General features: G+C 31.9%; 5 protein-coding genes and 1 pseudogene across 5 annotated transcripts; 3 read left to right on the forward strand and 3 right to left on the reverse strand.

Annotated features, from left to right (window-relative positions):
- Positions 1-11,298: 11,298 nt before the first annotated feature.
- Positions 11,299-33,134, forward strand: LOC142322472 (cathepsin B-like cysteine proteinase 3). The gene is made up of 7 exons (XM_075361589.1): positions 11,299-11,440; positions 12,574-12,685; positions 16,538-16,747; positions 17,419-17,631; positions 24,953-25,085; positions 27,420-27,536; positions 32,832-33,134. The coding sequence occupies exons 2-7, from the start codon at positions 12,575-12,577 to the stop codon at positions 33,035-33,037; spliced, it is 990 nt and encodes a 329-aa protein (XP_075217704.1). The 5' UTR covers positions 11,299-11,440; position 12,574; the 3' UTR covers positions 33,038-33,134.
- A 10,516-nt stretch (positions 33,135-43,650) lies between these two features.
- Positions 43,651-95,315, forward strand: LOC142321318 (cathepsin B-like cysteine proteinase). Its single transcript, XM_075359310.1, has 7 exons — positions 43,651-43,732; positions 44,389-44,603; positions 64,150-64,350; positions 71,217-71,370; positions 72,393-72,509; positions 74,658-74,885; positions 95,179-95,315. Exons 1-7 carry the CDS (start codon positions 43,651-43,653, stop codon positions 95,313-95,315), a joined length of 1,134 nt encoding a protein of 377 aa, XP_075215425.1.
- A 5,641-nt stretch (positions 95,316-100,956) lies between these two features.
- Positions 100,957-120,514, forward strand: LOC142322473 (cathepsin B-like cysteine proteinase 3). The gene is made up of 7 exons (XM_075361590.1): positions 100,957-101,112; positions 104,041-104,173; positions 110,453-110,668; positions 115,789-115,989; positions 117,173-117,326; positions 118,492-118,608; positions 120,197-120,514. Exons 2-7 carry the CDS (start codon positions 104,048-104,050, stop codon positions 120,400-120,402), a joined length of 1,020 nt encoding a protein of 339 aa, XP_075217705.1. The 5' UTR covers positions 100,957-101,112; positions 104,041-104,047; the 3' UTR covers positions 120,403-120,514.
- A 12,854-nt stretch (positions 120,515-133,368) lies between these two features.
- On the reverse strand, positions 133,369-162,368 carry LOC142321320 (uncharacterized). Its single transcript, XM_075359311.1, has 5 exons — positions 162,340-162,368; positions 156,061-156,172; positions 149,320-149,507; positions 141,912-142,019; positions 133,369-133,537 (listed from the first exon to the last, which is right to left on the reverse strand). Exons 1-5 carry the CDS (start codon positions 162,366-162,368, stop codon positions 133,369-133,371), a joined length of 606 nt encoding a protein of 201 aa, XP_075215426.1.
- Positions 142,861-146,058, reverse strand: LOC142320782 (uncharacterized; annotated as a pseudogene).
- Positions 162,369-175,709: 13,341 nt separating the features above from the next.
- LOC142321102 (carbonyl reductase [NADPH] 1-like) lies at positions 175,710-198,489 on the reverse strand. Its single transcript, XM_075359099.1, has 6 exons — positions 198,423-198,489; positions 196,879-197,013; positions 193,768-193,902; positions 189,006-189,244; positions 183,087-183,295; positions 175,710-176,118 (listed from the first exon to the last, which is right to left on the reverse strand). Exons 1-6 carry the CDS (start codon positions 198,447-198,449, stop codon positions 175,979-175,981), a joined length of 885 nt encoding a protein of 294 aa, XP_075215214.1. The 5' UTR covers positions 198,450-198,489; the 3' UTR covers positions 175,710-175,978.
- Positions 198,490-288,358: the final 89,869 nt, after the last annotated feature.

A 288,358-nucleotide genomic window follows, 5' to 3' on the forward strand; every position in this document is an offset into this window, starting at 1 on the left:
AATGCAATAAATCGTAATTCTAAATTCTCCTCGTATTATTTATAAACAACGCCGATGTCCCATTTTCTTTATTAAATCCTTAAATTTAGTCTTTAATACGCAAAAACGAATGAATTTGTTTATTATTTTTTTTACCCGCCTCACCACTCCTATATCCCGGCCTTGGCACTGGCCGTATCGGTGTCAATTCAAATCGAATTCGATTTACGGTCGTACCACCGTAAAGTGAATCATCGATTCAGGGGGTTTAAGGTAACCCTGAAAAGGACCATTCAAGGGTTGTTTTATTTACCTGTTTTTGTTATATCTTATAACGATTTTGAAAAATAATTTCCTCCGTCTACACTAATTTTATGATTTTTTTTTGTTTTGTTTATAATTTAAGTTATATAATAATGATGTTAATCTTGGTTCAATTGTAATTTTTTGTTCGTTCTTTCTTGCTGATTGTTGAACAGATAAATTCGTTCGAACTGCAATTTTCTTTCTTGCATTCGGGTTTGGCTTGACTGGGTTTGACTACGACTAATAAAGTTATCGATGTTGATTTCTAGCGCTTCTTGTTAAAGTATCGTGGGCTAACATAATTATATATTGTCAAGATCCGCGTATTTTCTAATATGTTCTAATTACCACCGATGCCGTAGTCTAATACTTGTTAGTGCCCGTAATGTACAACAATGTCGTATAACTTTACGATTTAATATTGCACAGTAAAGACGCAACAAATATACTGGTGAAATACGAATGATCAGCGATACGGTTGATACAATTCAACCCGACATCTTGCGGTGGTTCGTGAAAGTAGCGGATGCGCATTAACTAAGCCGTTACATCTTAGCGCCCAAACCACATCCAGCCACTGAAGAGCTGAGCAACTAACTGAAGCTGTCCCTCGCCAACAGCAATTTAAAAAATTTTAATCAGAAATACCTAGTGTATATGCGTGTTAACCGTACAGAATAGTGTAACATATGTGTACAAAAAAAGCGTCAGTTATTGCTAAGAGGAAGCTACGTTGGACTTAAATATCTTATATGTTTTAATAAGTGTATTTGTTCGCACTCGCTTTACAAATGCCTTCAGTATAATCGCTTTTGTGTGATTCACAATTTTAAAATTCTATAGTAAAAATGGTATTTCACTGGAGGAGTTGAAAATTCAGGGAAAATTTAAAAAGAAACATACATTTTTCAAAAAATTGAGACACCGGTTTAAATGTATTATGGAATGTAATGCCGGTTTAGAGACATTATGGACATTGTGTAAACAATAAGGTATTTCATTGAAAACGATTACAATTTTCACAATACTTAACCATGACGACATACGTAACAGAATATACATCGTTATAATATAATTTAAATCGTACACAAAACAACAAAAAAAAAATCACAAAATTAATGCAGACAACAAACACTATTTTTCTAAATCTTTATTACATATAAAAAGAACAGCCCTTTTCTAGATTTTTTCATTCGTCCGGTGAAACATCATTTTTACAATAAAATTTCATAAACGGACCTTAAAGTCTCCGAAGCGTGATCGATCAAATCGTGATTTATTCGTCGTTATTTAACCGTAAATCGATTTTGATTTGAATTGACGCTGATACGGCCGGGATTTAGAGTCACGTGGCGGGTAAAGAAAATAAAAAATAAAAATTCGTTCGTTTTTTGCGTGTTAAAGATTAAATTTAAGTATTTTATAAAAAAAAGGTGAAACATCGACGTTGTTAGCAAACGATTCGAGGAGAAACTAGAATTATGATTTATCGTATTATTTAGAGTATCGGTTTAACTTGCCTCGTTGTTGAAAAATCGTAGACGGGTGGGTAATACTATCGAGTGTTTTACAGTATGCCATATTGGGAGAGATTTCACTCTTAAAATAAATCTTATCGCGCCGAGACTGTTACAACATAAAGTATTACTTTTATTGTCGTGCGGAAACGAAGTCAGCAGGGGGAATTATAAATGTAAGAGAAACCACGGGATCGATTGAATTGTCAGATTTTATTAACCGGTTTTCCCCCGTCACAATACACGATGAAATAGACTGAAGTGGGATTTCCCGAAAGATAATTTAAAGCGTTGTGTATGTATACGAATACTTTGTAAAAATACCGTTTACGATATTTTTTTTTATTGTATATATGTAAATAGGTAAAAAAACCAAAAAAATTACTAATTCTTTATGAATCACCAATAGTATGAAATGTTTTGGTTCTGCATCGATCGTCGTAGTTCGTTATTTAATGTATAAAATTATCATTACTTTCAGAGAAAGCTGGCGCATCCAAGGAAGACCATATTTTAAACCCTTTCTTTCACCGTGTATTTTTTTTTTTTAGAAAAATCCACTCTTTTACTATGTAAATGTAACAATAAACGCATATTCATCATTGGAAATAGACGTTTAGGTTCTGCATCGCAAATCGTAGTTTGTTATTTAATGTATTTTATTTTGCAGTCTGTTGATAACGTCAATCATTAGTTGGGATACCCCAGCTGTCAATCAAAGTAATCTTTTGCGTATGCGCAGTACTTACTAGTGATAATATAAATATAGAGTTTTATGTGAAAAAACTAATTCTTAATCAGAGAGGAAAAAATGATGAATTCTAAACGAGTAAAATTATCAAACGATTTTAACCTATCTGACCCTTATAGTGTATTACTCTCTTATAAAAATATATCTCTTAATAAATACGATTTAATTTCATTTTTAAATAACGTACAAGAAGATACTGTAAATTTAATTAAAGAGTACACTCCTAATGAATTTACTATTGAATTAAACTGTGAATTCGATAAACTTATTTTTGTTACTAGCGGTAAAAAACATTTTACAAATGTCAAAACAGAAAAAATAAAACTTTTTGTTAAAAATAAATCCTATTATTTATAACGCTTTTGAAAATATAACCGAACATTATTTTGAATTGAAAAACAAGCTAAATGTATATATATGTATATACTCGTACATCTGTTGTAGCATATTGTGACAAATGAAAATTAAAAAAACAAGCTTTAGGTGGTTGTGTATTTAAACAAAAGTGGAATGTCACCGATACAAATGATATAGATACGAGTATTTACGATTTTTTAATGGATATGAAAAATAAGATATTCAATTCTGTAGAATTGAATATCTTATTTTTCATATCTTTTTTTTTCGCTTGAAATCTTACAAGATTTCAAGCGAAAAAATATAAAGGAAGCAATATTAAATATTATATTGTTGTTGCTGAATTGAAGAAACGTGTAGGTGATAAATGTGATTTCTTTGTTGTATGTTTGCATAGTAGTAGCGCAGGTGTGCGCTTAATGTTTCTGAAAATCAAACTGACTTGGAAAAACAAAACATTTAGCAGCGTATGATAAAATTAACGAATCTTTCGAAATGTTTATTCAAATGGATAGCGGTTCGGTGATGAATAAAATATTGAGATTGGATCTTTCGGTACCCGAATTCGATCCGCTCTATGGTGGAAACAGTTCATATTTACCGTTACCGGAACCTTAAAGTAAGAAAAATGTAATTAATGTAAAAAATCTGATAAAGATCTCATGTGAAGGAAGTCACATGACTTCCTTGTACACCTATTTTTTTTTTATAAAAAAAATAAAAGTAAAAAACAATTAATATTTATTATTATGTATAAGTAAACCAATACGTACAAAAACAACTAATTATTATTCATTTAATGATACATCAACATATTATTTATTTATTTTAGTTAAAGAATGAATAGTTAAAAATTAACGTCAACTACACTGGACACCGAAGAGAACACATTAAAGAATCATTAACCTGAAAATGATGCTCGGAAAAGAGTGCGGGATAAAGGGGATTTCCCAGAGAGAAAAAGGGAATTCTCAGAGGGGAAAGATTAAAAGTACATTAAACAATCATTAGAAAGGTCAAAGGTCAAATTTTGAGCCAAAGGAATCAATTATAGTTACTAGCGAGCGAATGAAAGTGAAAAGGAGAAGCGGGCGAGAGTTGATGAAGAATCGCTTGAACAACGTGAAACACGGTTGCATTCTACGCGTAGTTACATTTCACAAATAAGAGCTGAAGAAACACCAGAAGTTCTGATATTCGATCGCAATAGGATCGTCAACGTCTGCAAGCTGACACGGCAACATTTGAAAAGGCAATTAATACATTCTGCAATCGTACCTGAGAAATTTGCACAAAACGATGCTATCCAAATCAGATTTACACAGTAGAAACTGCGATGTAGAAAAGACAATTTGCAATTGCCTTTTTCTCAAAGTAGAAGATATTGAAGACACACCGATGAACGAAGAACAATTCTAAAAAGATCGCAGAGCCATGAATTTAGACCAAAAGGATATGTGTGTAAAGGTCACAAACAGCATCAACGAACAATTACATGAAGATCCTGCACTTCGGACTGATCGTTTGATAATCTTCGTTACTGGCGGAGCTGGAGTAGGTAAAATATTCCTACTGAAACTGTTGCAAAATCAAATAAACAGATGTATCGTGAAAAAAGCCGTAGTCGTATGCGCATTAATTGGAGTCGCAGCTCGTCTAATCGGTGGATTGACCATTCATACCGCATTGAACTTGCCTGTGCAAAGAGATGATAGAAGTTCAAATATTTCACCATTGACAGGCAACTACTTAAGAACGATGCGACAACGATGGAAGGATATTGAATGCATCATTATCGACGGTATCGTATCGGATTCTGTGTTTCATTGATATGCGCCTCCGACAACCGAAGAACAAATACGATCAATTTTTCGGACGTATCAATATCCTATTAGTTGGCGACTTGATGCGATTTCCACCGGTTTGAAAGAACACCGACTCGAATACTCCTGTATGATCAGCCTGAACATCTACAACCGGCTACACATTTACGGTGACTATTCGCATTACGCGAACTTAGAGAATACGAGAAAGCAAGGCGATAATACTTTCACCGACGCGTTAAATGTCTTGGAATTGGAGAAATGAAGGCTGGGCATTTCGCAGCGATGAAAGGTATAATTCTTCAAGAACCAACCGGAGAATTTGCGATTGAAAAGGCTCTTCGAGTCTATCCTTTCTTCCTTTTTCCTGCTTAGCCTCCGGTAATTACCTTTCAGATAATACTTCAGAGGATGATATGTATGAACGTAAATGAAGTATGTATTCTTGTACAGTCTCAGTTCGACCGTTCCTGAGATGTGCGGTTAATTGAAACCCAACCACCAAACAACACCGGTATCCAAGATCTAGTATTAAAATCCGTGTAAAAATAACCGACTTTACTAGGACTTGAACGCTGGAACTCTCGACTTCCAAATCGGCTGATTTGGAAAGACGCGTTCACCGCTAGACCAACCCGGTGGGTTCTTCGAGTCTACGCTATAAATTCTCAACAAAACCCAATGGATTACGCAGTTGTGAACTTGGGATCAAAGCTCTTCGAGGCAGGCCAAGCATACGTTACCTTAAGTCGGATTCGCTCGCTTGATGGTTTAAGGATTGAAGAACTTGAGAACACGCTTACTGGAAAACCCCTGCAATAACGCAACGCTAGAAGAGTTAGATAGAATGAGAAAAAATTATAAATCGATGTGAACGAAAAAGTGCGGGCGGGAGACTAAAAAGTAAAATAATAAATTTATTAAAAAACAATTAAAACAACGGTTTCCTTATAATACGAAATTGCTTTAAAAAGTAGAAAATAATTTTTTAGTGGATATAAGATAATCAAAATAATTATCAACATATGTAAAAAGAAACCACTGTGCGCTCATAAAATACTACTTTGTCTAATCGCTTTAATTTCTGTTTACGTTTTTAATTTTATTAATTTTCACAAAACTATTAGAATTCTTCAGTAATATTTTATGAGCGGAGCGCACTATGATTTTCTGTTTACAAATATTGAAAATTATTTTGATTATTTGATTATCGTATAAGCATCGAAAAATTATTTTCTAATTTTTTAGAGCAATTTCCTTTTAAAAGAAAACCGTTGTTTAAAAATTCTTTTTTAATTTATTTTTTGACACTACACTTCGTGAAATACTATATTAAAAATGAATGGAAAAATATAAATTTGCTATCAAAAATAATGTTTTAAGCTTTGATAAATCCGGCTATAAACTACTTTCAGCGTACGAAAAAGAAGAATTAATCTAGAAACATGATAAGCGGCAATATTTTTTTAATCGATTAAAAAATTTAATGCGGGTGGATTTTACTATTTTAATCGGCTTTTTAAATAAAACTTACTGAACAATAAGAAAAAATTTTAATACAATTAGTTAAAACATATAATGGATTTACATAAAAATTCAAAAATATAAAATATAGTAAATTACTAAAAAACAAAATCTATATTTCTATAAAAAAGAATCTGTTGTTTTCATATTATTGAGACGATAAAATTTGTGTCTTAACTGTCCAAAATACTGAGCATTAATAACCTGTAATAAATAATATGCTCCATAATTTTTTCAGAAAATAACGAATGAAAAATTAATAAAATGTGATTTTTTGTTGTTAATGTAGTTTCAAAACTAATGAATGCACCATTAGTCTTATATATTGTCATTGTCAAAATATTATAGAATTTACTCAATAATGATAATACCCACACACACGGGCGCGCGGCAATCTCTCTCTCTCTCACTCTCTCTCTCTCTCTGTCTGTGTGTGTGTGTGTGTGTGTAATATATATATATATAATGTGTGTGTAACCATAATTCTTCATGAGAACAGTTTACAATATAGTTTTATTATTTTATTTTATTTACATTAGAAAAGCAAGATGTTACATGTAAAAAAAAAATATCAACATTGAGAAAAAATATGCAGGATTTAAATAGGAATAGGAATAGGATAAATAAAGAAAAAATAGGAACATTTTACTGAAAGAATATTTTGGAAATCAAAATAAGGTAACAATTATTATCTTAATGTTGATAACGTGATAATTTTTAAACCAAAATTTTCTAAAAAAAAGCTACCCTTTTTTTGGTTAAATAATATATTTAACCCCGTACATCTGTTCGAATTAACTATATTAACATAATCTTTGGGTCATTATGACCCGTGTAATAATTTTTTATTAAATTATTTGTATCGCGTATAAAAATAAAATATTTCTGGTAAAAATTATGATTACTATTATACGGTTCAGTAAATAATAATACTTATGAATTTAGAAGCGATATCAATAAACTGGATTATGAAATCGATGACGACAAATACAAATACGTGTTAAGTGTGATAAGTTAAGTGGCAAACGACCCAAAGGCTCTTCAGTTTTGACATTAGGTGACAACTGGAAAGCCTTTGAGTCGTTTGCCACTAGGGTGCTACGTAACAAAGACGAGGAGGGGCGCCGGCGTGGATTTTAGAGTTAGAGAAGGGCAGATAGCCCCGGTCGTGAGGGTGAGCACGACGAGTTGTGTCGATTACAGTGATCGACCGGGGAATCTGGGATCCTTAGGCTGTGGTGGGGCAAAATAAAAGACCCAGACCCGCTGCTGGGTTGAGGGGCCGGATGCGACTTGGTCAAGTCCGGTTCTCCCTACTAGAGGCTTGTGGAACTAAATTATAGAGATCGAGACCCGGTCTCCGGGGAGGGGCCCGGGAACGACATAGTCGGGCCCGGTATACCTCTAATCAGAAATTAAAAAAATTACCATCGGCTACCAGTTAATTTTGCATTTGCAAGCGTATGTGGCTGCGAGTCGGTCAAGCGTATCTATAGCACCAACTTCAGTATAATCTAAACTGATATGTGGTTTTTGTCAGTTCTCGCATTTATCTCTATTCCAGTACATAAGTACAACACTTTTATTCTTTTTTGGAACGTAGTTCACTATTTACCGGTCAAGTGCACCGGCAATTCTTTCCTACCTTTTTTTACGGTACCAGGCATAATTATGTTACGTCTTATAAGAAGCTGCCCTAAATTGTAACACGTAAAAAAATTATCTTTGTAACATTATGTTCTCTGAGGTCACTAGGCAAATCCCACTCAACCTATCTTGCCTGATTCTTCTCTGGCTGGACACCTTGTTTTTTGGTATAAACCTGCAATTTCAGGGCCGAAGAAAAAGTACTATCGTACTACTATCGCATAATATCCGTGTCTTTACACCGTATTTAGCGGGTTTCCTGGGAATACATTGTTTGAAAAAGCAACGGCCACGAAAATCAACTAATTGTTAAATATTCATCAGGATAATATAATTTTGGCAGAACTTCTACTCGCTTTTCCCAGACTTCACGTACAGGAACATTCATTTATCTGTACGCCTTCATTTCTGACGCGTCGATCTTTCATCAAAACTTAAAACTCAAGATACTGAAAAAATATTCTACGGGACATAGTTGGTCGGAATATAGGAAAACCAGTAAATGGATCCGAATAAGCTTTTTGTTGATGCCCCGCGAGATATATAAACCCCTGCTAGAAAAAATAATCTACAGTATACCTGAAATGAGATGTTTAAATTCTTACATTTTTTCCATGAACTCGTGGCCCCTCAATGTTAATCGCTTATATCTCTTCGTTTTCGATAGAACTGAAAATAAACTGAAACGTACTCGCTAAGTACGAGTATGTTATCCTGAAAGATGCACATCTTCGGGTGACATCAGATTTTGCGATACCGGGTGCATTTTTGATAATGTTTTGGGCAGCTTGTCGTCCGAGTTGCGAGTTGAATTGTGGAGGCTTCATCTTCCACTGAACCTGTCCATCCTTGACAATATACTTAGGCATGCTACAGAATTTTTTTGCCTTGTTCCACTATCCTCATCGGAGTCATCATTATCATTGTCATTCTCGACACTTGTATGATTTTTCAGTCTCTGACAGATCTTCCTTACTGTCGGAAACTGCTATTCTTCCTTGAACTGCGTTCTGGTCTATTTAAATTGCATAATCATACTGTAGAGTATGTCAATTGTACTCGTACATTGCATTGTAAAACAATGAAATCAGACCAAATAGACTGAATTGTTTGCAGTTGTATTTATAGCAAAGTGGCTGTTATGCGTGAATTACATGTCCCTCTCTTTTTCCTGTTTAGCCTCCGGTAACTGCCGTTTAGATAATTCTTCAGAGGATGAATGAGGATGATATGTATGAGTGTAAATGAAGTGTAGTCTTGTACATTCTCAGTTCGACCGTACCTGAGATGTGTGGTTAATTGAAACCCGACCGCCAAAGAACACCGGTATCCACGATCTAGTATTCAAATCCGTGTAAAAATAACTGGCTTTACTAGGACTTGAACGCTGTAACTCTCGACTTTCCAAATCAGCTGATTTGGGAAGACGCGTTAACCGCTAGACCAACCCGATGGGTTGCAAGTTACATGTCCAGATGCGCAAAAATTCACGATGAGACTTGTATAATTACTAAATTCTTGTAAGATCTGTAAGTATATTCGGTTACATAATGCTTGTTTCCTTTTTTTATGATTCATTTGAATATTGTTTCACGATCGATAACGATGATGTAACACGTGCGGACATGTCAAACTTTGAAGCAAACAGGTACATTATACTGTACGCACACCACCAGATATTCCCAATACACTTCATTCGATGGGAAAAACTACGTAATCTGTAACTATAAAGCAACTTGTCCTGATCGACTGACAATCATCAACGCCCAGCAAAAACTATTGAAAATAAATTGACGAAAATTGGTATAAATGTTCTTCTTACGGTGTAAGTGCACACTAAGAAAGGATTTTTTGAGAATTCCTAGTTTAAAGGGTTAAAATAGAGAAACAATGAAATTTAATGTTTTATTTTTTTTTTAATTTCTCGGTAAAAAATGAAGATATCGACTTGATTTCTGGTGTTTGTAATTCCCATGTAAATATCTAAAAATTAATTTCTAGATTTTTCGAAATTCGACCTTGAAAGCGGGCGAAGAATGGTAGAATTGTTTGAACAATGATTGCAAATTTTCTTCATTTCCGACAGTACTAAACGAGAAATTCACTACGTTGGGGCTTGCAAATTCCCTTCAGATAAATATCTAAAAACCATTTTTGGATTTTTTAGAATTTCCACTTTTTAAGGCGTGAGACGGTGTACGGGTCATCCAATACAGCTTCTGTTGTTCCTGCGACTCGACTCGATGCAAACATGCACGAATAAAATAAAAGTAATTAAAACATTTAAAAAGAAACGTAAAACTAAGTCGGTCATCTGCTACTGGTGTTTGTGATTAATACTAACGACCGGGCAAAATATATTTTTACCCGTATGAAATACGGGTAACCAGTTGCAACTAATATAGATGGAAGCCGACTGATTTGATACCCGCATTCTTAGATCGTTCAAAGTTTCCGGTTTTGTACTGGTCAAACCGGTGCTGTGAAGAAATTACAACACACCGATAATTTTTAGAAAGCGACTAAAGTTTAATTTTTATTTATCATTGTTTTTCTCACAAGTACGACTTTAATAAACACGGCAGCCCACGGGACGAGCCCTCTGGCTAGACGAGAAGTGCGAGCAAAGAGAGCCGTGACCGGTTAATTATCCTCTGACCGGAACGGGAAATGCATAAACATATAACGTGGGCGAACAGCAACGGAGATGCTCTATTTTTTGGGCTTGTAAATATTCTTCAGATATCTGTTTGAAAACAACATTCGAGGTGGTTTTTTCAATTTCAATTGTTTAAGCGGTAAACTCTAACACAGCCGCTGCCACTGTTACTGTCTGTGCGACGCATCTGACTATAGACGGTTACCTGCCTAAAAAAATCATAAAATAAAAAAAGATTGACCGCGACGAGAAACACAAGTAACCATAGAGCGCGGGGAAAGCCGAAACGAGAGGGGGGGGGGGAGCTAGTATAATACAAAATACACATCGGGTAATGTCGACCCAAAAAGTACAAAAAAGCCAATAATAAAAAATAATATTAAAAACAATCATGTGACTAAATCCTTCAAAATAAAAGTAATAATATCCTAAAAACGTAAAGCAAAAATCTTCAGCGTAAAAGAACCGACAGGAAGACAAAACATTTTCGGTTCACATGTTAGCCCGAACAGAACAGCAGTGTTAAAACATAATAACAGGTACTTTAAAGAGGGAAACACTAGAAATTCACTGTGATTTACGCATTTATTAAAAAAAAAAAAAAAATTATCATTATTCCTTATATAAGTGTAAACCTGAAGTACTTTAAAGTTGTTCAATTCTCAGAAAATATTACTCAAAGAGGGAAATCCAATTATTAAAAAAAATACCAAAAGTGTATTAATGGACTCAAGTTTGTACGGAAAAAAACCGTATCACTTGATCACAAACAGTAATAAATAACATATGTATTGCCACTTCAGTTACTGGGTAGTATATAAATCGGGTAAATCTGCTGAAAACCACTAAGAACTTACCAGCGATTTGATTACATCAGGTAAGTCGTGGAATAGTTATTTAAGGCATATCTAAATTAGTTTTCGTTTTCTAGATAATAATTAAATTTCACTTGGAAAATAATTGTTATTATTAACACAAATAAAAGTAATCTAATTGAAATATGAAAATAATCGTCATATTTTTTTAATAAATATTTTATCGGTCAGACAATATAAAAATAAACCCTACTAAAAAGTAATTATAAAATAAGAGTAACGGTTACATTCAAAATTATTTATAATGTAAAAAAAATATTTTTAATTTGTGTAAGACTTTGTTGTAAGTCAAGAATGTTATTATCGGTGGATATGTGATTTTTTTCACGTAGTGTTCAGCAAAGCTATTACAGCTACAATACATCTTAGTTTAAAACTGCGTCTTGTTTTATTGGTATCCGTATTGTTTTAAATAATACGGAATAGAGAACAGAAATAATAAAAATGGGAAAACTAATGGCCCTTGAACGGTTAATGCTTGAAAATGATGTTAACGGTTCGTTCAGGAACATTCTAGATAAACCTTTTTGCCCGTAAAAGTAAACTACGCAAAGAGTTGGCCTTCAGAAATTGAGGCAAATCCTTCCAGGCAAAGGCAAAATATCCACGCTGGATATTTCAGACAATAAACTCGCTTGTTCTGGCGTAGATAGTACAGTATTTGTTGACGATAAATAGAACATCGCAGGAATTTTTGTAAATAATTTTTTCAATTTATTTCATCGTTTCCGATTAAGATTTCTGTATAAAGTATTCAATGTTATTTTCAGATACGTCAACGATGAATATTAACCTAGTATCTTACAGATCCATTTTGTATCGTTACTATTATATCTATATCTATTTGACCGATCAAAGGGGAATTGTACATGATTACCGATCGTCTAGTTTTAGAATTATAATAAAAATTATATTAGATATCTCGTAACTTTGATATCGGTTCAATTTCATTCGATAATTTACCCGCATTACACTTCTACATTAAAACCGAAATGAAAATACACTTTCATCCAAATAAAGAACTTTATTGTTAAAGCAGCCTAATTGTACATCAAAATGTATTTTACTTTAGTCGCTGATGAATAAAATAATTTCTGTACCGTCGATTTTATAAAAATAATTTATTCTATTTCAGCATGACAAGATCGGCAGTAATATTTGCTACAGTTTTTGTGGCTATAGTTTCAGCCGCACAGTCTGAAGACAGTATTATTGAAGCCATCAACAGTGCTCAGAATTTATGGAAAGTAAGTAAACAATATTGAACGTATAACAACGATTTTTTTTTTATTTTTACTACTAAGGTTAATTTACGCAACAATAATTAATAAGTATTAATGTCCGATGGTAAAACAACGATCTACAAAAAAATATATTTTACTGCTACACGAACTTAATAATTTGTACCTTATAGTAATTTTTGCGCCGATTTCAAATCTGCAAACCAAAACTAAATTTAATACAGTTTTATAGTAAAATGGATTTAAAGAAAACCTGTTTATTTTTAAGGAATTACATACCCTATAATACAAATCGATTCCGAAAATTTGGAAAATTCCGCGATTGACGAAGATAAGACAAGATTTTTTAGAAATATTTATTTTTACTTAGCGTTTCGATACGTTAAAACCAACGACCTTCAAACATTAATACCCTCAGTATAAAGCGATATGCCCAGTTTTGCCAAACAAACGGTTGTCTCGCATATAATTTGAAGTGAATACCTTCGTCCGGCAAGCTATTTCTTCACGTTTTTGAAGTCAAAGTAATCGCTGTGAGCCAAATCCGGTGAATAAGGCGTATTTGAAAGTATTTCGAAGTGTACTATTGGAGTTTTGCAGAACAAGAGAGGCTTGTGCAGGCACATTATTTTGGTGAAAGAGCAGTTTCTATTTGGTCAGATATGGACGGTTAGCCTAAATAGGCTAACCGTCCATAACTGTATAATGCTAACCATCCCTTCAGTCGGTAGAGTAAGAAGTGTAATAGTCCCCGGAGATTCTCCTGCCTTTTTCTAGAAGATTTCTGTGCACCCCAAGAAAACTTTTTATATTAGAAAAAAAAAAACAAAAGCCATTATTACCTTTCCCGCAGATGGAACAGTTTACAAATTCTTTCACCTGCGCCCAACCACTTCTTGGTCTGTGACGTTTAATGATGAATCCACGCTTCATTTACTGTGATAAAACTTAGAAGAAACTCTGAGGAATCGCGTTTAATTAGTCCAAACAACCGTGAAAAGTGTTCAGTCAAACACGTTTTTGGTCGACTGTTAACAACCGCGGCATCGAGTGGAAAAAATGTTTATATCCAAAACATCTTTTAAAATGTAAAAGACATTATATAGATGTTTGCGATGTCAGCAAGAACGCGTATATTCAGTCCGCAATAACCTAATACGCGGCATTGAGAATTTTTGTGGTGATTTCGTCGGTCATAGCGGTTTTTAGGCGCTAGAACCCAGATGAATGCACGACCACGTATAAATTCTGACGCCTACTTTTTTACTATGGAAAAAAAAATGGAAGAATCCTTTAAAAGGGGAATTTAACTCTCTATCTTAAGGGAAAAATTGATAAATATCATTATCATTTGGTTTTACGTTTGCCTTATGTATGTCATGCCGAGAACTTATTCAACGACCCTGGTTTGATATTATCCTACCTAATTATTTTAGTTTTCTCCAATTTTTCAATAAATTCCGGCAATAATCGGCAAGTATATTAAGGCTCTATATTTTTATTTTTCCATCATTTATATGTCCTGATGAAAGCGTTCGCCGTGCTCATCACCAACATCAACAAGTTTGGGTAGGTAAAACTCAAAACACCAAAAAAACGCACGCTAAAACTATAAATTTAGATATTTTCATCTCGTTTTTTTATAGTATCCTAGAAGTTCGCTCGCTAATTCTACATAGTTCTCGGCCTTCTTTTTGCCTAGGAATGATTTTAAAATATTTTGAAATGATATTCACGCTGCTTTATTAAATTCGTTAAAAGTCATCCTAAAGTCTGAATCCTTCATTAGGTTACACACCTGTGGACCAACAAATATTCCTCTTTGATTTTTAACTCGCTGATCCTGGGAAACTTGCTGTTAATCATCAAAATCATTGACTTTGAAATCCACTACTTTGAAGCGCAAGTTATATGTGTAACGGTGTAAAATACACAATAAAGAGTTTCATTAAAGCACAACAATTAACAATTTCCTGCTTGGATATGAGTGCTGCTATTTTAGACCAGTCTTTGTTAATGCGCTAAACTTTTCCTGTCTTTATTGTCCAACACACATAAGAAATCAATGGTGCTTAGTATAATCGGGTTATATATTGCTATAAAAAGATGATTTGGTGGCTCTTCTCATTTTCATTGTGAAAGAGGATTGCTTTCAAAGGTGATAGAAAAATCTATAAACAATTTCCATATGGTAGAGTTGTGATGCTGTTCATTACTAGGACAGCATCACAGCGCAAAGGAGAATTCAACAGCATTCGATAAAGAATCTACATCACTGCAGTACACTAGATTATTTTGTAAGGAGAACATGTGCTAAAATTCTCACTGCCTAAAATGAAAGAAACATATTTTAGTGCCATTTTTGACATTCCAGACTTATAACCTAGAAGTCAGTATCTCTGACTGGATTTTAAAGAAATGATACGGTAGAGAAAGTAAGAAATGATCAAGAATCAAATCGTTAAGTTCTGCTTGAGTAATTTTTTTAAGTTCAGTGCTCTAATCTTGAAAATCTGGATTCTCTTCTTCTTTAATACATTTTAAATTATTGTAGCTAAGTCAACATTTTTTCCTAATTCCATGTTTCTAGTGGAGATGTAACAGATTACTAACTCTTCCTTTGTGGATAGGTCTTATGGTTGAAGGAAGATTAGAATAACAGTATGCAACAAATTTTTTTAAACGCAAAACATATTTCTTAATTTTGAATTATTTATAGTTATATAAATATAAATTATATTTATAAATATAAATTTGTTATTTTTATATTTTTATCATCATTATTGTTATATTTTCAAAAACTTACTTGACAAAATATTCATTTCAATGAGAGAAAATAGGTTTTATTCCTATCCACTAATTCTAAACGAATATTTTCTTGCAAAATTATAAAATATAAATATCATTAAGTAAATAATTTTATTAATAATTTAAACCCAATTAATAAACAAATTTATTAAATGTAACAATTTAAAACTCATACTATACTTTAAAGTAAGCAACTTAAATACTTTAAAGCAATTTTTCAGTAAAGATGTCAGTTAAAAATCAGTCTTATTAGTCACTGAAAACTGTCAGCCTCTGTGGCACGAATGGTAGCGTCTCAGCCTTTCATCCAGAGGTTCCGGGTTCAAATCCCAGTCAGGCACGGCAGTTTCAAATGCTACAAGTCATTCATCACATCCTATGAAGCAGTACCTAATGGTGGTCCCGGAGGTAAAAAAAATAAAAAGTCACTGAAACAGGTTTAAATGAATTTGGCTCAGTTTCTCTTAACAATACAAATCAATTTGTATAATTTTTATTTGAGATTATCATGTCATAGAACAAAACTGAATCCATCTGTGTGTATATTTTGAAACAAAAGAGCATTTTATTAAATCTTAAAATTACAAAATTTTTCTAAATAAACGATTTTGGTCGGACTCAGCAGAAATACATTATTTGCCGACAGTATAATATGTTACGCTCTTGTTCTTGATAGTCAGCACTGAACATTAATTCAAAATGTTTAGCTTTTGTACTGACACTGAACTTAATTTTAATTTTTTTAGTATAGGCTTTCTAAGGCTTAATATGTTTTCCTTTGTGTTTAAATGCATCAAAAGTGATTCAGCGTGTAAGTCAATGAAACAATTGAAAACAGTCAAAAGACTGAAAATAATTTTTAGTCACAAGGCAACTGAAAATGATTTTGAAGGGTTTTATTATATAATTAGATTTAGTTAAAAATTTAAAGTTCTTTAAGCTTAGAATTTTTAAACTTATATTATCAATAGTTGATACATCATAAAGTTTATGGTGTTTTTATATTTAAATAAGTTTATATTAAAAATATTGTACAACCTTTTGTTGCAGGCTGGTCGAAATGAAATTACTGATAAAGGAATTAAATATATGAAAGGTTTGTTAGGTGCAAAGTTACCTACAGATTTGCATATTCAACAGAGAAGAAATGACATTGAAATTCAAAATGACATTCCAGAATCTTTTGATGCTCGTACACAATGGCCAGAATGTGTATCTATTGCGTCAATTAAAAATCAAGGAGGCTGTCAATCATGCTGGGTATAAATATAAAATTTTTATCGTCTACACATTAGTAAATTTAATTTTTTTTTTGTTGGCCTTGCAGTGTTGTGAATTAATATTTTTTCATTTCTGTTGAAATCCATAAGAAATTAAAAAAGAGTATAGTATTAACAAATTTTAAATAATAATAAAATCATAATTAGCATTACATAGGGAATCAATTTCTTTTAATAAATAATACAGCGTAAGATGAATATACACAGGGAATGAATCATTTACTTTCTTTATAAAGTATATATCACATATTGAAATGAAATAATAGCTTACATTTTATTCACTAGTTTACAATATGTAGACATTAGTTAAGGATATTGTACTGAATAAAAAAGTTTATGTTTCAATAATAAAAAAAATAATAAAATATTTTAATAACAGTTTCTAAAATAAAATTTTTCTCAGAAAAAAATGATGTATATTACTGACTGCGGTGACTGTTTAGTGTAGAAAAAAATCTTATAAACTTAAATTTTATAAAAACTTGGATTTGGTTACAATTTGAATTAATAAAATTGTAGCTAAGTTTTTTGCAACAATTTACAGTGTTATCATAACAAAATATAGAGTATGACAAAATATAGTGCAAGCTTTCTGTTAACTGCTTTAAATTAACTTTATTAACCTCATTTACTTTTTTTTTCTTTATACAGGCAGTAGCTGCAGCAGCCACTATTTCTGATCGAATTTGCATAAAGTCTGAATTTAAAGTCAGAGTTAACATATCAGCTGAGAACCTGTTAGCATGCTGTTCTGACTGTACAGACCCAGGTGAGAGAGGTTGTGATGGAGGATATCCAGATAAAGCATGGGAGTATTTCAGAAAGACTGGCCTAGTAACCGGTGGAGATTACAATTCTGGAGAGGTAATTTTATGATTTATTGTTTTTTTTCTTCAAGAAAAACAGTTACATAGTATCATTTAGTCAGGATAATCTGAATCATTCACGTTAACTCACACATAGAGAAATGCAATGGTAGATCATGATTCATAAGAAGTTGTTCAAAGGAGTAGCAAGGAAAAACTTCCTGTATTCCAATAAAATCTACTCAAAAATATTACATTTAGAAAGAGAAATATTTTTGTTTATTATGTGCCATACTCTGCTTTTTACCTGTTTAATGAACAAATTATGTACTGGTTTTATTTAATATACTTTGCTGTAAATAACTAGTATAGATTAAAATTAAATTATCTTTCATATAAACAAAATAAAACTATTCTTCAATTAATGTTACACATACAAGGTTATGAATGAAGGTAAAATGGCTGATAGTAGAAACCAAAACATTTTTCAAAAAATCAACATCAAATCACATTTATTTATATAATTTATACATTAATTTTTTTATTCTAATTTTTTACTTTTTAAATAATGTAGAATTTTGATTTATTCAATTTTTTGCTTTTAATTAATATATTTATTCTTATCCATTGTGCTTCAGTTATTTTAATTATTCTTCTTAAAAGTTTTGTCTTGACTATAACCCTTTGGAGAGTTATGAATATGGCTGGTATGTTTAAATTCCGTGTTTAACATGTAATAATTACAAAAAATTACATGGAATATTTTCATTAATAAATTTATTTTTTGGAGTTAAGTAAGACTACATATACAGTAGCGTGCAAATTAATTTTAACACAGATTTTATTTAATAAAAAGTAACTTTGTATAGGAAAAAACATACTGTACATTTTGTGAATAGCTAACAATTAATATGTCCTTCTTTATTCTAAATCATTTAATATACATGAGTTAGCATCAATTCAACAAGTGTAGTACACATATTTTATTTCTGCATAATGAAACCATTCCGATATTTATTGCTTTAATGAGGGCAATTTTTGTAATACAATTCATTTTTGTCAATTTTTAACTATTCCCAAAAGATTTTTAATTAGATTTAAGTTTGGGAAGTTGGTTAGCCATGGGAGCACTTTAATGTTTTGATCTTCAAAAAATATTTCTACCTTTTTTTGTTATTATGGCACAGCATCATATCTTGTTGGAACATTTCGTTGCTTCTGGGAGATTGTTTAGAAGTTGTGTCATAACTCTTTCCTTTATAATCTTGATATATCCATCGCTTTTCAACATACCATCTGCTAGAAGTAATGAACAAGGGCCTTGAATTGTGAAGTAACCCCAAAACATTTTTTCATGGGGATATTTAACCGATTGTTCGATATGAGCCGGTGATGGAATTGCATCTGATGCTTTTCTAATGTATTAGCAATGTAACACATTGCTGCTGTTAAAATCCGCTTATTAGCTGGCCGACAAGCCTTCTGTCTGGCTGCAAGAAGTTGGCGTCTAACAGTTATCACATATATATTTGTTCCAATAATCGGTTGAACTTTATTTTTGATCTAAGTTCACAGCAGATAATTTTGGATGAAGTTACTTTTTCTCACTAATAATCGATCCCGTGTTGGAGTATTCTTTCTTTTACAGGCACATTTACCTTTCCTTTAAGGTGAAAACAACCTGTTTCTATAAATTGTTTTAAAATAGCATTCACTGTCCCTAACCCAAAAACAGACTAAAAATCTATTAATTTGTTGTCATACTGGTATGCTCAGAAAGAAAAACAATTTTCAAATGCTTTCTTGTAGTTACGTTCATTATTACATATTCAAAATACCCGGTATAAAAAACACAGAAATATGATTTTGTAATAAAAAATGAAATAAACTTTCACAAAACACTGTTTATAACATGAAAATTGCTAAATAACTAAAGAACAACAACCTTACATTGCACAGACAACTTAAAGAATGAATGTGGTCAAGTAGAGTAGCCATTACATAGAAATAAGCAAATGAATTTCCTATGTTTGGATTAATTTGCACAGTACTGTACAAAGTTATGATGAAAGTAAAACGGGTGACAGTAGAAACTATTCTTTCAGTTCAAAAACTCAAATTTTTTAAAACTCTTCAAACGGGTACCAAATGAAATAACACTAAAAATAATTACAAAAAAAGAAAATATGAACGAAATACTAACAGTAATACAGTTCTGTAACAACATTAAGTATTAAAAATAATTATAAAAGTTAAATGCTTATAATTAATTAGAAAGAATCACCTAAAGATTTAAAAAATAGATTTTTAATTAATTGGAAAACCATATAATAAATCATTATAACAATATTAAATGTGGTAATCAATAGTTTATTTAATCTTAAACTGAATCACTGGAAATTCTTTAGAGAAATATATTGGAAATAATACCAAAAATAATACCAAAAAAAAACTGGAACTGAAATAAAAGTTGGTGAATTAGAATGTATTTTTTATGTTGAATCTTAAAATGAAAGCGGTTTTTCTTCATCAGTCTCAGATTTTTAATTATACCCTTTAAAATACTAAGAGACTTCTTAAATAATAGAATAAAAAGGTAATAGTAATAATAATAATAATAATGCCCCGGATAAATACAGCCCCATGTCTGTGCAACATCTATGCACACGTTCGGAGCGGAGAACGACATGGTACTTCGGTACCTTTTCTTATGTCGGCCAACAGGGAAATAGTCTTGCTCAGGAACTCCTGTTGAATACGGGATTGGTGGTCCCGAGCTATCCGAACTGGTTGCGGTTGTGCTTCTCAGTTTCGCTGCTTGCAGCAGTGGTGGCAGGCATGTACGTCATCTGTTTGCCAACGCTGGGCGGAGTACGGATGGGGAGTGCCCAACCCTCTTCACAGTTTTGGGGCCGTGTTGAGGGTGGGCTGCTGTGAGATTGCTCTGCCGATGGCATCACGGAAGCTGCTGGAGGACCGCTAAAGGAAACGCAAAAAACTGCAATGGGACTCTTTGTAGAAGACATGTCAACGACGTTCAGCCTCTGCCATTGCTAAAAGCGAAGAATATCGAAGTCATGGATATTGAGGTATCTCCTCATAGTACTTTGGACACCTCAAAAGGTGTTGTCGTGTGCAGGGATTTGCTAAACTGCACAGAAAAGGAGATTGCTGATGAACTACATAATCAAGGTGTTGTTGCGTGCCGTCGCTTAAACAAGCGTCGGAATGGGGAAGTTGAACCCTACGCATCATATGTGCTTACTTTCAACAAACCAAAAAAGTGTCTTGGGAAGATTAAGGCTGTTTTCACAGGTTGGATGTGCATCCTTTTATCCCAACAGCCTTGCATTGCTTTGGGTGTCAGCAATTCGGACAAACGGCGGCAAGGTGCACAAGAAAACAGATATGCGTGTGTGGTGAGCAGTTACACCCAGATGACCCGTACAGGGATCCTCCTGTCTGCGTCAACTGCCACGGATACCATTCTGCAAGGTCCAGAAATTGTCCTGTTTACAAACAGGAGGTAGCTATTCAAGAAATTACGACAGCACAGAAAGTGAGCTACTTCGATGCAAGAAAAATTGTGCTTGCCAGGACACCAAAAACAGCTTCGTATGCGCAAGTTGTGGCGGCTCCGGCAACTCCTACAGTCTCTGTAAAATCACAGGATATGCTTGCAGAATTGCACCAGCCGTAGCTACGATCACAGGACGTATCGTCAAGAACAAAATGTAGAGTCGTCCATCAAGCAAAATTAGTCCGAAACCTATGCAGAAGAAACTTGATAGACCTGTTGAAAGTAACACAGTAAGGCCTAAATCTGTTTCTCCAATTAAAGCAGTAACTGAAAAAAAAAAACTGAACAGATTAAAGTAAAGGGACAGGAAGTAAAAACCCCCACCAAGGGATCTGCCAAAATAGAAATTATGATTCTGGAAAAGGAGGATTTTATAAAACCGATAGCTGAAACTCCGAAAACACAGAGACCGTTAGCGGAAAGGATGAGACAATCGACTGCCCCATGAACATTAGCTGTACGTGCATTCAGTATGGACTGTGATGTACTTTTGTCTGCGCTAGCGGAGCCGGTGTCATCCAACGCCAGGAGAATGAGATCCTCCTAGACTTATGGCGGGGGAACTGAAGACTCCATCTCGGAGGACTCTCAAAATGGATGTCAACATCGAGGCCCTTCGCAGGATGGAGAAAAGGACTAAAGAAGGATGGCCGAAAGGAAAATTGATTTTATATTTCAATGGATAATTTATAGATATATCTATTTTGATGTGAGATATTAAGTAACAAGAGCCTTTTACACTCCTGTCATAACTTATATAATTATATATCGATGTTTAAACATATTTTGGAATGATGATTTTAAGGAAGTTTTAACTAGATGTAAAATTTGAGCTGATTGATAACGTTTCAAAAGAAATAGTTTCTTGTTATTAAGTGGCAAGGAAAATTTACACCCTTGCCATTTTGTGTTTTAGTCCTCTGACGAGTCAGTGTTTTAGATGATTTTTATTGACAAGACAAGTCTATTGACTATATCGCTAGTATTTTATTACTGGGAAAGAATAATATGTTACTTTCTTCTTTTTTTTTTGTTATGGAAGGGGCTAATGACCACAGTAGTCGATGCCCTTAAAATTTCAAAAAGTAAAAAATAATAATAACTGCAATTGAAATTGCTACCTTTATTTTGCAGACATTTACGTTTACCTTAATTTCTTTTTTCTTATTTTCCTTTTGTGTTCAATTAAGTCTTCTCATTTTATCATCCAGGAGTAGTCATTCATCATAGATTCATCTCATCTGCCTTGATAACGTTATTCCATCTGCAATATATCTCGGTGGAATCTTTCTCCCTGTTCATCGCTGATGTCACCCAAGTTTAAAGGAAAAATATCCAAATGTGAATGTAAAAAATGAATTTTCAATGACATTCTGCAGCCTAAATTTTTGTAGTTCAGTAAGAGTTCATTTATAAGCAGATCATGGTTTCCAGCCTTTTTGTTTGCAAGAAAACCAACCAGTAACAACATCTTTGACTTCCATGCTGCTAGTTCTTTAGGATTCAGTTTGATGTCAAATATATTTTCACGAATTACTTCTCTTGTTTATGGCCCAATGAATATTCCCTCTTTTAATCTGGCTTCAATAAACTGGGAAAAAACCTCAGCTAAATATTTAAAGCCATCTTCATCTTTATCTAATGCTTTTAAAAAATTCTTCATCAGGCCTAGTTTTACGTGTAGAGGTAGTAAAATAATATGATCTGCTTTGACAAGGAGAATATCAACAACATTTTCCTTTCCTGGGGTAAACTGATTTCTTTCTGACTAGTCTAAATGCATAGTATTTAACTGTAGCCCGACTATCCTACAAACACAAGAAACACATATATTTTGTAAAGCTACTCTGGAGACTGAGAAGAAGCCCTATCACATTCAGGTCAGCAATGATTTGCCATGTATGTTCATCATACTTAATAGCTTTTAAAATTTTTGACATATTTTCATATGTTCCTTTCATTCCTACAGCATGTGCTATGAGTATAGAAGAAAAATTAATCGATTTATGTAACATACTGCTTTTAAGCTTCTTTTTGATGAGTCTATAAATAAACACCAATCATGAATAACACTCAATGTCCAGTTTAGATATTAGCCCCCTAACATCATAGCAGGAACAAATTAAAACATATCTTCTAAAGTATTTCAGTAAATTTTCATTTTGATTTCTGTATACTGAAATTTTAGTATCCTTCTTTAATAAATTCCATTCTTTAAGATGTGAACCAAGGAATTCTAGATGTCATTTTTGCAAGTACAAGTCACGCATTAGGTTGCTCAGTTCTGCTTGTGTGATGAAGTGAAGTTCAGTATTTGATTCTTCTGGAATGCAATTAATATCTATTGAAGTTGAGGATTCATCGGTTGAGCCTTCTGGGAAATCAGAAATTTCTTTCCAAGAAGTGACCGGAATCAGTAAATCAACACCATGAAGTACTGGTCTCATAACTGAACAAACATTTGGGTATGACATATTGCTTTTATTATTTGAACTGAAACCAGTAACATTTGTTAAGCAAAAATAGCAGTCATCATAGTGTTTAATAGGCTCTTGCCAAATCATATTTATTTATTTGCCAAAAGGCAAATAATAATTTTTTCCTTTTAACCACTGGGTTAGTTTAACATAGCACTTGATGCATACTACGTGTGGAGCCCAGGATTTATCTTGGCCAAAATGATGTTTTTAAGCAGTTCAGCAGATTTAATACTGATTGTTATTGATTTTTAATTCTCCACAAACATAACAAAAAGTATTTGGAGAATTTTTCAAGCTCGATTTTTATTCATTGTAGAATTCAAAATGTTTTAATGAGTGGAAGTAAACTGAAATATTACAGAAATACTTAGTTACAAAAATAATTAAATTTTAATTTATTACTTAAAATACTTCATAAAATTGTTTCACCATGAGTACAGTAAAACACAGAACAAAACACACCGAATTTATTAAATCTTGATGTTCAATAAAATAATACCAGAAGTTGTTCTGTTACAAAAATCTTTCACTAAATTTATGGCATCACTTGCAAACAATCTTTATAATATATGCATGAAAGACCACTACCATAACTGATGAATACTCCAAGTTATACCAAGTGAACTCATACTGAAGAAAATTTCATCACGTTGAATTACTCACTACTTGACTCACTGATATATCTACACATATCTGGCTTGACATGAAATGACATCATTCGACTGTTATATATGAAATATAGGTATACAGCATGGCTGTATAATGCACAATATAAATCATATGTATATAAACAAACGTACAGATGTACTAACTTATTTGTATTGTTTGTTCCACAAATGATGGAACAAATAAATCTAAGGGGTTGTAGCTTAAGAACGACACGTGATGGGTTGTTTCAGAATACATATTCAGATTCAGCATATAAAATACTATAAAACAATTACTCCCTTTCCAGTTACAAATTTTATGTTGACCAGTGTTAATTTTGATTGGCATAACAAAGCATAATATATGCATGCCTTTATTTTAATTTAAAATTACTTGCTTTTCAAAAACATGTCATTGTTATTTCAGTGTTCTTTTGGGAAGTAGTATACATGTATTTAGAAGTGGGTTTGCCGATGAAACTGAGAAAACCGAAGATTTTCTTAAGAAGACTCTTTCTACTCTTCTTTATTACTTTTTTTTACAGAATTAGATTTTCAGCACAGAAAATATACTATCATGATGCATGACAGTCTACAAGCTGTTAACCCCAAATTAAAAGCGTTTCATTATTATGTCAACAATGTCACTAACAGACTTTCAATAAATTACAGGGGTGTCAACCATATAAATTTAAACCAGTACATGAGTTGAGTGAAAACACTGAAAACGATTACACACCACCATGCAGAAAAAGATGCACCAATAAGAAGTACAGTATTTTTTTCAGAAGAGATAAACACTATGGTGAATATTTTTTTTCAATCATTTCTATTACACTTCATAATTTTATTTTACAAAATATTCTTTAATATTCGTAACTTTTTTTTTTTTACTGTTTTTCTCTTAATTATTTTGTGTAAATAGGTCCTATGATTGTAGGATTCTGAATCAATTATCAAGGAATAAAAAAGTTAACATAGGTAACTTAGTTAAGTTTGAATAAGTAACATACTGATTCAAATACAATGAAAAGTTTGGTGAATTAACAATTTGCTGCTGAGCTCAATGAAATAAATACTAACATATTTCTTTACGATAAGTCATTAGTAAATACAAATATCTAAAAAGTGAAAATTAAATACATAAGTACATGTTATTAAATAGTTTTTAGAAAATTTCATTACAGTAGATAAGAAATATTAAAAAAAAAATATGAAAAATGTGCAATGGATCCAATTTAATCACTGACTGAGATTTTAAGCTTTCTTCCCCATATTTACAAGTAATATCCTTTAAACACATTTTACATCTGAAATTTACATAATCATACACTTCTGATGAAGTATGTGTAATTGTGAAAGTGCTAAACATAGAGTAAAACAAAAAATAAATAAAGATTTATTTTAATATTTAATTTAAGAAAAAAAAATTAAAACTTGTTTTTAACAAGTCGATAAATTTACTCAAAAATGATTTTTGTGTGCTATTTTGTTATTTTCTTGTACGAAGTAAAGGAAGTATTGTGATCGCAAAAAATTTCAGTTTTCAGAATTCAGCAGAAATATCCAATCTGACCATCCCTGAATCCATTTTGACTAGGTTCAGCATTACGTCTGTACGTACACATATGTATGTATCTTGCAAAATGATTAGTCGTAATTAGTCAAAAATGATTAGTCGTAGGATGTTGAAATTCTGGATTTAAGACAGTTGTAACATGCAACTGTAAACCTCCCATTTTGATTGCAATCGACTGAACCAAAAGTGTCCAAGAAAGCCCAAAATAAAAAAAAAAATTGGATTTTGGAGTTTTTCTTAATGCAGTAATAGCCCTCATTGAGAGCTTTTAAATGATATGTCATAACTTGTACTTATTTTCATTGTTTCCAGAATTATAGCTAAATAAAAGTTTAATTAATGAAATATTTGTATCTTACAAGGGAAGGCACATCGGTTCGAATCAGACTTAATCTCCTTTTCATTTTTTAAATTTAAATGTATTGATTTATTAATAATTATTAAACCGTGACTGTTAAAAAAAGTTACAATAAATAATTATTCAATAATATCAATAAAAATAAAATGAAAAAAAATCAGAAGTTATTAGTGAAATAAAATTTTATGTACTTTTAAAAATGTATATATGTAATTTAATAGGCATTATTACATATAAGTAATAGATTTGGTGAAACATCTGATTAATTAATATTAATTGATAATTATATTTTAGAATCTTATTATTTTTGGATTTTCTAGTTTAATTTCTGTTTAATATTATTTAATTATTCTGGAATTTCTGTTTAATTTTATTTATATAAGAGCTAACTGACTGAAAAATAGACCCTCACAAGAACAACATACATACTGAGGTATACATGCCCGATCTTTAATAAATTGCAAAAAATTCTTATCTTTTAGTTCATTACTTCTTTGATATTGTCATTCAATATTCTCCCTAAGTCGGAATTGATCATCATTTCATTATTTGTTTTTTGTTACCAATCATTTAATCGCTCTTTGGTTTGATATAATTCTCCTGATCTTAATTTGTGTACATGTTGTCTAGTTTTCAAATTTTCTCTCTCTTTATATTCATCTTCCTCTCTTAATTTTTTTATTCTTTCATTGATTTTAACATTTTCTTCCACTTTATATTTATCATCTTCTCTTAATGTTATTACTCTTTCTTTGTTTGCAACATTTTCTAAATTTTTTCCTTTTTTCATTCTCATTTTTTTTTAACTTTTTTTAAAATTTAAATACATTGATGTATTTATAATTATTAACCTCTGATTATAAAAAAAATGTTTACAATTAATAAAAATTAAATGATAACAATAAAAAAAAAAATATGAAAAAAAATTATAAGTTATTAGTGAAATAACATTTTATGTACTTCTAAAAATGAGTATTTGTAATTTAATAGGTGTACAAGTAAGTTATGTAGTGTCCACATTAGATTTTTTTTCAACTGTAATGAAAATATTAGTTTGAGTAATAAAATAAAATTTTATATTATCTTAAAACTGATTTATTAATGATATTTACTTTCCTCTGATGAACAGATTATGAATTTCTATCTACTATATTCCTACATTTTTAGTCTTATTTACATAATTCTCTTTTCTTTTTTACTAGGGCAAACATCATATATTCTGCCCAAAGAAGAAAGTGCAATTCAATCAGATATTTTGAAAAATGGTCCTGTTGAAGCTGGTTTTATGGTTTATTTGGATTTCTACTATTACACTTCAGGTAAAGATTTAATTTATAAAATACAAAAAAAATTTATCCAAAGAATGAAGGAATTTAAAAAAAACATTTTAACTATCATATAATGGTGATAAACATATAAATAAAGTTAATGACACATCTATTTTAAAACCATCACAAACTATTACTGAAAAAAGTATATTACGAGTAATAATAGTACACATATTAATGTAATATTACATGTTTCATATTACTTTATTATAAAAATCAAGTACTATAATGTAACATTTCTTAATAATTTATAATAATGAGTTTATTCTTATCACATTAGCAATAAGTAACTGGTATCAATTAAACAGAATTGAGAACACAAGTTTGTAAAAAAAACTATAATTTACGCTCCATATTATAATACTTAAATGGAGTATATATTATTTTGTGTATATTATACTTACATAAAATATGTTTATGTAATATAGTAAATTATACTACTTGTATATAATACGAATATATTATTTTATGAAGTGATCACATCTTTAATTATTCGTAGGATTTATTGTCTCGAACATTCTGGAACGTCTGTGTAACCATCTGCCCAAATGTGTAAATACTGCATCTCGTTCATTCTAGCCAGTCTCAGTCGAGTCGATCCTGCTAGCACTACCGAATGTGTCGTGAATGTGTATGTTGTAATTTGCGTGTTAATTGTAGTTCACGGTATTAAATATTCACAGTAGTAGATTTATACAGAATCATGGACAAATTTTTAAGCGGGCGTAAGTGAGCATTATACGATAGTGAAATCAAGTTTTTAGACAAGCGTGATTCCGAAAATAAAATCAAGAAAATATTATCAAAAATGCTTAAATTCTGGGTTTACCAGTACTGAAGAGGAAAGGCCCTTGTGTGTCATTTACTCAAATATTTTTGCAGCAGACAGCATGAAACCTATTAAACTTAAACGACATTTGGAATCGCTTCATAGCGAGAACGTTAACAAATCCCGAGAAATTACTTTTGAATTAAAATCATATGAAAAGCAAACATAATTTTAAAAAAAAACCTTGTCTGTGAATGAAAAAACTTTATAATTGACCCTTACAAAATTTCGTATAAAATAGATGTAAAAAGTTTCACACAATTGGTGGAGAGTTTATTTTTCCAGCTGCAATTGAAATTTTAGAAAATATGTTTGAAGATAATTTTGCCAAACAATTGCAGTCCAGTATCAAATGATACTGTTGCCCATCAAACTGGTGATGTAGGTGAAGATGAACAGCATCAGCTTCTCGGAAAGTTGCATGACAAATTGTTTTCAATTCAGCTTATTGAGGCAACAGATAGCAATAAAAATGTTCATTTCATTGCCTATGTTTGATTTTATGATGCTATGTCAGCAGTAGAAGCATTATTTCGTATCTTAAATGATTTCATAAACGAGGTAAACATAGAGTGATAAAATTGAGTTGGACTATGCATCGATGGTGCTTGTTCAATTTCTGGAAGATTTCAAAGTACACAAGCACTTGTAAAATAAAAATCTCCACAGTGTTTCTTGGACACACTGCATAATCCACAAAGAAGCTCTGGCTTTTAAAGAAATGAGCCTGGTCTGAATATTGTACAAATGTCGGTTGTTACCGTAATAAATTGTATTAAAATAAAATAAAATGAGACCTCTAAAATCAAGAATCTTTTCTTGACTTCAATCTTTTTGAATCTTTGAATTTTTTTTTTAATATCTTTTCACAAAAACTTTTTGTAAAGACATACGTGCAGCCCATTCAGTAATACTATTTTACTGTGAAGCAAGATGGTTATCACATGGGAAATCTTTGCAACATGTTTATGAATTAAGAGATGAAATCGCTATTTATCTAGAAGAGGAAAACCGACCAGAAGCTGAGAAGTTTTGAGATGGTTTATGTGTGATGGAATGCAGCTACTTGGTCGACATATTCGAGTAATTAAATACCTTGAATCTTCAACTCCAAGGAGCAAATACACATATGTTAGGTACGAGTGATAAAGTTAATGCTTTTTATAGAAAATTGCAGTTGTGGAGCAGAAATTTAAAGCAAAAACCCTAGAAATGTTTGCAAATGTGGATGAATGTGTAAAAACTTACAAGGCTGAAGAACAACATGTGAAAGTTGTTTTTGCAACTGTTGAAAATCAATTAGCCATGCCGGCAAAGAATTTTAAAAAGTATTTTCTTGCTGACAACAACTTGTTAGCAAGTTACGAGTGGGTTAGGAATCCTTTTCAAAACACTCCCAAAGGGCTTTCAAGTGCCGAAGAAGAAATCTTCATAGACTTCATGCCAAGTGGTGAAATCAAAAGACAATTTAATAATAAATCGCTCTTTGAATTTTTGGCAGGGGTGGGTGATGAGTTTTCTGCACTAAAAACAAGTGCATTTCATATACTATTACTGTTTTCAACATCCTACCTTTGCGAAACAGGATTTTCTGCGGTGGCTGCTTTGAAAAAAATATATAGATCTAAGCTAAATGTAGAAAAAGAACTCAGTATCTAAATCTAATAATAAATCTTCCTTCGAAAAACTGTTCTGCAAGACAACCCCCAAGGGAGTCACTAATAATTATAAACTTGTTTTTAATTTAGTATTGATAAGTTAATTATTAAATACATTGTGTAGTACTAATACAGCCAGCCCTATTTATAACTATATTATATCAGTATAAAAGTGTATTTTATTATTTATTGTGTCAGAATGCATTTTATTTTGCTTTCCTTTCAGTAAAAATTTTTTTAATAATATTTTCTTTTCAATATTCTTACGGCCCACATTTAGTGTTATCACACTCCCTTAGGGGGATTGTTCCACACAGGCTGAAAAACACTGCACTAATACCAAAATATGTTCTCACAAACTTACATGTAACAAATTTCTCATACAGCACAGCATTCACACAATACCTAAATCTTACTAGCTTATTCTAGCAAATAATGCATGAGCAGAAACTCATACAATTTCCCTACACTTTTTCTTATTATCAGTTATCTTAACTTATTAAAAATGATTAAGAAAGTGAAAATCCACGTTACCAGCAAGTCAAATGTGTTTCTCTATATCTTTCAGGCCTTAGACCACTGTCAGGAGAATAAAATTAAATACTAGTAATACTAGTAATTAGTTAAAGTTATAATATTATTTTATTCTCCTGACAATGGTCTAATGACCATCTAGAAAAACACATTTAATTTACTGGTAAGGTGGATTTTCACTTTTTTAATAATTTATTAACATATCAGCAGTAACCATGTTTGAGAAATTGGTTATTTCTCAAATGTTATCAAAGTTATCTTAAATTTTAAAATATGGCAATGTGATTGTTATTTGTTTATTTAAGAAATAACCATGAGTTCTTATTACAATCAAATGATCCCATTACACCACTTAATTAGTGTCTGTGAACACTATAGACAGCAGTGATGTAATTCAGCCCACTGGATAGGAATTAAGATGTATCAAAATACAAATAATTTATAATTTATTTAAATTTATTTTATTAAAATTTCATTAACAACTTTAAAATCTACATTTAATGGAAATGTACCAATTTTTAACCCTTTTTACTTCCTTGTATGAAGTAAAGGAAGTATTGTGATTGTAAAAAATTTTGGTTTTCAAATTTCAATGGAAATATCTATTTTAACCATCTCTAAATCCATTTTGACTAGTTTCAGATTGATGACTGTACATACATATGTTCATAACTCAAAAACAATTAGCTGTATGATTTGAAAGTTTGGATTTACTACTGTTATAACATCTAGTTGTGCACCTCCCTTTTGTATGCAATCAACTGGACCAAAAGTGTCCAAAAAAATCCAAAAAATTTGATTTTGGAATTTTTCTTAACTGCAATAAGTTCTCATCGACAGCTTTTCAACAATATAAGTGGTACTTATTTTCATTGGCTCCATAGTTAAAGACAATGAAATTTTAATTAATGAAATATTTGGATCTTGCAAGGGGAAGGCACATCTGTTTGAATCTGACTTCATATACATATATTTCTTTTTAACTTTTTCTTTTAATTTAAATATATTTATTTATTAATAATTATTAACCTCTGATTGTAAAGTTTTTTTTAAAAATAAATAATAATTCAATAATAGCAATAAAAAAAGAATATGAAAAAAAATTATAAGTTATTAGTGAAATAAAATTTTTTATACCTTTTAAAATTTGTATATGTAATTTAAATTTAATAGGCGTACAAGTAAGTCATTTGGTGTCCACATCAGATTTGGTGAAACATCTGATTATTTAATGTTAATTGAAAATTATAATTTAGAATCGTATTATTTTAATTTATGTGTTTGTTTCAGTCTACTTGATAATAAATATCGCTATAGAATTTAGTAACCTGTTTTGTTTTTGTTTTCATTTTGTTGATGTTTACATCATAATAATTTTAAAAAAAACATAGTATTATGTACATATAAAACATTTATTTAAAGAGTAACAAAGGGACTTTTACTCTAACTTAATATTTGAGGTAAGATTGTTGAATTAATTGTATAAGTATTTGATGTTAATAAAACCTAATATTTTAGCAATTGTGAAACTGTTCACTTTTATTAAAGAATTGGAGGATCGTATCTCACTTTCAAATGAAAAGTTTTAATGCAGTGCAGCAAAAATGTATATATATATAATTTAATTGGCATAGAAGGAAGTCTTGTGGTGTCTACAGCAGATATTTTTTATGTTATGCAATAATTCTAATTTTTGTTTTATACTTCTGCTTTTTCTATCTCATCAAATTTTCTTCATCGATACTAAAACTGAAAAGTATTATTATAAGAAAGTTAAACACAGTATATAGACTAAGACCGGTGTTTAATGCCTTTAATGAAAAACATCATTTTGGTTAGAAAAAAATGATCAGTTTTAATCAGCTAACAATTATTTGACTTGAAAGTGATGACAATGAAACTTGGAGCAAAGTAGCTACTTAGAAATACAAGCATTAGAGGATAAGTACCCATCTGGTTTTTATTCACACAATTTTTTTTTTATACAAACTCAAAAACTATGTAAATGCCTGAACAGTCAATTTCAGAACTTCCAAGCAGAGTTCATTAAGAACACAGTAGAATAACTTTTATCACCGCAGATTATATCTCATCTGTTACTCTACAAGGAAGCCAGTTTCACATAAATATATACTTTAGGTATAAAGCAGATGTAAAGAGTTTACTTCTAAGAATTTAGGATACATACCAAACATAACAGTTATAACTTTAAAAGTATATCAATATTACTGAATATACTTTGATAATTTATGATTATTGTTGCAGGTATATATACACAAACTTCAACAAAAAAAGAAGGAGGACATGCTGTTAGAGTAATAGGTTGGGGGATAGAGAATGGTGTAAAATACTGGACTGTTGCTAATTCATGGGGCAGGAGCTGGGGAGAAAATGGTACTTTTAGAATCCGTCGAGGTACTAATGAATGTGGGTTTGAAGAATATGTTACAGCTGGTTTAATTAAAGGATAAGAACTTTGTCTTAAAAAGAAATAATGAACTTGTAGTTAATTACATAAATACTGTAACATAATTATATTTAAAAAAAAATATTTATAAATTAAGAGAATATTATTTCATACCTTTACATCTGCAATACCCTTCCTTTTCCACCTGAGACAAAACTTTTCAGCACCAGATAATCAGGTAATAGACACACATTATTCACATTAATTATGTACTGAATATGAGTTTACCATATATGTATAATATTATAATAAATATATAAAACATCTTTCCAGAAATATATCTCTCATCTGTTGCAGCAGGTAACAGAAATTTGAAACTTTATTGTTTTGGTGTGGAAATTAAATTAAGTATTGGCCAGAATAGGAATGGATTCAAGACAAGGCATTGCTAGGTAAGAAAATTTAGAGATTGTTAGGTCTGCCTGTAATGCAATATGAAGAATGTTTTGGAAAATATGTATTAAGAGAATACATTAAATCCCTGATTAATGTAGCAAATCCATTAAGTGATACAAATTAACAGAGCGAATTAAGTTTTTTCACTTACATTCAGAAGTTAATTTTCCACAATTAGACTGAAAAGATAAATGTGAAAACATACAAAACAAAACTTTATTTTAATTATGAACCCTTTCAAAAACATCTATTGATATGTTATTCAGAAAAATAGTGCTTATATATTTAGAAATATAATATCATAAAGAAAGAAATTTAGGTAAATTATGTGTTATTCCATCCTAGAATAGAATTTTCACGATATCTTCTAAAGATGTTTTTTGGAGCAATTACTGTCTCCCAATGTTTTTGATTCATGAGTAGACTAACGGACCCAAGTCGCATTATATGTCATAACAACGTTCAAATATGTGCCTCTTTTTTTAAATGTGGTGTTTAGATACTAAATATTTTTCCTTTTTCTTTTGTCTAAGAAAATAGAAACATACCTTGCACTTTGTTTCTCTACGATATTCTCATGTGTAGTAAGCTTTTATTGAGAGTTAAAATTACTATGTTATTCTATTTGAAAATGTTATGGGTATTCTATTTTTTGTCAGAAGCAGGAAACATTCTAAGTCATACAGACTCTTCACATTCACTTTTCATTCATGAAATAAATTTTTTTAACTTAAAACATTTGTCTGGTGTAAACAAACATCCCAAAATTAGTCTAATTAAAACTTCAGAAGTCTTGACTTGAAGACTTCTGAAATTTTAAGAAGTTTTTATTATATTTTATATTTGCAATAGTTCTATACAATTTTAATTTTAAATTGAAAAAAGTTCATTGCCATTTTGTTTTGGTTATATTTTAAATTAAATTTTTCAAACATTGGTATAAGAAATTAATTTTTTATATTAAATATAATCTAAAAAATGGTTATGAATTAATAGATATTATTAATAAAATCGGAATAAACAAATCAACTAGACTCATAACCTTGGATATACAGGATATGTATACTATCATTGACAGAAACGATACTATAATTATCATATGTAACCACTTATCTAAATTAAAATTCTAAGAGCATACTTATAATGAGTATCATTGTATCCACTTTGGAAACTTGATAAATAATTAAAACTATAAGCTATATCAGGTCTAGTTCCTGTACTTATGTATAATAACTCTCCAGTTAAATTTCTGTATTAATTTACTTTTCTTTTCATCAATTTCAGTTGCTTTATCTACTTTTTGTTTCTATTGGTGTACTATATAGTTTCTCCAGATTATATTTTCTAACTAAAGTCAATATATTTTTTTCATCATAACTAATATTTATTTATACCAGTTAAATTTCTCTTTCCCATATATTTCAAATTAAATCTTTTAGTTAATTAGGCTTTAATTACATCAATCGTTTTTTATTTCGACAGCAAATAAATATATCAACAAATAATAATATATATATTGATTCTTTATCATCATGTTTCACATAAAGACAATAATCATAGTTACTTCTTATAAAACCTATTTTGTTAAAATTATTAAAGCATTTACACCAAGGTCTAGGACTTTTTTAATCCATATAATGCTTTTATTAATTTACAAACTCTATTAGTTTTATCTTCATAACGTCTTGGTTGTTTTATATACACTTCTGAATTTACGCTTCCATTTAAAATGCAGTTTCTACATCCATTTGCTCAATTTTTAAATTGAGCTCAGGGCAATTGAGCAAATTGATTTTTAAATTGTCAATTTTTAAATTGACAATAAAATTTTCAAAGTTTGGGCTTTTGCAACTGGTGAATATATACAATCAATTTTTTCTTTTTGTTGAAAACCCCTTACTACTAATCTAGCTATCTATCCTCTGATTTTCTAGTATATACCCACTTTACGCTCAAAACTTTCTTATTATTTACATTCTCAACTAATTTCCAAGTTTTGTTTTTCTTTAAACATTGAATTTCTCTATCCATTGCTTTCATCCAGAAATCTTTTTCATTACTATCCATTGACTCCTTAAATGTATTAGGAGTATCAGTTCTACAATAATTAGCATAAATATTTGTATTATAAACATCATAATCATCAAATCTCTTTGGAGGTTTTCTTGTTCTTTCAAATCTATCCAATACATTTTCATTTTTAGATTCAGATTTTTTAATACTTTGGTTTTGATCTGTACTTTTAAAGGTATCATTCAATGAGTCAATATCTATCACTATGTTCTCTATCAGAACTGTCGCTATATACAGATTGATTATCATCCTTTAAATCGATACATTTTTCATCCTTTTCAACATTTCTGGTAACTATAATTCTACCATTTATAAGTACTTTATAACCTACTTCTGTATAACCTAACAAAATTTCAATATCTGCTTTGTTATCCCATTTGGATTTCCTATTTTGTTCTGGAATTCTTACAAAAACTTTACATTCATATAAATGTAAATTTGAAACATCTGGTTTCTTTCCAAAAAAATTTTCATATGGCGTTTTTGTTTCTATTGTGTTAGCTGAAGTACAATTTTTGAAATAAGTGGCTGCACAAACAATTTCAGGACAATATCTCTCATGAACCTGTGCTTCATCCAATAAACAGCATACATAACAGCAATAAACCGTGATAGATTCATAATTGTTCTATTAAACCTTTCTGCTGTTCAATTTAATTCATGTATATAAGCAGGGCAATTATTAATAATTATTCTTTTTTCTTTAGCAAAATTATAAATTTTACTATTCAAATATTCCTTGTCATTATCATATCTTAAAACTTCAATTCTCTTACCAGTTTTATTCTCTGTTACATTTACAAATTCAATCAAACAATTGCAAACTTCTTCATTTTTCATTGTATATACTTTAGCTATTTTACTATAATCATCAATAAATGATATGAAATATTTTTCTTCTTTATATCCTGTTTTACAAAAAGGTCCACAAACATCTGAATGTTCAATTTCCAATATATATTCTGCTTTATTTCTATTTTTTAAATGATTTAAAAAATATATTTTCACATATGCTTACTCTGATTTTAAATTTCTTTTTCATAATATATAATCCTCAATGTTTGAAAGCTAAAGATATAATATTATTATTGTTATTCAAAATTTTAGTTGCTCTTTGTTTGGAAATAGTATTGTTCTCAGTTATTTTACTAGAACTTATTAAATTCAAATGCATATTTTTTACATAAAAAACATTTTTCATTCCTACATTATATAGTTTACCATAGACATTAATTAACTCACACTACTTTACCAACTTTAGTAACTTTAACAATCTCATTATCTCCTAAATAAAAATTAATAGGTTTTTTCAACAAAATCCAATTTTCAAAATACTTTTAATCATTAATTTTATGATCAAAGCATTCACTATCACGCAACCACTTAATTTCACTTAAATTTGAATTACTTAGATTATTATTATTTGCCGCATGATAATCGACTATTGTGACCCAAGTGTTGCTCTCCTCATTCCTCTGCCCGTGTTGGTTGAACCATTATGAAATTTGTTGTCAATTCCTTTGTTGCTGACTTCTTTAGTTGCCACGTCATCTCACATTACTACCTCTTCACATCTTTCACTGCTTTCAGCTGCTTGGCTGCCATATTTGGAATTCCTTTTCAAATGACAAATTTTGTCACACTTGAAACATATTCTTCCTTCCTCCGTTTCTATTAGCTATAAATGGGTTGGATTTGTTTTTTTTATATTCTTCTCCTTGATGTTTTAACTCTCCCATCTGTATTTTGCTCTTTACATAATCTGTAGTCTGATCTTCTGCTTTCAATGTATCTACCAGATCACCATTATAGCTGTATGACTCTGGCCAATGTGTTTAACATATAGTTCAGATTTTTCTTTCTCTGTCACTGTCGCACCAGCACACTTCAACTCATTTACAGCCTTCTCAAAATCAGAGAAAAATGATGCTGAATCACTGTAATCTTTATGCATCAATTTTTCCAATCTGTTTCTATAAACTATCTGCAATGCCGTAGATTCTTTTAAATATAAACTATCAGATTTCTTATTATATCGTATGCTGTCGTCATCTCGCACACAAATTCCAACTTTTTATTTGAAATTGCACTGTAGATATAATTCATTGCTTTTAGATCTTTATTGTCCCAATCTTCTTTGTCTTGTGTCGTTTTACTTCTTGTTATAACTTCATCCCATTTCTTGAACCGTAAAAATAATAATATTCTTCTTTTCCACATGTATTCATGTGTCAAAAATTGGAATTGTGATATCTCCTTGTTTGGACATTTTGCTTTCCAGTACATTCTCTTAAACAGAATATTATGTCCTTTTTCAAACACTCATTTTCTTTGTTCCGACTACAGCAACTAATTTTTCCTTACAACACTAGACAAAATTCAGCTTTCCCGTAACCACGCTCTGCTACCATACTGAGGTTCGGGTTATAGGCAATGAATAAATAGCGTATCAATAACAACTACATTTATTAATACTAATAATAACAGGAAATAAACTATATTGTTGTGTTAGGCACATCCATACTCTATGGCAGTTAGAACCAGTCTATCTGTAGTATACATTAAAAATGCATACAGTGGTACATTCTAATACATACATTAACCAATAGATGTCCCCACTTGGCCTATGACAGTTGTAGCAAAAGTTTCACATACTCAACAGGAATGGACACACAGATTCATTTGGTCAATAGATAGGAGTGGTAGAGCAATCCATAAACTTGCCATATTTGCCCATATGATACTTTACAGTATATATAAAATATCTTCAAATCATAAATAACATTTTATTTAAAGATGAGTACAATTTTTCATATGTGGATATATGAATGAAAATAGGTGGCCTTTAAATTCAAATAAGCAGCCTCTTGTTCATAACAGGAAAACATATACATTTGTTTTCTTGATTTTCCAGGACTGCAGTAGGAGTTCTGGTCAAATAGTTTTACAATTCAAAGCATGTAACTGTGTTTGAATCCATATGTTATTAACGCTCCACTTATGCTTCAATTTATGGTATTGTCTAAGAAGCATGTCAATTCAAGTCTGGATATGATCTACTCCTTATTCCTTTCATAATCTTAAGTTATTGTAGGCCAATTTTGATTTAAAAATTGGATGACAATACCTCACGACTATGGAAGGAAAAATTATCAAATGAAAGGTTTCCTACCTTTAAAGACTAAGTAAATCTTATGTAGCACTTTTCATATGTCTCAATACTAAAGCTATCCATTTAGAATTAGTTTCTAATCTGGCTTCACATTGCTTATTGCAGCATTTGAAAGATTTATATCATAGGGTATTCCTACTTTAACAGATTACCTTTAAATAAAGGTATATTAATATATTAATGGGTTGAGAAATGAAAACAACTAACAGGAAAAAATGGATAGTACTTAATAGCACTCATAACAAAAATATGATGGTTAAGGTCAATTACGAATAAAAATGAAATATACTGCAAACTATTGACAACAATTGTAGACAGCTGATTTGCGATGACAAGTACACCACTAGACCAACCTGGTGGGTTGTACAAGCAGAACTATAAATATGTTATTGCCTATATTTTATTAGAACTTCTGGCAGCTCATGACAACCTTCACTCACTTATTTAAACCTGATATGATGAACCCTCTTTCCCATGGTCATTGGTTGAATTCCACGACTTGCAAGAAACCAAGGTAATTGTATTTTTTACCAGACACTACAAGTTCCACTCAAAGCCACACTCCTGGATTTTGGAGGTGCTAGGCCTGTACAAGGTCGATCCCATGACAATCACCATGTATACCCCAAATAAGGCTTAAACTAGTATTGGTAAAATAAACATTTCCAAAAGATTTTTAAGATGATGCCTTGAATTCAATTTGATTTTGCCTGGTAATGAACTTGTTATCCACACTTTTTATATCTGTTGACAAGGAATTCCAGATGGGTCAATTTATTTTTAGCCAACTCATGAATAAAATTATATTAACCTTTTTTCTGGCACTTTAGGTTTTAGGTGACTTGTTAAACTGGTTGTAAAACAGTGCACATGCACACCCACACACGCACGGGTTTTGGTTTGGACAAATGCTATTGAACCAGCATTTGTCATCAATTTATAGCAAGTGCAATCTACAGCCACTGACCATTATCAGTGGCTACAAATTGAGGAATGTCAAGTACCTGTGATGTGTGTTCCTGGTTTCATGGAAGCTGTGGAGTGTGATGAAAATATAGCTATCTTGTTTTTTGCAGGATGTGGAATCAAACCAATGACCATACGAAAGAGGTTTTAACGTTAGGCTTAAATTGATGAGTTATTTTCAGTTAACAATGAGCATTCTAATAAACTAACGGTAATAGATATATTTTCAGTTCTGCTTTTTGTGTATAGTATAATGTATACGTATAAAACACTAACTTAACTGCTAAAATAAAAAATAACGATAAAAAGGGAGTGACTACTTGAATAAACCTCAATACAAATTCTATAAATAACTTAATACTTCAAAATGGATGCCGGAGAAATATTGTTTTATCCAGTATTTTTAATGATTGCATAACATACAATAGAAAAAATAATTAAATTGAAATATCCACATAACTTGATCAAATTAAAATTATTTTCAAATAAATTTAAATGCAATTCAAATTTAATCATATTAATTCAAAAAAATTAAATTATGCTTATATTTCTTGTTTTTTAAATGTAACCTACTGGAATTTGCCATAATACTACATAGAGTATTAGTGAATATAATATTAATAAGTGAATGTCTTCTTTTTTTTTTTGACAATGTTAAAAGTTATTATATTAGTTAAAAGTTAGTACTCTTATGATAACATAGGAAATAGTTATTTTTAGTGTAGTTAAAGCAAATGTCACTAAAATTTGAATGATTTTTTTTTTTTACAATAATAACATTGAAAATAATTCAAAAAAATTGCTATAATTTACAATTATAAATTACTGCAATTTTGTAATATTCTATTCAAACGAGAAAAGAGGTGGTTGAAGAAAAGAAGGAAAACAAATATTATATTTATAAAAATTCTTTTACTTCTTTTTCTACTTTTTACTTTCTGGTTTAAGTTCAAAATAAACATGGCTTCCTCAAAATGATTCTCTATTCTATAATAAAAAATTAAATTTTTTTATAGTTTTTGTCTTTGCTTTTCAGATTCTTCTCTGATTTAATTTTTCATTACAAACTTTCTTCCATATGACTTAGTTTTAGATCTTTTGATTTTTCCAGATGTAATTGCAACAAATTACATTTGTAGCAATATTTTTTAAGAAAAACAAAATTTTCCAAAGGTAATTTTATTTATTTTTAAAAAGGGTTTAATATAAAATAAATTGTTGAAAATAGATAAAGATTACATTTTTTTTTTACAAAGAGTGTAATGTAAAAATTTAAGACTAAGTGTTTGGGTCTTATGTTCAGCATGTAACCAAATATTCAAGATATGTGGTTTTTTAAGATAAAACAGTTGTTTTTAATTATTTTTCTTTTATTAAAACTGGTATTTGTAGGATGTGAAACTCAAAACCCCTTCAAAGAAGCATACAATTTAATTAATGTTGTTAATTTTGATACTCACTCAACATGGAAGGTATATAATATTCTCATTTTAATTAGGCAGTAGTAGTAATAGTAGTGGTAGTTTATAAGATACTACTACTTACATAATATATGTAAGTAGTAGTATATACTATGCAAGTAGTAGTATATAGTTTATATGTAGATAGTTTATGAAAATAATGTTCTCACTGAACTCCTTATTGCAAGACCAAAAATTGTTGCAGTACTGTAAAACAACGTAACTGAAGAGAAAATTTCAACAAAAAAAGGTTACACATAAAAGCAAAAGTAAACTATATTTCTATGTAATTAATTTTATAAAAATATAACTGAACTATTTTATTAACTTTAACAGTAGAGTTACCACCACAGTAGAATGAATTTATTATAACTCTGGACTGATCATTGATATATAATAATAATAATAATAATAATAATAATAATACATCTTTGTATCCACAATTAAAAGATACTAATTCTGAAGAGTAGAATGATTTTAGAGTATTAGAATGAGAAAGATTACATGATTAGATAACTATACACTGTGATTGGTAAAAAGGAGTAGCTGTATTGATTGACAGTCAGTGTTGCATACAAATATATAATGATAACTATTATCGATTTATTTTTTTGACTGCTTAAAATTTTACTTAAAAAAATATTTCAGCAAAAAAAGAAAAAGAAATATTATCCAGCAATTTAAAAGAAATGCAAAAAATTAATGGAAATAAGAAACTGATTGCAGGTTGCTTAGATAAATGCTTAAAGACACATGTAAATTAAACATGTAGGATTTGAATGTCAGGTTGGCTTTTTATTTTTCATATTTTATGTGTGGTAATACCTGAAAATGCTTTGCAAACAATCTTGGGATTGTGTTCCTTTATAGTTGTTTAGATTGATAAGAATGGCAAATAAAAGCATTCATTATAAAAAAACATGAGAGACTTGAAAATGGTGAGACCGACAGTGTCAGCATACATAGAAAATAAAGAGTTGGATCTTGGCTAAGATTGTAAATTGCAACATAATGAACAGCATCCTTGAAAATGAAGAATGTGAAATAAAAATAAAGCAACCTTTTTATTTTTATAAAAATAATTTTATTTTTTAATCCAATCTGTCTGCAATATACACTAAAAAAATTAAAAAAACAACAAAAAAAAACAATTATCTGTAATACTAAAAATTTATATTTTAAATCTAATAAAAAAATACATAAAGCAATTTATGTATTTTTATTTATGTACTTATGTATTTTATGTACCAAATACACAAAATAATTTCTTAAAACAAATTCAACTTAAGTCCCTACCCTTCAAGACTTTCCACAAAAACAGAAACCCAATATTCCTTTGTGTAAAATTAGTAAAATCTCTGACAACAAACTTGCCCAACATATAGTCTAGTTCATCAGAAAAACACTAATATGTACATTAAAAACAGACAGACCTCACAAAAAAAAATATTAATAACATTAATATACGCATGACATAATAACATTAACATACACATATTGTAAACATACATTTTAAAATCTCTGTAAAAGAATCAAACCCAACTTCTCTTAAAGATAATCTATAAAAAAAAAATTTTAGCTTCGAAATAATAAACATATATAAAACCTTTTACAAAACAAAATTACTTTAGTTAACATTCAAAACAAATACAAAAAAATAATACAACATTTCACAAAAGTTCCTGGGATTACCCTATTTTTTCCATCTAGCTGAAATCTTCACACAATAAATAGAACAAACATCATACTCAACAAAAACAAATGTGGTCCTACACAATCATACAATTAAAGTTTAATTCAAATTCAAAATAACTATTAAACCATGTTCTAAGTACGTATCTTGCTAAAAGAAACTCCAGCAATAACACCTGGTATTGGGATGTATGATCTTAAATATCAAGGAATATGTTAGAGATGGAGAGACAATTCCGTAACAGCTCTAAGTGTTTTTATTATTGATAGTAATTCAATATATTTTTTGATACATTTTATACACGTGTATGATTTTTTTTACAATTGTGTATATGGTTAACAGATGTGCAGCAATCAACTGAATTATATCAAGGATAGAAAGAAAGCTACTCATTAAATAATCCTTTTAAATTAAAACAAAAAGACATGTGTCAAACAAAACCACCCTTGAAATAAGAAAATATGAACTATATCTTTCTATTTGTAAAAAATATGAACATTTTTCATCCTTAACCCAGGAAAAACTGGACAAGTGGTTTTGAAAATAATAGATTCAAAAATATTCTTACTTTTTAGATTAGTTTCCAAAATTAGCAGTGAAAGAATTACACATTTGAGAATCTGTAAGATTCTGAGAATTGAGATTCAGAACTCAAAGAAGGGGACATTAAGCGGGCTGATAAATACTAACTTTTTCTTTCACAACCATGTATTTATTAAATGAGTGTGATCCAGTAATTTATCCAAATAAATGATACATTTCTTCTTACAAATTGCTAGTACACTAAAAATATCTAATGCTAATTCAGAGAGAACAGTTTCTGAATTAAAAAGACTTAAATTGTGCTTAGATTCACTATGCCACAAGAGAGGTTGACTGGCTTGGCATTGTTGCACATTCACTACAATAAAAATAATATCGAACCATTCAAAATTAGAGGTAAATTTTCTGATAAAAAGAAGCATCGCATTGAGTTTGCCATATAAACTGTATAATGCATCTATATATTTTTAATTTGTGTTAATTATTTTATTTGATTATATTTTTATTTTGAAATGTATTTGTAAATGTACAGGGTAATTAGGTTTTTGAGTCGAATGAGATAAATATTATTTATAAATTGCTGTTAATCATATTCTAACTGTTCTCTTTTTTAAAATATTTTTAGAAACGTTAATGAGCAATACATAATCATGTAGTATACATAAATTGGTATTGTATTAAAAAATAACTTAACATTTAAAATAAAACAGCATGTAAAATATATAAAATAGATATAAATTATAGTCCTAGAGCACACACACTCAGCTCCTTGAAAAGTTTTTATTACCACCCAAAAAAAAATTTTTGGGTCTGCACTTGTTATATTTAGGGGACGTCCTTCCATCAACAGAGTTGTCAGAAAGTTACTCTCTGGATACGTGGCATATTCTGCTAGTACGGATGATATATTTACCCTGAGGAATTTTTTTTGCTTTGCGAACAGTAATTAGAAGAGTTTACTTTCATTTTAATAGAATAAATAGAAATTCAGTAAACAAGTCGAGTAAAATTAATTAATTTTTTAATTAATTATTCCACATTATTACAGGCAGGGAAAAATTTTGATCCTAATCTACCAGCAAATTATGCAAAACTATTATTAGGATGGAAGAAGCGACAATCATCAGAAAGTTCACTATCAGAACCAAAGCCTATTCATGATATTGCCATTAGCCAAATTCCTAAAGAATTTGATGCGCGTAAAAAGTGGAATTACTGTAAATCTCTAAATGAAATAAGGGACCAAGGAGGATGCGGATCATGTTGGGTAATATTAAAATTTAATTATACTTTCTTCATAAACAGGAATGCACGCATAAACATTACAGTACCAGAAAGTTTAATTTTGTATTATATTAATCAGCAAGAATACGGTCCCCAGCCTGACAGGCTGCTGACAATGTTACGACAAAATGCATTATCTTTTTGATGTTTACATTAATAATAATAAGCAAAACTTATACTTTTCATTTAAATAACTGTTTTCCACGAATTAGTTTTGTAGAAAGTTATTTTGTTACCGCTGATTTCCAATTATTTCCAAAAGCAAGGACAATCTTTGTGCGATCTGATTTTATAATTAGGTAATTTTTTCTATCGGCTTTAAGTTCAAAAAATTTTATGAGCAAAGAACAATTTTTTTCATCTAAAAAGCAGTACCTGAACAGCCTTCTGGTACCAGTGCACCTCGTTAATACAAATATACAAAGCATATCACTGGTCGAGTGCTTTTTATCAAAAGAATTTAAATGCAAGAATAAATACTAATATGTAAGAAAGTTTTGTGACTGTGATACCAATTCTGGCTGGCTTTTAAGGGAAGCTTCCAAAAATAATTGTTTTTGTTTGGACACCAAGTGAGATAAATACCACATATCCTTCTTGGTCGCCTAACAAAAATATACTAAAAAAGGCAGATATCTGGTTTTATAAAATTTCTTATTAAACATGGAAAAGTATGTAGATTTATCTGAACATGAAAACAAAGTGCTTTCATGTAAATGTAACATTGTTTTATTAACTTGGCTAGTAAATGTAGATTCTTTATCTTTTGCATTAAAATATTGGCACTTTTCAAGTAGATGCCCGCAAAAGAAAAGCGATCTGTAGTTAGTTACTTAGTTGTTAGATGGCGCCACTGAAAGGCTATATTGAAATAAGAAAATAAATAAAACTACAATCTAACCGAATTTAACCTTGTTTGATCAGATTATATTTATAATTTTATTATGGTACTTTTAGTGCTTTCTAAGAAACTGACTGACTAACTACAGATCGCCTTTTAATCATATTCTGGAGGGCTTCTTCTTGAAAAGTACCAAAATATTTAATATTTTCATTAAAAGTACCCATTTTTCACTGCGTTTAACTAACCTTATGACAACCTTGGGCAAAATCGCAAAATCTTGACAAATCATTTATAAAAAAAAATTTTGGACGAGGAAATAACGAAAAGAATTGAGTTTGTTGGTTTTCAAGAGGAATTGAAAAATCTATATTTGTTGAGCTTTGTTAGCAACTTTAACAGTTTGTTTCAACGGTTTGATTGTTGCGTTATCAGTCGTGAAAGAATATTTGTTAAAACAGCATTATAAAATCAATTATACAGTTAAATTTGACAGCGAAGAAATTCAATTTGAGGACAGTATCAGATTGAGAAGTGAAAATTTAAAAAAGATCTTAAGCTCCGGCAATTCACATTTACTAAATAAAATGTACGAAGTTAGGCAACTGTGAAAGTACAAATTTTTCTACAGAAAAAATTGTCTGTAAAAATAAAATCTTTTACTTGTAGGGAATTTATCAAACATTTCACAGAAATTGTTTTATTCTTGAAACATCTTTTTCAAAAATTAGCCTGTCTGAAATAACAATGGCTAGAAGAATTGAGTCACAAAAGATATAGTAAATTCTTTCAACAGTCGTGGGTCCAAATTCATTAATGAAAACTTGAGAAAAATTGATAAGTGCAATTGTGTATTTTCATCCGTGGAATTAATGATAATTTCAAAGTTTGTGAAGAGATGCCAGGTCTTTAACCCTTTAAATGCTAAACCTATGAAACATTCAAATTATTTTGTTTGGACTTTTTATTTTTACACTTAAGCATCAAATGTAATATAACAGATAAAAAATAATTTTTTTTCAAATTTGTGCAAAATACAGAGGTGGGACTCATAAGTCCCATCAAGACATAAAGAGGAAGAAAACATTCACAATAACTATGCAATAAGCAAATATACATTTTACATGTCAAGTTACTTGTATAGTATACATTTAATAATAATAATAATTACAATAATAATTAATAACAAATCGGAGTAAGGTAACAATTATGATAATTTCAAGTCTAAATATAAAATAAATCCAACACCTTTATATAAAAATACAAAATTAAAACTAAATTTGCAATGAGTAATTCCAATTAAATAAAAGATTTTAGTAATGTACATTAGTTAACATTAATTTCATGATATTATATGAAACAATTTTTCTTGTCATTTATGCATAAATAAACCTTACACATAGAACATTTAGAAAAAGGTCTAGATTCTATCTTAAGTGTACTGCACATTTCACGACTCCCCTTTTCAGTGAAGAATGGCCAGTGAGCACCTAAATTACCTAATGTAACATCTTTGAAAACAGAATAATTCAATTCTCTCCTCTTAGTAACTTGGGTTGAAGGGTTAGCCCTATCTAAATCAAGTGATCTTATTTGCCCTTTTTGAGATTTAAGATCCCTCTTAGCCATTAGACCAAGCGCAACAGAACGCCTCATTTCTAAAACTGTAATTTTATCAAACATTTCACAGTATATTACATAAGCATTTTCAAAGGCTATGTCAAGTAACCCAAAGAAAATTCTGCGCCATCATTTTCGAGTTTTGGAGTTTAAATTCCATACAAAACACAGTATCGATCAGCTAAATCAACACCACCCATAAATTCATTGTAGTCTTTTACAACTATAGTACATGGAACACACTTTTTAGAACCATTTTTTTGTGTACATTTAACTTTTGTTTTTTCTGTGCCATGAAAATTTGAAATAAAATTTATACATTTATTATCATTCCATTTAAAAAATGAAATACCAACATTTGAAACCCTATAATCATATTACCTTGTTTTAAATCTTTATCTGATGTCATATTTTCAGGTAACCATTTACGGTTTTTGTCTAGTTGTTGCACAAGCAAGTACCTGTTCAACTTTAGGTTTTTCCATTAATGCAACAGAGCTAAAATAATTATCAAACACAATAACCCTATTTGTACCCCAAAACCTTTTTGAAAGACTGAGAACTCACTTTCCTAAACCGTAATTCTCAAATTCTTTCTGTAAAATTTCATTTTTTCCCTGATATACATCACCATATAATATGTAGCCTTTCATATCTGCAATACACCAGAGTTTATACCCCCCTTTTAATGGGTTTCATTGAGTTGTATTGTTTAATTGAATGTCTACCTTTAAATAATATCATAGACTCATCAACGCTTAGTTCATTGTCCCATCATATGAGGAGAAATATTCCTTATATTACATTGTCGCAGAAATGCCCCAAATACTATATAAATTATTTATTTATTCACTACTAACAAAAAAAAGCTGCAAAAGTCACTAACATAAACGCTCAACTCAATACTAACAAAAAGCTATAACCTTAGACTATACATACTAATTGAGGTTATGTTTATTTGTCGGCATGGCCAAAAAAACAACTGATGTCCTGACGGGACTGGAAAATCCAGCCCCAACTTCAGTAAATATTATAAACTAATAACTTTTCTGACATTTAAAAAATTTTTTACATCAAATATAAATATTAATTAAATAAAATCCAATAAAATAATAAACCAAATCCTAAAAATTAAATTGTAACAAAATTATGAATGTAGTGAAGTATTACTGTTCATATAATCTCTGGCTACAAGCAATAAAGTGGTGACATCTGTTGACAAAACGGTCAACCAAGAGTTCTTATAGGTGTAACATTGAGAAAAATGTACTGAGAAGACCCGACAGGAGCTTCAGACCCTTGTAACCGTCTATTAAAAAGTTATTGAACAGAAAACAGACGGGACTCTCAAGTTCCGTCAGAGGAGAAAGGATTAACCTATGAAACGATATACATAAAAATATAACAACTCTGAAAGATTGATAGTAGTTTTAAACAGATTTAATCTTATCTTTAAATCATACTTGAATTTAACAGAATGTGGTTTAGTTGTTTGGTAAATCATGAAGGTTATGTTGCTCATAAAGAAAAGCACAGAAATGGTTAATGAAGTAACATTGTATCTTACAGCAGTTGAATTTATGAGCAAAATGAATAAATTCTGAGTAATAAATGAATGAGTGGTGTAGGATCAGAAGAATCTCCACAGGATCACTAAGAGGATCCTTCTTCTACGCCAGGTCCCGGCAGCAAGATCATGTGCCCATCCTATGATATGCCACAGAGCATCAATAGTAGATCTTCCCCGAACAAAGTCATATTTATTTTTTCACTCTTACTTCCCTTGGCTGGATAAACAGTGAAGTATTACTCAGACCAGAAGAATGTCCTTTTAACTCTAAAGGGGGCTTCCCCACTCACCAGCAGTAAGTCCGGTATGTCAGTTCAGCCTCCCAGTTTGGATATTTTTTAGTGTCTACCTCTAATCTCCAAGTGAGGGAAACCATCTGGCCAACGGCCAGCTGTCGTTCCCGGGCCCCCACCCAGAGACTGGCTTTCGATCATTACTTAGCCTGCCTCAAACCGCCGAAAAGGGGAACCAGGTCCGACTATGCCGTTCCCAGCACCCCAATCCGGTAGCCGAGTCTCGGTCTTCTTTTTCCCCAGTTCCTAGATGCTCCCGGAGTCCCCGGCCGTTCATTGGAACCGACGCACCTAAGCGTGCCAAACCTCGCTACTAGAGCTATCCGCCATACCCTACTCTAATACCCTCGTATTCTTCCCTCGATATCTTTTCCATCTAATACGGTGAACGAAAATGTATCCACCGTTCTCGAATTAATTTCCGAGGCAAACATATATGTAATTACTTCATGAGGCCTAAGGCCTTCAATACCGGCCTGCCTTCTCTCGGATTCCGAGCAGTACTGAAACTAAAATTCATTTCGCCAAAGCCTCTGTCACACCAAGGCTTCAGATCCGGGATCAATTTCCTCATCCACGCCGACACTTCTCCCGACCTTCATCTTGTGTTCCAGGCTACCCGAGTAGCCTGTTTTTTCTTGTTTGCTTAAGCCGTTGTACTTATCGTTCATATACTAACAGATCTACGGGTGGCGTTGAAGCCAGTATACACGCAGTGTCGTACGACACCATATGAAACGCCGAAATTGCCCCTGTAAGTAATATTCTGTGAATTCTCCGGAGTCTAATGAGGTTCCTCTGTATCCTGACCTTCACATCACACTGGGGCTGCCTAAAGTAGGGCTGATGTTACTGCCGACAAAATTAATTTCTTCTTCGAGATCCTAGGCGCGTCCGCAGTCGCTGACTGCGGACGCAATGCGATCTGATGTAGCGGTCACATTGACAACCGAACCCCTCCCACGACCGATGAACGAGGGCAAGGATTGAAAATTATGCACAACCATCCCAGTAGTGGCAAACATAGACGCCAAGGTGTAGCCCCTTGGGGTAGAGTTCATTCCTCCAAGCTCACGACACAGCATTAAAATCGTCGGTCAAGATCATAGGCCTTCTGGAGCGTCGGATGCATTGCTCTAATTCGTAAACGAATTCTTGAAATACCTCTGCCCCGTGTTTGCAGAAACATAGACAACTATCAGGACATGATCCGTAAGTTCGACGGAGGCAAATCCGTCATCTCTAACCACACGTGACGTCGCAACGACGACCAGAAACATTAAGGACAGCAGCATCACCACATCTATCCACAATCCAAGGAAACGCCGCAACTTTCTCTTGTTAGGATCAGCCACAGTAAGAAAGTCGATGTCCAGATCGAGTGCCGTTCTCCAATTTAAGTCATGCGCAATGGTACTTTGTTGGAATTTATTTGCATGAACCTCATTGTCTAGCATTTTTGCAGGCCTTACTTCCTACTTGATGGCTATCAACATCACACAACACACACTTCGTGGGTTCTTTACAATTCACCTCAGTGGCCCCTGCCACCGCAGCTGTAGCAGTTAGAGCTACGGCCCGGTCCTTTGCACTGGGAGACGGTATGGCCTACCTCCCAGCACTGTCATCTCAATCCCCCCCTCCACGAGGGAAGAAACCCCTCCATGTAGCGTGTCTGGTCGCTACACCACCTGCTCCGTTCGTAGCCAAGAGTGGCTTCATCGGAGGACATCTTCTTGCCCTCAAACTAATCACATTCCACAGTCATCAGTCCGGCCTCGTGAGATGCCACCGATGCAGATTTCCCGAGGGATATCCACATCGGTAAATTCCGGATATAGTCAAGTTTTACTTTCAAAGAAGACATCAGACACCTAATTCTACCACGTAGCTCTCAGGAAATAAGCTAAAAGCCTACACGCGGAAGATCAAAGACCCCGTACCTATCACTAAAAAACTATGACCATCTACAACCGTAAGTACCTACTTTACAAACGATTGCAACAAGTTGTGCCACGACAGCATATCAAATCCAGCCAAAATCCATAAACCGCAGGGAAATTAGTGACTCTAATCTCACAGTTATTAGCTACTGCACTCAGTCAAAGACCGAGACTATCGCAAAATAAAGGACAGATCCATTTGAATCCGATGCGAAGGCGCCCCTGCAACCAGTGTCACGATCTGCGAGAAATGCCCACAGTCACCAACTAACTGTCGCCAAAGAAGCGGTTTGACATCTCACAAAACCAAGAACCTACAACCCTCCGCATCGAAAAGCAAATAGATCATAATGATACAGAAAAACTAAGAACCCGCATGACCTAGTAGATCACCCAGCTTTTGATTGTCATTGTGAAAAGCAACCCCAGCACCAATTCACCTGACAGTACGTGCAAAACATCAAGCTTCAAAGAATGATACTAACTATCCAAGGAATCGAAATACAATTCTACCGACCGTAAGTAATAGCCGCAGTCCTTACTGTTGACCGAACGTTTGCACTCTTTGCGCAGCCTTTAATAATTGATGCAGGATTGAGCCTCGGCTTTCTGCGGACAGTCGTCGCGCTTGTGACCTTCCTCGCCACAATGCGTGCAGACCACGCATACTTACAGAATTTGGCTCTGTGGCCAAAATGACAGCACTTGAAGCCCCTTTGTACATACATGTAATCCTTAACTCTATAGGACGTGAAATCGACATACAACCTACTCTTAGATACAGACTTCTTAAAAAGACCAGCACCAAGTTTAAACACACCGTGATACCGCTGGTTATCAAGCTTACCAGTCTTGAAGAGTAGCCTAGACTCTTTCCTGAATTCGGCCTCATTCATTTCGGTGTTTTGCTCTCTGACAAGAAACAGAACCTCCTTATCGGATAGCCATCGGTCAATGTCGTTGACAATGACATGGGGCCTACGCATTCGCTTCGGGTCGACCTTAACATCGAGTTTTTTTACTTCAGGAGACTCCGAGATGACTTGGACTGTCTCCTTGTCGTTCGCAACCTCTATCAGATCCTTGCTGGTCTCTTTAATTTCCATAATCCTGTGTTTTTTCCGGTCACTGCGAAGAGCGACCTGAAAATCCTCCTTAAGTTGCCTACTAGTTTTTGTAGACTCCTCAGGCTTATTTACGAACAACACCTCGGCCTGCTTCGAGGCTTGACTAGCTTTGTGCTTGCTCCTAACAACGTACACGTAACATTTCGGCTGTTTCGGAACAGGCGCCGGAACTCGAACTACTGTGACCTCTTTGGGCTTGGAGGCCAATTTTGCATAGCCATCTGCCAATGCAGATAGAACACTCCTAACATGTCGTAGACGTAGCAATATCCTACTCCTCGCCCCTGCGCTAATGCTGCGGGGACCTTCGACAAAATGTAGAAGATTATCTAAACTTTGCTGCGTTGCAGCCAAGATCGCGATAGAATTGCCGGGTCTGCCCTGTGTCGCCTTAAACTCTTCAACCAACGGATCGCCTCTAACTTCCCGGGTGGAAGTCCCTACATCCATCTCAGACCCTTCACTCTTTGAACATGAGGAGAAAGGGGGAAATTTCCGCTCTACTCTTCCGCCCAGGCCTGACTAACTGCTGGTCCTCTAGCATGGCCAGAGTTACCCTAGCCCCACTACCATGAGATTTAGACATACTCGCTCTTTTCCTTCCTACCAATAAACTCTGGGCAAGTCCACGAATGTGATGACTGTCCGCAGCGAGCCACGGACAGCTGGGGACCTTGTATATTCCTCTGTCACTCTTTGGACCTCTCGGCCGCTACTAGATCGGCTACAAGTTCCATCTTGCAAGCTCTTTCCTTGTGCTTGCTGATTGTTCTGTCTGTAGAAAAGTCCGTCACCATGGAAAGCTCACAGGGTTCTGTTCTCGGTTCTCTGTTGTGGAACCTGGGATTTGACGGATTTCTGGGACTCATATTCCCAGAAGGGAACACGACCCAGGTTTTTGCCAATGACTGTCTCCCCTGTTAGTTCGTGGTAACTCAAGACCGCAGCTAGAAGACCGGGCGCAGGCGGCTTTGTCGACCGCGGAGGCTGGATGGACATTCAAAGTTTAATGATTTCTGTGCCCAAGACGAAGTTTATGTTTCTCAAGGGTGCAAAAAACTTATCGTACAGTCATATCCCCCACATTAAGTAAAAGGCTGTGTGATCAGCCGAGCTAAAGTTCATTAGTATCTAAGTGTTTTGTTTGATGAGAAGTTGCTGTTTAGCAACCACAATAGGCAAATAGCGGCGGACGCCGTCTCTGTGATGCACAAGCTTAGGAGGATTGCTCGGAAGGATTACGGGCTGACGGACCGTCATTTGTATAAGCTGTACCGAGGTGTCTTCGAAAGTATGGCTTCTTATACTGCGTCAGTTTGGGCGCATAAGTTGGACAGAAATAGAGCACTTATTCAGAATTTAAGTAGTGCCCAGGACAGAGCCTTAATAGTATGCATGCACTGGTGTTTTTAAGACAGCCTACTACGAAGCTACCACCGTATTGGGAAAGGCTCTCCCAATCGATTTAGTGGTGAAAGTTCCGGCTGCCATGTGGAAGTTGCGATGAGGCAGGGAGGCCGAGTTATTTAGAATGCGGTTTCGAACCGGGCCTGTACCACAGCGGAACGGTGATCACAATGTACCGGTTGTAAATTTCGTTCAGTTGCCCAACTCTCGCCTGCGGAGGATGCTTTACAGCATCGCGATGGGTGCATGGCAGCAAAAATGGCACACCACGACTAAGAGAAGGCCCTTGTATAAATTTATACAGGACTTGGGAAGGTGGTATGCCTCGTCGTTTTTAAGGGCAACGGGTACCCAGGTGCTCTCCAACCATCCGAACTTGAACTAATATTTGTTTCGGTTCCGCCCGGCAGCTGATGAGTTGTGCGTTTGCGGGGTTGGTCCAGGCGAACGAATGTATGATGTTTGACTGCCCAGCTCTTGGGGGGAGGGGGCAGAACTCAGGCCACCCTGGAACAATGTGGTCAATGGGAAAATTGGCCACTCACAATCGGCGAGTCAATTGCGGCATGAGCCGCATTGTCGGACCGTGTGTTCTTTGATTCCATTGCTTTGTTCAACCACATCAGTAGTTTATTTAAGGGATAGACTACTACCTTGCTGCTGTGGGAAGCTACACGAGAGTTATGGCCGGTCATCACCCAATTAAAGCTCCAAGCGCTTTAATATTGGTGGACAGGTACTTGCTCTGATTCAGCGACCTAGGTATGGCAGCAAATTGCTGTCTTTGAAGAGTTAAATTTAATTTATTGAATGTCATATATATTTTAGTAGTTGACAAGTTGTGTCTACCCATTTTAGAATATATGGCAAGTGAGTGGTGGGACACAAAGCATGTGGTGTGTGGCACCATGCTTAGTTCGCTCACACAATTAGGTTAGTCCTAGGAGCTAGTTAGGAGATTGGTCGTTAAACTGATTTGAGGTGTAGTAGCCGTTTGTGGCACAGATATTTGGTCTTATGTTTTAGGGCGACCGAATGGGGCGGTGGTGGGAGAAATGCCATGCAAATCAATCAATCAATCAATTAGATTGTTCTGAATCTGTTTTAAAAATAATGTTCCTGATGTTCGGGCTCAGCATCCATGTCAAAAAAACTTCTGCTTGTAACTCAAAAGCAACTTCTACTTCGTCATTAGTCTCACCTTGTGTGAACTCGTCTTCTTTCAACTATGCCGAATAAAAGTCATTATCCTGTTTCATTATTTTTTCAGGACAACTGTGAGATTCCAAAATACTTAATAAAATAAAATAAATAAAAAATAAACAAAAAAAATAAATATGAATAAATAATAAATACTTAATAAAACTGTCATAAATTATAAAAATCATCTGAAAATGTGTACGTAATCGCTGGCGCATTAGATTCCAACTAACAGACTATGCACACCCCACTCTTGACATTTGGGACTCCACTACCAGGTCCCTCACCACAACATCCAGCATTAAAACTTGCAAAAAAAGTCCTCCTGAGACAATGACGAAGTTTAAGGTTCATACTTAATGTAATAAAGTTTTTATTACAGAAAGTATCCAAAATTTAGATTTTATCTAATGCATGAGTGATATTGGGTTAAATGTGCCAGAAATTACCGGTAGCAGACTCAAAATTGCTGTAAACAACTTTCTAAAAATGGGAAGAAGTCCTAAAGAGAACAGAGGCAGAGATAGAAAATGTTTGAAAAACCAGTAAAGAGAGAAAGTATTATTAGTTAATTTATTTTCATTAAAATTTGTAGAATCTCATTACTGTAGGGCTACAAGTGTTCAGAAGTATTTAACTTCAGAAATTAATTTGAGAAAGTTAACTAAATGGTACAATAATGAAAAGTCAAAGATAGGCGAAACCATGGCTTTTCTACCATGTATTTAACACTAAATTTTGGATTTGGTTCTCCAAGAACTTATGCTTGTTCTAAAAGAGATAAAAGAAAATTTAAATATACTAAGAGCCCTGAAGAAAAAGTGGTTTTTATAACACAAAAAAGGGTTCACAGACTCTTTTATGACTTGTTAAAAGAAGACAGTAACCATTTAATTATTTTTAGTTTTGGTTGTCAAAAAAAATCAGATACGCCTAAGGATCAGTCAGCATATTATAGTAGACAGCTGTAAATGTACAGCTTCATAGTTGTAAAGGGTATTCTAAGACTTGAGCTAAATCAAAACAATGTTTTCAATGGACACAGGATGAGTTTCCAAAGGATACAAATACTACATCTGCAGTACCACTGCTTTAAAAACTCTGATTTAACAAACAAGTTAACTATTAGGCTAACGGTTGATGCCTGTACTGGCCAAAACAAAATAGCATCCTTATAGCAATGTTGCAGGCATTGGCTGTCAGTTGCACCAAATCATATAAAAAAAGTAGAACTAATTGGTTTTCCTGTGGTTCGTCATTCTTATTTACCACCTGACTGGGTCTTTGGCATTATGGAAAGTAAGGTAAAAATGAGACACCACTGTCACTCTGAATGACTATGTTAAAATATTTTAAAAATGGCTACAGTATTCAAACTTGGACATGACAGTTCCATCTATGATTGGTTAAAGGAGGCACAAACTCATCTTAAAGTGATCGGTAATTGGCACTTTAAATTTTCCAGCTGTAGAGATTTTATATAGGAAATTGCAAAAGTGGACTGTGTATAAGAGGAGAGCAGTATTATAGAAGTGATTTTTACTACCCAAAAAGTGTATTAAAAAGAGGAAGGAAACTTGAAATCATAAATCCATATGAAATCATTCCACATGAAAGTGTTTTTTAAGTAATTTAGAATGTATATTCTAGCAAAACTCTTTGGTAGCGAGTGATACACCATAAAGGTGATTCCTTCCAAATGTTGTTGCTGAAGATGATGTAATAACAAGTATTGTACTGAACACATAGAAGAATCAGCAATTTACAAGTTTATAAAGTGAAGAGTAACTTTATTTATTTTTTTTTCAATTAACTTTACATCTGGATGATTTATGTTATTTTGTTTATTCTCTTAAATTTTAATTTTTTTGTTAGTAATTTAATTATTCATTATTAATCAATTTTTTTTCATTAAGAGTATTATTTTTTTTTATTTTTACTTAAAAATTATACTTGTTTATACTGTATTAAAATATTTCATAATGAATTAAAATGAGATTTTAATGTTTGAAATTAAAATAATGTGTTTTATTTAAATAAAACATCGCTTGTAAATTGTTTTTGGGATCAATATAGACAATATACATTTATTTTAGGACTAAAAACCACAATATCAAAGTTTCAGAATCAAAATCAACAATATCTACAGAAAAACTTCAAATTATGAAACTATCTTTCAAATTTGATTTAAAAAAAAAATATTTCAATCATGAAGAACATATTGTTTACTATTTTTTAGGCAAATAAAATAAGTCCTAGTTGTTAAAATAAGAATAGCAGTTTTTCCAGTTTACCAAAAAGTAAATTAAAGAAAGTGGAGATTTAGTTTGATTTTATGCTACTCAAATGTTTTCCTTCATATATTTGATGAACTTCATTAAATCTTGAGAGTTTTTCATTTAAGATCAATTCAGAGTACGAGGATATTGTTTACTTTTTTGATGTCCATTGGCTTTCTAGAAGTAAATTGAGGATAGGATCTTTAGTAAAAGACATAAATTTTATGTTTCTCTAATTCAGAAACAAAAGTGTTTAAATCACTTTTTCTGGTGATACAGGGAAGAGGAAACAGCTCTGCCACAAAAAGATGCAGCTGTTAATTATTCATTAATGTCAAACATATAAAATAGAATTAAATATTGACAGTTCTAAACAAAAGGAATAACTTAGTGTTTTTTTTTTGTTTTTTTTTTTAAATTAAACGGATATGGACTTGAATCTTAATGTTAATACAGTTCTTTTATTACAAACTTGTTAATACATGTTTGAACTTTAACCTGTTTTTATTTTATTACCAACTACATTGATTTTATTAATTTATTTATTTTAGTGATTTTATTCAAATTTAAAATATTTTATAATTTATGTTGTAGTTTTCAATTCAATAATTTAATAAAATAATATAAAACATATAAATAAAAAATAATTTATCTTTTTAAATGTATCGTTTTTAATAAAATATATTTCGTTATATAGTATTTTTACAACTTAAGGAGATTAAATCAAACCTACATCCACAAAATAATACTTACAATTTAAAAAAAAAATGTATTATCAAACAATTATTTTACCAACTAGATGAAAAATTGAAATTAAAAACCAGAAAAATATCAACATCTGGGTAGAGTATAATAATACTTTGGAAAAAATTCATTACAGTAACAAAAAAAAGTTTATGAAGACAATAAAAAAAATATCTCCAAAAAATAATTATTACAATGAAATAAGTATTTTTTTATGATTATAAAATTGAATTACAATTATATTGTGAACCAAATTATTTAATTATACAGAAGAAAAATGTTTTGGTAAAATGTTTTATATATGAGGGTCTTTGTTTTCTGAATGTAAGGGACATTTTTTCTATGTGAAAGATTTATGTATTAATCTTTGCCATGGTTAGAAACCATTTTGTTAGAATTAGCAAATCCTGGTAACAGGAATTATGGGTCTAAATGTTTTTTTTTCATTTTGTAAGTTGATCAGGCTGCAAATCTTTCATCTTGGATATGGTTGAAAATCTAGTTCTTCAAAACTTTCTTCCTCAAATGAATACTAAAATACTCAAAATTCTAGGTTTATTTGCATTGAATTGAAGCCAAACAGAAATGATGCAGAAATTTTTTGTTATTTCATTATCAATATATGTTTTAATACATAGAAATTGAGAATATGTGGAAAAAATCAATCCTTTTCACTAATGACAAATATGTTAAACCTTCCAGTTTCATGCAGTGAACAATGAATGTAATGTTTAAATTATGTATTTTAATTAAGTGCTTCTAGTCATAAAATAGAGGAATCTGAGATCATGTACTTTTTTCCAGCTATTTGAACAATCGCATGTGAATCATCCACATCATGGTGAGAGGGTGGCCTTTCAGCAGAGATTTATGATCAGTTAATTTTAAATTGTTATTAACATGCTGTATGTAACGCAACCCGCATGTATATCATTGTAACTTTAATAAATTTTTTTCACTACAGTTCTCTGTCCAAATTACAAGAAGTTAACAGATTCAGAAAGAAGAAATAACATCCACATTATGAGACAGGATGCTATTCCAGTCATCCTCTAGCAGCAACGTTCTTAGAACAAGTTGTGCAGTACATTTTATCAGTTGTTTGTTAATAAGTAGTGTCATTAAATATTCATAGTTTTCTCAAATAACATGACTCTTTTAACTGTTAAATTTATCATTGAGGACTTTTACACAAATATCACAATGATGTGTTCCACAGTTCACTTTGGACAGTTGTTTAACATCTGCTTAGTCTATAACACACATTTGCTTCATTGTGGTGTTCAGTCATGTCGTATTTTATTTTTATTTTTTTTAGTTTCATCTGTGTCATACTTCATTTTAATTGCGAACAAGTAGTATTATTACTTAGATGATGAAAACTCATAATTATTGAATATTTTTCTATAAAGCTATTTTTTCCTCGTGATACTTTGGTCAATTTTTAATTCTTTACACCAAATCAAGTTAGGCTAAAACATCTTTGATATACTTAGGTCTGAACATAAAGCTTTCATTTTACATCTTTCATGAGAGTAGTGAGTGGTTCCAGTATCATAGAAAAGAAGATATTTAATTTATAATATGTTCAAACTTGTATTGTTTTTTGGTATAGGTTGTACTCTGTCTGAACTATTCAATTAATTTCAGAATTATTTATTGAACTGTATATTTTACTGTGATTCAAACAAACTTATTTGTTGTACATGCATAATTGTACAACATACAAGCATAGTTGTACGTGCTTATATTTTGTTTGTCTTTACTTGACATTACTTTTTTCTGGTCTCAAATGAGTTCATTATTGAGCCATGAAATATCCCTTGTTTTTACCAAATGAGAGTAATTTGGCATCTCTCTTCCAATGATTGATCACCTTTCCAAAAGTCATTAATAATCCAACATCTCTGAGTTTCAATTATATTTTTATTACATTTCTTTCTGCATGTAGCAGGGCGAGGTGATTTAATGTTTTTTTCTGTTATAACTTTTGTCCCAATTTCAAATTTATATGATTTTTCACAAAGAAATTTCTTTTTTCTACAACAAGTTTCTAGTTTTTGAAACTATTTTTCCTCTTTCTTGATCTTTTTTCAACATTATCATTTATAGCTTAAGTTTTGTTTTAGGAGGGTACATTTTCTTCACCTGATGGTCAGGGGCCAAGTAGTTTAATGTGTTAACTTTATTAATCTATTTTCACATACTGGTATTTTTGTAATTTTATCTTCTAACAGAATGAGTGTCATCTTTTACTGATAAATTCTTCCATCTGGAAGGGTCATTAATAGAATATTTACACTACTAAACTGGATGGATTAGTCAAAAATTTTATTTTTATTACCCATCAACAGTAATACCTGATCAAATCTTTTGCCAGTGTTTTCCACCAACCATTTATTAAAAGCAGTTAGTTGCTGTAATAATTCAATGAGTTGTTCTTTTTACTCTCTACAGCATTCAGTGTAACATAAGCACTTTAATTGTAATGTTGGTAATACTTCACTGTTCATGCAATCTTTAAATTTTGACCAAACTGGTTTGTTTTGTTGATTACTGAAGGCCTTGAATGAATTTAATATGATACTTTTCAATATGATGGAATTTTGAAACCGTCTTTCATTCTAAAATCAAACCAATTTTTTCTCCATTTTTATGGATTATTTTCTATTACAGCTTGTCATGGATTTTTACACTTAAGAAATGTAGCTACATCATTTCCTTAGTCCATGTCATTAGTCCTTAGTTCATAGTTTTATTTTAGGATAATATATATCCAGCATTCGAATTTAACACTATCAGAAAATGAAAATGTTTATTGTGTCAATGACATGTTTGTTCTTATTACTGTCATGTACATGTTATTGTTAATTACTGTGGTAATAAAAACGTAAAATGGTTTGCCATCTGATATATTATTTATAAAACATAATTGTTCCAAATTAACTAGAATAATTCTACTTCAAAAGATGGTTTCCTATTAAAATTTTGGTTTTTTTGAAACTGTGAATGTTATTATTATTATTATTATTCAGCAAGCTGTGAGTAGAACTGTTTGTGTTCATGCAAATTTAAATTGTGAATTATTTTGCGGAACCAATTCTTTACTTAAATTCTGAAGATAAAAGGGTTTTTATCAGAATGTACAGGAAAAGGAATATTTGTTCTGAGATTAATCTTAAAAGGCGACAAAAGAAAAATTATATTTTAAGGAAATCTTTAAAATAATTTCATTCATTCATTGTGTTCTACCATCGCAGCAGAACACATTACCAATGGGGCTTGCCATGGCTGCTCTCCACTTGTTCCTGTCCTGTGCAAGTGTTTTTGTTTTCGTATATTCTCCTTTTTTCACAACCCCATCTATCAACTGAAATCTTCTAATTCTCCTTCCGCTCTTTCCATTTACGAATCCTACAACTGCATCTATTAGTAAGCATTTTCTTTTCATACAGTGTCCTAGCCAGTTTGTTTTCTTGCTTAAAATGGTATTTAACAAATTCCTTTCCTCTTCTAATCTTCTCAACACCTCTTCATTTGTTACTCTATCCTGCCAACAGAAGTTTATCATATACACCGCACCCACATTTCAAAACGCTCAATTTGTCGTTTGTCTTTCTTTGTTAAAGTCCATGTTTCTGCACCATGAAGCATAACACTTCAAATAAAACAACTTGCCAATCTCTTCCTCAAATCTAAATTTAATTCTCCTTAGAGCAAATTCCTTTTCCTACTAAATGCCTCCTTGCCCATTGCTATTTTTCTTTTGATTTCTATGGTACTATTAAGATCTTTTGTTATGAGGCTACCCAAGTATGTAAATTTCACCACCTTCTCTCTATTTCTTCAGTCCCTTTCCTACATTAATATTATTATCTTTGCCACCTAATACCATACATTTTGTTTTCTTTTTATTAATTCTCATTCCTAGATTTTCACAAGCCTTATTTAAATCATTAAGTATTTCATTTAACTTTGTTAGATTTCAGCCAGCACCACCATGTCATCACCAAATCATATAAATTCTATTCTTGTACCACCTATTGCCACCCCTCTATTGCTCTTCAAACCATTGGTAATGATTTCTTCTAAATAAATATTGAATGGTGTAGGTGACATGCAGCATCCTTGTCACACAGCCTTCCTGTTACTATCTTTTGCATTGTCTCTTACTTTTATTTTCTGGTTCATATATAGTTCTTTCATAAGTCTTCTATATTTTCAATCAATTCCTTTCTTTTCAAAATTATCATTAATTTATCCCATCTTATTCTATCAAAGGTTTTCTCAAGGTCTACAGACACAACATATACTCTTCTTCTCTTTTCTATATATCACCTATATTTTCTATATCTTTCACCAATAATTCGAAGGAGTCCTATGGCATCCCTAGCTCCAGCTCACATTGATCTTCTGCTATATTTTCATCCAATTTATTGTACAACTTCCTGTTCAGAATTCTTAGTAAAACTTTTGCTGCATGTAATATTAGACTAATAGTCCACAATTCTTCACACTTTCTAGCATTAAATTTCTTTGGTAATGGCACCATTATTGTATCCAGAAAGTCTTTAGGCCATCTTCCCTCATCATATATTTTATTGCAACCCACTCCTTCCTTATTCTTTCTCTGTTATTAGTTCCTATTGTTTCCTCAGCTGCTTCTTTTATACTGTTTTTAATATTTAACCAATGATCATTCACACTATTTGGCTCCCCTCCCATTCTTGTTTTTTTCTAGTATATTATTTTGCATCTCTTTGACTATCTCTTTGTTTCTTAGTTTTTCCAAATAATAGGCACTTCATTTCTGACCAACCTTTATTTTCTTGAGCTTCAATATGATTTCTGCTACTACTAAGTTGTGATCAGAGTTTATATCTGCACCTGGGTAAGCTGTTGTATTTTTATATAGTTCTTATACCTTTGTTGTATGAGCATGTAATCAATTTGATACTTCTCTCAATCCAGTCTCGATACCCATGTACATCTCCTTCTTTTATGATTTTCAACATGTTTTTCCCACTACCATATAATTTTGTATGCAGAACTCTCTCCTCTTTTGTTTGTATTACCTAAAACATATTTTCCTATTATCTTGCCTTCTGGTCCTTCACCAACCACAGCATTCCAGTCTCCCATCATCAATACACATACCTTTTTCCTTTCTTTCTCTAGTATATTTTCCAGCTTTCTATAATACTCATCTTCTTCTTCAGTATGTTTTGATATTAGCATATATACTTGAATTATTATCTCTTATCTTCTATCCTTATCCTCATCAGGTGATCATCAAGATATTCCACCTTAATTAATAAGCTTTAAATAATAAGCTCATTAACATTTTATGTAGGCTCTTATTCATATATGCATGTTTGGAATTGCTATAGAAAATTTATCACTCAGAATTCAAACTGATAAAAATGGAAATTAAACTTGAATGAAAGGTATAGATAGAATATACTTACAATTTTTTTCTAATTTTTTATTAATTAGTTTTTTTTTTTTTAGTTTTCATATTTGATGTGCATTTATGTATTTTCTGATTTGTGTAAAAGATTACTATTGAACTAATAAAGTATAGCACTTAAAAAATAAGATAGTGAATAAATGAAATAAGGTAGTGAGATAGTGATATTAAAAAAGTTAAACTAGTATTTAGTTACAAACACAGTCAGCTGCTATTATCCATTTCAATAATAACAATAATCTTATATCTGTATAAACATATCTTAGATCAATAAATCCAACTTTAGAATAAACTATAAGGAAGATGTGCTTACCTTTTTTAATTCATTCATTTATATTCATAATTTTTCAACAGTAGATCCTTTTGAAGACCGGGATTTCCATCATCACTTATTTTTTTAATAAACAAAATGTCACTTTAAAACTGCTTTGTACATTGAGTTGTACATATAAAAAATAAAGGTTGATACACACATTAGTATGTAAAATTAAACAAAAAAAATCTCTGACAAAATTTCTAACTTTGGCCGGAAATTGTGTCGTAACTGTCTCAATTTCACTTAATTCAAAATCAACTTTTAAAAATTATAATTTTTTTGGGACCAGTTATGGCTTTTTAAAAATCCTGGACATAACAACTGAGTCATATTTTATTAATTTTAAATGACTAAATAGAAAGAAATGTGGAGAGATTTGTGAATGGTTTAAACCTCACAGGAGTCATTGCTCAAAATCTGCCAGCAGAATTATTTCAGATTACGCAATGTCTGTTTAGCTAGCTAAGGAAGTGGGAGACTTAAAATGAATTGGTTGCCCATTCCAAACAATATTTTCATCTGTTAGTTTTATCTGATGTGTGAACTATAAGAGAATCCTGAATCAAATTTTATTTACTAGGGTAGATGTTTGACTAATAGTACATGACTAAATGGTATTTTGTGTTACACAGACTATAATCAATATTTTTTTTTTAATTTAGTACTGTCATTCTAGTTTATTATATTGAAGATTTAAAATGCAAATTTATTGTTTGCAGGCTGTAGCTGCAGCATCTGCCTTTACTGATAGATTATGTATTGCAACAAAAGGTAAATTCAATGGACATCTGTCTGCTCATGAATTGCTTTCTTGTTGTACTTCTTGCGGTGATGGATGTCAAGGTGGTTACAGTGATAATGCTTGGAATTATTTAAAAACTCATGGTATTGTAACTGGTGGTGATTACAATTCCAGACAAGTAATTTATTTCTTTTATTATTGTTGTTTGTTGTTAATATTATTGTATTTCACCCTATGTTCATCATTGAATTTTGATCTTCACTAATAGAAAAACATAGATTTTTTTCTGCTGTAAAAGCATTTGTTAAATTTAATCATCACAGAAGATAGGAAAAAATACCCATTCTCATCTTACTAATAATGTATTCAGGCAACTCTTGATTTTTGATATCATTAAAGTTAATGTTAACTTACCAATAATGTTAATATTACTTTTAGTTACATTTATCAAAGTACTTAGACTGTTATTTTCTAGTAAATAAAATATGGGGCTTTTGATAGTCAGTAGAAAGTGTGTGTTTAAAAAATTATATTTTTACTCTGATCCTTATTTTATTTTATTTATGTGTTTACATCAGAACCTGAAAAATCAGGTAAATATTACTAGCAAAACCAAAAAGGATCATGTCAAACTTTAAAATAAGCTGGTAATTGAGCCCATTAGAAGTGGGTGACTAATTAATGTCATTAATATCTAACCACATCTAAAGAGTATCAAATACAGTAATGAAGGCACAGGTAACTTATGGCAGGTGACATACTCTGAAATAGTATACATTTGGCATGGTAATAGAGCATGTTCTATCAAGACATTCAAGAACCATAACTTTTAAAAGTATGGTGATTATCAATCTTTGAGGTCCAACCTGATTGTGAAATTTCATTTTATTTAGAGGCTCTTACTATAATTATGTTAATCATTTACTCTACATTCAATTCACAACAACACACATACCACAAGTTAAACAAATCATTTTGTTTTCCTCATCAATTTGATCAACAGTGGTCCAATATTATAAACTATAACCAAAAGCTCTCCATAATGGTCCTGAACAATGTCATCTGAAAACCAGAATGAACCCAGATTTGTATTTGCACATAACTCTGTTATTCATGGGCTTTGATGTAGTAGACTTTCATTTCACTGGTTCTTGAGAGAACATTTCAGTTGCAAGAAATGTTCTCAAGGTCAGTGTGCCTAGTAGTCAATAAAATTCATTAGATTTGAATTTGCCTGGAGATCCTGTTCAGGGTTACCATGGTGAAGAAAGAACAATGAATATTAACATTAAACACACATTATTAACAGGCAAATACAAGAAGAGTAGTCATTGTAAAATGTATCTACAATAAAGCTTTGATGATGATAGATGTTATTTTGAAAATAGAAGAAAATGGAAGTGGACCTGGTACAAGGGAACTGCTTCATGGGTCATTCCATGTCAAGGGGGTCCCCAGTCAACCATCTCCAAACTTCATCAAATTTTGTATGGTCATTTGCTGTGGTCTAAAAAGCATTTTACCAAATTGTAGCTCTATATCTGCTATTGCTGATTTTCTGTGAGCTCTTGAAAAAAGAGTTCGCGCATACATGCAAACAATTCTAACTTTGACTTGCAATTTTGAAGGCAATAATAAAGCTACAGGTTTGCGCTTTAATACTTTCGGTTAACTAAATTACTTTCGGTTTATGCTAAATTCAAATATGTTATTCACAAGTTTCTTTTAGCACCTGGTCTTGAGATACAGCAGCTGAAATTCAGCTAAAAAGTTGTTGTGACATTTTGTAAGTCAGAGTTTGAGCTTTTATGTCCTTATCTAATATTCTAATCAGAAAAAGACTGTGTAACCTGAAAAAGGGCATAATTGTGTGTAATGTCGTAAAGTTTCAAAGCAACTGGAGGCTTATGTCAGGAGATATTCATCATCAAATTTGGTAAAACGTTTTTATCCCGATTTTTTACCTACCTAGTATCTACCATATTTAAAGTTTTCAACTTACCCATATCTAAAGTAGTTAGAAACATTTTTCTTTTATTTTGTTTTTTGATGACATCACCACAATAAGCTTGAAGCCTGTGCGTGGGATATGGAAACGTAGCGTATGAAAAAATGCCATTCCTGATCGGGATTCGAACCCAGGAGCTTGAGTAGGTTTATAATTTTCATAAACATCAGCTTCAAATATTGAAGTATAATTTGAGACTCTGTTTGATTTTAGCTTTGCTAACTGGCTTTACGAAATTCTCTAGTCATTATTCAAAAGTCTCTTGGTATCATTATCTGGTTTTCTACAGGTCGCTGATTCCATGTTGCGTTTAAGGTTGCCATGTGGTTGTCGTGTCGTCGCTTATGCTGACGACACGCTGCTACTGACTGAAGGGGATTCACGTAATGAGGTAGAATTCCGAGCTGTTCATGCTTGTGAGACACCCCGATTGTGGAGTCTCCAACATGTGATGATTTTCAGTCCAGAGAAAACCACAATGATGTTGCTTAAGGCCCGATTGGCTGCTTCCTGACGAATCCGGGTTCGGATGGCTGGTCTCCCCTTTCGGTACGTTACGGCTCAAAAATACCTGGATGTTATCCTTGATGAGAATCTTCGGTTCAAGGAACGTCTTCAGTATGAAGCAAAAAAGGCCGCTGATGCGTAGAGTCATTCATCCCGATTGGGGATTAAATTTCCGTACCATGCGTATCCTTTACAAAGGTGTTAGCGAAGCTATTATGCTGTATGCTGCGCCTGTCTGGGCTCACCACAAGGCTTTTAGGTATTGCGCGGACATTTTGCTGCGGGCGCAGCGATTCCTCCACTTGCTGGCTGTTGTAGGCGATTATAGAACAGTTTCGCGGGAGGCAGTCTGTGTTATAGCTGGAGTCAAACCAATAGATATCTTGGGTAATGAGCGTAAGGAACGCTACATTTGCAAGGTAAATAACCTATTGACGTCAGAACGAAAGCAGGAAATTGAAGGCCGGGGCCTTGAGTCTTGGCAGGTTAGGTGGAACGAATCCCCCACAGGTCGCTACACGCATGGTATATTTCCTACAATGTCTGATTTTGGTGCGATTGGATGGATATCCCCCAATAGGTATATCGCACAGTCTCTCCGCGCATGGTGCCTTTCGGACGAGTTTGGCTATGTTTCGTTTGATGGATTCAAGTCAATGCCCGGATTGTGGGACTGATGATACAGTGGACCACTCCTCTACGTCTGTCCCCGATACGAGGTCGAACTTTCACGAGCTGTTAGGGAACTTGAGAGAATACATTCCTTTCTGGATCTCCGTATTAACTGCGTGATCCGCAATGAGTGGTCTATAGTGGCTGGTTTTCTTCGCGCCCTTGCGATGTGTAGGTCTACAGAGGGAGTTTAATCGAGGTACTCGGTCGTGGTAGGATTCCGGGTGGCTAGGGTTCCGGCTTAGACATTGGATTGCTTGGAGGTAGGCGCATTGGCATCGTGGCACGGTTATATTGGTATTGTTTGTGATTCGATTTGGAGCTCCCGCTGGTGGGAGTGGTCGCGCCGCCGAGGTATGGTATCCCGTGCGACCGGGGGCGTGGCTTCCCTCCGCCGGTGGCGGTCGTGATCGCGACTTAGTAATGCCACGCGAGACACCATGATGTGACCGGGTATTGGTGCGGGGTTTGTTCCCGGCTCCTGCGCGGACCGGAATGAGGGTTCCCCTTGTTAGGTTGACCTAAAATTGGTCGACTTATTTGGGTGTAGGTCTGAATTTTTATGTTGCGTAAGACATAATTTTGATTGGTATGAGTGTAGCGCTGATTTAACTTTAAACAAGTTCGTTTTTTGAGGCATTCACAGTCACTAACAGTGTTGTTAAATCTGGACTAGGCGCGGGGTTCGCGCTTCTTCGGTTTCGGTCAGGTTTGAGCGAATCATGTTAGGTTGGATTTGAAGATGTCCATTTGAGGTCTTGAAGGCGAAATTTGATATGTATTTTACTGATGCAAATGTCTGCCGAGGCATTTACACCGGTTGCATCCCGACCGAGACCTGGCTGATGCCTGTGAGATGTAATCAGTTAGAGGGTCTAAAGACGAGGTCCGGTAAAGCCCCTCAGGGCTCTGAACGGAGGGGTTGTTGTGGCGACCGGTAACATCACAAGGTGGATGTCTTTCCCCTACGGGATTGGTGGCACAAATTGATAAAATTCTTGTATTGAATAGCTGAACCATCACTGAAGTAATAAATATGCTTTATTTCAGTCACTGACTTTCAAGTGTTTGATAAATTCAATCAAAAATATATGAACAGCGATGATATCATGAAACAGACAATCACTGACTATGCCAATGCTAAGATTCTGAAGCTTGCTTTTATTGTAATAAACTATGAATGGATTACAATAAAGTGTAGCTTGGCCGTTTTCCCAATGGAATCCCTCTACAGCATCTTGCACAACAAACTAATAGTTCTCAGCAAAATCGATCACGATAATGCATGAATATCATTTAAATTTTCCTTCAGCTGTTTTAAATATAAACTTTGATATTTTGAAACAAAGTGGTGGCTAGTCAGGCAAAAACCCTTTAAGGAAAGTTCTTCAATAAAATTTACCATAGTCACCTGTTGCATCTCTAGTATGTCTCTGTCTGTATGAATCCACTGCTTATATTCTATTACTTCCTCCATGTCATAATCTTTAAGCTCATTTAATAAATAGGACTCCAATCCAATTTATCCAGGATACTATGTGCAATAAATAAATTAACAGTTAATATAATCCACCTTACCAGCACATTGATATGTTCTCTAGGTCTTTTGGCATACTTCGAAACCATCATCAGGAGTTAAAATAATTGCATTAAAGTTTAAAAATCATAGTTAGAATTTAAAAACAGTCATGAGTGTCTACTAGTATACTGTAGGACTGGAACAGTCATAACTGTTTTTAAATTTTAACTATGATTTTTAAACTTTTACTTTAATGCGTTAATTTTAATTCCTGATGATGGTTTCCAAGAAAGCCGAAAGATTTAGAGAACGTATCAGCATGCTGGTAAGGTGGATTATACTAATTGTTAACTTATTTAACATATCAGTGGTACCTTGTTTGAGAAATTAACTGTATTAAACATTAAAACCATTACCGTACCTTTTATTTGTGCAATGTAGCAACTACATTAATATTTGTTTGATATACATGTTATGATTTTTTTTTAAATAAATTTATTTGTGATTTTTATTGAACTGTGGCAAAATTTTAATGACTCTTCTCTTGTATCAATTAATGAGATACTTTATAGATAACCACAGCACCTGATTGTATATTCATAATATAATTTACTAAAACGTTACAGTTTTAAAGTTGAATCCAGAAAAAGCTAAATCAAATTTGCTATTATATGTGTTTTATGCTCTAAATTTAATTAGTTTTAGATATGATTGTTGACTTTTTGATATTAATATTTGATTGATACTGACAAATACGTGTAGTTCTTTTAATTACTTTTAAACCTTTACTACACTTTTCCCTTTTATGCTCATTATTCATGAAATTTTTTAATATCTACACTAGAATATAAAAAAAAAAAATAATAAGTGCTGACAGATAAAAGTTGCCAAAACCATACTATAAAAAAAGAATTATCTGCAGATTTAACTACTTATCAGTGAACATAAAAAAAGCTGTTTGTTAGTGTTCTATACACAACAAAATGAGATAAATCTTTGAAAACAAATATTGGTGCGTGGTTAAAGATATAAAGATTTATCAAGCGATCTAAACAATTTGTCACAGTTAAAAAAATTGATTGGTTATTATTCTTGAGCGAAAAAGATGAACGATTTTCATTGAGATATCAACTGGTAATTCCTTGTTGACACACATACACAGATAAATCCTTGAGGCCACATTAGTTACAGCTGTTGTTGGTTGTTAGTCATGTCTGCATAATTATTTTTTTTATACAGTACTATTTATTTTATACCACTTCATAATTCATTTTTATAGTGCAGTTAAAAGTTACTTGTATTTTTATTTTATTTTTTATATTGTTATTTTATCTCAGTTTTGTTTTTACGTATTAATTTATGAGTAATTATAAATCTTATCAGTAAAATGACATTGAAAGAATTCGCAAGTGTTTTTATAGAAATATAGTCTAAGTTATCTGTGTCTAAGGAAAATATCAACCAGTCTAAATTGAAAAGATAGAAATTTGAAAATTAACTCATATGAAAAATGACAGTTTTTATATAACAAAAATTTCAGAATCCGTAAAAGCTTTCGCAAAGAATTTCAAAAACTGTTTAATTAATGTTTACAATCAACTATGTTAATCCCAGCCCACTCTGGAGGCAAGAAAAGGGTAGAACAAACTGTTAAAGTTTTTCATGAGCCTGGATTCAATAATGATGACAATTTAGAAATGTCGGCTGAATTGGATTTAGCCAAAGACAATAGTATTGCATTAATTAGAGCAAAGACCAGTGAGAAACACCTGAAACCCATATTTACAATAATAAAACGTCCAACGTGATTGACCCACTCAAGTACAACACATAACTGACTAACACTGAGTGACAAAGCTCTCAGATCTTTTGCGATTTCCAAAATCAATTTTGCAGATAAATTGGTTAAATGTTTTTAGAAAAGAAACGTAAATTGTTTTTACTAAACCTTTGACCGATAAATTAAAAAGATATATTGTGTGAACATATTTTTCTTTCCATCTATATGTTATGAACAATTTTCTCAGATTTATCTATACCTATAATTTGGAATGATTTATCTACCCGGTTTATCGTTTCAATTGTTTATGTCTTATATATGTAGAGATAAATTTACTAGATGTAGTGTTTATAAAGAATTATCCTTCTTATTAACGAAGTAAAAGTTTTATCTGGATGGTTATCTTTTTCAATGAATAGGTGCGATTTATCTTCCCCAAATTATTGTTCCGTGTGTATCTAGCTATTGAACGTAAAATTAAGTTATTTGGTGAATCATTAAATTAGTATAGTTTAAAACCTAAGGTAGTTTATTTATTATCCTAAACTACTATTACAGGGTTGCCAACCATATCCAATAGAACCATGCGAACACCATGTACAAGGGCCTAGACCAGTATGTCCTCCATTGGAATTAATAGTTACACCGCCTTGTGTAACTACATGTACAAATAATTATTATGTAAAGCCTTACCATACAGATCACTATAAAGGTAATAAAATATTAATATAATTTTAATTCTGTAATTGAAGATATTATTTTGTCCGAGGATGTAATCATACTTTTGCAATCATTATGGATACAAACACAACAGTATAATTTTTATATACTGATCCACTAGAACAGCAAACTTTGGCTTCTCTCAATTTCTACTTTATAAGTGATTTAAGCTGTATTTACTAAATTGAGTAAGTTTGCTTTTTATTGCCATATAAGTTGTTTGATTTGGCATAAGTAATATTTAATGAGTTGTAAGTAGTATTCGCAATAATTAAAATTAAGAAAATCATCTATATATTTTTATTTACAAAATGAATGAACATAATTAAGTGAAGTCGATAGAATACTACAATGATAATCTTTAAAATGATAAATATTATCCAATAGCAGTTAAATACATTTTTATTTCAATTTAGTAATGTTTTAAATTTCAGTATTAATAATTAGCTCATCTTGTTAGTTTTGTGATCAATATACTTCTTTTGTTAAAACTAGATCTACTAATGAACTGTTGCATTTGAATGACATAATTGGTAGACTGATTTTGTGCCATCAGTAAAATGTAATTATACCATATTGCTTGGTTTAGAAGTATTAACGTTCCTACTAATCATTAGAAATTAAGATCTAATAGGTTTTAAAATGCAAACTACAAAAAGTTTATTATAAATTGCATCATTTACATACTTTTTAGCGTAAACTTGTTACAAAAATGAATTTTATTCATTCGATGACTGTTTGGAATTCGTTAAGGATATTTGAGAGGTTAAAAATTGGCCAGTGTACTAAAATGAAAAATGATATATAATTTTTATAAGGTATAACTTTTTATAACAATATTATTTAATACTGTTATAACACAGTATTGCAGTAGACATTTTTATGTAATTAATAAAAGTGAAGTTGTTGTAAATGATGTTAATTTTAAAATTTCATTTTGACTATTGTAGTGTCTACATGTTTATAAATAAGCAAATAAAGATTCAATACAGAAATAATTTTAATAAATTTCAGTCGAATCAACTTATAAGATATCAAGAGAAGTTACAGATATTCAAAAGGAAATTTTAAAACATGGACCTGTAGAAAGTGGATTTAATGTTTTACCTGATTTTTTGGCTTACAAATCAGGTTTGTTGAATAAATAAATTCGTAAGTCATATATTGTAAATTTAATAAAGATAAAATCTAAACATGGTTTGTATATACATGATATTAAATTTAAAAAAAATAATTTATATCCAGTTAAAACATTTAAGGGAAAAATGGTTCCTTCAGTTTATAATGGTATGGAGTTAGTATTCATTTCAATCTAGTGTTTAATTTAAATTATTAAAATATTTGGTGAAGTCAAATGCAGATCATTCGTGACAGTCATCACTGTCAGTGGTGATGTTATCATCACAACAATGAATAAAATAAACTGTAGAAAGACAGTGATTTTTAATTCACTTGCAATGAATTATGTAACTTAGGGTTACAAAGAGTGGAGTTTGATTAAACAGACTCAGAAGTTAAAATTTAACAAAACTAACTGTTAGTATTCAGTTTTAATATCCTTATTTTTGGTTGCCAGGATAGGGTCAGCAATTAAAAAAAATATTATTTAATTAATGAGGAAAATTCTTTAATCGTTGGTATAGATACTGAAGTGTATAGTCATCTCATTAAGATGGATAAAGGGAGGCTATCGAAAGTATTTGTAGATGCATTCCTGTAGGATCAAAGAAAAGTGGAAGATTGTATGTAAACAAAATAGGAAATATTTGTTCACATATTAAAAAGAGGAATTCTAAGGTTCAAATCCTAGAAAAGGCAGTTAATTACCTTTATACAGATTTGAATACTAGATGATGGATTACCGGTGTTCTTTGGTGGTTGGATTTCAATTAACTACACATCTCAGGAGTGTTCAACTTGTGACTGTACAAGACTAAACTTCATTCACATTCATACATATCATCCTCTGAAGTAATACCTTAACAGTGGATCTGGAGACTAAACAGAAAAAGAGAGAGATTAAAAAGAAAGGATTGCAGAAGCAATTAAATGATTATGTAGAATGTAATAGAGATACTGCAAACTGATGGTAAAACCTTACATAAAAATAAAATTAAAACGGTATAAATACTCAATATAAAACATTCATTTCTAATTTAGATATTTCTAACATCTGTTCTTTAAAAATTACTGATTACTCTAGCTTTATAACTGATTTTTAAATTCTTGTTTCTTTAGCATCCGTAATTAAACAAACACAATTTATACATTTTTTAATGGTGCTTGTTGGTGTGCATGTTTGTTTGTTTGTGTGTGTGTGTGTGTGTTATTAGAAAAATAACATGTATGTAAATAAATGTTTTCAATGTTAACATCTGCTTGAGACATTGTGGCAAATGTTATCTAAATCACTCATGTTAATTTTATAAAAATGTATCTGTAATACATGTAGTTTAAATTTTGGATAAAGAAATAAAAATTACTGCATATACTCAGTATAATTTTTGAAATATAAAAAAAATCTTTTTTAGAAAAATATAGGGGAAAAACAAAATCAGATGCAAAGAACAATTTGTAATTTATTTAATATCAAATTGTTTTTTGAACAATAAGTAACTTAATTCAGAAAATTTCCAATGCCAGAATTAAAAATCCAATAATAAATTGCACAATTGTGTCGATCAAGTTATGCACTTCAGATTTCATTGAACTTTCTGGCTATTCAATTCACTCATTTTAAGCTCTACTTCTATCTCTATGATAAAATAGTAACTTTCTATTGAATAAAGTAAACAAAATTATCATTTTGTTTTGTATTTTTATTAAAAAAAACATTTATTTTTAATTTTATGATATATATTTAAATAAATAAATACAAAAAATTGATTGTATACTTATAGATGACTAAATGAAAGCTCAACGGTGAAACCATTGCTTTGTGTTCTTTAAAAATGGCCTATTTTTCAATTTTATGGCCTCCCTTACTCAAGGAGCAGCATTAGGGTAAAATTAATTTTTATGAAAATAATCCCAAAGTGGTGATAATAAATTAAAAAAAAAGTTAATATTGTTTGAAAAATACAAAAGATACCATACCAATTTTTTTAGATTTTTTTTTTTGAGAAAGTAAAAATGACTTTCGTAAAGTTAAAACAATCATCAGTGAGTTAAATTATTTTCTCCTCATTTATTGCTATTTATTGATAACACCTTCTATATTAATTTTTCATTGATTATAAATATTATTTTAATTATATATCTTTCTGTTTTTTAATCCAGGTGTTTATCAACCTACTCCAGGTCTTTTACCAATTGGAGGGCATGCAGTTAAAGTAATTGGATGGGGTATAGAGAAAAATTTACCTTATTGGCTAGTACAAAATTCTTGGAACTATGATTGGGGTGACAATGGTTTGTTTAAAATAATTAGAGGAAATGACACATTAGGCTTTGAAACAGGAATTGTTGCAGGGATTCCAAGTTGTAATGTAACAGGTGAAGCATCCTGTAACTAATCGCTAATACATGACAGTGGATGAAATACAATATTTTTTTTATACATATTAATATGTGATGCTGTAATATATACTACATGCTTTTATATGTTAATATGCTTTTATACATATTAATATGTGCATAGTTTGCTGAGAATAATTTCAAGTTTGGTTTTTATTATAATTTATACTAAGTTTTCATTCACTTATGCATTTTAATAAAACCCAAGATAAATAAGTCATTTAGCATTTCTTTTTTTTATCAATAAATTCTTGATTTATATTATTTAATTAGAGTACAATTTCTATAACATAAAATCATCAAAGGATAATAATTTTGAGAGTAACTCTATTCAGCATTAAAGACAAAAATTAACTTTTTGTAAATTTATTTCTCGTAAAACTAATTTTAACCCAAACTGGAAACCATCTGTGGTGAATTATATTCTTCAGTCCAAAAACAATTCAGTATAATTAACATTAGTGTTAATAACAAAAAAACACTTCAATAAATATGGTTTACATTTGAATTAATCTGGCAGAAATTTTTTGTACATAAGATAAGCTGACGTAATTGCAAGACATTCAAAATCACCAGAATAAATAATTTGGTTAAATTTACTCTTAAAATACATTTAATAAAAATCAGGTAAAAGTTTTTAAGATGAAAAAAACTTTTTAAAAACACCACTTATTGGAAAACAGTTTTAATGACAGTAATTAGGAACGAAATTTTAATTGAAAAGAGGTTAAAACTGGAAGAAATAAATCAATAGAGATTGAAATAATAATACAGATTATTATTTTAGAAATTTGGTTTGGCGTACAGGTATAGCTATTCTAGATCTAGATTTGTAATAAGGTGTTAACCATCATTTATACTTTCGGAGAAAACAGCCTGTAATGTTTGACTACTTTTCATGTTAGTGGAAATAAACAGTATATCAAAAATTAAGAATGTAACTAAATTAATTACATTTTGTTATTAGTGTTATAATAAAAATAATTGGACTTGTAAAAAAATTGGAGCTGTAGAAAACATAATATTAAAGTACAGTTTAATAAAATTAGTTAAACTACGGTTTATTTAATATAAACATGTTATGATATGATATTTTTTTATTTTAAAGAACTGTTATAAAAATGAATATATAAACATATTAAATAAGGTTAAATAAAAAAATTGAATTTATTTATCATAAAAAAACTTGTGCACTTTTTTACAAGAACACCAACTTTTCGTTTCCTACATACTCACTATTTTATAGTTAGAGAAATGCACAGATTTTCGGAGTACAACATTGTACATATGTTTGATTAACCAGTAGACCCTACACACAAGCAGAAAGTTTCAATTTGCATACCACTATGAGTCAGCATAAGCATATAGGGAAAATACACCACTACATAATCTACATAACCTCAATTTTTTTTTTCAACCTTAAATTTAGCATAACTCAGAATGACCACCAATTTTCATCAAATGTTCACATGCCCAACTTCAGATACACTACTACAGCATACATAAATTTCAGTGAAATTGATCTGGTAGTTTTGGATATTTTTGACCACAAAAGTTTTTTACATAGGCCTCTCTCACTTTCTCTCTATCACCCCTCATCATTCCCCCTCAAACCCTCTCATACCCGCCCTGTCACTAACCCCTATCCACCGCCCTCACTCTCTCTATGATATATATATATATATATATGATGTGAGAACTACAAAAATACCACTCACTTAAATTAGGGTTTCCTGTATGTATGAGGAAACCCTGATTAAAGTGAATGGTATTTCTGTACTTCTCATAACTAGAAGGACAAAGAATTATCTTGAAACTTAAGTAAAAATTGTAAAAGTTAATAAAATCAAATGTGAAAATAATTTGTAAAAAACAAAATATCTTTATCTAAACCAATGAAATTGAAATTAAACTGAATTTAAATAATTCTTAAACAAGCAAAATGACTATAAGATAATTCTTTTATTAGAATAAAATAATTATAATGATATTAATAGTGTCAAACGTTTTTTGCAAAAAGACTAAAAAACAAAATTTATAAAAATAAAACAATTTAAAACAGATTTATTTTTTTAATCAATGTTGGGGTAAAATTACTGTAGCAAAACATTCAAAATTCTAAGTTAAACCATAAAATGATTTCATTTTGAAATTTTCATTTTCTAATAGTTAAATCTGGTTGCATATCTATGACCATATTCAATACTGAAATTTAATTTACATTTAGAATTTGTACTGAACATGCTGGAATTCAATTTAAAAAAAAAAAAAAAAATACATCAACGGTAGAGATATATTAAAAGTAGTCAAAGCCAGTTCAATAATTAAAAACCATGAAGAATTTAATGAATTGACAAAGAATTATTGGATGTAAGAGAACAGGTTAGGAAAATATATATTTAATGGGGAAAAACAATCTTCAGAGAGCCAAAGAAAAAATGAAACATCTGTGAAAAGAAGTGAATGAGGAGAGAGAGGTGTGGTTAATTAAGGAGTCATTCACTGACTGAGTTTTGGATCTTCTAGCCACATCTACAGTACTGTATGTGTGGCTGGCCACAGGCAATATTTTATTTTATTTTAATTTTGAGTACGTATTTTACAATGTGCGATAATTTTTAACGTTTTAATTTTGTGTAATTTTTGATGAACTGACGATGAGGGAAACCCTTGAAATTGCTTTTAATGTAAAAATTGAAGAAACAATAAGATAAGGTTGGAAACATTGTTAGATTCTGTACTGCTGGTGGAAAGCTAGGTTTACTTTTGTCTTTATATATATATAATCATAATTATTTTGTAAAATTAATTATGAATGCTGACCAAGCAAAATTATCTTTTAAATTCTACAAATTACATATTGCACTTTATAATGTAATACATTTAATAAGTTTTAATAAAACATGTATTAGATTAAACATAATTCCCAAATATGTTAGGATAAAGAACTCTCAATTTAATAAAAATATATTCAAAACAAAGGTATTTGCAGAAATATTTAGGATAAAACATGAAATTAGGAAATTAAACAAGATTATTGCAAAAGGAATTGTATAAATATTAGGACAGGTAATCTTTGATTATGTACTTAATCTGATTAAAATTAATGTTGAAAATCATAAACATAAGCTAAACAAATTTCAAGGCATAAAAATAGGTAATTTGATTAAGATAAGAAATAATAACAACAATCATAATAATAAAAAAATAAATCTGCACAGTAATTCAAAAAAATATTGTTATAAATAAAAATGGTGCTTAAAATCTAATTGATAGACAAGAAAAATCAAAAAATTATACTAATACTAATAATGAATGAGTTTTATATTTGACAAATGTTAACTTTAGTGATAATGAGCAATCTGTTGTTGCTAATGCTTTTAAGTTTAACCTATTTGATAACAACAAGAATAATAATAATACTATCAAAAACAATACAGTTTATACTGAAATAAATATTAATAAAATAAATCCTTCTGATAAAGAACAGTTAGGTAATATTATTAGTAGCAATATCTGTAGAATTAAATGTACAAATTTTAATTACAAACTACTTTTTAATAGAAAAACAATTCATAACTTAAAGAATAAATTAAATGAAAATAATTGTATATATTGAAATCTGATAAAACTGATACACCTGTTATTATGTATGCTGAAATATATAATTTTTTAATGAAACAATATATACATATAATCAAAAATAAGTTTAAAGAAATAAAAGACCCTAGTAATAAATTTTTTAAAATAACAAAAAGTTTAATAGTAAAACATCGAACTGTTTTTAATTATAATGCTGATTTAAGATATCATACTTAGATTATACCCTTTTGAACCAGCTGCTCCAAAATAACAGGACTCCCAAAAAAACATAACCCCGATATCCCAATGCAACCTTTGATTGATTTTACATGTGCTCCATCTTATACTATTTCCAAAATAATAGATAAAATCCGTAGGATATAAATGAATTTACATTATATTTATAACATAAAAAATGGATATGAATTTTTAAATAAATATAAAATCTTAACAGTTGGCAAACACACTAAGATTGTAAGTTATAATATAAGTAATGTGTATTGTAGCATCCCTATTGATAAAACAATTTGTACAATAAAAACAATAAATAATCATGAAGATCCTAAATTTATTGACAACATCATCACTGTTATAAGGAGTATATGCCAACAAAATTACTTTGAATTTAACAAATGTTATACACATATAAATACCTTGCCTATGGGATTTCCTTTGTCTGCCATTATGTCACGGATATACTTACAAGATTTTGAGAATAAAATATTCTATGACATTAAGTTTTATTATGAACTCGTTCTGTTGATAATGTTTTTGTCATTTATGATCCAGTTATAAGCAATGAACACCTCATAATTTTAAATAAGTTAACTCATAACGATTTAAAATTTACTTACGAAATAGATATAAACTGAACAACAAATTTTCTATATGTTAGCGTTTATATTAACAAAAATAGTCAAATGGTAACTTCGGTATGCAGGAAAATATAGCCAATAAAGTAACAATTCATAAAAAATCAAATCATCCTTGGTCTCATAAAATTAACATATACATAGATATGATTAATAGAGCTATCCATTATACTCAAAATAAAGAAAAATTAAATACAGAAATAAATATCATAAAACAAATTGCACTTCAAAATGGATATAGTACTTTGTTAATTGATAATATATACAAACAACATATATAAAAAATTAATACTACAATAACATTAAAAGCAGTACATAGTGCACAGAAGATTGACATTTACTTAAAATATTCATACACTAACAGTATTGTTGAAAATATAATCAAAGTTTATGACAAGGATTTAAACCTGCATACAAAACCAATAATAATATAATAAAATATTTAAAAAACAATAAAAAAAACTGATTTATATAATTTATGTGGGGTTTATAAGATACAGTGTAATGATTGTGATGATATTTATACATGTAAAACCATTAGATCATTTAAAGCCAGATTTTATGAACATTTTAGACACTATAAAAATATAAAATAAAAAATTGGGCTTCTCGTTGTGGATCACATTATAAACAATAAACACGGCATTACTAATGTTAATAATAATGTAGAAATACTAGAAATTAAAAAAGGAAACATAAATAAATACCTAGATATTTTGGAAAAATATTATTTATTTATATATATATATATATATATATAAACAAAGATTCAACTTACAGACAGATTTTGAAGGAGACACATTCATAAAAGCTGCAATAGATAACAACACTTTCATAGATATTTCATAAGATATTGACTTCCTGTTTTTCTTTTTTTTTAACCTCCGGGTCCGCAGTCAAGCAATTCTTAACGCAGGGGATGAGATGAGTGTTTTGTAGTGTATTTGAAAAATGCCATGCCTGACATGGATTTGAATCCAGGACCTCTGGGTGAAAGGCCAAGGCCGAGTCGCTACCACTTGTGCCACGGAGGAATAAGAAAATTTATTTAAATAGTTTAATACTGCAGTATTTGGCTGATCACATACATGTTTAATTGTTTGGTTTTAATATATGTTATTACATGACTTCATATACTCTTGTATATGATCACAGATTTAATCTTTTAATGGTAAATATGTAATTTTATAAATATCACAGGACTGATGATGTGGGATTCTGCAAAAGTACTTTCGTGAAAAATGACAAATATACAAATAAGGTAAGATTTGTCTTATATCTGTACTGAGGTGGATTAACTTGATTCGTATGTATTTGAATTTGTATATATGTATATAAATGAAGTTTATTTTCCTTCTAATTGGATAGAATTAAATATAATAAAAAGACATATTTTACGTAAAAATATTACCTTTATTAATTTCATGGGTTAACCAATCAACTATATAAACTTATAAATTAAATTCACAATGTTTCACTTAGAATTCTCTAAGCTTCCTCAGATAACAATACACATTCATACACACATCATACAAAATTCTCTTATTTTCCTCAAAACTAAATTTACAATATAAATATGATTTTTTAAATAAAATTAACATATATGTTGCTTAATCTGCCTATATCTGTTCTATTGTTGACAGTGTTTATATAAATAATGTTAATGTTTGTTATGTTTGAGAAAAATATGTGCATTGTAAAGGTTTCAATACACAGGAAACAGCCATCAGGTTATATAAAGATATAATTATCCAAAGATAAGATGAGTCAGGTATGAGTAGCAGGATCTATTACAAAACGATGGGGATAAAATATTGTTATCTAGCATGGGTAGACCAGTTAATTTCTTAGTATGTGAGAAAATTTTATATGAGTGTGTATGAATGTGTATTGTCTTCTGAGGAAGCTTAGAGAATTATAAGTGAAACATTGTGAATTTAATTTATAAGTTTGTATAGTTGAATAGTCAACCCAAGAAATTAATAAAGGTAATATTTTAAAGTAAAATATGTCTTTTTATTGTATAAAACACTAATGTACACATTTTTTGGCACATGAAAGTTTTATTGTGGTCTTAATGTAAATTTTGCACCTAGGTGTGGAAAAATCCGTCACCAGGGGAAGCCTGCAGAGTTCCGTTCTTGGTCCCCTGCTGTGGAACCTGGTGTTTGATGAATTTCTGGGGTTGACATTCCCAGAAGTGGTCACGGCCTAGGCTTTTGCCGATGACTGTCTCCTTTTAGTTCTTGGTAATTCACGACCGCAGCTAGAAAATAGGGCTACCATTGTATTGGAAAAGCCAATCGATTTATACTAAATTCAAAAATGCAAACAGAATTTTTTCATCACCCATGTTTTTAGTTCATAACATTTTCAAAGTATTCCTTTTGTGGAATTTTTACATTTTCTTAAGGAAGGCGTTATTACATAAAAAAAATATTTATATGATTTCTAACAGAGGGTAAGGTACAAACGTAACATAAGGGAATAGATGTATATGCATGATGATTCATTTACTAGAATCTGTATATAATCATACAGCAATATTCTGAGTCATGCAATTATCATACTAGTATTTACTCCATCACCCATAATTTCTTTTATGATATGTAGATATCATTTAAAAGAAATTAAGAATTTACATGCATGCAGGGCTTTATTTAACTTAACTAAAATGTGGTAGTTATTTTCCTTTTTTTTGTATCTGTAACATCCATCCCTCTTTAGCATCCAATAATAATCTGCAAGCATTCTTGCACTTGACTTTAGCTGGTACCTATTTTCTGTGACTGAGATTTGGTGGAGGATTTCCCTGTGCTCATCACTGTCTACGCGAAGATGTCCAGAAAGAAATTCAATTGTAAATCCAAGAAATGAATTTTTAGAAACATATTACTCGCCATTTGTTTGTATAACTGTAATTACAATACACACATTATATGATAGTTGAAGGATTTATGATTTTTTAAAGATATTTGTACAAACTTTTAATGACCTCAACATTGACTTTCAACTTACGCTAACAGTTGTCTATTTCTAATCAAAGTTGTTATTTGGGGACTAACAAAAGACTGCTTGATTTTAACATCACTAATACAAGGAAGTTTTCATTCAGATAATAAAATTCAGCATAATTTTTATCATCGACTTAAGAGTTTTAGAACTTTGACATGCCCTAATTTTATATTGAATGGAGGAAAAAGAATAATTTCAAAGTTACCTAGTGGGAAATGTACAACATTTTTCTGTACAGACAAAGGTGCTTTACGATTTGCCATTCCTTTCTGATAGTATAATTTGTCTTTTTTCTGCTGCCTCATTTGCACTAAAAGCAGTAAAATTTAATGCAGCTGAGCTGCAAACTCATTAATAACGCTGTAACTTTTAAATCACATCATATTGTTCAACAGTACTGAACTTTTTCTAACAAGATTTTATTATTATTGTATGAAACTTTTAGTTAGTTACCTTATGGGAGAAAGGAGATTTTTTGCTATTGTGCAAAAGGACAGTCTTCAACCTATTTTCAAAGAATCAACAGTTTCCATTCTGTAGAGTTATGTTCATGATAAAGTACACCTATGACAGCACAAACATTGTTACAATACATTAAACTTCTTTCATCAAAATATAAATCTTGAAACTCTTCCTCCTGATTACAAAAGAAACACCTTTTAGTGGCAGAAAGGAGAATATTTCAACCTTTCAGCCTAGATCCCAAAAGCTAGGCTTTTTTCTTTGACAAGTTCAAATCCTGAACAAGGTTGTTTAATTCACCTTGAGTTATCAGATGAGGTTCAAGGGAAGAGGAGTCTGCATCAAAGGTTTGCATCAAAAAGACATGAAGATCATCTTGCTCTTCATGTCAAACTTCAGCGGCTACCACACATTCTGCTTCATCTTCTAAAATTAGGTGTATTGGAGGATGATGAACAGGTAACTTACTATGAGGCACAGCCTTATAATAGATGGTAAATTTGGGTACTACATTTTATGTTTGGAATTACCACTTATACCTTTTATCTATGTATTGCAGAAACAATAGTCAGACTATTGGTCTTGTAGTTCACCCATACTACAAGTATGACAAAAACTCATATGCTGGTTGCCTGTAGCCCAGTATATCTTGATCCTCAGTTTTAACAGGTAAAATCCAATTCATATAATTTTTTAATTAATGGAGTCAAACTTCGATGATAATAGAGATTATATGGATCTTTTATACACTTCCATGGTATATTTATTCACAATGCAGTTGACACAGTAACTGTAAATCACAAAAAAAGAATGAAATCACAAATTGTGCACACACAATGTACATTCTTGTATTCACCACATTTTCGGTAAGTTACATTCATGCATGTATTTAACATTTGCATGCATGCATGTAAATTCTTACATTTCTTTTAAATTTCACAGCCATATAAAAAAATGTGGAGATGGAGATAATAATTACATTATTGAACAAAGGATGAAACATTCTATTAGGATCACATATTTTGTTTCTTGTGTAAAAAATATTTACTTATTTTAAAAATAATTTAGTTATTTTGTTCCTCAGTGTAATCTGACACTAAAAATTCCTTATCTGTATCTAGTTGAAATAAGTAGAAATGTTTAACCCAGTTACTTCATTATTGTTGCACAAGAAATTGTGTTTTCTGGTAAACTACTTCACTCAGTAGCTATTTGATGTATGGGGTAATTTAAAAAGGATTTCACAGATTTAAAAACATATAAAAATTTATTTAAATAACTTAAAAATTTGGTTGAGGCCTCATTTCATAGAAAAACACATCAAGTTTGTCAACCAACATTCACTTGTGTTTGACATGGCTTCCATTTGTAATGTGACATACATCCCAGCTGAAGTCGATTTCGTTCCAGACTGTAGCCAGCAACTTGGGCGTTATCTCTGTGACATTAATTCAGAGTCTTAGTTCAACAAGATCAGTGGGCAAAAGTCATATATATAAACCCGATCTTTAATGAAAACCCACAAGAAAAAATTTAAAAAGCCAATCCATCGACCTGGAATCGAATATCAAGAACATCTTGGACTTCTAGGTGGTAGAAAGGTGGTGCCCTGCCGTCTTACTGAGGAATTAGAAAATTTTGAAGCACTTCCAGATAAACAATTACCATTTACGGTTGCCTCCTGGAAGAAGAACAGGCTGTACAGTCTTTGCATAGGGCACTAAAAATATTTATATTAAGGCTATCACGAATGTATTAGCCTAAAGGTTCTTGATGAGGGTTTTTGCTACCCCATAATCGGCAGTTATGGGTGTTCACCTTGTCACTGATGTGAAATGTTGAATCATCACTAAAAATTACATTGTTAAAAAATGTATCGTCTAAAATTCTATCCACACAAAACTACAGCTGAGCAACTTTGTTGTCATCTGTAATGTGTTTGTATGACATAAAGAGCAATTGTTTGGCATGAGTGGTAGCATCTTGGCCTTACATCCGTAGGTCCCGGGTTTGAATCCCGGTCAGGCATGACATTTTCACATATGCTACAAATTATTCATCTCATCCTCTGAAGAATGCCTAACAGTGGATCAGAGGTAAAAAAATAAAAAATTGCTTGCATAATACTTGGCAGTCTCACCTGATACACATTGAGTTGATTTCTTCAGCCTACTTTTCCACAGCAGCTTCAGGGATATGTGGTTGTCCTAGTGATTTTGTATATTTAACAGAACAACCTGTCTCAACCAAGGTTTGGTGCCAAGAATAAATTGTATGCCTACCAGGAGGCTCCCTACTGTACTCTCTGCTAAAATTAAACTGAACTGCAATCGTGAAACCAAAACACATAGCGAGCATGTTCCGCACCAGCAAAATATATTTTTTTAACAACACTGGTGGACTAACGAAGTAATGATTCGCTATGTAAATCAAAACTTGATGTGCTTTGGTATGAAATGAGCCAACTGAATCTGTAAGTTATCTTAATAAATTTTTATATGCTTTTTAAGTTGACAAGTCCTTTTTAAATCACCCGTTACTAAAATATTATTGTTCACGTTTCAAAACAATAATAATTTTAATTGTATTAAAAATAAGATAAAATAAAGAGAAAATGATTAAAATAATAATAAACTAGAAATAACTCTCAGAAAAGAAATAAGTAGAAAAAAAATTATTCGTCCACTATCTTTTTATAAACTTTTTATATTAGCATTGTTACTAATGTTAGGTGAAGTGGTCTGGAAGTTACAAAAAAGTAATTGCTAATAGCATAGTCCACTTAAGTATTATCTAAAGTAGCACAATTAAATTATAATAAAATCTTTTTTCACTAATGAAATTTAAAATGAATCATATAATACATATAATATATAATAAACAACATACTTGTAGAGTTTTCAGAAATACTAAAATAAATTTTTGATTTTACCTACAGTTAGTTTATAGCTGAATAAATTAGTTTATAGAATTTGAATAAATTAACACACAGTTAATAAATTATTCAGTTTCTATAAAATACATTACTTATGTATTCAAAAATGGTTACAGTTAAATACTAGTTTTAATAATGGTTCTTAATTAAACAGAAACTTACAAATAAAATAAACCGTAAATTAAATAAATCTTTTATTCAGATCATTATGTAATAAACAATACATTATGTCTTTATAAGAAAACTACAAATATAAAAAATAAATGTAATAAAGTCCATATTAATTATTTAAATAAAAGTTCATGAAATAATGTAAAAATAAATAAATTAAACAAAAATACAAAATAATTTAGAAGGCAGTATTGAAAAATTTTTTGAGTACATATTTGTATACACATTGAACTGGATGCAAAAAATTCAGAGCGATTTGGGTCTTTATGCTTCTTAAGAAATCTTGAAAGCTGATTTTTCATAGTTTTTTCAAATGCTATGGAAAATATGAATAAAAAAATGGCCTATAATTTGTAAATCAACTGCCTGACCTTAAGGAGCAGAATAACAACAGAAGTCGTAATTTGAAATTAGGCAGAGGGGACGTTGTCCCCTTCGTACTGTATAGGTAACATTTCACTCTTATATTCCAGTTAGTGGTACCAATTGGTCAGTCTTACAGTAAAGTCGTCTGCGTATGATTTAATAATGTTGGGCAAAGTATAATATAGGAGCTTTTGACGAAGTTGGGCAGGATTCTGGACTGTCTTCCGGGCACCATAGTGCTGGTTGCTCTGAATGCTAATACCAAGTCTCCCGCCTGGGGTTCACCAATCACTGACTACAGAGGGGCTGGTTTCGAATAGTTCATGGAAGCCAGGAACCTCTACTTGATTAATGATGTAGGGTAACCGCCAACTTTCTCTTCCGAACTGGAGAAAGTTACATCGACGTCAATTTGGTGACAGGTGACTTACTGCGAAGTACAAATAGTTGGAATGTCTCGCCCGAGGCCGCTGTGAGCGATCATAGGCTTATAACCTATGAGATGGTTTGCGGAGGAGGTCTAAGAGCTGCAGATTCGGGTAGCTATAATCTAAGGGGCCTGGATCAGTTCGCAGCTGCCTTGCAGGGGTTGGAATGGCGCATGGAGCATAAAGAGGAGGTGGAATTGATGGCTGAACTATTCGGCCGGGTCATCAACACTGGCTGCGATATGGTCCTACGGCGGAAACCCGGGAAAAAGTGATGGTCCTCTGAGCTTAGAATGCTGCGCGCAAGAGTTAGGTCCGCTAGGAAAAGATACTAGCGTCACCTTCTAACGGGATTATCGTTGATAAGTGCACGCTGAGCGTCTGCGGATCTACCGGCGCGCCCGTAATGAGTATGTTCATGCCCTCAAGAAAGCCAGACTCAAGATATGGCAAGACTCCATGCGCGAGTTACAGCGCAGCCCCTGCAGCTCGAAAAAATCATTTTACCGGCCAAAGCCATTGCACGTGCTGTCCAGAGTTCGATGCGGGTTTGGTGGTCGTTACGACCACCACTTTAACCACACTTGTAACCACACTTTAACATCTGTGGCCGCTTACCAGGCGTTCCTGAATACACTGTTTACAGGTGCTCCGGAGGGTGAAGCAGAGGTCGGCGTTAGGGCTGGGGATGCGCCCTTCCCAGGCGTACGGGCTGTGGATCTTGTAGATACAGACAGAGTGGTTTCTCGAATGGCACTGAAAAAGACACCGGGGATTGACCAACTTGACCCGGATATATTCTACCATCTGCTGCCAATCATAAGAGAGCTGCTTGGTAAGCTGTTCACTGGATGCCATAGCTGGGGCTGCCTCCCGACATGTTGGTGGCTCTGGTGAATGTGCTCTTAAAACCAGGAAAGAATTCTAGTGAGGGCAACAGTTATCAACCCATCAGCCTCTTGCCGGTAATCGGCAAGTTGCTTGAAAGGCTGGTTGTGGGACAGTTCTGAGAAAGCATTAAGGTGAATTGTTTTCTAAATAGAGGCTTCACGAAAGGGGTTGGCAACGAGGATTGCATCTTAAATGCTCTTGCCGAGGTGGAAAGTGCCGACTGTATGGTTAACTGGCATTTCTCCCGTCACCACCCCATTCGGTCGCCCTAGAGAACAGACCAAATGTCAGTGCCAAGATACGGCTACTGTGCCTCTAAAACAGTTTAGCGATCTCGTTACCTAAAAGCTCCTAGTGAGCTACCTATTAGCGCGAGCGGATTAAGCAGGCTGCTATTCACCACCCGCTTATGTGTCCCAACCGCTCACTTGTTAAACTAAATCTAGATCGGGGAGGCGCACCCCTTGTTACTAATTACTAAAAGTCATTAAAGTTAATTAAATAAAAGACAGCAATTTAGGCTGTCACGCCTCGGTCGCTGTATACCAGCTAGTGCCTGTCTACCATTTAAAGCGCTTGGAGCTTGTATCTGGCTGGTGGCCAGCCATTATCTCAGGAAAAACTTCCCACACCTCATCGAGGAACTCCCACACGGTCCGACAATGCGGTTCTCGGTACACTAACTCGCCGTTTATGAGCGGCCAGTTTTTCCCCTGACCTCTAAGTTCCAGGGTGGCCCGGTCTCTGCCCCCCCCCCCGCCCAAGAGCAGGGCAGTCGAACATCATATGCTCGTTCAACTGGACCTCCGCTCAGACACACAACTCATCAGCCGCTAGGCAAAACCGAAACAGATATTGCTTCAAATCCACATGGTTGGTGAGCACTTGGGCACCCGCTGCCCTTAAAAATGAATTCGAGGCATAGCATCACCCCAGATCCTGTATAAACCTATACAAGGATCTTCCCTTAGTCGTGGTGTGCCATTCAAGCTGCCATGCCTCCATCGCGAGCCTCCATAGCCTCTTCCGCAGGTGGGAAATGGGCAACTGAACGAAATTTAGATCCGGTGCATTGTGATCGCCGATCCGCTCCGGTTCTAGCCCGGCTCGAAATCGCATCCCAAATGCCTCGGCTTCCCGACCTTTTCGCAACTTCCACATGGCTGCCCGAACTTTCACCACTAAATCGATTGGGAGAGCCTTTACCAATACGGTGGTAGCCTCGTAGGAGGTTGTTTTAAAAACACCAGTGCATACTACCAAGGCTCTGCGCTGAGCACTCCTTAAATTTTGAAGCAGTGCTCTATTTCTATCCAACCTATGCGCCCAAATTGGCACCGCGTATGCGATCATGCTCTCGAAGACACCTCGGTACACCAAGTACATTTGACGGCCCGACAGCCCGTAATCCTTCCGAGCAATCCCTCTAAGTTTGGGCATCATAGAGACGCAACTTGCTTAATGTGGTTACTAAAAAGCAACTTGTCATCAAACAAAACACCTAGGAACTTATGAACCCTTACTCGGCTGATTACACAGCCTTTATACTTAATGTGGGGGTTATGACCGCTTGATAATTTGTCTGTACCCTTCAGAAGTATAAACTTCGTCTTGGGCACAGAAATCTTTAAATTTTGCATGTCATCCAGCCCTCGGTGATTGACAAAGCCGCTTGCGCCCTATTTTCTAGTTGCGGTCGTGAATTACCACGAACTAAAAGGAGACAGTCATCGGCGAAAGCCTAGGCCGTGACCCCTTCTGGGAATGTCAATCCCAGAAATCCATCAAACACCAGGTTCCACAGCAGGGGACCAAGAACGGAACCCTGTGGGCTTCTCCTGGTGACGGATCTTTCCACAACTAAGTTTTTTAAGGAAAGTGATCTTTCCTTAAACAGAGCCGTGCGGTTAGACAAATAGTCTCTTACCACGGCCTACAGGCTTCGGGAACATTGCGGCGTTCTAATTCATAGAGGACAGAACTCCAACACAAGGAAGGAAATGCTGCCTTATGTCAATAAAAATTGCAAAAACGTATTTGAAGTCAGCGCTTTCCACCTCGGCAAGAGCATTTAAGATGCAATCCTCGGTGCCAACCCCTTTCATGAAACCATATTGGCCTCGATTTAGAAAACAGTTCACATCGATGTTTTCCCAGAGCCGTTCCACAACCAGCCTTTCCAGCAACTTGCCGAGGACTGGCAAGAGGCTGATGGGCCGATAACTGCTGACCTCACCAGGATCCTTTCCAGGTTTTAAGAGCACCCTCACCAAAGCCACCTTCCAGCAAGCCGGAAAGCAGCCCCAGCTTAGGCACCCCGAGAACAGTCTGCCAAGCGGCTCTCTTATGACAGGCAGCAGATGGTAAAAAATATCCGGGTCAAGTTAATCAATCCCCGGTGTTTCTTCAATGCCATTCGAGAAACTACTCGGTCTATATCATCGGGTTCCACGGTCTGAACGACAGGGAATGGTGTTTCACCCCCCCCCCCCCACCTAAACATCGATTTCCGCTTCACCCTCCGGAGCATCTGGAAACAAAGTATCCAGGAACGCCTGGTAGGTCGCCACAGATGTTAATGTGTGGTTACGACCACCAAACCCGCACCGAACACGACAACACGTGCAATGGCTTCGGCTTGTAACAAGTCTTTGCGATCTTCCAGGGATCGCGTTGCAACTTGCGGATGGAGTCCTTCCAAAACTTGAGTTTGGCTTCCTTGATGGCGTGAACGTATTCATTACGGGCACGCCGGTAGATCCGAAAACACTCAGCGCGCACGTGGTTAACGATGGTCCCCGTTAGGGGGCAGCGCTGGTACCTTATCCTTGCAGACCTCACTCTTGCGCGCAGCACGCTAAGGTCAATGGACCACCATTTCTTACCGGGCCTCCGTCTGCGTTCCACAGACGCCCCCCCGGAAGTAGGGTCATGACGGCTTCAGGCACGCTAAGATCAGCGGACTGGCTGTTTATGATGGGTCCATCCATTGACCTAGGCCGCCGTAGGACCACATCACAGCCAGTCTTGATGGTCCGGCAGACTTGATCGCATCTTAAATGCTCTTGCCGAGGTGGAAAGTGCCGACTGTAAATATGTTTTAGCAATTTTTGTAGACATACAGGCAGCATTTCGTTCCTTGTGTTGGAATTCCGCCCTCTATGAATTGAAACGCCGCAATGTTCCCGTAGCCCTGCAAGCCATAGTACGTGACTATTTGTCTAATCGTACGGCTCTATTTAAAAATGCGCACCTAGGTGTGGAAAAATCCGTCACCAGGGGAAGCCCGCAGGGTTCCGTTCTTGGTCCCCTGCTGTGGAACCTGGTGTTTGATGAATTTCTGGGGTTGACATTCCTAGAAGTGGTCACGGCCTAGGCTTTTGCCGATGACTGTCTCCTTTTAGTTCTTGGTAATTCACGACCGCAGCTAGAAAATAGGGCTACCATTGTATTGGGAAAGGCTCTTCCAATCGATTTAGTGGTGAAAGTTCTGACGGCCATGTGGAAATTGCGAAAAGGCAGGGAGGACGAGGTATTTGAGCTTTGGTTTCGAGTCGGTCCTGTACCGGAACGAAACGGTGATCTCAATGACCCGATTCTAAATTTCGAACAGTTGCCCACCTCCCGCCTGCGGAGGAAGCTTTACACCCTCGCGATTGAAACATGGCAACAAGATTGGCACGTGACGACTAAGGGACGTGTATAGATTTATTCAGAATTTGGGAGGATGGTATGCCTCTCCTTTGTTTTTAAGGGCAACCGTTGCCCGAGTGCTCTTCAACCATGTTTCGGTTCCGCCTGGCAGTTGATGTGTTGTGCGTCTGCGGGGAGGTCCAGTCGAACGAACACATGATGTTCGACTGCCCAGCTCTTGGAGGCCACCCTGGAACTTAGAGGTCAAGGTGAAAATTGGCTACTGAGTGACGAGAGACAGTGTGGCGAGAGCCGCATTGTCGAACCGTGTGGGAGTTTCTTGATGCAGTTGCTTTGTTCAACCGACATCAGTAGTTTACCTAAGGGAAAAGACTGCTACTGCGCTGCTCTAGGAAGCTAACCGAGAGATATGGCTGACTACCAGCCAGATTAGTCTCCAAGAACTTCAATGGTGGACAGGTACTTGTTGGCATTCAACGACCTAGGCGTGGCAGCGAATTTCTGTCTTAAACGTGATAAATTTAACTATTGATAGTCTTATATGTTTTAGTAGTTGATGGGGTGCGCCTACTCATTTTAGTGATATATGACGAGTGAGCGGTAGGACACGCGAGCGAGTGGTGTATAGTACCACGCTTATAACGCTCACGCTTTTAGGTTAGCTCTAGGAGCTCGTTAGGACACCGGTCGCTAAACTGTTTCGAGGTTCAGTAGCCGTTTTTGCCGCAGACATTCGGTGCGACCGAATGGGGTGGTGGCGGGAGAAATGCCAAGTAAACCAATAGGAGCTTTTCGTGCCCACACATACTTTTTTCAAAATTAAAATTTTTCTTTTATTTTGTTAAGGTTTTACAACTGTTTTATTCTTCTAAATGAAAAGTGTGTGAAATATCATTTTTGGGTTGTTCTTTGTGATAAATTTCCAGAAATGATATGTAGTAGCTAATATACAGTTGAATATTTTAATTACTGAAGAGAACCCAAAAGAAACGGAAACAGGGGATGAGCTCTCTAATCAAGGGATTTTTATTATTGTTGTGTTTAATATTTTCTTTAATTAAAATTTTCCTGGAATACTAACTTTATTTTTATATTAAATATTGATTTCATTGTAATGCTGGGAATTTTATCCTACTCAGTATTGTATTTCGTTGTTAAGTATTTGTAGATCATTTCTACACAAACTTGTACACCATTTAGTATAGAACTCCTAGTCAATTAAGGAATACTGGTAAATTGGTAGTTACTGCCTGTATAATAGAAGATTTATTTAAATTTTGAAAGGATATGTAAAAAGTTAGTCATAGTTGATACATTATATGTAATGTGAAGCTATGCAAATAAATTAGTTGTAATGGAACAATATTAGGTCTACGGTATAGATTATACGTCCATTGTTTGGTTGTAACGTGATTTATCAGGGATATTGTTTGTGTTTTAATGATTGTTAAGATTTGATATTGTGAAGTTACTACTAATACGAATTTAAACCGTATGTGTCGGTTGAAATATCGATCTTATTTTTATTTGGGATCACAAATACAGCGGGGTACACATATTTTTAACTGGCAATTTTTATGTAATATCTGTGTACTCGGCGGTGTTTAATTGTGTATTGCGCACAAGTTCAATCATAATTAAAAATTTTAACATATTTAAATTATTTATATTTATTTTATTTATTTAACCATATCTTTAGAGGCCTCACCAATCTCTTCTAATAATACTATTCATATTTGGCCAGATCATTATGTAATTTTGTTCCAACAGCAGCAATGTAAACAGTGTTCGCGGCTTTTTAGTAGCTGGTAGTAAAAATAGGTTTATGAGTCATTATAAATCTAGGAATCAAACTAGTAGTATACAATGGGCTTGTAATAATTGTAATTCAACTGATTTTAAGTCATATACTGCGATCTGTTTTCATTACGCTAAATGCAAAGTCTGAAGTTTCCAGAGAGAGATGATTTTCCATGTGTGTATGGCTGTAGACGTATTTTCAGAACTAAACGCATTGTCTTGGAGTGCATACTAATAGCGCACATCCTGGAGTTGCTAATCAAAAGAGGTTAAGATCATATGAAATTGAAAAACAACAACCAGTTCTACCGCAGGTCGACGATTTTTCTACAGTTGATGATCATTCACAAGTAACCAAACCTTTGGATTTACCGGTGGAGTATTTTAAGCAATTAGCGAGAAATGCAAAGCTATCAAATCCAAAGTCTCTGATAAATTGAACTGATTTACCGAAGACATAAATGTAATAGTGGACAAATTTTCTGCAGATATTGGTGTTGTAGATATGACTGATGATGTATAGTTAAAGTTTATCGACACGTTTTCTTGTAATTAAAAAAATAAAAGTATTTTCTGAATTTAAACCTTCTTCAAAATTAAATAAGAGAGCTTTTGATAGTAGTAAATGACATAAATATGCCAGAACTCTAACTGTATAATAAAGTGCCTTCAAAGTCAGCTGATACGGCAACCTTTCTGACCTCCAAGACCCTGAGGATCGGATAAAACCTTCTCTTGAGAAGTGAAAGATCACGTATAATGAATTATGTGGAGATTTGCGTTTTTCTAAATTTAAATATCAAACCTGCTATCGGTATTCTGGATTTAACTCGTTACTATATTGTTTTGGAAGAAACACTAAACGAGAGTCTTTCCACCACCGAGGGAATTTCTTGTGCTCCAGCCCATAGTTCTTCAAAAAAGGACCAAAAAAATTGAGGGGACCCAAAACCTTTGTGGGAAGTCCGAAAATGTATCTTCCCAAAAGAAGTTCAAAAAATTTAGGGGGTGGTGGTCAGGAGGTCGGAAAGGTCCCGGATCGGATAAATATGGGAGATTTTGGAATAGGACTTACAGGTAAAGAATTTAAAGGGATAGGAAGTTCCCCCCTAGTAATTCTATGAGAATAAATTAGAAATAATATCGCTTCAATACTCACAACCATGAAAATTTTCCAACTAGTTATTTATAATCAAGCACAGTGACATCACTGTCCTGTAAAACCTTGTTGATTTGACATAGAATTATTCACTACTAACCTCATTAATTTTCCAATACATTAGTTTATACGGAAAAAATGTATCACAATCAATAAATCAAAATTATAGTAGCTCTATCCATTATCCAAAACTCATAAAATTTTACACACTTGTCCATTATCCTTATGCCAACAATCCTCACTAGTTTTTGGAATTAAAAATCTCAAAAAACTAATCAAAAAATACACTTGAATGCAGAGCTCAAACACAACCTCTTGGAATGAGTTTCCTTACTTGACTAGATTTAAATATCTAGGAGTAGACTTCTGTTTAAAGAAAGGAGCTATTCCTGAATAGCAATTAAATAAATAAGTTGATGTTGTTATTTCCACTCAAAGTTTGAATCTTAAGCTTAAGCAGAAATTGAATCCTACCTTTAAACATATTTTCCAAAATTTGTATATCAATTAATTTTGGCTCAACATTTTATTAAAATTTTAAATTCTGTAGATGATAAACTTAAATTAATCATAAAGCAAATTTTTACATTTACATCATTCCATTCCTGATGGGTTGTTTTACTCCCATAAAATAGACAGTGGTTTGGGCTTGCCTAGGCACCGTACTATTATTAAAATACCAGGATGGAAAGCTAAATCTAACTGTCAACGTCCATTTGTATATTAGCCATAAATATAAATTCTATGGCAAATAAGCTAAAAGATGAACTTACTAAACAGAATATTAATTCGCCACCACTAGTCAGTGATATTGATCAGCTAAAGGCAAAATTTAAACTTGAGGATTTTAAGTCATGGAAACAGTGTCCTGTGATGGGAAGAGGCATAAATCATTTTAAACTCAATTGAACTGGAAATTCTTGGCTTTATGAAAATTGTCTCTTAACAGATTCCAGATTTATAAATGCCCCTAAACTCCAGACTGACACACTTGGAATTAGAGTTGCGTGTGCACAGGCTTTACTGCCTGAAAGTAATGCTAAATGTAGATGTTGTGAAGCAGTTGAAACTCTAGGTATGTATTAGGAAGTAGCTCCTCTAACAAAGCAAATTATATCAAGAGACATGACAAAATTAAGAACTTAATCATCAATACTGTCAATACTCGTAATAATATTACAGTCGCAGTGGAACAGACATTCACTAGAGTGGCAGGGTGCTTATCTGGTACTAATAATGGTTCTGTTAACATATCTGTAGTCAGGAAGGAAGACGACTATAACTGTTTCTGCAGCAGATCAGGGTAGTTCGTATGAAAGTGAGTGAGGATATTTCTGATTCTGTTGAAATGAGAATGTTGCCTTTAACTAGGTGTCATTCTCCGCCAGCAGGACAGTTGTTCTCAGAATCGGTAGAAGACGATTCTGTTGATGATCCTGCATATTCTGTACATTTAAGGCCTGATTTTGTTGTTAACGATGAATCTGGTCTTTACATTGGTTTCATTATGAGATTCGAGCAAGGTAATCCGTTAGAGGAAGCGGCTTCTGAAAAAATCACAATTATAGTAACATAGTTGATGAGTGGGTAGAGTTTTCAATTATCCTGGAAAAGGTACTTTGGTTCCTCTTGTGTTTGGTTCACGAGGAGTGATTCCAATTACTATGATACAACATCTCCATATTCTTGGCATAACATCGCCAAATATTATTAAAACAATTTCAGTGATTTGTCACAGATCTTCACTTGATATTGTTCTTTGACACATGGAATACTAATTTTTATTTTTAATTATTAAATAATATGAGTAATTTTAAATTTATTAGTAAATTGGGTGAATAATATGTTGCAGGGTAAACAGATCAGTTTGCATTTTATTAACTTTAAAAACCCTTTAAATTCAAAATTTAAAATCCAACTCAAGAATTTTGTTCCACTTAAACAGCTGTTGATTTTTGTTTGGGAATTCAAAATTGTTGGTCGCATTCTTTCAATTTTAGCTAGGGAAAACTCCATTATTGAAAGATTCAAGGAGGATAATAGTAGCATCTACAACTTCTTTTAAAATACTAGCAGGAATTTCATCAATGTCCAAGGAATATATTTAAAATACACATTCTGATGTACTCTTTATCTCTTAATTTTGTATTTAAAATCATCTTTCACTTTTGATAACTGCCCAAATGGTTATAGATTCATTATTTGAGTAAGTATCTTTTAGCAGCACAAATAACTTTAGAGAAAGATATTTTGTAATTTTTGAAACAATTCTTAGAGAAGATCTAGATTTTACAATTCTTTAGTAATGCATTCATTTTTCTTGCTATGTTTAAACTGTTTCATCTTTTACTAAAGAACAAACTAAAAAGAAGGGCTAATGAAATGCATTAAGAAAATTGTTAAATTTATCACCAAAGCTAATGTTATACTATTATTTTACTAATTTGCTTCTGACAACAAAGTTCTCAAATTTGTAATTGAATTTTTCTTGATCACAGTTTTAGAAAAATGTTTCGTGAAACATTTTCATCTATAAATGATGCTATTACAACCTAACAATTGATCTGAGAAACTGTAATCAACACAAAAGGATTGAAAATGATTTTTCTGTAAATTTATAAAAATATTGCCAATACAGGTAGCCAAGGTCCTTGCAATTCTAGTTGGGTGAGGGAGGGGTAAAATAATTTAGACCTGCTAACTGAAACTGAATTAATAGTTCATTTAGGGAAGAAAAATCATGCTCAAATATACAGTAACTTAAAACTTTATTAAAAAGGTAGTCATCAAAAATTACCAACAACAGACAACTTAAACAATGATATGGTCTAAAGGCATACTGTTTTTATGGTAGATATGTCAAAAGAGTTTATAACAATGAACAACTATATTCAATATTTAGCCAAAATGTTCTTTTTTTAATTTTTAATTTTATTTTTTCTGTTTTTCTTATAATTTTTTGATAAATGGTTTGCTAACTTTATCATTGCAGTACTGATATATATGGATATATAGTAAAATGCCACATGATTCAGCTAAGCACACCTTATATCTTTTATTTTCGAAAATCAAATACTACCAGTGTCAAATATTTTTTTCCAAACTATTCAGTTTTTAGCATGCCTGACTATTTTTTAACATGCAAAAAATAATGAATTTTAAATCCTTTACTAAGAAAAGTTAATATACATAACGCACACTTTCTTTGTTGATGAGGTATTCTTCCCTCTCTTCTATGACTGCAACAATGTAAAGCATCTGAGTTTCAAAAGGCACTGATCATAAGTATTTTTTCTAAAAGTAATAATGATCACGAAGAAGGCGGTTCTTGTTGAAAAGGAATATAGGCATGGATGGGGTGCTAAATATTTACATTTCAGACTAGACTTGGGATACGATGTGTATATTTAACTTATGTTTTAACTGAAGAAATCATCTGGAAACCACTTCAGTCCCCACTTTCCTTCAAAAGCATGGAAAACTTATTTTGAGAATGGTTATGTGGGTTTTAGGAATTACTTTACAAGACAAATACAGTGGATTTGATAATTAAAAAAATACAAATTTAATACAAATACTGGTCGTTTTAGCAGAGGAGAATAGATGTTAAAAACAGGATGAAAAATAAAGTTGTTGGATATAATAAACTAAGGACATTATACTATATACTTGTGCATAAATCATTATTCTAATCTATTAGATAAATTGTTCTTATAATTTTTTTATTTTATTGAAGAATAATCAATAGTTAATATTAAAATATATTTTACAATAAATTTGTTATTAATACTAATTTTTTTTATCAAATCAGAAATTAAATTAGTAAAAATGTTTAATTTTATTCAGAGTTTTAAAATTCAATATTATTCATGACAAGAAAAAGATGATGTAGATTCTATTGAATCATATTCTTATTGAAAGAGTTGATAATGAATGACATACATTAATAATATTTTCCTTTTATTTACTGCTTAAGGACCCATTGATTGATTAAATTAATACACTATTTGTTTTAAAATACGATTTTAATTAAATAAATAAACAAGGTATGAAACCAAATAATGAAAAATTTTGACCATTCTTATTGCAGTCAGATTGAACGTTAGAAAATAAGTTACATATACTGTAATACACCACCACTATTCCTATACTCATCCCAACTTTTTTTTTGTGAAAAATCCAGAAATTGAAGCTAAGCGACATCACAGGGATTTAATTTACTTGAATATATGATTGATAAAAATATCTCGGTATTGCATAGTTCTTCTTGTACGTTAATCACAGCCGATGCAGTACCTAAGTTATGTTAACTATGCTACATTATTTTGCAAATGTTCAGTAAATACACTTCTTATTCACTTTAGATAATAATATAATCTTTATTAACTTTCATTACTTTTATTTTGTATTATTTCAATTTAGTTTGAGTTTAAATTTATATTAATATTATATGTTTAACAATTTGATCTAGCTAGTCATGTTTATGAGCGCTAATCATTAACAAAGATTAAAGTGAGCAATATTTTTAAATTACTTAGAATAACATATAACTTCAGCTGGTCTAATAAGCCAACATAATATATTATTTTTATTTAGTGAATAAGAGGAACATGACAGTTGTTTATTTACATTGAATAAAGAAAAAACGAAAGAAAATGAATCTTAACGCTTCTAGTTAATTATGTGATTATGAATTATTTATGTGATTGATCCTCTTCATAATCACCATATTCATTGTCAGAAATGTCAAAATTAATTGTTGATTGCTAAGATTGACCAACTACCCTGAAGATCAGGATTTGATTAGTAATAAAAAAATACTATAGAAAGTTTATGATACTTAATAAACTCATTTTTAATAGTTCATTGTAAAACATAAAAAGGCATTGCAAAAGTACCTCAAAAATAGTAATTTGACTAATTGTTAATCGTGCTGATTCTATCTTTAGAATCTAGAGTTTAGATTCTGATTGCAATGAATATATACAAGTATCTATAAATACTTCCACAATATAAGAGGTACTTCTAAATCTCCATCGCACACAACAATTACAACCACATACTTAAAGAGAATGTGAAAAAAATGATGTGACCATTGACAAACTATGTTTTCCTGTTTAATAATAAATAAACCAAAAATAGAACATATTAACTTGAAGGAATAGAATTTCTGACATTAAAAGAGATAGTGGGAATGTGATTGCCTGATTGGCACTCAGCTTCACATGAAGTATTAAATTTACAAAATCAATAAAATTGTGTAATTGTCAAAAATAAACAGTAATATTTTGATCTTTAATGAAATAATTTAAATATTCTTCCTATAAAAAGGTATATTCTCTGAATATTAAGTCAGATTGTTGAAAACTAGAGACCCATTGACAACAAGTAATATGAATTATTAACTGATTTTACCAATATTACATTCATTAATAATAAAATAAAGAGGATGTGATTGGTGTTACAGTTTATACTCTTACAATATTAAAATGGATAAGTGCTTCTTCAAGGGCAATCTTGAAATTTAATAAACTAAAGAATAATGAATTGCATTATTTTTGTGGTACGTCTTACATCTACAAAAAAATTACTCTTTCTTATGATAAGAAAAGCTAAAATATAAATAAATGTTTGCGGTGTTTGTTTAGTAATATTTCATTTTATTTTATTTTGTACTCTGAACATAAATTCTTGTTGTGGAAGAATTGTATAAGTCCATATAGTACTGCACTCCCAGATTTGTAGGTTACATAATGCCTGAAATATTTATGGTGATAACATCTTGAGATAAAAAGATGAATAGCAAGGACAAATGTGAATGGTTTAAGTGATATTTAAATTACTAATTCCTGTTCGCTATCAAAGTTATACAAAACACTTAATATAGTTTTTATTTGGCATTTGTAAAGAGGGTGAATCATTAAAAATGTAACAAACTAACAGAACATGTTCTACTGATGAAGATAAAGAAGAAAGTTCATATAACCATTAATTCAGAAACGCTTCATTAGGCAGTGTCAGGTGGTGAAAGATTTTGTTTTTATATCTGCTCTTTCAGTAAAATTAAGTCATACTTTGATATGTTTTGTTGTTAATAAACTTCAAAATTCTTACGTCTGAATTTAGTTTTTGTGGACATTAATCATACCATTTTATTTAGAATCAAATCCTCTAAAGTTTTGTTTAAAACTTCATGTGTTCATTACTCATTTAACAAAGTTATTATAAGCCAAAATAACATAGTGTGTTTTTCAATCCCCAATATTTGGTCTTTTACACCAGATTTTATAAAAACTACTTAAAATACTGTTCTGAGACCTGATTTTGCAATTTTTCAGATCAGATTTCAAATAAAACTGCTAAATTTACTCTTATTTAAGGTACCAAGAATTACAGTCTGGTTAATTTTATCAAAGGTGCAGAAATCAGATCGAAATCTTTCATCAGCCAACACTCTCTAACAAAGAGTTTCTTATCTTTATATGAACTTTCTTATTCATTTTCACAATAGAATATGTCCTGAAACTTTGATAAATTCTTCTTGAATCACTCTGTATAAAAATATATTTTTTTATTGAGATTATATGTTCTCTCGAATACATTTTTCAAGTAAATATATTTCTCAATTATTTGAAAACAACAAACATATATATTTTTTTTTATTAGACACATTAATTGATAATAATTATCTTAAGTGTTTTCAGTGCTCAGATATGTCTAACTTTAAAATATATGTTCAGGTAATATTTTTGTTACCAAGCATATTTTCTTATTAAAATAGTATATAAAAGTCACAATCAACTGCATAATTTCATTATTTTGAATTTTCTTTCATTCAACAGAACTTCATAGTTAAACAGAACAGATAGATCTATCTATACGTGTAAGTCCATTATATGAATTATATAATTATACATTTTAGATTATAATTTTTATATTCATAACCTGATTAATGATTTAATCTTGTTATTGGAAATAGATAAGTATAAATGTTAGAATTTTGGAAACATTAATTGCTGATTTATAGAAATAAAATAAGTTTTGCTTCTGTAATTTTCCTGCCTTAACACATTTTTCTATTTCTTTCTATAAACTAACAATCTTTAAACTTCACAAAATTGTTTCATAATCTACATCTTCATCTTTCTTTTAATATTTTCATCATAAATAGTTCCTTCTGTTACTAAACACAATAATATTATAAATGTTTTTAGAGATATATTAGTTTAAATATAGTTGTAGAAGAAGTTATTCTTGTCAGGTGTTTACAATTAAAACCAAATTCACATATTAATTTGGAAAAAATAATGATTGTACACACTTGAACTGCATTATAATTTTCAGAAAGTGGTGCATAGATAAAAATGTTTTAACATCTTCATAACTTAAAAAATGTTTACAAATTCTAAGCATACACAAGCACTTACATAAGGAAAACAAAACAAACCCATTTTTTGTGGTTAGTTTTTAGTCGTCATATAAAAAAAAATTATTTGGTTTGTTTGTTTTAAATATGATATAACATTTTTTCAAACTTTTTAAAAACTTGTTTTTTCTTTTTAGTCATACTTCAATCACTCCCGTTCCATTTTTTAGTCATTTTTTATGTTAAACAGCTATTGGATTTGTCATCTGCAACCCCAAAAAACCCGCATAGCCGTTTTGAAAATTTTTTCACCCACACCCTTAATTTACCCACCATACAGGTGGATATTTGCAAGAGTAATGGTGGAATATTGTATTGTCACCTGACCTTAGTATCTGTGCAAAATTTCATTAATCAGTAATGTCAGGAAGTATGTTAAATTAATGATGCAAGATTTGAGGACAAGCATGAAAAAAAACATTGTGAGTTAAAGAAAAGCAAGGAAAAATAATTATTTTTTATATCTATACTTTAGATGGATTTGAATTTTTAGTAGTCTTTTTCTTCTTGAATACAAATAACAAAATTTCACTTAAAGAGAATTGTTCAGCCTCAGTCTTAACAAAACTATTTGACGTTAACAGACTTGTAACAAATATATTAAAGTATTAACATCCAGTTGATCGATAGAAGATATATATATATATATGTATATCAAGTAACATAAGTAACTAAAACAAACAAATATTTTCAATTAGACAAGTATCTTAAAAGGTGACTTTAACATTAAAAAATTGCAGTAAATGTAGGTAGTAAAGTTACAAGTAATTACTAAAATTAACTATTATACTTTTATTCAGAAACATATAATGGTTTTTAATAACTTATGATATTATGTCTACATACCTTATTTCAGTAAAATGGATTAATTCTGTGGATTTGTAAGATACTCAAATATCCCACATGATGTTTTAATGAATACTTGGTGACAGGGCTGTTGGCTAACACTGAAGAATTATAAAAAGAAAATGTTATTAGATTACAGGAATATGAAAAATTTCTGAATTTTAGTCTAATGGTAGGCCAATTTTACAATTGTTTTTTGAACAGACTTAAAAAATGAAATGGTTTAAAGGTATTACTGGAATACTTTCTTTTTTTTTATATTAGTTTAGTTTCAGTAAGTATAATTTTCAAATATACATTTATAAATTAAATACTTTATTAAAGATCGAGTAACAAATTGAAAAATATTATTTAAAAAAATATTATTCTAATAATCTTGGTTATTGCAATTTCATACTTTTATAAACATAAAATATTGTTCTGTTACAAACAAATATTTTTAGAATAAAATCAATGTTTAAATAATTTCAAAATGTACTCAAACTGAGAAGTGCATTATTTCTTATACGAAGTACTATTTGTGAAAACTAATAATTTCCAGGATTAGTAAGGCCTCATTTACTCTGATTATCTTCTGTTTTTTATCTCGATGATAGGAGAGAGAATTTACCCTTTATTGGAATTTATTGTTTGTAGTGATAAACAAACTAACAACATAGAAAATTTTTTTTTTCTGTGTTGTAGCCACGTCCATTCTCTATGTTCTCAGAGTAATAAAACATTACATTCATAGTATATCTGGTTATTGGCATGCATTAAACAGTGATTTGGGGAAATTTGTTAAGTCATTAGATACAAAATTACATTTCTATCATTTTCCTCCTTTTTTTTAGTGCATTAAAATCATGCTTGTAACAGTAAGAAAATTAAAAAAAAAATATTTTTTTTTAGCATACCAGTATGGTACATTAGTAATGATAGAGTATGTTTGGTATAACGGTTTAAAGTTTTGCTGCAATCAGTTAAAGTTCTGCGATCAATTTAAATTTGGGATGACATAAATGAAAGTAATGTAAGTTTATAACTGAAAGAGCTGTTCACTGTAATACATCACTGTATACGTTGAATATTGGTGGCTGATATTTTCTGATTTATAAATAAGATTCTCAATTCATAGGTTTTCATTCAAAATCAAAAACTATTTCTTGAGGAAATGGAGTGTTAAAATAAAATCTGTTCCCATGGCAAGCTGACCAAAAAGTGAGCAAATTTTTAAAGGCTATTTGTTCCTATGGACAGGTAATTATCCCATATTAATCCAGTCCAACATTTCTGAGCAATTACCAGAAAGAAAATAACAACTGTATCACTATCAGTTATTTAAGTATGTTTTTATGATGATGAAAATTCATAGTTCATAGTAACATATTTACTGAATTTGTGTAAAATTGTGTACATGAACTGTAAGAATGATAGAAGACATTAACAACTAGGTAGTTACAAAATGAAATGTACAGATATTTTTTAATTAAAATTTTTAATTATTATTAATTTAATTATAAATTTTTATTATAAATCATCTTTGGATTTTTTTTTTAGAACAATTATGTTATTTCTACTAACAGTTCTTACATCAATACTTGCATTTGCAAGTTCTGAAGAAACGAATCCATTTAAAGAAGCATATAGTTGGATTGAAAAAGTGAACAGTAATCCTCATTCTACATGGAAGGTAATACAATCTTCTTAAAATAATTTAATTATGCTCTTACGTTTATGTACAAATAACAAAAACAGATATATTAAACAGTTATTAAAATAAATTAGAAAATTATTACACTCTAAAATCATTTACAAAAATTTTCTTAAAATGTAAATCTGGGTGGGCACTAATAATAATCATTAATAGGCATTATGAAAAACATATATATGAGTAAATAATATACGTTAATAAAAGGAAAAATATGATAAAATTAATTGATATAACTAAGATAATTAATAAATACTTTTTATTTGTCAGTTAATATATTTTTTTATTATTCTTTTTTTATTTAGTTATTTTCTTGTTATTCTTTTATACACTTTTTCCGGTGTCTATTGATGGTAATTTTACGAGTATAAAAAATTAAAATTGCTATCAGATTTAGATTTCAGGTAAAACTTATATTGAATGAGTCAATTTTAATTGATACATATTTTATTTCTTTTAGTGTATTAAAAAGAAAATAATAATAATAATAACAACGCTCAAATTATAATAATATTATTAAAATATTATTATAAGGTATCCTGGAATAGTAATTTTGAGGGACAGGTAGATGGGAAAAATTGTGCAGGCAGGCAACATTTGGAATATGCAGAACAAATTGTTAGGGAAATTTGATGAAGGGGGTATACCAAAATGAAACAATTGCCACTAGATAGGAATTCCTGGAGAGCTGCATCAAACCAGTTAAGTGACAAAAAAAAAATTACTATATTCAAGTAGGAGTTGCTGTTGGGTAGTATAATTGTAAGGTTGTTGTGCCTGTATTAATCTCTCTTCAAACATCTATTAAATGCGCTTAAAATAACTGTATCAAGTTTGATATCATTCAATAGAAGTTTTAATGCAGATCATAATTATTAAAGTATTGTCTTGCTGCTGTGTATTTGAAGTGTGAAATTTATAGTATTTAATTATGTTTGTTTAACAAAGTTTTTATGGTTAGTTTGAGGTAAATTGTAGTGGGGGTAGATAACCGAGCAGTAACCCACCGGGTTGGTCTAGTGGTAAACGCGTCTTCCCAAATCAGCTGATTTGGAAGTCGGGAGTAACAGCATTCAAGTCCTAGTAGTAAATTATTTTTACATGGATTTGAATACTAGATCGTGGATACCAGTGTTCTTTGGTGATTAGGTTTCAATTAACCACACATCTCAGGAACGGTCGAACTGAGACTGTACTAGACTACACTTCATTTACACTAATACATATCATCCTCATTCATCCTCTGAAGTATTATCTGAACAGTAATTACTGAAGACTAAACAGGAAAAAGAAAGAAAGATAACCGAACAGTGGGAGGCGGCCAGACTGGAACAGGTTTATAGCTATTGCTACCTAGGTATTCTTGATTTGTTTTTGTACTAATAAAATATTTAAAATCTAACTATAATTAATCTCACATAATATTGTTGTTTATAAATACTAAAGTAATTTGTTTAAATAATAAATAGCAATATAATTATAACATAAGTTAAAGTCATGAAACGTTAGATAAATTAGAAGTGGATGTATTAGAAATAAAATTGATAATTTTAGTAAAAATTTGATTGAAGTATCTTTGAAGAATCTTTGAAAGAAGTTATGAAAATTTAATGTCAAGTCTAGCTTAACGATAGCAAAATCGCTGCTGATAAAAAAAAGGAGTAATAATATAATTTTTAATATAATTTTTGGATTAAATATGATATATAATATTACAGTGCTACTTGAAGATGTATTAATTATTCTAAATTATCTTATAGAAGGTAACAATAAATGGAATAAGTTAATGACATTCAACCTAGATTTTAATATTAGATTAGGAGGAGCAGGAGGAGGAAATTTAAGATAAGAGAAGGGAAGTACAGTTGTACACTTTCATCAGTATCATTTAATTTTATCCTAAATGGTATATTTAAGAAGTTGAATAAAAATAAACGTACAAATAAAAATAAACATTTACATAAGGGAATAAATGTAAATGGCTTCTGCCTGTCTAATCTGAGATTCACTAACAATATTTTATCGATGGTAGGTTCAAGAGATGAAGAATGAACCGGCATAAATAAGCAGAAAGTTTGTATATTACTAAATCCTGATAAGACAAAGATGATTATTTCCAACTGAAAAAATTCCTGTTTCAGTAAAGAAGATTAACATTGAGTATGTAGAAAACTACTAGTATTTAGGTCAGTTGTATCTTTTCAAAAGAGAAGTAGTAAGGAGAATAAATTATTGATGGAAAAAGTACTGGTTTCTCATGAAAATCATTAAGAGGAATTTTTCAAGAAAATTAAAAGATAAATCGATAGTTAGTTATATATCCAACAATTTTATATCGATGAACACTTTATAACGGGGTTAGACAAGAGTAAAAGTAGCACAGTATGGGTCCATTACAAGTATATTTGTTGTCAGGAAAGAAATAAGGAAATGATAAGTGTTTTTAGATTGAGAAATTTTACAAGAGAAGCACATCTTCTAAAGGGGAAATTGTATAATCATGTACCAGAGTGGATGAATTTCATCGGGCTAAAATACAAATAAAACTGGCTTCCCAGAGCAGGAAAGCATCTGTTTTGAGATGGAGGGATATAATAGTGGAACAGTTTGGTGTAATAAGGTATTCATAAGTAATAGATTGTCAGAGTAACATAGTTAACATTTTTAAAAAGGTTTATGTAATATATTATGTGATGGCTATAAAGTTAAAAACTTTCTTGTTCCTGTTTGATGCTTTATTTATTATTTTTTGGATTGTAATGGTTATTTTTCTTTAAAGTTATATTGCATATAATATTTGCAGCCACTCAATAAGTGTATTACTTAATAAAAAAATCTATCGCTACTTATGGTTATTTTTATACTCGAGTAAACATTTCAATTTGTAGTTTTTTTTTAAGTTTTCGCTTGTTAAACTAGGGAAATTTATTTAAAATTTGTTTTAACATTGTTAAATTTAAAATTCTCACTTCATAAATGACTGGTAGAAGTGGAGTGCTCAATTAACACTAAAGCGCTATTGTGTACTCCACTTTTGAAGGACTCAATGTTTAGCTTCAAAAGGCCTCTGAAAAGAAAGGTTCCATTAATTTGAAAGCGAGTAATTCAATATTTAATAATTTACAAGTAATAATATTTAAGGTTTAAACAACATACATTTTGGAAAAAACATTTTCAGTTGCTATAAATGGATAAGCAAGTGTTCCCAAAATCAAGTTTTTCATGTAAAATTTAAATTAAAAATTAAAATTTTTTATTTATAGTCTGTAGGAAGCACTCCTGAAAGTATTATTTTCTTCAGATAAGAAGATAACACAGATCTCATTTTTTGTCTTCACGTACTTTATCATCACTAGTCACCCTGATCAGCTGATCATTCCAGTTCCCTTTCTGAGGAAATGTGACATTTCCTCTATCAAATTTCTTAATGAAGCTTATCAAAATTTAAACAAAGGCTGTTGTTGTAGCCTATATCAACTAATTTTGGTAAAATTAAAAATTTTTTTTATTTAAACTGAATGCAAAGAATGATGAAAGTAAGAAGTATGTATGCAATTTAACCTTAAAACTGTGGTGTATGTATAGACTCTTGTATGGTGCAACATAACGTTATTTTTGGTAATGTAACTCCATTATAACTGCTACGAAGTGTTAAATTATTTAATAATTTAAATAATCACTTCATCAGTAAAAGGAAATGATTTTCTTCTAGATACACTACTCAGTGGATATCAGCTGAACCTAAAAATAAATATTTTAAAATATATGTAAATATATATAAATTATTTATGAAGCTAGTACTGTAATGAGCACGCATTAAATAAAATGTATTTGATATTAAATTGATTAAAATATTTGTAGAGTTACATTATCTATTACTGAAATAGAGGATCCTGATTTCGCATTTTTACTGTTGTGGATTACATCTATTAGATATCTTAATTAGTAGCATATAACAAAGGTTAGATTTTTTACAGATTAGACAAGAAAGTTCACTCTTCTCTTAATTGAATCAAGACATCAACTATTCGTTTTTACTTTCTTGTTTGAAGTAAAGGAAGTTATCGCGAATAATTTCGGTTTTCAGATTTCAATGGAAATATCCATTTTGACCATCCATGAATCCATTTTAACTAGTTCTGGCGTGATGTCTGTAAGCACGTATGTTTGTATGTACGTATTCCACATAACTCAAAAAAAGTTAGCCGTTGGATGTTGAAATTTTAGATTTAGGACTGTTGTAACATCCAATTGTGCACGTCCCCTTTTGATTGCAAACGACTGAACCAAAAGTGTCCAAAAAAGTCCAAAATCCCAAAAATTTGGATTTTGGACATTTTCTTAACTGTAGTAATAATAATCCCTCGTTGAGAGCTTTTCAACAATATATCATAAGCGGTACTTATTTTCATTGGTTCCAGAATTTTATCCAAATACAATTTTAATTAATGAAATATTTGGGATCTTAAAAGGGAAGGGACATCGGTTCAAATCATATTTCATCTCCTTTTCTTTCTTTAACTTTTTTCTTTAATTTAAATGTATTGATTTATTAATAATTATTAACCTGTGATTGTACATTTTTTTACAATAAATAATTATTCAATAATAACAATAAAAAAAAAAATATGAAAAAAATCAGAAGTTATTAGTGAAATAAAATTTTATGTACTTTTAAAAATATATATACCTAATTTAATAGGCATTATTACATCTCTATATGTAATAGATTTAGTGAAACATCTGATTATTTAATATTAATTGAAAATTATAAGTTAGAATATATAGTATTATAGTTAGAATATATATGTTATAAGTTAGATTTTGATACTACTAAATCTTTAATAAATCTAATATTAAATAAATTGCAAAAAATTATTATCTGTTAGTTCATCACTCCTCTGACATTTTCATCATTTTATCATCAAAAAACCAGGTCTAAATCATAAGGTCATCTTGGTGAATTTTTTTTTGTTACTCTTGCTTTTAGAATACAGGAGAATATCTTACGTATTCTTGAAAATAGAGTTATCGATCTCTAGTTGCTTTAATCTTCCTTTCAAAATTTATTTATTGAATAGTAGTTTTAATGGCATCAAAACCCCGCTTTGGTGCTACTACTATTATCACAGGATCACAGGTCCTTATCTATTTATTTTGTACTTCTTGAAATATAGGCTATTTCATCTTCAAAAATAACTTGTCTTTTTCTAATCCTTCATCCTCTTGTACAATCTTTCCTTTTGCATCCTCTTCAATTTTCTTTTATAAAACTGCTTATAGAAATTTATAGTTTTCTCCAGTACATCTATTCTATTTGTTACGTTTCCTTTACTAATATTTAATTTTTAAATCTGAGTTTTCATAGTAACCTCTGACTGTTTTTTGATTTCTTCTGTAGACCCTTGTGATTACTAGATATTTATTATGGTCTCTTTATAGTGTTTCAATTCATTTGAATTGTAAAACTTTCTTCTTTCCTTTTTAGGAAGTATTGTAATCGTGAAAAATTTTGGTTTTCAGATTTCAACGGAAATATCCATTTTTACCATCCCTGAATTCATTTTGACTAGTTTCAGAGTGATCTCTGTACGTATGTATTTATCTCGCATAACTCAAAAACGATTAGCGGTAGAATGGTGAAATTTTGTACTTAGGATTGTTGTAACATCTAGTTGTGCACCTCCCCTTTTGATTGCAATCAACTGGGCCAAAAATGTGTTTACAGTCAGATCTCTAAATAAAGCAGGAGTTTCAATTTTAAAAATTTGAATTTTGGACCTTTTTTTAATTATAGTAATAAGTCTTTGTTGAAAGCTTTTCAACAATATATCATAAACGGTACTTATTTTCATCGGTTCCAGAGTTATAGCCAAATAAAATTTTTATTAATGAAATATTTGATCTTCAAGGGGAAGGCACATCAAGTCGAATCCGAATTCATACATATATATTTTCTTAACTTTTTTTAAAAATTTAAATATATTGATTTATTAATAATTATTAACCTCTGATTGTAAAAAAAAAAATTACCAAGAAATAATTATTCAATAACGATAAAAAAAAAAAAAATAATAATAATAAAAAATGATAGTTATTAGTGAAATAAAATTTGATCTTTTAATTTTAATTCAAACATTTTTACAATCGGTGGTTAATAACTATTAATAAATCAATACATCTAAATTAAAAAATAAAGATTTTTTAAATATATATGTGAAAAAGAAAATAATAAAGATTAAAACATTTTATTTGTTACAGGCAGGGCAGAATTTTGATCCAACCCTACCAGCAAGTTATATAAAAAAACTTTTGGGATTGAAAAGGAAAAACCGTCCATCAATATTACCAAGAGCACTACCTATTAATGATATTAATGACAAAGATATTCCTAAAGAGTTCGATTCACGCAAAAAGTGGAAGTATTGTAAATCTCTACAGGAAATTAGAGACCAAGGAGCCTGTGGATCATGTTGGGTAATTATAAAAAGTACTTCCTAGAATTGTTTTATTAATTAATTACATTTATTTGTTCATTACTTTTTTACTTTCCGATTGAAACATTTATATATGTACGTTCAAGAAATCATAAGTAATAAAATTTTGCTAGATTTATATATTGAAATCAAGAAATGTATTAAATGTTTTATTCATTCTTTGAGCAATTCATGCATTTTAGTATCCCTAAAAGAGTTTTAAAATAAATTCAGAAAAAATGTCTATATGAACAACAACTATATGGGTATAATCTAATTAATTTCATCTATCAATGTTAGCTTGAGCACTGACTATCTACTAAACAAAATTTAGAATGGTTAATGACATTTTCAACCAAATTTTACAGTCATATTATACTTTGAGTCCAACGCAACAAAAGCAACAATAAAAAAATTTATAAATTCCTCTAATTTCAAGTTAAAAAAGAAACAGTTAACGTTAAAATATATTTATGACACGATACAAGTTAAATTAAATTATTTATTGCAACTGAGATTTCTAAAAATGTACTTAAATTCATAAGTATGTTATTTATAAATATTACTCTACTGTTTTTGTTACATTAAGTTTATTGTAGGTAACTACTTTGTTTTCTAATTTTTCCTATTTTTAAACACCACTGTATGTAAAATGTTTATGTACCACACTAACTATATGTGGTAACAGATTAATGTGGTAACAGTTCTTGAATCGATTAAAATATGAAAAAAATTAATCATAACAGTTTTTTTTCACTAACGGAAAATTTTGTATAAACATATTGTGTGCATAGAGGATCAACTGTGATTGAAGAAAAAAAATCCACTTAAAGAAAAATCTTTCAAAAGACTAAACCACTACTGACCTACCCAGATTTAAATTATTTAAATTTAATGTACTTATGTTTTATTGTGTTTAGAAGATGGTAATATAGTAAATTGTCAGCTAATCCAGATTTCCCTAATTACATCTTAAGGCTTTAAAAAAAAATAAAAATAATAATTATTCTTACGATTTAATTGTATTTAATGCTTTAAGTATTTAATTTTTATAAGTAAAATGTTAAACTAAACTTTACAGAAAAGTATAAATTTGATCCCAGTAATTTAATAAAATGAAGCTTTATTTAAAGAATTTTTGTACTCTTCATTTTGTAAGTATCAAGTAACTTTTATAACTATTATTCTTAATTGGTTTACTTCATGATTTAACATAGATTCAACAAGTATACTCTTAATTTTATTTTTTATATCTGCTACAAAATCATACTGGTTTGTAATTTAATAAATCAGTTCTTAAATTAATTATTCTATTTTTTTTTTTTAATAATTGCCCACAGATTTTCAAATTAATTGATATTTTAGGTAGTTCCTGATCATTTTATCATTTGTTCTTTTACAAATCCCTTTCACTTTTTTATATTATGGATTGAGAAAAAGTTTTAGAAATAATCTTTTTCCTTATGAAAACAATTCTTGAAATTATGTTAATGTTATGTAAATATTAACATTTTGTCTATATGTAGACACGTTGAAAACTATGGTAGTCATTCATGAATGACTATCCAGGCACTGGGTAGATACCATAATTGCTGTTTTAAAACAGTTGAAAGTAACCGGTTCCTTTTTGTTTCAAAGAAAGGGAAAATATGGTTTTAGAACAAAAGTAGTTATTAGTAAGAAAAATTAAATTGACTTAAGAATCAATGGTATTAACCTAAATTGAGTCAGCAGCCAGTGGAAAATTACAAACTATAAGTAGAATATTTGATGCAGGCTGCTTTCAGCTAGGTGGAAAGCTTACTAGCCAGATAAAACCAGTTAACACTAGAAATGTAAAAAAAGGCTCTTTCAAACTTCAGATTTTATATTTTCAAAAACGTTTTGTAGTAACCTTTTCTTTTTTTTAAACCATCAAAGAATCATACAAATATCACTTCTTCCCTTCCTTTTCTTTTTTCTTTCTAAAGTTTCTTCATCTGTTCTGATTTCACCTTCTTTTTCTTCAGTCCACTTCCTACCACTAGGGTTTTTCTGTTCTATAAGAATGTTCAGATTGTACAAGAACGTTCTAAATTCAGCGCTGTTTGAAAAAGTTCCTTGAGTTAAATTGAATTTTTGCATTTCTCTTTTCATTTGTTTGATGTAACCTGTTGATTTTTGTTTTTCCAAATTTTATGAAAGATTTGTCTGTTTACTTTAGATTTATTCATCCTTATCATCAGAGGTGGCTTGTTTATAGGCACTGTGGAACTGCAGCACCCCCTATTTCCACTTTATATTATTGATAACATTTAATATAATGAGTCCTTTTTTCTTTAATTCTTTCTTTATATTTGTACAACATATAATCCTTAAGCTTAATGTCAATAGCCATCCTCTAGTTTATGAAAAAAATACAAACATTTTTGTATGGAACTGTGCACTTCACAATTCCAGTGGCGTGGTGTTTGGCTGTTGTGGATATGTTCACATAGGAAGCTGCACGTGAGGCTGTAAGGATGAAAGAGCACTGTCACTTCCACAATGCCGTCCCTGGCATGCTGGTGAAAGGTAGTTTTTTTTTACTCCGAATGTGTATGGAACATTTATTGATTCCCTTTTCTAGTTTAGTTGGTGGAAAAAATATGAAAGTGGTTCAGTTGTTTTTTCGGTAGTGATCAGAAGATGGTGGAAAGTAATGGCTCTTTGATTGCCAAATCTGTCCAAAAACATGCTGGAAGGGCAAAAGAGAAGTTAATTAGTAAAAATTAATTATGCATTTGTTTCTGCGTTCATTGAAATTTAAATTAATCACCAATGGACTATAATGTTTTTAAGCGGATATTTTATTAATATTATCTGTATTGCCATTTTATTATTTATTTGGTTAAACCTAATACAGTTTTTAACCACATAAAAACCATGTATGTATCATATTCTTGAACATGATAAACTGCAGAAATAGAGTATTATCCTGCTTTCAGCTATTCTATTTAATTCTTTTTTGTCGGTTCTTTATTTTACAGAAAACTTTAACCATGGTCTTGAAAAAGTCCAGAAAAAATTTGACCTAGAAAAGAGGCCCAAAAAAATTTTTTCTGAGGATTCTCCTTTCTACTTTTAATATTTTTCTAGTTTGGTAAAGTAACTTGTTTCTGTTCGTGAAGAATGACAGGTTTAATTACTGTGTGTAGCATCTTATTTCAGCATTGATAGATAAATATTTTTTGTTATAAATATATTTTGTTAAAAATGCTAATTTTTCTAACGTTGCTAGTTTATATTTTAAAGAATATTTTTGTGAGCCCCATTACAACTGATATTTCCCCTAAATATTTAAAATTTTTAGTTGTTCTAACATTTCCAAATTTAGTATGAATTATTAATAATTTAATAACGATTTTTATTTATCGATAAAATAAATTTTAAAGTATTATTGAAAAAATAAAATGTCGAAAAAAGTCATTGGCTAGTCTACATCTGAAAATAAGTTGAATACAAGAAAATATTGAAAATCGTTTTTGAATTGCTACATTTGAAGATAACAGTTCCAATACTGTCAGTGGATGATATATTAAACAATTTTGAATATGACAAAATACTACAGATAAATTTTGAGACAACTTCAAGAACTGTTTCAAGGAAAACATTTTTCAACAAAATTTTGTAATGCAATATTAAAAAAAAGTGAAAAAATTTGTAAAAGAAAAAATGCTAAAATGGTCATAAACTACCCTAATAGCAATTCAGTTGAAGATCTGTGGACACTTATAAAAAAAAGAATAAAAGAAAGGCTAGATGTCAGATGAATGAGCCTGGCCTGAGGGGCCAGGTTCATTCATCTAACATCTAGCCACCTGCTTACTCGCTCCACTGCGATGGTAGTGGTGAAGCGCTTCCAATTACCACTTTCCTCCTCTTCTGTTCTGCCTGAGATCAGAGGGACAGATCATCTACATAGGCAATAATCTGTGCATCGCCCAGAAGCTTCTGCCTCAGTAGGCTCTCATATGAGAGGTTTCACAGGAGTGGGCTCAGGACAGAGCCCTGTGGAACACCACCGAACATCCCAAATTCTACCAATCCGTCTTCGGTCATTAACATCATTTTTCTATCGTGAAGATATTAATTTATTATCACCATTAGATCACTAATCCCTCATTCTCTTAGTGATGGTAAAACAACTGACCACGGAATACTATTAAAAGCACTCTTGACATCGAGGAGAATTACCAAAGGAATTCACCTCCTTTCACCTGCCAGGAACCACCTGCTCAATCTAGTGCTCACTCTAAAACATGCTTTACAGCATCAACTGTTGATTTTCTCCAAACAAACCCCTATTGATTCGTGTTTTGTAAAAACGTTATATAAAATTTAGTATTGTAAAAACTAATTATACTGTAGTGATAAAATTATATTTTTGTACTGTTATAGAAACAGTACATATTAATATTATGTTTACTCCAGTTAACATTCAGTAATTGCTATTCGCTACTTGTATCTAAATACCACACTGTCTTACTTTAAAGGCAATAATAATTGAAATGTTTGTAGTATATAAGTAATAGAATATTAAAACTGTTTTATCAGCCTGCTGGCAGATTCTGTAAACAATTTTTCACTTTAGAAATAAAAATAAAATCTTGTTTTACTGTATCCAATATTTGACACACAATTAACAGAAACTTGTAACGGGTATCTAAATTAGATTTTCTTTAATGCCTTAGCAGTATATGGATGATACCAATTAAATACTACATTTCTAGTAATATAAATAATCTTCTCTTTTTTAATGGCTGAAACTCTTGAAATCACACTACTAATCTGAATCTGATAAACTTAAAAATATACGAATACTTTCTCTAAAGAACATTTTTTATACTTTTTAAATTACATAGCATGTCTCAAAGATAACCTATTTTGAAAAAATCAGAGAAAAGTTTTTCCTATTTAAAAATGACTACCTGCTAAAATTATTTTTACATTGTATATCTCAAACTGTAAAATTTGTATACTAGAGCAAATTTTAAACAAGCTATGTGTAATTTTCAATAAGAGATTTTTTTAAACGCTTGTTTGATCATTTTTTGTATGCATATAAACTTTAAGTAAACAAAAATATTATTTTGTTGTCAGGCGGTAGCAGCAACATCTGCATTTACAGACAGGTTATGTATTGCAACAAAAGGTAAATTTAATGGTCATCTATCTGCAAACGAACTACTTGCTTGTTGTTCTGAATGTGGTGATGGCTGTGGCGGAGGATATGATGATGCAGCTTGGGAATACTTTAAAAATCATGGTGTTGTTACTGGTGGTGATTATAATTCTAGCGAAGTAATTTATTTTTCATATTACTATTTTTAAGTTCTATTACTTTTAATTATATTCAAATGGATTTTATGAAATACAGTATATTAATGAGAAAACACTATTAATACTAAAACCAGCTGATGAATATCTTAGGGGTTCCTCTGGTTAAAAACTCTTATAAATTAAAGCAGGGCAAAGACTCAAAATTCTGAAAACTATTTTCCATAGAAATTTTTTTAAATTTCATTAGTTTTGATTATTATTAAAAACAATTATCAAAACTGTTAAAAACAGTTACATCAAATCAAAAGAGGGATATAAAATTTAAGAAATCATGTATATTTACATCAGAACTGTTTCAAATGTTATTTAAAATATTGTTTACCATAGAAACTTTTTACAAAAGCAAAGCGTTTAATTAAATCTCATTTCACAAGAAGGAGATAGAATGTTTAATAATAATTAGAAAAAATTTCCAATGAGAGTTATTTAAAAACTTACTTAAGTTTTATTATTTTAACTTTTCTGTTAAAATGTTGTAGAATATCATGACTGATTATATCACAAAAAGAAAAATAAAACAGTTTCATTAAAACAGGGACAGAATTCCCTCATTCGAAACCTCATAAATAGTTAGTTATCAGTATCATAAAATTTGCAAAGTTTATGACTTTATTTTGTTTAATAAACTTCATGTTAAGTCAGTAAATGCTAAAATCTATAAATTTTTTTTTTGTTAAGGTTGTTGAGCACTGCTTACAGGCAGACAGATGGACAGATGGAATCATGTGATACAACTTTTGATTTGACTGAGGTCAAACGAATGACAGGCTTGACTAAAGTCAAACCTGGAACCTTCCAAATGAAAGGCTGAGATAATACCATTCAATCCACAATAGAACTCGGCCACTAATATGTTATGCACGAACAAATTTGTTTATTTTTCAGCATTATATATTAACTTTCACATTTTACATAATCGTGTAAAATATTCAGTTTTGTGTTCAAATTCGATACTAGTTACTAATACGTGTTTTTAAGGAATCTTAATACTTTTCACCATCGCAAATCCAAAACTGATTTTTCTTAAAAAATGAAAAATATTTTCATCCTAATTTAGTGTTAATGAGTAGAAAAGTATAAACTGTGAACACTCTAATAATGTATTTAATAAATAACTAAATGAAAAATAATTATTAATTTTAAGGGATGTCAGCCATACCAACTTCAGCCATGTGAACACCATGTAGAGGGTCCTAGACCGCAATGTTCTTCGTTAGAGCCAACACCCACTCCACCTTGTGAAACTAAATGCTTAAATAAGAAATATAGAAAACCATTTAATAAAGATCACCATAAAGGTAAGTTATTTTAATGTTAACTTTTCATGAACAATTAAATAAATTAACTACATTGTATACAGAATAACTTTTTGCCACATCAATGCATTATATCTTATCAGAATTGTAGTTCTTAATTTAGTATTATGGGATATGCTTGGATACCTGATTAAAATGGTCGGAGAGAAATTTTTTTCATATTAATAGAATGATTTAAACTAATTTTTGATTGAAAAATTATTGTTGTTGATAAGCTACCCATCAGAATTATACAATTTATTAATAAATTCGTAGTCCTTTGAACAACTGTCCTATTTTACCATCCTACATTTCCAATTTTGCCGTGCTAAATTCTTTTTTGCTCATTATTTTATTTTTTAAATCTTCGATTTTATTCATTACAAATAAAACACCATATAAGAATAAAGAAAAAATAAAAGTTTTTAAATAACTTTAAATTATTAAATAAATTCTTACAATAAATGTTCTTAAATTATAGTCGCCTATACTATAACTCAGCCTCATTAATGGAATGTTTCTTTAACTTGTCATAATTCATTTTATGCTACAAAAAACTTTCTAAGCAGTCTGGTGTTCTGCAGCTCCAATATACCTCTATATATTACAATTGTAGCTCTGCAAAAAAAATAAGTTATATAAATTCTGTGGAGAAAGTCGATTAATGAAATTAACAATTAAAAGAATTTTGGTTACGGTAAATTCTACTGTACTTTGTGGTAGTTTTTTGTTATGAATGTCCAGTAATGAGCGAGTTGTTCGATTCAGCTAAAAAATAAACTATTATAATGTTTTAAAAATTACCACAACTGACCAGATTAAAACCTGGGAACTTTTGAATGAAAGCCTATGACGATACTGCTATGCTACTAAGGTTAATAAGTTTTAAAATTAAGAAATATACTTCTGGATTTTTTTTTTAAGAACATGATGTTGATAATACCGTTCAATAGTATGATTATATATTATTAACCTTAGATTTTCATATGAAAATTGATTCTGTAACAAACATGGAACAAGAAATGCAGGTTGATAAATTAACAGCAATGCGAAAGTGTGTTATTTATATTTGTAAGCAATTACTGATGTAACTCATTTTTATAAAAAAATGACAATTATTCTTTGAAGAATGAATTTAATCAGTATACTTTTTTATTGTATTTTTCAGTAAAATCTTCATACTCTGTGCCAAGTAGCGTAGCTGAAATTCAAAAGGAGATTTTAAAACATGGACCAGTGGAAGCTGGATTTATAGTTTACACTGATTTTCTGTCTTATAAATCAGGTATGTTGAGGGTAGATAACAGTGTTATTCGTATATTGCATCAAGAATCTTAGAATGAATTACCCTCCTACTCATAATATCTTTTTCCACATGTCATCTTTCTTTTTCTGTTTAGCCTCCGGTAATTACCGTTCAGATAATACTTCAAAGAATGAATGAGGATGATATGTATGAGTGTAAATGAAGTATAGTCTTATACAGTCTCAGTTTGACCATTCATTAGATGTGTGGTTAATTGAAACCCAACCACCAAAGAACACCGGTATCCATGATCTAGTATTCAAATCCGTGTAAAAATAACTGACTTAACTAGGATTTGAACACTGGAACTCTCATCTTCCAAATCAGCTGATTTGGAAGTCTAGTGGTGAAGATGCGTTCACCACTAGACCAACCCGGTGGGTTTTTCCATATGTCTGTTTAAAATTATTGCATAATTTCTACTTAACTAAAAAAAAAAATTATGAAAATGTACTATTCTATCAAGTATTTTTGTATTCTCTTAACTCAGATGGGTCGTAGTTGTGTAAATAAGTTTTAATTAAAGTTTTTCCATTATGGAAAAATAAATGTAATTATAAAAAAACAAAATTGCAATTAGCAGTAACATTTAACAAAATGTTAATTTGTGTTTGTTGTTAATCAAATATATAGTTTGATAGGTTTAATGATATCTTTTAACAAGTTTTAAAACAATAAAATCGCAAAATTTAAGCACATGTCCATATTTCAATAAATTTCCAGTTTGTATTTTAATATAATAAACCTATTTTTTTTATCATTAGTTGTTACTAAATGCCAACAGCATTCAGTATTATTTAATTTTGGCGATCTCTGAGAGCCAGTCATCAGTTGTGAATTTGATTGCTGGCATTTCATCTTTACCTCACACACAAGCAGGTTATACTTTCAGTCACTCTTGTGGGTATTTTCAACCAGTGCTACTGTTCTACACTTAGCACAACTGATGTTATAGGTGGCGTTTTTTCTGGGTTAAGCGAATATATATTTAGAATATACTTACTTATTCTAAAAAAAAATGTTTGTACGGGTACATCAAAAAGTGTATTTAATTTAAATTATTTCCTAGAAGCTACAAGCTACAGCATCCTATCCTGCATTTCTTATGACAAGAAATTAATTTTCTATCCAGAGGTTGATAAAAATAAAAAACTCATGGCTGAGCTACTCAGCCAGTCTGAATGAGTAAAGTTAGGTCTTCTTTTATTAATAAATATGATAAAATTAAAAGAAGAAATGTATTGATAAAGTTATAAAATAAAAGAAGAAAGTTTGCTGAAACTTTGTTCGAATAATTAAAAATAATTACAATAAAAATGGTTAATTATAAATGATAACTTGGCTTATAATTCACCTTTAGTTAAAGTCACAGCAGTTATCAAATTTGTAATCACCATAAGCAACAAATAGTTAAACGGTCATTTTTACATAAACTATAGGACAAATTTAGTATAAAAATAACTGTAATATTAATTCTAAGAGAGCTATATTTATTAGACTTAAAACTAAAAATTATTTGCAAGTATGTGTTCTACTACTCCTAATTTTTTTCTTTTATTTAAATTAGGTGTTTATCAGCCTAGTCCTTCCAGTACTTCTAAAGGAGGCCATGCTGTTAAACTCATTGGCTGGGGTGTGGAAAAGAACACACCGTATTGGTTGGTACAAAATTCTTGGAATTCAGACTGGGGAGACAAAGGTTTATTCAAGATACTTAGAGGAAAAAACACATGTGGTTTTGAATCAGAAATAAATGCAGGAATACCAAAATAATAATGATTGATGATTTTATTAATAGCTTATTGTGCATGTACTGATGCTAACTTGTAATTATGCTTTTATCATCACTGTCATGGACTTAATAAAAAGATTTTTAGTTATTAAATTTATTTCTAACAATTCATTGGTACAACTCTTTTCTTACGTTAATTTATGAACTAGATCTTACTAAAATAAAAGTCTTTTTTTATTAATTTTTTTATTAATAATTATTCTTTTATAATAATTTTTAAATGTGAAAAATAATAATTTTTTGTTTTTGAAATAATTACTTACTTTTTTTAAAATTTACAAGAAAAATATAACTGAAATTAAATAACACTTAGATGGGGTAATGCATCAGCATAGGTACATGAGAAATACGAATGCCTAGATCATCTGACAAACTGTACATGTTTACCACTGAGTTTCCAAGTTGTAACCTGGTATATTGTGTTGCCAATTTATTTCTCACATAAAACTAAATAATTCGTTAAATGAATCGGTGACCAAATATAGTAGCTAGTATATCTGTGTAACAATTCAACCAGCCTGCAATGCATATTTATTCCATCATAACTCGTGTAGTTAGTTGTTTTACTAATAATGAAATTAGATTTAACTAAAGTTTAAACTTAAACAAGTTAAATGAAATTTTGTTGGTGGATTCTGTGACCCAGAAGAAAAAAATATGAGTGAAAGGCTCTATTCAAGATCCTTCCTTGCAAGTAGACCGATTGCGGTGGGGAAATAACATTTAAAGGAATAGGGTATATATCTACATTTTTAAACAGAATTTGGCATAGAAAATTAATTTCATAAAGAATGAAAATCGATCAATCTCAAAACAAAATTCCTTAATAAAATGAAATCACAAATCTTAAAAAAAAATCTTTTCTTCTACTAAACTTCAGTTTTGGCAGACGTGTGATTCGCACTTTTACATTAATAAGTTTCATGGAAAATCCAAAAGAGAGGGTTACACTTTTCTACTTCAGTTTGTTCAAAATAATCAAGGTTGGTGCTTTGTTTCAATAATGTACATATATATCTTTGAGCAAAGTGTGCACCTCCCTCAACACACACAAGCGCGCACGCGTACATATATATATATATATATATATTAAGTTTTATACTCAAGTTCTACTTTTAAAAAATGAAGTTTATTTTATGTAATCAAATTATTACAATTAAAATCCATTTAACTGTTAGTAATCAATTGCTAACTATGTAATATTCATGGTTTCCCGCACATTTTCAAACTCGGTGGTCGCCCTCATTTAAAACAACACGTCTAGTCTTTACAAAAAAAATTTAGTAGTATGGTTCAATATTTGAGAGTAGGGGTGAACGACCTGCCAAAGTTCGTTCTCCACAGAATATCGAAGCTGTCAGTACAAAGTTGCTGAGGAGCCTGGACAAATCAACAAGAAAAGCAACAGTATAACTTTTGATTTGTAGGTGATCCGAGCAGAGAATTTTAAAACCTTATCCGTACAAAATAACAGTATTGCTTAAATTAACGGTTAGGTTAAGTTAGAACGGCATTGGCTGAACAGGGTGTGATGTATTGTTGAACGTTTGGTTTTCATGCGAGACACATTTTCACCTAGACAGGGTTGTTAATATAGAAAATGTGCGATTTTGGACTTCCAAAAATCCGTCGTACATTTATCATGCTTCAAGAAATACGGTACGGGCCGTTATCTCTTCAGTCATGGGATAATAGGGCAGACAATGAACGCTGAACGTTATCTAAACGTGCCGCGTAATATTCTTGTTCCTCGGCTTCTTGCAAAATAGTTTCAGTTAGAAAACGAGTGGTTCATGCCGGATGGAGCCAGACCAAACAGAGCTAATGTCGTTTTAGACATTTTGCACGAAACTGTTAAAGCAAATATCATTTCAAACCGTTTTTCTAATAATTTTCCGTGTGGACAGAACTTGGCCCCGAACGGTTCTGATTTGATTCCGTGTGATTATTTTCTTTGGATATTTCTAAAGGAAAATATTTTCCGTAAACATCCTCGTATAATGTTGGAACCGATCACATATGACATATGGCATTGAGGTGTCCAAAGATGTAATCGAGGATATGTGTCGTCAAGTTGTTAACAAAATAGGAGTTCGTGTTGAAGAAGTTGCTAGACGTGATAATGGTCATATTGAACGTGAATACGCGCCGGCCACCGTGGAACAACTGGTAGCGTCTTGGCCTTTCATCCGGAGGTCCCGGATTCGAATCCCGGTCAGGCATAGCGTTTTTTACGTGCTAAAAAAATTGTCATTCATCTCATCCTCTGAAGCAATACCTAACGGTAGTCCCGAAGTTTAAAAAAAAAAATATGCGATACGCAGTCACCTATATAGTAAACACGTTGTATTTTACTGTTTTCTGTATTGCGATTCAAAAAAAAAATATTTTTTAACAAAGCCAAATGTTGGATCATTTTTTTGGCTCCACTCTGTTCCTATTGTACGTAAATTGTCCTGTATTAAAATATTTTTTAATATATTTTATTTTTTTCCAGCCCATATTTCATAATTTTATAACTATTCGTCAGTTGTTTCTGTATGCTAGTTTGGTTTATTTCAAAACGTTTCTTCTCCGTAGTAAAAAGAACAATTGTTTCATCTTTTAATAATGCCTTTAACTAATATATTTATATCTTTAATATTTTAAAATTATTCCTCTTTAGTACGTACTCGTTCGATTTAATAATTCTAGTATTCACGTACCGGTTATGATTTAATATACTTTTAATTATTTTTGAATTATAATTTTAACGATACCTAAACTCCTTAAAATTCAGTAATTTTCAAAATTCCCTTATAATAATTATTAGATTACTTGCGCGTTAGTTAAATGTTATATTTCTAATAATTCTAATTGTTCGCCAAAATTCAATTACTATTAATAATTCATCTTAACACGTATTTATTTCAAAATTATCTTAAAATTCTAGATTATAATAAAATCACTAATTAATTATTAACGATAACGAGCTAGTGAAGTTCAATAATCTGTACTGAGAAATAATGGCCGTTTAAGTCAATAATATTTCTTAACGTTAACTTCACAGTATAATTTTCAAAAATTATCTAATTCATATTTTCTTTGCTATCTTAAGTTCTAAACGTAGTAAAATGAACGATTATTCTAACTCGTATTTTCTTTTTAGTTTCATAATCTTCAAATTGTTTCATTTTGTGACAAGTCTTACATCCGAAGTTTATTATATTTAACTATTTCTTCCTTTTCTTTCATATTTTTGGTTGTTTTTATTATCTAATATATCTACATTTTTTATCTCATCAATAATATTATAATTACATTCATCATCAATGCTTTTCTTAACTTTATTATGGTTTCCATTTCTCTTCTTATTTCTAATAGTATCTTCCTTATTGCTATTACATTTATTATTTTTCTTCTTACTAGTTAACATTTTTTTTATTCTTGTTAAGCTTGCTGTACTTGCTGAAGCTTTCTTCAGCAAGAAAATTTATTTTATTTAAAAGAAATAAAAGATTTGTTTTTTTTTAAAGAATTTTTCTTTTATTTTTATTATTATATTCGTTTGACAACTTTTTTGTATAATAGCACTTTTCTTATCAATTACATTTAATATATTCATCGTATTTAATATCATTACTTTCATTATCGATAATTTTATTATATTTATTATTTATATCATTAGTATTTGGCAACAAATTACTGCTATTATTGAAACATTTATCCTTACTATAATTATAATTATAGTAAGGACTATTTTCATCATTGAAAATAACATTTGGTAGTTATTATTTACACTAGCATCAACAAATTCTGGCAACTGTAACTACTATTTACATATTCCCTCTTGTTATTATCACTAATAGTATTTGGCAACACATTTTCATTATTTACAAAATTCTATTTTTTTTTTTTGAATTTTTACGGGCACCGACTACTAAGGTCATTAGCCCTCGTCAAGTTCTTAGAAAGAAATTAGTATCACCATCAGGATCGTCATATGTAAGGGTATAAAGGGCCCTTACAATTATTTAAAAGCACAAACTACACGAAACATTAAAACACAAAAGACAAGGACAAGCACAACACTTACGGGGTGTAAAGGGCCCCGATATTAAAATTTGAGATAAGGTTCTCAAAAGACCATGAAATTAAAAATTAAAGATATCAATACCATTTCCGTTTTTCTACGTATCTCGTTTATAGTTTGTTTAAGCACCCTCGGGGCGACCAGAACCGCCGTTGAGCAGTATATCAATCGCGCCAGGGTGCCGTGGCAGTTGACTCCTTCTTATAAACAGGCTACAGGCATCCATTTCACTTACCCATAGCCTCGCGGCCTCAGTTTACCCTTGAGGGTCCCCCATGCCATCATTGGACACACCCCGACTCACTGCTCTTGAATGCAGACGAGCCAGGATGGCCTAGGTAAGAGGGCTACCTCCCGTTACTATACGTGCCACGTTTCGAGACTCTCTTATATATAAATCTATATAAAACTACCGCTTAGAGATTCTTTTATCACAGCTTTATTTTAATTTTTATAGACTTTTAAGGAGTCCACTGGCGTGTAAAAATGCAACTATCTTTTCTTCATTTCCATTATCCAGATCAGCAGTAATATCTTTTCTAAGACGGAACCTCTGTCTGAGGTCCTCATATACGATACACTCTTCTATTACATGCTTGACTGTCAGTATTTTATTACAAACACCGCACATTGGTCTCTCTGCGCCGGTTAACAAATATGCATTTGTTAATCGCGTGTGATCGATTATAAGTCTGGTCACATCTACTTGTTCTCGGCGAGTCAACTTAAAGTCGCTTTTCCATTTATATGGAGAAATTTTAACAGAGTTTAATTTTGTATTTAAACTCCTCCATTCAGTATTCCACTTGTTTTTAACTACGTTAGTTAGACGGTTTTTAACATCTGCCACTCTTACAGGAAATGCATCCAAATCATCGCAGACTGTTGCCTTTCTGGCAGCTTCGTCTGCGCTCTCATTACCTGTAATACCAGCATGCCCTGGAGTCCATGCAAATACGATCGCTGTACTCGTTGATTTAAAATGTATAAAATAGACAGGATGTTTGAAATTAGGACATTCTTAATGTTTTTGTTCCGAATTGCAACAAGTGCACTTGGGAATCGGAACAAATTAGCACTCTCTCTTCGCAATAATGTTCTGTGAAGCGAAGAGCTTGCTGAATGGCAGTAAGTTCTGCCGTATAAACACCGGCCATATCTGGCAGTTTCCAACAATGGGCTTCTCCATTTACATATATGGAGCATCTAACACCATGTTCGGTTTTAGAACCGTCAGTATAAATTCTATGTTCTTCGTAACTACTGACGGTTGCCAAAAATTCCTGTTGGATGATCACTGCTGGCTTCTTTTTTATTTCTCCCTGAGAGAGATCCAACGTTGTATTTACTGCTGGCAAAAGCCATGGCGGTATTTCTCTTGTGGAAATTGCTATTGTATCTGGAATAGCAATTTCGTATTTTCTTCTTAATTCGTGGTACCTAATTCCGGATGGTCTGGAATAGGTAGCACGACGTTCATATACTGCAGCCATTGGATGATTCATGAAAAGTTTATTATTTATACGGGTAGGAAAAGCCCATATGTTTGCTGCATATCTTAATAAAAGGATCTCTCTTCTATAATGTAGTGGCATTATTCCGGCTTCGGACATTAGACTTGTCGCCGGACTTCTGCGGAAAGCGCCTGTCGCATATCTAATTCCGCTATTATGAATTACGTCTAACTTTCTTAAATGCGACTTCCTAGCGGATGAATATACAATACATCCGTAGTCTAGTTTCGATTGAACCAATGCCTTATACAGTCTCAACAATATCTCTTTATCTGAGCCCCAATTAATATTCGATAAACGTTTGATAATGTTTAGGGCTTTTTTGCATCTAACACTGAAGTCCTGTATGTGTAATCCCCATGTAAGGGATTTATCCAATACTAGTCCTAAAAATCTCACGTTGTCTTTATATTGTATTGGATCATTGCCGATTGTCAACGTAGGACTTTGATGAGGAATTCTCTTCCTACAGAAGTGTACACTGCACGTTTTTTCTGGTGAAAATTGGAATCCATTATTCCTCGCAACTTCATTTAGAGCGTTGATCGCTCGTTGCAATTTGTATTTTACCATAGCAGTCTTGTTGCTGGCATACACGATTGCCAAATCATCAACATAGACGCTTTTGCTGATTTCTACTGGAATGGCAAATATCAATTTATTAATGGCGATTATAAATAAGGTACTGCTCAACGGCGAACCTTGTGGTATGCCATTTTCCAAGATTTTTATAGATGAATATTCGCTCTTGACACGTACTTGAAAAGTACGGTCATTCATATAGTTGCGCAATAAGATTGGCAGTTTGCCACGAATGCCCCATTCATGTATCTGGAGCATTATACCATGACGCCAGGTTATATCGAAAGCCTTCTGAAGATCAAAGAAGACTCCGACACAATGTTTCCTTGTAATAAAGCTGTTATATATAACGTTCTCTAAGTTGATCATTTTATCAGTGGTAGAATGGTATTGCCGAAAACCTGCTTGATATGGTGATATCAGGTTTTCTTTTTCCAGAAGCCAAACGAGTCGATTATTAATCATTTTTTAGAATATTTTCCCAATAGCTCACGTCAAGGAGATAGGACGATAGCTATTGGGATCTGTTAAATTTTTATTTTTCTTTGGTACTGGAACAACATGAACTTTTTTCCACTGCTGCGGGTATATTCCATCCCGCTATGTTTGATTATACAATTATAATAATCTGCGTTTTGCAGTGGTATTCAGCTGCCTGATCATATTATAATGGATTACATCCGGACCAGCAGCTGTGTTGCCTGCTTTTTCCAACGCTTTCACGAATTCTTCCATTTTAAATGGTACATTACATGAGTAATTATACTCAATTCTAAAATTTAGTAGACCTTCGAGTTCTTCTTTTTGGTCCGAAAACCTTCCTCGTAGTTGGCCGTTTTGCAGGCCTTCTCGAAGTGATTGGACAATAGCTCTGCGATTTCGTTTGGAGTATCCTTAATTCCATCTTCATCTTGAAGGCTAGCTATGAGCGCAAAATTTTTACACCCACAAATCGCCCTCACTTTCCTCCAAACATCTGATCCAGTAGTGGTTCTGTCGATGGATGACACGTATTGCTGCCAGGATCGTTTCTTCGAGTCAATCATGAGACGTTTTGCATATTAATATCGGCAATTCTTATTAATATCGGCACCATCAATTTTACTAACACTATTTCCTATTTTATCACTATTAATATTTGACAAGTTACTATCGTTGTTTTCAGTATTTTTCTGATTAATGTTATTAACATCATTACCAGCAATTTAAACGATTTAGAATTCAAGTATAGAGATAGAAGAACAATTTATAACATTTACAGAAACCAAACTGCAAGAGTAATAATATAAGAACATAAGAAAAAAGCGGTAATAAAAAAGGGAGTCCGACGAGAATGTTCCCAATTCCCCGTTACTTTTTAATTTTTACATAGAACCAGCAGTTAATGATGTTCAAGAAAAATTTAGATCCGAAGTAACAGTACAAGTTGAAAAGATAAAGATGTTACGATTTGCCGATGATATAGTAATTCTTGCTGAGAGTAAAAAAGATTTTAGAAGAAACAGTGAATTTCATGGATGAAGTCCTACTCAGGAACTACCGCATGAAAATAAACAAGAACAAAACGAAAGTAATGAAATGTCGTAGAAATGATATAGATGAACCACTGAATATAAAAAATAGGAAGAACAAATATTACGGAGATAAAAGAATTTTGTTATTTGGGAGGAAGTAGAATTGCTAAAGATGGATGAAGCAGCAGCGATATAGAATGTCGAAGAGCACATGCAAAACGAGCTTTCAGTCAAAAATACGAGGGTAAGTCAATTATTATCCGCAATATAATTATAAATTTTATTGCAGTGCAAATAGGAAACTTACATGTACAACATTTTTCAACATAGTCCCCCTTGTGAGTCCCAAAAAACCGCAAGCATCAGTTTCCTGCGGATGGTTGGGTTTTGAACTTTTTTCTGCAGGGCGAATTTGGATGTTTCCATTCCATACTCTGCCGTTTACTCTCCGGCCTAATGATGGATCCATGTTTCGTCACCGGTGATGATTCTGTCTAAGAAGATGTCTGTTGTGGGTGATTTCGTAGGCAGAACCGTGACTAATTTGCAGACGATGTGCCACTTCATCAGTAGTTACTCGCCTGTCTAAGAAACCAAGTCACGTGCACGTTCAATGTTTTCCTCATTTGTGGCGGTAAACTGTCGTCCGGCTCCTTCGTCGTGCGTAACACTTGTGCGACCGTTTTTGAATTTTTCAATCCGTTCGTAGACACTCCGTTACGGCAAACACACAGTTCCCGTACTGTACCGAAAGTCTTCGATGAATTTCGGCCCCTGATACGCCTTCCGACCACAAAAAACGGATCGCTGAACGTTGCTCTTCTTCGGTGCTAACAGAAAGCGGAGCGGCCATGGTTAACCGCAGGGCAGCGATAATGGAACTAACCTAGCAGCATCAAACCTGCACAGACATAACAACAATTAAACCACGCATGCGTCGTCTACGCAACACGACAGCACTACCAACATAAACAAAAATATAACTAAATTCCGGATAATAATTACTTACCCTCGTATAATTTGCTTACATTAAAAATTAATTTAAACCTCAGGAAAACATTTTTGAAATTATATGTTTTAAGTGTAGTTTTATATGGAAATGAAACTTGAACGATCGGAGTACCTGAAAAGAAAAGATTAGAAGCTTTAGAAATGTGTTGCTATAGGAAAATGATAAAAATAAATAGGTGGTCTACTTACTGCTGTATTTACTTCTATAATTTCTTCATTAATTTCCTTTATTATTATTTCTTTATTATCCTTACTAATTTTCGGCAGTTTACTATAATTTGTTTTTTTCATCCTGCTTTTCATTACTTTTAATGTCATTACAAAAATTATTTTTGTTTTCCTACTAGCCCTATTTTTCCTTTTAATGGAACTTTAGATATAATCATTTACTGTTTCTTTACCGTACATTGATTTTAAAAATCTTGTAGTCGGCTTATTTACCTGAAATAATTCTGTAGTAAAATTTTGGTTCCAAGGCTCATCTACGCTAAAAAATGATCGGTTGAAAATTCTTCTGTTAATACGTTTTTTCATCTACTAAACTAAATTCAAACGGAAAACTAATAGCGTCCGATAAATAAACAGTTACACATTCTTAATTTAATTTATTACCTTTATTTGCAACATTAATATCATCTGTTAACCTTTTTCGAATTCTTCGTATAGCTCATCGTTACTATTTTCAAAATTATAATAAAAATTGCCTGTTTCGAATTTTTCAAAAATAGCTTCATTTTTTATTTTAAAATATTCTAGTTCAATAAATACATCTTGATATTGTAATAAAAATTATCTGTTTCAAACTCTTCGTTATCAGTTACTCCCGCTAAACTAAAGGCGTCATTTAAAAAAGCGATTTGAATTCCTCGTCCGATTCGTCTTCCTCACTGTCTGGATTAATTTTATTAATATTTTGAAAAATACCTTCTCCAGGTACTAACAATTTTTTGTTTTTAATCTTATTTCCTAAAATCTGATTTAGTTTGGGGTTTTTACTTGAAGGTTCTACTGTATTCCTCGTAGTAATACTCATTGGTGTTTCTTGGGTTCGTTTAAACCTGTTCAAAGCCCTTGGTTGATTTTGATTGGATTTTGGAAGGGTGAACTCTGGTTGTACATAATTCGGTTGCGATCTAATAGAGAAATTGGGATTTTTATAAGGTAATCTTTGAAAATTCGTGTTTCTTGGATAATAATTTTGGTATAAATTACGATATTTTGGTGTCAAGTATGGATTGATTTTAAAATTATTTGGATTTTTGAATTTAAAATCATTCGTTAACATACTTAGCGCTTCTTCCAATGAATTTGGATTTTTAGTACCCATCAGGAATCCTATCGGTTCTTGTAGCTCTGTTATCGAAACTCTTAACACTAATTTCCTTACATACTGATTTAAAACATTTGCAATTGTTGTCTCTTTATTTGTAAAATATGCTATTTGCCAATTTAATAATCTTTGTATACGCTCATAAAAATTAAAAGGAGTTTTATTACTCTTTTGTTTTAATTCGGCTAATTCTAATTTTAATGTAAATCAATTTCTTTTGTCAAGATAACCGTTTAATAATACCTACCTGATATCATTCCACTTATAACTATTTGATCCTATTACTAACTTTAATGCAGGTGATTTAATTTTGAAAGAATCGTAAAGAACAAATATTTGTTTTGAAAGTCGTCAGAACTATCGGCGACATAAAATTTTGCGACTAATTTGTCACACAAACTGAAAGGGTTATCTGCCATTTTAAAATATTAATACTTCTTAAACTTATACAATTTTTATATATATGTATATAAGATAATAAAAAATATTTACTTTATACTATTTTAAATGTTTTTCTACTCGCATAACTATTTATACTACTTTATTCGTAGTATATATGATGTGAATCGTTGCCTGTAGTGGATCGAGGTGAAGTTGTAGTCTTCAATTGCCGAAGTGGATTGTTGCCTTCATAGCATACCAGGAACTGCGTACATGAAGTTCTGGAACCACGTGTATGAAAATGTAACCGGTCGACAAGAGTGCATGTACACAGTTCCTGTCAGGATACATCATTTGATCGATGTCTGCTCGCTTCTGTTGTTTTTGGTTTTGGACTTAGTTGAATAATATGCTCTTATTCTTGTCGTTCGGTGATTTCTCTGCAGTCAAAAATTATATTCATTAATTCTTTCAGAAACCGATGTATCGTATTACTGTAGATCGATAAAATTATTTTCATTAATTTCTTGAGATGACTTGTAATTCACTTTATAAACAGTTGAAACTGATGAAAATTATTTGCATTAATTCCTTGAAGTGACCTATCGACTGCGCCAATTAAGTTTTATACTCAACAAGTTCTGTTTTTATTAAAAGGAACTTTATTTTACGCGATTAAATTATTACAATTAATATTCATTTAACTGTTAATAATTAATTTTTAACTGTGTAATATTCATTTAAATAGTTTAATATCATTATGCGAACATGCTAATGATTTTACAAAGTGGGTCGTTAATTTAAAAGAACGAGTGCAATAAAGAACGTTCCGTATACGGGAAAAGAAAGGTAGGACTAAAGAATAATTATTTACTAAATACAAAGTCTGCAGTTGCATTGCATTCCATCATAGAATTAAGTGAAAACCGGATGCACAATGAATAATTATTTAGATCATATATTACTATAAATAAGAAAGGCTAAATTCTCATTAAATAAACCTATTTGTTTAAATGAGCATTTCTAAAATTTGATCTTTGTATAAATTCTATTGCAGTTTTTTCTTAGCTGTTGTGAATCTGTTTAATCTCCTTTTAAATGATCGGCCTTGTATACTTTTTACGGTTTATTTCTCTCGTTAAAATATTTACGATGCTAGTTTCACTGAACAACACGATCAAAATATTGTTTAATGTTTAATTTACAATAAAATAAATACATAGTTTAGCTCATCTCACAATCTATGGCAATAATTACACAGATGTAGATTTAAAAAAAAATGTTTTTGAATTTAAAAAAATTTTTGCAGTGTATGATGAAGTAGCCTCTGCGACAGAGTGGCAGCGTTTTCACTTTTCTTCTAGGAGATTCTAGAAATGAATCCCATGTTTTATACGCTAAAACTTTTATAACACATCTCTCCAGATGTCATCAGGAAAAAAATCTTGCCAAATATGTCCCACCTTACTTCTTAACTTATAAGGTCTTTTATACCTTATATTTAAATTCAGTAAATTGTCGGTAAACTATTTTTTAAATAGCTCAGCAGAATTCGTGAAAACAGGTACATTTTCTAATATTATTTCTGTTAAGTAAAATCTATAGTGTAATTGTTCCGTTCCACGTCGAGCAGTCCGGTACTGCGACCTAGTGGGTGCTGACGCTGACCGGAAAGTGAGCCGTACTAGTATTCTACGTTAGAGTCCCGCCCGATGCGGTCCCATTTTTCATTTCGTCCGGATGGACAATTAGTGTTGCTTATATTCTACGTAAGAATCCCGCACAGTGCGCGGTCGTGTTTTCATTTCAGTGCAAGGGGACTCATAGTTTCTTGATGATGTTCAAGTTCAATTACGACTAAAGTGTCATAAATTCTTAAGTTTAATGTGACTATTGTAATTCAATGAAAACGTCAAGGGTGACAAGAAATTAAATATAACGATTCAAGAATAACATACCGTTGCTTCATTTCATCGTCTACCATCTCGTCAAAAATACAGCGCACAGTAGCTCTAAAATTTACCAGTAATGTATAATAAGAAAAGAAGGTTTCAAACTTTAATTTCATACAATACCCTTGTATGTAGGAGCAGGAATAATAATGTAGGAATTTTTCAAAAAACAGTAAAAAGTGGCAATCCGGCATGTAAAGCGATGTAAAAAAACATTAAACTTAAAAGCATTAATAATTCAGCTGAGGAAATGGGTTTAATAAATTTAAAACGGTTAGTTTTGCAACTTAACTAGGATATTATTATTTAATTTTTATACCAAAATTATCAAAATAAAGAAAACAAACATAGACCCGAGTAAATAGTAATATATTTTAAAATTGTGCAAAAATAAGCGATTAAAAATTTTCTAAATAATAATTTAGTTTAATTACAAATTCAGCTGACAGAAATATTTATCACCAAAAAGTAAAACATTTATTCAATATTTTATCGTATTACTTTTTACTCTTAAGCGATCTCATTTAAAAATTAAAATATTCAACTGAGACTTTTACGAGTTTCAAGAAATAAATAGCCTAAAAAAGACGATTAAAAAATTCCTTCAGCTACTTCTTCCTTTATTAGTGATATCATATCTAATAAATTACTGGAACATCTTGGAAAAATATTACTACATTTGCTTCCATCTTTCCAGCCTAATTCTTCTGCCTTTATATAATCTGTGCCTCCAGTTTCATCTTCCACTGATGTTGATGGTCTAAAATTTGTAAAATAGACATAAATCACTACGTAAGTATTAAATTAATAATATTACCGTCATCAATAATAACTTTTTATTATTATCGTCATTTTTACTATCTAATTATTAAAAATTATTGGCTATTTGAATTTAACCTTAAATATTGTAAGAAACTGATAAATCTGATATTTCAAATGTTGCTAAGTGTTCAACTTGTCACATCACAACCGCTGAACTGAGTTTATGTTGTTGCTTGTCAATGATTCTTGTCCAAACAATTCATTATACAGAAGGGCATAACAGATATTGCATGGCTTGTTCCGCATTTCAAGATGTCGAGTCAATATCATCTGGAATTGGCTAAATTGAGAGAAAAAAACGAAGAGTTGCGTATACAATTTAGAACTTGGGAACTTCATCAGAATCCAACAGTCCCACAAACAAAATCTACGACTTGGAATGCAAAAACATCATCGCAATTAGACAAACCTCGATATGTTATTGTAGGCTTTCAGAATTTGATTTATTGTAACGTTAAAAATATTAAACTATTCGTAAATTCAAACTGTTATCCATATGGGTATTTAGAGGGGGATCGAATGTTGATATACAAGACGTTTGTAAATTTTAAACAATCATATTATAAATTGACTGATTCTCCATACAGATATTAAGATTAAAAAACAAATATCCCTTATACGTGATTGATTATTCACGACAAGATGAATCGATAAAAATGGGTGTTATTGATTTGAAAATTAATATTGAAGTTGAGGAGGATTTTAAACCCGATACAACCGCATATTGTTTATTAGTATATGAAAATATAGTGGCTTCCTCACCGTTAACCGGCCAAGTAATAAAACAACCTTCGTAATTAGTTTATTTCATGTAATTTTAAATTATTGGTTTAATTTTATTTTTATTTTTTTGTGATACGGAATTGTGCTTGCTATACGCTTTCGTGGTGAAAATTTAACTAGAAAGAAGGGGCCGCTCTCGTGAAAAGAAACATCATATACTGTGGTAATGGGGTGGGGGATGGATATTACTCCAGTATATGAGGTATATGTTCTAGTGTATAATGTATTGATTTATTGAAATGAGACAGAGTCGTGTTTTGCTGTGCTTTTTGTAATACATACTCCCTTTCATGGTGAAAATTTAACTTGAAAGAGGGGGTCGCTCTCGTGAAAAAGACCTCAGGTTTTCGACCAACCAGCGCTAGTGAAAAAAACCTCAGGTTCTAGCGTAATGGGTCGGGGGGACTACTCCAGTATATGAGGTTTCTATACCGCTAATGGAAGTTTAAAAAAATGTGATGAAGATATGGCATCATGAAAAACAGTCAAAATTAACATCTTTCTTATCTATTAGTAATGTATAATGCGTTCAATGAAAATAAAATCTTGTATTAGAGAAGGTCGAAACCGCATTACTATTGAATCTGGAAACATTTAGACCCATCTAATACGACAACAATATTAATCATTCTACTTTTATTTATGCTCATTTAATTTTATTACCAATCTTAAGTTTTATTAGTTGTAATTCATTATTATGTAATTAGTATTACTAATATTAAAAATAAAAATTGAAAAAACAAAAATTTTAATTTAGGGTTATTAAATCTCGGTCTTTCATCCAGAGGTCCCGGGTTCGAATCACGGTCAGGCGTGGCATTTTCACATGCTATTGTCGTTCATCCTCTGAGGCAATACCTAACGGTGGTCCCGGAGGTTAAAAAAAGGCGTATTCTTAAATTAAAGAATCTTAACTAGTGCTTGAATGTATATTGTGTCTGTAATTATACTAAATTAGATTAAAATTATTATTGTACAATTTTTTTAAAAAAATAATATTTAGAATTTAAAATTTTTTTACGATTGTTTTCATCGTTGATTGTACAATTATATTATTATTAATATTTACTTGAAACTTGCATTATATGTCCAGTTCCACTGCAAGTTCACCATCTTCTCTTTCTTCATTCGAACAGTCACTTTTACTACCGATATCTAAACGTATAATAAATTTATCAATCGTTTCATCGATTAGCAGTTCCATCTTCTTCTACCTAGTTTCAGCTTTTTTACGTACTCATATGGTGTCCGATCATCCTTATTCATTTCATTCATTTTTTCCTCGGCTAATTTTTAATATCTGACGTTAAAATTTTTTTGAATCTTTTGTCATTATTACCAATATCTTTTCAGTCGACCGTATCATCTCGATCGGATTTAAATCGAGATGAAAAGGTGGAAGTCACAGAACCTGATACTCGGTTTTTTAATAGTTCATTTAAATGATACTTTATCTTTTAATTTCTATGTGATTTAATTATGCAATACAATTGCGGTTTTAACACTGCTTTATTAAATGGAGTTTTTTCTTTTCCGACCGATTAATCGTGACACTTTTCCTAGCATTTGAATTCGGAGGCTTTACTAGAAGTGAATTGTGGTATAGTGCATTATCGATAATAATCGCTGACCGAGTAAGACCAGAAATTAATTTCTCAGATGCTCACTTCATGAAATTATTGTTGTAAACACTGTCGGCCCCTCCTTTTTGAACTCGTTTTCAAGTTAACATCGTATTCGGAATGAATCTTATTTCTTCCTCAGCAGATTATGATTGATCGATCACCTTTATTAATCGGCACTGTTGCTCTGCACCACTGTCATCCGACCACAATTTTGTCGTCGAATGGGATGTTAAAATGTACGACTCATCCAAATAAACGATCGAAGAATTTTCTTTTCTGCAATCTGTAATTTTTCTTAAATTATTTATTAATTAATTATCCTCTTTCATAAGATGTTAGTCCAGTGTTTGACGGTTTTTCGCTCAGAATTTTTTCGGACAAAACCGATTGTCGTGAAATTCGAAGAGTAATTAGGGAATAGCTCAAGGAACAAAAGTCATATAGTGCCGATGTCTGGTTTTACCCTGGGGGTGGATGCCACCCGTTCTCGGGGATGGAAATTATTACGTTGAAAATAACAACTGAAATCGATGAAGGAATAAATTCTACGCAAAAAATGTTGTATAAATTTTTTTGTAGAAACAATACTTTTTGAGTTATTCGTGATTGAAAATATGTTTTTTTTTTATCCAACCGTTGAACGATTTTTCACGAATAACTCAAAAACCTTAAGTTTTATCGAAAAAATTATTATTGGTAAAAATGAAGCTTATAAAATAACAAAGATATTGTTTTTTATATTTCTGTAAGTGCAATACGAACCGAGTTATACTTCGTTGAAGGTAACTTTTTGTTCACCGAAAACTGAAGTCGTACCTTTCAACATTAAATATCGGAAAAACGGAAAGATCTCCGAGGAAAGCTTATAGGATATTTTTTACAGAACTTAAAAAGTCCTTAGCATGAAAACTAACGGAGTTATGATGAAAATAAAATGATTGTCTCGCTTTTTCGGAGAAAAAAATCAGCAATTAAACAAATGACTTTTCTGCAAGAATTGGAATTGAACGTAATACTTTGACAATTTGCTTTATTTAAGTACTACCAATATGGTCTAGACGTTTGACCGGTTTGGCATGCTACGTTTGAAAATAAGGTTGATTCAAATTTGTGAAGTATTTTGAAATTTCTTAAAAAATTTTCTTTTTTTCACAATAATTCAAAAACTAAAGAAAATACGTAAAAAATACTAGAGTACAAAAATTTATTTTTCGTTTTACTGAAAATTTTGGTTTATTTCTGTAGAATAAAAATCGATTGAGATATCACCGTTAGAAGTTTGCATTTGAGTGCGAGGCCGCTTTCCCCAAGCCCTTTAAACTGAAGAGACTGCTAATTTAGTGATCAGGCAAACAGATTTATGGCTAAAGGCAAGAGGTTTGAATCTAGCTCCGGCTAAAACATCAGAGATTGCATTCGTCGGGAGGAGGCGAATCAGAGACACGTCTGTTAGAAGTGACGATACTAATATATTCTCGTCGAGGTCTGTAAAATACTTCGGTGTGTGGATGGAAACGAATCACTTATACAATGCGCCTATAAAGATGGTCACTGAGTCTGCTGAAGAGACTATTGTTAAGCTGAGTCGGCTCATGAATAATCACTGTGAACCGCGTGCATCCAGAAGCCGGCTTATTCTGGTGGTGACCTCTTAGATTATATTCTACGTGGCCCCAGCTTGAAAAGAGGCCTTCCAGAAGAAGAAGATGTGGATAAGATATCGGCGATACAGAGGCGTGTGGCGTTTAGTGTAACAGCCTCCTACAGAACAGTGTCTAGGAACGCAATTGAAGTAATTACGGGTATTCCTCCGGTGAAACTGAGGATTCAGATGCTATCACGTATATAATGGGATGCCTAAAACTGAGGCTAAACGTGTCTTACTTGATGAGTGGCAAGATGAGTGGAGTGCCGTCCGCAACGGGAGAAAGGACTCGTGTCTAATAAGAGTCGTGGGCGGGCCTCCCCAAGTTTCTTCAGTAGTATCCCAGGCACCCCGTCCGGTCCCGGGCATTTCTTGTGATTGGTCCGTATGAGAGACCGGTGCAGTTCGTCAGTCGTGAATCGATGTTGTTTGAGTCCAGTAACCGGTGTTTCATCATCCTCTTCATCAGCAAACAGAGGGTGCTCTTGACAGCACCCTCTGTTTGCGTTCTGGACAGATGAGACAGGGTAATGGTGGTCTGTAGCATTTCATGAGGATGCGGTATGCTCTCCTGCATGGATCTTCGTCAAGGTCTTGGATGCATCTCCACCAGGCGTCTTGTATGGCTTGCTTAATCTCGTCACAGAGTGACTTTCTGACTGTCCTGTACATCCTTTCAGCTGTCTCCGTCTGGTCAGGCCGGTTCCTGCTGATCTGTTGTAATTTTTTCTGGCAGTTCTGGTCACCTTACATAGGCATTTCCGTCGTCCACCAGTACATTCTCTTTAAACCGGGTCGACAAGGGCGTAATCTGTCACATTCTTCGACACCAAGTAGATCTCTCGGGTGGACACACGCCGATCTCTGCATCCTGTCCGTCACAACGTGTAGAAGGCGGAGGACTGCGTTTCTGTGGGGTTCCATTGATGCCGCCCGGACGCAGTCCGAAGACCCTCCGAACCTATGATAAAAAGGATCGGTTCATGGTCACTCTGGAACTCTTGTTTCATAACTTCCCAGGAGAAGCCATCACGCAGTAGGCTGCCTGTAGCTGCAATCACATCCAGTACCTAGCTCAGGCCACGCCCAAAGAAAGAATGTGTGCCCGGGAAGTTCATTGTCACTAGAACGCATGTGCCAAATAATGGTGCATTGTCCGGAGGCATGGTCTGTATTCCAGCATTTGAAGCATTTTACTTTCTTTCCTCGGCCTTCTACCCGGCAGGAGTGTCATCTAAATTTCATCCGGCCTCGCTCCAATAGTTTCAAGGTCCCTCCTGGCGGCAAGACTATCGTCGCTCTCTGGGTATCTCTGAATGAAGGTTGTAGGGACACTACCCTTGCGGGTAGTGTCCCTACGACCTACCCGCAAGGAAATCTCCTCATTTAGGGACTACCGCACGGCTGCTTCCAGCTCATCAGGCGTCGCGTCAACGTCTAAGTCTTTTACCACGCAGGTTACCGATCAACTGCCGTACAGGTGTTCCCTGACCGTGGCATCTCCAAGGCTAGTCCCTAGGCGTCTCACCACATCGCCTCTTCGGTTGTCCCTGTCACGGAAACAAATCTCTAGACTCTCCGTTCGACCTTTCCTCACTGACAAGATGTCATCTGCTAGGTAGGTCCCCAGACTCGTACTTACATCCCGCAGCAATTCAGCATAGGTGGCGCCTTCCCTGCTGATCGCCACCAGCGAAGAGGGCGGGCCTCTGGGGAGGTCTTTCTTCTGTCGTCTACCCACCACGAATAAGTTGTGACTTTCTACTGGACTAACATTCTGTCGACTCCAGCATTCTATAATTTTGACTTCTGTGTCATGAATTCTCCTGCTGAGGCACAAAACTGCAAATTGTCTCCCGCTGAGGTCAGTGATCTCCCGAGCAGCCGTTGTAATTTTTTCACGATTAGTTCTGCGTCATTATCCAGCAGTGCTACGAAGACCGCACTGTGCTCGACATTTTCTTCCTCCGGGTAGAACATTTTTAAACTTCGTGAGTTTTTATACAGTGTGCCCCCAGGGGCGTCCGTTGCCTCCTTGCGTGTCCTTCCTATAATATCTAGTACTTCTCAGGTCCGGTGTTTTAATGGTATCGCGATTAGTTCGGGGTTGTTTGTTCAGTGCAGCACAGCCGGCCGAGTTCTTCAATAATGTCCATCATCTTGTCGGCTATTTTGGTCAATGGCGACTGTTTTGTCGGGGTGTCGTTTCCAGCGCCCCTACACTTCCTTGCTCTCGGTCGTTGTGGGGTTGGGGACTTTCCGGCTGGCGGGGGCGTGCCCGCTCCTGTATAGGTTCTTCTGTCCTGTGATGGGGAGGATGTTACCGCTCGTTTGTTCGATGACGCTTGTACATCCATGACTGTCTTCTCTGTCGTCGGGTTATCGCTCAATTCTATGCTATTCGTACGGTCATATTCATCTGTTCTCTGGTAGGATGGGGAAATCAATATTTCTCATCCACGCTCACCACCACCGGCTCTCTTCTGTACTCTCTCCCGGGATCGGCTCTGATCTCCATCCAAATTCGTGGCGGTTTTTTTAGGTGAACCGCCAACCACCATAGAGTATGAGTATAGTTTTCTTCAGTAATCTGCCCCACGAGTGCCCGCGAAAAACGGACCAGCGTTTACAGTGCGGTGGACTGTGTAAGCAGTGCAGCGCTTACCGAGGCTAGAGCTTAATACAACCGGGTGCGACCCTGTTCCCGGAGGCCACCGTTCGCAGCCTACTTCGCAGAGCCATACACTCCTCGACACGGTCGGTCACACTTTAAGTTTCGACCATGAATTGACAGGTGTCATGGCACCACCATGTATAATGTAGGTATGAATTTGTTTTGTCTGGCATTTCTCCCACCACCACCCCATTCGGTAGCTCTAAAGCATAAGACCGAATATCCATACCTCAAACGGCTACTGTGCCTCAAAACAGTTTAGCGACCAATATACTAATTATCTCCTTGAGCTTACCTAACTGCATGAGTGGAATAAACGGTGTGCTCTGCACCACTCGCTTGTGTGTCCCACCACTCACTTCTCATGTATTATTAAAATGGGTAGGCGTACCCTGTCCACAAACTAAAATATATATTAAAATTTATTCTGTCAAGAACAGCAATTTGCTGCCATGCCTAGGTCGCTGAATGCCAGCAAATACCTGTCCACCGTATTATAGTGCTTGGAGCCTGACCTACTGCCTACAACAAGCAGTAGGAGTCTTATATCCCTTAAACTACTGATGCAGTTGAACAAAGCAACATCATCAAGGAACTTCTACACGGTCCGACAATGCAGCTCACGCCACATTGACTCGCCATATGAGTAGCCAATATTCCCCTTGATCTCTATGTTCCAGAGTGGCCTGAGTTCAGGCCCCCCAAGCGCTGAACAGTCGAACACCATGTGTTAGTTCAACTGGACCTCCCTGCAGATACATACCTCATCAGCTGCCAGGTGGAACTGAAACAAATATTGGTTAAAATTTGCGTGGTTGGAGAGCACTTGGGTTCCTGTTGCTCTTAAAAATGAATTAGAGGTGTACCATTCCCTAAGTCCTCTATAAATCTATACAAGGACCTACCCTTAGTCATGGAGTGCCATTCTTGCTGCCATGCTTCCATTGCGAGGCTGTAGAGCCTCCTCCCCAGGCGGGTGATCTGCAACTGTTCTAAATTTAGAACCAGTGCATTGCGATCACCGTTCCACTCCGGTACAGGCCTGGCTCGAAACCATAACCTCATAGTGGCTGGCTAGTGGTAACCTCATAGTGTAGGTGTGGTAAGAAGATGTATTGAAATTCATAGTAATCTTGGTGGAAGTAGTGTTGTGGTGTGTTGCTGGTAAAGCATGTGGGATATGTAAAGTGCAATACCAGGTGTTTGATGTGATATGTATTTCTGTGATGAGTGTTGTGACCTGCAGCTTCTGTGTGTAGATAGAAATGGGGTTGCAGGGGCTTGGCCACTCCCCAAGGCCTCAAATATTGAGACCCCCCTGCACGGATCTACGAAAGTACCTAAAAACAATAAGTTATACCTATAATGAAAGCAGCACGGATGTAGCAACCTATGAACATATATAAATATTATGCTTTTCTAAGTAGAACTGTGTGTAGTTTACGTTAATAGTGTAGAAATGCCTGAGGGTACGGTCAGATGAGTAGTTATAATGTAGAGCCATCACTATGCAGTCAGCTAATTAACCAATAAGTTGTACATATTATAATAAAAGCAAAATTAATAATAAGGTAATTAATCATACATAAGTAGGATATGCAGTATTTCTCCCAGAATTCCATCTTGACCAAATGAAACATCTGCCGCTTGACATATACTTCGTAGTAGACATTCTCGACCACCCAGTGATAACCTGAATAACACAAAATTACAGTTACATGAAAAGGTATGAACTTACAATGATTCTGATTTCACAGGCAATATGTCTGCAGGTAATAGGAGATATTAAGGTATAATAACCACAAAAGCAACATGATTTCCAAACACTATTGTGTTTCTGTTACTAACATAATCTTAGCTTCAAATAAATAAAACAGAATGATTAGAATCTTATAAAGATTTTTTTTAACGATCTTTATTTCAATGTACTTATATTGTCATTATTTTTATATTTTATAATCTAATTTATAAAATGTCAAATCAATATTATGCGCAAAACAGCATATCTGGTTCATAATACACTACAGCTGTGAAACATGTACTGCTACAAAGTGTGCTTGATTATTAAAGTTTTTTCTATACACAGTTTTTTCTATTTGTATTTGCATACAAATTTGTAAACTTATGGAACTGTAAAATTTCATAATGTTTTGGAAAAATCGTAATTATTACATTGCTTTACACTTTGACATTAGCTAGCTTTACATATGATAAATATAAAGTGCCTACTTCTACAGAGGGATTAGTTTGTACTTTCTTTTTCATGACTGACAATCTTTACTACAAAACTAGTTTCTGTATGTGGGTGAAAATATTCTTCATATTTCACTGGGTTGATGCTGGCATGCAACAATACATTTAGTTCAAGAAAGAAGGCAGTGAAAAATACTTCATTCCTCACTTTCCTCTAGTCTGCCAGACAAACAATGGTTAGTGTTCTTAGACAATTCTCTGGAGTTACTTATAGGTTATGTCAGATCAGCCAGAAACCTTGTGGTTATGGCATCTTCAGACCTAATATTCTAATATCAGTTTTAGAAACCAAGATCTAAAAATTAAAAAATTAAAATAAACAAAAATCTAATTGTTAATTTGAGTGAATGTAACTTTTAAACTTTTAAATTTTTCAATAAATTAACCATTCAATTATAAAGAAATTTCTTAATATAATTCAGAAGTCTTACCTTTATATTAGATTATGGCAAGCTCTGTTTTAGCTTATTATTCCTTGAAATTGGATTTTTGATTTTTTTTTTTGTAAAAAGTTACAAAATCACCAATAACCGACCACTTTCCCCAATTACCAACTACAGCTGCACCAGATACCAACCAATAACTTTCATGAATTAAATATATTGACTTTAATATTTAAAGTATTGTATATAATATATCTAGCCTTTAAATTATAGTTCCATGCACACTGGGTAATATATAAAGGTTTAAAAACAAAAAAAAACAACACTTTATATAACTAAATTTTTATGTAAATGAGGCTACAAAACATGTTAATTCTTTTTATATACAGCTTACTACTGAACATTAAAACTTTTTAAATTAATATCGAAATATTTTTGCCTTCTTTTATCATCAAACATCCTAGGTTGCAGTAAGTATACTATTTGGTGTCTTTCAGTGGTTCATGTGTCTGGAATGTCCAGAAAAATGAATTTGAAAAAATTAATTTGTCACATTTCTTACTTTTTCGTAGACACAAAAATTAAATTTCACTTTCCTGTATAATAAAAATTTTTCAAACATAACAAGCTTCTTTGGTTCCTGTTTCAAATGGGAATTTTATTAAATCATCCTTTAATGATCTCTTTCAAGTTCTTCAGTTGGTGTAGGTGTTTTAGGTTCCAAAAGTCAGTTAATTCATTGTCCAAGTTCGAGTGGCCTTCAATCTTTAACTAATCATTATCTTCTTCTTCAGTGAATGAAAATTGTTCTTTCTTTTTCCTTTTCTTTTTCATGTTCTCGTTTTTTGCTTCTTTCACTGTTTGTTTCCTTTTGAATTCTTTTTTTCTTTCTCTCAAGTCTTTTCCTTTTATTTTCTTCTTTTAATAGTTTAATTTTGTCTTGATTTTCCCACTATTCAACCCAAGCTCCAGCCTCTATAGCATCTGCAAATTTGATTTTTTGCAAGGCTTTCCTACCTTTTTTACTGGAACTGGGCGGGCCAAACCAAGCAGTCAGCAAAGGCTTTTTTCCTGTTTAGCCTTCAGGAATTACCGTTTAGATATTACTTCAGAGGATGAATGAGGGTGATATGTATAAATGAAGTGTAGTCTTGTACAGTCTCAGTTCAACTATTCCTGAGATGTGTGGTTAATTGAAACTCAACCACCAAAGAACACCGGTACCCATGATCTAGTATTCAAATCCCTATAAAAGTAATTGTCTTTTGAACACTGGAACTCTTGACTTCCAAATCAGCTGATTTGGGAAGACATGTTCACCACTAGACCAGCCCGATTTCTGTAGGCTTTTCTTGAGACAGGTAAGAATTGTTTTTGAATACTAGATTATGGATACTGATGTTCTTTGGCGGTTTGGTTTCAATTAACCACACATCTCAGCAATGATCCACCTGAGACTGTACATGACTATACTTCATTTCCATTCATACATATCATCCTCATTCATCTGCTGAAGTAATACCTTACTGTTGTTCTGGAGGTTAAACAGAAAAAGAGAAGGTAATAATGATTACTGCGTGATGAAACATTGTGTGATAGAACTTTCTTAAGCCTGTCTTGTGACAAAATATAATTTTTAATTTTCTTCTAGAGAAAAAAACACTTTTCCAGATTTGTCTCCCATTCTTCACCATTGCTGTGGAACTCTTGAGTGCATGAAGAGGATGACATAGGATCTAGGAACAATAAATGTTCAGTTTTGAACTGGCATGATTTGTTGATTACCTTAGAATCATGACTTAAACATTTGCTGTAGTCGATATTTTCTTTATTAAAAGGGTAAATTCCACATTTTTCAAATCCCTTCTGCAAAATATCTTTTGTTGCTGCTTGTAAAGCACCTTCTATCAAAGGTGCAAAATTGGCCTTTGTAACTACGCTGTTCCCAGTCTTTTTCTGCCAATCTGGATCAATCTTTTTCCAAGCACATCAAGCACATTTAACAGGTCTGAAAACAGACACATCTGCTGGTTGCAGAATATGCATGGCATTTGGGAGCAATGAGCACAAAATTATATCATTATTTTTAGAGAGCATTATAACTTTATAACTTATGTGGGACTTGTGACCATCAATTAAATTCAGAACTGGAAATGTGGTATTTTTATTTTTTTGAAAAGGTAACAAACTATTTGCTACATATCCATAAAACACTGGTGAAGTCATCCACTGTTTTTATTATCTTCCCAGTGACCAGTCAGGGTTAACATTTCGACTTATTTCAGCTGGTATTCTTTCATAGGAGAAAACAATGCAAGGAGGTGCCATATTACCAGCAGTATCGAATGTCACCATACTGTTATACACTCCTTGTTACTGCCTTGTACCTCATATAAATCCTTAAAACTCTTAGGCCCTATTACTAATGATGTTACAGGGTTAGTCTGGAACCCTCACTTGTCCCCATTTATGATTCTACTAGGATCCTTAAGAAAATCAGCTTTTCCTGTTTGCTCAATAATATGCTGCTTCAAATCATAATGCCATTTTTTAATAGTGCTTTTTTAATAGTAACCAGAGATCTTGCAATGCCGAGAGCTTCTAACTTTCAAAAAGAAATATCTGGATGCCACTTGAATAAAAATTCTAACTACTTCCTTCCGAATCTTCCCTTAACGAAAGGGCTGGGCTTCCCACCTATTTTTAATATTTGCTCTACAGCAACAACCAGTTGTCTTAGTTCAACTGGAATTCCTTTTTAGTCATTGCCTTTAGCCAGAGATAAAAAAGCTCTTCTTCCTGAAAAAAATGAACAATATGCCAGTTAAAATACTTTACATAACTTAAAAATTTAAATATGAATACATATAATAACTGCTCATTAAAATTCTAAAAGAGCACCTGGACCCTACTTAATTATTTGTTAAAACTATTGAAGGACCTTTTTCTGGCATTTAAGGAGCTTTTTTCTTTCAATCTATCCATCATTGTGGCATGAGGAATGTTGTACATCCTTTCTGTTTCTTGAATCTTAGCTCCATTTCGCACTTCATTGGTTGCATTAGCCAAATCATCAACTGTATACTTTTTCGGCATCTGAAACCAATGATTGTATTATCTGACTGTACTAATTTTTGACCACCATTTTGCACCAGTACTCAACCACTGGTTGAAACGAGGAAGTATTGTATTGGGAGAGTTATAGCCATATGTTTTTTTATAATAAAGCCAGTTCAAATAACATGGTAGCCAGAAAAATAAACAAGACCCAATATCCAACCAGCTGGTCGAGTACTGATGCAAAGGTAATAATAATAATCCAAAATCCGACCGTGCTGTATGATTTGTTCTATTAATATTATTTAAAAAACAGTTATTTCAATTAAATTCCCGTAATTTTTCACTAAAGAAAATCACTCAGAAACACTGAAATGACAAAATATTGAGTAGATGTAAGAGGATATAAAATATTTTACCTTGGTCACGTGTAGTTATGACACCTCAATCAGCTGCAATATTGCCAGTAGTACCAAACATTAAAGTTCCCTGTGACTACCAAACTCTCATTAGATTGTTAAATAAAATTTTCCTACATTTTAAAAGCCTTCGAGTAAGTATTGATTGGACAGACTTTTACAAACATAATGTTAAGATCTTAGTTTTATATATATTTTTTTGAAGTGGTTAGTAACTGGTGCATTCACCCTATATACCTTTTTTTACAGTTTTGTTTATTATGGTTATTTTTTCATCTTAGTTTCATAACTGAAAACCAAGCACAATTAGCCAGTTAAAAGGACTCATGAAAATCAACATTTGATGAAATTCTTTAATAACGACTATAGTTCAGTTGCAGAAGTTACAAATAAAATATCTTAAAACTGGGAAAAAATGTTTTGGCTTATATCATACTTTGGCAGTTTTGTGACCTGAAAGTAACAGTACATACACAATATGAAATATAAACAAACAATATTTAATACACTCTTATATTCTAACAAATCCTTATTTTTAGGTTCAAACCTAACTTCATGTTTAAGTGCTCCAGTAAGCAGGTTTGTCAGTGAGATTAGTGAAATTAATATTAGTTTATTTTTTAAAATATACTATCAGCATTTTCCAGATTAAATTTTGAAATTAAACTTTCACTGAATCTAACTGAAATAGATGTGAACTAGGATTATGATCTATAATTAATAATTGAGGAGGTCATTCTAAAAGGGGCGTAAAAATCAAAAGGGCTTTCAAGAAAAATTCATTTTAAGTTTTTAAAAGCTTGTAACAACTTTAATCTTAATCAAGTAAATAATATATTTAATACAGTTGTAAGGTACAAAATAAACAATATAATTATGTAGGTAAAACAGCAAAAAGTATCAAAATTTATCAACAAAATAATAATACCTTTCATACGCCCTTTTTAAAGTTATCACCATATTTTACATTTTTAAAGTGAAATAATAAGAATTTGTTAAGAAAAATCTTGGAAATATAAAATATAATATTATTATATTGTTAGTGACACAGAAAACTGATTACATTATCAAAAATAGATTATTAACAACCACACTAGTCTATTTATCACTATTTATAACAGATTCAAACCAGTCCTTAGTTTCTTCATTCATAAAATCATGTAAATCTCATTTATTTACTAATTTTGGCCAAATTTAAGGGAACTTCTTTCATTTGTAAAAGTTCTATATTTTTTACTTACGAAGACGACATGCATTTCTTCCAAAAAGTATATGTAATAAAATCGGAATAGTATGATTTTGAAGCACTGATTGTACCACGTGGCTCACATAATATCTGTTGATATTTTTGTACTTAAAAATTACAACCTTTAGCAACAGGTTTCTTAAGAAAGTGAGGAAGCACGGTCTTCAACTATTCATTTAAAATAGATCTGTCTCATAACACTCTGAAAGGCTCAGAGTTTATTTGGGACATAGCTATTACTTCAAGGAACGCCTTTGATGTTTGAATGTATGAAAGTTTCTTCAATTTCATTGAATAAAAGCCAAAATTGTGGTCACACTGAGAATAACTATCGCCTCGTATGGGAAATATGTGTAATATTGATACATTATAAACTTTTGATATCAGGAGCAAAACGAGAGAAATTTGGAATTTTTTTCTGAATCCCAGCTGTCAGAGAAAATAAAATATTTTTAAATAATTTAGACTTTATCAATTTAATCAGTGTTTGACGCACAAAAGAAATAACACTATTAGGATTTTTCTAACCTTCAGTTTCAAGGAAAGTGTGTACATAGAACTTTCGGAAGTTTCACTCAATGTGAATATGCACATTAAAAACATAAAACCGTGGTAATCATTTGTAGAACTGAGCTGTGCAGTTAAGCTGTGGAAGTGATACATTTTGTGCAAAGTCAAATTCAGTGCATAATAAATCTGATTTCACCAAATAAATCCTCTTATTTTGCTTAATTAATGTTTTTCTTCTTTAAGTTTATGGTAAGCTTTAACACACGTTTGGTGCAAATTGTATTCAATTTTACTTGGATCATATTAATCAGCCTGAAGTATAAATTTACAACAGTAATCACAAACATCAGTGCATGGCTTACAAAAAGTGTAGTTATAGCCCTCTATAAAAAACTTATGATTTCTCTTGTATGTAATATTAATTGTTTTTATTTGAATTTTTTTTTTTTTTAAATGAATTGGAATAAAATTAGGATCATTCATTTTTTCTTACAACTGAAATTTTTGAAAATAAATATGCCTAAAAAGGAAAATGCTGCACTTTAAGCCATATGACAGAAAACATGAGTTCTATGATGTCAACTTGACTATCTGTGAATTATTGTGACATCTTTACTTATCTTTATAACCGTAGCACTATTGTCAAATCTTTTATAGATCTAACAACTGATTGTGTCTATGTCAGTTATCAACTTTCTCTTTGTTGCTTCATTGCTGCCTGCAAATTAGGAGTTGTAAAATTTCCCACTCCTATGTTCATAAATTTTCTTTTAACAACTGGATACATATTAATGTTATTGTTAATTTAAGATTTGTCTTTACCACAAAAATCCTATAAATTCGTTTGTAAGAAAATTATGGAATATTGAATTGACAATATGTTGAAACTTATAAATTAATCTCTAAGATTTTTATCTAATAATTTATGATAAAACCAGGGTTAACCGAAATAATATTTACCCATTCCATATGTGAACATGAAATTGATGTTAAAAAATGTTACCTAAGATTTTCTGAGGTGTCAAGCTGCAACTGATGTTTTAAGATAGCATTTACTGATCAAGTCAAGTAAAATAAATTTGAAAAATCTATAAATTTTCTCTTGAAGTGTAACTGTCAGTTTACCTGGTAAGAGCTGATTCAACTGTTTTATACAGAGTCCATCTTGAAGGTGAAGGAGATTTACGCAGGAGATATTCGGCTTCACTAAAGATTGAAATATTTGTAGGAAGTTCATAATTTGTTTTTAAAATTAATCCCAGAGACAGACTCTGGCCCTTCACATCAACTGGGATCCCAAAACCAGTAATTATCTAAAACAAGGTACATCATTTACAAGAATGCAACATGTTAATGAGATACCCAACAGTAAGTATCTGACAAACTGGATTTTACTTCAGTTGGTTTTTATAGAACTGAACATATCTGCAGAACAAGACAAAGTGAAGCTAAATGAATCATATTCTACTGAAAAGTGATTCAAACTATCTAAACTGTAGCCTTTAAATAGTTGTACACATTTGTATATTATATTTGAAGATAACAGAATATTTTTAAGTCAATGATACTGATTATTATTAATTAGTATTCCAGAATTAAAACCTTTATTTAAGTTTAAATTACACTAATTAAATTAAAATTAATATTTAACATAAATAACATATCTGACTAATTGGGTGCTTATTTAAATTATGGTTCTAAAATTGCAATATTTAAGGATTTTACTTAAATGATTTATTTATTTATATATTATTTTTGGATAATAACTTATTCTGATCGATTACAGGGTGTAATTCAGAATAGATATTATATTTTCATCTTTACACAATATACATAAATACCTTATTAAAAACCTAATACGTTTATAAAATCTAGGACTAAACAATTGATGATTTTATGTTTAGAAGAAGTGTATGAAAAGGTTGACATACAAACAAGTCTCAATTCTTGCTTACTCCAAAACATTTAAATATTTTTAGTGTAGCTTTACTTGTCTTAATAAATTTAATGTTTTAGCTAGTAAATTCTTATGTGTGGTGTTTTGGTGGTATGTTCCTTTATTTATCAGTTAGTTAATAAAAAAAAGAAGTGAATTGTCAGGTTTGAACAATCACTTCCAAAAGTGTGGCATCTACAAAAGTTTGTAAATGTAAAATCACCCAAACAGTTCTTATGTTTATGATAAGTTTACATTTACAGCTCCAAAAAGAATATTTTTAATTTGATTATAATGGTAAATAAAATTATTGTTTACCCAGATATTAAGATAAAAATCGGTCACCTCATGTTATTTGTCTAATGTCTTTAGTAATTCTAACCAGATCGTTAAAGGAAATAAGTCATGGCATTTGCTGTACTAAAATATGACATGAATATAAGGACCGCTTCAGTGATTGCTATTTTGACAAAATATATTTGAAAATATATTCATTGAAAAAACCTCAGTAAAACAGGAAGATTAATAGTCAGTTCTTTAGCTGGTGCTGCACAGAAAGGAGTTAGTTACCTGTACTTTTAAGACCAAAAACATTAGATAATAAAACAAAAAAAAAGAGAATATTAAAGAATTTTGTCATGTGTCTGATGAGAAATCCTCTTATTTTTATTCAACATGATGAATTTAATTATTTAGTTTATGATTTGAAGTTAGCAAAGCAAGCAAGTTGAACTTCAGCATTTAGATAATAATAGTGGAATCTTTTTGCAAATAAAAGAAAATTCTTACAATCAATCTGCAATTACAGACGCAAACTGCAACCAATCAACTCTACCATGTTATTAATTGTGTGTGTGTGCATGCGCACACACAGATGTTGATGGCTTAATGAATGAATTAGAATTCAATGTCATGGTTATTCTAAAAAAATTAAACTTTTTATTGACTTATCAAGAGTTAGCTTGAAAGAGGTTTTAGCGTAAAATAGTTACAACCATCCATCAATTCATTAGTTTTAGCAGTCGACAAGAAACAAAGATATGAAAGCATGACTTAAATATTAAAAGTATAAAATAAGAAGACCACATAATGCAAGTCTGTAAAGATTTAAAAGTTGGGTTATTCCTTGGTATACATGGAGGATTTAGTTAATGAGCATTATTGGAAAATTAATTAATGATAGTTATGATAAAAAAGTCATTGCAACACAAACAACTAGCCATTGTAGTAGAACTTTGTAGCTGATAAAAAAATGTAAAGCATTTACCATTACTTGAACCTAGTAAAATCATACTGTCTTCACTTCACATAAACTTTGGCTTATGAAACATTTTGTAATGCACAAGACAAAAATTATGGTGATTAGAACTGATGTCAGCTTACTTACCTAGTGTTATAATTACTATGATAATGATTACTGGTTATTACGATTATAATAATGACGATGATGTAATTGTGAATGATTTATATTAACTGGTGACTATTGAAAAAATGATAATAAAAATGCTTTTTTTAAAATCTAATTTTCCAAAATAAAGAAAAAATATTACACATCAGCACTCTTCTCATGACTATATGAGTAGTTGTGACAAAAATTGAAAAAAATTATAAACAAAAAACTGAATAAAATTATATAAAATAAAGAAATACTAGTAATGATTTGAAAAGTGCTATTTTAAAGTCTCTAGTATTGATAAATCTAGTATCGATAAAAGTCCAAAAGGAATCTTAATTATTACATCTTAAAAAAATATGTTTCTGTAATTGAATTCTAGTATTAACTCATATCTATATTTAAAACCACAAGCTAAAACTATAAACAAACAATATACGTTAAAAAGTAAGAACAAAAGCAATCCAAAAATTAAAGCAGAACAAGAAACAAAATATAAAATCCTTAAAACAATTTAAAAGTTCAAGTTACTGATGAAAGTACAAGCATTTATATTTGTATCTTGAGAAAACCTATTTTAGTAATTAAATATATTATTGATTTAAAAGTATATGTATTGATAAAACTCATGGAGGAGAATCCCTTATAGCAGTAAACTGAAGTGTTCAATGTGTCAGAAGGGTGAATTTAGAATTATTTATGGAATATGTTTGAGTTGCAATAAGGATGAAAGATGATAACTTGTTAATTGGAAACCATTATTTCAGCCCAGATATTCTGGAAAGATATTTTGATCAATTGTGCAATAAATTAGATATGGTATGATGTAAGATTATTACATTAGAGAATTCCAATCCACCAGAAATTGGTTGGAACAATTGCTTCCTTAAGTTACCAGTAGAAATCAGTATCATATGTATTAGAAGGCGGAAGAAGGCTTTGAATTTATGGATAGAAACTGCTTTCTTTCATTAGTATAATTTTCATCAAACCAAGGAATCATACCTCATAACTTGCTCTTGAATTATTTAATGCAATTGTAAGAAATGACTATTGTGCATGTCAATGCCCTTACAGTGCATGTCAGAATAGAGAAGGAAATAACAACTAGTGCCAATAAGCAAGTTTACAGCTGCTCCAGAGGTGACAATCTCATTTCAGTTCAATGCTGTAAAAGAGACAGTGAGATCTGTTCTTTCTCAAATATTCATGAATCTGCCAATACCTTTTCAGTTATTTTACCGACAAGAATAAGTGACTATGTAACTGTAAGAGGGAAAGATCAGGGATTTTTCCCAGTTGGTTATTCAGAGAGCTCATAAAGTGTCTTAAATACAAAAAAATATTACACAGACACTTTAAGAGAACAGAATTGATTAAAATGAATTTACTCTTAAGATAAAAGTTAAAGGAAATTCAAAGAAATCTTGGAAAAGTTAAATTTACCCAAGGAATTGTGGGATTGTGGATTTTGGGTGAATAGGCACTTTCAGTAAATTTGCACTATTTGGTATCTCTAGCAAATACTGATTGATTGGAGTTGGAGTATTGTTCTGTAATCTGATACTATAATTGAGAGGTTACCAGGTTGAAGATTGAAGCAGTGTGCAGAAAAAAATCCTTTGAAATTAATGACAGAATTAACAAAAGGCTGTGCATCAAAATTCATGCACAGTGGAATGTAATATTTTGGACATTGCTTCCTTGGAAACAAGAAAAAAATGCAAGATTCATCTACATTCATACAAATCATCCTCATTCATCCTCTTATGATTTAAATAGTCATGTGTTCACAGCTCGACCAGGATATTGAGAGACTAACAAATACAAGTGTTTATATAAATACAATTTATTAGTTTAAGAATGTAGAAAATAAGACAAATAAATAATAATAATCAAAAAATTACATTCAAAATAGTATTTAAAATAAGAACAGGATTTATTTAAAGGTAGTTAAAACCAGAAACCAGTCCAATTGACTAATGACATTATAATAACCGTGAATATTAACACCTTTAACAACTATTATTGCATTAACAACCAGATAAGATTAGACAGTTAAGGTTCATACAATTCCAATCACTGCAAACACCTGTTTACAATAGAACTACCCTAACAATTTATGAATAAATTTAATACTTTATATTTTTCACTTATTATTATATTTTTTAACCTCTGGGATCACCGTTAGGTATTACTTCAAAGGATGAGTTGAATGACAATTTTTGTAGTGTGACATTTTTTGTGAAAATGCCATGCCTGACCAGGATTCGAACTTGGGACCTCTAGATGAAAGGCCAAGATGCTATCAGTCATTCCACGGAGGCCGGCTACTTTCACTTATTATCTACCAATACCTCACTGAACAACCTCTTGCACTCACCCACTCTCCACACTGGAACACTAATGACTTCACTTTACTCATTGTTCTGCTATATGCTGATTCATAATGCTGTCTTACAATAGTGTCAAACACAACCTGAAGCGCCAAGCTCAATCTGTAGCACTTGCTTCATACTGACCTATAGTCAGGTCGGTCAGGTCTTCATACTGGTCTGAGCAGTGTTTATATATCCTGTTGAAGCATGAGAATTCTCATCATCCCTTACATTTTACCATGAATTCCTACTCTGGTCCAGTAACCCTTTTCATCCAACAACAACTGTTGGAGGTATGCCACTGACATTATTACAAAGAACAACAGTTAAATGGACCTGTTAGCCTGAGAAAAGGATCCCTTCTAGTACTCTTCTGGAATCTTTCATAAATATTTTTTCATACTTTCTTCTTAAATGGAAGGAATCCGTTACTCAGGTCCATCATATTGTTCTTGTCACATTATATACTGGTATCTATATATATATATATATACAATCACATACAGAAGTACAAGTATATTGTACTTGCACAAATATATAAATATATATATATATATATATATATTGTACAATGTACAATAGTATACTCCATATATTTAGCAAACATATTAAATCCATTGCCACTATTAATATAATTTATTAAATATTAATTATTTAATCCACTAAGACAATAAAATGATATTCAAGTAGGTAAGATATATATATATATGTAATTTGAAGATACATATCGTAAATCCTCATAAAAAAATTAAAACTCAATAACTGGACAAATTAAATAAAAAATCAGTCCAGCATCCAAAACTCAAAAAATAAAATGTAACAGTACTTCCAAAATAATCCAACAATCAGATTCCACTCCCACAACCCATAAAAATACCATAAAACCCAGAAAAACAGAGAGAAAACCAGAGAGGGCAGAATAACACTACCACTCGCTTCAAATACTTGAACTTGACTCATGTGCCTTCCCCTTGTAAGACCAAAATATCTCATTAATTAAAATGTTATTTGGCTATAAATCTGGAACCAATGGAAATATAGTGGTATCGTTATAACAAAATGGTAAAATGATGCCACTTACGGTATATCGTTGAAAAGCTCTCAATGAAGGCTTATTACTGCAGTTAAGGAACAGTCCAAAATGCAAATTTTTTTGATTTTGGGCTTTTTTGGACATTTTTAGTCAAGTGAATTGCAATCAAAAGGGGAGGTCCACAACTAGATATTTCAACAGTCATAAATAAAAAATTTGAAAATCCTGTGGCTAATCATTTTTGAGCTATGCAAGATACATATGTATGCACGTACATACGTACGTATGTACGTACAGACGTCACGCCGAAACTAATCAAAATGGATTCAGGGATGGTCAAAATGGATATTTCAGTTGAAATCTGAAAACCGAAATTTTTCATGATCACAATACTTCCTTTACTTCATACAAGGAAGTAAAAATGTCAATCCATACTCTACAAAGGAGTGCTATGTGTAAATTTCATTGTCAAGTTATAGTTGAAGGAGCAGTACCAGTAAATTTTGACGTCAAACTGTATTCGACAGAAGAGTGCAATGGGTTAAAAAATTTAAGTTCGGTTATTTTCTGAACAGACCTTGTACTGTATATAATCTAATTTTACCCAATTCTATAATTATTGGTGTATTCCAATCATTTAGTTAATTATTATATAGAATAAATTAAATGATGACATATTTGAAAAAAAAGTGTATTTTATTTTATATGTATATAAATTCTATTTTAATGGCATGACATTAATAATACCTTTCAAGAAGGAAATTTATTTTAATTCTGCAAAGATCATCTGGAAGTATACTTCAATATATTTAGTAATTGACTGTTTTCTTTTCAACTTATTAATTAAAAGTGTATTTGTAAGAGTGTATCTCATGATATTATCAGATGATTTAATGCTATCTTGCAACATTAAAAGATACTGCTCATGAGAAGACATATCAAATTCTGGGATGTTTGATAAGGGAGTTGGATAATTTCTTTTATTGAGGAAACACTTTTCAAAGTATTCCTTTTCAAAAAGGAATGAACTTATAAATCAGAAACAGAAAAATTTAGTTTCACTTGACTTTCCTCATAAAAAAAAAAAGATTAAAAGATGTACAATTTGATTTGAAATTGTTTTTACCTGAATTTTGTTTCCAATTCCCATTGGAAATGGAAGATATCGAGGCTTTGGATTGATCCATACTTTTTCACCATTTGTAAATAACATTAAATTAATTAAGAATATGATTAACCTAAAACATAAAAAAGATAGAGGGTTAAAATAAATATGTACTAGATTTATATTTATTAATTAACTTAACCTTTTAACTGGCTAATATTGTATTAGTAGCCTACTTACATGTTAGCAGATATATTATACTGTGCTATGTAAGAGTTATCTCTAGCGAACTATTGTAAGTGCTATCTTGTATATACGAGTATACTTGTATTACAGAAGTGTTTAGATTTCACTTGATAGGGGAGTGTAACTTTTAGGCTTTCTATGCATCTGCTGGATAGTAAACAGAATCTTGTGTTGGTTTACATGCTACCAACATATTAGATGCCATCAAGGATGGTTTACAGGATCCCACATATTAACCATGGTCACACATTTTAAGCATGACTTGTGGAATGAAATCCATAAGAAAACCCAATGAAAGAAAGAAGTACATAGATAATGAATAGGGTTGGGTGATGAAACCCACCGGGTTGGTCTAGCGGTGAACGCGTCTTCCCAAATCAGCTAGTTTGGAAGTCAAGAGTTCCAGCGTTCAAGTCCTAGTAAAGCCAGTTATTTTTACACGGATTTGAATACTAGATCGTAGATACCGGTTTTCTTCGGTGGTTGGGTTTCAATTAACCACACATCTCAGAAATGGTCGAACTGAGAATGTACAAGACTACAATTCATTTACACTCATACATACATTTATCCTCATTCATCCTCTGAAGTATTATCTGAACGGTAGTTACCGGAGGCTAAACAGGAAAAAGAAAGGGTTGGGTGATGAGAAATGATGGAAGTGTACAAAGAACTGCAGTACAGTACTAACAACCACCTAGAGGATAAGTTCAAGCCAGATCCTGGAAAGAAATGCCCGTAAATAAAAATAAAAATTTGTTCAGTTCAGAACATAATTATAGATATTATAAGAAAGTAGTTGTGCTATTCCAAAAATAATAAAAAGAAACTACAACAGCATTTGCTAGGAAGAATCAAGGAAAAACATGAAAAATCTTCATCACAGCAGCATCACAATAAATTCCTGGAAAGTACAGTTAACTGAACTAATAATAACGAAGTGGAGGCATTAGATAAAATAAATTCTGCACAGGATTGTTTCTGTGAATTAAATAAAATGTTCACTGCTTGACTGTTGATGAATATAAGGCCATTGCGGATCAGTTCCATCATAGGAAGATAAAGTATAGACATTACATAAGTAAAGAGAAGAAACTTATTATCTGAAAGTAAGATTTTGAGAAAATTTCTAATTTGTTGCAAGGGGTCAAGCAGGTCAGATGAACAAAGAATGTGGAGCTACAAAATTTTTTTAAGGAGGAAAATGTTATAACAGGAGAAGAAAAATTGAATGGTTTGATACGTCTTTAGAGAAGAAAGAATAGTAAATAGTATATGAAGGCTTCCAAAGGGAATGTGACTTAAGGAGACTCGAGCTTAGATGGAACAGTTTCATAAATAAGGATCTGGATATACTTTGAACCAATAGCATAATCACAAGATGTGGAGAGACGTAGAAGAGACTAAAGAATGAGTCAGTGAATCGTCTTTGGTTCATATAGTGAGCTAGGTAAGGTAATTAAATGTTAAATGTATAACATTCACAAATATCATAGATTAGTTGACAAGCAGAAACTTTCAGTTGTTTTAATTAATAATAATTAAATAACTACACTAATTTCAGAGTGTAGTACATAGTCATTAGAATTGATCCATACAGAACAATAATAAGGAATAATCCTCTAAATGAGATCTTCTACATGAATTTATTAGATTTATGTTTTTATTTGGTCCCAAACAAACAGATTCATCATGATTTATTCTAATATTCTTCTCACTGCCCCAGAAAGGTTAAAAATTATTAAATCCTTCTGTAAACAATGTATTTATAAAATAGGGCCCTAAATTAAAAGTACAAAGAACTATAAAAATTCCTAATGATTACTACCCATTTACAAAATTTATTATTTGAGGCTTGTGACAGTCAACTTAGTCAGCAAAAAAATTAATAATATAAATAAAATTCATATTAATAGAATATAGTATTATGCTAATAAATAATGGTTGTAATGTAATACATGTCATACAATGATTTAAAAGTAAAATTTAATAAGGTTTATTGGCAGAATTTACAGTTACTGATAAAAAAAATGTCAACTGGTCGGACGTTCAACTTTAAGATGTCATTCTGTTAGGCTAAAGAACATTGAACTTTTAATGTATGTATACTTGATAAAGAAGTAGCGATAAGTTTATGTTAGTTATACAAATTATTTAAATCTAATTTCTGTTTATCACAGAATTCAAAAACTCACAACTTATGTTTTACAAACTAAATTCTTAATACAAAAAACAAAGTCTAAAATAAAATTAAAACAAAAACCTTTATATTAATATACATTCATACCTGGTAATGAAAAATATATACATATTGAAATACTAAATATATGTATATTTTATTTTAACTTTGGTTTCTTGTAAGATTGAAGTCCTGTCTAGTTCACAACAATAACTATAAAGATCATTTCTGTAGGACATGGTTAATTATTTGTTAATTCTATTAGATGTATAGTGTTAAGATACTGTTAAGGTCATTCAACTGTAAACTCTAAACCGAAATAATGATTCTTTAAATATAGTGAATTGATTTAGATTTAGAAGTACTACTTCTAAACTGGATTTAGAAATAATGAATGCATTTCTGCACTTTGATGCAATAATGGAATTATCTACTCAACTAATCTTATAATGAAAATATATGATCAGCAGGCAACTCTATAGAATTTTATAAACATTTATATAAGCTAATTAAAAAATCATACATAAAGATAGAAGACTGTTGTAGTATTACACCAATTAAGTAATTATTTTAGATCCTTTTTTGAAACATTTTTCATTTTAACTATAAGATTTCATTTTATTTCACCACATTAAAATATATTTTAATTTTTATTATAATAGTATTTATATATTATTCATTTTATTACATTATATAATATTATTAAAACATAATAATATTATAATAATTTTTATTATTTTATAAAATAAATGTATTATACAGAAAATAATATATCTGACTAATGTGGGAATTTGGAATGTGGGAATTTGACTAATGTTGGAAATTTTCCTATCAGCTCTGTTATTTTTTATATTACAAAACAGTGACAAAAAATTTTACTTTATATGACTACAAATTTATTACTGCTTTGTATTTATTCAATGTCATAACGTGATGAAAAAAGAAAAATAGGTGTTAAAATCTATGAAGTTTTGAAGTGGTTATTTCAACTAATACTAGTCACTGGTTATTTAAATTCTTGTTAGGGATCACTTTGTGTTGTAGTATGGTTATGTAAACTTGTTCAAATTTCTTCTCCCTACTCTATTTTTTCAATCTACGGCAATTCAAATACTGGTCACACTACCTTTTATGTCTTTGATGATTGCTAGAAGTGTCCCAGCTATTCAGGAATGTTAAGATATCTTTCCATTCTGAGAAATCATTTTCTAAAAATGCTATGCTCTCCTGTCTCTAAAACTGGTTACAGCCAACAGAGAACATTATTCCAGAGAAAACTCACAATATTAAGGTACCTCTTGGGCACTTCAATTTTTTTCTAGCAAGAAGATCAGAGGGCTTACTTGGTTCATAGGTTTCTATCTACAAGACCTTATCCACAGTATTTAATATTATATATCTAGAGTTCACATTACATTCCTCAGACTGATATTAGTTCATTCACGGGCAGTAGTAACTCGCGTATAGGCACTGTGGAACTGTAGCACCCCTATTTCCACTTGATTTTATCGACAACATTTAATATGAGGAGAGAGAGCACTGTCACTCTCACAGTGCTGACACTGGAGTACTGGTGGAAAGTAGTTTTTTTTACTCTGCATGTGTATTCCTCCATGTTTGTGTGTGTTGTTCCTTTTTTGTTCCCTTTTCTAGTTTAGTCGGTGGAAGGAATGCGAAACTGGTTTAGTTGTTTTTACAGCAGCGATCAGAAGATGGAAGAAAGCAAGGGCTTTGTAATTGCCAAATCTGTACAAAAACATTCTGAAAGGTCGAAAGAGAAGGTAATTAGTAAAAACTAGTTATGTATTTGTTTCTATGTCCATAGAAATTTAAATTAAGTACCATTGGATTATAATGTTTTTAAGCGGACATTTTATTAAGTTATTATCTAATAATACTAAAAAAATATTAACTGTATTGACGTTTTATTTAATGAAGAATGTAACAAATTTTTAAGACATAGGGTACAGGTGAAATTAAATAAGAAAGTTCATATGAACATAGGTTCAGAAGCGCTTAGTTAGCGTGTGTGACTTCAGTAAAATTAAGCCAGACTGTAATTCTTGGGACTCAAGATAGGAGTAAATTTATGAAGATTGACCTAAAAAACTAAAAGAAAAAAATAATTCCGAGAAGTATGTTTTTTAGTAATTTTCAAGAAATTTTGGAGTAAAAGACAAAAGATTGTAGTCGACAAACACTATCTTATGTTTAGCAAATAATATCTTTGTTAAATTGATAATAAGTATATAAAAGTTTTAAACGAAACTTGTAAAGAATTTTATACTTGTAAAATGCCATGAATAAAGTCCACAGAATTTAAATAAAAGTGTAAAAATTTTGACGTTTATTAAAAACAAAATATTCTAAATGTGGTAGATTTTAACTAATTATTACACGAAGATTCAATATTACATAACAAAAGAACCTAATATTGCAGAAAATAACTTGTACACAAATACAAAACCAACATACAAACAATTAAATAACAACTGAAAATGTCCTCTGCCACGGTAGACACCATATTTCGGTAGATTCATTTGGTGGAAAGAGGATTTCCGCAGGAGAAAGATACGAACACGAAGGTGTACGTGGTTGACATATCCGGGGTACAAAGGAGCCCCTACATAGAACATGTCTGCCAAGTGACTCCAGGTGTAAAGCGGTGGCTTAATACTGGCCCCCTGCGCCCTGGTACGGTGCTGCGGGAAATGATGGGAGTGACTGAGTTGGGAGAAAAGCCAGGAATGGAGGACATTGGCGAGACGTATGCCCTGTTCGTGGATGGACAGGACAAGGATGTGGTGGACCACATACTAGAAGGGCTGGAGAGTGTCCAGCCCTTTTAGTATGTGGACAAGGGGCCTGCGGCGAGGTTGACCATCCTACATGTGGAAGATCTGGATGCAGAGGTAACGAGGGAGGAGGTCTGTCAGACTGTCACCAAGGCCTTGGGAGGACAGACGGCTGCCAGAGTTACGTCGATGCGGTCCGCCTACGGTAACACCCAAAACGCCACGGTGGTGTTGCCGGGAAGCGAGGCGAGCAGGCTGACATCAGCAAGCAGGCTTAAGGTGGGATGGCAGTGCTAACTGCTTCAACTGCGGAGGCCTGGGACACAAGAAGGCCACCTGCACGGAGCAGACCAAATGTGTGTCCTGTGGGGTAAGTGGCCATCGGATGGGTAGTTGGGCCTGTAAGGACTTTAATCAATGAAGTGCTTACAGATCAACAAAAACAGGAGTCCGACTGCCCGTGACCTGGTATGGACGGCTGCATTGGCCAGCGATGTGTATCTGCTCCTGATCTCCGAACCGAACATGAGGGTGGTGGCTGCAGAACACGGGATAGTAGACAGAAATGGGGATGCAGCCATCCTAAGTGTATCCGGAAAACATGCGGTCCAGAAAGTCAGCAGAGGAAATTGGTACGTATCGGTTGAGCTGACGAGCTACGTGGTCGTATGTGGATACATTTTCCCAAACTGTGAAATAGAGAGGTTTGGGGGATCTGGAGCAGGTCATAAGGAACTCAAGGAAGCCCGTCATCCTGGCCGGCGATCTCAATGCAGAAAGCATGGAACTAGGGGGCATCAGGTTCACGGCAAGAGGCTATGAGCTGGCTACAATGCTGGAAGCTGTGGGCATGGTGGGGCTCAACCCGCCGGAGACCCTGACATACACATCAAGAGGGGAGGGATCGGTGATCGATATCACCACAATCTCGGAGAGAGTGGCCTCGAAGGTGATGGAATGGGTTGTGCTGGAGGACGAGCTTGGGAGCGATCATAGGGCGATAGTGTTCGTCGTCCAGTGTGAGCGACAGGCTCGTCACGATGAAAATAGACGCTGGCGTCCAAGCGACGCACAACTTACCAGAGCTGCGGATGCCATAATGGAGGCATTGGAGAGGACTCATGAATATGGGCCGGAGCAGATGGCGATGGCCATGAAGGAGGTATGTCAGAAGGAGAACCCCCCTAGGAATCCAAAACCTAAGAGGGTGTATTGGTGGAGTGAAGAGATAGCTGCGTTGAGATCGTCGGCCATGGCGGCAAGAAGGCGGCTGCAGAGGGAGAGGAGAAGGAACCCGCAGCAGGTACAGGAGCTGACCGAGGAGCATCATCTGGACAGAAGACAGTTGAGCATGGCGACCAAGAGGGCCAAGCGCGAGGCCTGGATGAAGCTGCTCGTGGAGCTGGATGTCGACCCCAGTAATGAAGAAGTTTGGTAGGCGCCTCCCCAAACTTTCAAGGAGTCAGACACGGGGAGCGGTTCGTCGACTATTCCCCTTACGGGAGATGGAGTGGCGGCCGGTTGAATGCGAATACTAGCAGCGCTTCACAATCGAGGAACTGAAATGGGCGGCCTCGAGGATAAAAGTCATAAAGAGTCCGGGTCCGGACCAGGTCCTGGGTGCCTTTATGTAAAGAAGCTAGTGGAAAGGCATCCGGGGACTGTACTGGAAATCTGTAATAAAGCGCTGCGTGAATGCAGGTTTCCACGAGAATTGAAGGAAGCCCCGCTGGTCCTACTTCCAAAAAACCAAGCACAGGAGGGCGAAGGAGAGTCGTACAGGCCCCTGTGCTTACTGAATGTGGCAGGCAAACTGTTGGAGCGCCTCATTATGGAACGAATTAGATTGGAAGTGGATGCCAGTGGGGGCTTCTCACCCCGGCAATTCGGCTTCGTAAGGGGAAGGTAGTCTATAGACGCCGTGAAGTATGTGATGGACTGGGCACGGGAGACGGCAAGCGGCACGTCGAGAAGGAGAAGGATACCGCTTGTGATCCTCCTAGACGTAAAAAAATTCGTTTAACAGCATCCCGTGGGAGGTGGTCATGGACTCGCTGAGGAACAGAGGACTCAGCGAGTACATAATAGCAATGCTAAATAACTACCTCCAGAGGAGGATCCAAGTGGACACCGAAGAAGGAAGGGAGGAGTTTCAGATGTGTGGAAGGGTGCCGCAGGGATCTGTGCTCAGTCCACAGCTATGGAACCTGGTGTATGATGGGTTGCTACGGCTGGAGCTCCTGGACGACACGCAGGCAGTGGCTTACACGGATGACTTGGCGCTCCTAGTGGCTGGCAGTACGAAGGAGGAGGTGGAAAGGAGAGCGATCAGCGTGGTGAGCATGGTTGGTGACTGGCTGAAGGAGAAGGGGCTGGCTCTAGCCCCACAGAAGACTGTGACGGTAGCCATGGTGGGCCGGAGGCGGCTGAGGGACATTGTGGTGGAGGTTGGAGGCACTCAGGTGCGCACGTCAAGATTTGCAAAGTATCTTGGCGTTTCCTGCAATCCTGACAAATCCTGCCAATTCTCAAAGCACATACAGAAGGCGGTGAGGAAGATGGAGGAGTGGTGGCCAGGTTGGCCAGCCTGATGATTAACATGCGGGGACCCCGAGCGGGAAGACGGAGACTCATTCTCTCAGTGGCCACATCGACGCTGCTCTATGCAGTGCCGGTGTGGGTAGAGGCCCTAAACATGAAGGGAAATTAGTCAAAGCTGACCTTCTTACAGAGAAGAGCATTGATAGGGGCAACCTTGGCGTATCGAACCATCTCAGGAGATGTGGCTGAGGTTATCGCGGGGGTTCCCCCAATAACCCTACGGTCGAGGCAGCTGATGAGAAGTTGAGAAGGAATGACCAAAAAGAACACCTGGGAAGAGCTACTGTGGGATTGGCAGGACAGATGGTTGGCCTCCACCAAAGGACAATGGACCAGGAGACTTGTCCCCAACATCAGGCCATGGGTCCGGCAGGGATTTGGGGAAGTGGGATACTATCTTACCCAGTTCCTGTCGAGCCATGGGGATTTCATGACGTACCTACATAGATTTGGAAAGAGGGACTCCCCGGAGTGCTTATACTGTAGTGACAAAGACACGGCGCACCACACTTTCTTTGAGTGTGCACAATGGGACTCACGTGGTTAACTGCGGACAACGTGGTGGGCTGCATGCTCCGGGGAAGATGTGACTGGGGCGCTGTGGAAACCCTAGTGAACAGGATCCTGAGGGACAAGGCAGAAGAGCAAAGAAGAATCGAGGAGGCGCTGAGAGGACGGGGACCAACCATGCTCAGTGCTATGAGAGAGGTCAGATGTTGCTCCTTACTACTTATGATTATTATTATAGATTGTAGGATTTTCTTTTGTATGATGTTGCATTTGTCTATTTGTTGGTTAATTAAGGAGTTTATTAATGTACTCAATTAATCCGTTTAATTAATGAGTATAACCAGCGTATTTATTGATCTGTATGATTTTTGTGCTTATTGATATGTTCAATTGATCTGTTTATTTATTGTGCCCAATGAAGTGTTTATTATGTGTTTAATTAATGAATTTATTAATGCGTTTAATCGTTATGTATTATCGTGTAATTATTTGTGCTGTTTATTTGCTTTGTTAATAGGTTTAAATCTTTTTGTCTGATGTAATCGGTGGTCATTCGTTGGATAATATGTTTATCAATGTGATTAATGCGTTTATCAATCAGAATAATTAATGTTTATTACTGTGCCTAATTATGGTGTTTACTGTGTAACTTATTATGAATTATTGGGCAGTTATTTGTATTGTGTTGGAAAAAAAAAATTATACGGGCGAATCGTGGTTGCCGTGCAGGGCCAGGGATGCAGCCTGGATGCTTTAGCCTGTCCATGTCCAAGAGTGTGCGGGGTGGAACACTTCTGATGATGGCATTTGGGTCCCTCAAGGTGTGAAAGGGTGGGATGCGGCGGCTTGCTGAATGCGCGTAATGTGTAACCTAGAGCAACCTAGAGTAGGGGCGGGAGGGGCAGCCTCTCAGCGGAGGGGTGCAGTGGTCGTCCAGAAGGGAAGGCTACTGCACCTTGATTTAGCTGGGAGGACCCCGATGGGAAACCCAAGTATAGGGTATGACAGAGGGGTAGGCAACTGCCACGACACTCCTAAGTGACTGTGTTAAAGCTTAGCGGCGAGGACCGGTCCTTTGAAGGTGTTTAACAAGGTTAAAAAAAAAGTAGGTTCATTTGGTAGTAGTTGTACGCAGGTTAGAATTCTGACTAACTCTTCTCATATATTACAGTTTTGTTCTTAATCCATTCAGATCTATTGTTCACAAATGTGTACCATTAATTTTTAAATTCGCGTAAAAGTTGATTTTGTAGTAAATATTCAAGTTAAATCATTTGGACATTTACTTTATTTTTTGTAGTTTAGACAATGTATTTTTGGCAAAACTGCTGCCATCTGTTGGATAAAATCGAAAATAAGATCCAACAAAAAAGTTTCGCATTTGCCGGCCTGCCGTGTGAGTGTAGTGTGTTTTCGTATAAATCCATTCAATTTATATATTTTAACATTTTGTAAATCATTTCGTAAAATGATTTTATTCCATTTAAATGTTTATTTTTGAGTTTTTTTTCAGTTCTTTTGAGAAAAACTTAATGTAAAGAAATATATCCAAAACGTGTTAACTAGAATTTAACCTAAAAGTGAGTGATACGATTTTTTGTTAAACAGTAAGATTTGATCAGTTAGTATTATTATTTATATGTTTATATATATTTTCATTTTTTCTCCACAAAATTACTAAAACTAACCTTTTTATTTAAATTTGTATATCTACTGACTGACTAACTTGACTTTTTTTTATAGATTTGTCCAACACTTTAGTCGGCTATTTTAATTGTGCGTGAATATTAAACTGTTTAAATTACTTTCTTGTTTACCTTAAATTTGTTTAATTTATTTGTTTTCTAACTTCATATAAATTTTGTTTATGCAAAATATATGATAAAATAGTTGTATAATTTCTAATCCTAGTGCCAGGTGTCCAGATGAAGCTACACTTGTGTATCTGGTTTGAAAAGGATTTAGAAAATATACTTGATCTAATATTGTATGATGACTTCTCTGATATTGGTTTTGAAGACTGGCTTGTTAGTGATCTTAATAATGTTACAGTTGAATGACACTGTATAATACCAACAGACCTGAATCACGTGGGTTGTTGAAGATGATACTGAAGAAATGGAAGATTAAGTATAAGTAGAATTAAATGCCAATACTGGTAGGCCTAATGATTGTAGTATTGAAGGTGATAATGAACATAATGCAAATGTAGATAATCCTTTGTTACGAAATGATCTTGCCAACATTTTATTAACTGTAAAAGACATAGAGTGGTGTCATAAAATTTTCACCAATCCATTTGAAAATTTTACTGCCCCTAATGATTAAGTTATCTGCTGTAGACTATTTAAAAAAAAATACATTCTTGATTCATTTTCTATGTCCTTATAATAGGACTTACAATAGAATTTTCTATTTTTTTCCCTTCAGGACAATAAAATGAAATTTAAACATTGGAATCCAGTAGAAAGTGACATTTTGGTCTACAAATAATGAAGAGGATCCTAAAATTTCCTGGACTACTTTTATATTGGGATTAATTCTTAAAATTTTATTTATTCTTGGATAACATGTTGCAAGACCAATTTTTTGAATTGCGATCCAATTTACAGTTTGTTTTTAGAAAGATCAGATAGCAATGATTACATGTATGTTTGAATATCCTTTTAAAATATTGATTCCAAGTAAGTGAAGTGTTTTTTACAAAAAAAAAGTTAAGTAGAATGTACTGTAAATCTTAAGGTGTGGGTTTTTACTAACACCAGTGGATGTCCCTGTTATGCTTATTAAACATAATTTCACAAAAGTGATATAGAAAATATTTTATGCTCGCATGATATAATCTATTACTCTCCCCCAAAAAATCGTTTTATATACTGGGTATTGTAACTCTAAATTTCTCTCTGAAACAGTGAGTTTGGCGAGTTAATTTGTAATAAGAGTGTACAGTACTAAGTATAGTACGACGCATGATTTTAAATGAAGGTCGCTTTGGATTGCCCCCTATATATGCAGTGCAAACACATGGCTCTTGTGTACACAGTTATTGCAATCAGTAGTCAGCTATTAGCAACAATAGTTTAGTAGTTATTTTGTTTTTAGTTGTATATATATTTATCCATTTATAATGAGGGCTACAATTTGTGATCCGGCCAAGCGGGAAGTATGAGGATTAATCCCATTTTTTATGGCAAAAAGCTGTTGAAATTCACAGATAAATTTGTGAAGTTTACGAGCTGAATATTATGAGTGACGCTAAACAAAGACAGTGTGCCGACCATTTTGAGAAGAGTGAATGATGAAGAACATAGCAGTCAGCCGTTGGTGATAATAGACGATTTGACTGAAAATGTTGACAAATTATTGGAGAAAACTGATGTAAAGGTTTGACGAATTGAAAAATGGCATTACTGCAAGGTTTAGTTTAAGCCACTGGTACACGGTGGAGTATTTACATTCACAGCTGGCCAAAATTACATAACTATTATAATCTAATCTTTTTCAATGGAAATTGTTTTGAATTGTATTTTATGTACTATTCTGATGTGATGATTCACATTTTAAAAGCATTTTTGACAATTTTACGTAAGAAGTTTTCTTTTAGATACCAGTATTGTTTTCGTGTGACTTATTGTTTACTTTTCATTGTAAACTTATTTGTTTGAATAGCAGTGCAGTTAGACGTGAAAATATTTTAATGAAAAAAGCAATTATACTTAATTATGAATAATTTTACTTTACTATGTACAAATTATTGGACTATTTGTTTTTTTTACTTAAATACTAAACATACATCATAAATACATTTATATAATTATTTCTATGTAAAATTAACTACAGTAAACAACTTAAAAACAGGTAATTAAAAATAATTTTCAAAACATTTTCTTATAAATGAAGACTTACTAAAAGTATGTGCTCCAAAACAGTAATATAAAGGCTATAGACTAAGTAATATGTATTGCTTCAAAAGTTGAGTCCTATTCAGAATCCGTGGTATCAGTCTCACTTTCTTTTTTTATCCCTTGAATATCTTCATTCAACCTCTTTGCCATTCTCATCCTTATCATCATTTACTACTGTAATTTCTCCCGAATGAACATAGTGTGTTGCTCCTGGCAGTAGAAGTTCTATTGTTTCTTTGCTGAATGATTTACTTTCTTCTTCTGTATCATTCTTATACAACTCAAAAACAGATCTGAACTGGAGAAACAGCCTATCTAAAATTCCCTATTACACTTTTCCCTCGAAAACGTTCTTGAGAACTTTAATATTTACATTTCTGAAAGTGTTTGGTTTTTACTTCAGCTGCTTCTTCCGTTAGCTGAACGATCAGTATATAGTACTTCTAATTACAGTTGAGCCGTGAATCAAAATTTTATGTAGTGTTGGGGGTTATGGTATGCCACCTACACTGTTCAGTGTATAATTTTCCTGTATCTGAAGCAAAAACTTGAAACATGTTGGGGTCTATTTGTTGGCTGCTTGAGATTGCCTCCTAAATAATTTTACAGTTTCTTATTAGACGCACATCTACACCTGTTGTATAAGCAACCATTTTTGGGTCACAAAAAACTACCATGATGTGTTACCGTCATTCATGTTACCAAAGCCTTGGTAACATTCCTTGCTTTGGAATGTTTACTGGAAGACCCATTTCATATTTGAAGCTATCCTGTATTTTCTTTTTTGAATTTTTTACTGTTTCCTTTTTTTCTTATGTTTTAGCCTGCCACTTTTTGATATTTTGGTAGAAATTTTATACACTAAATGCAGCAATGATTAAAAATCAAATTCTTGTGTGTAAAAATTGACAGACCGAATTTCAAATAATCAGGGTTTTCTTTGTGAACTACATCCAATTTATTGAAATATTTCAATTTCTACCCACAGATGTAACACCTTGTTGTTCATGATGTGCCAGTGGCTGCATTACAGACTTTCCCATCTACCATAGTCTATCAGAAAATGAATTATTTTAATTATAACACAATGATTTGGGTTTGAAAGTTGCAATGGCACAAAAGAACAATTGAAAAATATTACTATCACTCTCACCACTATCTTGAAATTTTTTTTTGAATTGTGTCTCTTGAGTCCTATTACACCTTCACTTAGAAACTAATGCAAAAGTTTGTTTATGAACATACTGAGATTGAAGTCAATCCTTTCAGATTGAACTAATTTCTACAGTAACCGTTCAATTGACTGTACTATACATTGACTACACTTTGCATGTACAAAATTCATTGAAGTTTTTGAAAATATAGCATTTTTCCATCCCCGTTTTTACAAAATGGAGGCTGCATGCACAATATATTTTTTCTGAAATAAGTTACTAATAAGACAAGAATCTATTCAATACAAACATCATGGGCCAAGCCCTGACAAGTTTTCAAAAACCTTTCCGAATTTCAAAGTATGTGAAAAACTGTCCTAATTTCTTACTTTGTAATAAATATTTAATTTTGCAATTTTTAGTTTACAAAATATTCTAAAACTAAGTATTAGAAATAAATGTACGTACCTTTTAATCCCTCAATGCAAACTTTTAAGTCGATCACTCTAACTAAATCAAAAATAATAATTCAACAGGAAACAACGAACAATAAAAAATAACTAGTCACTTGCTTCGATGCTTTATGTCTGAATTAAAAATCAATTATCTCTTTCCAAAGATGAAACATGCATCTGAAACTGTGACTGTAATGCAGTAGACTTTTAGCTACTGGAATATGTCAGTTTTGCTGATGTTTTGGCAAGTGTAATTTTATTTTTGGCCAGCTATTTTATACAAATACTCCTGTGTGGCAGCAGTATTTCTTGAAGAGGGAATCTTGAAGCTGTTGAAATGAATTTGGAACTATGTACGTAGAAAAGAGATGAATAAATGTATATTTTATGCATAAAGTAATAGATTTGTCGGTATTTTTCAGTTTTGTTGAATAAATGTATATTTTATGCATAAAGTAATAGATTTGTCGGTATTTTTCAGTTTTGTTTTTATTTCACAACAAATCTTACATTAAAAACAAGGCTTGTATTTATTACATTATTGGTTTAAAAGTAGCGTAATTAAATGAATATTTAAACTTGAAAAATATATACAGGAAATATACAGCATGTATCACATAGTTCTTCTGGGACTTTCATAACCTATTCTACTTGTAAAAATAATGGAAATGTTTTATATTAATATATGTTCTAAAATACTTTGTTTCCAAGTTACAGCTAGTGCAAGATTTCAGTCGAATTTCAGCTACGCCACTCAGTTAATTGAGGTTGCACTGAAATTTTTAGGATATTAAGGGGCAGAATTGTGATTTTTTTTTATGATCATTAACCTGAAAAATATAATAAAATAGATCCCAGAATCATATTTGCAATAGTTTTTGAGAAATCTGGGGAGCAAAACCAGTAAATTGGGATAAAAACCCCTGTTTTTTATGTTTGATGTGTAATAACTTTGTTAAATGGGTAATTAGCACATAAAACTAAAAAAATAATTTGTAGAGAATTTAATTCTCAATAAATTGTAAGATAAGTTGAATAAAAGAAAAGATAGACAAATTTGAACTCTGTTTAGAAACGTAGGTTACTGCAATTGTCAGAAAACTACTTATTTAATGTACACAAATTTGTTTGTGTTGTTTTTACAAACTTTTCAGATCGCCAAAAAAGAATTTGGTTTTTGTTTAATGTACTGTTTCTAAAGAGAATTTCTTGTTAAAAATTTTTGTCTTTTTTTACCCATTTAACAAAGCTGTTATTTGTCAAACATAGAAAACAGATCTTTTATCTCAGTTTATGGGCTTTATCTAGATTCCTCTAAAACTACTCCAGATATGGTTTCAGGACCTATTTTATAAGATTTATCAGGTCAAAAACCTTAAGAAATTACTAATTTTATTCCTTAATTAGCATTCTAAAAATTGAAGTAAGTGCTTATTTTACTGGGGTTAGCTGAAACCCAAGCGAAATCCTGCTTAGCTGTATCTCGCAAACTAAGCATTTTAGGATATATATTTATATGAACTTTCTACATTATTTTCACAAATAAAACACGTTATGAAAGTCCCAGGTGAACCTTATGATATATTCTATATGTGTTGAAACAAACTTTTCCCATATCAGTGTCAATTTCCAACATTAGGTATTAGAATTACAAAAGAGGTAAAGAGTTTTAGTTTGGTTACAAAAAGCCTGAAAATGCTATAAGTCATGATGTAAAACAAGAATGGAGAACTAAAGACAGTCTTGATGTACCCTAAAACTGACTGCCATATACAGTTTTCATTTACAAAACGGTCTAATGGAAATTCTAAACTCTATGTAAATTATCCTTGGCTTAGAGGTTTCAGGACTGATTGTTAGAAGACATGCTGCTAATCTTGAGACAAGATGAAGCTTATTTTTTACCTGACAAACTAACAGTAAACTACATTTTTTGTGATTTTGGTCAAATAATAACTGCAACAAAATCATAAAATAACCAGAAAAAAAAATTGAAATAAACGTGGCCAAAAGCAGTCGGGATAGATTCGTAAAGAAAGTCACATGTAAGCAAAGATATTAACGAATATAAAATATTACATGTTAAGAGAGAGATTCAGAACTGACAATGAAAGTGGATTAAAGCGAAAATTTAATTCTATTTTTTTTTGTCTTCAGTCATTTGACTGGTTTGATGCAGCTCTCCAAGATTCCCTATCTAGTGCTAGTCGTTTCATTTCAGTATACCATCTACATCCTACATCCCTAACAATTTGTTTTACATATTCCAAATGTGGCCTGCCTACACAATTTTTCCCTTCTACCTGTCCTTTCAATATTAAAGCGACTATTCCAGGATGCCTTAGTATGTGGCCTGTCTGTCTCTTCTTTTAACTATATCTTTCCAAATGCTTCTTTCTTCATCTATTTGCCGCAATACCTCTTCATTTGTCACATTATCCACCCATCTGATTTTTAACATTCTCCTATAGCACCGCATTTCAAAAGCTTCTAATCTTTTCTTCTCAGATACTCCGATCGTCCAAGTTTCACTTCCATATAAAGCGACACTCCAAACATACACTTTCAAAAATCTTTTCCTGACATTTAAATTAATTTTTGATGTAAACAAATTATATTTCTTACTGAAGGCTCGTTTCGCTTGTGCTATTCGGCATTTTATATCGCTCCTGCTTCGTCCATCTTTAGTAATTCTACTTCCCAAATAACAAAATTCTTCTACCTCCGTAATCTTTTCTCCTCCTATTTTCACATTCAGTGGTCCATCTTTGTTATTTCTACTACATTTCATTACTTTTGTTTTGTTCTTGTTTATTTTCACGCGATAGTTCTTGCGTAGGCCTTCATCTATGCCGTTCATTGTATCTTCTAAATCCTTTTTACTCTCGGCTAGAATTACTATATCATCAGCAAATCGTAGCATCTTTATCTTTTCACCTTGTACTGTTACTCCGAATCTAAATTGTTCTTTAACATCATTAACTGCTAGTTCCATGTAAAGATTAAAAAGTAACGGAGATAGGGAACATCCATGTCGGACTCCCTTTCTTATTACGGCTTCTTTCTTATGTTCTTCTATAATGACAAAATATTTCTTGTAAAGCGTTAAACTTTTGTTGTATAAGAATTTATTAAAACCTTATATTTCTACTTCTTTGGCTTCTGCCAAAGAAGTAGAAATATAAGTAGAAAACAAAATTTCATTTCAAAGTAGATACAAATGTTACAATATCAGAAACACTGTTGAGAACATTTTATATAAACCTAAATTCTTTTCCAAGCCAGCAGCAGCCTTAACTATGCAGCCAAGAAAAATCTGTTGCTGACTGGCAAATAAAATTCCTGGGATAAAAATTTACTGTGATTTATTTTCTTTAATTGTTATTTTGAAATTATGTTCAATATTTTTATTAATCATATTATTCTTATAGCAAGTACGAATGTTTCATAAATACTATACATAGTCGCTACGCATAGGCAAGATAATGACTTAACCATATTGCAGTATTTTATTTATTCTTTGTTGTATTTCTTTTTCAAATGCATATGTTTTAAAGATTTGTTCCAGTCTTTATATCCTTTTAATAATTTTCAGTATGTTAGTATTGCCCAACCTGTGTATGAATGTACATTATTATAAAATATTGATGAGCACAATCCATAAAATTAAAGTGTTCTATAAAATAATAGTTGTTTACAGTGATTTTCAAATTTTTAAATAGCATTGATGATAGTTTTGCAATATCATTAATCTTCTTTCTTTTCTTGTTTTAGCCTCCGGTAACTACCATTCAGATAATACTTCAGAGGATGATATGTATGAGTGTAAATGAAGTGTAATCTTGTACATTCTCAGTTCGACCATTCTTGAGATGTGTGGTTAATTGAAACCCAACCACCAAAGAACACCGGTATCCACGATCTAGTATTCAAATCCGTGTAAAAATAACTGGCTTTACTAGGACTTGAACGCTGTAACTCTCGACTTCCAAATCAGCTGATTTGGGAAGACGCGTTCACCACTAGACCAACCCAGTGGGTAATAGCATTAATCTGCTTTGTAGTAAATACACATTCCAGGTCACTCATGCATTCCTTTACGATGAAAAAAAAAATACACGTAGTTACAGTTTATCAGTGAGACTTGATGATTGAGAGGTGAGACTGAAAAAGGATTCACAAAATTCAAAAAAAACTATTGAATAGCTGTGGCTCTGTAGAAAAAATACATTTTCTGTAAGAACTGTTACCACAGACTGGTGTACTCGTATATTTTTCAGCAATAGAAATTGAAAACTGGAATTTATTTATTAGCCAAATTCAATACAGTCATTATAAATAAATTAAACCAACATAATTTTAAATAGTTATTAAAACAGTAGTTGTATTATATATATATATATATATATATATATATATATATATATAATATATATATAATATAATATAATATAATTAAGTATTTTAACAAGACCAGTATAGCAGACCTGAGTAACAGATTCCTACCAATTAAGAAGAAAATAGAAAAAATATAATAATGGGAGGAATCCAGAAAGGGACCATTTTAGTAAAGGTAACATTTAACAATCGTCTTTTGTCATACTGCCCACCTAAACAAATGCTTGTTCTGTGAGAAGAGTTACTGGACCAGGGTAGGAATTTCAAAGAAATGTGTGTGGGCGAATGATCATTCTAATGCTTGAGTTGGGCAGGTAAAGAAGATAGGAATATAAATACTCTGGGGAAGACCAGTTGTAATTAGTTCTGCGAAATTAGTCTAGGCGAGATGTTATGATGACAGTCTGCGAAATGATAGTCTGCTAGTTGTGAGTTCTGCAAAATGTCAGTCGACGAGAGTATTCTGCAAGGAGATCAGTGAAGGAGCGAATTTCAAGTTTAGGTTTGATGCAGTTACGGTGATGTTACAAGTAATTGCACTACATGAAAACAAGAAATGATTTATTGAGTTACTGTAAGACTATAAGCGAGGAGAGAATGTACCAAACTTCATTCATAAACTGTTAGGGTAGTTTTGTTTGTAAACAGCAAATTCACGATTATTATTGTGGTTGTGATTACTATGATCATTATTTCTTTATTTATTATTGTCATTATTTTAATTATTATTGAGTTGCTTATTATTGTCACTTATTATTATTACTATTGTCATTATTATTGATTTGTTTTGTTTTACTTATGTTTTTAAACCAATAAATTGTAATTATATAAACATTTTCAATCGTGTTTCTCAATATCCTGATCAAGCTGTGAACACGTGACAGTATTATTGCCCTTAATGGGCAACACTAACAAAAACAAAAAACCAATGTCATAATGCATTGTATGAACTTTTTAAAAATACATAGTAAGAATTAGTCACATTACAAATTCATTACATGTTTAGAGTGTAGGAGGTTAGGCTCAAGTAAAATACGCTGCTCACCTGCAACAGTAACCATATCCAACTTCAAAATAAAATACTGTCCACTTAAGACATCATTAAATTAGGAGCTATCTTAATGTTTTCTTACAAATTTCCCATATTTGATGGAGTAAATTGTATAATATTAAATCAACATCATTGAATTCAAAATACCAATATTTTCTTGTAATTTAATAAACAAAAATGGTCATTTTTACTATCTGATATTTTCTATTTTCTTAGAGTGTAATATCTTTGGAGAGAAATGAAATATAAGTAATCTTTTAATGTAGTTTTAGATCTGTTATAAATAAATAACACAATGAAAATATGAGAAGAAAATCCAAAATAAAAAAATAAAAATTTGTTTGAATTTTTTTATTAGCATATATTTACCGTTAACTTTATCACTTTTATGAAAAATCCATCAGTTTTGGTTTTAAATGTTATATTAAAAGTTACAAGTTTTAAATTAATACAAAAAATAATTTCTATAATATTCTTTTCATTAAACTTGGCTGTCTACCTTCTAGCCGCTGAACATAAATATTATTCTTTGAAAATGACTAGAAAATTACATTAATATAATTACTGATAAAAAAATTACTGAAAATTTTTATTTAATTTACTTCCATTTACTTTAATTTATGAAGCAGATTTTGAACAGTTACTTTACAAATTAGCTAGATTTTCATTAGTATGAAGTTTTCCAGAAGCCCAGTCAACAATTCTCAGATCATTCCATACAAATTGCCCTTTTGGACTTGAAATGTTTGGAGGTAGTAATGCTAGTTTTATTATTGGACTTGCTCCTGTTTACAAAAAATAAATGATTGTATAAATTAGTAAGTTTGTTGTTACTTTGAAAATTAATTATATTTATTTGCTAGCTTATGAGATAATCTTTATTTTAATATAAAAAAAAACTTCTACTAAATGTTTATTGAAATAAATTTGAAAACGTTATGATACTCAAAAAATTTGAGTATAAATTTGAAATAAATGTTTAATTAAATTCAGAATTAAAAAAAAATTCAAATTTAATGAAACTAAATCAAATTAATTAAAATCAAAAACAGTTAGTTAAGAGATGATTGAACAGTTGTAATCAGTAAGTAATAAAGAAAAAGTAAAGAAAAAAATAGATAAAACATATTTAAATTAGATTTTTTGTAGTCCATATTTCCTGTGTACATAAATTTTAGCCAATTATATAAATTATTCAGCCACTCCACAAAGTACAGAATTAAAGAACACTCTTACCGTACTTTTTTCATTAAGTGCTTTCGGGCATAACCTCATCTTTGGTGTTTAAAATTTTTTTTCTTTTTACATTTATACATTAGAACACATATGATATGTTAACGTATCATATGTATTTTAATGTGTAAATGTAAAAATGAAAAAAAGTTTTAAAAACTACTGAAGATGGGCTTAGGTCCTAAAAGACTAATGAAAAACAAGGTAAGGTAATAGTGTTCATTAATTCTGTACTTTGTGGATTGGCTGATTAAGTTTATAATATAAACTTATATATATATATATATATATATATATATAAAATGGATGTGTGTGTGTGTGTGTGTGTGTTCCAGCTTAATTTTTGAATGCCTGGAGCAATTTCAACCAAAGTTTGGCCACATGACTAACTACGTGGAAAAAAATACTGTGAGGGTAAGACAACCCTTCTCACCACCATCCCTGGTGATGGTGGTGAGAAGGGGTGACATTAAAAGTAATAAAAACTCACCAATATTAGAGTTGAATCCATCGTTTTCAGGGTTTATTAAAACAGTAATAGTCCCATAACATTTAAAGCTAAGTTTAGTCGAATAGAACTGTGTAGAAAATAACAGAATTTTTAGAAACAAATAGATCGGAATAAATAAATACCTGGGCAATGCCAGGTAATCGACTTTTTTTTACCCCTGGGGGCATTGTTAGGTATTGTTTCAGAAGATGAGATGAAATGGCAATTTTGTAGCATGTGAAAATGCCATGTCTGACAGAATTCAAACCCGAGACTTCCGCATGAAAGGCCGAGACACTACCAGTCACGTCATGGAGGCTGACCAGGTAATCAGCCGGTAGAATATAAAATAATGAAAACTAATTAATGTAGTCAGAAGCCAGTTGACCGTTTTTTGGTGATATTTCTTTTTGTTTAACGATAATCTTTTTAACATATTTAATATACCTTAGTCTACCTCTTTCACTCATTACAGTCCTTATTTTCCTTTGTAGTTTTTACCTCTATCATCAAATTAACTAAACCGGATATCTTAATGCACGGTCCATCAATCTAATTTACCTCTTTACTGGATGGATTTTGCCACAGTCTCTCTCTTCTTTTATTAGTATGAAGATATTTCATTATTTATTGAATTTTATTAACTCACCAAATTTTCAGTATTTTCTTGACTATTTGTTTTCTTTTGCTCACGTTTCACTACAATGAAGCGCTAGACTTTACAAAAATATTTTGAAGATAATCTTTTCAATTCTTACCCGTATAATATTCAGTGTTTCATGCAGCTTGTCCGTGATTTCTGTCAGAAGATAATTGTCATCCGTAAAAGATGTTAATACATTTCTTTTTGTCATCGGATCAGTAATCTGTTCTCAATTTTTTCCTGTAATCCCTGTATTACTTTCTCTACATACAAAATAATAAAGAAACAGTGACAGACTTCACACATCCTTGGTCTTACTCCTTTATGAATCAGATATAAGTCGACTTCATCTCTTATTCTTTTGAATAGATTATAAGTAACTCACAAAGTCCTACATTTAAGTTAACATTTTCATAAAAGTTAAACTTTTTCTACAATATTCAATAAGTTATGAAGTTTCATAGTTTTCACATTTTTCTGCTACTGCTTTTTACTGTGATATCCATATAATTTTTAAAAGCTGAAGTACTTCTCCAGTCTCTTATATTTTATTTACTATGCATCAAGCTTATTTCATTCTACTTCTTCCATACAGCATAGTAATTCAAGCAGTACATAAACAATTCCTATTGGTTTATTCTAGTTTCAATCATTTAGAACTTTCAAACTCTGTTCATTGTGTAGTCTCTTCTGAAATCATTATACTATTTTTTTGTTTCTTTAGTAGTATATCATAATTTTTTTCCTACATATGGAATGGTTCTTTCTTATTTGTGAACAAAGGTGTACCTTTTGTACTTCTGATCTTTTGCCCTTTATACATTTTGTGTTCATCGATCAGTTTTAGTATAATTCTGTGGTTTTTTACCCGCTGTTAGTTTTCTCTGAATATCTATACCGCCTTAATTATTTTTTTTTTTTCCTAATTTTTCCTGTTCATTTTCAACTGATTTTATGTAGTAGTCATTTTCTGACTCAGTATGATGATATATATTATTAACAAACAAACAATACGTAGGAAACGCTATAAAATGAAGACTTCTTGACAGTGATTATAAAATAAATGTAAAAATAAAACATTTGTAGTCATTTTAGGCAATCCCAGTTGGAGCATAAAGTTAACTTTAAAACATCAGAACTACTAAAATTACAGTTTGCATTGCCTCTTTACACAAAATCAAATCCAAAGAGAGATTTACTTAAAACTACTACGTACTTAATAATCTTTGTTTAGTGAAAAAATATTAAAAATAAAGCGGTTTAGATGGTTTTAAGCTTACTTTTGACTGAGATTACCTAAAATGACAATTTGTTTTTAGTCTATAACTGTAGTTAGAAATATTGGTACTTGTAGTATTTAATAAAAATTATTTATTTGTTATTAAGTATGAAGATAGCATCATTAACATTTATTTTAAGATCATTAATTAGTAATAGAGTGAAATTAGGAACGCATAATATTATTTTAATTATCAAATTAATAAAAATTTGCCAGAATAGTTCTGGCAGTTAATTTTAGTTGATTAAACAGTTAATTTTTTTTTTCTCTTTAAGATTGAAATATATTTCATTTTTACATATAAAAAATTATTAAACAGTGATCTTATGTAATATGAAAAATTGCGTGTTTCGTATACTTTGCCTCTCTAATAGGAGTTAGAGAAGGTGTTTTAAGTGGTACATTGAGTGTTACAATTAAATCATTACTTAAGAAAGTATTTTGTTGAAATTAATTGTTGACACATAAAAGACATTTTCTAAGATCTCTGCTTTTTTAGAAGGAATTTTTATTAAAAATAACACTAGTCAAAAAAAAAAAATTGATTTATCTGGAATCATACATGATGAATTTTAACTAATTTTGGAGTGCTGAATTTAGAATTCTTATCAGAATCTTGTAGTACTTTATGTTTTTTTAGATACGTACAATTTATTTGCCCATAAATGTACAATTACTGTGAAATAAATATTTAAAAAAAAAATATATTTATCTGTATTCATTTAAAATTTAAATCTACTAACATTTTATTGATTCAAACACAGATAAATTGAAATTTATTACTAAAATTTTAAAATAAGAACTAAAAGTCTAAATCATTGAAATTGTCTTACCCCTAATTTAATTGTCTTACCTTTAAAATATGTTGACAAACTTTTTTGCTTGTATGATGTTTGATCAATCTCTCTAAACAAAACCAACAATAGTCACCCATCTTCCTTGGTACCAATGCTCCATAGTCACAGAATATCCTAATGAAAAACGCTCTCCTTGCTTATCGCTGGCAGAGCCCAAATTTTCGGGAAAAATGTCTAGGTGGAGTGTAGAAATGAATTTTTTATGACATTCTACATCCTAAACATTTGTAGTTTTCTAACAGCTTATTAACCAAAAAAACATTGTAGTTTTCTTCTTTTCTGTTGCCTAAAGAACCACCAACAACATCTTTGAAAGACTTCCATGCAGCTAATTCACATTCGTTTAAATTTTTTGTCAAAAGTTGAGTCCTTAAGCTTCAGTTTCTTGATTTGCAGACCGATAAAAAACATTGTAGTTTTCTTCTTTTCTGTTGCCTAAAGAACCACCAACAACATCTTTGAAAGACTTCCATGCAGCTAATTCACATTCGTTTAAATTTTTTGTCAAAAGTTGAGTCCTTAAGCTTCAGTTTCTTGATTTGCAGACCGATAAATATCCCCTCCTTGGGCTTACAATCACTCAATTTAGGAAAAATTATTTTTAAATGATTAAATCCTGGTCCATCTTTGTCTAGTGCCTTTATAAAAATTTTCACGAGTCTGAGTTTTATGTGAATCTGTGTCAGTATGATTTTACCACTCTCTATTAATGATAAATGGTTTACATTTTTTTTCACCTGTCACAAACTTCTGCTGCAATAGCCAGTTCTTTAATTGGTAATGAGTTTTTGTAACACGACTATACCAAAGACAAAGAAAACAACAATATTTTAAAAACCTAGAAGTAATGCAACAACTTTCAGATTGCTGAAGACTTACCACATATGATCTTTGTATTTTATTGCTTCTAATATTGATGCCATAGTTTCAAATGTTTCATTCATGTCGACTGCATGAGCTAATAGAATTAATGGCTGTTTGTTATCATTATGCAATAAAACTGCTGTCATGTTAACTTTAGAAGAGTCAATAAAGACATCATTCTTCAGGAATATGCTCAATCCTTTCATGATTACAAACACACAATGAACGTTTCATAATAAATTAATTTGAAAGAGTTTTATTTTATGTTCTAAACGTAGTAACTTTTGTTTTTTCCACTAAAAGATTCCATTGTTACAGTCTAGATCCTAGAAGTTCAGCTTACTGCTTTGATATTTTTAAATCTCAAACTAAATCATTAAGTTCATGTTGTTGAATTAAATGAGGATATTTCTCCTCAGATACAGGAAGAAATTCTTCAACATCCTCTACACCATCTGCTTCATTTTCAGATTTTTCTTATAGCATGTCGGATTAGATTATGGTATAGGTACAGGTAATTTCTCCCTGTGTGGTACCGGCTTTAGAGATGAGGATACATCTGCATATTTTATGAACTTTATATTTTTGAATGAAAACCCAATTATATTTGTCATACAAAAGTAGCAGTCAATGAAGTGGTCCTTAGGTTCACGCCAAACCATCGGTACAGCAAACGGCATGGCTCGTCGTTTCCCCTTCAACCATTCAGTTGGAGTTGCTGAGCACATATGCAAATAACAAGAGGTGTCCAGATTTTATCTATCTTGATTTCCAAGTTCACAATCAAAATAAAATTGATAAGCTGTTTTTATCAATTTAGAAATAGTCCTTCTTTAAGATTTAGGCATAACTTTACCACATGTTTGTCTGGATGATTCAAGCATTCACAAACTTTTGCTGAAACCATGTTGTAGCAAATAAACACAAAAAAAATCACTTTTTTGTTATAAAAATATAGCAAAATACTAATAACTCTGTGAACCACTACCCAGAGTGTAGACAAGAGAAGTTCTACTGCATAAGATTATAAGCTCTGTAGTATGCAACAACAGATGTCTATGGTGTCATTATGCAGACATGCTTGTATGTTTCTGCTTCTCATGATACAGTGTATATGTTTATTTATTTTTGCTTTGTCCGAGGGTTGCTGGCGGCCGACCGGGTTGTCGCAGCGTTCTGGGGGAAAACGGCGGTCCTCCCCGGATTAAGTGTGTACGCACATTGTTTAAAAATAAAAATGAAGATACTATTCTTAATTGTAATCATGAATTGTTTTACGTTTCACGTAAAACTTTTACATGGTAACACAATTTCAATAATATTTGTAATCGGCACCCAAATTATAGTAAGAAAAGTTGTGTAACATGATAGATACAAATTTTTTGTTAACTAGTATGATTAAAAACTCTACTGATATTATGTTTATCATCTCAGTTATTGTAGTAAAATAACCTACTCGGCTCAGAGTAGTGTTGCTCATCCATATCATGTTAAATTTTGAAATTTAAACTTGTATTTCAGTGATTTTTAATTACTTTTTATAAAAATCTATCCCGAAGAAGCAAAGACCTTTGTGAAAACAATAATAGAGACAGTAAAAAAAAATAAAATCAGTAAGTGAAAATAATTTTAACAAAATAATTATAGTTTATTATAAACATGTAATTTACTAAGATATTTATCATTACAGTTTTTATTTTTTTATCGTTTTCAAAAATAGAGACCGTGGACCTGCACTTGTTTTTACTTTTCATTTTAATAGGTTTTTTTTATTACTTATGAATTTTTTTTCATGAAAAAATTATGAAAAATATATAAAGAACCAAATAGCACCAAAAATTAAGAAATCAATTTTTTGTCATATCCAGGATCTTCCAATTCTTCTTTATGCATAATGTATTATTGTTTAGAAGTGTTTAAACTGCAGATAATTATGGTAGGAGCACACTAAAAATGGAGAATGACAGAAAAGTGCACTGCGTTTAAACAACAGTCTGAAGGGTAGTAGGATGTGTATGAATATTTTTTATGTAAATAGAAGATACGTGTTTAGCGATTCTTGAGAAAATAAATAAATGGTAAAATTATAATTTCTTGATAAAGATAGGTGTTGTTTAAATTCCAATTTGATTTCGTGTTGGACATGAGACTGAAATGGAATATTGTCCTGCAAGCAATTAATCCCACAGTCTGGAAATTAAGAGAATGTGCTGTAGACTGAAGAGAAAAAGGTAGCAAAATTTGTAGGCTAATCTCTCTAGCAAAAAATTATTTAAATTTTTGTTACTTGAGCAAGTATATGAGCTTGAACGTAAACAAAGGATTAGTTTGTAATTTTATAATTTTTTAAATGGTTGTAGAAAAGAAGAAAATACTTTTAGATTTACCTTCTTCAGGTGTCAGATTTCCGGTAAAATTATTCGTTCTAGTTTTAACAAATCCAGGATGTACACAGTTTACAATAATCCTTTTCTTTCTTTCACGTTTATCAAATTGATATTGCTGAACTCTTGTCATGGCTACTACACCCATTTTAGATACATCATAAGGAGATTCAGGCCAGCCTTCTTCTATATGTTTGCCTTTCTTCACTGCTCTGTGTTAAACATATTTAAAAAACGGATTATAACTTTATAAAGTTAAATTAATAATAAATCTTTTTAATTTTTATTCGAGTGACTACTCGTTTTTATTTTATTGTTGATATCTAGTTGTGGCTGTAACATACATATCCCTAGGAGAATCTGTTTACACAGGTTTTTTAGAAGAGAAATTTTACAATTGTTGAAGACAAGCAGAAACTACTATCTTTCAATTAGAAATCAGAGTACCAAAAGTTAGATAATAAAAACCTTGAATAAAAATCTTCTGGTCCTCCAGGATGTAGGATATGTAGTGAATTAAAATCACAACACTAAGAATGAATTTATCATAGAACAAAGAAAAGTTTTGTTATCATAGAATAATAACAAAAGCTTCACTCTAATGAGTGAAGCTTTTGTTATTCTACAAGATGAAAATTCCAAATCAGGTTGTTCAAGTGATTTAAATGTTTCTGGCAGGAAAATATATCCAGGTACAGATATCTATGTAGGTACTTTGTTGTGATATAAGCACAGAAATCAATAAGAGAAGAAAAATACAAGAGAAAATATCAACTCAAAACTGATTACATGATTCTGCAATCTGTATTAATGAAATTACAATCACGTCTGTAAACTGAAATTTTGTAGTTATAAAGGGGAGTTTCTTTAAATTATTTTTTATTTAAATCCTCTGACTTTGGGTATATATCACTGCCTTTGTACATCTCCACAAAAAAAATTAAAGGATATGATCAGGTGATCTGCTTGGCTGTGCTTTTGGTTGCCCGCTGCCAATTCACCTGTAGAAAAATTTTCTGTTATGTACGTTCAGTTACACGGTATTAGAAATGAGCTGATGCTTTGTGATACTGAAAAAATTTAAATGTTTGGAGATGGTAGATAAATCTGAAGAAAGTTAGGTATTCATCCACAAGTGTACATGTTGAAGATATGATATCCAGTAAGAATACGATTTATTGAACCGGATAGTTATTTATTAAAATTTGAGTTGCCCATCAAATTAACATTATCATCTGAAGATAGTGATTCATCAGAAAAGAATATTTATGAGAGTAATATGTAAATCACTATTTTCTCTTGATCACTGATAATAAATTAATTGTGGATTTTCTTATTCAAGATAATATAGATATATTTAGTATTGCTTCCTCTGTATTAATGAACAAGATTGTGTTAATTAATTATACAAATTAACTGAAACAAGAATGATATTTTTACTTTTTTTCAGGTGTCTGTGCAGGTACTTCTTTTTTGATTTTTTTGTCATGATTGCTGCAGCCGCAAAATTAGATTAGCTGCGCTGTAGTGTGATTACATTTTTAGTTGTAAAATTTAGATACTATTTTCAGATTTTAAGTTCAATAAACAAATTGTCCCAGTGTTCATTTCACGGTTTAATGATGTTACTCCAAAATCTTACCACCAAGATACATGGTAAATAGCTACTAGATATAAAGTTAATTTATATTCAGTTATTAAAATTATTAAACTGAAAAATGAGCCACTTCATTATAGAAAAGAGGTAATTGTGAAAGAAAAGCTCTACAACTACTAGAGATAATGTATTAATTAAAATGTCATTAATTAGAAAAAGATAGACTTCAGAAGAAAAAATAAACTTGGAAGCAAAAAGAGCTTCCTGTTTTTAAAGTTAAATTTCATGACTTGACAGCCATACAGGCTGTAGAGTTGATCACAAAGAAAAGAAGGAAATAAAAAATTTTACTTGCATTATTTTGTATCATCAATAAGCCAAAACATATAAATTGAAAAAAGTTACTGAAAAAATTATTATTCTTAGATAAAACACAATTTTATATGTAGTATATTAGACTGTAGCATGTCAAGGGAAATGGTAATGAAAATCAGAATGCGAAACAAACTTTAAAACAACCTGAAAATGTTATTTTGAACTTGTGTTTTTCTTGTGCCATATGAAGGAATAGTTAAATATTTATATGTACTTATAATAGATATTTTATCTCAATTTTGAAAGAAAAATTAAAGTAAATGGAAATGCAGTTTTTCGGTAAGCTGTGGCCCATTGTTATTTATTAATTTGGAAGTGTCAAATATCTAAAAAAAATTCAAGTACTAGACAGACCTGGGTAGACTTGAACCTACCGAAAATTTGTAGTAACTTCGTTATCTTTAATTCATTCCGTCTGCAATGATAGCAGTGATTCAGAATGAATCAATGCTAACATTGACAAGCAGACTTTAAGCAACCTCAAAATGATATTTAGAACTTATTAGGTACCATATTTATGTCTACTTGTAATAGACGTGTTATCTAAATTTTGAAAAGTAAATAGAAATGCCATTATTAATAAGATCTGGCCCATTGTTACATTTGAAAGGAAAGTTACAAAGTTTGGAATCGCCAGAACTAACTGAATAATTGTAGTGTAAAGCCAGGTTACCTTCAAAAAATTTTGTTTGACATATAATATTTTACTTTGATGACAGATAATTAATACTATGCTATAAAAGCAAGTTCATCTCTCTGCTTAGATGAATAAAGTCTCAGTGATGAGGTACAAGGAGAAAGTAAATTTTAGTAAATTACACCTAGCAGAATTAAAATGCTACTACTACAAACAAAAGAGAGATTAACTTTCTGTTGAGAAATTGTCAATAATGTTCCTTAACAGTTTCTCTACTATTACCATTACAATAACCGTACTTAGATTTAGTGTTTTTTCCCCTTCTTTTTGCAATTGTTGGCACTGTGTTTCATCACTAACCTATTATTTCCAGTTATAATACAGAAGAATATTTTGTAAATAATTATATTGTTTTATTGAGAAACCAATACATTACTTTGTTAATTGACATTACCTGTGCCCATTCTTTCTTATGGTCATGAAGATTGTAAAACTATGGTACAATTGCCGAGGCTGAATTACTTTTAATAAGAGTATTAATGTTTATTACATAGTAAGTCTCAATGAAGGTGCCGGTTGTAGGACTGAAAATCACCTTTTTTCAGAGAGCTTGATAGGCTGTATGTAGCAGTATATTACCAAGATTAAACCACTTCAGTCATCATATTCCTTAATAAGCCTGTCACTGAATACCTCTTACTTTTGTAAATGACTTTGTTATTTTTATGAATGATTGTTACCTAAAGCCAGGTTACCTTCAGATATTTTGATAAAGATCTAATTTTGTAGTGAACATTCATATATCGGTTAAATTTACTGGAGTACAGTAAATCACTTTCTACAAAAATGAATTTAATTTTCTTAACTAGTACTAATTGTGAATGAATTATAGAATATTACATTAATTCATATTGCTCCAAGGGGCAATGCACTGCATTATTAAATGATTAAATAAATATTATAGAAAAACATATAGATTATGCACAAAGATGTTTTTGCATTATTTTGTAGGAATACAAATTATTCTGCTGCTGACCTTTATTTAAGGGTTTTATACAAATTTTTATAACATGTGATTTTTTTACGTTATGATAAAATACTCATAGGATAACTTTTTAAAATTATAGGTAATTTACATCTGTAGTCATTAATTCTTACCCTTACACATTAGTTGTAATTATTACACTGTAGTTACTACAATGAAGTACTGCTTTTTTATCTTTGAGGTAAAACATGGGATATTTTTTGATTAGTTATAATTTGAAAACCTTATATTTCAGAACCAATACAAAGAACTTTTTTCATTATCTTGATTTCAGGAATTTTTGTGTGAAGTACAGCCGCTCCTGAACGGAACTGCTCTGTACAGACATATTTGTTACAAAATTTACCTTACGTATGTTTACCTCAAAATTTACCCTATTTAATAACTGTAGTGTTTTCAAGCTGTAAACTGTCGTGTATAATTTTTAATTTTGTATAGTACTTAAAAAAATATATTTTAGTTGTTTTTTTAAAATAATGGTAATTACCTGTTGTATATTTATGTTATTATTTACATTCTATTTCCACCAAATTGGATTTACGCTGGATCTATGTCCAACTTTGGAGATTGTAACATGAATGAATCTTCTTTTTTACATTTGTATCATTAGTAGCTGTAATCCACAGACCAAATAACTCCACTCTTTACTTCCCATGATATCAAAACTGTAGTAGCAGGTAAATTAATTTGATATCAAGAAATTATTGTTTTTTCTGTGTTGTGATTAGACTGTTTGATCACATCCATTTATTACATCCTCAAAGTAAGATGTTATGATGTTTGCTCACCCAGAAACTGGCATGTATTAAATAGTCATTTGTGTTGATTTTTAACTGAAAAATATATTTTCGTGTTTCAAACTTTGTCTTACACATATAGTATTTGTAACTACTACTCTAAGAATGTTGTAGAATTGTTTCTCATTTTGGATCATATACATTCAAAATCAAATAGCTTTTGTATGCGGTAGAAGTTTTATTACAAGTAATATTTTAAAATATAAAAAACTGTTTTTTTTTTATCTTATAAAAGGAAGAACAGGGATAAAAATATAAATCATGGATCAGATGTTAGTGAGAAAAAGTAAAATTAATTCCAAACTATCTGCTATGGATTTAAATAAGCACCCAGTGGAATTTATATATATATATATATATATATATATATATATATATATATATATATATAAAATATATACAAACAACTTAATCACAAAACACTGTAACAGAAAAACCTAAAAAAAATTACTACCAATAGTCAACTGCCACAGGATTTTGTATCAGTTGGTACATCTTACATATTTGATGATGTGGGATCCTGCAAAAGCCAATTATTGATATTAGTTTTTTTAGGTTTTTCTGTTACTGTATTTGATGATTAAGTTGTTTTTTGAGTTTAACTGGCACAGTGGTCAGTATGTTAATGAGCTATTTCAATTTTCAGAAAGTTTTATATATATATAACAATTATTTTATGTAGATTACTTGCAACTTGACAATTAACTTGCTGGACAGCTAAAATGCAAATGTAACACCAGTAAAATATACAAAAATGATTTGTGTGGGCCAGAAAAATTAGACAGGGAAAATGTCGTGTTTTTTAATCAGTAACACTTCCACATTCAAGGGCAAACTTTTATCAAATGAAAAAGCATTATCCAACCGATTAAAAATTTTGGAATAGTTTTTTATATTGAAGGCCTTAATGTAAAGTAAATTGAAAAATGATGAATATATCTTAAGATTCTGCCCTCAAAGATTATCAGATAACTCTTCCTTAAGAAACTGAATATTACATCACGATTTAAAATTGCACCGCTCTGAATGAATAGTGAAAAAATTGTTAATAGAATATTGAAATACTCCAGTAACCACGCAACTCCCACAGTATTAAACCCATTGAAAATGTGTGGCCAACAATCAAAAAAAGAATTATAGAACAAAAATTGATCTGGATAAATAAATAATGCAAATGTGGTTGCATAATGAAATGAAAAGTATTAGATTTAACAATGTTTCAATTACTTTTTGCCGCCACTGGGCTCTTAAGTGTATGGGTATGTTTATTGCTACCAAGTAGATTATTTGAAATCTTAAAAAAAAAATTCAGTTCAATTTGTCAAAATTGTGGTTAAAGGTGTCAGCCAATCAATCTAATTTCTTTAACTTCTTCTTCAATTATTGAAATACCTTCTGATATGTTTTAAATGATATTCAGTCACTATTGTAACTTGTAAATTAATAAGATTATATATTAAAAAAAACTTACTTTAAATAATCATTCATTAGAACCATTAACCTACGAAAACTTAAAGTTGGATCTAAAAATCTAGATCTTATTTCTTCTGATCTAATTTTTGAAATGTTTGCTGCTGCACTAGCAACGTTCACAACACGAGCATATGGTCTCAAACTTGCCCATAACAGTCCAGTGATATGAAGTGTGTAAAAGAAATTAAGTGCTAATACATTTTCTGCAAGATCGTAGAATGGTACAGATGAATTTTCCTGATTAACAATGAAGGATTAATTTTATTAAACAGTAATATATTAAAATCAGTTTGGTTTCAATCATTTTCAATAAAACAATAATACTCACAATTACCCATGTCTGAATTAAATTGAAAATTAATATTAAAATTAACAGTAAAATAATATAAAACTTGATTGAAAGTATGTGTGTTATATTCATTTGAGAAAAGTAATTGTTAAAAAAGTTTATTAAGTGAAAATGAATAAAGATTGTTACTTTCAGTATTATCCTTCAAGACTATTGTTGATATTTTTTTAAGTAAAATATTGTGCCACGTTCAGAATGTGTAGGTTTTTAAATAACATTGGAAATAATTCAAAATAAAATAGTAAAATTAAGCACAAATCTTAAAGAGCATTAAAAATATTTGCTTCAAAGTTTCAAGGAAATATTCATATATTTCAAGTTAAATTTACTACTTCATAATCCTACTAGAAATGAACAATTAATGTATATTAATACTTTTTTCCAATGTCCTTTACAGTGCTGTTCCTTTAAACAAACAACCCTGAGTGGAAAAAAAGTATCATGTATTAGTATTAGTGCTTCTGTCTCTGTTCATTGTACTGATGCTGTACTTCAAGTTAGCGTTATTTCACTTATTTTGCTTGGGGCTTTCTTAAGTAATAGAAAACTGTATGTTAAGTCAATTTATATTTTTCTTTTACTGAAAAGTACAGTAGCCCAGGAATGTAAAATTAAACTGCATGGGTTGAAATAAAAAATAATCAGAGTGGTTCACGTTCTTCCAACGTACAAGAAGCCTGCATACAATAGAATACTTTTGCAAATTGCTTCATAGAAGCAGGACACAAATAAAAGATAAATAACTACAACATCAAAATTTTACACAATATAGAAATCATGATTTCAACTCGCTAAATATGACAAATGCAACATAGATTGTAGATTGAATATATTATTTAATTACATATTTAAGGAATTTTTTAATATGTTTAGAATGGCTAGTACTAAAATCAGTGCTACTGAAGAAGTTGCTGTTAATTAACTCCAAACAACCTTTGAAGGAAGAACTTTCAGTAAAATCTGAAATCGCTACATTTGTCATTTTTCATTTTTTTAAAGTATTATCATGTACTAAGTTATTCAAAAAATTGCTACTGTGTGGTTGAAATCTCTTCAACTTCTTACTTGTTTTTTAACTTTCAAATTGCAAACTTACTGTTTTAATCTCCCGCAAATCCGAAATAACCCATTAGGGTTTTTAGAGGTAGTTTTGTATATATAATCATTATGCTACTACTGCTTCATCCTAAGAAAGAGACTATATTAAACAAGTAGCAGCATCAAATGGTTAGTATGAAGTGGTACAGTAGGAGGATGATAATTTAAAAAAGGAATACTCATGAATTTAATTAATTACATCTAAGTTAAAAATTAAGTTAATTTCTAAAATTCATGGAGATATGCTGTGGAACTATACTCCACTTACTTCATTATTAGAATTGAAAAGAGCATAGTTGTTAATGCTGCAACTGCATAAATTAAATAAATGATATACATTAATTATTACAGCCACCCTAATATGTGTATTATGATATACATTTTTTTTTCACTGTATAAAGAAGTATTTGTTTCTTAGTTAGTGACACAAGTTATATTGGATGAAGAAATCTGGCTAGTAAATATTATTCTAGTATCAAGAAATATTTAAGAATCAAAATTTTTGTGTATATGATTAGAGCAGCCACAGTTGGAATACCCTGATTGTACAACCTGACAACTGTAAGAGAGGTGATGTAATCCTTCTACATATACAGTGTAGACATATAAAATAGAATGCAAAAATTATGGGAAAATAACATGATAGATTGAAGCCAAAGTTTTTTGAAAAGATTATCTGTCATGGTCGCCAATATCTTAAGGTAATATGTTACAAGGAAACATTAAGTTCTTAGACTCATTTTGATTTATTACACGCAGTGAATTACCATGACATCCAGTCAGAGTGATCATTATTCTGACAGTGCGCATGTCAGCTTGGCCGATCTGAGTCCCATTGCTACAGACAAGCAAGTATATGTTAGTATACTTGCATCGGGCTTCACTGTCATCAACAGACTTGAGTACATCATGGAAAGAAGAAGAAGTTAGAAGGAACACTCAGTGCATAGGAACTTAATGCAGTTCATTACTTCTCAACAGCAATTTTTGCCACCAACTGGCTAGCCGAAGTAGTTTTTTTCAGAACCTGTTAATAGTTGAAGCTAACTTCTTTGCTCAAACTTCCAACTACGGTCACCTGATGATGACCTAAAACAGTTCAAGAACTATTTTGAGGATAAGAGTCTCGCACTTGCTCAGCTGTCACTCAAATCAGTTCTATTAAATCAAGACTAAGTGTCTCTAGTCAGATTCAACTTATTTACTAAGGTTGATGCCACTGCTAACTGAACAACGTTTTCATTGCCACCTATATTCTTGTTGTCACTCTTGAATATCATATCCTTACTAGAATTGATAGGAAGACAGAGAGGAAGTAAAGTGATGAATGAAAAGTTTCAAAATAGAGAAGACTGTGGTCCTCCTTTTATTGCTAATCAGCAGGTAGTGGTTAAGAATATAAGGGAAATTAATGGTATTTACAAATCAAGAGGAAGTGCATACCTATATGAATTGGAAGAAGTTGTGATTAGAAAAGGGGAAATGAGTATTGAAGGGAAGATATGAATATTTAAAATAAATGTTTACAGGTAAACAAATATTGTTAGGGCTTCATTTGTCAATACTGACTGACTTGGAATGTGGAATGGACTAAGCAGAGAGGTCTTCTATTCCACACTGTTCAGTTTTATAAGAGAGAAATGTAAAAAAATGATTTTTATGGATGATATGATACCTAGGGTTAGGAAATGATGAAGGTAATGACAGCATAATGCTTTGATTAAGAGTATGAAATAAAAATAACTAAGGAAAAGACCAAAGTAATAATGATTTTGGAAGATAGAGATAGGTGGGAAACGTTTGAGCGGGATGAGAAGTTTTACTTAGGATGTGAGATTTGTGAGAATGGAAAAGTGGCAAATGAAATTTAAAATAAATTGCTAAAAGGAGGAATAAATGTTAAGTTATTAAATGCCTGTTATAGAACAAAACTATAACAAAAAAGGTCAAAATCATGTTAACATTTATTATTTGGTTATAATAATTTATGCTACAGAGACTTTGAAGAAGCAGAAAGAGAGTGCGTCAGAATAAAAGTTGTAGAAATGAAATTTCTGAGAGCTGCAGTGGGAAAAACAAGAAGGGTCTGATGATAAACATACCGTATGTTTTTAATTAATAGTTTACAATATTTGAGAGAATGACGATGAGGTTTGGTGACACAAACATCTTAAAAGAATTATTGGGGAAATGTTTCCAAGAATGATGAAAGAACTAGTAATGGATAGATAAAAATTTATCATTCTAGAACAAAATAGACAGAGTTAATGAAGCTGTAAGAAAAAAAGGATACATATGGCAGTGGTAGGAGGACAGGGGAAGACCTACAGTGTATCTAGACTTTGCAGTGGTAGTAGTGTGGGATTAGGATATATATACAACATTATAACTGTTTTAGTAATGAATAACAAATTGATATAATTAAGAATGCGTTGTGTATTGATTTTTTTCTGTATTTAATCAATGCTGAATAAATGGTTAATCTATGTTATTCTGTAAATTTCATATTGTTCAAGTATGTTGAGTTTATGCCCTTTGCGTAATATCTGGAAAATTTATATGTTGTAAACATCTCATTTCACATTTGTTCAGTTTCAATGAGTGATTTGTCAAATTGATTTTGTTGTTGTGGGAAGCATTTGTTGCTGTGAATGTGCATCTGGGTTTGCCTAGTTACATATTAAATACATATTACAAATTAAAATGCAATTTAATTTGTAAACTTTTGTATGTTATGCTTTGTTAGCATACTGTTTGATCTAGTTATTTAATTATTTAGTTAACCCAATAACTCTTTTTCATGAAAATACAACAATTTTTTTTTACATATTTATATTTTTATGAATATCTATTGAAGAATTTTAGCATTATATAACCTTATGACACTGGTTGGTTTTCAAATTAGTTTTTTCTATGTACTACAGCATGTGGTTTGTATCTGTGCAACATGTGTTAGAAGCTCCACATATTTGTGCTCTATGGTAAAATGGGTTGTGGATACAACCCAATCTTACCAAGTTGTGGATACAAATAATCTTATTGTTTTTGAGCTGAGTTTTCAGTTTTTTTAGTGTCTGTTGTGTACTTTGAAAGAATGAGATGGACTTTTAACTTGAGTGCTGTTTATATCTCTAAGCTAAAAGGTAGGTGGGTAATTTATTAATGCATTTAACGAATATCTCACATTCATGCCACTCACTCAACACTGAAACGTAATAGTTTTCAATTTAAACTGAAAAGTTAAATTACAAATTTATCTAGATATTTCAAAAGTTATATTGTTACTAGAATAGTCATATTTATTTATACTTACTACATACATAGTGGCAGCATTATTGACTAATATGTCAAATCCACCATGACGTTTCAAAAGAATTTCCTCTTTCAGATCAAAAGTTCTGCTAATATTCTTAACATCAAGTTGGTAAAATTCAGGATAACAATCATACTGCAACATAAACAGATAAAATAAATAATTGATTTTAGCTGAAAAAGTGTTTGTTTTCTAACATTTTCTGTAGATTTATTTTTAGCCAGCTTTAAAAGAGTAAGAAGTTCTCATTTGGATCAGGTGATTTTTAAGCCTTTCTCTCTTTCTCTCTCAAATAATTTTAATGGTTTTTTAAATTCTTTTGAAAAAAAAATACTTATTTTCACAAAATTTACTCTAACCTAACATTCTTATTTTTTTTCATTTTCATCGCTGCATTGTTACAATGCAATGATACGTATTGATATATTATTTAATTCCTGTGTCACTGCGGTAAAGATTTTTTGCTCAAAAAAATAAAATTAATTGGAACATTTTAGGCAAAAAGTGATGTATAATTCTATATTTCAAAATTTGACACATTGTTAGTAACTGTTGTTATTCTATCTGCCTTTTACCAAGACACAGCTTTCTTGCCTTTACACTTCTTATGAATGGTTTTTTCTGACTGAGCTTGTTTTGTAGGCCAGTTCATTCTTTAAATAAATATGAAATAAATTAAAAAATTATAAAGCAGGCATAAAAGAAACTTAATAAAAGTGTTACTTGTCCAGTTATTGTTACTATTCTTTAGGCTCTTAGATTCTGGTGCCAAACTTAAATCGATTATGAACTTCTAACTTGTAAAATAGCTACAACTGCCAAACGTCTTTGAAGAATAACCAAAAATTTGCTTATATTACTTACAAAAGTAATTTTACTTATATTTACTTAAGAATAAAAAGTAGAAGAATTATTTTTTTTTGTATTGTTTTCTACCGTTACTGTATCATATTTATGAATAAAAGAAAGTTAAAATGAAAATAGCAAAAAAAATTTACTAAAACAGTACAGCGAATGCTTTTTAATAATTACAATAGACACCGGTTTTTCAAGAAAAATTTCTCACTACTTAATTTCTAGATAATTCTCCAGCAGATAGCAGGCAAAATGTAATATTTAAAGATATTTCTACTTGTCATAGGACGAGTGGAGGCCTTCCTTAAGGTGTTCTGCTGAGCAGAATGTAACAACTGATTATCAACTTGAGATACAACAGTTTATATCTTGTATTGTTCCCTTCCCATCCCATGTTTGCTATTTGATTTTTTTACACCCTTCATCGATGACTTAACTTACAGCCTCAATTTCTTCTTCCTTTTCTCTTTCAGCTATTTGTTATTCAAGAGTTTTTACTAATTATGCTTTCTCTCTCTGAATGTGTTCAATTCAGTTTTCTATCCTCTGTTGTACATAGAAGCGATCTATCCGTAGTATTTTGAGCAGATGGATGGACAGTGGTGTATGGCAGCATTGGCAATTGTTTTACAATATGTGGATTTTTTTAAATTCATTTTCTCACCGGTAGCTACAATCCTACTACTGATTACAGCTTCCCTACTCAATGTTTGTGCGATAAGTAATGAAGTTTTTAGTTTATGAAGAGATGTCACGTTTGAACAGAATTCAAATCTAGAAACTTCTGGATAGAATGAAGAATACCAATGTTTTCATGGTTTTGGGTTGGGGGTTATTCCTTTGTATAGATCTATCTGATGGCTGTACAGAAAGCCCAACCAAGAGTAAGGTGATTTTAATTTCATAAAGCCAAACTTACTACTCCCACCAGTTGTGTACACGCATTTTGTACCACGGTGAAAACAGTAAGCTATGTCTTGTTTTTCAGTCTGATAATTCCACAACATTTGGAATGCGTATCAAGAGTAACAAGTGAGAAGATAAAATAACATAAAGTAAGGATGAAGTAACTTTGTCAATATGCGGTCTAATAAATCTGTTCATCATAGAAATGATGAACAGCAAGCTTGTAGGTGCTTGGTGCTATTGATAATAGCTACCTATTGCTATTGATAATAGCCTTAGCAACATACTTAAGATTGGCACCAGTCAATTTTCATCAAATTTAAATATCAGAATTATTCTATTATCACATACTTATATTAACATAAACAAGCTGTTTAATTTCTATTAAATTTTAAATCCTATTCACAGTACGCAACTCACTGCTTGCTCTTAATCTCTTTCTGCCATTTTCTTAGTTAAAATCGCTTTATAGAATTAAATGTGTTAATAATAAAATAAAATAATTTATTAATAAATTTTACTCTGCCTTCTATACAGAAGCTTCTAGATTTGAATTCTGTTCAGACTTGACTTTTTTTATACGCTAAAAAATTCATTCCTTATCGCAGAAACATTAATTAGGACAGCTATAATCAGTTGTAGGCTTAAAATTACCGGTGAGAAAATGAATAAAGAAAAACCCACAGATTGTAAAACAATTGCAAATACTGCCAGGTATCACTATCCATCCACCTGCTCAATACAATATAGATAGAGCACTTCTATGTACAATTCAGAGGATTTTAATACATGAGTATAATTTTTTTTTAATAATATATGAAATTACATTGCATCACAATGGATTTGATGCAGTATGATCGTTAAAGAAATTATTTAAAAAAAAAAGAAATAAAAAATTAAAAGTATATTTATAATTTTTGCACTCGATCCATAATTTAAACTATATATATTTAAGTTTTACTTTTATATTTTAGGTTTTTACTATATATATTTAAGTTTACACAACTTATAATTTAGATGCACATAATCACAGGTAAACAAAAGACTTCATAATGGATCCAGTTCTGCGAGATAAATAAGAATCATTAAAAATAAATAAGAATAACTGTGCAGTCTATGAAAAACTCACAAATTTTAAGATTAAGCCACCACGTATTTTCACACAGTACTGTTATGTTTCAGCTTGGGATGCTTGATATTCTTGGAAATTGCTATGTAACTTTTAGAAATGACTTCTTACCTGCAGGAAGTTGCCTACAACTATAATGATAATGACACTTAAAGTATAGAATAGAAAAATAATAATTATTTTTGTCTTTTGTTGAAAGTGAGAATATTGTAAACACTTACTTTATGTAGTTCTTCTACTGCTGCTTTTCCTCTTTCTTCATTACGAGCTGTTAAGTATATGGTACCATTTCCTTTAAATTCCTTGCATAAACCTTTAACGACTTCAAAACCGATACCTCTGTTTGCTCCTGTAACCTGTTAAATAAATATATAATTTATATTTGTCATATCTAATCGATAAACAATATTATTTTTTGTACACCGGTGAATTTTTGCAAAACATAATATAGTAAAAGCTAATTTTTATTATAATTTTATTTAAAATAACGATTCAAATCCAGCAATTTTGTTTTACTATTAGTTACATAAACAGTATATATTTAAATATGAGAAAATTTACACATTTACACACATTCAAAATGTTTGAATGCATAATCAAAATAAATGTTAAAATTTTGCATTAATTCACAATAAATCTTTGAATGGTATAATCTGTGATTTATTTCAGACATTTCTGAGTACTATGTGAAAATTTAAAAGCTGTTGAATGTAATTTGCATTCTGTGTAATTCTGTGTCCATAATGCTGTAACTTTCATAGCTGTACATGCTGTATAAGCACGTACACATAATTTATATGCACATTTTTCTATTGATATAAATAACTTATTGGCTCATGTATACATATAAAATTAAAGAAAATTAACTGTCATTAATTTTCTTAATTTATTTATTTACCATTGGAAACTAATAGAATATTAGTTTCATACCTTTGTTTAAGATACATATTGAACAGATATTGTTTTCGATACTAATTTTATTTAATCATAAAATATAAAAATTATTTAAATCATCCCCCAAAAAAGAAAAAATGTCCTGAGAAAGTAAATATTACTTCATTTAAGTCATTATCTGTCAAATTTTCCTTAGCACAATGAGACAGCATACAATGCACTATTTCTCACAGAAAATACTGCATTAAGTCAATTTGTTGTTTAATATGCAATATTAAACAACTCTTTCTTAAAGCTGTAATTTAATCCTAAGATACTCATATTGCTAATCAAAATCTCTTTTTTTGAAAGTAGTGATGTTGATCGAAAAATGTTTGATAATATTTAGTAAGTAATCCATGTATATTTTTGGTCCTGGTAGTTTTATGCTCGTCTGTACATACATGCACATGAGTGTCCACACATGCGCGCGCACACACACACACACACTTATTTTTTTTTACATATAATGAGAGAGAGATAAGAGATTATCAATTCGAAAATTAGTTTAAATTCTACTATTATAACAAAAAAAGAAATAATGTCAATGCACAAAATTTTTATTTAAAAATTAAATAATTGTCTGTAGTGTATTAAATTAAAAAAAAAAAATAGGCTGAAAATAAATAAAGTAATAAATCTTCTCATGTAATGTTTTTTTATCATAATCCAGAAAATAGAGTTATTTTTTATGATTTTACTATAAAATTTGATTAATTAGTAATGAGTAATAACAATAATAGTAATAATAATAATAATAATAATAATCTGGTCTAATGATCTTAAAAGTCAATGCTCGTACCACAAAAAATTTTTTTTAAAAATTACTTACAACAGCTACAGGATTACTTTTAGCCATTTTGATAATGTCATGCAACTATTATTTTATAATAGTTTTGTATGCTCTATAAAGGTCGATAATATTTCTTATCAGTTAAAGCAGTTAATGTATATTTTTATCGATAGGTATTTTTATTTTTGTGATTATTATGATTAATTATTTAATTAAGATAACACTCATAAACAACTCTGTATTACTACCTATAAATAAAATATCTTTTTAAAATGTTTTGAAATAGTAAATTAAACTTATTTATTTTGTATTACACATTAAGAAGAAAACTGCCTTTTCATCAGTAATACACCATCATTTTTTTTTTTTTTTTTCATTGCTGATTAATATTAAGAATTTTGTTTTTGCTTTAGTAATGAAAGGTATTGTGACAGATGAAAAAATGCTGGGTCAAAATTCTAGGATTTTTTAAAAGTTTAGATTTACGGCGCGTGCCGATAGTTCAATCAAAAGGAACTTCTCGACCGAAATATTTTATAATTAAAAGAAACGATAGAAAGGAACCCATTTTTCAAAAATTAATCCCTTCGTCATAGCTAAGGAACTCGCGACGAAAGCTGGTGAACCAGTTAAGGAAGCTAAAAAGACACAAGTTGGATTATTCATTGAAGCGCTGACCGACATACAGTCAGCGAAATTATTACAGATAAAACAATCGGCGAAAATTGATGTTACTATCGAAGCCGATGACACGCTCAACTTTTCCAAAGGAATAGCCTGTCGTGACTTAATTAATTGTAGTGAAGAGTAGATTGTAAGTGAAATGGCATCGCAAGGGGTCATCGCATATTGGCGATTGAAAATGAGGAGGGATGAGAAGTCTTACCCTCTTCTTCTCGTGTCTTTACTTTTAATAAACCGTCGTTGCCGGAAAAATTCAGAGCCAGAATCCATCGGTTGGATGTGCAGTCTTACATCCCACCGCCGATGAAATGTTTCAAATGCCATCGTTTTGGTCATATCTCCGACGGTTGCAATCGTGAAGAGGTTTGTACATGTGGCGAAGAAATCCATGAAGGTGAACCCTGTAAGGAAATCCCTTTACGTGTGAATTGCGAAAGACAATATTGAGCAAGATCTAGAAATTGTACTGCTTTCAAAAAAGAAATCGCGATACAAGAGACTAAAGTTCTCAGAAAATTTAGTTATCTTGAAGAGAAAAAATAATAAACGCTGGGAAAGAAATCTTTGCCGAACAGCTGCGCCTAGCACACATACATCTTCGCTACAAGTAATTGAAAGCTTAATAAAGCAATTGACACCGGCTCTAACTACAGTTTTAGACAAATATATAGAAAGGAAATTTGCTACAGTTAAACCAGCGCCGCCGAATAGTAGTCTGCAACCAAACGTCATCGCCAATTCAAAAAACCATCGACGTCGCAAATACAAGGGATTAAGCGTAACGATAAGCAACAGTACAAATAAGATAATACAGGAACATCGAGTTTATCAAAAATCAAATGTCCTCTGGAATCTCAAGATCTCCCACAAGGGGCTCAAACACCAAAAGGACAGGGCGCAGAAGAGCAATACCTCTGTTGTAGTGAATTTTGAGAGAATGTAAACGACACAAGGAGTGACGGTGGGACCTCTCGCGCCGGTACCGCTCATAGTTCATGCACCTTCGACCGGATTGCCGAAACCAGCAAATCCCGGTCTTACACAGGGCGCAACTCTCCCAAACCCTGAGACTATGTTAGTCTCAGGTGAGCAGAGTGATTGCGGCTCTCTGGGATCACAAGTTGACCCGAGTTGTACTAAAATTATAAAAAAGAAGAAAGCGGCTGGAAGATAAACCACGCCTATAAAAGAAATGGGGAATATTATACAATGGAATATTAACGGTTGTGTCACATCTGTCTCAGCTTCAACTTCTTATAAATGACCACAACCCTACATACATGTGCTTCAAGAAATACATTTTAAAACGTCGTTACGCAAGTCATACCGGAGACATTGATGAAAACATAAACGTACTCACGAGAACAATTTTAAATTCAGCGAAGAAAACATTTCTAAAACCATCAATTTCGACGAAACCCACAGTACCGTGGTTGAGCGTCGAAATAAGTATAGCGATTAACAAGAATAAGAAGGCTTTCAATTTATTCAACAAACGTCCTACCTCGGAGAATCTAATGTCTTTTAAAAAACATCGTGCCTACTCTAGACGTACTATATTATTTGCGAAAAAAGCATCCTGGGCCCATATGTATCCTCCATCGATAGCAGAACACCTGCTACACAAATTTGGAAGAAGGTTAAGGTTATAACTGGCCGGTCGGATAGCCATTCAATAAACGCGCTTGAACATGCTGGCGACGTCGTAATCGATCAATTATCTATAGCTGAATTGTTGGCCGATCAATTCGAAACTGTAAGTAGCAATGAGAATCATCACATCGATTTCATTCGCATCTCAAAAGAACAAGGAGACTACACTTTGTAACGGAAAACAACGTTTTTTATAACGTACCGTTTTCATTCGTCGAATTCAATCATGTTCTACGAAACTGCAGTGATACTTCAGCTGTCATATTCCATATGCATTCGTCAAAAATCTTAACGACGATAATATACCGTGGATACACTTATTTAATAGAATATGGACTTCGGCCTTTTATCCACAAAGCGGAAAGAAGCAGTGATCGTACCGCTTTTGAAACAAAGAAAAGTTCCTTTAGACATCATGAGTTACAGACTAATATCTCTAACATTCTGTATCGGCAAACTCTTAGATAAAATGATAATTGCTCGTTTAGTATTGTTATTAGAAAGGAAGCGACTTCTTTCATAGTATCAAACCGGATATAGAAAGCGTCAGTCTATGACTGATAACATGATAATTCTTGAGAACGCTATATTAACTAAAAGCACTTCGTAGACGTATTTTTTGACCTTGAAAAAGTATTTGATATGACGTGGAGGTATGGAATATTAAAACAAATTCATGAACGGGGACTACGTGGAAATCTCCCCGTGATTATCGCCAGGTATTTATCTCAGCGAACTATAAAAGTACGCGTTGGCAACACCTATTTGACAAGGAGGCGATTACAAAATAGAATTCCACAGGGATCACCCCTTTGCGGTACCTTGTTTACAATTGCCGTCAAAAGGGTTCTACAGACAATACCAGTAGACATCGGTAAATGTATGTATGTCGACGATCCGGTGACCTTCTATGCCGGCACGAAAACTGCAACGGTCCGGTACAAGTTACTACGAGCAATCAATGATATCGTCGATACGACCGGAAGGCCTTTCTTTCTTTTCTTTCTTTTTCCTGTTTAGCCTCCGGTAACTACCTTTCAGATAATACTTCAGAGGATGAATGAGGATGATATGTATGAGTGTAAATGAAGTGTAGTCTTATACATACTCAGTTCGACCGTTCCTGAGATGTGTGGTTAATTGAAACCCGACCACCAAAGAACACCGGTATCCACGATCTAGTATTCAAATCCGTGTAAAAATATCTGGCTTTACTAGGACTTGAACGCTGTAACTTTCGACTTCCAACTCAGCTGATTTGGGAAGACGCGTTAACCACTGGATCAACCCGGTGGGTTACGACCGGAAGGTCTGGCTTCAGAAAAGTCATACGCCGTACATTTCTGTCGCTTCAGAGGATCACAAACGAGTCCACGACTAAAAATAAAGAATGTTGAAGTTCCATACCTTTGTATGGAACTTCAACATTCTTTATTTTTAGACGAAGTCAAAAACTTGACTTCGTCTTTACGAAGTCAAGTTTTTGGGACTTGATAAAAACCTTTCATGGCGTCCTCATATAGGTCAATTAGCAGCGAAATGCAAACGAACGTTAAACATAATCAAATGTATGTCGAATATCAATTGGGGATCGGAACGAGAAACTCTTTTACGTCGTTACATCTTATTAATACAATCAAGAATCGACTATGGCTGCGTTGTTTATTTCTCGGTTCGAAAGAGCTGTCTAAAAGTCTTGAATGTCGTACAAAACGCCGGAATACGAAGAAAATTTTGAGAAACGGAGAATGTGCTGTTAGAGACCTGCTGCCTTTTCTATACGCAGCGGGTCTCTTCTACTGTATTTAAATCTAATTTTGAAAAGCACCTCTTCCCGATATAAGTTTCTATATCCGGGTAGTAAACTGAGTTTCACATCCTTTTACATCACATAAGTTGTGGTGCTTTTATCAAGGACTAAGCGCGTTTAAAAATATGTATCGGTAAGTTTCAAATATTAGTCATACATACTGTGGAATTCCTACAACTCGAATATTCAAGGGAAAAAGGACAAAATTCGACTTACAGAAAATTCTAGTTAGAGAAACATACTTGTTACGAAATTACTACCCGCTGTAAATTCGCTCGTATAAAATGTACCGCACTATTTAAGAAAATATTGCATTTTTCCCACATACAGTTTTATTATATAACAGAAATATTATTACATGACGACATGATTCAGCATTATAAAAACAGTATACAGTACGTACTACTTACCGTACTGGTTAGTACATATATGTAGTATGTATTTAGTAAGTTAAAGTTAACTTACCTAAAGAGTATTCTATTACCGCAGAAGACGCTAAAAAAAAGTAGGTTAATAAATACACGTGAAAATACTGTACATTAATCACATCTTTTCTCACTGATAATTTATTGCACAAAAATCGTAAACGAATGAAAAATACAAAAGGCTATACTTATGAATAGTAAAAAATATCACTGTTGTATTGGTTCTTTCGTAAAAAAAAATGAATTTAATTAAACGATTTTTGACAAGTGGCCTGAAGTTTCTTCTGATGCAGAGTAGTGTAGTCAACCGTTTTTCTATATCTGCCACCGCGGGAAAAAACCCATTCTGATACATCATACTTTGAGTCGACGAATCGTCGAATAGACTCAACGTTATCGTAACTTCCATTAAAGTTGGGCGGCACGCAGGGTAGTTCATCACTGTAGTTATCCGAATCTGTCTCTATGGTTACTCTGATTTACCTTTGCGTTAACCGCATTGATTACAATATCTTCGTCAGTAGGGTATTCGGCTACTACCAAATCTTCGTCTTTAGAAACATAATTCCGAAAAGTTACGTCACTGAGTACTTGCAAAACATCGGTAACTGATTTCTTTCTTTCTTTTTCCTTTTCAGCCTCCGGGAATTACCGTTCAGATAATACCGTTCAGAGGATGATATGATACGTGCGAGTGTAAATGAAGTGTAGTCTTGTACAGTCTCAGTTCGAATATTCCTGAGATGTGTGTTAATTGAAACTCAAACCACCAAAAAACACCGGTATCCACGATCTAGTATTCCAATCCGTATAAAAACAACTGACTTTACTAGGACTTGAACGCTGGAACTCTCCACTTTCAAATCAGCCGATTTAGGAAAACGCGTTCACCACTAGACCAACCCGGTGGGTTATCGGTAACTGACTGCCACTCATTATCATCATCGTTACTGTTGCTAGAACAAAGATTTTCACTGCTAGTTTGTTCACATTTCGACAAAATAACTGATTGTTGTGGGTTTTTAAATACATTTTTTTTTAAACGGTTAAAAATTGTTAGTTGTCACACAATTCCAAGATGTTTTAATTTTCCATAGACATTGAAGAAGACTAATTTCCGGGTTTTGTTTCTTTTCAACCATCTTTAACGTTTTCATTATAATCCTTTTCCTGTACGTTTGCTTAAAAAATTGTATAATGCCCTGATCCGTCGGTTGGAGTTTAAAAGTAACATTTGGTGGAAAGAAAACGCATTTTATAGATAACAATCTCTAAGGAAACGATTTTGGATGTGCCGAGCAGTTGTCAATAATAGAACAATCATTTTATTTTTTAAATGATAATAATGATCCGATGTGAATAATCATTTTTCAAAGATTTCACTAGTAACCCGCGCTTTTCTATCGGCTTCATGCTGAACAGGCAAAGATTTAACGTTAGCGATACAACGTGGTTTTTTCGATTTACCGATTAAGAGAGATTTCAACTTTTCCGTCCCCGACATGTTCGTACCTAAAAGACTGTGACCTTTAAAAGTTAAAGTTTTGTCAGGTAAACATTTGTAAAACAGCCCGGTTTTGTCAGCGTTAAAAATGTCCGATTCGTTGTATATGCTCATAATTTCTTTTAGTGCTCATAATTTCTTTCAGAAATAGATTGTATTAACTGCTATATTTATGTATACCTGATAAATGTGTATATACCCCATACTGTTGAACTTTAATATACTTTATCTCTACTAATTTAATGTACTTTCCTTGCTTGTATCTAACTTTTAGTTTTAGTAATCTATACTTAACATCTGAAGAAGGTTCTATGTATTGAAACAGCTATCTTGTTTTAATAAAGTTTGTGAAAATGAAAAAATAAATATTGTTTCTTTAATTTTTGATTATGAACTTTCACCAAGTAAAGTAGTCATCCGTTGATTAAATTAAAATTAACCATTTACTTGAAAAAACCTTAAATAACCTTATAAACTTAAATAAAGGTACGGTCAATATTATCATCACTACAAACACCTGACATCCGATTCAAAATATTTTATAAAATTTGATGAACCCATCGGTATATACTTTATTGTTATGCTTTTGTAGGAACCTTCACAGAATCGTAAGCTGACAGCGAAGCAAAAATTGGTTGAGATGAAATAATGTATGGTCAGATCAGTAACCGCTTATTAAATTTCTTTCCTTCATATTGATACTATAAAGATTAATTGCTTTACTAACTTATTAAAAAATTTATTTTGTTGTTTTTTTTTTTTTAAACAAGTCTAAATGTACTTTTTTTGTAATAATGTTGCTACTAGCTTTAAAATCCAATATTTGACCTACTCTCACTTCTTTCACTGTGAATTTTCTAATTGAAGGCTATATCATTCGTTTAATAATAAATCATCTTACAGAAAATGCAGTACCCCGACAAACATAATAACGATTCAACGTATTAACTGAACTGCACAGTGTTCTACAGTAGACAACGTGGATGCAAAATCAAATAAAGATATAGTGAATTTTTAAAAAACTTCATATCAACACGTACAACATTATCATCATGTATATGAACCGCATAGATGACAATCATAAATTTACTATAACAGTAACAGCAAGCTTGATATCTATCCGATTTACTAGGCACAGTTCAGATTTAACATGCTTTTCAACCGTCTTTTGAATATCTTCTTTATAATTCAAGAAATATTTCTTGAAGTAATATTGGCTTTCACAGAGGAAAGAACAATATACTACTGGTGTTGCTATTTTTCAATGACTATTGCAGTTGAGTGAAAGGGTATTAATAGTGTAAAATTTCAATATGGCATATTAAATAAGTTTGGTTTGGAATGTCATTAAAATATTAGTACAAGTTTTATGAAATAATATAGTCCAATAATACAAACAACAAATGTCTGACTGCTATGGATTAATGAGTATTTAAGATTAGAAGGATGACTATCTAAACTTTAGTAATGTGTGAAGCGAGACTAACATACTATTGAATTCTTACTATAAAAGTAAAATACCTTTAAAATTGTAAGATATTAAACATATTATATTAACTTTTTTATATTAATAAAATTCGTTCTTACCAAGTCTTTTAGAGTTAATTACCAAAGTTTCATCAGAGTATAATATGTCCAGGTATCCAGTGAGTTGAGTATAAAAACTTCCCGACTTAAAAAGGTTATTAAACTTCTTACGTATGTAACTAAACAGTGCATTAGATAATAAAAATAATCCGGGTTGTATTTGCTAGTACTGTTTTTGTCAAATTAAAATATATATATATTTTTTTAATCTTCAGTCATTTGACTCGTTTGATGTACCTCTCCAAGATTTCCTTACTAGTGCCAGTCGTTTCATTTCATACACCCACATTCTTCATCACTAACTATTTGTTTTACATATTCCAAAGAAACATTGCCTGCCTGCACAATTTTTCCCATCTGCTTGTCCCTCCAGTATTAAAGTGACTATTCCAGGATGCCTTAAGATGTGGTCTATAAGTCTGTCTCTTCTTTTAGCTATATTTTTCCAAATGCTTCTTCTTTCATTAATTTTCCACAATACTTCATTGTCGCTTTAACCCATCTGATTTTTAACATTCTCTTATAGTACCGCATTTCAAAAGCTTCTAATCTTTTCTTCTCTGGTACTCCGATCTTCTAATCTTCACTTCCATATAAAGCTACACTCCAAACATATACTTACAAAAATGCTTTCCTGATGTTTAATATTTGATGTAAGCAAATTATATTTCTGACTGAAAGCTCATTTAGCCTGTGCTATTCAGCATTTTATATTGCTCTTGCCTTGTCTATCTTTAGTGATTCTACTTTCCAAATAACAAAATTCTCATACCTCCACAATCTTTTCTCGTCCTACTTTTTATATTCAGAGGTCCATCTACTATATTTCTACCACATTTCATTAATTTTGTTTTGTTTATTTTTATGAGGTAGTTCTTACATAGGACTTCATCCATGCCATTGATTGTTTCTTCTAAATCTTTTTTGCTCTCAGCTAGAATTACTATATCATCAGCAAATCATAGCATCTTTATCTTTTCACCTTGCGCTGTTACTCCGCAATTAAACTGTTCTTTAAGTTCATTAACTGCTAGTTCTATGTAAAGTTTAAACAGTAACGGGGACAGGGAACACCCTTCTCTGACTCACTTTTTTTATTACTGCTCCTTTCTTATGCTCTTAGATTTTATTACTGTTGCAGTTTGGTTGGTGATTACTGTTGGTTAGCAATTGTTCTGTCTTTATACTTAAGCCCAAAATTTTTTTAAATGCTGAACATTTTATTCCAGTCTATGTTATCAAATGCCTTTTCTAAATCCATAAATGTCATGTATATCAGTTTTTTCCTTTAATCTTCCTTCTACTATTAATCTGAGTGCTAAAATTACTTCCCTTGCGCCTATACTTTTCCTAAAACCAATTGGTCTTCTCCTAACATTTCTTCCTCTCTGCTAAATTCTTCTGTACAGAATTCTAGTTAAAAGTTTTGATTTATGAGTAGTTAAGCTAATTGTTCTGCATTCTTCACATTAATCTGCTGCTGCTTTCTTTGGTATCATAACAATAACATTCTTTTTTAAAGTCCGATAGAACTTCCCCTTTTTCCTAAATATTACACATCAGTTTGTATAATTTATCTATCGCTTCCTTATCTGCACTGCACAGTAATTCTGCAGGTATCACATCTATCCCAGGAGCCCTTTTCCCATTCAAATCATTTAATGCTGTATTAAATTCAGATCTCAGTTTTGCATCTTCCTTTTCATCCTCTTCAACTGCCCCTTCTTCCTCTATAACACCAGTTTCTAATTCATTTCCTCCATATAACTCTTCAATTATTCCACCCGCTTATCAACCTTCTCTTTCATATTATAAATCAATGTACAATCATTATTTAACACATTGTTAGATTTTAATTTATGTACCATAACATTATGCTTAACTTTCTTGTATGCACTGTCTGTTTTATCAATGACAATTTTTCTTTCCGTTTCTGAAAACCTTTCTTTAATCCATTCTTCTTTCGCTAATTTGCACTTCCTGTTTGTGATATTTCTTAATTGTCTATAGGCTCTTTTACCTTCTTCATCGCTAGCATTCTTATACTTTGTTATGTTCATCCATCAGCTGCAGTATATTCTCTGAAATCCAAGTTTTCTACCGGTTCTCTTTGTTTCACCTAAGTTTGCTTCTGCTGATTTTAAGTATTTCCTTTTTAATTTTCTCCCATTCTTCTATATTTTCTCCCTTATCGTTTTTACCTCTTGTGATGACCTCCTCAAAAAGTTTCTTTTTCTCCTCCTCTTCTTCAAGTTTCTCTAAATTCCACAGATTCATCTGGCACATTTTCTTCAGGCTTTTAAACCCCAATCTATATTTTACTATTGCTAAATTATGATTACTATTGTTATCTGCTCCTGGATATGCCTTGCAGTCAACGAGTTAATTTGTAAATCTTTGCTTAACCATGATATAATCTATCTGATACCTTGCAGTGTCATCTGGTTTTTTCCATGTGTGTTTTCTTCTATATGATTTTTAAACCGGGTGTTGGAAATTACTAAATTATACTTCATGCAAAACTCAATAAGTCAGTCCCCTCTTTCATTTCTTTTGTCTAGCCACTATATTAAAATATAATGTATATGTAACTAATGAAATACGTTGAGTTGATTTTTATATGTTATGGGTAAAATTGAAATTCTCTTTTGTATGTAATGCCTAAGTTGTGTATGTCCTAATTGTATGATATGTTTTGCAAAAATACAAATTACAACCCAATTTGCATTTCATTGGGAAATATGAATATAAAAAATCTCTTAACTTCCTTTAACTCACCTCACCTGACATCAAACGCACTTTTAAAATAGATGAAAACCTTCTACAGCTGTCAAAATCAGCTACAACAAGATATGTTATAGCTGATTTTAACAACTGTAGAAGGTTTTCATCTATTTGAGACTGCAAACAATCAACATTCTTTCACGTGTTACATTACCTAACTCACTTACCTTTGTCAGTTAACAACTATATTGAAAGACTTGCACAGTAAAAATCTAGCCCTCCATACATGTATTCACAAATCATCAATATGATTTATATCTTTCAATGACACAATAAACTTTATCTATACTAACATAAAAAAAATATAATAAAAAAGTAAATGAAAACAAATATTCTGAAAATTATAAGCTTATTTTCAACATTTGATCCTAGAACATCTGCCCCACAAATAAACAAAAAAAAAATATATATATATAACACAAAGCCAATCCAACCACATATTTATTTTTGATAAACAGGAAATACTGCTAAAATGAATCTTTAGTTTTTATCAGTTTCAAGTGGATTATGAGTTTATTATAAGGATTTTATTTTAGAAATAATGTTTTTGTATGATTTTAATTTTTTTTTTGGTTTAAGTTTTTTTCATACTTTTCATTTAATTAATTTTTTTTCTGATTCTTTTATTCCTTATATTATTTTTTTATAATAATTATATAAATATTTTGCTTTTTTATTATATTTTTTTGTATTTTTGGGATGATTTATTTTTTAATTATTTGTGGATGATTTTTTTAGGTAGACTTCGTAAGAAAATTACCTATTGTAATGGGTACCATGATTCTACTTCCGGAAAATTTTGACATATCTTTGCGTTTCGCATTCCCCAGACACCAAAACCACTGTCATTTAAAAATTTTATATATATATATTTCACTTTCTTGTGGACATGATAACTGCCGTAATTTTGCGCCAACCACTTTCAAACTGATATATAAAATATAATAATCCAAAATCTCAGTCAAATTTGTTAATGGCCAAAATTGAACCATAGGAGTGGAAATGGGGGCTTTATCAAAAAAACAAAATATCGCTATAACTTTCTTAAGTAAAATATCAAATTCATTTAAAGTTCTTACTATTCTTTGAGTAAGGGCCTAAAACTTAAAAAAGTAAAGTTTTTTTGATATCACCAACCATTGGCCCAGGATGGAAAAACTGGGGTTTCGAAGACAAAAAACTCATACCCCCCTTAATAGGCATAGTATTGAATTGGTTTAAAGTTTTGTTAGTCCTCTAAACATTACCTAAAACTTTTATCTGAAATACTTTTTGATATAATCAACCCTTATGGCAAGGAATGACCAAAATGTTGGTGGAGTTGTAAGAAGATGGGGCTTGTCATATGCTAAACATGTGTAACTTTTTCCCATGCATCCATAGTGGTATTGAGTAAATTTTAAGTTTTTCTTAACTTTAAGGTGAAAATTTTTTAATCTCCTACTTACCACCAGTGAAATCTACCTCTGCCTTCCAGCATGCCGAAAGGGATTTTTTATTTATTTTACCTTTTAATTTTAGTTATTACTTTTTTTTGAGTTTTAATGGTTCATACTTTTATATGAGTTTGATTTTATTTTTACTTTCCCATTAGCACTATAGCAGAGAAATTATTGTAATTGGTTCAATTTCGACATATGCGGTTTTCACCGTATGTTGACTTTTGACATCTAAGAATTCAAAAAACAAGATGGAAATTTTCTAGATGTTTATATGTTTATGTATGTGTTCAGTGTCTCACACCTTATATCTCCAGAACTACTGGATCGATTTTGACTGAACTTGGTCAGATTACTTCTGTGTATGAGGCATTGATGACATTAAATGTTCAACTTGAAAGCTCAAAAGGGTGAGGCTGTAGAGCAAGGTCATCCTCAGTATCTCAAGATTTTAACTAATTAAGGTCTTAATTTTATTAGGCACATTTGTTAACAAGTAAAAATATAATGTTTGTAAAAAAAAATTTTTTTTCAAAATTTCATCCCACAAAAATGCTCTAAACTACTGGCTGTGGGTGTACTACAACAATAGTACCCTGTTACCACAAGGAGTGCTAGTGTAGCACTGATGTACAGCCATACAAAAAATGTAATATTTAAATAAAATTATAAATATTTTAAATTAAGTTGTTTGTGTATCTGTGTGTAAGCCGTGCATCAAAAAAAGCTGCGTGATGGGAAAGTCCTACAATTGTGTGTTGTTAGCTTTTTTTAGTTCTATGTGGTTTTAAAATATATTTCTTCTGGTATATGTTTACTTATTGACTTTTAGTTACTTCTTCATAAAATAAATAATACTACATCTACCAAGTGTCATTATCAGAAAGCAACGTCTAATCCGGAGGTGATTTGTTGAAAAGTATATATTTTTGCATTGTATTGTTGAAACAATTACATATTGGTTATTTTGTTAATGATTAATTATTAATAACAACATAACCTAACATTAATCAATATAGTTTGTAATATTTTGAATAGAATAAAAATCATGTAGGAAAGAAAATGCATAATATTAAAATACGTTGATTGTCATACAAATTAACTACCATCTCCAGAAAAGATTGATATGTCTCTTTAAAGCGATAAAAAAATACAGAAATATTATTTAGCATGCTAGTAGACACTAATTCAGGAGTACTCAGATTGCCTTAAATACTACATTGAATGGACTGAATACACCTACATGTAGATTTCTCCCACAGATATGAATAAACATATATAAGCAGTACGCATAACAATAAAATTTACTTTTATAAATCACCTCAGCATAAAAACAATGTAGCTTAATACTCCCTTGAAGAATGTTCTCCAAGAAATCCTTGAAGAAACGTTCCATTAACTTTAAAGTAGTTCATTATTTGTAGTTTTAACCTGTTATCTTGTTTTGTTTTGCTGTTCAAACAAATCTCTTTTATCATAAATGTAGTTTATGTTGTACTCTATAATTTATGTAATTTTACTTAAAATTATATTCTAGAAATTATTTTTCTGCATTAGTTTTAGTAATTTATAATTAGTTTGTAATTTATAACGCAGTACAACTGAAGTGAAAGTCACCACTTAAAAAACATTTTTGTTAAAATATTATTTAAAAATATTACCTTAAAATACTCTCTAAACTTCAATGTTATTTAGAAAATAAATTATACGTGTTTGTAAATGTCACAAAATGTTTGCTTTCTTAAAAAAAAATAAGTTTACTTCATATAAAAAAAAATTGTTCAATAGCTAATCATGTTCCTTATAAACACCTTTTAATTTCTTGTAGTAAGAGGTCATGATTTAATGGTATGCCATTTTATGTTACCCAAGTCAATGCAGTAGACTTTGAAAGCTAAAATTCTATCATCATACTTCAAATCTGGCTTTATTCCTCATCGACACAACCATTTCAAGTTATATATTATCTCATTAGGCCATCTTTTCATACACTACCTGCTTTTTTTAAATCAGTTGCTGGATTATAATTAGATGTATATGGTCAGTATTAATGCTATAAAACTGAAAACATAAAACTGAAAATAGTATGCTTAATTTGAATAACTATATTTAATTTCAGACAAAACTGTAGAATTTGGGTATAGTAAATATGTTGACATTACTAGTTTAAAGTAAAAAGGAATGTGCAAAAAAACAGTTAAAATACAAATTTGTAAGAATCTAATAGTAAACCATTTAATCATAAGCGTATTAAGTTGACTTTTTGTTTCATTATATTCAAGTTTGTTAATGTGTAGTTCTATTTTTGTGGATTTGTAGAATATCAAGCTTGTCAAATGGCATATACATAGTGCCATTTATATAGTTCCAGGGTTTCATGTATTTTTATTCCCAGCCAAATCAGTTATATGTAAATGTTGAAAGCTCCTTGTTACTGTCCCAGACTATCATTTGTTTGTTAAGTTTTATTAATGACGCATCCTGGTCTGGACTTGTTACGATGTAACAAGTGCTTCACTCTTTTCAAGAACAAAGGTTTTCATGAACAATGATCTTTTGATTTTTATCAATATAACAACAGCATTTTCCATTGTTGTCAGTAGTTTTTGTTTTCTCCAACCACTTTTCTGGCTACTGAAGGTCTGGATGTGAGTGTATAGGCCAATTCAATTACTGCGCTACCGGCTTGCAAGGCCTGATGTAGCTACAGTCATAGTGCAGTGTAAATATATACCGGTAAATATGTTGCCTGAAACAGACTCAGGTCGACCAGTCTTGAGACATGCGGTTAATTGAAACCGAACCGCTAAAGAACACCGGCATCCACGGTCTAGCATTCAGATTCATAGATTCATATAAAAGCAATTACTTTTACAAATGCTTAAACCTTACAACTCTCGAATTCAAAATCAGTGATTTTGTGATGATGAGTTCAACCGCAAGACTAACCCAGCTAGTTAGTTGTTTGTAGTAATGCTTTTAAATTTTGGTTTGTATGCTTCCATAATATCAACCGTCAAAAACGTAACATTATGACTTGCAACCCAGTTTGACTTGAGCTCATACTATTTCTATAGGGTTTAAGTCCAGGTGGTAATACCACCCGGTAACACGTGTTATATAGACTTAAGTTTCATTCATTTTATTTAAAGTTCACTATTAATAAGACACATTAATTTTCATTTAAATTAGGACTTTTAAAAAATTTAAAGATCTTTAGCATCGGTCAGATTCACACTCGGTTATTGATGATTCAGCGGCTCCGTACAGTTCACACAGCTCCTTACAGATGTACTTGGATCCTGTTTGCATCACTCTGCTCTTTACATTTCACTCGGCTCCTGTCAATTCAGCGACTCTGTACACAGTATATAAGCAAGCTCCTCGCTTCATTCAGACGGTCCTGTTCAATTCTTCATCCAATCTTCTACTAGTCTCATTACATGATATTACTATTATTAATACAATAAATTTACATTAAGTTAATACGTACAAATAAATTTATAATTATGATAAAAATAATTATAATCACAAGATGATTAAGACTTAATTTATTTAAAGAATCAGCACAATTTTTTACTAGTGTAACACCACTTGGTAACACTTACCTGATAAGTATTACAGTTACCACTGTAATACAGCTTGTATTTTTTAAGCTGTTCATTAAATTGGAATTTTTTGTCATTTCTTTATTAAGTTCTATTAACTTTGAAGTTCCACTTTTAACATATCGTCCCTGAAACATATTTTATTTTTCTTTAGTCAATCTGTCACAGAAGTTGGTTTTTATAAGAAATTTAATAGCTTATCTTCTTGAGTACTGTTGTTCGGTCAATTTTACATTATTACTTTACTATATCTGGCAAATTAAATTAAGTTACCCGTTTAGAAAACATAGTTAGATTCATTTAATAATAGCTAGAGGATGAAGACGATTTTAATAGAGCAGGACAGTTAGGAATGAAATCAATTTAACCTTCAGGTTGGATGTTATTATTCTATAAATTCTTCCAAAGGTAATTATGCAGCATATTCTTCACTCGAGTTAAAAGCGCTTTGGTTTATGGTGCTCAATTAAAATAGGTTAGAAAACTTCTGTATTGTTTGACATTTAGATGTAAACACCTTTAGTATATTAATATTTAGTTTATAATTTATTGAACGCTGAATAGTTCCCAGTTTTTTAAAAAAAGGTCTCATTAATAACTGCAGCCTGTGATTCTACTGAAGAGAGCTATATATAATTAGCTTCAAAAGACCCTTTGGAAAAAGGATTTCCGTTTAAACTGTAAGAGAATCATTTGTCTTTTTAATAAACTTAAAGTTTTATCACGTTTTGTCATGCTATTCGACAAAATTTTTTCTTACGTTAAAATTTGTTAATAGAATATTAAATAATCAAGAGAAATTAAAAAAAATATCTTTGTTATGAGAGCGATCCTTTTATACAGATGTTGTTGCAACTTTAACGTTTGCTAATTAAAAAAAATAAACTTTTAATTAAATAAAATAGGTATCAGTTCCGATATTTGTTAATGTTTATACAAGATACAATGTAAAGCGATTAATTAATAAAACCGTTTTAAAATAAAAGAATACCTCCTTGCGGCACTTTCGAACTGCGATACGATTCACCATTTTCGTTGAAATTCAAGTTTTCACTGGTGAAAATTTCATTCAGATTGGGTCGGTGGCTCTTGAGTTGTAAAATAACATTTAGCCATCTCTATTGAAAATGATTTTTAAATTACACTTTTAATTTCAGCGTGTGTTGACAGAGATTTTAATAATAGATTTATACGGTATTACAGATTACTTTTTTATCTTTAAACTTTAAAAGAAACGATAGAAACTGTTTTTATATATATTTTTCTTAACGGTAAATGTTACGTCGATGTTGTGAGTTATCGATTATCAGTTAGGAATTAATAAATTCAACAGGTACGAAGAAATAAAAGAACCGATACGGATGCGATAGAATTCCTTACGTAATTTTCTCGCACTCACACTCGAATCGTTTTGCACGCACGCATGGGGAGTGCGGTTTGATGCCTGGGTGTTGACTGTGGTCATGTAGTAGAGTTTCCAGCTTCCTCCCCCAGATGTCGACGGGGGTGTATACGATTCTGCGCGTCAGATAAACGCCGCACTAACAGTCTAACACCGGAAAGGAACGGTTCATTTGTTGTCAAAATGTCACGTCCTAATCACGTATTTCGTCGTATTTCTTTCTTAAATAATTTATTAAAATTTGCGTTATTTTATTTAAATAAATTTATTAAAGTTGAACGTTCGTTCCGACCTGATATGCGGTACAACAATCGTAAATATCATTACGTCAACAACATCTAAACCACGTGGGTTATCCCCTCTTGCCGAATCAGGTGGTAACAGAATCTAAGTACAGAAAGGTTATGAATAAATAATACGTATATATTTAATCGGCGATTTACCGCAAAAGAAGAACAGAATACTTTATCGACGTATAGAGTTACGTATTTTTAAGTAAATAATTACATATAAATTAAATTATTTTTTCCTTCGAACACGTGATTGTGGTTTATGTGCCGAAATTATGCTAAAAAGAATAAATAAAATGTGAAAAATTGTGATATTAAAGAAGAGATGTCACGAAGAAAACAGGCGAAGCCACGATCTCTAAAAAGTAAGTACATACACATATATTTAATTATACATTAAATCTGATAAACGATTGTTTTATTCATTTTGTAGGAAACACGGACCGATTTAGTTTTAATAAAATTATTTTACTTCGATTAATTATTTTAATCGTCGTATAGTGTACGAACGATAAACGTTCCTTTTTATAAATAACCGGTTATTGTTTTATCAAATAGTCCGGTTAATAGCATCAGGTGATAAATTATTTTTAATTTGAATGATGTTGAAGATGTTAATAGATTTATGCGGGCACACACGCTTGTGAATGGTTTTATTATATAATCAATGCTAACACCAAATTTTTCCTACTAGGTTTTTATAAGTTTTATTTCTATTTACTTGATTATTTTTCAACGATAGGCCGTCATTTTATCTTGTAGTTTTACACGGAATCAGTAAAATGATGTGAATTTTACTAGTAAACATCTTACTTATAGGTTTTTTTTAATTAAAAAGATTATTTAAAAAAATAATAAAATGTACTTGTAAATTTTATTCGTTTAGGTTTTTATTTCCTTATTTTGAACTACTAGTACTTAAATTTCATTAATGTAAAGTAAAATAAAGAATAATACAGGAAAAATTAAACTTAATAAACAAGATTATAGTACATAATAGAGTATTATAGTATAATATCGGAATACAAACTAAATAGATTAGAAAAGATAATAAAATAATTATAATATTGATAGTACAGTAAAATACAAGTAGGAGATATTGAGTTGTAAAAGATTAGTGTGATGGGAATGTAGAAGAATGCATTAATCACTAATCGATGAATAAAATGATTTTTTAATGAAGGTTTATAACATTGTTTTTCCTGTTTTCTTCTTTCGTAATTAGCACGATATTAGTGAGTGAATAGGCACTCTTTTACATTTAGTAAAATCGGTAAATAAAAATGATAAATATCATTTTATTGGTGTCTGAAGGATCGTTTAATTTACCTATTTTATTTTATTTGCGTATTTGTCTATCGAACAGTTAATTTTTGTTAAGTTAATATTTGGTCGTTATTATTAATTATTAAGCGTGTAAATTTAATTTATTTCTTTTACCGGTAATTCTTTTTTAAATTTACGTTACAATAAATTATAATTTATAAAAATTATAAACTTTATGATATTGACTGCGTTATTTTAAGGTGTGGTATATAAAAAAATAGTAAGTAATTTTACGTTTTCTTAAGTCGAGTAATTTTTCAAAATTTAATTTACACTGTTACTTAATTTTTTTATACGGTGAAAGACTTCTTAATGTATAGAAAAATATGAAATATCTTTACAATGTCACTATTACGTATAAATTATTAATTTCATTACTACACGCGTTTTATCTTTGCGGCTCGGTTTGAAGAAGCTGATTAACTCCTTTAACCGTGACTAATTTTTTTACTCGTTGTCTGCTTCCAGTTCTTCGACCGATGATTTTTCATTTACTTTCGTTTTTTTCGATAATCGTAGTTTCAGTCAGGTGCGAATGTTTGTAAAAAATTCAAATCGGTATATCTGTTTTGTTAAGAAAAATAAAAAACGTGTTTATTATTTTAAAATATCCACGTTTCGACGATGATCGTGTAGAATACGAGAAATAACTGATTAATTAAGTTCTACGGAGAGGGAAATGTAATATAATAACGTAGATCGTGTAGCTGTTATGGATAGCTGCTCGTAAAACAATGCGTCAGATAATAGTTTTCTTTCAAGAGCAGCTGTGCAACTTTCGTGTTGCTGCTTAATATTTGCACTTTAATTTTTATTTATAAACTTGGGGTTATCCGCCGTATAATAGTTTTTTTTTTATTATTAAAATTTATTTTTTCAGCTATGTATACAAAGATTATAAATATTTTGCATATTTTAGACTGGCGTAAATTTACGTTAGTTTAAAGCGAAGTAAAAGTAGCAGGTACTTTTTTTTTAGATTTTTGAGGGTAAATTTGAGATATGTAACATTACGTAATATTTTAATAAAAAAGCGATCGGAGAATAAAATAAGATTTCTCTTGATTCTGCGGTACAGTTACAAAGCGATTCATTATCTTCAAATTTACTGAAAAAATATAATGCGATTAGTATCGTGTAGTCTACGCTATGTTAAATGTAGTTTACAAAAAAATTAGAAAAAAAAATTATTACCGAATTAAAAATCCTTGTCAGAAATAAATTAAGAGTTAAGTATAGATAATTATAGAAGTTTCACATTCCTCAGAGAAAAAAAAAGAGTTTTATTTTTTAATCGGTGGATAATTATTTTATAAGAATATTTATGTTTCATTATTTAAATTTGTCGCGTTATATTTAAATGACGTTTAAAAAATAAAATTAATAAATATCGACTAAAACATCAAAATGTTATATGTTTACCTTTTTTTAAATTAAAACAATGAAAATATCAATAGAGCTCATGATTATTATTATTTTTTTTTTTATATAATATTTTGCATTCTTACTGAAAAATCATATTGTGCATCAAATCGTAAATGTTCGATCTCGATTCAATTTTTACAGATTGTAGAATTTTACATAAAATTGAATTCAAAATTTGTTTGATAGATTTATTTTTGTAATTTTTAGCGATTTAAGAATAAGTTCAAAAATTAATTATAAAAGTAGATTTACTTGTTAAATTGACTTTTATTAATAGGGTTTTTTTGTTATATGTAAATCAATATTGTAAATATTTTAGGACCGTCTGCAAGATACCGCGAGTAACCGATTATAACTGAAAAATTGAAACTACTATCTTCAGTATATATGTTTTAAGTATTAATGTAGATAATTTTGTTTAGGGGGATAATTTAGCTGTGCACCTGATTATATTTACTTAAGTTAGGTGATACATTCACTTTACTGAGTTTAAACGGTTTAAAATCCGTTTCTGTAATTAAATGAGAATAGTGATAATAAAAACGGGATTTACAATATTTAATGAAGAATATTTTTTAACTAATCGATCGCTAATCGAGTTGCGCTTATACCACATTAATTTTAACAGTAATCTTACCCTTCGCGTTTTAAGCGCAGTTTTATTAAGCTTTTTACAGTCTAGTTTTTAGAGACGTGGTACGCGATGTGGCCAAAACTTTGAAGCCCTCTCACCGGTGTATTTGAGAGTATTATTAGGTAATCTGTTTACTGCGTATTATTCTTATTCCTTTTGAAATCATGTCGTCTATTCCTCTAATTTTTCTTATTTGACTATATTTCGGTCAAGACGATACACCTATGCGCTGAACCAAAGACCACATAATTAGACCGGTACAGATAATTTAGTAATCGATAAAATTATGTACATCTACTTATAAAATAATCTTTTTTACTACATCTTTTTTATTCCGACGATAAACATATGCGATGTGTTTATTATTAAAAATTAAAAGCTTTTAAACCAATCGGCTGGTTTCGAGTTCAAATCCCAATAATTTATTTTATCTGGTATTAATACCAGCCACTTTTACGGCTCAAATGTTTTGTTATGATAAAACACGCTTGAGATCTTGATAAGAAATACGATGAAAAAGTATAATATAAACACAAGTATTAAAAAACCAAAAACAGATTTGAAAGTATTTTCTCCCTTAATCCGAATAAAAAGCACGTTTATGTTTTCTTATATATATATATAAGCATTCATACCCATTAAATTTACACGCGTATCGTATTTTCTATATCGTTAATGTAATATACGGAATTTACGATGGCATAATGTAGTCTCACAGTAATAAAGTAACAAATTTCGAAGTATTAATTTGGATAAAATCGCCCAATAACTTTTATTAGTGATGTATCTGACCTGATGTGTGTCATTCTGATCTAAATTACGCCATTTAAAATGAACACAAGTAATTATAAGGCGTTGTTAAAAATGTTCCATAATCATCAAAGAATCTTGAAGGTATTTAGAAGCGGTTGACATATCCTTGCCATCCTCAAAGATGAAAAGAGTAAGTCGATTAAAACCATCTTTTAATCGTTCTCGTTCGATCAGGATATTTTTGTTTTTTAAGAAAACGATATTTCGGTTAATTCTTGTTTGGCAGACGCAGGACAGTTGGATAGTCATGTCCGTAGTACTGGCACAACAGAGCCGCTCATCGTAACGGTTTAGGTTTACCTACAATAAAGAAGAATCGATCGATGTTAAGGAAAAGAGATATGTCGCGAGAAAAGATGAGAAACTGCTATAGATACAATTTTTCCTGAAGAATACCTTCAACATTTCTAGATAGCAGAGCAGGTGCTTTCCAGGCATCCATCCCTCAGGATACGGAGGATAGTCCTGGTTAAAGGGAAGTAACACGTTACCGATCGATGATTTTCAACTTGTATGCACGTACAATATAAAGGAAAATTATTTTTTCAACCAGAAACGACAGAATTTCTTCAGGTTTTATAAAGCAATATCTTCTGCTGTTAAGGAACCGTGTAGCACGAGAAAGTATCAAACAGTTTGGACAGACCTAGAATGGAGGTTGACCGATCGAGTTTATTTTCTATTCTATTTTAGTTATTTCGATTTACGACTAAGTAATATATAATAATGTCATACTTCATATTTATACTTATATATATATATATACACTTCCGGAGACAGTAGATGAAAACAGTTTTAGTCCGGTGAATATAATTCGGTGTATGATACTCTATTTATACTAGAATGAATCGATTTACGTAGATATTGAACATAATGATAATTTTGAGAAAGCTGCCAAATAACCAAATAATCTACATTTTGTGAAATTGCTTTTGCCACACATTGTACGGGACGGTTTTATTCATTCTTTATTAAGCTAAAAGAAATATACCACTGCTTACGTATTTAAGGAAAAAAATTACCAGAATCCCCACCGCGGATGTTATACCTTGTGGAGATCTATCCTTTCGGTTCTGGTTTCCGATTAAGTATTGTGCGGCACGTAATAGCGAGTACTATGTAGCAGTTTTCCATTCGGTACACTATTAAATTTTTTTCTTACAACTAAATTGTAAGCAAATGATTTATTTTACATTAGTTATTATGAAATAAGTTATAATATGTTTAGGAATTATCCTTTTTTTTTGTAAAACGAAGATTTATTTAAGCTATATTTAAATATATATTTATACATATATATTTCTCAAAAATTATGTTTTAATGGGTCAAAAAATTAAAGTTTTAATATGAAATTTCAACTAAAATTCGTTTCTATTTTACTGAAAATATGGATTTCATTTGAGATAGACGCACAGAATAAAGTAGTTATTTTGTTATAAGAAAATCTGAACATAAATCCTACGCTTTGACAACGAAAGAAATTCTTAAATAATTATCTCTCTGATGTCTTTATTACTGAGTATAAGTAAAGATGATCGATCACCTTTGTGTTTATTTTAATTACGCATTCGTTTTCTTCTAAGTTAATTTTATCAAAGTAAACATTACTATAGACTTTTTATTATTACATGTTTAATATGCTTTAAATATATTCCCATCTTTTCTTATTCGTCTACTTGCGAGGCCGTTCTTGCAGTCTTTTCCCTTTATTTAACGCAATAAACACTTTTTTCAGTTTTGCTCTGCTCATATCAGTCGTCATACGAATTGATATCTCGTCTTCGGTCGTCCACAGGCTTCGGCCCGTTATCGCCATAAAAATATAATACGGCTATTGCTTTTTCATTATCCGTACGATATAAACGGGAGCTTTATTCTTCTTATTAAACAGATATTCAGAAACGGTAAACGAATACTTCCACCCGTCTGGTAACTCCCTCTACTGAGGTTATCTTGGTCAGCAGGCGCTATTCTTTCTCCAGTTTATTCCTTTTACCTCCTTATGCTCCCAAAATCCTTTGCTGTGTCCGACAAGAATTTGTTCTGTTACCCCGGGTGCCTCTTTTTCTTCTCTTGAGGTACCAGGAAAGGTGACCCAATGGAAATGTCTTGAGGCTCTTTCAAAAAGTCAGAACGAGTTGATGAAAAAAAACACTGGCTTTTGATCGGCGTTTGCAGCGAGTAAGTTGTATTACCTAGATTGATTTGTAGTAAACCCTCCGGGTTGGTCTAGCGGTCCCAAATCAGCTGATTTGGAAGTCGAGAATTCCAGCGTTCTTAACTGAGTTTTTATTTTAATGAAAAAAACTTTGAAAAATTTAGAAAAGTTCTTTTTTATTACTTTTTAACATAACTTTATGCAAGGATGGAATGAGCAAAAAAATCGAATATACGATCGTTAAATAATAACTCATTAATTTTATCCGGTTTGAAAATCTCTGGACCGAAAGTTTTCCATTGATTGGTATTGTTTTCAAGCAGGAGCTATTTCAGATAGAAATCTTTATTTTTAAAAATAAAAAGGATTGGAATGTTCATTTTTATGAGTCACAATTAAAAAATATATATATTTTGAATGAGTTGGGCGTTATTAAAATATATATTTAAAAAAAAAATTACTGCTAAATTAATTGCTATGAAGAAGAACAAGTAGTTGTAATCAGGTAATAATATTGGGTGAAAGTTGCAGTTGTGGAATGATTCTCGTGGTGAGGTGGAGGCTAATCATTTTTTAACGGAAGTTATTGTTCGTTACTAGTACCGACGCGAAATATTTAATTATTCTATTATCTATCAGTGTCGTTTCATCTGCGATTTAAAAACCATTTGTTTATTATTATTTTTCCCTAGTATAGTCATTTTTGAGCTCTAGTTGCCAGAACAAACATATCGCATTTAAAATTTTTAATTTTTGAGTAAATAATTTGAAAAATTGCGGATAACTTGAAAACTTGTTTGAAAATACTGATGTAAATTAAAACTGTTTCCAAGATTGGATGAATGTAATGAAGTTTTAGTTATTAGGTCGGTAATAGAGTAGATTTTAAAAATATTTTTTCGCTTTCAGTTAGGCTAAAAATCAAATTAAGTTAAAAAAATCTAAGTTAGAAAAAATATAAGCGGTTAATAAAAAAAAGCCATCCTTAATGTGTTACCGTTGTTATGAAGTAGGTTAGTAAGCTTCAGAATCATTTAAAAAAATTACAACTCAAAAAATATAATTAACTCTACAAAATACACTTTTATCTACAGGGGCCTGAATATTGAGTGATCTTTAACGATAAATAAAATTCCTTTTCGAAACTTTTTCTTTAATTTAAAGTATAAATTACTTTAATTTTTTGATTATGTACTTCAAGCGTTTTAGATACTAGTTATAACTAAAGAATAACGATTCTAGTTGCTTATTGCTAGTTTACTGCAGTAGAATAAATTTGTATTAAAATTATAATGACGATATTGTCAGAAAAAATTAGTTAAACTTTAAATATTTTCGGGTTGTATAATTTTATCCCCATAAATTGTTCGAGTTTTAATCAAAAATTGATACAAAAATATTTAAACTTGGTTTTTTTTAACGAAAGTATCCAAACGGATGCTGCTATTTGAAAAAAATATATATATAATAGATTTTTCCTTTGTTTAATTAAAAGAGAAAATTTAAATTTTCAACTAGGTGTTAAATGTTGAGGCATAAATTTAAAAGACACGTAAGCGAGGTAAATAAAGAGAGAGGCTGGATATTGTCTGTATTCCCGGGACCCCTATAACAGCACCCCTTCGCAAGAAATCATACACAACTTGCCCCATATGTTATCTTGTATGCCTAGTGATTCTTTCCCAACTTCACAGCTATCTCTCAAGAGACTCCTACGCTACACTGTAATTACACTGTTTTTAGTTACTTGCTGCAGTACTATATCGTGTAGATTACAACGAAAAACTTCTTCGTATTTCGTTTTATATATATAAATTATTTTTCAAATAGGTATACATTCCGCTTGCGAAATATATTTAAGTAAAAATGAAGTATCTATGTCTCTAGACATTTCTAGGCGCTAAAAATATCTTTTACGAATTCAGTTCTTCGCGTAAGGATAGCTACAGTATTTGCAAGTTAAATATACATATTAGATTTTGCTTCGTGTCAGAATTTAAAACCGAATGTTCAAATGTTATTAGCATAAGTTCGATAATTTATTCAAATAATATAGATTTTTAACTTTATTTCAAAAAGGAGATCGATTAATACGTAGCAGACCCGCCTGCAGTTATTCCCAGAATAAGTCTATCGACAAATTACTAAATTTACTGAGAAAATATTTAGCTAACTATTTTACAGTAAAACTAAACCAGATCTTTATATATAAATCAAAACGTGCGATTATACTAATTATAAGTTTATTTCTCTATCAAACACAGTTCGCTTAAAACTACAGATCCGATTGGCCGCTCTGATTCTTGCCCTTGTATTTATCGATTTTTGATAAATATTTTGGTGTGAATTTTTCTAGATACTATTAGGTAAGCGAGCACTAAAAGTTAAAATTAGAGCTTGTCAAATTTTACGGCGTTTTCTACGTATAATTATATTTTGATTCGCTAACTAAATTACGTTCTACTAACGATATCTTCAATATTAAGAAAATTAAATTTGAATTATAGATTGAATTTTATTTGGTGTTTCGCTTATCAAAATTATTTAAAATCTTTTTTTGATAATATAAATTTCATACCAAATGTTATTGTTTCTCAAGTTTTATCGGTAAGCGAAGAAATATTTTTCGTGACAGAGTCAGCTTAACGTGAAATCAAACTGTCTTTTACCTTCCTTGAAGATGTAATTTTAACTAAGATGTTTTTTTTTTTTCATTAATTTTTATATTAAATAAAATCTTTTCTAATTTCGCATCGATAAAGATTTGACCATATATTTTTCTGTTTGTTTTAATTCAAGCGTGTTCGATTTTAACCATTTTTTTGTGTAGCGATTATTTAAGTTACAAAGTCGCATTCTGTAGGTAGATGCACGGTTCCTGTCACTGATGTTTAGAGGAAAATAGCTATTTTCTTTTAAATTTTCATTTAACAAAAACGGGCGGTTCATTCTGTAAATATAAAATACGTATAAAAAATTAAATCTTTTCATAGTAATTAAACGATTGAAATCATATTTTTATTTGGAATAATTCCTGTGGGTTTTCTCTTCTAGGCAAATAGAAAAGGGGACACGTATAGGATAACACGTAATAAATTAAAGTTACTCAAATATTTTAACGGACGAAAGTAATTTTTAACCGATTTTCTGCGGAAGTTTTTCTTCTCATTTCCAGTAGGAAACGGTTTGTTCTCTTTTTTTTGGCAAAACCTTTTAGTATTTTTATATAATAAAAGAAAATATGCGCTACTTTAAATGATAATCGAATCAAACTTTAAACTACAGGGTGTCCCATATGAAACGCAACCCATCAATCACTCATCCGTGAAATTTCAAAAGTCAGCTTACTCCCCTACTCGTTACTGAAATGGACTCGTCCAACATCTGAACATCGCGGCGACGCAGTAGAACACTACCGATAGTAACAACAATGCAATCATAACGTTCAGTGTATTGCTAGAGACAAGATGGCGTTTTCGCTAGATGAACGTGTTTTCATTTTTGAGTCGTACTTCAGTACGAAATCAGCGGTTGCAGTGCAAGATTTGTTTCGTCATAAGTACCCAGATAAACCAGCTCCTAACAAAACATTAGTATTAAGGTTAGTTGCAAATTTTAGAGAGACCGGTTCTGTTAATAACAAGGAACACAAAAGATCTGCGTCAGTGTTGAATACAGATACAGTCGCTGAAATGAAAGACCGATTACTCGCCTCGCCAAATAAATCGATCAGACGTTTGTCTGCTGAAATTAATTTGTCCAAATCGACTGTTCATCGGGCGACCAAACGATTACAATTACAACCTTATCGCATTCAAACGGTTCATCGACTTCTTGAGCCCGACAAAGAAAAACGGCTACAATATTGTCAACGGTTCCGTCGATTTCTGCGTGAGGGAATTAACGTTATGGATTCGTTATTTTTCACAGATGAAGCACGGTTTCATTTGGACGGCTACGTAAACAGCCAAAAGAGTAGAATTTGGAGCGCTGAAAATCCCCACGTTTATCACGAAAAACAATTACACCCGCAGAAGTCGGGCGTGTGATGCGAGATATCGCGGAAGAAAATAATCGGTCCTATTTTTTTCGAGTACACCACTAATGCAGAACGATATCAGGATATTTTATTTCGGTTCATCGCACTCTTGGAAGAGGAAGACATACACTGCCGGCTACAACATGACGGTGCGACATCGCACTACGCAGGTTCAACTTCTGATTTCGTCGAGGAATTCTTCGGTAATCGTGTTATCGGTCGAGGCTTGTGGCCTCCAAGATCTCCAGATTTAACTGCGGCGGATATTTTTCTACGGGGTTACCTCAAAGAAAAAGCCTACAGCAAGAAACCACGAAAACTTGAACGATTGAAAGTCAATATTGAACAAGCTGTATTAAATATCCAGCCACAAACTTTGAAAAAAGTGGCAAGAAACGCTGTAAAATGAATTGTAGCTTGTATTCAAGAAGATGGCGGCCACTTCCAACATTTACTCTAAATGTAAGGTAATGGATGGTAATAATAAAATTTACATTTACACATGTCTTTTTATTATTTCAATAACTACCAATTTAAGGTTGGGTTGCGTTTTATGTGGGACACTCTGTAGAAAACACTCAAAAATTGTTACGAAAAATATTTAATAGCTTTTTCAATCGATAAACAATTTTCATCATCAGGAAGCTCATAAACGGCAAGTCGATGTGGCAAGAGCCGCATTGTCGGACCGTGTGGGGGTTCCTCGATGAGGTTGCGATGTTCAACCGTCATCGTTAGATTTTAAATTTAAATGGGATTTATTGATTCCTATAGCGGAGCTGTGGGAAGTCCTTATCCGTAATAATGGCTGGCCACCGGCCAGTAAAAGCTCCAAGCGCTTTAAACGGTGGACAGGCACTAGCTGGCTGACAGCGACCGAGGCGTGGCGGTTTAAATTACCGTCTTATTGTATGACTATATAGTTTTAATTGTAACAAGGGGTGCGCCTCCCCGATTTAGTTTTAATGTGGACAAGTGAGTGGTAGGGACACTTAAGCGGGTGCTGTACGGCACCCTGTTTAACCGCTCACGCTAGTTAGGAACTCATTAGGAGCATGTAGGATACGAGGTCGCAAATCTGTTTCTGAGGCACAGTAGCCGTTTTTTGGCACGGACATTTGGTCTATGCTCTAGGGCGACCGAACGGGATGGTGGCGGGAGAGATGCCAGCTAACCGATCATCAGAAAGCAGTAAGAAATTAATATAAATAAGAATCACGTGACAAACATAAAAAGAGAATAGCGTATACGATAAAATAATAATTAAGTAATAACCAAGAAAATTATATTTACAAAACCTTGCGACTAACAATGAAAATCCGTAGAATTTTGTGGGTAATCAAGATGATTTCTATTATTAATTTGCTAAGGATGAATTTTAATAAAAAATGTTCAAACGGTGATAATTAAAGCGAATCGAATTTAAAAATAATTTCCTAAAAATGTTTTTGAAATATAAAAGTAGCGATTCATTCTTCCATATGCAAGAAAATAACGATTTTTGTGATTTACAGGTCGAGAAAAATTTCAGGAAAAAAAAAGAATTATAACAAAGTAAAATAATTTCATACGAATCTTGTTTTTGGAGTATTTTGACCGAGGATTGTTTTTTTGTTTTTATAGGAACGAGCTGGTGCTTGGAGACCTTCAGCCTATTCAGTTTTTTGTAATAAATAATAAAAAAATCTGATGTGGACACCACATGACTTCCTTGTACGCCTATTAAATTACATATAACATTTTTCTTTTTTTTAATGAAAAGTGTATAAAATTCTATTTCATTAATAATTTCTGATGGTTTTTTATTTTTTATTTTTATTGAATTATTATTTATTGTAAAAATTTTTTTCCAGTCAGAGGTTAATTATTGATAATTCAATATAAATAACTTTTTTTTTGCTGAATTCCTTTATTTACTTATAATCAACCTCTTCAATGAAGCTATAAGCAAGTCGTATGACTGAGCATCACGTGAAACAGGACCACCCAACGATAATCCTCGAAACAATAACATAACGTAACGAACAAACAATAGTATAACATAAATTATATAGCATTTGATGGTGCCTTTGAATGTCCAGTCGACTTAACATTAAAACAAAAAAAAATAAATATTAACATTAATAGTAAACGAAACGGTTTACTGTTTGTAAAGAAGTTTGTTTGCAATAGAATCAGAAGAAGAAGTTTGTTCTGAAACCGTTGAATGACCTCCACGTTGCTGTTACAGACGGTTCCCCAGAGTTCAATTCAGTACGTCCTTATCGGTTTCAAGAAAGCCTTGTAGTAAAACAGAACCTTGTTGGAGAAAGAAAGTTGAGATCTCTTACTCAACACTCAGTATACCTTCTTAAGCTTAATTTCAAACGACTTCCTCTTCTCCCTAATAGGATCCCTCCGCGTCAAACGGCGATCAAGGTAAAAGCCCAGGTAACGTACCGTACTGATTTTAGGTATCCTGACACCGTATAACTGAATCGCAGAGCAAACCTCTTCCCTCCTCATCGTGAACGTCAGGCCCTTTTGGCAGTTGTCACAAGCCCACTCATCGACCGTCTTCAACGGTGGGAAAGAGGTTGGGAGCCGCTTGAATTTTCTCATTTATGTTTATATTTATTCACCGATATTAGCATTTCCCATAATATTTATTTCAAACTCGGTAATAATCAGTAAACACATCTTTTAGGTAAATTTCATAACAAAGCTACCTATTGTAACGGGTACCACGATTTGACTACCGGAAAATTTCGACATATCTTCGCGTTTCACATAACCCAGACCCCAACACCACCGTCGGTTCAAAAATTTATATATATTTCCCTTGTAGACACGATAACTGCCGTAATTTTGCGCTGACCGCTTTCAAATTGACACACAAAATATAACGACCCAAAATTTCGATCGAGTTCGATAACGGGCAAAATCAGACCGTAGGGGGTGGCAATGAAGGGCTTTTTCGAAAAGATAAAATATCGCTATAACTTTCTTATTTAGTAAAATATCGAATTCGTTTAAAGTTCACACTATTCTTTAGATAAGGGCCTATCACTTATGTAAGTAAAGTTTTTCGATATCACCAACTGTTGTCCCAGAGGGTGGAAAAATTGGGTTTGGAAGACAAAAAAAAAAACATAACTTCCTTAATAGAAACGGTATCGAATCGGTTTAAAGTGATCGTTAGTCCTCTAAACATAACCTAAAACTTTTGTTTGAAACACTCTTTGATATGACCAAATCTTACAGCGAGGGATGTCCAAAATATTGGTGGAGTTGTAAGATGGGGCTTGCCGTATGCTAAACGTGTGAAACGTTTTTGCCGTGCAACCGTTGTTGTATTAAGTAAATTTGAAGTTTTTCTTAACTACTAGTGGAAATTTTTTGTATTTCCTACCGGTGAAATCTACCTCCGCCTTCCGGCGTGCCGAAAGGGATTTTTTTAATGTATATTAAAACGTAAGGGAAAACCCTTACGTTTTAAAAAAACTTGTTTAAAAACAAGGAAGTAAAGTAAGTATTGTGATCGCAAAAAATTACGGTTTTCAGATTTCAACGGAAATATCCATTCTTGACTATCCCTGAATCCATTCTGATTAATTTTTGCGTGACGTCTGTTCGTACATATATATGTATATATGTACGTACATACGTATGTATTTCGCATAACTCAAAAACGATTAGCCGTAGGATGTTGAAATTTTGGATTTAGGACTGTTGTAACATCTAGTTCTGCACCTCTCTTTTTTGATTGCAATCGACTGAACCAATAATGTCCAAAAAAGCCCAAAATTCAAAAAAATTTTGATTTTGGATTTTTTCTTAACTGCAATAATAAGCCCTCATTGAGAGCTTTTCCAAATATATCATAATTTGTACTTATCCAGAATTATAGCCAAATGAAAATTTAATTAATGAAATATTTGGATCTTACAAAGGGAAGGAACATCGGTTGGAATTAGATTTCATCTCTTTTTGTTTTATTAACTTTTATTTTTATTTTAAATACATTGATTTACTAGTAATTATTAATCTCCGATTGTAAAAAACGTTTTACGATTAATCATAATTCAATAATAATAACAAAAAATATGAAAAAATATCAGAAGTTATTTATGAAAAAATATTTATGTACTTTTCATTAAAAAAAAACAAAAAAAACATGTGTATGTAATTTAATAGGCATACAAGGAAGTCATGTACTGCCCACATTAGATTTTTGTATATTATAAGTAGATCTTTCTTCTTGTGGGAAGCGATTTTTATAAGATTATCCAAATTTGAAATAATATTAAAAAAACTAAAACTGAATTTTAAGATGTAGATATTTATTTTAAATGTCTTGCAAATTTCTAATAGTTTAAATTTAATTTCTTAATATACGAGTTGTGTGAGAAAAGTAATGAGATAGGTAACACTGTTAGCGATCTGGCAGCGAACATGAACAAACCGGTCTGTGCTAGACCGGTTTGTTAATCCCTTGCACATGCTCAGTACGAGTTTCAACTCCGTTCAGCCAACGCATTATTTTTGACAGCGCCAACAGTGAAGTTGTGTTTTTGTTATGCGTTACGAAATTAAAGCACGGAAATTTAGAGCACGTTGTGCGATGAAGTTTTATGTTAAACTTGGGGAATCCGCGAGTGTGACCTTTGAAAAGTTGAAACAGGCCTATGGGGAACATTTTTTGTCAATAGCACAAGTTTTCATCCGGCACAAATCATTTTTGGAAGGCCGAGAACACGTTGAAGATCAACCTCGCTCAGGGAGACCTTCAAAATCTGGCTAAAACGTTGAGCGTGTGAGGGTTCTTGTGAGATCAGACCGTCGTTTAACAATAAGGATGATGAGTGAACGCGGATGTTAAATTTAAACGCTTTCACCGTACATCAAATTTTGACAGACGATTTGGATATGCGAGGGGTTTGTGCGGAATCGGTGTCGAAAAATCACAACGGAACAGGACAATCGAAGAAACGTGTGCGTTGACCTTGAGAGGATTGACAACGACCAAGAATTCTTCAATCGTGTGATCACAGGTGATGAATCCTGGATATTTGAGTACGATCCTGAAACAAAGCGGCAAAGCAAAGAGTGGCACATTCCGTCATCTCCTCATTCAATAAATGTTGAATGAGCAAATCAAAGATCAAAACCATGCCGATTTGCTTTTTTGACAGAAGTTGCATCGTGCATAAAGAATTTGTTCCTCCAGGACAAACTGTCAACCGAGTGTTTTACAAAGGTGTCCTTGAAAGGCTCAAGAAAAGAGTAATTCGCGTGAGACCAGACATTGCAGACAAGCGGATGCTTCATCGTGACAATGCCCCGTGTCACACGGCCATTTCCATCAGGGAATTTTTGATCTCAAAACGCATTCCTACGGTTCCTCACTCCCCTATTCACCTGATTTGAGTCCTTGTGACTTTTTCTTTTCCCGAAATTGAAACGTGTCTTAAAAAGACGTCATTTTGGAACTTTGAAGAACATTCAAAAGACTGAGACCGACCAGTTAAAAACCCGGGGCAGTGTATATTGTCGCCCCGTCTTGTTGGAACCTCATTTCTGGACCCGTGTCCAAGCGCTAGAGTGTCGGCCGGATAAAGTTGGTAATCGTGTTCGTGTACCGATGAGAATTCACTGCCACCGCGTCACCCTCCTCTTCAAATAAGTAATACCGTTAACATAACGCCTAGATATTGTGCACCACATTATGATACGGATCGAATGCAGAGGTCGTTCAGACACCTGTCTTGGATTTCCTTTTGACCAGTACCTACAATTTTGCTGGTTGACGTATCCGTTTGGATGGAAATGCCCTCATCGCTCGTAAACACGTGCGCATCAGGTACATCGTGGAGAAGAACTTCATCGTTGCAAGAAAATCTTTCTGCTGTTCATAATCTCTTGGGAGTAATTGCTGTACACAGGACCGTCTTGCTTAGATAAAAATAAGATAGGTTTTCAAAATTCTTACCGTTTCTCCTTACCGATTACCGTACTGCGGAATCAGTAAGGAAAAGTTTTCCCGTCGTAATGCTATTGCGTGGCGCCGTGCCGAACGTTGCGAACTATGGAGAACCGCTGCTCTCACTTTCTCCTCATTTTCTTGCGTTCTCACCGTACATTCGATCCCTAGCGGTGTTTTTTAAAATCAAATTACCCGTGTTTCGGAAATTTTCAACCCGTTTCAGTATGGTTTTCGGTGTTGTTACTGCTCCGTGTCGGCCGACGTTGAAACGACGGCGGAATGACCTCTGAGGTGCCGCAACCGAATCGCAGCCTCTCACATACACATCGTACGTAAACACGCGATGTTCCACTGTCCACTAGACACGTTAACTGAAATAAATGGCATTAGTTGACATACTTGTTACGACAAACAAATTACAGTTTGGAGCAATAGCAATAGTGTTTGTGTATTCATCTCTGTGTCGCTCTATGTTGTATTACCGGTGATATAATATTATCTCTATTCCATGAGATTATATACCTCTGAAAGGTGGATAAATTGAAGTTTTTATTGTTTGGAGTATTTTCAATAAGCATACGTTGTAGATTGTATTATAATTAAAGCTTAAATTGCAAGAGTACTTTTTAAAGAATTTCCTTTTGAATTATTTAGTTTAGCTAATCGCTAAAATTTTATCTATATTTGTTACCGCTTAAAAAGGTAAAATAACTTTTATCATCCTGGTTTTAATTAATTTTGGTAAAAAGAGAGGAGAAAATCACAGGCTGTTAGAAGGGTTTTTGAAAATTAAAAATTTTTAAATCTACAAAACAAAACCCTTCTAGCGAGGTAAAGATTTTAAATGTTAGATTTTGTTTATTAAAATTTCAACTCGATATAACGATCAAATTTTCTGGCTTATATTTTAGAGCGTGATTGCATTTCGCTTTGCAATTTGATATATTTGTATCGTTGAATTCTTAGAACGATATTTATTTTATTGTCGTATTTTAAAAGTAGATTTAAATGAAACAAGCTTGTAATGGAATCGCGAAAGAAATAAAAGTTTTATTTAAAACGGCAGTATTTTAAATACCGTCAAAATATATCGCAGCAAAATTTTCGCAATAATTCTTGAAAATAAATAGATTTAACCGTTTCTAAACGGTAACTAGGTTGTGAAGATTAAATGTGTAAATCTGAAAGATTTATCGCCGTTAAATCACGGGCATCGTGTACAAATAATGGTGTTTCACAAGGCAGCTTTATGTCTTTTCTTAGTCGTTTATGAACGATTTTATAATAGCAGAAAGAGTCAAATAACGTTGACTTTTAAACGGATGACTTGTCAGTAGTATTCTCAGATGACATGAGAACGCATAAATGCTGGTGAAATCTATGAACGGATCTGTAAATAAAAAAATTAATTAATTATTTTCAAAATTTTCAGTAATAAAATTCATCAAATTTAGTAATAAACATCGCCGTCTGCATATCGTTAGCGCACAATTCGGTATATAACAGTAAAGACTTATAAAACGTCCAGGTAACTTTCAATGACGGTTTACGATAGATTGCCGGTTTAGATAACCTTACGAAGGTATCCTCAGCGGCTGTTCTCAGAGGTTACCGTTTGCTTTCTAATATCTGTGAGTAGTTTCTGTAACACGGAAACTTTGGGAATGATGTATCATGAGCTCTTGCATACAAAACGACGGGGGAGCTTGACTGTAATTCAGTAGATATTAAGAGTAAAAGCGGGTGGTTAGTGTTTAGTGTACCCTGCATATCCGATATTAAAACGCCAGACGTTTGACTGTTCCCGATCTATTTAATCGTAAATACATTAACATAAAGAATTGCGATTCAAAAGGTAGTAAGAAAGTACCGTACCTGTGTATCGGCAAAGGTACGCCTATCCCGTCCCGATACACGAAAGTCCGCTTGCCAGTATCTCCACATAACGCTGAAGTAAAATTAACTTACTTAAAGTTTTCGTTGTTTTTTTTATTTCCAACAACTGCTTTTTTTATTAAGGGTGTAGCAGTTTTCTATACTGATACAAGGTAAACCGGTACGGATGTTGAAACTTAGCTTCCCTTCTATTTATCACTTTTATTCTGACACGATTCATTCTTCGTTTTCTTTGCGCTCAAGCAGTTTAATTTTCTTCATTAGATATGTCAATTTGTGAAATCCTAGAATAAAACATCGGCATGTCGTTCGTAGTACCGACGGAAAATTCTGATACGATACATAATTGTAAAATATAAAAATAAGTTGAAATAACATTTATCATTATTTTAGGATTAAGCATAATAATTCTCTAAAAACATGTTTAAAAAATTAATACGTGCATTAAAAAAAATCATAAGTATATCAGTCAAAATAAATATAAAAAAAAAGCCGGCAAAGTATTACGTGACTTTCCCAGCTACGCCAATCAAGTCGTGAAATACCTTGCTCAGTTTTTATTACATTGTATTATTGTATGTAATTATTTTAATATTGTATTAAATAATAATAACAATTTATTTATTTGTGCAACAGAACAGCTAGATAATGCCTTTGTATACTACACAATAACTCGTAAAAACGTATACACGTAATTCAATTCTACAATAAACACACGGTTAACGATTTACTAATAATCCAAAAAAAAATAATTTAAATATAACATCAAAACAATGAGATAAATGACACAGAAACATAAATGAACGTAAAACAGAAATCAAATCCTCCCTACAATCGACAATTCAGTCTTTTACAGAAAACATTTCGCTTCACAAAAATATGAAGCTCATCATTAATCTCATCTTTAGCCTTGACAGAACGGTACACAGGTGCAGATACAATAGATTATTATATAATATACAATAATAATAATGCTCCGGATAAGTCCAAACCCTCGTCCGTGTAAAAACATTTACGCACACATCCGGGCGAGCCGGATGTACATGGTACATCGGTACCATGTACATGGTACATGGTACCTCGGTTCCTGCACCTTTGTCGGCTAACGGGGAAACGGTCTTGCTCAGGAGCTCCCTATGGAGTACGGGATTGGCGGTCCCGAGCTGTCTGAGCCGGTTACGGTTGTGCTTCTCGGTTTCGCTGTTTGTAGTGCGGGTGGGAGGCATGTCCGTGATCTGTTTGCCGACGCTGGGGTGAGTGCCCATCCCTCTTCTCGGTTGTGGATCCGGGTTGTGGGTGGACTGCTGTGAACTTCTGCCGAAGTCTTGCGCCATCCAGCGTGAAATAGTCGCTTCAGCCCTTGGCAGGGGCTGTCCCACGGGTAAGGGTATCGGAGCCCTTACTGCTAAGTGCGAGCCCTGATGTCGGTATCGTGGGTCAGGCAGTACCTGTAACCCCGGCCGGGGTTAAATTTGTGGGCTGACTGGGGGAACCCAGGCAGGATCAATGATCCGAGGCACGCCAAACCCTCTCTCTGCCCGCACCTTGAGACATCACCGGCATATTAATAGGATTACGGACGACTTTTCATCCACATCACCCGTGGCAGAAGGTCCGCGTAAAAACCCTCGTTCTGGAGAGCCTTTGTCTTCGCAGGCGAAGAGAAGGAAGAGCATAGAATTTAGCGATAAATAAGAGGTTATAGATCTGGAAAAGAAGAAGGAAACGCGTAGGTTTAGAAGAATAGAGGTTCAATTCAAAAATATTTGGTTATTAAGAGGAAACACGGCGATTTTACGAAAACTAGTCCTTTCGTGATAGCTCGTGGCATCACGGAATCTGCTGGAGGACCGGTAAAGGAGACGCAAAAAACTGCAATGGGACTCTTTGTAGAAACTGTCAACGACGTTCAGCCTCTGCGATCGCTAAAAGCGAAGAATATCGGATTCATGGATGTTGAGATATATCTCCCCGTAATACTTTGAGCACTTCAAAGAGCGTTATTGTGTGCAAGGATTTCTTAAACTGCACTGAAGAGGAGATTGTAAATGAACTTTACGAACAAGATGTTGTTGCGTGCCGTCGCTTAAACGTGCGCCGGAATGGAGAAGTTCAACCTTCCGCATTACATGCGTTAACTTTCAATAAACCAAAATGTCCGGAGAAGATTAAAGCTGAATTTCACAGGTTGGATGTGCGTTCGTTTATACCAACACTTTAACGTGTCAAAGATTCGAATATACGGCGGCTCGTTATAGAAGGTACAAATATGTGCGTATGGTTAACCATTACACCCAGATGACCCGTGCAGGGTTCCTCCTCTTTGTGTTAACTGTCACGGACACCGTTCTGCAAGGTCTAGGAATTGTCCTATTTATAAACAGGAAGTAGCTGTCCAAGAGATTAAGACAACAGTCGGTCAGCTACTTTGACGTAAGGAAAATTAGCTTCTGCTCGGCAGAAGTCCAAAGACAGCTTCATACGCGCAAGTTGCGGCTGCTCTTGTAGCTTCTACAGCTTCTTTAAAGTCACAAGGTGTGCTGTCAGAATTGGCACCGGCTTTAGCTAAGATGGTCGAACGTATCGATGAGGATAAGATTAAGAATCAATTATCAAGAGGAAACAGTCCGAAGCCGTCGCAGAAGAAAGTAGAAAGATCTTTTGAAAACAGCTCCGTAAAGCCCAAAATTGAGCCCACAATTAAAGCAGTAACCGATAGAACGATTGAATCGACTAAAGTAAAAGTGCAGGGTGTAAAAATCTTCACCGAGGTATCTGCGAAAAGTCTGGAAAGGGAAGACTTTAAAAAAACCAACAGTGGAGCCTCCGAAAGCACGGAGGTCTTTAACGGAGCGGGCTAGACAATCGACCGCCCCACATATTCTAGCGGTGAGTACATCCAGTCTGGACTTCGATGTATTTTTGACTGCGCCAGCGGAGCCGGTGTCATCTGACACCGGCAGCAGGAGATCCTCCGAAACTTACGGCAGAGGAACTGAAGATTCCATCTCTGAGGACCGAGATACAATAGATATCGACATCGAGGCTCTTCGGAAGATTAAGAAAAGGAGTAAAAAAGGATGGCCGAAAGGGAAACCGAGGCGATAGAATTTAACAATACCGTTGTAAATAATAAACTATAAAACACCAACTTTGCCAAACATATAATATAATACGGTGATATATAAAATCACAATAATTTCATGAAAGTCTTAGGCATTTATAATACTTCTAATTTGGAAATATATCATAAAAGTTTAATTAACGAACAAAACTGTTTTAAAAAAGGTAATTATTTAAAAACATACTAAATATAAATATAAAGAAGTAATAATTTAATCTAATAATTATCTTCTTGATAACGTGGTTCCGTTCGATTATATTTTAACCCACCACAACACATGTATATTTCTTCAGTATACTGGTAGGACAGACAGTCATAACTGTTTTACATTTTAACTGCGGATTTAAAAAAAAATTAACTTTAATGCAATAATTTTATCTCCTGATGATGTCTTTCAAGTAAGCCGAAAAATCTTGAGTTCATATCAATGTGCTGGTAAAGTGGATTTCATTAATTAATTAATATTATTTAAATAATAATACTGCAATTATAACATGCAATATTAACCTATACATAAAAATATTCATATATAGGTTTAGCTTAACAAATTTTGTTAAGTAACGTTTTCTCTAAATCTAATAATCCCTTCAATAGAAGCCAAAATAAGAAAAAGAATTTTCAAAAATATTATAAAACGATTTAAACCGAAGGAAGATAGAACAGATCGAAAAACACATATTTTAATTTTAAGAGAAGTTTGATGTTTGCAATTTTACTTTCCCGTCTACCTTTGGAAGGGAAAATATTATATAATCGGTCCAATTTAGGCGTATGCGGTTTTTATCGGATCTTGACATTTTGACACCTAAGGGACCCAAAAAACCGGATGGAAATTTTCCGGTTTTTCATACGTGTGTGTGTGTGGGTGTGTGTATGTGTGTTCGGTATGACACTCTAAATCACCTTCAGAACTACTAAACCGATTTTGGCCAAACTCGGTTAGATAACTTCTACATATGGGGACATTGATGCCATTACATTTTCAACTTCAAAGGCCAAAGGAGTGAGACTGTAGAGCAATGTCATCCTCAGTATCTCGAGATTTCGCCTAGTTAAACTCTTATTGTTGTAAGCGTAATTTTTTAATTAAAAAGTATTAATATTTTCAAAAATAATTTTTTTTCCAAAATCGCACCCCTACTTCAAAATATGTTCTAAACTAGCGGCCAAGTGTGTATGCTGCGTCAATAGTACTCCCTGTAACCACAAGGAGCGCTAGTGTACCACTGACCTGCTAAATTAAGTTGCGTGTGTAAGCCGCGTGACGGGCAAAGTCCTGCAACTGTATTGTCAGCTTTTTTTTTTTGTTTTATTATTTATATGCGCATTGTACATAACAAATTTGCTTTAAAAGGTTTTCTCTAAAACGCCTCTGAAGAAAATCGAAAATTTTTTTTTCCGATACCCTCACCCCTTTTATGGATTTTGAAAAAAATTAATATGTTCAAGGCGCCTCCCGCATAACGAAGTATTTGAACCGAATTTAGTCGATCCTGAGATATAAGGCCAAAGGCAGTGCGACACATATACTTACATACGTACGTACATACATACATATATGATTTGGACTAGATGAAGTGGTCGGACTTAAAACGTAAAGATTTCGAAAGATCCCGGTACCCTATTTTAGACGTGATCGCTATACTTTCCCCTTTAATTTAGCTATTCTGGTTGTATTCGCCGGGAAAGCAATTACAATAATGGAAATTACGGAGCATTTTTTATAGTGTTTTTATTTAATATTAATTTTTTTACATATCTTAAAATATTTTTAAAAGGCTTCTAAGGTACCGACAAAACAAGCGAAATGAATTATAAACAAACAAAATCTGATTTAATGCGTTACGGACTTTACGGAACGCGATATATAAATTTAATAAAAACAATTTAACAAATTCTGTTTATTTTATTATTTCACGTAGATTTATTTATATTTTGTAATTTTTGTATTTTTAAAACAAATTTAATTCGATATATAGTGATAAAAATAGAACAATTTTTTAAAAAAAAACGAATGTTTTAATTTTGGCGTGAAGTAAAGAAGATTAAACCGTTTAGGTGACGGGCAGAAAATAAAGGAGGATCTCATATCAAAATAAAAGAGAAATGGAACGGATGTACAGAATGCTGAACGTTCACGGCAGGTGGACTGCGTATCTACATAGAAAACTGCTAAACAAATAGTTTTAAAAACGATTTTTCTTGTTCCACTTTTGTTACATATTAATGGTACTTTTAAGAGTTTCCGAATTTTTATGTATTTCTTAGTCGCCCAAAATTATTAAATTTAAAAATTTATTATTTTACCTTAATGTCGGCGTGTTATAATTTTTTGTCATGAAAAGCGTTAAACGGTTGTATAATTAAACTTGCATAAGTAAAACGGTTGATTATTTTAACGATTTAATATTATTTGTTGATAGTATGCAGTATTATATGTAGGAAGTTGTATTAAATTAATGACGGTATATACGTTCGTATATAAACACACAAGTTCTGTAAGTACAACAATAATATTTTTAAACGGTGGAAAATATAATCATTTTCTAAAGATATTTGCAGTTGGTGGTTTTTTTATGCTTTTTTTAAAAGCCCTTATTTTAACGTATATCTCTATTTATAGACCGGCACATATTACGCGTACTATAAATCACGTTGGAAATATGTAGTTTTGACACGACACGGATAAAATTAGATAAAACGGAACTGTTATAGGATAAATCCGGTAGGATTAATGGAAACCATGGAAAAGTCGCCAACGATTGCACCAATGTCATTAACTATGTATAAAAAAAAAAAATCGGCTCGTAGTTTACATTAATGAAAAATAAAATGATTTAGTTATACGGAAGAATAGGATGAAGTTAATAGCAAATGAAATTATTGGAGAATAATACAAACATTTTTAGGGAGTTCATTAATAAATTTTGGGTATATTGTTAAAAGGAGGCTTTAATAAATAGTTGAAAATTAATTAATCGAATTAGAATTGGAAGGAAACATTTTTAATTTAATTTTAATTAAAGAAAATCTTAAGGATATTTAATAAAAACAGAAATTGTAACGTAATAAAGTACATAATTAAGAGACGCTAACGTTTTACGTTCGTTATGTTTAGTCTTATTTGTTAAAATAAAGCTCAAGCAAATAGAATGCTAATAAAAAGGTGTAGGATAGAGAAAAGAGAATTAAAAAAGTAAACTTTTTATGAAAAGTATTGTATTTAGAAAAAAAGTTTAACAGACCTTTAAACTGTTAACAAAATTCTCTGCAATCCGATTTAAAAATTAAGGAAAGATTTTTTTTAATAAAACATCGTAATTAATATAATAGTTTTTATTTAGTAAACATAAATTTTAATACGTACTATAAAAGTTATTATATAAGTTAAAATGTATCGGTTATTAATATTGTCTTAATGAAATGGTATTGCAGTATGTTGTGTGTGATTTATGTTAGGTTAGGCAGATGTGTGTGTATATATATATATATCAAGGGTACGTAATTTGAGTAACGATGTAGCAGACGTTTGTGCGGCATTGTGTTCAGTTTTCTGTTGGTGAAGTCAATCGACTGTTAGTAAAGCGGTGGGGAGTGGGGAGAATGATTCTTTACGCAGTCGAGTACATCATCTGATATCTACAGTCGGCTTTAACCGAACAAGATTATTTTATTTTTTAACGTTACTGTAAAATTAATTTTTAAAGATTTAGTGTATTTTTTTTTTAATAACACAAATCGATCGTAAATTACCGTTAAAGTGGTATTATAATTTTCGCGGTAATTAAATTATTATGTCGTATGGAAATTCTAACCTAATCGTAAATCGGAGAAATGATATACTGTTGTCTGTAAGTAACTAAACTAACTTAATATTATCTGTAGGTTATCTTAATATCATTATGTTATTAAATATCTTTAATCGTTAACATTTTTTATTAATTTAAATTCGAATAAGGAATTATAATTAAAAATTAATAAATAAATCTAGTTATTAATCGATTTAAATTTAATATGTAAATCAGAATTTGTGTGTTTGTTCCGATGTTTGTTCAAAACTAAAAACTACTGGGCCGATCGTAATGTAACCGATATTTTTATTGAAATTTAAGTCCGATTTTCGGCATAAATCTATTTGGATAACTTAAACCGCTTTACTTTAAACAATAATAATTGAACAGTTCTAACTTATTTGTTTGTATTTACGGCCTCATTTTTCGAGCAGCTGTTATATCGAGTCGTTGATTAAATAAGGTTCTCTAAGAAATGCGTTTTCCTTAAGAAAAGTTTTAAAAAAATTAATTTTTAAAGGCGGATTATTTTAGCATTTCATTTAACGACTAGATGAACAAAAAACTATGAATTAAACGACTACTTGTTTCAATTTGCGTCTCTTTTCTCGATTTATTTGGGATCGGCAATTTTTACGGAATTACCGATGAAAAAAAATATACATAGATGTAGTAAAAGTCAGAAGATTAAACCTGCTTTACTACTGACGTGACTTTTTTTTAATGTATCTCTCAAAATGAGTTTTAGTAAAAAATATAACGTGAAAAAATTAAAGCAAATGGAATTATATATAACCTACGAAGAAAGGTTTAGAAATTTCAAGCAGAGGAGTCTTTTTCATAATTATAAATACGCCCCGTTTATTTATAATTTATATAGTAAGATAAAATATTAAAATAAGCGTAGATAAAACCTTAGGTAGATTATTTCAAGGAACAGAAAATAAAGCAAATACGACTTGAAACTATTTTCTTGTGCGATTTTTTTTCAGAAAATTTTATTTAGTATAGGTATTTGTTATCTTCTGGATACAAATAAAATTTTATATCCGATAAAACATCGGTTAGTTCGGCTTGTTAAATTAATGTTTCAAAGAAAAGTCGAGTCAGCAGTTCCATCAAGTTATTTAATTATATTTTTATATGATAACATAAAAAACGTATAATTACTTCAAAAACCTTCTTGTACGATTTGATTTTGCTATTTCCATGTTTGTTAAGAATTTCATTAATATGGTTAACGGAAAGTACTCGTTTAACGTGTTTTTTAATAACTTCACGATGGTTATTTAAATTTAAATATTTTATAATCGTGAAAGGTTTTTAAGTTCGTAATATTATATTATTATATTGGTTTTTAGAATTTTCTAAGGTATAGGCTGATTTGTGTTCCTGATGCGCATACACATATTCACACTAACATGTTTAAAAAGAATACCCTTGAAAGAATTTCCTAGTTTTTAAAGATTATTATCGTCATTTGTTTCTGTAGAAGATAGTATTGTTTTAAGAACTACTGCACGTTGCAAAGTACGAGATTTTTATCGGTAATAGATTATTTCATCGAATGATCACTGATATACTTTAAAACCGCAGCGCTTAGTTTGTGGCACCGTCTAATAATTTCGATGTATGACAAAGCTTTGATGTTCTTTGTTCAGTAACAAGATGCTTTAATACTTTCCAGACATTTAAATTTAATTTCTGATATAATATAATACAATGTGTAATGCGATAATACAAATAATAACAGATTTAATATCGGTGAAACCGGAGGTCATTTCATCTTTTCAAAAAAATTGTAGACTACTTATCCCCTCTTTGCATATCCCTTATGTGCGGTTTTTCTAAAATTATTTTTGAACGTTTTATTTAAACTTATAACTAGAGGATGTTACAAATGTTAATCCGACAGGTACCGCTATCAAAACTAATTCTTGTTAAATGCTCTGCCTTAATTGGTTTCGTCAAATGCGTTTTAAAACTGTCCAAAATTAATAAGTTTTCTTTTACTTTAAGAGAGCGCTTAGTCTTCGTTCACGACTATTTAATTTCACTCGATCTTTTCTTCCACCCGTACTTTTAGACAGATTAATCTAGAAAATGTTTGACCGTACAAAGAGGCGATTGCCCGTCAGCTGAAATCAAAAGGATAACCGATTCTTTTTTGTAGTATCCTGTTAATTCGATGGATACTAATTTGGAACCCGTTGTGGCCGTCGGTACGTACAATTATATGACGCTTGTCAACGTCATCGATTTTCTTGTGAGGTAAACGTCGAATATTTAATTCGAAAATAAAAATGTTCCTAAGAAGAAAGATTTATACGATAACCTAGATCAGCAAAATATTGAATCTGTCGATTTTGAATAGTAGAGAGATTCGCGTAGCGTGAATCTGTATATTGTTTCTATAGTTACAGTGAAACCTCCGTAATTTTTTCTTTTATAAATCCGACTAGCTGGTTCCCCAACTCTGTAAACCTACATTTTTTTTTAAATTAAATTAATTAAGGCTAATCGCGAGAAGTAATTTTTTTCGGATTTTCATCGGTAAACATTAATTTCTGAATTATTTGAACTTTTTAATAGAGGATTAGCTACTTAACATAGAGGTTTGCTACTCGTTATGAATATACCGTTTTTTCGTTACGAGATAGGAGATAATGAACTAATTTTATTTATTTTATTTTGACGATTACATTCATCGCATAAGTTTGAAGCTTGTGCGCGGGAATACGGAATGGAAACGTTTTACGTATTAAAAATAACATGCCTGATCGAGACTAGAATCCTAGATTTTTCGGATGAAAGAGCGAGACGCTACCGTTCCATCTTTGAGATGGCCTAGTCGTATTTCGTTTTAATATTACAATAACTTCACCCGACGTTCTTTAACAAGAAAACTAAACAAAGTGTTTTACAGAATATTAAAACGAACAATTGACATGGCGATCTATGCTGCTAATGATGGTCCACTTCCTGCTTATACGTACTTGTATAGTTGTTCTCATTTATATATGAATTTAACTCGGAATAACACAATTATATTAGTTGTGTATTAAGCGCATCCAAATTTCGAGGTAACAGCTTAAGGGAAAAAGTAGCGTTTTACAGCAAAAGTGAAGTATCACCCCGCTTTATGGAAGCTTTACTTTCGGAAGCGACGGTACTTTCGTTTCGGTGAAACACGCAAAGGAAACTATTTCATCCTTGATTTTCGAAGTAAACTTGTATATTTTTTTAATATGTCGATAAATTTTGAAAATAGCCTTGTTATTTTTGAGAACGGCCTACGAATTAATTCTAAAATCAACACCCGCAAGTTGTAGCGCCAAACATATATTCGTACATCGAAGAGAGAATGAGCTGTTAGGGTAAAAACGTTTTTCAATTTCAACATTGTGAGATAAATTAAATTTTAAGCTGTAAATTGTGGAAAGTTAAACAACGACGATAGCTACTTTTTATTTAGAACTATTTCACTTAAGAGTTTATTTAATACGTATTTTTTCCAGTTATGCTGTAAAATATTTGTAAAATAGAAAATTAATTTGATTTCGTATAGACTACGTTGTAGAATTAATTAATTAATAAAATTAAAATAAAATATCAATATATATCTCTTTTTTATATAATAAAAAATAATATTATAATATATTATATATAATATATTTATTATAGTATATTATATTAATATATATTAATTTTAATTAGATATCTGCAACGAGATGCACAAATTTGATTGAACGTAATTAAAAAAAAAGGTATGTTGTTTGAAAATTATAAAAAGAATCTGAAACTTTTATTTTATTTTTTGAACATTTGAACATTTTGTGACGGACGGACTCAGAAAAAAATGTTTATTTTATCAGAAGGCGTAAAAATTATTTCTTGTACGATAAAGGATTTGAATTTTTCCGAGGTTAGAGTTAGTAACTCGGACCATCCATCCTTCTGAGAGCACTGACGCTATTGAAGTTCCTCGTTGTCCCTAAGGATACTACAGCGGGAAAGGACAGTCTCCTCTGGGAACAGCATCTCCCATGAGAACTCCAGAACGTCCTCTTCAAACCTCCACCCTCTTCCTGCGAATCCTCTGTCTCATCTCTTACGCCCACTTGACCGCATATCCACTAACTTTTATTCACTTCAATCCTAACTCTTAGTACGCATAAAATAGAATCTAATGATATCTTCTAAATGCGATACGGTAAGCTAAGCTATGTGTATACTGATATCTAAAACGTTATCCTTTTTTCGTAATAAAACTACATTATTATAGAAATTTTGCGATTATAATTATCGACTGAATTTACGTAGTATAACTTTTATTATCTATAATGTTTTTATAACCGACTTATTTTTGTCCATCGTAACATAAATAGTCTATATTTTACTACTCGTTTGCGATAAAAATTTATGCATATTAGAAAGTAAAAAAACAAATCTAAATACTATCCATTTCTTCAAACTGGACTTAGGAACTTTGTGAAAAATTAAATACTAACCGTTTATTAACCCTTAATTTGACGTCAACTTGAAAACGACGAAATTGAATGAATTGAAGACCATAATGTTATATTTTTAATGGAAATTTGTTTACACACGCGCGCGCATGTGAGTACAACTTATTTTTATTTAAAGAAAAGCGTGCCGAAATGAAAACGTTTCCCTTTTGAAAAAAAAATCTGCTCAGATAAATCGCAAAAAGCGAGAAATAAATGAGCCCGTAAAATAAAACCAAAGCAGTAAATTGATTATCGGGAATAAGTAAATTAAATTTTTTTATTTTATTTGGATCATTAAAGTATTCGATTAATTTTTTGAGGTATCGCATAAACTACTTTGGATATGAAAATGCTTTGATACAAAAAACAATAACAGCTAATGATTACGACAACGATAAAAGATTATTTTCAAATCGCTTCTGTGTAACTTTTCTTTTAAAAGTCTCTTATTACTGTACTTAGATAAATTTATAACGGATCCGCTCTACCTAAAAAACTTTCTCAAAAAATTAAGAAATCGACATGTTTGTTAGTGAGTAAGCCATGAATTTGAACGTACATATATTTAAACCCACGAGTCGAATTTCAAAATTCCTTTTTTGTTTAGATTTGATTAAAAAATCAAAATAAATAAGAATACGCATATTTGAAAATCTTCTTTCACTCTTTTGTATGTTTCTTCTCTTATAAACTTATTCCTAAAATTTTTTATTAATTACATAAAAATCTCACGCAAATTTATTTTTAATTACGAACGATTCAAAATCACTTTTTTGATGTGTAGCAAGAAATTCTGGAAATTTTGCATCGCCTATCGATATATTTTCTTCATAACTCTTTATAAAGCATAACCGTTATTCAATTTAAATTAACTGAAATTTTAAACTTTTAAATGTTGATTTTATTCGTTTCACTCATCCTTATGAATAAAGTTTGAGAATCGCTTACCTGGAATCAAACTCAAAATGGAATTCGAAATATGTAATCTGTACCGGTTGTGGATACAGATTAATTCAGTTGTTTTTAATCACTATATTTATTAAATGTACATCAGGAAAGAAATATTACTGCTTTACTTGTCGGAGTGAAAAATGGCGAATTCAGATTATCGATCTAAAAGAGAATAAGTTATATTTTGTATATAACAAATATCGGGTTTTATTTCGAAAGCGGATATATTTACTAAATTGTTATTATAATGATAAAAAATAAGTCGTATTTATATTTGTAGTTGTGGAGATCAAAGATAAGTACATCCTGCAAAATTTGATCGAACGGGTCCCTATCGATGTTACGTTGGTGCCACGTGAATTCGCATAAATAGAAGTCTAGTAGAGTTGCTCTTGAGATCTGGTCGGGTGCAGTTGAGTCTCAGTACGCTCTGTGATTTTCTGACTTTTCTGTTTCCTATTTACCAGTTATGTTGTTATATTGTTCGTAAGTTATTTTTTGTAGTTTTGTTTCGTTTTGTCAGTGTTCTTTTGGTCGTTGAGTTTATTTCACGGTGGCCAAGTCGGGTCACCATCTTGGCTGTTTAGGTTACTGATTTTGGTTGTTTTACGTTTGTACTGTTGTATTGCTTGATTATTTACTTTTTGATGTTTTAAACTGTTGCTTGCTTTTCCGGAGCTTTTCTGAGCGTCTCGGTACAGTTTTGATGTTTAGATTCTGTTTATCGCAAGTTTTTCGCTAATAGCCTTCGGTTACTAGGAGATGTTATTTCGTTGCTAAGTACTGGTTTCTTTACTTTTTAGACTTATTTCTTATCGTGAGTCTTTTCTTTCCTGTACGATGTCTGATTCTGGTGGGAGTTAGCCGACCTACGGGTGACCCCCAACCGGCAAGAGAAGGTCTTCTAAGAGGAAAGGGTGGTCCGAGGGACACGTTCCGACGATGGCATGAGGGATAACTCAGCGCTCACGGATGCGACTCCTGACCGGTTATTGGCGGCTCTTCGTAGCGACTTAGGAATGTATCGATAATCATGGAGAGAGACGTTGCATTCCCTCAGAAATGTCGGTTCCATGTCTACTACAATTCGACAGACGGTGATGAGACCTCACTGGCTATGATCTTGCAGTCGGTTAGGACGGTGCTCAAAACTTCGCCGACACCAGTTTTTGTCTTACTGGGAGGAGAGATTGGTGCCTCCGTCAGGAAAATACTTATATATTTGTTCCGCGAGCGAGACGACATGGTGAAGGTCGTTCTGCCTCAGCCGGATAGCACCGAGAAAACAGCAAACAGGGGTTACTGGAGCTAACAGATCCATCCCTTCGGTCAGCGACAGCGGAAAAGTGGTCGTGAAGGCAGCTGGCAGTTCCTACGTCGACCTGTTACGAACGATGAAGGAAATAGTCTCGCGAGAAGAAGTGGAGATATCATCTCCTTACGGAGGGGCAATAACGATGAACTCACATCAAAATGAAAGGGGCGCAGAAGGCTGAACAATTTACAACGGTGCTGAGGGAAAAAGCCGCTGGTTTACATGTGAGCCTGAGAGACAGAAGCGGACGAAGGGCCGTGGTCCACATAAAGGATGTGGGCTGTGACACGTCAGACTAAGAAGTGAAGGACGCCGTAGCTTAAACACTAAGTAGGACAGAGGACTTCAGAATTACTTCCGTCAGGCTGGCGTATGGGAAGACGAAAAATGTGACGGTGATTACGACCCACCGAGTATCCCGGAGGCCAATCGAGGAACGCATCTTATGCGATCGGGTGGGTTCATTGCAGGGCTTATCTTCGGGAGGAGTATGAAAAGTGTTACAGATTCTGGGGGTCTGGGCCACGTGTCAGCCAACTACAGGAGCGAGGACAGATCCCACCTGTGTTTGAACTGCGGCAAGCCGGTACACTGGCGGTCTCGATATAAGGACCCGCTGTCATATGCCATTAGTGGTAAGGAGAGCCACAGAACCGCAAATTGTAGGACCGCAAAACGATATTCATTCAATTAAACAACAATAGATCTAGGGGGTCCGTCGACCTATACTGGGAGATGGCTCTGCGTCACCGGGTGGAGGTGCTCCTACTAACCGAGCCGCACGTTATATCAGTATACGGCTCATCCTGGTTGGTGGACCGGGCCGCGGAGGCGGCTGTTGGGTTCCCTGGTACGGAGATTTCGATCGTCGACAGCGGTGCTAGACTTGGGTTTGTTTTGGGCCGAATTAGTGGACACAATGGTGTTTTTCTGTTCCCCTCGTCCAACGACAGCGTAGTGCAAATTATCTCCTTTCTGAACTCCTTGACTAGGTGGTTTGGAGATACCGGGACCCGAGAATGTTAGTGTTCAGGGACTTCAATGCCAAGTCCCCAGAGTTCGGGGATGAGGTGCGCACCATCCGAGGAATCCACCTAGCGGACCGGATTAATTCCTGAGGACTGGTCTGTATAAATGGAGCCACGTTTGAGCGGAGACAGTCGCGCTCTGTTTTGGATTTGGCCTTTGTCACAACTGAGCATGTAAGCTGGTATCATGACTGGCAGCTTCTAGAGGAGGACAGCTTTAATATTGGTGGACAGGTACTTGCTGGCATTCAGCGACCTAGGCGTGACAGCGAATTGCTGTCTTGACGAGATAAATTTAATTTATTGAATGTCATATATATTATAGTAGTTGACGGGGTGCGCCTACCTATTTTAGAATATATGACAAGTGAGCGGTGGACAGGTCCCTTATCGGACAGGTCCCTGACCTACGGGATGGGGGCAAGTGAGCTGCAGTTCCCAGTCACGTGTGATGTCACAGATGTCCGTTTTGGGCCCTGTGTCCAATCTAATGTGATGGAATGCTCGGCATAGACTTCCCGGGAGGCATTGCCCCGGTGGCTTTCGCCGGTGACCTTGCCTTGCTGGTCGAGGCGAAGAGGGTAGTTGATGTGGAACTGGCCGCAAATGAAGCCACTGAACAAGTGCAATGCTGGTTGGACCGGAAGGGCCTGCTCTTAGCTTTATTACGATTCCGGCCCTGGAAGGCAGGGGAAAAAGAAGAAGAAAAAATAGCAGTCTAGTGTAGATCTCGTTATACCACACTTCTTGCAATTCCGTCTTTTCGCAACTACCCGTAAACATTCCACTGTGTTTCTATGTTCCCTCGTAATTGGATCTCGAACGTTAATCGAGTGATTGACAGTTTGAATTGTAAAGTTTTAACCTTTTGGATTAGGTATATCATCGTAATTCCGCCAACAATCAGAAATTATAATCATCCAGGTCTAATACACTCGTTTACAACACTTAGAAAATTGTCTTTCGTTCGATCGTTGACCGCATATACTAAACATTATTTTTTTGCTCTGGAAACGCTTGCCAACACCACTGCTTAGGGTAAAGTACAATATTAAACGATTTTATTTTACGGGAATAAATTACTATTTTGATTAATTTGTTTAAATAATTCTAATAAATAAAAAAAACGCAGAACAAAATTACATTTTATCTGCTTCCTGTTCTATGCGTATATAAACATGTAGTGAAAAAAATTTTCGATTGCGGCTTCTGAATTAATAATTACTTTATAGTACATTTTTATACGTATTGTATTTTTACTAAACATCATTTCATATTCTTATATTTAAATAATTAATATGGACTTTAAACGCATCTACTTTTTATCTTATAATCTGTATTTACATTATAATTTATATCGTATTGAAGTATTCTGTATAATATATTATTATCATTATATTCCGGTCGGAATTAAGATTTATTTACTAAAGAATTACTGCCTTTACTGCTTTCAAAATATTGTATCCTACTTAAAAAAGAAAATGAATCTTGATTATAATCTAAAAAACTGGAAGCGATTAAGAAAGTTTTAAATGATAAATGATGGCATAAGTTAAGGTGATTTCGATTGGAAAAATTAACTGGTTATAAATATATTAAAAGAAAAAAAAAGTTAAAAAATATTTTTGTAAAATCCGGAATCAGTCGATAAACAATAAAACGAAAACCTGTCAATTGTGAAACCATAAATGGCACTGTAAGGCTGTTTATTTTGTTGAACCTTAAGTAAACGGTTTCCTCTTCAAACGAGAGATTGATATCTTTGCAACAGACCCTATTATATAGGAAAAGACAAACATTTTAGACACGATCATGAGATTATGTAAAATTATAAGTTTTGTGCTAATCCTGATGGGTTAGGCGGTTGGAAATCTCGCTACAATATTACACCTTTAAGTAAGAACCTAAGTAGTACCTTTAAGTAGTAACCTTTAGCTAAGGGCAGTTACCTAAGGAGTCAAAATTATATTCAAAAACAGATTTTACGAAACCAGGATCTGTAAGGGTTCAAGTATATAATGTCTATTAGATAAGGCTTAATTTCAAAATATGACTCGCGATAAATCACGTTACCCGATTAAAAAAGGTATCTGGTTACAAAGAAAAAAAAATAAATAAAAAACTCTTGCGTAATTCTGCGCAAGAAGACTGACGTTTCCGACGCCCTAACATATTTCGTCATCAAAAAAGCGATAATTTTCAGATTACTAGACACTACATTCTTCAGCTAACGAGTAGAGCGTACATTCAAGCATCAAATTTTAATTCGCTCGCCACTGCGACCCGGTTCATCAACGCGTATGAAAAATACACTACACAGCCAACATAATCTCAAATTGAGGTTGCCTGTTGTCGATCTTAAATAGAGCGTAACTCAGGAACGACTCAACTTCATCAAATTTTTATATGTACAATTTCAAAAACACAACTATAGAGTAATAAATTTAAATTTCTATGAAATTTAATTGAAATTGATTTAATAATTTTTGAGATTTTCGAATCACAAATTTATACATAGGCCTGTATAAATATGAATAAAAATAAATTACACTTTAATCGGATGATATTTCCGGACCCCTCATATCTCAAAACGTAAAGAAAATTCTATTTCAACCCCAACCCCACCGTGTGACTGAAAGTAATACCGTACTTTTTTTTTCTAAAATTCGGTAAAAAAGGGTTCTCTGATGTAATGCATTATGCGATATCAAACTGCCCTTATGATTATTATCTATAAATAGAAAAACAGAAAATTAAAAAAAGTTAATGTAAACGTGATATCATTGTTTCACGAATAAAAATTTTGGAGAGTTCAATGAAACTGAAGAATCGAAGAAACTTAAAGTTAACATGCTGTATTAATGCCGGAATATAATGCGATAAATTACGTAGTTGATAATTCTGTCATCGTCGCATAGAATACGGGAAATATATACTAATACAGCAACATTAATAAAGTTTCATGAAACTATTTTTATGAAGAAAAAAATTCTCATATTAGGTAGAACGCATTATCAAATACAAATGTCTTCAGTAATCTTTCGAATGATCATTCATGTCCACGGTCTATTAATCTACTTGAAATGTTTTTTGTACATTTAGCACTTGGGTATAACGGGATGCTTTAAAAATAAATTTAATTTGTTTAATGTGAATTTAATATGAATTCCTGTATTAGATCTCAGATAACTTTTTTATTTTGTAAGGCTTAAGATTTTATTACCTAAACATTTTATATTTATACAACCTTAAAAATATCCGTAAACCTAGTGAAATTAAAACTAGCTAAATGACCTGCTTTCTATTCAAGCGTAATAAAGTTGTAATAACATTTTTTCTGAATTAAAATATGTTTGTAAATTGAAACATATTAAGAGAGGTTAAAACATAATTCTATATCTTTTTTTCACGTGGCATGTTCAAGGAAACGTTTCGTAAGAGGTTTATTCCGAACGGTAGTAGTTTACTACTGAAAATAAGTATTTATTTCTAAAATCCGGAATTTATCATCTACAGAACGCGTCCTTATCATTCTAGTTATGAAAAGTTTTATTTCAGTATCAAATAATACCAAAACGTTTCACAGTCGTAGGTTTTAAACTACTCTTCAAAGATATAAAGAAAGTAAGACACGGAACTATAAAAATACGGATACACGCGTGCATAAATATATAATTTTTTATACGATTTTGGTGTTTATGAATACAGGTGGATCTCTTTTGAATAACAGAAAAATTTCGAGCTAGAGAAACATTTCTTTTAGCGAGAGCAATACTTTCTCTATTATTTTTACTTTGTTTTATAAAACAATATAAATATATAACGATAAACTTTTAATTATTTTTTGTATTAAAAGAAACGAAAAATAAAATTAAATAAAAATTATCAGACATATGATGGGTATTTTTTAAAACTTTTTTTTACTGGATTTAATTCATTATACAGATAAAAACGAGTCGTATGAGAAATCAGACTGAATAGGGCGTGATATCATTCTGGGTCCCGCTACGTTATTCCTCGCTTGATATTTAGTGCGGTTCCTGTTCATCCCGAGGGAATTCTGTCAGTGCGCACAAAACAGAAGTACAGCGATGTAACGTACTGTTCACACGCGTTCGACGTTTAAACATTTAAATAGACCGATTCACATTTTGTCATTATAATATTTAACTTTGAAAATTAAAAAAAAAAAAAAAATAATAATAATAAATTCTTCCTTTTTTAATATTTCATTAACCGCTGTCCTATCTTTTTTAAATTTTATTCAGTCATCTTCGTACAAGTAGGTTTATAATGTTCTTCGGGTAGGAAGGCGGTCCTGTCCCACCCATCCAGGGTTGACTACTCGTGAACAATGCCATTAATTAAACCTTAACGACTACATTAAACCGTTCATACCGCGATAAAAAAAAAATTAAAGAAACTTTACATACTGGGAGGACCAAAAACCAACGATCGGCAATGATATCCGACTAGTCTTTTGCGATTCGTGGATGTAATATTGTGCGGTGAATACTTTGACTACGAATAACTGTAAATTGCTAAGAATTTTGACAACCCTTAGGATTACATAACGAATATCTCGGTGAAACTAACTTGCGATTTAATTTGTAAGTTTCATGTTATGTAAAAAATACAAATGTTTCTTTGTAATCAAACCGATTATATATTTTTTTTCGTGTAATCTCAGTCTTATTTACGCAGAGGTTTTCTCTGATCTATATTTATAGGAAACGGAAAATTACGTGATTTATATGAACTTGTGCATCACAGATTTGCGTATACTTAAAATAAAAACTTTTTGCTCTCGTATAAAATTAAAGTGTATTCATAAAGTTAGAGCGATTGTATGTTTATCACGGTAATAGACATCGATTTCCAACGTATCCCCGTTCGTAACCGCCGCGAAGAATCGACCTTATAAATTTTATTTTTGATCTCACCATATACAAGAAGCAATCAACACCTTTTATCGTATTTCAGCAAAATTTTCACCGGATCCTTTCCGAAATAAACCCAGACCCAGTAGTATACACAGACGGATCGAAACAGAATGATACCGTTGGATGCGCATTTATTCTCAATAGCAGATTCTATATGTTTGGTCTACCTAAGGTTACAAGTATATTTACTGCAGAACTGTACGCCAACAATAAACCTTTAAATACCGTTAACCCAAAATATCGTATCCTTATTTGTAGCGACTCGTTTAATGCGCTCCAAGCTTTGGAAGATTTTTACTCTAGACATCTGTTGGACATCGACATCTATAACGCAATCGCCGAATTGAGTCGTCGGAACACGCAAGTGAGTTTCTGTTGGATCCCCAGCCATGTAGGAATTGTGGACAATAAACGCGCAGTTCTGCCGCTAGGAAGGCACGTAGACAACCTTCTTTCACCAATCGTGTTACTACATGCGATTTTAGCGATTGTGTAAAACACGCTCTTTGAACAAAGCGGCAAGGTGACTGGATTGCCGCAGTGGATAATAAACTCAGATACGTTAAAAACATTGTATTGCCATGGGACTTGTCTTTTAGAAATCTCTGTCGGCAGGAAATAATCCTTTGTCGATTGCGGTTAGGCCATACTGGAGTCGCACACGGATGTCTAATGTCAAAATTAAATGCATCAACATGTTTACGATGCAATTGCCGCTTGATTGTGCGCCATATTCTTGTGGATTGCATTTGTTATGCGGCATTGCGTCCTAAATGTAAATTGCTCAAAAACATTCGTCAAAACCTGGGCAATAAGAAAGTTTTGGACCGGGTCTTTTTATATCTTAAATGTATTAATATTTTACATACCTTTTAATAATGGATGTAGTTTTTAATTATATTTTCTTCTGTTATCCGAGAAGGAGCCTTTTACACTTCTCTCGGAATTCGTTAAATTTATTTCAATTTTATTTTGTTTATATATATATATATATATATATATATATATATATATATATATAGTTTTTTTTAAGGTTTTTTATATTTATTTTTTAGTGACATTAGATTTAGGGTTTTAGTTTTTTTTAATGATATTTTGTCTTTTATTAGTTAAGTTTTAGACTTTTAATATTTTACATTTTTAACCTAGGTTTAGTTTCCTTTTATATTTTTATTTTTTAATCTTGCCGTTATCCAAGTCAGAGCCCTTTACACCTCTCTTGGACTTTGTTAAATTCTTTTTAGTTTTAGTTAGATTTTACGTTTTTAATTTTACGCTTATTTCTAATTTTAGTTTTAAGTCTCTTTTAAAAAAGAAAGTATAGCTGTAATATTAGTTGTAAGTTTTTTAAATTTTTTAGTTCCAAGGTTTTAATTTTTTAGTTATTTATTGAAAAGGGGGAATTTCTGTCAGCCTTCAAAAAAAGTGTTATAGTAATTATACCAAAGAAAGCAGGGGCAGGTAAATGTGAAGAATACAGAACAATTAGTTTAACTAGTCGTGCACCAAAAATCTTAACTAGAATTCTATACAGAAGAATTGAGAGGAGAGTGGAAGAAGTGTTAGGAGAAGACCGATTTGGTTTCAGGAAAAGTATAGGGACAAGAGAAGCAATTTTAGGCCTCAGATTAATAGTAGAAGGAAGATTAAAGAAAAGGAAACCGACATACTTGTCATTTATAGACCTAGAAAAGGCATTCGATAACGTAGACTGGAATAAAATGTTCAGCATTTTTAAAAAATTAGGTTTCAAATACAGAGACAGAAGAACAATTGCTAACATGTACAGGAACAGTAATAATTGAAGAACATAAGAAAGAAGCCGTAATAAGAAAGGGAGTCTGACAAGGATGTTCCCTATCTCCATTACTTTTTAATCTTTACATGGAACTAGCGGTTAATGATGTTAACGAACAATTTAGATTCGGAGTAACAGTACAAGGTGAAAAGATAAAAGATGCTACGATTTGCTGATGATATAGTAATTCTAGCCGAGAGTAAAAAGGATTTAGAAGAAACAATGAACGGCATAGATGAAGTCCTACGCAAGAACTATCGCATGAAAATAAACAAGAACAAAACAAAAGTAATGAAATGTAGTAGAAATAACAAAGATGGACCGCTGAATGTGAAAATAGGAGGAGAAAAGATTATGGAGGTAGAAGAATTTTGTTATTTGGGAAGTAGAATTACTAAAGATGGACGAAGCAGGAGCGGCATAAAATGCCGAATAGCACAAGCGAAACGAGCATTCAGTAAGAAATATAATTTGTTTACATCAAAAGTTAATTTAAATGTCAGGAAAAGATTTTTGAAAGTGTATGTTTGGAGTGTCGCTTTATATGGAAGTGAAACTTGGACGATCGGAGTATCTGAGAAGAAAAGATTAGAAGCTTTTGAAATGCGGTGCTATAGGAGAATGTTAAAAATCAGACGGGTGGATAAAGTGACAAATGAAGTGGTATTGCGGCAAATAGATGAAGAAAGAAGCGTTTGGAAAAATATAGTTAAAAGAAGAGACAGACTTACAGGCCACATACTAAGGCATCCTGGAATAGTCGCTTTAATATTGGAAGGACAGGTAGAAGGGAGGAATTGTGTAGGCTGGCCACGTTTGGAGTATGTAAAACAAATTGTTGGGGATGTAGGATGTAGAGGGTATACTGAAATGAAACGACTAGCACTAGATAGGGAATCTTGGAGAGCTGCATCAAACCAGTCAAATGACTGAAGACAAAAAAAAAAGTTATTTATTTATTTTTCCTCCAATAAACTTTTATATCCGGGCGATGATAACGCCAAGGCGTTTTTCGCCCACAAAAAAAAATAAAAAAAAGACATCGATGTTTATAAGTAGACTATGTTCATCGATCGCCTAAGGTTTAAAAAAACAAATTAGTTTGTAAACAGTGATGAAAATATGTACGTAAAATAGTGAAGCTGTTATAAAATCTTTACCCGTTGTTCACCATATAACACTAAAAAAAGTGATGAGGAATTTTTCTAAACGTTATTATAATCCTAAAGATGAAAAGATCCGACAAAGATTACATTATTTAGTACAGCGACTAATGAAGCGATCTATATGTTGTAGCTGTAAAGAATTAAATTAAATCGAAAAATAAAGTACTCGATTTTGATATACCACGATGTTTAATTTTTAATTTATAAAACGATCCTACCTGGTGAAAAAAGTGGCAACAAATTACATTTTTATTTCGGTTAAGTATGTCTATAAAACAGTGTTTATAATCTTTTAATTTGTTAATTATCAATTTTCTTAAATATGGCGTTGAAGTTGCCCGATTCAATTTTTATTTGTAAAAACGAATTAATTTATCGACTAAAAACTCTTTGCATTACAAAGAATTCAGATGGAGATGAAGTTCGTACGAAATGAAAAATTTTACTGTACTAATTTGTATATTATTCGTAACTACTATCTTGTCTGTCGGCTAATTCACTGTAATTCATTTATTCGGATAATTAAGGGTAATGTAAAATGTCAATTAAATAAAAGTTTTTCATTAACTAAAACGGTAATAAAACGTTTCTCTTAGGTCCTCTCTAAATAAAAGTCGTCCAATTAACGGACATATTGTCTGGCTCCGGCAATATGCTCTTCAGATGTTTAATTGTATTAAAGTTTTCCTTAAAAGGAAATTTGGTGTAAATAATGAATCCAACATTTAGGATAACGTTTTCATCGAAAATCTTTGGTAATTTTAGTAGTACGTTTATTGAAGAAGTAATTATTTTAAGGAAATATTTAATTCCAGAAAAAAAGAAACCACCTAATGGTAAACAAGAAGTACGATTTACGATAACGATTGTTAAAGGGAATACTGAAAGAATTGCTAAAGAAAGGTTTACAGACACTAAAAATCTATAATCGGTTGTAAATATCAACCTTAAAAAAAATCGTTATCAATAGGATCATTATTTACTCGTAAAAATAAATAATATATTTATGGTTTACAGTAATTGCCAAACCTTACGATTCTTGGAGATCTGAAATAAGACACAAACCACCTCCTAAAAATGACAGCAATTCTCAAGAGCAATTCTCACCTCATGCCAGGCTACTAGGAAAAGTGAAGGGTGAAATTATTTCCCGTTTCCTTCTTCATCAAGCCTTTATACTGTTAAATATCAGCATAAAAATCTCACCGAAAGGTGATATTCAGTCCGACAAATGACACGTTCATTCTGTTTACCCCAGACTTGGAATAAAATTGACATCGCTACTCTCAAAAAAACAATTCCCTCCCCTCCACTCCTCATCGCCAACTATCTTTCTATTTTTGCTCATTCTTTCTGCGCCTATTGTATTCAGATTTATTAAATAGATCGTAGCTGTAAAAACCGATTCGCGTGTTACAAAGCGCAAATTGACTTATCCCTTTTATTAGGCAGTGTAAATAAGTGAATAATTTACGGAGTGATACAAAAAAATTTCCCATATAAACTGCAAAATACTTTGCATAAAGAATAAATATTTTTGAAGTAATGTTTTACATTATAAAATCTGGTTGAAAAATTTGTTTTAATTAATTAATTTTATTTTTAATTTAATTTTTTTTTAATACTTACATTATTTCAATTAATAAACTGTTCATGTATCTTCTGATGGTGTTTGTTTAGCTTTCGAATACATATCTGATTATTGATTTCTATTTTTTTTGTAAAAAACTCTTAAGCTCTTTGATTTGTCTGTGATGTTTTATGGAAAATTTTTTAAAATAATACCAAATACCAATCAAATTTTATTATTACATTATATTATATTTTTGACTGAATTTAATAACATTTAAATTCATAAGTAGAAAACGCTTCAAACCGTTTACAAAAATAAAAAATAATTTAAAATGAAATGCCTATTTCTAAAGTTAAACCTCCAATATCAGCAGATAATGGTGTAATGATACTGATTTCCTAGCATCTACTGATGATAATCGTTTCACAATAGAAACACACATTTATTTTTACTTCCGCCTATCGCTATAGCAGAGCTATAACTATAGAAGGTAAAGTGTGGTAATCGGATCGATTTGGGCATATGCGGTTTGCGCCGGATCTTGACGTTTTGACGCCTACGGAACCCTAAAACCGAATGGAAATTTTCCGGATCTTCGTATGTACGTGCGAGTGTTCGGGTGGTGCTCTCTATATTACCTTATATCTCCAGAACTACTTGGCCGATTTTGACCAAACTTGATCAGACTCCTTCTACATATGGGGTATTGATATAGTTTAATTTTCAACTTTAAAGGTCAAGGGGATAAGTCTGTACAGCAACGTCACCCTCAGTATCTCAAGATTTCGCCTAATTAAGGCGAAATCTAACGCAAATTTGTTAACGATTAAAAAATAATATTTCCACAAAAAAAAAATGTTCGTAAACTCGTACCATAAGAATTGTTCTAAATAAACTAGCGACTAAGTGGGAACACTGTGCCATTAGTACCCCGTCTTACCAAAAGGGGCGCTAGTGTAACATTGACATACAGCTACTGTATTTTCTCTTTTTCTATTTAGCCTCCAGCACCAGCTGCGTTGTAACGTCACAGGTGAGCGGTAAAATTTTCTCAGGAATGGTCGTCCTGAGACTGTGTACAAGACTACACTTCGTTTACATTCATAGATATCATCCTCATTCATCCTCTGAAGTAATATCTAACTAAATTCCCGGAGGCTAAACAGGAAAAGAGAGGGGGAGATAACGGTAGAATTAAATAAATGAATAGTATTTAAAGTACCGCCACACCTGCACGAATGAAATACGGTATGCGCACGAACTTTAATTAGAATCATTGAATCATTAAATAACCAAAGAATATTACACTTAAATAAAATGATAAATATTTTTAATTAAGTTATGCGTGTATATGTGTCTAAGCCGTACATCAGAAAAAAGCCGAGTGGCGGGAATGTCCTAAAATTCTGTTGTAAGCTTTAAACAGTTTTTTTGAGAGTTTTCTATATATGAAATTATTTAAATAACCTGTTAGTATATTTCCTTCTTTATATTTAATACAAATTCTATTTCATATTTAGCCCAGCGAGCCGGTCTAGTGGTTAATCGTCGTCAAAAGTCTGCTGTTTAACAGCTAATTTTCGAAGTCGAAGATTCTGTAGTTCAAATTCTAGTAAGGATTTCATCACTATACTATGGATAGAGATGTACATTGATTGATTGATTGTTGGGGTTTAGTTAACCACACATCTCAGGAATGGTCCGCCAGAGTCTGTACAAGACTATAATTCACTTATCTATAATCATCTCATCAGGCCAAGGGTTTACTTATGGTCTGTAAGTTATATATATGTAACAGATGATGTATACGGAATAGAAAATATTAATTAATTAGTTTAATAATCTACAATTAATCTGTATAACTTTATTCATTGTTGCACTTTCTCTTACCCATTAGTTTTATGTCCATTACTACCTGACACTACTATTACTTTCTTTATACAATAATTATTTTCTATAGTTTTATTACGAAAGATTATTTTCGTTTGATAAAAGGAGTATCTTAAAATTTTGAAGCCGTTAAAAAATTTGGAAATTTCTTTAAACTGGATGATAAAAAAAATTAGTTTAACGTGATTTGGAATTTCCCCTAGGTACTCAAAAATTATTCATATTTCTGCCGTAAGGGTATTTCAGTCTGTAATGAGTAATTCTTTAACGAGTGTGATTATCTTCCTGGATTTATTTATTTAATTAAAATTTTATATAACAACGTAATGAAGTAATAGATCCCATCAATCTTTTTAAAAAGAATTCCAATAAACAGCATGAAACTGGAAAATAACTATTTTTTTGAAAATAATTTGATAAATATTGTAATTCTTCAACAATTTCTTAAATCTGGCATAAGATCCTTGTTACGCTTGAGAATAGCTGTACCATTTTCGAGAGGAACTTGAGTGTTATGTTCGGTCACCTAAAACTTTTGGTTATGTAATTAATATTTGCAATTCATTGAAAATTATATAATTTTTTTATTTTATTTTTTTGATCTTTTGCTGTGTATATATTTTTATTATATTTGTAATAAAGTTTTGGAGATTAAAGTATAAACTTTTATTAGCCGATTTTAATAAGAGGTGATACTCGGTTATTTATTATTATGAAATAATGATTCCAAATTAGAAATAATTGTTTTTGGAATAATCGTAATAATTATTACATGAAAGTTTTAGATTTTTTTAACGTAAAAATAACCAAGCGATTACTTTTTTGAAAAAGTGACATTTTATTTAAACTTCTTAATTTAAACTGCAGTTATATATATATATATATATATATATATATATATATATAATTTTTTTCACAAAAATTATTCATTTATAAAAGTTAATTATTATTTGTTTTGTAATTTACTTAATATATTATTTTCTGCGATGTTAAGTTAATTGAACAAGAACAGCGTAAGGGTTGCCTACTAGATACAGTAGGTGACCGGGGCGGGCGCCCCGCGTCGCGACGCAGGTGCGGACGGATGTTTACGACATCCCTCGGGAGGGCTCCTCCTGCTTTACTGTCCGCCATTAAACCTCACACACTCAGCCGATTAAACACCATACCCCCTTCCGCCCTATTTTTCCTTCCTATTATCTATTAACAAGATCCCATGGTTTTACCAGCCTGGAGGGATTCGGTTTGTGACTCCGAGGAATGAACGACGCTGTGTCTTCCGATGCTCGACTACTCTACCGCCCTACCGCCCGTTCCGTTATACTATCCTGAATATCAAATCGGGTTTCTGTCTTTTTTAGCTATTCACAGCGGAACTCCTCGATTCAAAGCCGTCTTGTAAAATAAATTACGTGTATATTGTAAAACCCATTCTTTTACGAACGTTTTAGAAATTAAAATTCGAATTCTTTTTCTTTCATAAAATTTAGCTAGTTTTCTTTTATAGTAATGCGGCAATTCTATTTTAAAACCTGTTTTTCAACTTTGATCACCCTCTTAAAAGATTTTATTGAGCTTCTTTATTAAATTCTTGAAAAAGATTCTGGGAAGATATGTATTTCGTATTGATCTCCCTCGAATAAGTACGTGTTTTTTATTTACTGTTCTACAGTTTGTTAGGAAAACATGTTAATGAAGCTCATGCGAAATCTTTTGGAAGAAATAACTATTTTCCAAGTACGCCTGAGGATGGGAATGTTATACGGATCGAAACACAGTTTCTTCCGAGTTATTAAAATATTAATTTTATAGTACTTTAATCTGTTGAAATTATTTATAAACATCATTTAGGAGTCGATAGAAATATCGCAGTAGCGTGAGTTCAAGAATAGTAGAGAAGTAAATTCAAAAACTACATACCTGCAATTATTCAAATTTTACTTACTTACCAGTAAAAAATACTTTTAATTATCGCTTACCTGTTCAATTATTAGTCCCCAGATTAAATTTTATCGCTTCCAGTGAAAGATGAGCCCTGGATTTAGAATCTTGAATCTCACTAACGCAAATTAAAAAAAATTGATAATGAATTATCCTAAAGCTTGTTGCTTTCTAAATATATTTTTATGATTTTTTTCTATCTTTACTTAAAAAAGTATACTTAAGTTAACTATATACTTAATAAGAGAAATAAACTACTGATTTTTAATCCTTTTTTTCAAATATATCGTCTTTGAAATTATGCAGAACACGTAATTTCTTATTTAAAAAGTTTTCCTTGGAGGACTTATTATCGGCTAAATTTTGAAGTAATCAAGCAAAATTACTCCTTTCTAATCCAATGCTAATTTTAAATATTTTTCAAACTTGTTCTTTAAATTAGTTTGTAATTATATGGGTTTCCTCATCAAAAAAACGTAACCGTGCAGTATAAAAAACGCGATAACCAAAAATGTTCGACATAAATGTAACCTGTTCAAAAGTATAAATTGTCCATCAGATGTTTCACGTATCCCTCTATTTATCCCTATTTAGTTAGCGATTTCCAGTTGTAACTTACATCTTCTTATTTGTCTTTTTGTCCAAGGAAAGAAGAAAATTAACGGAGAAGCTGAAACTCAGATCTATATCGCCATTTTAAGCAACACGAATTATTTTTATGTTAAAATCATTTAAAAATCGCCTTTAAATACCCTAAACTGTAAAATATTATTGCGGATTTTTTGAACAACGAAATATTAACGTGAATCTAAAGGATTATTTTGATAATTGTGAAACTTTGATCGATCTTTTTACTAAAATCATCCGTACCATTTAAATACAGAAACACTTTATAACCCAGAAGTTTCTTTCAGTGCGATTAATTGTTTGACGAACGGCTGAATATTACTGATAATACCGGGAAAGAAAATACATTAGTTAAAATTAATAAATAAAATTCTATATTTGTTATTATCATTGGTGTATTAGGAATTCACATAATTTCACCGTTTTATGAAGTCTAATTTAACGATACTGAAGGTTAAAACAAAAACAAAATATCGAATTCGACGTCATTAAACTTTTCTCCGAAAAATGTATAAGACAGTACAAATTTCAAAATATAATCGCAATATCTGGAAGAAATTGAAAATTTCTACTAATTATTTATCTTTTTAATTTGGGTGTTATTTTGAGAAATAATTTATAAGAAAAAATGTTCATCTTTTCAGTCGAGGTATGATTCCTGCCCCTCTCCTTACTTCCTAAATACTTTTAAATCCCTTCTCAAAACCTCTGAAAAACGTCAATGATGGTATTTAAAAGTCATATGCCAAATTTTTAGAGCTTTGATCAAACCAAATTAAACACTTAAAGTAAATCCAAAGATAGCCAGCGCACATACACACACACGCGCGCGCGCGCGTCCGAGTAAATACTAACGAACATATTTTATTTTTCTCTTATTTTTCGGTAATTTATGGCCCCCCTTGATGATAAACTAGAAATATGATTTCTGGCGCGATTATCATACTTTTAAGTTTTTTAATATATATATTATATAGGAAAATAAAAAAAATTATTATTTAACAAAATTGAATTTTTCATAAAGTTTTAGATAATTTTAACGGTAGTTTTACGTTAAATTTTTACTGGACAAAAAATGCGTAATATTATCTACAATTTCAGAGCATTAAAGCTGATTTTAAGATACGTAAAACAGGTAAACCTATTAGTTATAAAGGTAATATAAACCTGATTCGTACGCAAAGTTCCTTTTTTCCTTAGAAAAGTCATATAATTTACATAATTCAACCGTTTCAATCGATTACGATCTATTTACATAATTCTTTTTAGTTTACGTTCGTTACCCTTTGTACTCTTTTAATGAAACTTTGAACACCTTTCAATTTTATTTGTAAGCGTACCTAACCAGTAGATTGTTTTTCATCACTTTCCAGTTCTGCTACCCGTTTATTGTACTATAAATAACGGTCTTTGTTTTTTTAATATTCTTATTCAACAACACGCGGTTTAACATTCCAATTACTTTATTCACAAAGTAATCTTTCAACTTTTTTCGTTGTTAAAAATCTAATGATGGTTCAAATTGAAACCGACTAACATAATTTTCGTTTTTAAACTTTTTCCCCGTAATAAATAATTAATCAGTCGCGTTTAGACATTCATTATTAAAAAAAATTATTTTCAAATCCCGTTTTGAATAGTCGTTAGAAAGTTTCTTTTCCGTAAAATTCAGTACCTCCTCATTAATACTATTATCTGTTCTTCTACGAATAAAATATCGCGTTAATATATATTTTCTGATAATTCTGTAATTATAGGTTAAACCTTGACTTACCGCATTTGGTTAGACAAACTTATACGTAATCTTTGTGTAGTGTTGACAGCATAGGTATCCCGACAACAACGTTTTCTTAATTCAGAATATTGTGATTTAATATCATAATTACTAAAAATTTGTAGGTTTTATGTAGCTGTCAGTACTACCATCCGATATGTGTTCGTTAGCATTTTAGAATGGTGACTCGTATTAAAATAATCTGGAAAGAATTTTAGTATACATAACGGATTACCAATAACTGATTAGAGTAAAAATAAAATTTAAAATGAATGTTATGACGCTTCATTTTATAAATACGTCTAATAAAACCGTCAAGTTCTGAGATTTATACAGGACAGAGATATTATTTATTTAAGCCCTAATAATCAATCGTTAATCAGCGAAGTACTGTTACAGAAAGTTTTATTTTATTAATCACACTTATACGTATTAATTTTATTTACTTTTTTTAATTTTATCAAACAAAGAATTAAGAAGAGAATTAGATTTCACGTAATTATTTTAGTTATTCCTCAGTTAAAAAATATGAACGTTTGAACTACTTCACTGAACGTTTCTGAAACTAATAATTGTTTTTGTAACTTGAATTCTTTGCGATAGAAGACTGAAATTAATTTTACGTACTCTAAAAATAAGTTATCTAAATATAAAACAACCTCTTCGTTTGGAAATTAAATATTTTAAACTATCTCAACCAGATAACTGCTCGAAGAATATAGAATAAAATAGAAAGTATATGAATCGTATAATTTATTTTTGTTTACCGTACTTTTTAATATATTTTTTTTTAGTTACTTGTTTATCGTTTTTTTTATAGTTATTATTAAATGTTCGTTTAAATGAATAAAATTTCATTTTATTTTTTAAAAAAATACGATTTTGAAAATTTATTAAACAAGATGGAAATTGACTCATAAGAAACTTTTAACGTAAGACATTGGCAATGCAGAACTTTTCATAACTAAAAAAAAAAAAAGAAAAAAGACTTATATCTCGAAGGTGTACCTCCCTTTGGTCAATGGTACTTTTCCCTCTGTATCTTTAGTCTAACCCGTCACTACGCTACACCCTGTGTCGTCTATTCAACACAACCTCATCTTCCGTTTCTTCTTTAACACCCTTGGATCTCCCTCGAGGCAGAAGTAAACTTCGAGTGCTCCAGGCTTACACAGAGAACTCCTATTACTTTTACAACACTGCTGTTGTTCTTTGTTTTATCCAATTTATATGAGTAAAACATGATCTTTGGAATTTTTCTTTTTTGTATTTTCTATCGTTTGATTATTATTTAATAGAAATAATTAATGCTAATGTATTATTACCGTTTGCTGTGCGTGTGTATTTCATCGGTGCGAGTAATACATTCTTAATTAGAATTATTGTTTTAAATTTATAAATTTTGACTACGCATTATCTTTAAGAAAAAGATCGTAAATCGTATATCTAATATTGAAATTGAAATATAAATAATTTAATATTAAAATATAAATCGTGAATTTCAAAATTGCAGTAGATTAATGCGCATGAATTTTTTTTTATTCCCTCACGGGTTTAAAATCCTTTAAAAGTTTTAGATTTTACGATGTTACATTCGATCGTATGGTAGGTGTCGGTGGCGAAAATGAGTTTTCTTTACGTTTTGAGATGTGAGGAATACGAAAATACCATTTACCAAAAATCGGGTTTCCTTATATACGCCTGTTAATAAAGTTTTTTTTTGGCACAGAAACCTCCAAAACTATTCCATTTATTTCAACGAAATTTATACATACTGTTTTAGTGTATCTGAAGTTATGCGTGTAAAATAATTATGAAGATCGGTTGAGTCGTTTGATTTACACTCGATCTAATGTCGAAAAAAAGATAGGTTATGTTTTATTAATTGATTTATCTTATAGATATGTACAAAATTTTTTCGTTTTTTTTCTTTCTTATTTATTCATATCCTGTTTAATCTTCAACACGGTAATTCGTATTTGTTTACGGAGGTAACACGATTTTTCTTAATATACTCATGTGCTTGTAATTAGGTTGATTAATTTTGAAATTTTTCTTTCTTAATTTATTAATTTATATTTAATATTAATATTGCTAAATGAAAAATAATAAACGAATTACAAAATAAAATAGTTGTATTTTTCTAAAAGCTGTTTTTTAGACGCTTTGTTAAAAATAAAGCATAAAAATAGGTATATCTTTTCTTTTCGTCCTAAAATACTTGGAAATTACTGAACGGAACTCGTATTCATCGACTTATGGTTGTACAACTACATTTTGTTCAGTTGTAATAAAGGTCTTGATAAATTTTAACAGTAAAAATTAACTACTGATATTAATGGTTAAGTACAAGAAAAGCTAGAAAATCAAATGAAGCTGATTTTAAGTGGTGATCTAAAAAAATTAGACACGTACTTTTTAAAAACAATAATTTTTGTAAATGATAAATATTGTACATACGTACTGCGCTCAAGATTACAGGTTTTTTTTTTATTAACTTAATTTGTATACATTTTTTCACAAATATTTTTTACAAATTAGATTGTACAGTTTTAAATTTAATTCGTTTAAATCGCTAACATACCTAAATGTGTTTTTTCAAATACAATTTTTTGCGGTTCACAACAATTTTATTGAATTTTATGTTGTAGTGAATAAGGTTCCTAATTAAGAAACCAGAAGGTACTATGTTATAATTAATTTTTTTCATTTTACCGTTGAAAATCTATTTTTAAATAAAACTAAATCATCTTTAGTAGGTTAGCTAGTTTAACCTAACTAACTTATAATTGCTCTGTTTTGGAGTTCTTGTGGGTCAGCTGTCAGCCGATTCAAATAAAAATTACGATACGTTGTTAAATTCGAGTACCAGCGTTCAAACAACCGAAAAAGAGAAACTTTGATATGTTGCAACAGGGATTGTAAAAACTTTTCGCGGCTCAAGGTTATAAGACTACATCGGAGAAGATATCAATGACGTTATCGATGACACGAGTGACGCCTGTGGAAGTGGGCAGGATATTACAGACTCGCGAACGAATTCCTTCCCACGGCAGACTATCCCGATTTTGTGTAAACCGAAAGCGTCACATGTGTTCTCTTTGAATGAATTCCCTCTATCGATTCAGTTTGAGCACCTTCCAGTTAAGAATAGTTGGGGACAACCGACCGTACGAAGGTTATTAGATTCCCGCCAATAATCGTTTACAGAAGAACCGAAGCATTAAAGCTGTATGATTGTTTAGGACGGTTGTAGAAAATTCTGACTACAGTGTAACGGTAACTGCTAAACAGCTTCGGGTAATTTCAAAAGATGTAGATGTCGATAAGAAAATTATCGACTCGGTCCGAGAACAAGGCCTAATAGGACACACCTTCACAAGGAAGGATGAACGGGCATTCCGAGTGCTACTAAAACACCTACATTATTCGATCCCAATAGATGTTTAAAGGGAGAACTTTCAGAGCCACGGTCTCAGGGTCCGGAGCATTGTTAACGCCAGACATCGAGTGACAAAAGAGCTTCTGCCAACTTTCTTAGTGTACCTTGAACTTCTAGATGACAACAGGGAGGTCTTCAACCTAAAGTACATTGTGAACTGTAGTGTCCGATTTTAAACACCTAAAAGATTTCCTGGGATAGCGCAGTGCACACGATGTCAGCCATATGGGCACAAAGAACAATTGCATGCGGTCATATACAGATGCGTAAAGTGTGCAGGTGAACATAGAACCGCGGACTGTACAAAGAAGGATAATACTGTTCTAGCATCTTGTACACTCTACCATTCGGATCATCCTGCAAATTATAAGGGATGTAGGGTGTACAAGAAGATTCTAAAATGGAAGGAGAGGCAAAGAGGCACTTCTGTGAAGAAAGATACTCCTTCTATAGGATCGCAACCAAGACCGCTTGACATCAGTTAAAGTAACTTTCCTTTTTTTAATTGGAGATTGCAAGAGAACTTGATAGACCGTTCTTCTCATCTTATGCTCGGTTGCAGACAACAATGACAGTGATTTTGGTAGAAAGGATAAAATAAATAACCCAGCAACTAAGACTGAATTCTTGGTGCAACAAATTGGTAGTCTGATAAGCCTACCGACTAAAGTTATTACCAAGATTTATTAATGGCGATGTCTTTAAGAATTGTGCGACCTTAATAGCCTGGTGAGTTGAAGAGTGGAATTGGAGGCGATAATAATTAAGGAATTTTTATACATCGTTCTTATTTCCGAAACGTACTTTACCAACCGTAACTATTTCTGTGTTAGAGGTTACACGGTCTACACCGCTAATCATCCGGATGATAGAGAACATGGAGGTACTGTGATTCTACTTAAAACTACTTTAAGGTATCACATGCTTCCAGGTTTTAGCACGGACTATATTCAAGTAATCTCGACTGGAATATTGGATTACCTTAGACCAAACCAGTATTAACTGCAGTTTATTGTTCTCCTTATCGTGCGATCACAGATGACTTTTTTTTGGAATTTTTCGGCACTCTGGGTCCCCATTTTATTGTGACGGGGTGACTGAACGTAAAGCATGTACTCTGGGGATTTTGACTCATTGCAAATCGAGGGAAGACCTTGAAGGGGCGTATTGACAACCTGCGGCTGAATGTAATTTCTTGACTGCAGCCTACATACCGGCTTATAGATAAAATGAAGGACTTATTAGATTTTTATATCCTCTGGGGAGTTTCTTTTTGTACACCGTTGTTAAGAACAGTTATGATTCTTCATCAAGTCATTTGAAATGTCAAAATGACATAAATATTGTGACCCGGCGACTGACCTTGATTATACTGGAGGCAGCTTGGCGTTCGACTCCTGAGGGGAAGCACAGGGATCGGGAAGGCATCTACATCCAAGACAAGTAATGAGTCTTATTCTCACTAAAAGAAGATTTTGGTGCAGACGGCAATTATACAAGAAGCCTTAAGATAGGACACCTACGAACATGTGTGCTAGTAAGTTGAAAAGCTGATAAAAACTATAAAGAACGAGACGTTCAAACTCTACGTGGCAAGTCTTTCCACTTCGAATAGAGATGACCATTCGTTATGAAAGGTCATGAGGAGACTTCTTCAGCCTCCGCTCTCATTTCCACCTTTAAGAACATCTACTGGATGGCCTCGTAATGACGGTCAGAAGACGGAACTATTTGCTGAACACCTAATCAAGATCTTTCTGCCAAACGATACGGAGAGAACAAATATGGAGAGACGCATGACTTCTTGGATGGCTCAATTCCTCTACGCCTAACTGTACGTTTTCACATGTGCAGAAATATCGCAAGTGATCGGGAAAAGAGGAGGCTTAAACAAGGCTCCTGAGTTTGACTTAATAGTTTATATGATGCTGTTTATGCTACCATTTAAGGCCATCAAATTCATAACACGCCTCTTCAGTGGCATTCTTCGGACAACGCATTTCCTATCGGAATGGAAGCTGTCACAAACAACGATGATCCTAAAACTGGGAAAACGCGTAGAAAATCTTCGTATAGACCTGTCACCCGTTTGCCTAATCTCTATAAGATTTTTGAGAGGCTTTTCCTCGGACGAATTAGACCTTTTTTAGCAGGAGGGGTTGTTATTCCTGACCACCAATTTGGTTTCTGGGGTGAGAATTCCAGAACTGAACAGATTAATAGAGTTGTTGATGTCATCAGCGGTTGTTTAGAAATGAATGAATACTGCTCGTTGTTATTTTTGTATATCTAACAGGATTTTGATAAGGCACGATCGCCTGGTCTGCTGTACAAGCTTAAAATGAACCAATTAAAATGAATCAACCATATTATTTGGTGTTAAGTAACAACATTGTGAACGGTTTTCACAGGTTAAATAAGGCCAAGAGTTATCAGCCGTTTTTGATACCAAATCGGGGGCTCCACATCGTCTAGTCTTGGGCCCAGTTTGTATTCAATCTACTCTGCTGATCTTCCGCACATCCTTTGATAATGACAGGGCGATTATGGCGATGACATTAACCCAGCTGTTGGGTCGAAGTTAGACCTTCTCAGTGAACGGATAGCTGAATGGAAGATTAATACTGCAAAATCGAGTCGTGTGACATTTGCGATCAGGAGAAGAGTCTGCCTATATGTAGTTCACGTCCATCATTCGGGCAACGTACGATACCTAGGACTTCATCAAATGAAATAACTATCACTGAAAATCTACTGGAGAGAAAAGAGAAAGTAATTAAATATCAAGCGTAGGCAGTTGAGCTGATTACTAGAAAGGAATGTATTCATTTGTAGGAAAGGAAGGTATTATCGTTAAATAAAAAACTATATTTATAATTTGTTATTTAAAAATTTATAGATATTGTTGTTTGTAGATATTATTGAAATTCACCGGTTAAGCTCAAAGTATATACTTAACCTTAACCATCTATTGGATAACAGTGAGGATGTGAGATAACTAAAAAATTTGCATATATTGAATCTTGAGATTGATGTGCAATGAATATTGTACTTTTTTTGTTTTATTAACATTTTAACTGTTGTTTTGACTAGTTATCCTTTTTGTTTTGTTTCATTACTTTTTAATTTACGTGCACTTTGTGTGGATTATTAGTTGTATTTTATTCGTTGTACTTTTAATCGCATTATTCTTTGTTCAAACTTTTCTTTTATTGTCTTGGAGTTATCACTTGATACATATCTTTCATGTCATTGTTGCTTTATACCATTATTTTATAGATCCTTTATTTTGGAAACTGATTGTAAATAAAACAGTGTTAATAAAACAAACAAAAAAATAATAATTTCTTATTAATCGTTAAAATTTTTATTCTAGAATTAGGTTTTCTGTTTTCAATAAATCATTTTTTTAGTGCAGCGTTATTTTCATTTAACGTTTAAAAACAGAAATCTGGGCAAAAATTTCCCCTAGTTGTATCTAGAAAAAGAAGCGTTTTCGAATCTAAGTTATAATATGAAATTTTTACTTTAAATTAACCTCTGTAGAATGCATTTCTATATTATGTTATTGATTTAGTATTACTATGGTATTTTATTCATTACAGTACGCTCTTTTTAAACATACTTGATTTTTTTTCAATTAAAAACATATGAAAATTTAAAGTATACTCTCGTGATTTAATCAGTGACAGGTTGTAAATATAGCTTCCTATATTGTATTTTTTTAAATATGTTTAAATATCTACCTATATTTAATTTTTAAAAATATATTTTTAATTCAGTACATAAACTTTCACAATTTCTGAAGAAAGAGAGATTATGCGAAAACGTTTATCATATGAAGGGTATATATAGTCGTATATTTTATACGGCTCGAATTTCTCTGTCTTTTATTTTCTTATTTTAAAAGATATTTGATATTTGAAGATAGATTTATCTGTATTTTTAAACGATGATGTCACAATTGATGTAGAGGAATTAATTAGCAAATGTAAACAAAAGAAAAAAATTGCACAGATGTAAACGACAATTAACAATAAATAGAGAATTTAGAAATTAAGAATAAAAAAAATATATATTATGCTAAAAATAGTATCCTGTATGCGTTTATATTAAAAAAGCAAAAAATAACTTAACTTTAGAATAAAGATAATTTCGGTTAATTTAATAACTATTTTTAGGTAATTATTTCTGTATCTGCCGTGATATTGTTTTCAGTTGAAATACACATCGAAGTTTTGTATTATTTTTTGTAAACACTTTTTGAACATTCTCTTTTAAGGAGTTTTTTTTTACAATATGGAATATTTCCATTTATTTGAAATGTTGTTCCTTATAACTTAATAATAATTCAGTACTATTGTAATCGGTATAAGTAGTGCGTTTTTTTATAGTTGATCATTTTTATTAGATAACTGGTATTCTTTTTATAATGATTTTTCAATAACTTATATAAATACATTGTGACAATTTTGTTTTTATAAAGTAGAAACAGTTAATATAACCGATACACACACAGCATATTATTTTTGCTAGTAGTAGTAGTAATTCTACTGCTACTACTCCGTGCGGGCAAATTGCACTGTCTTGGTAACGCCATAAAACCAATAGGGCTGTTGCTACTCCTCCTACCGCACCCAATTTGGAAAATGGAATCTCCGCCAGTCTATAACTGTGACCCCAAATTCCGGCTTATTGTTTCCTCTAACACCTTTTTTTAATAACTAGACCAATCACTCTCTTTATATTGCATTTTGTTTAATTTTATTTATTTTCATTTAATAAACCGCTTATTTTTATTTATTTATTTTACGTTTAAAATAACGTAAAATATTTTAAATATTATATAATTTAAAAATATTTTTACCGATTTGATTTAAATTATTGAAAGTAGGTTTGCTCATTACTTCACTTATTCTGAAAAAAAAAACTCTTTATTAGTCAGCTTTATAAATAAAACTCGTAAAAAATTATTTTGTTCTATTTATCTAGAGGTTGATAAAATTTTATTTTAAACTTTTAAGTTTTTAGAAACTAATTATTTCTTAATGAAGAAAAATCATGAAATTTTGACTTTTTTTAAGTTATATAAAATTGAATTAAAAAGAAGTTAACAGTGTTTGATGTGAACGCAGTCAAAAAGTGTAATTTTAGTTATTCTCTGTTAAAATAGATTCTCACATTTTTTTAACGTGTAATGCAATTTGAATAAATTTTACAATTTTTTATCCGGCTATGCCTAAATAAATATAATATTTTGGAAAATTTTTGTTTGTTTACGCTTCTGATAATTTAGAACGTCTGAACCGATTTAAATATTTGATCTAGCGCTTTTAACAAGAAGCGAGGAGTAGTTCAGCGAAACGTGATCGGTGCTAGTCTTTTTAATAGTTTTCGTAGATGATCTCTTAAATCCGTAGGGAATTGAGCAAACCGTTCCGCACCTGACTAACACACTTATATCGTCAGGTATAATTACTGTGGTACTGCAAAACAAAGCTCTAGAACAAGTCGATGGATTATTCAAGTGAAAAAAATGAAAACAAGCTTTCTTTAAATTTAAATAAAAGTGTGTACGTGAATCTTAAAACAAATAGAGAGTTTAAAGTAAGTATTCTGTCCGGAATTCTCACGCATCTTCTCAGATAAATCTGTGTGGATACGGTGGAATTCGTGGGCACGTTAAAGCTAGTTGGGATTAGACTGGATTCTGCTCCGAGTCGGTAACTTCATACAAATATGCTATCAGGAAGAATCGCATGATATTACTTCTCGCTAGTGAGCGTACATGCTATGCGATAGCCTAAATACCTGAGAACAATATATTTCTCCTACATTCACTCACTGTGCACTTACAGGGTAACGTTTTGGGAAACTTCTATTCACGTTGTGAACTTAAATTACAAAAATGGATAATCACACAATATCGGGTGTAAATCGTCTAACTTTTGAAAATTGCATTTCAAGGAAATAAAATTCTTACCGTTCTGAATATAGTTATTTAAGCTTGTTTAAATGTTATCGTAGATAATAATAAACGTAAATTTTGTAAATCCCCGCAGATATCAGGAGATCTAGTATTTTATGAGAATAAAATTTAAATTCTGGAACACCGATTGAAGTTTTGTTAGAAGAACCCTATTGCCGACGGCTTAACATTTAAATCAATCGTCTTTAAACTTTAGAACATCTTACACTGTCAAAAAAATTTGTATTCAATAAATAAAGCAGTACGACGTAAAAAATAAACGTTTAGGATTATTGTTGCGGTTCGATTGAATTATTATTATTTAATGTATCGCCGGTATTATACTTTAATTTTCCTAGTTAATTGTGATCGATGAGGCCTATCGAGTGGATTAATGACATGGCATCGAGTAAGGCACAGTTGACGGAACGCTTTATTGAATGGAAACAGCGTAATTCTTAAATCACTCAAACTCTATACGGCCGCAGCTTCGGACGATTAGTGACCCTTTGACTGGCTGAAGTGTTCTGACTTCTTGGTCAACGGCAGATGTAACTTAGCAGATCGCTGCAGAATTCGTTCAATATACTCAAAAAATCGACCGTTAATACATCCAGTTGACAACTTGCAGGCGTACCCTTAAATGTCCAGTACAATTAAAGAAATTTATAAAGTTACAAATGATTTCTCTGGAGTAGAAAATTAGTTTAAAAATCCCTTTCGAAACATTCACGGTAACAATTGTAAGATTTTAAGTTTCCAACAACTCAACTCTGGGTGATATCTTGGGTGATATCCAGCGGACCGTTTAATATTCTTAGCTAACACCAGTAAATATGATCAGGCTGACTGTGGTCTGCTTGACACTTTTTTTTTCAAAGTCACTCTCATTCACCAAGTTATACACAGTAATCTTCCGTAGCTTTTTAAAAGAAAGCGTAAAAATGTAGTAAACAGAAATGTTTGAATTATCTGTAGATAATTTAAAACTAAACTATTTCAAAATTTTATATGTCTTGTTTTAATTAAACTTTTATAACGTCGATGAGTGTGATGTATTAATAGTCTTTTCATGAATTTATTAAAATAGGTTAACAGAAAGAATTAATAACAGTTTGATCTAATGTCATTTAACGTTCATAAAATACTAAATAATTAAAAATAAGGATTAAATATACTGTATTTTTTGGATACTTACTTTTTCGGATCGAAAAATAAGTCGGTTTGAAACTATAAGTTGGATATGATGATCCAGTCGTTCTTAAATTATCCTATCTGGTTAAATTAATTCATAAAAATAAGTACACTTGTTTCTCTTCACCTGTATTTAACAATTATATTCGGCTTTCAACACCGTGTTTTCATACGTGTCTTCATATAGTTAGATTTTTTAAATTTTCGCGGAATGTATATTAAATAAAAATGTACTACCGTTTGTTTATTTATTTTAATGCGTTCTTTTTTTTAATTGATCCTGAAAATGAAGTTATAACATGGAAAAATACATTTAAATATCGAATCGGGTTGCAAAATGAATCCAAAAATAGGGTTAATATAACTTTTTTAATTTACTTTTAGTTTATTTTTAATGTTTTTATACTTATTTCTTATTCTAAAATGTGACTTGGATTAACTCATTAAATTGGATTTAAAATCTTTTAGTTACTGCGTAGGTAGACGTAATTATTCTATTAAAATTTGAAGAAAAAACTATTTACTCGTATCCTTTCTTACATAAATTTCAATGTATTTACTACCGCTGTTTATTTCTAACGTCAATGAATCAGAATCGACCATAATTTTGGTTTTAACGTATATTTATATTTATCTGTGTCGGTTATATTTTACCGTGATAAAACGAGAGATCGATATAATTCGCTATATTTCATTTCCATAAATATATCTAATTTAAATTATACGAGAAGATTAAGAGAAATATTTTAGTTAATAAATAAAGCGGAAAAAAAAACAGAAGGAAGTTTTGTAGATCTGTAGAATGTGAAAATTTCAAGCGTTCGCCTATACGTATAGAATACGGAGTAAGTGAATTTCGGCAAAAATGAATAGCGGTATACTCCTGTAGTAATTAATTAGAGAGAAAAGGGATGAAGCAATGAAGGGTTGGCGGATGGTAGACGGTGGAAATGGAAATGACGGCGTGGAAGGACGGGGTTTTAGAACGTTGGAGTATATGTGCGCTTACCGGCGAGCCGAGCAGGTACGACCCGAGAGTCATTAGGCCCAGGAGGCAGACCTGGCCGGCATATGCATGATATGGCACAGCAGTTTTTAACCCACACGGGAGTCCATGATGTCAATTCATTATACAACTGTGTCCCGAGCGGACAGCGACTCCCATGGGTCTTCCATGTCGATACAGAAGCTCCTCTCTCCATTTATACTCCCCCCACCATACCTCCCACCAAGCCCCCTACAATAAAGCCGGCACTCATCCCTCTTATGCCGCTACACTTCCTCTATATCCTCAATGTGTGTTACCAAACCTTCCTGTCAACACTGACCGCACCGATACAGCTTCTTTTTAGATTTAACCCTTCTTTTCTACTGAATTCGTTGAAATTTGTGGCTAAACAAACTTCTTCTATATTAAAACATTTAACGTTTTAAAATATTCTTGTTATTTTATTTTTTTAAACCGACATAAAAAATAAATCAAATATTTAACATTTTTACTTTTTGATGTGAAATTAAAAACTACTACCGACGACTGAAAAACCTCTAATTTGGTAGTGATTTTAAAAATTTTAGATTTCAATATTGAAAATGAATTAATATGAATTCAAAATGTTAATATTTTTAATTGTCGGCTCTTTTGAAGTCGGCTAAATTTATTAATTTTTTTTATTTTATACTTAAAATGAACAGTTTTTTATTTAGGAACCTAAATAAAAAAAGTCGATCGGTAAAAACGGAAAAGGAGGTAAAAGATAAATAAGGAAAAATACACAGAAAAAATCGTAAAGAAATTATAACTGAACAGGAACATACGTTTTATGAACGCTGTAAGAAAATGAATTATTCTTTCACCTTAAAATTTTCAAATAATTTTCTTAGGAAAACTCTTTATATTTGATTAATTTTAGGAGATGAAAATATCATTACGTTATTATAGAAATTCAATACCTTCTCCTTTATACCATAGCAATATTTATTGCTGTAGAATTTTAAATTTATTCAGAATCTGTTTACGAAAATTTTCTATCTTAAGACAATTAAAAGTTTACCCCTCTCTTAAATTTCGTTCATGAAAGGATATCGGTTTCAGGTTCAATCTATTTTATTTTTTATTTCTCGGGACAAATTTTTAATTTTTATCTCATCTAACTTTCTATAAGGAAGAGTGTCGATGAAGTCACGATCGGCAATGCGACTGGCAAATTTCAATCGCGTAGATGTTTTTAAGCCGACAATATATTTTCTATAAAACACTAAAACGGAAGTTACTTATTTATTTAATTTTGTTCAAAACATACTCATAGATATGCAGTTTTAGATCGTTTCATAAGTATTGTTTATTTGTTATAAAAAATTTAATTTAACGCTATTATTTCTGTTTTTATTTACATATTTAATTATTTATATTTTTATACACCGCTTATCAACTTATGACGGTTTAATAATCGACATGGCCATTTAGTTTTAGATTTCAGAGAAATTAAACGGTTTTTGAGGGTTTTCCAATTTATCGTATACCTGTTAACAACGGAATGGTGACTGTTTAATCGGTTTACGCAGATTTTTATTTGTATCTGCTATTGTAACCGATCAAAATGTTGGGGTTTTTCACACTTGTACGTTTCGAAGTCCTCAACCGGTCAAAAAAAAAACATGGAAAACTAGAGCATAATGTTGTATTGCGGTCTATTTCACTTAATATACGATCGACGGGTGAAATCTAATCGATTATAGAAAGGAAAATTTTGTCGAGCACAAGGACAGCTTATTTTATTTGCAACTTCATAAACTCTTTACCTGATACGATCGTGAATCAATATATCAAACTTAAATGCACGTATAAACTAATTTTCTTGCAGACAATATTCAAATAAGCGCCTTCTCAATTCATAATAAAACTGTACGATTCATCGCCGATAAAAACTATACCTTTAACCGTAGCTAGAAACGTTTTGACTTAACTTAAAAATCTCTTATTTTAAAGATTTGTTTAATCGCCTTATACCCGATAGTTATACGTTTTAAGGATCGATAATAACGATGATTAATATTAAAAAATAATTGAAGTATAATTAACTTTTTGTTACGATACATCTCATCTTTTTTCATTGTAGTTTATTACGAATAATCGGCAAAAATCTCAGCTCATTGAACAACTACCGGACAGAATATTGAGACGTCAGGAGTCCGCAGGTCTCCTCTTAGATTACACTGGTTTTATAGGTCCTGTTATCCTATGCATGACCCGGCAAGATCCTATCTATATTCATAGAAATCAATAAAGGTTGGGCGGTGAGAAAATACGAAACAGCCCTTTAAGGGTTAACTGAAGGCTCACTCCAGCCAATAGAAGCGGTCATTCCGCCTATAACCTCTTGGTAGACCGGTACATTTTTATTCAGAATGGTCGCATGATATATAGCGACTATTAACCTTCAATCGACTTAAAAACACCGCACCAAATATTATATTATCTTCCAAACTTGGAAAAACGTATTCATAAAGAGTTCGTAGAGGAACAATGTTGCCCGACCGGTATTTGTGTGATGCGGAGACGTATCCATCGGTATTATTAGAAATCCAGCAAGAGTTAAGGTAGGCTGAACGTAGGTTCTCTTGTAAATATGATATTACAATAATTTTAATCGTAGATAATAAGTTCATTCAATAAGCTACGTTAAAATCTGCTATCGTTTAGTAAGTTTCCCTGACAAACGGATAAATAGTTTAAGTATCAGATAAAAATCCAGATTTCGAAATTTTTTTATAACACAGAAAATTATAGAAATTGAGAATAATTTTGGGGAAAAAATAGTTTTTTTTTTTACATATATACGTCACGTTCTATTTACTGGGGTAGAACTTTATTATTATTATTATTAGTTTCTCTTTTTATTGCACGTCAAAAGAAAATATAAAATCGATGACGGTTTGTTTCGCTACGTAATATTTATACATTTTTGGTTATAATAATAAAGCAAAAGCAAATCTAATAGATAAGATGCAATTCGGAATCTATTTTACTATTTTCAGAAGAGTTATTATAAATAATTAATTAATGGCGACGATTATTCAAAATTTATTTAATATTAATAACTTTTTCTTACTAAAATGATGAATAAAGTCGGCGGTATACTTGTTACAAACTTCAGAGTTTGTCGGGCAGTGAACGCAGTCGTCTTGTCTTGGGTGCTTGACAGGAGAGATCACATAACGGTACTCTGCCTCCCGTGACTGAGACCGAGAACCGAAGATTATTAACGCTTTCCCGTGACAGAAAGAGAGAAAGGTAAAGGGAGAAGGGGTACGGAGAACGGGAACAGCTCATAATTCAATCCAATCTTGTAAGACGCTGGCGCCATTAGGCTAATTACAGTTTCCAGCCCGTTTCTTAATCACAGGTCAATCATAATTATGGTTTTGCTTGACGTTCGGTTTAGTTCATTCGTTGTTATCCCTACCGCTAAAATTTGCCTTATTAATCGTTAAAGGTATTAGACGCGATCCTACTTTACGATAATAATAGAAAAACAATGTCTACAACGATAAGAATTTATATTTAGCCCTTAATTAATCGGTGTTTTTGTTTCTTAAAATCGAAATATTCTAAAAACTATATTTGATAGAACAGTTTCTTTCGGATAGGCTTTTACTTTTTTATGTTATAAGACTAAACGTTAATTAATATTATTAATGAAAATATTTCGCGCCTTGGATGTTTGTATTTTATACGGTTTGAGTCCCCGCAGTCAAAAAATACTAAAATATTGAAAAATATTCAGCGTATATTACACACACACACACACACACACATATATATATATATATATATATATATATATGTATATATATATATATATATATGTGTGTGTGTGTGTGTATGTTATGTGAATTATGACTTTTTAAGAGAGTCTGTTTGGGTTTATATAAAAGATCTGTTTAATTTGCACTGTTGAAGGTTTATCATATAAACTTGTATATTTGGAGGATCGACCCGATACAGAAGAAAAATGGTTTGAAAGAAAAACCGGTTAATGGGGGTAATGAATTTCTTAGGAGGTAAGACTTCCTGAAACTTTTATTCGTAACTGTTCTAACATCGACTCTAAATTTTTTTCAAAATATTCGGTTTTTTAATTCGGAATTTAATTTATAAATTGCTATGGGATTTTATTTTTATTATTGTTAATTCATAATAAAATTATTTATTAAATAAAAAATACGTAAGTAAGACAGCAAGGGATAATTATAATTTTCAACTACCAATCTTGGAAGGATTAAATTTAGGCCCAATAAATTGTTGGAAGTATTAACACTATGATTGCCAAATATACATATATATATATATATATATATATATATATATATATGTATATTTGGTATATTTAGATTCGGAGTAACAGTACAAGGTGAAAAGATAAAGATGCTACGATTTGCTGATGATATAGTAATTCTAGCCGAGAATAAAAAGGATTTAGAAGAAACAATGAACGGCATAGACGAAGTCCTACGCAAGAACTATCGCATGAAAATAAACAAGAACAAAACAAAAGTAATGAAATGTAGTAGAAATAACAAAGATGGACCGCTGAATGTGAAAATAGGAGGAGAAAAGATTATGGAGGTAGAAGAATTTTGTTATTTGGGAAGTAGAATTACTAAAGATGGACGAAGCAGGAGCGATATAAAATGCCGAATAGCACAAGCTAAACGAGCCTTCAGTAAGAAATATAAGTTGTTTACATCAAAAATTAATTTAAATGTCAGGAAAAGATTTTTGAAAGTGTATGTTTGGAGTGTCGCTTTATATGGAAGTGAAACTTGGACGATCGGAGTATCTGAGAAGAAAAGGTTAGAAGCTTTTGAAATGCGGTGCTATAGGAGAATGTTAAAAATCAGACGGGTGCATAAAGTGACAAATGAGGAGGTATTGCGGCAAATAGATGAAGAAAGAAGCATTTGGAAAAATATAGTTAAAAGAAGAGACAGACTTATAGGCCACATACTAAGGCATCCTGGAATAGTCGCTTTAATTTTGGAAGGACAGGTAGAAGGGAAAAATTGTGTAGGCAGGCCACGTTTGGAATATGTAAAACAAATTGTTAGGGATGTAGGATGTAGAGGGTATACTGAAATGAAACGACTAGCACTAGATAGGGAATCTTGGAGAGCTGCATCAAACCAGTCAAATGACTGAAGACAAAAAAAAAAAAATATATATATAGTAAGGTATACACGTATACCTTCTTTAATGAGATACTACTGGAAATAAATTTTTCCTTGATGAATTTAAATATTCTATCACAACTGTATGAAGAAATTTCTGATCGATTTAATAGGAAAATTATCCCTTAATTTTTAAAAACAATTAATTATCAAACGATTAAGTCGATCGGTTTTATAACAAAATTTCACAGATTAAATTTGAATTAATCTAATCATGTAATGACAAAAAAGTATTAGTTCTTGTGTATTTCAACTGCCAAAATCGTCACTTAACAGACTAATTATCTGCAAACAAGTTTACGGCAAAATGAGTTTATTAACTAAAATTTAGAAGGTTAAAGTCATTTTTTAATGACTTGTATCCCGTTCGAGGTAAATTATTTTACCCTGAAAAATTAATATATTTATCGATTAATAAATTAGATAACTTACGTAGAAAAACATAAAAAATATATTTTCTTCAGATTAATAAATTACAAATTAATAAGCCGATTAAAATTATTTTTATATTAAAAAATCATAACAAAGGAATTTGAATTTGAGTTTCACGTATGCTTATAGATGTATCACAAAAAGCTAACTTTTAATTTCTGATTTTCTGAGAACTAAGTTAATTATTAGAATCGGAATTTGAATAAAGAACCGTTTAAAAGTTGCGAGCCGGTTGAATCAAAAAGGATATCTTACATATTTGTACTAGAATAAATAATCTTATATGTTTTTGACTGAATATTTCAAAATATTCCAAAATATGTGGTTCACCTACATTCATTAAGCGGCAATGTATGCATGTATTTATAACACTGACAAACATAATTTTTGTTTCCTAAAATTTAATACGTGATTTTAATCTGTTTTTTGATGTTGAAAACTAATATGAACTCAGAATCTTTCTATCATCGAAGATTTTTGAAAAAGTTTTTAATTTAAATTAAACGATTTTTTCATTTTCAACGTATAGTTAGCGCTTTAAGCTCCTATATTTTGTTAGCTCATGTTTTATCGTTTAACTTTGTTACCGTAATTTGTCAGCTATACATAAACAATATTAGACAAAGAATTAAATCACATTATGTCATATGTAATACTGAAGAGCGAGCCTTCACGGACAAGATTAATCACGTTTGTGCAGGTCAAACATGTAGCTGAAAACACAGCTGTGTTGTTTGTATTAAGCACTGGATTTCATATAGGATACGCTAATTTTTCTGTATATTTAAGAGGATGGCTGAATGGTTCACGGAAGGCTTTGCCGTTTAGTGTACCTACGGTTTGGCGTTAACCAAAGGAGCGTGTAACCGATTCTTACTTTTTGTTTAACAAGTGTGTCTGGAATTTTTTAAAAATCTAAACATACTAGGATAAACTTCATTGCGATCAGCAATCTGGCCTCTATCTCACAGTGAAATTAATCCGGTTTCCGAGCTACCTGTGAATGTATGTTTCGAAAGCAGCGATGAAGAATCGGACAGTACTGAAGAAGACAACAATGATTTTGATTTTCAATTATCTTCCGATAAGCCACATCTGATATCGCAAGGTGAATTAAATGACTCGGTTAGGGATTTAAAAAACAAGCTGAACTGTTAGGATCAACGCTGCAAGGTTGGAATTTACTTTAAAAATATAAAAAAAATTCGGACTTTCGAAGCCGACAAAAAGAACTGCTCAGTACTTTATTGATGAAAATAATTTGGTTTATTGCACAAATATTGATGAGCTTATGTTGCACTTAAACCTGAGGACTGGCGCCTTTTCATAGATTCGTCCAAGTATAGTTTAAAATGGTTCTACTACACATCGGTAACAAATATCCTTCAATATCAATCGCTTACGGTATTAATTTGAAAGAGACATGCGATGTGATGAAAGACGATCTTGAAAAAATAAATCGTAAAAAACACAGCTGGAACATATGCGGTGATTTGAAAGTTATAGCTAATTTGTTAGGCATGCAGTTACGATATACTAAGTACATGTCTTTTCTTTGGGAATGGGACAGCCGAGCTAGGGATAAACATTATGTTACCAAACAGTGGAAGATACGAGACAACGTAACTCCAAACGGGAAAAATATTATTCATGAGCCCTTAGTCGAACCCAAAAAAATATTTCCTCCCTCTAAGCTAGGACTAATGGAACATTTTGTAAAAGCAATGAATAAGTTTACTCTCGGATTATTGTACATCAGGCAGAAATTTCCGACTGTAAGCGAAGGAAAAATGAAAGAAGGAATATTTTTTGGTCCTCAAATAAGAGAGTCGGGCAAAAATTATGCGTTTAACTCGATGTTAAATGATGTGGAAAGTGCAGCTTGGGCTTCATTTAAAGACGTTTGCAAAGCTTTTTTCGGCAAACAAAAATCCGAAAATTACCACGATATTGTTAATCGACTTCTTGCTTCATACAGAGCTACGGAATGAAATACGTCTTTAAAATACATTTCCTCTACCAACATCTGGATTTTTTCTCGGATAACCCTGGAAACGTAAGTGACGAACACGGTGACCGTTTCCACCAAGACATTTCGGTGATGGAAAGCCGCTATAAAGGGAAATGGAATACTAACATGCTAGCCGATTACTGTTGGATTCGGGAAAAGCATCAGATTTTTTTTTATAAAGATCCTTGTAACACAGGTATGGCCATGCAAAATTATATATTTTACTTATTTTAATTATATTTTCTCTAAATTGTTTTTTTTGAAGCGTAATTTATTTAAAACTAAGGGTGATAGAAAAATTGTATTTACAGTTCTGTAATGCACGCAAAAAACAAGAAACGTTCAAGAAACGGTATCGCGCTTAGAGAAACATTAAAAGAAATGTTTTTTTCTATCAGCGTAATTAGATTCTCCAGATTACGATGCACTTTCAACAAGATTTCGGTGGTGAGCGCTAATAGTATTCAAAAATAATTAAATACGTATCGAATAATAAAACATAATTTAAGCTACTTAAATCAGTGTTTTTCGTGATTATAAAATAAATAATATTTTGGGTTTAATAAACAGTTAAATCTAGGTAAAATTGAGGTAATATAATTTAATTTTAGATGCTTGGTGAGCGCCTTGAATCAGAACGTTTTAATTATTGTTATTGAGAAAATTGAACGGGGGGTCAAAAGAACGTCTAGAATTCATAATTCGTGAGGCGAACTCCTTAATGAGGTTAAGAACACATTAAGAACTCCTTAATGTGGTTTCTATCTTTCATAAAGAAAATAATAATTTTCTAAGAAAAGTGATTTCAAAGTTTTTGGATTAAAAAGGAATATGAACCAAATACATTTGAACTTTATTTTCATGAACTACCTTATTAGAAAAAAGACGACTGTGCAGGAATTGGCATATAACAGACAGTAATTTTACACACCGAAAACGCTGTGATGTGTATGGCCGAAATTTCTCGTCATCTTACCCCGATGGTAAAATTAAAAAAATATTTTTATCCCCCCAGTATTCTTCATTCGTACCCATTAAAAAAAAAAAAAGGCAAAATAGAATTAGCGCCTCTAATACACAAACCTCCAACAATATTTCTTGATTGTGTGTCAAACCGTGAGACTGAATTCAAATACACGCTAATACATACCCGTACATACAAAATATTGCAAAAATGATTCTATTTTTTAACTTTTAAACTTGGGTACCTCAAAAATGAGAGAAAGTAAAATTCTGGGGAAGTATATTTTATTGGCATTCATCTTTTTCTCGCTTATGTACTTTAAAAACCGTAAAACATTTTTAAAAAATATTACAGTTTTTCTAATTAGAAAAACAATTATAATTAGCATAATTTTTTATAATAATTATTTTTTTTTTACGTAATCTTTTTTTTGAGTTATTAGATTTTGGTATTTAAAAAAACATTTACTTACAAAATAGTTGTAATTCTGATGGTATATTTTTGTATCGTAAGTAAAAAGGATTATTTTTTTATGAAAAACAGGCTTATATTTTGTTTTATGAAAGATACGTAATCCTGTAATAGCAAGAGACGGTGAAGAGCTTAAAGGAAAGTCAGACGGTCTTGTGAATATTTAATGAGTTCCACTGTCTAACCTTCCATCAATTAAGAGAACGTAATTGATATTGGAGCACAGAGACTCCATGTAATTATCCTATACCGCATTCCAGAACTTTAAACTTTTAGGGCGCTTATTACAAGTTAGAGTTTTAAATTTAACCATTCCAAATTTGATAATTGAATTTGCTAATTTAAAAACTGTAGAAAAATATGGGGATTTATTTTACGTACTCTAAAGAATGACAAAATTGTGCAAAATTTAAGTTAAACTTATCCGTCCTTAACCTTCGGTACCGCTGATTAGGATGTAGTAGTGTTCCTTTACGTTAACGCTTTCTTTCTGATATCGCATTTTTTCAGGATATTTATTCTACAACCAGAGAGTTTATTTACAGTTTTATATTATATCGCCGAATTAAGTGTTGTCCTTTACATAAGCGCAAAGTATACATCTAACATCTCAAGATTTCCTCAGATTTTCAGGCTTATTTCTAATCTATGTTAAAGCATACGTTTAGATAAATATATGCGATATATGTAAAATATTAGCGATCGATATATATTTAAGAGAAATATAGCGCTTCGTATTTAAATTTTCTCGAGTACGGTTGTAACACTAAAAAGTACAAATTACTATAAAGGATTTGGGAAAAAGGATTGAGACGATTTCAGCCGCGTAATTTATATGAACTATAAAAGATGCCGATCTAGTCAGTCCGGTTCTGATTTTTTAATCGGGGCCACAACTATCAGAACGAGGTCAGCGGTATACAGATCTCGCATAGCCCAAAAACACAAGCGCCCTTTCAGTTGCGAATCTCACATTCAAGGATCTTTCCTTTTGCGTTATCAGGGAACCAAGATCGGTTCTACATAGTATGTAGACCCGGATTATCGCTTTCATACATAGATGCCTTCAGAACAGCCCGCCGAAAAAATGAAGAAAGCCTTCCTTAGTTTCCTTTACCCGACAGGATCAGGGATTTTTAGCGGGAGTTTATTAGATTTATAGATCACCATCTTCTACAGCCGGGGTATTACATCGATTACCAACGGGTATTAGATTCATTTAAGATCAATTTTTTTGTTGCGGTTTAATTTATACAACAAATAGATCGGTGGTTGTAAAAGGTAAGAGACACTCCCTTTGAATCTCCCTTTAATCGGTCAGCTCTTGCCCTTAGCAAGAACTGATGCTCTCTTAACGGATGTGCCTTATTTTCCTTGCACCTAACGAGATTTTATTGTGCGAAGAATATGTAAGCAAAGCCTGGCTTCCTGTGATTAAAAAAAGTACGAGTAATCGACAAATAAGGGTATGTTCTTTTTCATCTGTTTTAGAATACAAAATAAAAGAATCAGATGTTATTACTGTCTGTAATAAAAAGTCTTAACCCTCAATTTTTCACTTTTAGACGTTTACATATCGGTTATTAATTTAACACGGATGTAGAGGGAGAACTTAAAAGTTTTTAAGATTAAAATACCGTAACCTGGAATAGTTTTAACGATATTTCAAAATATCCTAAATTAAATTTAATTCGAGAAGTTTGATTTAAACAGATTTATATCAATCTTTACTAATTTATATACATATATGTTTTGTACAGTATAATATTCTGAAAGTCTCAAGATATCTCATTCGACTTTCCTGCAGGCAGCTATACAGCCCTTATTCGTGTAATGAAGGTAGTTACATCCACGTACCGAGAAGCCAGGATAGTATATAATATAGAACTCCAATAAGAAAAAAACCGGTCGGCACATGTTAAGAAGCCGTTGGCATTAAAATACAAATAGTTAGGCCGGGCTTTAGTCTGTCAACCTCCGTTTACAAATGGGAATGCGCTGAAATCGGTATACAATCTATACCGGTTAAACGATTCATTATTGAATGTTTATTTTAATATTAATGTAAATAAGACTTAAGTGTATCCTAATAATCGACTTTTATGAGGTTGGTGGTGTTGGTGTGTGTGTGAGCGTTCGCGAGCGTGCGCCCTATGTGTTTGTACAAATATGTGTAAAATTGTACACGTCTGTTTTCCGAGTTTAATAAGAGTGAATGAATGCTTTTTTTTCTTTTAGATTAGAGTATTATTCCTGTTTCAGAAGATTTAAGTAACAGTTAAAAATTAAAACGTCGAACAGATTCTATTTAAATTAACGTTTGTAGTACAGTATTTACTTAAATAACATTGAGAGAATAAATCGATAAGCCGTTTATTGCCGGTTAATTTGTCTAGCAGTAAATAAACTAACTAACGAATGAATTTAAATTCGAATATTGTATAATAAATTGTTTGGTTTTTTTTTATTCGTTAAACACTTATGTTTCAATAACTTTTTTTTCTGTGTGGAAGATGATTTTTCTGTGGTCCCGTATTAAACTTCTTTTTAATAAAAAGTTGTCACAAAAAACGAAAATCTATGTAGACACTTTGAAAATATAATGATTTTTTTCGTCATCATTGTAACTTACTGCCGTGTGTTTGTAGTCTGATGTATCATCCTTATATTTAAAAAAAATAGTCAGAAAAATTCAGATAAAAGAAAAATTGTTAAAAGTTGAAGCGAGAAAAATAATACGCATTCTATTCGAACATCCTTTCTTCACGTACTTATTATCATATCTATATAAGAAAACTTAAAACTCATAACCGACACTAATAATAAACCCGTGAAACACGTCCGATTATAGAATCACACAGCAGCAAGGGACATTGTCCAGGCTCTGCGACTCCCGCCACTTTTTTGTTCCGTTCCGTTATCATATTTCTGCATTATTATGTTTCTTTTTTTCCCGTCAGTATCTAGATTGTCCGGCCATACATTAAGCAAAAATTTAATTAAAATAAAATTAATCTAAAAGATTGACCGAAATGTAGAAAATAATACTGCTATGCTGCTAAATATTATTTGAGAGCTACTTATATTTAATATTATAATAATGATGTAACAACTTTAAAATCGGCGCCAAATTAAGAGTTATTTAATAATATTTACTTTTTTGGCTTCGTTTGATTTTCAAAAAATTAAACTCGGCTTATATGGGCATCGTCATTAGCCCTCGTCACATTCTTTAAAATAGGGTTTAAATCATCAGGTTCGTCATATGTAAGGGTGTAAAGAGCCCTTACATTTTATTTAAAAAACACCAAATAACCAAGACAGAACATTTAAACACAGAAACTAAAAACGCATACAGAGTGTAAGGGACCCCCGTATTAAAATGTCAAAT

Source organism: Lycorma delicatula, chromosome 3 (genome assembly GCF_047948215.1).
Source record: "Lycorma delicatula isolate Av1 chromosome 3, ASM4794821v1, whole genome shotgun sequence".
NCBI classification, from domain to species: domain Eukaryota; kingdom Metazoa; phylum Arthropoda; class Insecta; order Hemiptera; family Fulgoridae; genus Lycorma; species Lycorma delicatula.

What these genes read in the sequence shown, in the direction of transcription:
- LOC142322472 (XM_075361589.1), top strand. Translation starts at nt 12,575, where the DNA reads ATGACAAGATCGGCAGTAATATTTGCTACAGTTTTTGTGGCTATAGTT. An exon ending in GAGATTACAATTCTGGAGAG is followed by an intron (nt 17,632 to 24,952) that starts GTAATTTTATGA and finishes AATAAATTACAG; the next exon opens with GGGTGTCAACCATATAAATT. An exon ending in CAGAAGAGATAAACACTATG is followed by an intron (nt 25,086 to 27,419) that starts GTGAATATTTTT and finishes CTTTTTTACTAG; the next exon opens with GGCAAACATCATATATTCTG.
- LOC142321318 (XM_075359310.1), top strand. Translation starts at nt 43,651, where the DNA reads ATGCCACAAGAGAGGTTGACTGGCTTGGCATTGTTGCACATTCACTAC. An exon ending in GAGGATGCGGATCATGTTGG is followed by an intron (nt 44,604 to 64,149) that starts GTAATATTAAAA and finishes TATTGTTTGCAG; the next exon opens with GCTGTAGCTGCAGCATCTGC. An exon ending in TGTAACAGGTGAAGCATCCT is followed by an intron (nt 74,886 to 95,178) that starts GTAACTAATCGC and finishes GTCTCTTAACAG; the next exon opens with ATTCCAGATTTATAAATGCC.
- LOC142322473 (XM_075361590.1), top strand. Translation starts at nt 104,048, where the DNA reads ATGTTATTTCTACTAACAGTTCTTACATCAATACTTGCATTTGCAAGT. An exon ending in GAGCCTGTGGATCATGTTGG is followed by an intron (nt 110,669 to 115,788) that starts GTAATTATAAAA and finishes TTTTGTTGTCAG; the next exon opens with GCGGTAGCAGCAACATCTGC. An exon ending in GTGATTATAATTCTAGCGAA is followed by an intron (nt 115,990 to 117,172) that starts GTAATTTATTTT and finishes ATTAATTTTAAG; the next exon opens with GGATGTCAGCCATACCAACT.
- LOC142321320 (XM_075359311.1), bottom strand. Translation starts at nt 162,368, where the DNA reads ATGCCTCCATTATGGCATCCGCAGCTCTG. An exon ending in TTATGGCATCCGCAGCTCTG is followed by an intron (nt 156,173 to 162,339) that starts GTAAGTTGTGCG and finishes TTTATGTTTTAG; the next exon opens with GTTAATCATATTCTTAATTA. An exon ending in GAATTGGAAACAAAATTCAG is followed by an intron (nt 149,508 to 156,060) that starts GTAAAAACAATT and finishes ACCTTGTTTTAG; the next exon opens with ATAATTACTGGTTTTGGGAT.
- LOC142321102 (XM_075359099.1), bottom strand. Translation starts at nt 198,449, where the DNA reads ATGGCTAAAAGTAATCCTGTAGCTGTT. An exon ending in CAGTAGAAGAACTACATAAA is followed by an intron (nt 193,903 to 196,878) that starts GTAAGTGTTTAC and finishes TTTATGTTGCAG; the next exon opens with TATGATTGTTATCCTGAATT. An exon ending in ATGCTGCCACTATGTATGTA is followed by an intron (nt 189,245 to 193,767) that starts GTAAGTATAAAT and finishes ATTGTTAATCAG; the next exon opens with GAAAATTCATCTGTACCATT.